Source organism: Mustelus asterias, chromosome 27 (genome assembly GCF_964213995.1).
Source record: "Mustelus asterias chromosome 27, sMusAst1.hap1.1, whole genome shotgun sequence".
NCBI classification, from domain to species: Eukaryota; Metazoa; Chordata; class Chondrichthyes; order Carcharhiniformes; family Triakidae; genus Mustelus; species Mustelus asterias.
In genome coordinates, this window is record NC_135827.1 from 8115320 (window position 1) to 8403677 (window position 288358).

Here is a 288358-nt window from a genome sequence, read left to right on the forward strand (position 1 = left end):
GCAACTTCCTTGTCTTGTTCCATGCTTGATATGGAGTGGCTATCTAACTTGTCTCTCTCTGATGTGGAGATGCCAGCATTGGAGTGGTGTAGGCACAGTAAGAAGTCTCACAATACCATGTTAAAGTCCAACAGGTTTATTTGGTAGCACGAGCTTTCGGAGCGCCACCCCTTCATCAGGTGAATGCCTTCACCCGATGAAGGGCAGCGCTCTGAAAGCTTGTGCTACCAAATAAACCTGTTGGACTTTAACCTGGTGTTGTGAGATTTCTATATTGTCTCTCTCGAGCAATAGTGTGTTGCAACAGCCTGTTTTTATTTTCAAGCTGAACCCCAGACAGCTCAGTTGCTTTAGCCTGTGAAGTAGCCAAGCCATAATCACTGGGAAAGTTCCACGTTGAGTCAGTGATCTGAGCCAAGTTAGCCAACCCTGGAGAGAGCTTTCACTCATACCAAAGTTAAGGAGGATAAATTGAATCTCTGTCACTTATGATATCCATCTTGTGACCCACATTATAACTGTGCATATTAACACTGGATGGTAGAGGAATTACTGTGACAATGTTTGACCTGGAGTGCATTAAGGAACAATTGATAATTTCTTTAAAATATCTGTGAAATCTATAATAGAACAATGAAAAGTACAGAACAGGAACAGGCCCTTCGGCCCTCCAAGCCCATGCCGATCATGATGCCCTAACTAAACTAAAGAAAACCTTCTGCCCTTACTCAGTCTGTATCCCTCTATTCCCTCCCTATTCATGTACCCATCCAGATGCCTCTTAATTGGTGTGAATGCACCTGCTTCCACCACCGCCTCTGGCAGCAGATTCCAGGCACCCACCACTCACTGCATGAAAAATTTCCCCTGCACATCTCCCTTAGACTTTTCACTCTCACTGTGCCCCCTTGTAATTGACACTCCCACCCAGCGAAAAAGCCTCTGACTATCCACCCTGTTTATGCTTCTCATAATTTTGTGAACCTCTAATCAGGTCTCCCCTCAGCCTCCGTCTTTCCAGTGAAAATAATCCTAGTTTATTCAAACTCTCCTCATAGCCAACATCCTCGAGACCAGGCAACATCCTGATGAATCTTGTTTGCACTCTCTCCAAAGCTTCCACATCCTTCTGGTAGTCTGGTGACCAGAACTGCATGCAATACTCCAAATGCAGCCTAACCAAGGATTTATACAGATGCAACATGATTTCCCAACTCTTGTACTCAGTGTTCCAGCTGATGAAGGCAAGCATGCTATATACCTTCTTAATCACCTTGGCCACCTGTGTGGCCAATTCTTGGGAAGCTTTGGAATCTGCACGCCCAGCTCCCTCGGTATATCAATGTTCCTAATGGTTCTGCCATTTACAGTATAATTCACACCTAAATTTAATCCTCCAAAATGCATCACCTTGCATTTATTAGGATTAAACTCCATCTGTCAATTTTGTGCCCAAGTCTCCAATCTATCTATATCCTGTTGTATCATCTGACAATCCTTTTTAAGGAAGTTTGAAAATGACTTTTCAGCATTTGCATCAATTTTTAGAGGTTCAACATTTTCTTGGCTAATAAATACTGGTTTCTGTGACTGGGTGATCCTTGGTAAGAGTTTGACAATATGAGGTTTTGGTCTGAAGCAAAGTTTATGGATTTTATCTTAACCACATTTTTTAAACAGTTCAGTTTGAATTCCTGCTTATGGGATCATTTAAGGCTTGGAACTATGGCTACTGGTGTTAATGGATTCTATGTCTGGAATATTATGGCCGTTCATGCCGGCAGGATTTTCCCATCTCGCCTCAGTGATTGGAGGTTTGACTGGCTGCCAAATTCTCTGATCTCGCTACTGCATGAATGGCCAATGAGATCACACCTTATGACTTTAAAGATGCCTTAGGGCCTGGGTTCAAGAAATTGTATGCTGTCTTAACTGTGTGCAGGGTCTTTTCAGAGACTAAGCGATGCCAAAACATCAGTTAATACAAAGACTCACGAAGCCAGTGTCCCGGTTAAAGACGTATCTTTATTTGACCAATGATTGATGGGAGAATGAGCATTGGGCAGTGTGGACAGAGAAAGAACGGCTACAACAATGACTTAACAACAATAATGGCAATAGTGGCTTTAAAATGGCTATTCTGGCTGAGAATGAAACATGCTGGGAATTTTGGTCAACTTATAGATTAAAACCAGATGCAGGTCGTAAAGAGGCTCTAGTCTGGGAGCTGTGATCTGAAGCTTTCTGTGTTGGTCAGATCAGGGAAGTTGTTTACACTAACTGAGACATCGTGGCTCTGATTTTTATGGCTGCTATGTATGGGACATGTAAAATGAACTAAGCGCCGTGGCTTCGTTCAAAAGTAATTTCACTGGATGTCCAAGCCATGTGATCGGTTTCTGGTGACACAGTTGGCTGGATGACAGAGAATCTTCTGGAAGCAAGTGGGGAATTGTGGATAAAAAACATGCGAGTTCTTTGTTTGGCAGCGAAAACTCGGAAGAGACCAACCATCGCAACAAAGCCTTGTACCCTGAAGAGTGCTTCAGAGAGAAGATTGATTCTGCAGCAAGGATATTTCCTGGCCAAGGTTTTCTTAACTCAGTTGTATCTATTTTCAGTTAAATAGTTAAAATTGATGTTCAGTTAGAATTAAAGTGCTGTTTAAGATTTAAAGTTCAGTTGAAAGTTGATGTTCAGTTAGCGTTAAAGTTCAGTAAAGAGTTAATGAATTGCAACTGTTTATGTTCGAGTTGGTGCTAGAAGTGTTAAATAAAGAAATAATTGAATTACTGTTCTTGTTTGTCTCTATGAAGTGGGATGCTTGAAAAGTGTTTAAATTAAAGATGTATGACAACAGTCCAATGCCTTAGTGAAAGAACAATTCCAAGACCACTCTGAGGTTACAATACATCCAACAAAACAATTATATATTTCTCGAGTTTGCTTTTCCCTCCATCCAGTAGTCATGAAGCAGTCATTATTAGTACAAATCACTCACTGTTAACAATTGTCCTATATCTTAACCAATTGCATTCTACCTTCTGACATCATGGGAATTCATTGGTCAGTAGAATCTGGATGCTTCGTCCCCTTGTCGCTTAGCAACCCCAGATGTTTAGCTACAAAGGTCAAAGTTACTGTTCCCACCAATTCTTATTTGTATCAATGGCTGAACCAGACAGCTGACATTCTCATGTTTGAGAAGAACTGTCTTATCAGGACAACTTGAACGGCCCTATTCATAAAGTGGCTTTGGGAACTATACTGTTTGTAACTTTTGCTGATAAAAATATGCACATTCTGTGGTTCCTTTGTTCTAAAGAATGTGATTTGTCTGTGAAGTCTTCATCCCATGATGCCTCGCAGCAGCCTGCCTTTGGCTAAAGTATACAATTACTTTAAAAATACATTTTAAAATCCAAAATACATGTTCAAATCAGAAATGCTTGTTCAAGTCCCGTACGTCTTTAAACCTCTCACTGTGTGCATACTGTTTTCATGTAAACAGTTCCCTGTTAGACTGTGAGTCTGATCTGAGGTCACTTCACTCAGTGCTGATAGTGTCTCAAATCCCTGATTATTTGACATTTCTCTAACCGACTATGAATTTCTCCAACAATGTCGGTTTTGAAGAACCGGCAGAAAGGTAGCTTGAACTTAGGATGGTCCTTTACCTTTGAGCAAGACCATATATTGGTTTAATTGATTAACCAAATCTGTGGGGCAGGATATCCATATCGGAGGGAAACATTTCTTTTTTGACATGTGGTAGCATGTATTATGATCATTTGTTCTTAACGGCTTTAGTATCCATGTGATTTCGCTTAAAATACTTGGATATGAATATTTACAGTGGGTTGTAGAGTTGGGAAGATTCCCAACTCTGCAAATCACCTGGGAGAAAATTCCCTGGATCTTCATATTTTCAGGGAGGAAGGTATCCACAGCGGATGTTGTGCGTCAGACTCACAAAAGAGTTTAGTGGCAGCCACAAGAGCTAGCAGGTGCCAAGGCAGACTGTGTAAAAGGTCCAGAAGTTCTGGAACTTCATCCCAGCTGTCGAAAGTACAATAAGTTCAAAATAAAAAAGTCCCCTGGTGCTCACTTCTCACACCTCACACACTCTCCCACATATCATCCATGCCAATTCATTCCCCTGTTCCTACCTCCTATAAATTGTCATGCCCTCCATGCCAAGCTATACCCCTGTGCCCACCCCATGGTCCCTCAAAACCCCCATGCCAACTAATGCCGCTCCACCTATCTCCATGGCCCCTCATATCCTCCATGCCAGCTTATGCTCCTCCAACCAACCCCCCCAAACCTCCTCATATTTTTCATATCAACCTAGTACTAATTCATGCACATCCATGCCCCTCACCATCCTTTATCCCAAACTAACTCATCCAGAATCCATGATGCACAGATCTCAGGAGTCATCCTGAGCAGAACTAATATAAATCTCTCAGTGTCTTTGATAACTTTACTATTAAAAAAGCAATTGTTTTGATAAAATCCATGCAATACATCTACATTCCTTAAAATATTCATTCCCTGATGACAAAAGACATTTGTATTCATTGCCGCACATCAAAAACTTGAAGCTATCAATCAATCTGTGAATTGACAATCACCGCTCCCAACCCCACAGTGAAACTGATGGGTCATGCATTTCTCATCCTGTAATGACAGTGTCAGAGTGAAACTTCAAGCAGTCACAGTAAGTTGTTTTGTTTTTATTTTAAAAGCTTGGATGTTTAAATACCTTGTCAGTTCCAATGTGTTTATCCACTATTTACACACATTCATGTCTAGTTTTAACTATCTCAAAGAGTATTCAAACTCTCTTAAAGTGCACCCTACCTTTTTCAAAGAGGTGTCTGGACATTTCTAAAACAGTTTGTTCCAATTTGTTAATTTGGTAAGTAGAATGAAAGATATGGAGATAAATAAAGAAAGGTAAACATTTTTAAAAATCAATTAAAATTGTTCAACAAAAATACATTCCCTTGAAAAACTAAAACTCTGTGGCTCATTCCGGCAGAATATCTTCACAAACTTAATAAACAGAGGAAAAGGATAATATGAAAGTAAATGAGCCAAAATATTACAACAGATTGGAATTACCTTTATAAATATATAAAAAGGAAGCAAGTATATAAATTGCAAAAAGTTGAGGCCCCAGCACTGATCCCTGTGGCACACTCCTCGTCACTTCCTGCTAGCCAAAAAAGGACTGATTTATGTCAACTCTCAGCCAAATTAGAGTCGTTTTAAATTAATCCCTTCCTGTCTTGAACACAAGAAATGTTGACTCTAATTGCAAGGGAAGGCTTACTCCAATTGTTTAACTACAGGGTTTTGGGGTGACCACATCTGGAATACTGCATGCAGTTGGTCTCCACACTTAAGAAAGGATAGATTTGCATTGGAGTTGGCACAGCAAAGGTTCACTAAATTGATCTCTAGGATGAGGGTTGATTTATGATGAGAGGCTGAGTAAATTGGGCTTATATTCTCTGGCGTTTAGAAAGATGAGAGGCAATCTCACTGGAACATGCAAAATTCTGAAGGGGCAGATTTTCTAAATCGATCCTGTTGCACTCTAAGGTGCTCTAATAGAATCAAAAGTACATTAAAGGATTTTCAAAATGGTCATTACAAATGACGCAATGGTATTTAAGTTGCCTGAATCGATCAAGTTTCACTCCAGGGCGTTTCCATACAATTGTGATACACTGAGCGGGATTTTCTAGCTGCGATCACCCTAATGCCGGAAAATCCCACCCGAGGTCAACGGACTTTTGCATGGTCCATGTCCCACCTGCTGTGATTCCCATGTCAGGTGGAATGGGAAAATTCCACCCATTGTTTTTTTAAAAATTATATTCCTTTCTCAGAGTTACAAAGCCAATGTTTTTGATTTGATTGATTTGATTTGATTTATTATTGTCGCATGTATTATCATACAGTGAAAAGTATTGTTTCTTACGTACTATACAGACAAAACATACCGTTCATAGAGAAGGAAACGAGAAAGTGCAGAATGTAGTGTTACAGTCATTGCTAAGGTGCAGAGAAAGATCAACTTAATGCAAGGTAATGTGCATAGTGGAGAGGGAAAGCCACTAATCCATCTCCTTGCTTGCTCCAAAAACCAATACAAATTGAATCCAATTCATGGTCCCCACAACATGCTAGATCCAAGCTGACAAGAACATGCATTACATCTGATCTCAGGTTTGATCCTAAACTTAATCTTATACATTGTTATCCACCCTACTCATTGGCTGCACACCTGTTTGGTTGATGAACATCGGACATCTCTGACTCCACTCTAAGTCATTAAGCACCTTTTATAGAGAGGTACGCTTTGAATAGTAATTGGAAGGACTGATACAAATACCTCAAAATTAAAGTGCAGCTGCCTCAGAAAGGCAGCCAGTATGATCAAGGACCCCATGCACCCTGGACATACTCTCGTCCACCTTCCTCCGTCACAGAAAATATATAAAAGTCTGAGATCATGTACCGACCGACTGCTTCTTCCCTGCTGCCATTAGACTTTTGAATGGGCCTACCATATGTTAGCTGATCTTTCTCTACACCCTAGCTATGACTGTAACACTACATTCTGCATCCTCTCCTTTCCTTCTCCCCTATGTACTCTGCGAACGGTATGCTTCGTCTGCATAGCACACAAGAAACAATACTTTTCACCGTATCCAAATACATGTGACAATAATAAATCAAATCAAATCAAATTAAAAACTACCATGGAATTTTCTGTTAACTAGCTTCAATTCCTTTCCAGCAAACTTTCAATAAAGGCAAGTGCTAAATTTTGTCATCAACACTGATGGTAAAATTTAAATAAATCTTAAAGTTCATGGTGGATAATAAAACAGTGAGATCAAAAAATGTCTAATCTTGATGTTGATTTATAAACCATTTGCACTCCTCCCAGAACTCTGGACATTATTTCCATATTACTAAACTTCACTGCTTTAATTTTACTGGAATGTTTTCCTTATGTTTTTGCCAAAAAATAAATAGGTTGCATATGCTGGTTGCAGGATTGAGTGCAGCTGTTATTTTCACAAACTTATTTTCTCCAAACTTATATTGACACGTTCATATTGATGTGATTTAAACTCACTAAAGTGAAACCAAAACTGCAGCTAAATTCACCAGACAAAAAGTACATGCTATTGTCATCTAAATGCCTTTTGGCTAAGATCAAGTGTAGTATGGATCGCCTGCACTTGGTTGAGGTCATTGGGTTGCACTGGGGCTTCATGTGTTTCATATGAAGCAATTTTTTAAAAGCGGCCTCTCGGCCTTTAGGCTAAGATGCAAATGAGCTCAAGTCTTGGAGGAGGATTCTCCCCCTTCTCCAATCAGTTTGACTCATGTAGATCAGGCCCAGGACAGGGTGGTTTTGGTCTCCCGTCCTGTCTTGTCAGCCTGGATCTGAAATGTCTCAACTTGTTGAGACTCTGAATTGGATTTGATTTGATTGAATTGGAAAAGTATTTTTTTTAAAAATGTGTGAGAGACAATAGAAAGGAGGTTTGCTTGTTGCACAACCTGATTGTTTTCACCAGTTGTAACTTATTTTACACCTTTATGTTGGCTCATTTCATGAGACGTGGATCTCACTATCCCCACCCACACTGGGAGGCGGTGAGAGTGGCTCGATGATACTTTCACTTCTTTTATTGCTTTTCTGCTTGTGACCCTTCCTTGGCAGTTTTCCAAGTGATGAAAAACTCTTAATTAAAGTTTAAAGCTTATTTATTAGTGTCACAAGAAGGCTTACATTCGCACTGCAATGAAGTTACTGTGAAAATCCTCTGGTCGCCACATTCCAGCGCCTGTTTGGGTACACTGAGGGAGCATTTAGCATGGCCAATGCACCTAACCACCATGTCTCTCGGACTGTGGGTGGAAACCAGAGCACCTGGAGGAAACCCACACAGACACGGGGAGAACATTCAGACTCCGCACAGACAGAATGTGCAAGCTGCGAATCGTACCCTGGTCTCTGGCGCTGTGAGGCAGCAGTGCTAACCACTGTGTCACATAATGTGATATGTTACGCGTCCTGACACGTATCCTGTGGTGACAGAGCAATGTTGCACCCAACAAGCTGCATCATGCAGGTGGACCCAATGACTAATCAACACATCAAGTACAACGTATTAAAAATACCCAATGGGACTGACAGAATCTGAACTCTTTAAAATCTGCAACTTTAAAAAAGAATATCTTCACCCAAAGAGAGGCAATGCTTTTCCAACCTTTCCTTTCGGAGGACAGATCCAATATTGTGCTTCACAATAGTCACTAAGTCAATAGCAAAGTAAATTGCAGGAGAGTGGGTGGAGTTGGCGAGTAATGCCATCTTCTTGGATGGTTTCTGGAAGGGGTGGACAAACCTGTTTAATAAGTCTGGAGGAACTCCTCCTGTCCTCCAGTGTCCTGTTCCTGCGTGTGGGGTTCTCCGTTTCTAAACATTGTTATTAGGTTCATCAAACTCGGATGGCATCACAGCCAGGTCTGACATTTAATTTCACACACTTTCCATTCATGGTCATGGAATCCTACAGTGCAGAAGGAGGCCATTTGGCCCATCGAGTCTGCACTGATCACAATACCACCCAGATCCTATTCCACAACCCCATGCATTTACTCTAGCTAGTCCCCCTGACACTAAGGGGCAATTTAGCATGGCCAATCCACCTAACCCACACATCTTTGGATTGTGGGGGGAAACCGGAGCACCCGGAGGAAACCCCACGCAGACACAGGGAGAATGTGCAAACTTCACACATACAGTCACCCAAGGCTCGAATCGAACCTGGGTCCCTGGTGCTGTGAGGCAGCAGTGCTAACCACTGTGCCACCCTGCCGTCACTGAGCAATCACCAAAATTAGAACCTTGCTCAGCTTCTTCCTTTAAGACACTGAAGCCAATTGTAATCCCCTGTCTACTGATCAGGCTGACTGAAGCAAACTCACATCAGGCTGATGGATTTTCTGTACAATGACAATAATATACAGGAGACCATTTGACAAATGATAGCATTGGATAACAGCTCAGTGACTTTTAGTGCATAAATAATGAGTGGAAACACATAGCCTTTAAAGCGTTGTCACTTATCTCTCAAATTTTTTCCTCACAATTCCGTAACCATAGAATCCCTACAGTGCAGAAGGAAGCTATTTGACCCATCGAGCCTGCACCGACAATCCCACCCAGGCCCTATCCCTGTAACCCCACGTATTTATCCTGCTAATCCTCCTGACACGAAGGGACAATTTAGCATGGCCAATCAACCTAACCTGCACGTCTTTTAGACAGTGAGAGGAAACTGCAGCATCTGGAGGAAACCCACGCAGAAACGGGGAGAATGTGCAAACTCCACACAGACAGTGACCCGAGGCCATAATTGAACCCGGGTCCCTGGTGCTGTGAGGCAGCAATGCTAACCACTGTGCCACCATGCCACATGCTATTGAGCATGTGCATAAATAATGAGTGGAAGCACCCAGCCTTTCAAGGACAATGTCTCTCTTTTGAATTTCTTCCCAAAAAGATGTAATATTTTTGCTATTGAGCACACCTGGAACTGAGGTCTCAAAGCATTAGTAGGGTGTGAGGGGGGTGGGGGATATGTTACAAGTGGGAATTAAAAATCGCAGTCGTCAAGGAGTTCTTTAAATGGCCTGTTCATTTCTCTTTGGAATTTTGAAAGCATAATTCAGTAAACCTGAACAGTCTGATGCTGGTTAGTGCAGAGCTGCCAGGTTCACGATGGGGTCACCAGGAGCCTTCTCCCCATTGATTTATAACCAGATTTCCCTAACTCTCCTTGTTCCAGCTCCATAATCTCACCTGCCAGCTCTCCGGACAGCTGGCTGAGTGACCAAACTCGCCTCCTGGATAATTAGGCCATTTACATTTGAACAGGTTGTCACAAGATCCATGCAGCACAGGCACCAAGTCAGGACTAGGGGTTCATTTGGGTGTGAAATTTCTGTCTCTGGTTTGAAATTCTGGCCCCTAAAAGTTGCAAAGCTCATCACTTTTGACCTATTCACCAGTGGATGTTTTGGTAAAGGGAATATTTTGGGACATGCTGTTGCTTACTCATGAGCGAAAGTAAAACTGTAGTATGTGCATTTTAAAGAGGAACTGGGTGAAGGATTATTTTAATTCCATTTACACTTCCGTCCCTGTGAAGTACATCTATACTCTTGTCATATTGCGTCTCACAGATCAGGATAATTCTGGCTTCACTCTCACAGTTTGAGGACAGGATGCTACAATTGACATTGGCCCACTAGACAGAGAGTAGATCAAATATCAGCCAGGATTTACTGCTTCTGATTTTTATCCTGTCAATATGACTGGAAATGGAGTGTGGGTGGTTGATTCAGATAAGATCAAGTCTAGACTTGACCATGATGGCCACAATGTTCCAACCTTTTATCTGCATTGGTACACTTCTATACCATAATAAAATGTTCGGGCACACCTCCAATATTCTCTGTCTTCTTTCCTTCCTGGGAAGTTTGTTTTTCAATTCCCCCTGCCTTCTCACCTGTTTTTCTTTAACTTCTCCCTGTCCCTCTCGTTTCTCCCAGGGTTTTTGAGTCCTTTCTGAGTTTTCACAGGCACCTGAGATCTTTGTCTCAAGCTCCAAGTCGCGTTGGTCATCCGCATAGGCCTGACCAATGTAAAAGATCTAAACCACCCATGTGCAGCTCTTTCCTCGCTGGTGCAAGATTCGTCAGGTCCTGGAGACGCCAACCACAAAGGTGAAGGCGAAGGTTAATTTTAGTTTAATTAAATTATTTTAAAATCATTTTAAATCTTTTTTTCGCAGCACACCTGGGGGCGTCTTCATGGTACACCAGCATTGGGAACCACTGTTCAGAGGAACCCATCCCTGCTTGTGCAGTGTTGAAAGAGGCATTTGGCCAAGGCAGCATGAGATAGAATCATAGTCATAGAATCGTAGAGGTCTATAGCAGAGAAATAGGCCCTTTGGCCCATCAAGTCTGTCCTGGTCAAAACAAAGCACCCAACTATTCTAATCCCATTTGCTACATTTTTATTTACATTCGATCCTTTTGAGGTACTGTTGGGGGTGGGAGGTGGGGTCATGTGAAGGAAGGACACGGGAGAAAATTGAAAAAGGAATTTGTGTTTTTCGTATATTTGATAACAAAACAAAATCGGAGTGAATATTGACACCGCCACCAGCCCTGAGATGTGCATTTGCGTAGCGCTACTCAGTCACTCAGGTTCAGCCGCAGTGTTGGTAGCGTTTTACAGAGGTGAGTTCTTTACTTAGCCATGTAGAGATCTTTAGTAGATAACTTCACAGCAGCATTGTCAGTCTACAACCTGACTGCATCAATGAACAATATTTCATTAATTGTACTGGCAGTGTAATTGAACAGAACTATTGATCTCCCACAGAATTGCAATGGAACAGTTCCAGAGTTGGGTGGGTTGTTCCATTCTGTGGTGCAGATTGCATCAAATTATGCATTCCAAGCGAAACATTGGGTGATTATTGTTCTCCCAGTTCCTGCCAGTGCAATTATAATTAGGGCGTGTGACGTTGAGTTTGTATGTGTTTATTTTAAAGTCTGTGGGCCTGATTTCACGAAACCTTCACGCCTGAAAATGGGAGCGAAATCGCGGTAAAGTTGGGCGTTGGGCCTTTAACGCGATCTGCACCCGAATCCAAGCAGATCGCACCATTACCGACACCCGGTTCGGGCATGGGTCCGGCCCGCGCCCGAATCGGGCGGCGCAACGATTTAAATGCATTAGCATGCATTTAAATCGACTTAATGAGGGTGTGACGTCTCATCCCCTGGGGGGTGGGGGTGGGAGGGGAGGGGGTGTGATGTCTCATCCCCTGGTCGGGGGCGGGGGGGCGGGGGGGCGGGGGGGCGGGGGGGCGGAGGGGGGGGGGGGGGTTGGCTGCCAGTCTGCGGCCGATGCCTCCTGGCACCATCACTGGTACACTACCAGCCACAGATTACTCTTCCCTGCAGGGGCAAGAGAGCGGGAGAGATGGCTGTGGCTGGTAGTGTACCAGTGATGGTGTATCCCTTTACACTGTGGAATCGGCCACTGCGAGGAATCGCTTCATCCTGAAGGTATCGTGGGATGGCATGGCCGCACGTCCACTCCGGCAGGAGGCATCGGCCGCAGACTGGCAGCTGAACCCCCCTCCCCCACCCGACCAGAGGACGAGATGTCACACCCCCTCTCCTCCCCCCCCCCCAGGGGATGATACATCACACCCCCTCTCTCCCCCCCCGCCCCCCCCCACTCCCAGGGGATGATCTGTCACACCCCCTCTCCACCCCCCCCCACCCCAGGGATGATTGGTCACACCCCTTCTCCCCACCCTCCGCCCCCCCCGCCCCCGACCAGAGGATGAATGTCAGAGAGCCGCTCTCTCCGCTTTCTGCTTTTTTTTCGCGCCCGGGCGCGCTCTGTCAGATTTTTTTCGAACTGCGCATGCGCAGTTCAGAGCTCCGATCAGTCCACCAGCGCTAAGCCCCGCCCACAGCGTGGATCGGACCGGAACCGGCAAAACACGTATGGGCACGCTGGAAAGAGGATTCCAGACGCGGATCTATTTGACGCCCGGATTCGGCACTCAGACTCAAAATGGTAAAATACCACCCCCCCCCTGTGTGTCCGCTCCTTCATCCCAATGAACTAAAAGCACAAGTTTAGCTTGAAATATTGTAGCCCTCCCCACTCTCACTGCCCCCAGTCCACTGAAAACCGTTGGAGACAGGTCGCAGCGAAGCTTAGGATTGAAAAATAGTTTTTGTGGTTAAACTTGTGGAAATATTATGTGGAATTTCTCTTTTTAAATAATTGCTTTCATTTCCCCCACAGGGTATCTGTTGGAAAGGAATGTCAATGAACAGATCCAAATTCAGTGATAAGTAATTAATTCCACTTTTTTCTCATCTCATTACTGCTGTCAGTCACCTTTCTCCAATATTAACTTCCCAGAAACTTTCTTAAACACAAGGTTGGTTTGATTTCCAAGATAGAATCTGATTGGTGTCACTTCTTATCTTTCAAAGTTTATTTATCAGTGTCAAAAGTAGGCTTACAATAACACTGCTATGAAGCTACTGTGAAAATCCCCTCATCATCACATTCTGGTGCCTGTTCGAGTACACTGAGGGAGAATTTAGCATGGCCAATGAACCTAACCAGCATGTCATTTGGACTGTAGGGGGAAACCAGAGCACCCGGAGGAAACCCACGCAGACACAGGGAGAACATGCAAACTCCGCACAGACAGTGACCCAAGCGGGAATCGGACCGGGGTCCCTGGTGCTGTGAGGTAGCAGTGCTAACCACTGTGCACCATGACAGCAGAAAGGGGAAGAGACCCTGCATTAAATTCTTATCTGCTGCTCTCCCACTTATAGATGCACCTACATCACTCTAGATACAAAAGTGGCACCAAGTAGCTACACAGCCCCACAATTTGCTGCTCTTTATTCTCACATGGTAGACTGGGAATCCTAACGGACAACAGCTTTCACCTTTGAGCTTCACAGGTATGATTATTATCTAAAGGCACACTTGTACAAACCCCCTTTCCCTCCGGTCACTGCAGTCCTGATCATGTCGCTTACCAACGTTCCAGTTCAACAAACATCCAATAACTCTCCAGTTCATGGTTTGGTCACTTAATTAATGGAGTTTCATTTAGATAAATGCGAGGTGATGCATTATGGTTGATCGAACCCAGGGCAGGACTTACTCAGTTAATGGTAGGGCGTTACAGAGAGTTACAGAACAAAGAGATCTAGGGGTACATATTCATAGCTCCTTTAAAGTGGAGTCACAGGTGGACAGAGTGGTGAAGAAGGCATTCAGCATGCTTGGTTTCATTGGTCAGAACATTGAATACAGGAGTTGGGACATCTTGTTGAAGTTGTACAAGACATTGGTAAGGCCACACTTGGAATACTGTGTGCAGTTCTGGTCACCCTATTATAGAAAGGATATTATTAAACTAGAAAAATGCAGAAAAGATTTACTAGGATGCTACCGGGGACTTGATAGTTTGAGTTATAAGGAGTTATAAGGAGATAGACTGGGACATTTTTCTCTGGAGCATAGAAGGCTGAGGGGTGACCTTATAGAGGTCGATAAAATAATGAGGGGCATAGATCAGCTAGATAGTCAATATCTTTTCCCAGAGGTAGGGGAGTGTAAAACTAGAGGGCATAGGTTTAAGGTGAGAGGGGAGAGATACAAGTGTCCAGAGGGGCAATATTTTTCACACAGAGGATGGTGAGTGTTTGGAATGAGCTGCCAGAGGTAGTAGTAGAGGCGGGTACAATTGTGTCTTTTAAAAAGCGTTTAGACAGTTACATGGGTAAGATGGATATAGAGGGTTATGGGCCAAACACGGGCAATTGTGACTAGCTTAGGGGTTTAAAAAAAAAGGGCGGCATGGACAGATTGGGCCGAAGAGCCTGTTTCCATTCTGTAAACCTCTATGACTCTATACTCTATGACTTCTGGGAATACATCCAGCACTTTAGCATCTCTGAGATATTCTCAGTTTTCCAGGTTTTAGATCCATTTAGCCAGCTCGCATAGAACATTCAAGAGCCCCTGTCTCCTTCTCTGCCAAAAGGAAAAAAACTGATCTCTTCCTGGGAGTGACTTATTCCTTCTCCTCGCAAGAATTCTCTGGGTTCCCCTTTTTTTGCCCAGTCTGCTTTCTCTTTGGCCTGAATCTTTGCAGCGACAGAAGGAGTCTCTCTTAGCACCAAACATGACACTGGATCCCAGATCCTGGAAGTCTCACCCCCATGCCCACCATTTCTGGGGGGGGACAAGGGGGTTGGGGTGGTGGGAGGTGGGGGGGAGGGTGTGGTACCTTGTGATGCGCTATCAATAAGGCGAAAGACTACCGATATGCCAATATAAGTGTAGGCTTTTATTCACAACAGAATCAGGAGCAGATCCCAACAATTAACCGACCTGGACTGAACAAGGGGGAGGAGACAGCCACCTTTATACTAGGTGCTGAGGGGAGGAACCAAACTGGAAGGGGATGTGTCCAGGTATGACAAACACACACAACGGTGGTCCATATAGGACAAAGGCACAACTGAGGTCCACCACATTCACCCCTTCCTTTTAAAAAAACAACACGGGGGTGAAGCGGAAACAATATCACAAGTCCAGACGAACCGGTGGCTTGATCCGTCATCGCGATCGTCGTAGTGCAGGTCGCAGAGTCGTCCGAGCAGGGAGCGATGTCGGCCCAGGCTCCGTACAGTGAGCGTCGAGAGAAGGCGCTGGGTGGTGTGAAGCGGACCGATCCGTCGTCCCGTCCAGTCGTCGGGGACTGCGTGGCGACGGCTCCGGCGACTCAAGCGAGTTGTACACAGGGGCGAGAGGAGTGAGCAGTGGCCCTGGTGGCGTATGGGGAACAGTGGGAACCGGAGCTGGGGGGTGGGGGCTGCAACAGGCTCTGGGCACACTACATTGGGGACAGGGACTGAGGGAGGAAGAGGCGTAGCAGTCTCCAAATGGACGACACCAGGGACCGTGGGGCGGAAGGACGTGGTGACCTCCGGGGCACCCGCGGGTGCCAAGTCACGGACAGAAACCGTGTCCTCCCGCCCATCAGGGTACGCTACATAAGCATATTGGGGATTAGCATGGAGCAATTGGACCTCCTCGACCAAGGGATCTGCCTTATGGGTCCGGACATGCTTCCGAAGCAGGACGGGTCCCGGGGACATCAGCCAATCCGGGAGCGAAGTACCCGAGGAGGACTTCCTGGGAAATGAAAACATCCGCTCGTGAGGGGTCGTATTGGTCGCTGTGCACAAGAGTGACCTAATGGAATGTAATGCGTCCGGAAGGACGTCTTGCCAACGGCTGACTGGAAGGCCCCTAGACCGTAACGCTAATAGAACGGCCTTCCAGACGGTTGCGTTCTCCCGCTCTACTTGACCATTGCCCCTGGGGTTATAGCTAGTGGTGCGGCTGGAGGCAACGCCTTTGGCGAGCAGGTACTGCCTCAGCTCGTCACTCATGAAAGAGGACCCACGGTCGCTATGAATATAGGCTGGGAAGCCGAACAGGGTGAAGAGCTTGTTCAGGGTCCGAATCACTGTAGCCGTGGTCATGTCCGAGCAGGGGAAGGCAAAAGGGAAACGTGAGTATTCGTCAATGATATTCAGGAAATAAACATTGCGGTTAGAGGAGGGGAGGGGGCCTTTAAAATCAACGCTAAGGCGCTCGAACGCGCGAGTGGCCTTTACAAGGTGTGCCCTACCTGGCCGGTAGAACTGCGGTTTGCACTCAGCGCAGACCCTGCATTGCCTGGTAATCGTCCGGACTTCCTCAAGGGAGAAGGGCAGGTTACGGGACTTGACAAAATGGAAAAATCTGGTGACACCCGGGTGACAGAGGTCGTTATGGAGGGACTGTAGCTGGTCTAGTTGGGCACTGGCACATGATCCACGGGACAGGGCGTCTGGGGGCTCATTGAGCTTCCCGGGCCGGTACATGATGTCATATCTGTAGGTGGAGAGCTCAATCCTCCACCGCAAGATCTTGTCATTCTTAATCTTGCCCTTTTGCCTGGTGTTAAACAGGAAGGCAACTGACCGCTGGTCCGTAATTAAGGTGAATCGTTGGCCCGCGAGATAATGGCGCCAGTGCCGGACGGCTTCCACGATGGCCTGGGCCTCCTTCTCGACCGAGGAGTGTCGAATCTCAGGGCCTTGTAAGGTCCGGGAAAAGAAGGCCACCGGACGGCCCCTCTGGTTAAGGGTGGCAGCTAGGGCAAAGTCAGACGCATCACTTTCCACTTGGAATGGGATGGATTCGTCCACAGCGTGCATCGCGGCCTTCGCGATGTCCGCTTTGATGTCACCGAAGGCCCGACAGGCCTCCTCCGCCAGGGGAAAAGAGGTCGATTTTAGGAGCGGACGGGCTTTATCTGCGTAACGGGGAACCCACTGGGCATAATAGGAGAAGAAGCCCAGGCATCTCCTCAGTGCTTTGAGGGTAGTAGGGAGGGGAAGCTGCATAAGGGGACGCATACGGGCTGGGTCGGGGCCAAGGACACCATTTTCTATCACATACCCAAGGATGGCGAGGCGGCGTGTCCGGAAAACACACTTCGCCTCATTGTATGTGAGGTTCAGGAGAATGGCCGTACGAAGGAATTTTTGTAGGTTGGCATCATGGTCCTGCAGGTCATGGCCGCAGATGGTGACGTTATCCAGATACGGGAAAGTGGCCCGTAGTCCGTGCTGGTCCACCATTTGATCCATGACCCGTTGGAAGACTGAGACCCCATTGGTGACACCAAAGGGGACTCAGAGGAACTGGTAGAGGCGGCCATCCGCCTCAAAGGCAGTGTATGGGCGATCCTCCGAGCGGATAGGGAGCTGGTGGTAAGCCGATTTCAAATCGATCGTTGAAAAAACCCTATAGTGCACGATGTGGTTGACTATGTCCGCGATACGGGGAAGAGGATATGCATCTAGTTGGGTATACCTGTTTATGGTCTGGCTGTAGTCAATCACCATGCGGTGTTTCTCCCCCGATTTAACTACGACCACTTGCGCCCTCCAGGGGCTGGTGCTGGCCTGGATAATCCCTTCCTGGAGCAAACGTTGTACCTCGGACCGAATGAAGGCCCGGTCATCCGCACTATAGCGCCTACTCTTGGTGGCTATAGGCCTACAATCCGGGGTTAGGTTATCAAATAATGGGGGGGGGGGTGATCTTGAGGGTCGAGAGACTGCAGGTGGTGCGCGAGGGGCGCTTCCGTGACGGCGCCTGGCAGACGGAGAGCGGGGGATAAGGGCCATCGTACTGCAGGGTGACGCTCCTATGATGGCTGAGGAAATCTAACCCCAGCAGTACAGCTGCGCAGAGTCGCGGCAGCACGAGGAGCCGAAAACGCTCGTAGACTGTGCCCTGTACCGTCAGCGTCACCAAGCAGCACCCGAGGACCTCCACTGAGTGAGAATTCGAGGCCATGGAGATGGTCTGGCTCCAGGGTCGCACGGGAAGGGCATATTGACGCACTGTGCGAGGGTGTATAAAACTTTCCGTGCTCCCACAGTCAAACAGGCAGTTTTCTGCATAACCATTTACCTTGATCTCCATTATGGACTTGGAGAGTTGATGTGGCTGCGACTGGTCCAGGCAAATCGATGCCACTGTTGAATTAAAGAAGAATCCATCTTCGTCGCCGTCTAATGACGTCACGGATGAAGCTTCCTGCTCAGCTTGCCTTGATGCCAGTCTCAAAGATGGCGACTCCCGCACTTCCGGTGACCGCATCAAAGATGGCGATTCCCGCACTTCCGGTGACCGCATCCAAGATGGCGATTCGCGCGCAGCCGCCGCCTGCATCAAAGATGGCCGCGCCCTCGGAGCACACATGGCTCCACGAGTCTTCAGAAGCGGCTTTGCTCTGCAGACTTTAACAAAGTGGCCTAGCTTACCGCATCCGGAGCAAATCGCGTCCTTTGCCGGGCAGTGACGCCGAGGGTGCTTAGGGAGGCCACAAAAGTAACATTTGGGCCCTGCTGGAGCAGCCGTCGCAGTGGAGCCGTCGGTGGAACGGGATCCAAGGTAAGACCCGAGATTATGAGAGGCTGCTTCTAACGTTTCAGCCATCGTGGCCGTTTTCCGGAGGTCTAGGTCATCTTGTTCCAGCAGACGCTGCTGGATGTATGTAGACTCAATGCCCGCAACGTAGGCGTCGCGGATCAGATCCTCCGTGTTCTGAGCTGCTGAAACAGCCTTACAGTCGCATGCTCGGGCGAGGACTCGCAGGGCGCGCAGAAATTGGGCGCACGATTCTCCTGGCTGCTGTTTGCGGGTAGTTAGGAGGTGTCTGGCGTAAACCACGTTAGGGCTCTTTCGGAACTGCCCTTTTAGGAGTTCGATAGCGTCCGCGTATGTAGCAGCGTCCCGGAAGATTCCATAGACAGTTTCGCTTACCCGGGCGCGGAGCACGTGGAGTTTAGCAGCGTCGGTGTCGATGGCCGTAGCGGTGTCGACGAATGCTTCGAAGCAGTCCAACCAATGATCAAATTTATCAGAGGCTCCAACCTCTTGAGGGTCTAATGCTAACTTGTCGGGTTTTAGAAACTGCTCCATACTAGTAACTGTTGTGAATAAAATTGATGCGCTATCAATCAGGCGAAAGACTACCGATATGCCAATATAAGTGTAGGCTTTTATTCACAACAGAATCAGGAGCAGATCCCAACAATTAACCGACCTGGACTGAACAAGGGGGAGGAGACAGCCACCTTTATACTAGGTGCTGAGGGGAGGAACCAAACTGGAAGGGGATGTGTCCAAGTATGACAAACACACACAACGGTGGTCCATATAGGACAAAGGCACAACTGAGGTCCACCACACCTTGCACATCCATGGTTCGCAAAGACAGCTGTACATATAAAAGTGCAGCTGCTTTCAAAGAGATCCGATTTTCGTGTGTGGGATGTGAAAAAGCATGGAGTCATTTGGAGAGGTTGGGTACCACTTTGGAGAGGTAAAGGTTCACACCAACAGAGTAAATCGTAGCAGGAGTGTATCATTTTGCCCCTCGAGTCTGTTCCACCATTCAGTTTGATCATGGCTTCAACTCCATTTTCCTGTCTGCTCCCCATATCGCTTAATTCCCCGAGAGACCAAAAATCTGTATGTCCCAGCTTTAAATGGTTTCAATGCCAGAGCATCCACAAACATCTGGGGTAGGGAATTCTAAACCTTTTTGAGGAAGTAATTTCTCCTCATTTATGTCCCAAATGATTGTCCCCTCAATCTAAGTTGTGCTCTGTATTTTAGAGTCCCCGACCAGCAGAAACAGTCTCTCAACATCTACAATGGCTGACCACTGTCTGACTACCCTACCATTCCCCGACTACCCTTCCAACCCGACTGCTCCAACACTCCCGACTACACACACACACCCCTTTCCAACTACCCTCCCAAATTCCCCAATAACCCCCGGCTACCCTCCTAACTGCCCAGCTACCTTCCCGACCATCCTATTACCCTCCCCACAACACTCTCCCCCGCTCCCCCCACAACGATTACCCTTCCCACCAGCCCCCCCCCGATTATGGGATCTTGCTGCACTGCACTTTTGGGTGAGCCTGGGTCTGAAGGCCATGCACAAAACGTATTGCTCCTGTGCAACTGAAAAGCAGCAGGGTGGCAATTCGACTGTGAGTCCTCACAAGTTCTGACCCTGAAATGTACACTTCCATTTTGATTTCTGTTGCTGGCCTTATCACTGATCAATGTGCTTCAGATACACTGAGATATTTTGGGTCTGTGAGATTGTCAATGCCACTTCTGTGACCTCTCGTAAACAAAAAATATACCAAAATTTCTTTCATATTTGAATCATGATAATGAGCTGAGGCGAATCATAGAATTCCTACAGTGCAGAAGGAGGCCATTCAACCTATTGAGCCTGCACTGACAACAATCCCACCCAGGGATGACACTGCGACCCCACGTATTTACCTTGCTAGTCCTCCTGACACTAAGGGGCAATTTAGCATGGCCAATGAACCTAATCCCAGACAGACAAGGGAAGAATGTGCAAACTCCACACAGACAGTCATTTGAGGTTGGAATTGAACCAGAGACCCTGTCACTGTGAGGCAGCAGTGCTAACCACTGAGCCACCCATCTTGGCTGAGAACAGTTAATTCAATACAGAATCTAAACTTTAAGTGCTTGGAGAGTTGTATATTATGTGCTGCCTAGGCCAACATCAACAGGCACATGGAAAAGTCATGTCTGTTTTTGAAATTGATTGAATTTCTATGGGCGGGATTTTCCGGCCACGCTTGCCCTGAAAACGGAAAATCTCGCCCGGGGTCAAAGGACCTTTCTGTGGTCCGCCCCTCGCTTGTTACGATTCCCAACATGGGCGGAATGGGAAAATTCCCCCCTATGAGTCTTGGGTGGCCAAGTGCTTTTTGCTGACTGGGGAATTTCAACATCTACTTTCCAAATGACTGCCTTCATTTCTCTTTCTTCCATTGTTTACATTAGAACTGGAGCAGCCAAAGTAAATTTATTTCGATTAAGTTTGCAGAAATTTACCTATGCTATGATACGAGAAAAGTGTCTGCACAGCAAATGTATTCATATTTCTATTTAATCAATAAATCGACAAAGAGATTGCATATCTCAAGTGTTCAATATTGTAACACAGTTCTCACATTTCTATATGGATCAGCTTTTGATATCAACCTATAACTTCCCATCTCCAGAGTGGGGGATTATACCTTGGAGATACCCCAGAAGATGGACTGGGAGATTCCCCAGAATTCCCATTGCAAGGATTGCACAGGACTTGCTCAAGAAGTTGAAACTTCCGATGGGTAATTATGCTGCACTGGGAACCATCCAATACTCTGATTTGAATCACAGACTTTGGATGGGTTCTGACTTCTTAGCAGAGTAGTTACCTGGGGAAAGTTAGAACAATTAAAACAACCTCTAAATTTTGGGTAACTCATTGTTCCAGAGGAGCAGCTGGAGTGGTGGTTCAAGTGAGGAGAGCTAGTAGGTAAGAGGTATTTTTAACTTACTCTTTTTTTCGGAGTTTTTTTTTCTCTAAGGCAGCCGAGAGTGTAAAACCGAAAGTAGGCCCCAGTGAGTTTTTTGAGTCGGAGCGAGGGAGGCAGCGAGTGGAACGCGACGTCAGTCAGTAGCGCACGGAAGGTTTAAAAAGCAGGCCACTCTATCCAGTGGACAGCTTTGTGAGAGGGAGCAGAGTGGGACGCTTTGGCTTAAACAGGCTTCGGCGTGAACAGGCAGAGGCGAGGGTAGGTTCCGGTAAGTTGTTTTTGTTTCTTCAGAGTAGAAAGAATGCCAGGCAGGATGTTGGAATGCTTCTCTTGCAGGATGTCCCTGACAACGACATCTGCAGGAGATGCATCCAGCTGCAGCTCCTAACAAACCACGTTAGGGAACTGGAGCAGGAGCTGGATGACCTCCGGTTCATTCGGGAGAATGAGGAGTTTATGGATAGTAGCTTCAGGGAGGCAGTTACACCAAAGGCACAGAGCACAGGTAATTGGGTTACCGTCAAGTGAGGGAAAGGGAAAGGGCAGGCAGAGCAGGGTTACTCTGTGGCCATTCCCCTCCGCAACAAGTATACCGATTTGGATACTGTTATGGGGGAATGCCTTACCTGGGGCAAGCTGCGGCAGCCGGATCTCTGGCACTGAGTCTGGTTCTGCAGCCAGAAGGGAGGGTGGAAGAAGAGGAGAGCGGTAGTGATAGGGGACTCGATAGTCAGCGGTACAGACAGGAGGTTCTGTGGTCGTGACAGAGACTCCCGGATGTTTTGTTGCCTCCCGGGTGCCAGGGTCACGGATGTCCCTGATCGCGTGCACAGCATTCTGAAGTGGGAGGGTGATCAGCCAGATGTCATGGTACACAGCGGTACCAATGATGTAGGAAGGAAGAGTGAGGAGGTCCTGAAGTCTGAGTATAGAGAGCTTGGTAGGAAGTTAAAAACCAGATGTCATGGTACACAGCGGTACCAATGATGTAGGAAGGAAGAGTGAGGAGGTCCTGAAGTCTGAGTATAGAGAGCTTGGTAGGAAGTTAAAAAGCAGGACCCCGAGGGTAGTAATCTCAGGATTGCTACCTGTGCTCCGTGCCAGTGAGGGTAAGAGTAGGATGCTCGGGCGGATGAACACGTGGCTGAGGAACTGGTATAGGGGGCAGGATTTCCGATTTCTAGATCATTGGGGACCTCTTCTGGGGCAGGTGGGACCTGTACAAAAGAGACGGGTTACACCTGAACTACAAGGGGACCAATATACTTGCAGGGAGGTTTGCTAGTGTTATTGGGGAGGGTTTAAACTAGATTTGCAGGGGGATGGGAACCAGAGTGCCAGAGCAGATAGTGGAGCGGGGGTGAAAATAAATGATGTTAATAGTTCATGCAAAATCACAAGTAGAAGGGTTGTGTGTGGTGGCAATAATTTTCTGAGGTGTATCTATTTCAATGCCAGGAGTATTGTGGGGAAGGCAGACGAGCTGAGGGCGTGGATTGACACATGGAATTATGACATTATAGCCACTAGTGAAACTTGGCTACAGAAGGGGCAGGACTGGCAGCTCAATGTTCCAGGGTTCTGATGTTTCAGACGTGATAGAGGCAGAGGGATGAAGGGTGGGGGGGGGGGGGGTGGTCAGGGAAAATGCTAGTCAGGGAAAATGTTACAGCAGTGCTCAGGCAGGACAGATTAGAGGGCTTGTCTACCGAGGCCATATGGGTGGAGCTGAGAAACAGGAAAGGTCTGACCACATTAATGGGGGTGTATTATAGACCACCCAATAGTCAGCGAGAATTGGAGGAGCAAATCTGCAGGGAGATAGGAGACAACTGCAGGAAACATAAAGTTGTGATAGTAGATGATTTTAATTTTCCACATATAGATTGGGACTCCCATACTGTTAAAGGTCTAGATGGGTTAGAGTTTGCAAAATATGTTCAGGAAAATTTTCTAAATCAATATATAGAGGTACCAACTAGAGAGGATGCAATATTAGATCTCCTATTAGGAAACGAGCTAGGACAAGTGACGGAAGTGTGTGTAGGGGAACACTTTGGCTCCAGTGATCATAACGCCATTAGTTTCAACTTGATCATGGATAAAGATAATTCTGGTCCTCGGGTTGAGGTTCTAAACTGGAAAAAGGCCAAATTTGAAGAAATGAGAAAGGATCTAAAAAGCGTGGATTGGGACAGGCTGTTCTCTGGCAAGGATGTGATTGCTAAGTCGGAGGCCTTCAAAGGAGAAATTTTGAGAGTGCAGAGTTTGTATGTTCCTGTCAAAGTGAATAAGAATAAGGAACCTTGGTTCTCGAGGGATATTGAAACTCTGATAAAGAAGAAGAGAGAGATGTATGACATGTATGGCAACAAGGAGCAACTAAGATGCTTGAGGAGTATAAAAAGTGCAAGAAACTACTTAAGAAAGAAATCAGGAGGGCTAAAAGAAGACATGAGGTTGCTTTGGCAGACAAGGTGAAGGATAACCCTAAGAGCTTCTACAGGTATATTAAAAGCAAAAGGATAGTAAGGGATAAAATTGGTCCTCTTGAAGATCAGAGTGGTCGGCTACGTATGGAACCAAAAGAAATGGGAGAGATATTAAATGGGTTTTTTGCATCCATATTTACTAAGGAAACTGGCATGGAGTCTATGGAAATAAGGCAAACAAGTAGCGAGGTCATGGAACCTATACAGTTTAAAGGGGAGGAGGTGCTTGCTGTCTTGAGGCAAAGTAGATAAATCCCCAGGACCGGACAGGGTATTCCCATGGACCTTGAAGGAGACTAGTGTTGAAATTGCAGGGGCCCTGGCAGATATATTTAAAATGTCGGTATCCACAGATGAGGTGCCGGATGATTGGAGGATAGCTCATGTTGTTCCGTTGTTTAAAAAAGGCTAAAAAGTAATGTGGGAAATTATAGGCCGGTAAGTTTGACGTAAGTAGTAGGTAAATTATTGGAAGGTGTACTAAGAGATAGGATCTACAAATATTTGGATAGACAGGGACTTATTAAGGAGAGTTAACATGGCTTTGTGCATGGTAAGTCATGTTTAGCCAATCTATTAGAGTTTTTCGAGGAGGTTACCAGGAAAGTGGATGAAGGGAAGGCAGTGGATGTTGTCTACATGGACTTCAGTAAGGCCTTTGACAAGGTCCCGCATGGGAGGTTAGTTAGGAAGGTTCAGTTGCTAGGTATACATGGAGAGGTAGTAAATTGGATTAGACACTGGCTCAATGGAAGAAGCCAGAGAGTGGTAGTGGAGGATTGCTTCTCTGAGTGGAGGCCTGTGACTAGTGGTGTGCCACAGGGATCAGTGCTGGGTCCATTGTTGTTTGTCATCTATATCAATGATCTGGATGATAATGTGGTAAGTTGGATCAGCAAATTTGCTGATGATACAAAGATTGGAGGTGTAGTGGACAGTGAGGAAGGCTTTCAAAGCTTGCAGAGGGATTTGGACCAGCTAGAAAAATGGGCTGAAAAATGGTAGATGGAATTGAATGCAGACAAGTGTGAGGTATTACACTTTGGAAGGACAAACCAAGGGAGAACATATAATGTAAATGGTAGGACACTGAAGAGTGCAGTAGAACAGAGGGATCTGGGAATACAGATACATAATTCCCTAAAAGTGACGTCACAGGTAGATAGGGTCATAAAGTGTGCTTTTGGTACATTGGCCTTTATAAATCAAAGTATTGAGTATAAGAGTTGGAATGTTATGGTGGGGTTGTATAAGACATTGGTGAGGCCGAATTTAGAGTATTGTGTGCAGTTTTGGTCACCTAATTACAGGAAGGATATTAATAAGGTTGAAAGAGTGCAGAGAAGGTTTACAAGGATGTTGCCGGAACTTGAGAAGCTGAGTTACAGAGAAAGGTTGAATAGGTTAGGACTTTATTCCCTGGAGCGTAGAAGAATGAGGGGAGATTTGATAGAGGTGTATAAAATTATGATGAGTATAGATAGCGTGAATGCAAGCAGGCTTTTTCCACTGAGGCTAGGGGAGAAAAAAAACTAGAGGACATGGGTTAAGGGTGAAGGGGGAAAAGTTTAAAGGGAATATTAGGGGGGGCTTCTTCACACAGAGATTGGTGGGAGTGTGGAATGAGCTGCCAGATGAAGTGGTGAATGCGGGCTCACTTTTAACATTTAAGAAAAACTTGGACAGGAACATGGATGAGAGGCGTGTGGAGGGATATGGTCCAGGTGCAGGTCAGGGGGACGAGGCAGAAAAATGGTTCGGCACAGCCAAGAAGGACCAAAAGGCCTGTTTCTGTGCTGTAATGTTCTATGGTTCTATGGTTGATACCCTCAACCCTGACCGGACACCCAAACCATCTACACACCTGATCCCTTTGACTACATGTCCAGGCCTCTACTACCCCACAACCTCCCTCCCAACCCTGTGAATAACCCCCACCTCTGCCCCATCAGACCACCCTACTACTCCCCAACTATCCTCCCAACCCTACTGCCCCAAATCCTCCTGACTACATCCACACCCCTTTCCAACTACCCTTCTAAATTCCCCAATAGCCCCCCGCTACCCTCCTAACTGCCAGGATACACACCCAACCATCCTATTACCATCCTGCACTCTCCTGCACTCAACAGACAACACCTATCGCTGCCCCACCCCCCCACCCCTCATCCCCCCGCCAGATTATGGAATCTTGCTGCACTGCACTTTCTGGGGAACCTGGGTCTGAAGGCCATGCACAAAACGTATTGCTCCTGTACAACTGAAAAGTCATGATGTGGAGATGCCGGCGTTGGACTGGGGTAAGCACAGTAAGAAGTCTCACAACACCAGGTTAAAGTCCAACAGGTTTATTTGGTAGCAAATACCATAAGCTTTCGGAGCGCTGCCCCTTCGTCAGATGGAGTGGATATCTGTTCTCCAACAGTGCACAGAGACACAGAAATCAAGTTACAAAATACTAATTAGAATGCAAATCTCTACAGCCAGCCAGGTCTTAAAGGTACAGATGATGTGGGTGGAGGGAACATTAAACATAGGTTAAAGAGATGTGTATTGTCTCCAGACAGAACAGCTAGTAAGATTCTGCAAGATCAGGGGGAAAGCTGTGGGGGTTGCTGATAATGTGACATAAATCCAACATCCCAGTTTAGGCTGTCCTCATGTGTGCGGAACTTGGCTATCAGTTTCTGCTCAGCGACTCTGCGCTGTCGTGTGTCGTGAAGGAAAAACTGAAAAGCAGCAGGGTGGCAATTCGACTGTGAGTGCCATTCTTCACAAGTTCTGACCCTGAAATGTACACTTCCACTTTGATTTCTGTTTCTGGCCTTATCACTGATCACAGTGTGCTTCAGATACACTGGGATATTTTGGGTCTGCGAGATTGTCAATGCCACTTCTGTGACCTCTGGTAAACAAAACTAAACCACAATTTCTATAAAAGGGTTTTGGTGTCAATTAACCCACTAACCTGGCTATATTTGGTTGGTGATTTTCAGTCCATATTTTCTTCTGTGCGTGCATATTTTTGATTAGTCGACAATTGTTTGGCAACGTATTCAGAGTATTTTATTTCAGTAAATCAGCTGGATGTCTAACATTTTATTAAAAATTCATTTACTGGATGTGGGTGTCACTGGCTCGGCCAGTGTTCATTGCCCATTCCCCAATTGTCTTTGGATCGGGGATGGGCAATAAAGGCGGTGGTGAGCTGCCATTTTGGATAGGCGGTGGTGAGCTGCCATTTTGAGCCGCTACAGTCGATGTGGTGTAGGTATACCCACAATGCTGTTAGGGAGGGAGTTCAGGGATTTTTATCCAGCGACGGTGAAGGAATGATGATATAATTTCAAGTCAGGATGGTGAATGACTTGGAGGGGAACTTCCAGGCGGTGGTGTTCCCAGGTATCTATTGCCCTTGTCCTGCTAGATGTTGCAGTCGTGGTTTGGAAGGTGCTCTCTAAGGAGCCTTGGTGACTGCCTGTAGTGCATCTTGTAGATGGTACATATATCTGCCACTGTTCATCAGTGGTGGAGAGAGTGAATGTTTGTGGAAGGGATGCTAAATAAGCTGGCTGCATTGTTCTGGATGGTGTCAAGCTTCTTGAGTGTTGTTGGAGCTGCACTCATCCAGGCAAGTGGAGAGTATTCCATCACATTCCTGACTTGTGCCTTGTAGATGGTGGGCAGGCTTTGGGGAGTCAGTAGGTAAGTTACCCGCCACAGGGTTCCTAGATTGTGATTTGCTCTTGTAGCCACAATATTTACATGGTTGATCCAGTTCAGTTTCGGTCAATGGTAACCCCCAGAATGTTGATGGGGGGAATTAGTGACGGTAATGCCATTGAATATCAAGGGAAAATGGTTAGATAGTCTTTTGTTAGAGGTGGTCATTGTTGGCACGTGTGTGGCATGAATGTTACTTGGCACTTATCAGCCCAAGCTTAGATATTGTTCAGGTCTTGCTGTATTTGGACATGGACTGCTTCAGTATCTGAGGAGTCAGAAATGGTGCTGAACGTTGTGCAATCATTGGCAAACATCCCCGCTTCTGACCTTACGATGATGGAAGTTCATTGATGAAGCAGCTGAAGATGGCTGAGGAACTCCTGTGGTGATGCCCTGGAACTGAAATGATTGTCCTCCAACCACCAAAACTATCTTCCTATGTACAAGGCATGACTCCACCCAGTGGTGAGTTTTCCCCTTGATTGCCATTGACTTTGGCTAGGGCTCTTTGATGCCATGTTTGGTCAAATGCTGCTTTGATGTCAAGGAAATTCACATTCACCTCACCTCTGGAATTCAACAGTTTGTCCATGTTTGAACCAAGGCGGTAGTGGGGTCAGGAGCTGAGAGTCCCTGGCATAACCCAAACTGAGTGTCCATGAGTAGGTTATTGCTAAGCAAGTATCGCTTGATAGCATTGTTGACGACACCTTCCATCACTTTCCTGATGGGATGAAAGAACCTTCACTATGTTAGAATCTTTAGACCAAGGATTTACCTTTTTGGGATCAGAACGCCTGCGTTGGCACCATTTCAGATCTTGACCATGCTCCACAGTGAAGACAGTCACGGGATAACATTGTCCTGGAGGTTGGCTGGAGGGCAGATATGGCTGCCACTTCAGGATGGCTGTGGCAGGAAGGAGGCCGGATTCTGATTCAATTTGGAGGAATGACGACAGGCATTAATTTGGCTGCTGTACTGAAACGTGAAGGAAGGGAGAAGCAGGGAACAGAAAAATCAGAGGCCAGACATCTTCAATAGAGGTTTAAAGATCAGGCCTTTGTTCCTGGAGAATGGTAGACAAAGGCCTACCAAATCTGGTCAAACCAAGGAGGCCTGGCTGAAGGGGGACAAGTGAGTAGCTGCAGTGTTGTGAGAGGGAGCTGGGTTCAGCACGGTAGGAGGTTCAAAGGCCTTCTTCATTCTGAGAGCAACACATAACCCAATGACAGGCCTCCATGTCTGCAACCACCAGCAGACACACCAGTTGAGAACCCTGAGGACACAAAGTGCTTCTGGATCGTGGGAGGAATGTGTGTGCATGATCATCACTGACCCATGTACAAGGCTCAACTCCCTAATGCTAGAGGAGCTGGCAGCATTGATAGATGCAGCATCTTGTTGGAATAAGCAGCTGGAGTTGATGAGTGATTTGATTTGATTTATTATTGTCACATGTATTAACATACAGTGAAAAGTATTGTTTCTTGCGCGCTACACAGACAAAGCATACCGTTCATAGAGAAGAAAATGAGAGAGTGCAGAATGTAGTGTTACAGTCATAGCTAGGGTGTCGAGGAAAAACAACTTAATGCAAGGTAAGTCCATTCAAAAGTCTGACAGCAGCAGGGAAGAAGCTGTTCTTGAGTATGTGACCTCAGACTTTTGTATCTTTTTACGACTGAAGAAGGTGGAAGAGAGCATGTCCGGGGTCCTGAATTATGCCGGCTGCTTTGCCGAGGCAGCGGGAAGTGTAGGCAGAGTCAATGATTGAGGCCAGAATCGTCTTATTTCTCACTCTCTCTCTCACGCAGAGGAAGAGGACATATTGTGCAAGTGGGCAAGTGGAGGCATGCCCCAGCTTGGCACCATAGTTGCTATGGAGGAAGCAAATCTTGGCATTGTAAGGTTGGCGTTGAATAAGGAAGTGGGTGATGGAGAATTGTGGATACCTGTAGGAGAGGGTGAATGGATCGGAATTCTGTAGGTTAAGGGATGGAATGCATTCCTTCTCATTTGACAACAGATCAAATCTTCAGCTACATTGGGAAGCCTTTGCAGAGGCACCTCAAGACAGGGTCGAATACTCAGGATCATCTTCTTATGGCTCCTATGGGTCAATTTGTGCAGGGAGAACATACCAGAGCCGCCCAGCTTCGGGATCCTGAACAGAAAATTGAAATCACTCTTCAGAGGCCGGTGTCCATTCACCAGATTCCCTTTATTTACAAACTTATCTCCACTCCTAAGAGTGTTTCAGATACAAAGTCAGAATCCGGAGTGTCAGTAGACCTGACACAGATGAGACTCCCTGTTTGTGCGGGCAATCATTCCTCACGGTGGCACAGTGGTTAGCACTGCTGCCTCACAGTGCCAGGGACCCGGGTTCAATTCCTGGCTTGGTTCACTGTCTGTGCGAAGTTTGTACATTCTCCCCTTGTCTGCGTGGGTTTCCTCCAGGTGCTGCGGTTTCCTCCCACAGTCCAAAGATGTGTGGGTTAGGTGCATTGGCCATGCTAAATTGCCCCTTAGTGTCAGGGGGACTAGCCAGGGTAAGTGCATGGGGTTATGGGGATAGGGCCTGGGTGGGATTGTGGTCGGTGCAGATCCGATGGGCCGAATGGCCTCCTTCCGCACTGTAGGTTTCTATGATTCTCAATCAGGGAGCTCAAACTTCAAGAGGCCCACCTCATGGGCCTCTTTGAGTTCATTACAGAAACCACAGAGCCAGCATCATTACATCACTCAAGCATCCACTCCCTCCACCGCCGACGCTCAGTAGCAGCAGTGTGTCCTATCCACAAGATGCACTGCAGCAATTCACCAAAGATCCTTAGACAGCACCTTCCAAACCCATGACCACTTCCATCTAGAAGGACAAGGGCAGCAGATACATGGGAACACCACCAGCTGCAAGTTCCCCCTCCTCGCCACTCACCGTCCTGACTTGGAAATATATCGCCGTTCCTTGAAGTGGCTGAATCAAAAACCGAGAATTCCCTCCCGATCGACATTGTGGGTTAACCACAACTGGTGGACTGCAGCAACTCAAGTAGGCAGTTTACCAGATAAATAAACTGAGTGAGAAGAAACCATAATCCAATCAGTTCGGAACAGGAGGCCATTCAGCCCATCGAGCCTGCTCTGCCATTTAATACGATCATGGCTGATCAGACACTTCAAAGCGTTTTGCACCCACAGGATGTCACCATAACGGCACCTTTGTAGCTGCAATGGCTGAGTGGTTAAGGCATTAGACTTGAAATCCAATGGGGTTTCTCCACGCCGGTTCTCACCCTACTCACAGTGAGAGTGATTTGAAGCTGTTTATTCTTGTTAATCAGTTCGCCAGAGTGAGCACTGACTGGAAAACAATGATCAGAATTCCTATTCCATTGTTTCTGTAGTTGGGGCCTAAACATTGTGTGATTTCAAGAGGAAATTAGAAATAGCTCTTGCTGACCCACAGGGTGTCACCATAACCCCTTCATGTTATTGTTAATCAGAAATCTATCAATCTCTGCTTTAAACAGAACAATGACTGAGCTTCCACAGGCCTCCGGAGTAAAGAATTCCAAAGATTTACAATTCTCTGAGCAAAGAAATTTCTGTTTATCTTCATCCTAAGTGGCTTCCCCCATATTTTGAAACTGTGCCCCCCGGTTCTGGACTCCCCAACCAAGGAAAACATCTTACCTGCTATATTTGTCTATTCCTCTACGTTTTGTAGATATTTAAAGAGCAGAGCTTTTTGAATGATGTTATTTTTAATTATTACTGATGTCGCAGCTGCATTTTCAGTTTTCCAAATACAGATGCAAGTTTAGCAGAGACGACGCCAAGCTTTTTTACACTTGGCAGTTTTGTTTCTAAGAGCAGATGACTTTGCTTAATGGGAGACTTGTGATCTTGCGGCTAAAGAGACAGTTTATCTTCATATAAATTAATTATTGTGCGACCTGGAGTTGATTCATCTGCTGAAGAGTTCATATGATCGGCAGATTAAACATTCATTCCAAACAAGCAAAGGGCTGAGTCTGGATTTCATTTGCCTAGTTTGCAATTGTGTGGGGATTTTGCATTCCACATTATGAAATGAGGTTATAATCATGTAAGCTCAAAGGCATTCTGATGGATAACTCCCCCTTTGACACAATAGACCTTTCAAATGTATTCATTTTTAGGATGTTGGTGACGCGCCGTCAATTCACGAAGACGATAGCGAGTGTGAAATTATAACAGGCTTTTAATCGCTAAGAACTGAAACACACCCCTGTAGCTAGCCTGGACCAGACTGAGGCAAAGGGGAGGAACCGTTACCTTTATACCTCGACCGGTGGAAAGGGAGGAGTCTCGGGCCAGGTGCAGGGGGGGTGTGTCCAGGCATACAACATGTAATTACAGTGGGTCACCACAGTTGGTATTGTTCAAAAGGCCAGCATTTAACCATGAGATAGAAACATAGAAAATAAAAGCAAGGTTAGGCCATTCGGCCCTTCGAGTCTGCTCTGCCTTTCACTTTGATCATGGCTGATCATCAAATTCAAAATCCTGATCCTGTCTTCCCCCCATATCCCTTGATTCATTTAGCCCCAAGAGCTATATCTAATTTCCTCTTGAAATCACACAATGTTTAGGCCTCAACTATAGAAACAATGGAATAGGAATTCTGATCATTGTTTTCCAGTCAGTGATCACTTTGGCGAACTGATTAACAAGAATAAACAGCTTCAAATCACTCTCACTGCGAGTAGGGTGAGAACCGGCGTGGGGAAACCCCATTGGATTTCAAGTCTAATGCCTTAACCACTCAGCCATCGCAGCTACAAAGGTGCCATTAAGTTGGTGATAACTCAACTGGGCGGCACGGTAGCACAGTGGTTAGCACTGCTGCCTCACAGCGCCAGGTTCAATTCCGACCTTGGGTCACTGACTGTGTAGAGTTTGCACTTTCTCCCCATGTCTGCTTGGGTTTCCTCCGGGTGCTCCGGTTTCCTTCCGCAGTCCAAAGATGTGTGGTTTAGGAGCATTGGCCTTGCTAAATTGCCCCTTAATGCCAACGGGATTAGCTAGGGTAAATGCATGGAGTTATAGGGATGGGGCCTGGGTGGGAGTGTGACTCGATGGGCCAAATGAGCTCCTTCTGTACTGTAGTGATTCTATGAAACCTCTTTTCTTGAACTGCGAAAATGCTTTGCAGTGAAGTTCTCTCACCGCGCTGTTCGGTAGTGAGTTCCTTAGTGATGACAAAGGTGCAGAAAGATTGATGAAAATCTCCGTCATCATTCATGGTTGGGATTCCTCAGTGCTGCTGAAAGTGAATGGAGTTTTGCTGGAATGCCAAATTCTCCATTCTCACTTGCAGCGGGTTAGGTAAGGACAGGATTGGAGAATTCCCATGATTGATCTCTATGTAAATGTCAGGAACATTGTTCCTTCAGTGCTTTTACTTTCCTGGATCCACAGGTTCTGGTGGATGATCCTTTATTTATTTAAATAATTGTCCCAAATGAAATGCACGGTCCTAACAAAATCAATTGATTTTTTTTTCCCCCACACAAGTTCCAGAAGAGTCCTTGCAGATAGCCCAGAGGCGCGATGTTCAGATGCTGGAGTGTATTGAACTGAGATGTTTTTATAAAATCTCGAAAATATACTTGAAGTATTGCTGCTCAACCATGCACTAAAATATGGAAGTGCTTTCAGGTAATTTCCTACAATTCACCCAATCTACAGAGAATGCTGCACTGCATGTAACACTGGGACAGGTCATTTTGTTCAACCAGGCCTTGCCAGTAATTATGCTCCAGTCAAACCACTTCCCATCCTTCCCGATCTAACTCAGTATCAGTAGATCTTTCTTTTCCCTTGAGCATATGTTTATCCAACTTCCCCTTAAAAACATTCATGTGAATTGTTTGTGGTAGTGAGTTCCACATTCTCAGGGTAACATTTCTTCTGCATTTAACCTTTGATTTCTTGACTTCATATGTTGATGGCCTTTAGTTTGGCCATTCCTGAGAAATGTTTACCCTTACCTTTCATCACTTTCAGAGGCTTCGAATAGCTGACTGCTCAGCCTTCTTTTCCCAATAGAAAAGAGACCCAGCCTGCTTATCCTTTCCCAGTGGGTGGCATGGTGGCACAGTGGTTAGCACTGCTGCCTCACAGCGCCAGGGATCTGGGTTTGATTCCCAGCTTGGGACACTGTGTGGAATTTGCAGTTCTTCCCATGCCTGTGTGGGTTTCCTCCGGGTGCTCTGGTTTCCTCCCACAGTCCAAAGATGTGCAGGTTAGGTGGATTGGCTGTGCTAAATTGCCTTTAGTGATTAGCAGGGTAAATATGTGGGGTTATGGAGATAGGGCCTGGGTGGGATTGTTGTTGGTGCATACTCGATGGGCTGAATGGCCTCTTTCTGCACTGTAGGGATTCTATGAACCTCACAGTTTTGGTATCACCCTTGTAAAACTCTTTTGTACTCTGTACTGTACACGGTGCTCCAAGTTTGGTCCAATCAAAATGTCATGTCCGCTAAAGACATGCCATTTTCATAACTTTACCCATGGACTGAGCTCATATGGAAACTTCTGGAACTTGTTCTCTTTAAAATAAACACCGATGAACTGTTAAGGTGGCTGTCAAGGGTGGTCAGGTGACCATTGTCTATTCAACACTAAGAAGACTATCAAGCTTCTGGAAAGTTCTGAATTGAAAAACCCTGGGTACAGTGGGCTGCTAGATGATCCATAAGTAAGTGTGAAAGATCCTCGTCTATCTCCTCCTGTATATCAATGTCCTCTTAGCTTTAGGTCATTTTGAGTGGCCATTGACCATATGACTGAAACTGTCTTTTGATCCGTTTATTATCCCGAGGCCCAGAAGAAATCTGGACATACTGTAAAAGAATACCAATAAGGCAACAGCTGCAGAGAAAGGCTTTGCGTTTTAAGAATAACCAGTTATTCTGAAAGCCAAACTCTGAAACTAGCTACAAGTTATCAAGCAACAAAAGTGCTTAACTTGTTCCAGTTTTAAAGTTTACCCAAGAACTAATCTTCTACATATGTAACCACAAGAAACCTCACAACCTGCTGCAGATGCTTCCTATTGAGTGCATGTGCATTTGATGACTCTGGGTTTGTCATGTGTACAAATTTTACTGATTAGCGTATTTGTGATGTAATGGGCTATCAAATATTACTTACTCAGCAACAACACTGCTCAGTTTGGCTACTGCCAGCTTCCATTCGGCTCATGACCTTGTCTCTAGCCTCGGTCCAAACATGGACAAAACAGTTCAACTCAAAAGGTGAGATGAGAGTGACTACCCTTGACATCAAATCTTTGGACACTAAGGGGCAATTTAGCGTGGCCAATCCACCTAACCTGCACATCTTTGCACTGTGGGAGAAAACCGGAGCACCCGGAGGAAACCCACGCAGACACGCATAGAACGTACAAACTCCACACAGATAGTCACCCAAGGCCGGAATTGAACCCAGATCCCTGGCGCTGTGAGGCAGCAGTGCCAACCACTGTGCCACCATGCCGCCTATTCATGGTATGTTTTTTTTTCAATGCTTAACAACAAAATAACTCTTTCATGAATTGTTCAACATCATTAATGTGATTTTGTGTTGAATGTTACTATATATATCTTCGTTACTGTATGGTTTTGTTGATGTTGGCTATAAAATCCCCATCATTCTCTGAGAACTAATTATCTTTCCTTATGAGTAAAAACATGAATGTAAAACTCAACTAGAAACAGATGTTTACTTTCCTTTAAGAAACACCAACAAGTCAGAATACTTCCTCGAGGAAAAAACTTTTACTTTTAAGTATGATTTCGACCAGTGGATGGTGATATTGCACTGTGAACAGTGGTCGAATTGTCCCCTTTGTTATAACTCTGCCATCTGCTGGTTAAAAAGGAACATTTCTAGAGGAGCATCCCTTCATACTCAGGAGGCAGGCAAAACATTCTGGCTGGACTTTTCCAGCTGTTCACGCCAGTGGGATTCTCTGGTCCCGCTGCGGTGAATGGAGATTTGGCTGACCGCCAAATTCTCCGACCTCGCTTCCAACGGCAGTGGGGCGTGAACGGCCGGAAAATTCCATCTTCCGTCTATTTCCTGTCGCTTCCATCTCGGACATACATTTGTTTCCAGCATTCCCTGCGTTTCAGTAATCCCTGCTGCAAGTACCTGAAGACAAGGTGAAGTTGCTTCATTCAAGTGCTTCAGGGGAAGTTCGGAGCAGTGCATCAAATCAACTCATTGTGCTACCTGAGATGCCACCTAAATGCGGGAAAGTTTTGCCAGCTTTTTCATCCCTTGCTTTTTGTATTTAACGTTACGTTGATAAAAATAGGAAATAAGGAACTAAAAGTAATTGCTCGATGAGTCAAAGACTCTGGGCACGATTCTCCCGGCCCGCTGCACTGCTCAAGTAGCGCAGCGGGCCGGGAAATGTCAGCGGAAGGCCTGTAGCAGGATTCGTGACCGGCGCCAGACCAATTGCGATTTTCCCAGGCACTTTATTTAAGCGTGGTCAGCCTCATGCCAGAAATCAGTGCGAGTCTGATTACCAAATGGAAATCGGCATTTCTATAACATTAGCGAGCCTGGGACGGTGTCGTCTGGAGTCGCTCATGTTTTCTACCTTGCCGGGAGAGGCTCCCACTATTGGGGATCACGTATGGTCCCCATAAACAGGTGTGGTCACCCCACTGGTGGGGACAGAAGCTATTGAGGCTCCTCCGGGAGATCGGGGGCAAGGGGGTGCCCCTTGGGCAGTGCCAAGGGGGTGGGGCCTGAGGGGTGGGGCCTACTGAGGGGTGGGGCGGCACGGTAGCACAGTGGTTAGCACTGCTGCTTCACAGCTCCAGGGACCTGGGTTCGATTCCCGGCTCGGGTCACTGTCTGTGTGGAGTTTGCACATTCTCCTCGTGTCTGCGTGGGTTTCCTCCGGGTGCTCCGGTTTCCTCCCACAGTCCAAAGATGTGCGGGTTAGGTTGATTGGCCAGGTTAAAAATTGCCCCTTAGAGTCCTGAGACGCATAGGTTAGAGGGATTAGCGGGTAAATATGTGGGGGTAGGGCCTGGGTGGGATTGTGGTCGGTGCAGACTCGATGGGCCGAATGGCCTCCTTCTGCACTGTAGGGTTTCTATGATTTCTATGATTTCTATGATTACTGGGGGCACGGGGTTGATGGGTGGTGGTGGTGGTGTGGGGAGGGGTGCACTGGCTGTACACTCTGCATTAGGGATTGGTGGGAAAGGGAGGAAAGAGGGTGAATGGGGCTGGGCACAGGGTGGGTGGTCGGGCTGGCCATGGGGTGGGGAGATTGGGGCTTCTCAATGTGGGGGTGGGGGTCACGGAGGCTGGCAATCAGGAGGCTGGTGACGAAGAGGCCAGTGAACATGCGCCGACCTCCCCAGTGACAGATTGGAGCATGTGCAGTGGCCTGCTCAGCACACTGATACCATCCTCTCGGGTGGGAATAGGTCCCGTGCTCCCTTATTGTGATTCCCCCCTGCGGCACTCTGTTATGCACAGATTGCCAGAAATCTATCCCACTAAGTTCCGCAAAAAACGGGCGGGAATATCTCCCATTTTCCCGCCAGTTAGGGTCTTTGATTTTTTTTGGGAGAATCACCGCTTCTATATATGCTTTCTTATGTTAGCGTTACTCTTTATTTCTATAACTTTATAAGCAAATCTGTTATTTACTAATTGAGAGCCTCAGTAGCTGTAACCATTTGGTTGAATTTGCAGTTGATTTTGTGCAACAGAATGGCACAAGTTTCTGTCACAGTCATTACAAACTGTGTAAAAAAATAGTTAATTGGAATTTAATCCTTCAGGGGCTTTTTTTCTGTTGAATAGTGAGACATTTAACACAGCAATTTTCTTGATGACGATTCGAGTGTGATTGAGCTGAATTAACACAGACATTTGAAAAGATGTAGTTGTTGTCACACTGCAGTTAAACTGAGCAATGTCACTGGTAATTAAATGTCACATCTCATGAGCAGGAAGAGACTGACTTGTCCTGATTCATTTTATTTCTTTCAGATACTGACTGACTTATTGTGAATTTCCCCAATTTCCTATTGTTTTAGATTTCCAGCTGTTTCTTTCCATTTGTCAATTTGAGTCATGTTAAATTTCATTCATCACCCTTAGTTGCTTTGGAATGGCTGGTGATGGGCCCCCTTCTTGAACAGCCTCAGAGTTTAGTGATGATTTCACTTCTGTAAAGGACCAGTTCAGAAACCCTAATGTATATTATGAAGTTAGCATAGACCCCCAACTATTTTTGATTTTGGTATTAGTGTGAGATTAAGGTGTTTTACTCCAGGTGTGATTCTATTGACCCAGTCAGAAGCTTTTATCAAAACAAACTTTATTTTTAACAATACAGTTTAAATATAATGAACAAATTAGCTTACTTTGAACAATTGAAATACTTAAACATAACAAGATATAATTCTTAACTGCTAACCTATCTCTATTAGTTCCAATTTAAACAATGTCCCTCCTGGACTTAAACTCCTCTTCAAAATCAGTAAGCACTTTCTATAGGCTTACGTGCTTTTTTACTTGGTACTCCTCCTTGAGTCTTTGAACAGTTTTTCACAGTAACTTCTTTGCAGTGTTAATGTAAGCCTACTTGTGACAATAATAAATAAACTTTAAAACCCTGAACAGAGATATAGAGAGAGACGCTATAGAGAGACTCTCAGACAGCAACCCCCAGAGAAAGATCTGTCTTCAAACAGCAGAACACCAGAGAGAGAGAGAGACACATCTTGCCTATTGCAGACCTCAGCAGACAACCACCTGCTTGTCTCTCTGTAAGCTTAGCCCACCCATTCAAATAGCTCTCTCTTGTCAATCAACATAATTAAAACCTACACTGAAATCCCTGGGGAAATGCCAAAAATAAACAAAAATGCACAAGCTCAGATTAAAACAAACACCCTGTTATCTAGGATCAATTATGCCTTTCCCTTTTCAGCATGTGGGATGCTGGTTGCAGACAAGCTGGCACCGCAATCAGAGCTGAAGTTTAAAACATACCTTTCACAAAAAAATGATATAAATAAATTTCTTAAAGGCACAGTATCATCACACTTCAGAGCATGTTAAGACTGGGGCGTCATTCACAGAGCAAAATGTGTAGGGATGGCAGGTTTCTCTGACCCAGAGGACTTTAGGGAAAATTGACCGTGATTGTTACAAAACCTCAGAGGAAACCCACGCAGACACGAGGAGAATGTGTAAACTCCACACGGTCAGTGACCCGCTGCCAGAATTGAACCCAGGTCCCTGGCGTTGTGAGGCAGCAGTGCTTGCCATCGTGCCACCCTTGGTGTGCAGGTTAGATGGCTTGACCATGCTAAATTGCTCTTTGTGTCCCAAGAAGTGTAAGTTAGGGGAATTAGAGGGGTAAGTATGTGGGTTAAGTATGATGGAGCCTGGGTAAGATGCTGTTTTGGAGAGTTGATACAGACTCGATCGGTCGAATGGCCTCCTTCTGCACTGTTGGGATTCTAAGGATTCTAAGAAAATACTATGAATATAGGTGTTAAGAAGATCACTTTAACTTAGAAAGCCTTTTGAAACATTCTGATTGGTTTAAAGTAAATCGACTGATGGTGGATATTCTTATAATACAAATATTCAATATTTATATGTAGAAATATAAGTGTTTCTTATATTTCACCTGTGGCTAGAGCCACTTTCAGTCAATTTAATTCCATTAATTTCCAGAGTGAGATTAGAACGCCCAACCTCCAAGCTGCGCATCCAGTCCGATAATGGCCACACTGCTAGAATCTATCTTGAAATATTTGGTCAATTCCACCTCCACAAAGCCTAACGCGCACAGTGATATTATCAGCCCACAGATGGCATTGTAATCGTTCCAGTATAAAAAGGCAATGCTGAGGGTAGAATCACCTTTTAATTTCTTCATTTTTCCCTTCCAATTTACTCACCAGGTTATGATCCGGAGAGGTTCTCATGCTGAACGTCAATGTGCCACAGTATGCTCGGATTTATTGTTCCTTTTGACAGCGTGACTTATACATTGGACCAATTTATTGGCTGCTGCAACTTTATGGCCAATTGTAAAATGGAACTGAGCTCAAAATTGTTCAGTAAAATGAAAATTACATCCCGCAATGGTCCCGAAATAGCAGGGGAAATGATAAACTATTGCAAATGGGAGACTAAGGCACAGTGGTAGCATCTTTACCTCCAGGCCAGCAGCTCTGGGTTCAGGTCCCACTTCAGGACTTGATGGCCATGGATGGTGGGTTCATGATGTGGCCAAGCAGGTCTTTCAGCCTGTAAATCCTTCCAATAAATCTGATGAGAGGCACACTGCAGAAGTCAAATGCTAAGCCATTGCAGTACTTTGTCAAGCATAGTCATGGACCAATCCAGCGGATGTCCAGGATTGCCAATGCTGTCTTAGCTCATGGTATCTGAAGGAGGGGGAAGATTGCAAATGGAGTCTCGCAGGATAGTTGGCCTTAGCTTAGTCAAAATGGCCGACTTGGACCCTGACTTGGACAGTTTTCCCACTGTACAGCATTTAACACATATTTCTACATATAAATATTGAATATTTCTATTATAAGAATATCCACCAGCAGTCGATTTACTTTAAACCAATCAGAATGTTTCAACAGGCTTTCTAAGTTAAAGTGATCTTTTTAACACCTATATTCATAGTATTTTCTTAGAATCCTTAGAATCCCAACAGTGCAGAAGGAGGCCATTCGGCCCATCGAGTCTGCACCGACCACAATCCCACCCACCCCTATCCCCACAACCCCATGTATTTACCCTAGCTAGTCACCCTGACACTAAGGGGCAATTTAGTACGGCCAATCCACCTAACCCGCACATCTTTGGATTGTGGAAAGAAACCGGAGCACCCAGAGGAAACCCAAGCAGACACGGGGAGAACGTGCAAACTCCACACAGACAGTGACCCAAGCCGGGAATCGAACCCGCGTCCCTGGCGCTGTGAGGCAGCAGTGCTAACTACTGTGTCATCGTACCGCCCCCAAGTTGGAGTCACCTTGCTCACATCACAACTTTTTTCAATACATGATATTTATATTATTCAATATGTTGTTATTTGGATTGTAGACATCCTATGCAATAGATCAAAAATATCATATTATGCGGACGGCACGGTGGCACAATGGTTAGCACTGCTGCCTCACAGTACCAGGGACCCCGGGTTCAATACTATCCTTGGATCACTGGCTGTGTGGAGCTTGCACGTTCTCCCTGTGTCTGTGTTAGTTTCCTCCGGGTGCTCTGGTTTCCTCCCACACTCCAAGGATGTGCAGGTTAGGTTGATTGGCCATGATAAATTGCCCCTTAGTGTCAGGGATTTAGCAGGGTAAATACATGGGGTTAAGGGGATAGACGCTGGATGGGATTGTTGTTGGTGCAATCTTGATGGACCGGATAAGACCATAAAACATAGGAGCAGAATTAGGCCACTCAGCCCATCGAGTCTGCTCCACCATTCAATCATGGCTGATATTATTTTCATCCCCATTCTCCTGCCTTTTCCCCATAACACCTGATCCCCTTATTAATCAAGAACCTATCTGTCTCTGTCTTAAAGACACTCAATTACCTGGCTTCCACAGCCTTCTGTGGCAAAGAATTCCACAGATTAATCACTGTCTACCTGAAGAAATTCCTCCTCATCTCTGTTTTAAAGGATCGTCCCTTTCGTCAGAAGTTGTGCCCTCTGGTTCTAGTTTTTCCTACTACTGGAAACATCCTCTTCATGTCCACTCTATCCAGGCCTCACAGGATCCTGTAAGTTTCAATAAGATCCCCCCCTCATCCTTCTAAACTCCAACGAGTACAGACCCAGAGTCCTCAACTGTTCCTCATACAACAAGCTCTTCATTCCAGGGATCATTCTTGTGAACCTCCTCTGGACCCTTTCCAAGGCCAGCACATCCTTCCTTAGATATCGGGCCCAAAACTGCTCACAATACTCCAAATGGGGTCCGACCAGAGCCTTATACAGCCTCAGAAATGCATCCCAACTCTTGTATTCTAGCCCTCTCGACATGAATACTAACATTGTATTTGCCTTCCTAACTGCCGACTGAATCTGCACGTTAACCTTAAGAGAATCTTGAACAATGACTCCCAAGTCCCTTTGTACTTCTGATTTCCTCAGCATTTTCCCCTTTAGAAAATAGCCTATGCCTCCATTCCTCCTTCCAAAGTACACTTTCCACATTGTATTCCATCTGCCACTTCTTTGCCCACTCATCTAGCCTGTCTAAGTCCTTCTGCAGCCCCCCTGCTTCCTCAATACTACCTGTCCCTCTACATATCTTTGTACCATCTGCAAACTTAGCAACAGTGCCTTCAGTTCCTTCTTCTAAATTGTTAATACATATTGTGAAAAGTTGTGGTCCCAGCACTGACCCCTGAGGCACACCACTAGTCACCGGTTGCCACCCTGAAAAAGATCCCTTTATCCCCACTCTCTGCCTTCTGCCAGTCAGCCAATCCTTTATCCATTCCAGAATCTTACCTTTAACACCATGGGCCCTTAACTTATTTAACAGTCTCCTATGCGGCACCTTGTCAAAGGGTTTTTGGAAATCTAAATAAATCACATCCACAGGTTCTCCTTTATCTAACTTCCTTCCTACCTCCTCAAAGAACTCTAACAGATTTTTCAGACATGACCTCCCCTTGACGAAGCCGTGCTGACTCTGTACTATTTTATCATGCACTTCCAAGTACTCCGTGATCTCATCTTTAACAATGGACTCTAAAATCTTGCCAATGACCGAAGTCAAGCTCACCAGCCTATAATTTCCAATCTGCTGCCTCTCTCCCTTCTTAAACAGCGGTTTCCAGTCCCCAGGGACCCTCCCTGCCTCCAGTGATTCCTGAAAGATCGCCGCCCATGCCTCCAAACAATTTCCTCAGCTAAATCTTTTAGAATCCTTTGGTGTAGTCCATCCGGTCCAGGTGATGGCCTCCTTCTGCACAGCAGGGATTCACCAACTTTTACAGATGCACCATAGAAAGCATTCTTTCTTGTTGTATCACAGCTTGGTATGTCTCCTGCTCTGCCCAAAACCGCAAGGAACTACAAAAGGTTGTGAATGTAGCCCAATCCATCACGCAATCCAACTTCCCATCCATTGACTTTATCTACACTTCCTGCTGCCTCGGCAAAGCAGCTAGCATAATTAAGGACCCCATGCACTTCGGACATTCTCTCTTCCACCTTCTTCCATCGAGAAAAAAAGATGAAAGTCTGAGGTCGCGTACCAGCCCACTCAAGAGCAGCTTTTTCCCTGCTGCTGTCAGACTTTTGAATGGATTTACCTTGCATTAAGTTGACCTTTCTCTACACCCTAGCTTTGACTGTAACACTACATTCTGCACTCTCTCGTTTCCTTCTCTACGAACGGTATGTTTTGTCTGTATAGCGCGCAAGAAACAATACTTTTCACTGTATGTTAATACATGTGACAATAATAAATCAAATCAAAAAAATCAATGATCTGGTCATATCACCTGAGCTCTGACGTAAGATCATGCAGACGCAAAACATTGGCTCTATTCTCTTTCCACAGATGCTGTCAGATCTGCTGAGATTTTCCGGCATCTGCAATATTTTGCCTGTATCATATTTTCCTTTTTTGAGGCAAATGAGTTGAAGCTAAGAACCACGACAGGAATAAATGCAAAATGCCTTTTCTTCTCATGTTGGTGCTTGTGCATCATAAAAGAACAAAAGAACAGTACAGCACAGGAAACAGGCCCTCCAAGCCTGTGCCGCTCAAATACATATCATATACAGGGATTCATTCTTTTCACAAGATCATGGTCTCTGCATTTCATTCCTTCAGCTTAATTTCCAACATGACCCTTTTCCATTCAGCCAAGAGCTCACCAAATGATAGAACGGTCATATTATCATCCAGAGCAAAGCTCCCTCTGCTGGGTATGTGTGTCATTACAATGTATACAATCTTGAATAAGATAAGGGGCTGCATTTTACAGGGGGCAGGGGTTGGAGCTCTGGAAGGAAAGTTGGCTTTCCCCATGCCAGCCTGCCCTGTAGCCAAAGAATTGATTAGCAGTGCGACTTTCACCCCTCACTGGAAGGAAGTCCTGCACTCAGGTGCTGCTGGCCAATCTGATTGGTTGGTAACGCCAGCAGTCACAGCTGTGCCATAAGCGTATTAGTGGGCACTGCTTGGGACAGTAACCAGCCCCAAGAAAAAGGCCCATAGGGTCCCGGAGTGAGGGGCCTGGGCCAGCTTAGGGAAGTGAGGATTGGGAGTGGTGTGTTCTGGAGAGCAGGCAGATGAGAAGAAAGTGCTGTCTTAGGGAGCAAAGGACACCCCTGAAGCTAGTAGCCTCCCATTCCTTCCCGTCCTTATAAAATACTTTTTACATGGGCAGCATATTACCAGGGTCAATTTGACTTGCTAACAACTTCAGTTGATTCCTATTTATTTATTTACATATGATGGAAGGGCTGCTGATTTTGGCAACCACCCACCTACCATATTATGGGGATGAGCGCTGGGGTGGGCACCCAGGTGGTAGCCTGGGCACCCACCCGAGTTTAGGTACCCCCACCGAAAACATCCCTGGCAGGGCACACATAATAAGAAGTCTCACAACACCAGGTTAAAGTCCAACAGACCATTGTGTTTACCCCAGTCCAATGCCGGCATCTCCACAGAAGGGCACATATAATCCAGCCCATGGTAAATTTTCCAGATGTGCACACATGAGGAGGCGGGGGGGGGGGGCGGGGGGGGAGAGTTCTCCTGTCCCGCCCACCATGGGAATCGTAGCAGGCGGCGGGGGGCAGACCATGCAGACGTCCATTGATCCTGGGTGGGATTCTCTGCTTTTGGGCAAATGAACCAATTCCGGCCTCCCAGATTGCCTGGATCCAATACAGTTTGTCTACTGCCGCAACAGGTCCCACCCATGGTCTTGAGCTTGTGAACACCTTCAAGGTGTGTATATCTGGAAAATCGCACACACACAAAATCTATCAACTGCATTCATATAATTTTTTAAGCAAACACTTATAATCTCACAGCTGAAAAATTATGAACTGGATTTTCCTTTTGTAAACTGCTATTTTTGAAGCCCTTATAAAGAGGGGCAGTGGTTAACCAACTCAACACGGTACACAATATGGCCACCTTTTAAAATTATTTTAAAATTCCACCAATTGTCATTGCCAGCCACCGTGAGCCCACATGTAGATGAAGGTAGGCAAACCCGGCCAATCTGTCTCCACAAATTCCCATGAAAAATGTTCATTGCCCAAGAGACATGAACACACAGTGGTGTGGTGGATATTGCATACGGTAATCTCTGCTCAAATTACTGCAGCTTTTAACATTCCCAGGACAATAAATTTTATTCTCTCCAACCTATGAGTTTCACAAAACAGTTCTGCTGTTACTTAAAGTGAGTTCTGGAGATTTTGTAATTTTTGAATGGCAAGGTGAATTGCCCACTGGGTAGCCTAACCTTTCTGTGTTAAGAAGAGGGGAAGGATATGGAAATGTAAAAGTCTAGATTGGAGAGGTGTAATGTCCTAACTCTGTTAGGGATTGTGGGTTTTAAACAAAATGAAAGTATGTTTGCACATGTAGATTCTAACTAACAACAGCAAGGTTTATTGAAAGGGATGTTCTCTGCACTGCACAGAGGACGAAATTCAAAGTAAAACAGCAGCCTCTGCAAACACGCCAATGACACCAACATCAAATCATGTGATCAGCTCTGAAAGCAACCAAATGACCCTTTAAAATATATAACAAGAAGATTGGCAAAGACATCAGATAAGACATGGGGCACAATCTTGCCGATCATTCAGTCATGGCACAAATCAATTCCGGCCTCCCAGATTGCCTGGATCCACTACAGTTTGCCTACTGCTGCAACAGGTCCACAGCAGATGTCATCTCCCTGGCCCTGCACCCAACCCTGGAACACCTGGATAACAAAGACACCTTTGTCAGACTCCTATTTATTGACTATAGTTCAATCTTCAACACCATTATTCCTTTGAAACTCATCTCCAAACTTCATGGCCTGGGCCTCGGCTCCTCTCTCTTGGACTGGATCCTGAATTTCCTAACACACAGACTGCAATCAGTGAGGATAGGCAACAACACCTCCTCCACAATCATCCTCAACATCGGTGCCCCACAAGGCTTTGTCCTCAACCCCCTACGATACTCCTTATACACCTATGACTGTGTGGCCCAATTCCCCTCTAACTTGACTTTCAAGTTTGCTGATGACGCCACCGTAGTGGGTCGGATCTCAAACAATGATGAGGCAGAGTTCAGGAAAGTGATAGAGAGTCTGGTGAACTGGTGGGATGACAATAATCTCTCCCTCAATGTCAGCAAAACGAAGGAGATAGTCATCAACTTCAGGAAGTGTAGTGGAGGACATGCCTTTGTCTACACCAATGGGGATGAAGTAGAAATGGTCGAGAGCTTCAAGTTTTTAGGTGTCCAGATCACCAACAACCTGTCCTGGTCCCTCCATGCCGACACTATAGTTAAGAAAGACCACCCACTAAGACTCTCACCAACTTTTACAGATGCACCATAGAAAGCATTCTTTTTGGTTGTATCACAGCTTGGTATGGCTCTTGCTCTGTCCAGGACCACAAGAAACTATAAAGGGTCGTGAATGAAGCCCAGTCCATCACTCAAACCAACCTCCCACCCATTGACTCCGCCTACACTTCCCGCTGCCTCGGAAAAGCAGCCCGCATAATTAAGGACCCCACGCACATAGTCCGGACATAGTCTCTTCCACCTTCTTCCTTCGGGAAAAAGATACAAAAATTTGAGGACACATACCAACCGACTCAAGAACAGTTTCTTTGCTGCTGAGTTCAGATTTTTGAATGGAACTACCTCATATTAAGTTGATCTTTCTCTACACCCTAGCTTTGACTGTAACACTACATTCTGCACCATCTCCTTTCCTTCCCAATGTATGTAATGCTTTGTCTGTATAGCGGACAAGAAACAATACTTTTCATTATACACGAATACATGTGACAATAATAAATAAAATAAAATCATTCACGCCATGTTCCTGCTGCAGCGAAGTCGGAGAATTTGACAGCTAGCCAAATCTCCATTTACTGCAGTGGGATGGGAAAATCCCGCCAGCGTGAGCGATGGTAAGATCTCTCCGACTGGTCTTTGGTACATCGATGCCCATTATATAGAGTTTTGAAACCAGTGGTCTTACTCAACCTCCTTCACCCCTCAATTCCTCCATGGGCTGTACTTCCCCAAAAGGCTATTTGAGGGCGTTGGACAATCTGCTGATTGAAAACGTGCAGTTTGCTTGAATGAGGTGCTCAGCACTTGCTGTAGTGATAAAAATGACTTTGCTTTGACTTTTTATGCCTCTAGATCGTTCCAAGCAGCATCAAGTGACTTTATCATATTGGTCAGACAGCAATCCACCACTCTACAAAAAAAACTACTGATGCCATATGAACGCCACAGTTCATTATCTTCCTTATAGAGTCTGCAAAACAAAGAGTGCAATTCTTAGATAATACACAATAGATAAACTCTCCTCAGGAACACCAATCAATTGATGGAACAGTTGTGGCTTTGAATAATGATAATTTATTAATGGAAAGGATTTCACTCCATGAACAGTTAGCTATTATGTTACACCAATCTTGCACCTCAAAGTCCATAGTCCTGCAAGAGATCACTACACATAAACTATGCAGAAATCCATCAAGGTTGAAACCATGAAGCAGGTAGGTTGCTTCATGATCAGAGATATGCCATGCATGGCTAATGACTTCAATGTGGTATCCAGAGACAACAGTGAAGAAGAAATACAATAAATTCCAGCAGTGCTGACCATAGGATGGCATGGTGGCACAGTGGTTAGCACTGCTGCCTCACAGCACCAGGGACCCAGGTTCAATTCCAGCATTGGGTGACTGTCTGTGGAGTTTGTACATTCTCTTTGTGTCTGCATGTCTAGGTGCCCTGGTTTCCTCTCACACTCCAAAGATGTGAGGGTGAGATGGATTGGCCATGCTAAATTGCCCCTTAGTGTCAGGAGATTAGCAGGGTAAATATGTAGGGTTCCGGGGTTAGAGTCTGGATGGGACTGTTTCAGTGCAAGCTCAATGGGCCAAATGGCCTCCTTCGGCACTGGAGGGATTCTATGTAATCCCTTCAATTTAAATGGCTTTGTAATCAGCGCCAATGCTTTCAAAGATCAACATAGCTCAAGTTCCGAGCCTGCCAGTGGCAGTAAGTCAATGCCCAGTGGTTTTATTGCTGAAGGCTTGCCCTGTATACATAACTAGAAGAGGTCCACAAAAAAGCACTCAGTAGACAGCAAAGTAAAATGGCTGAGCAGAGGTCCTGTTCCAGCATTAACTCTCCCATCATGGACGGTCACCTCAGCACTTCACTGTTCCGCAAGTCCACGGATAACCTCACGATGCTCCACTTCTCCAGCTTCCACCCTAAACACGTTAAAGAAGCCATCCCCTACGGACAAGCCCTCCGTATACACAGGATCTGCTCGGATGAAGAGGATCGCAACAGACACCTCCAGATGCTGAAAGATGCCCACATAAGAACAGGATATGGCGTTCGACTCATCGATCAACAGTTCCGACACGCCACAGCGAAAAACCGCACCGACCTCCTCAGAAGACAAACACGGGACATGGCGGACAGAGTACCCTTCATCGTCCAGTACTTCCCCGGAGCGGAGAACTACGTCATCTTCTCCGGAGCCTTCAACATGTAATTGATGAAGATGAACATCTCGCCAAGGCCATCCCCACACCCCCACTTTTTGCCTTCAAACAACCGCACAACCTCAAACAGACCATTGTCCGCAGCCTTCAGGAGAAGAGTGACCACAACACCACACAACCCTGCCACAGCAACCTCTGCAAGACGTGCCGGATCATCGACACGGACACCATCATCTTACATGAGAACACCATCCACCAGGTACACGGGACATAAACTTGCAACTCGGCCAATGTTGTCTACCTGATACGCTGCAGGAAAGGATATCCCGAGGCATGGTACTTTGGGGAGACCATGCAGACGCTATGACAACGGATGAATGAACACCGCTCAACAATCACCAGGCAAGAGTGTTCTCTTCCTGTTGGGGAACACTTCAGTGGTCACAGGCATTCGGCCTCTGACCTTCGTGTAAGCGTTCTTCAAGGCGGCCTTCACGACACATGACAACGCAGAGTCGATGAGCAGAGACTGATAGCCAAGTTCTGCACACGTGAGGACGGCCTCAACCGGGATCTTGGGTTCATGTCACACTATCTGTAACCCCCACGATTTGCCTGGGCTTGCAAAATCTCACTAACTGTCCTGGCTGGAGACAATACACATCTCTTTAACCTGTGCTTAACCCTCTCTCCACTCACATTGTCTGTACCTTTCAGACTTGATTACCTGTAAAGACTCGCATTCCAACCATTATTTTGTAAATTGAGTTTGTGTCTTTATATGCCCTGTGTGTGAACAGAACTCCCACTTACCTGATGAAGGAACAGCGCTCCGAAAGCTAGTGGCTTTTGCTACCAAATAAACCTGTTGGACTTTAACCTGGTGTTGTGAGACTTCTTATTGTGTTTTCCCATAAGTTAACACAGAATAAAGTGTATTTGCAAGAGTACAGCATTCAAGGCCATTCAGAAAAGGTTCAGCAGGTTGATTTCTAGACGAGGATGCTGTCTTTTGAGGACAAGTTGAGTAGGTTTAACCTATACTCATTAGCGTTAAGAGAGAATGAAGGATAATCCTATTGAACGTATAAGATTATGAGACAGTTTGACAGGCTAGGTGCTGCAAGGATGTTTCCACACAAAGGAAATTCTAGAATGAGGGGGCATAGTTTCAAAATCAGGGGTCTCCCATTTAAGATGGAGATAAGGATGAATTTCTTCTCTCAGAGAGTGGTTGATCTTTGGAATTCATTATCCAAGAGAGGGGAGTGGAGGCTGGGTCATTGAATATATTCACATTGAGTTAGATAGGGTTTTGGGTCAACAAAGGAGTCGAGGTTTACCGATGGGGATAGGGAATAAAGTGGTGCAAAGGCCCCACTCGGACCAAACATTATCTGACTGAATTGTGCAGCAGACTCAAGGGATTATGTGGTCTAATCCGGCTCCTATTTCTTGGATTCTTTTGTTCTTAAACATTTGTGATAAAGTGAAACATTTTCAATGTTTCAGCAATACAAGCCACGGAGTATAATTCAGGTATAGGATCATATAATCCCTACAGTACAGAAGAGGCCATTCTGCCCATCGGGTCTACACCGACTCTCTGACAGAGAATCTTATCCAGGCTCTTTCCCCCTATCCCTGAAACCCTGCACGTGCACCATGGCTAATCCATTTAACCTACGCATCCTGGGACACTAAGGAGCTATTTAGCATGGCCAATCCACCTAACGCGCATATCTTTGGACTGTGGGAGGAAACTGGATCAACTAGAATGAACAGAACCTTAAACTGGGAGAGGTGGAGAAAAGGACCATTTTAGCATTACAAAAAGGATTGAATGCGTGAATGTTTTAACCACCATCAGTAGTCTTATGCTTAATTTATCGCCCCGAATGTTAAACAGTGAGTAACAGACATGTAGCTAAATAACCCTGCAAAAAGTGACTTGTCCTATTCCAAACAGTGAGCATCTTTCATTTGAAATATAGCTGTAGTCATCCCACCTATAACACAGCACAAATCAGCAAGGAGACTCAGATAAACAGAAGAAAAAAGCATGTTAAACATTCAATTAATCTGAAAGCAGAGTAGAATGAGGCAGAATATCAATGACCAAGAAGAAAAAGTAATGTTACCAGTTCAATTGCTTTACAGCTAAGGAAACGAATTAAATGCAAATGAAACTGTGATTGCATTAGTTGGAATCGACTGTGGTGTGTTTTAAAGTGTTGCCTGAATCTATATTCTGAGGAATGAGCAATGATGGGTGTCTCCTGCTGTCTATTCTGGGCTATTACTGAACCAACCTCAAAAAATTGCTACCTCAGAGTAATCCAGGCAAGAGGCACACCATCATTACCGACTGACAACGTAGCTCTTTTAATCACTAATCTAAATTATTTACGAAAGCGTATTTTCAAGAACAGGTTAAAAGCACTCACATCAAACTTCAATAGGCTGGTTGAAATGAAATGCCTCGTCGGAGAGACAGAATCAGTTAAACCACCATCCAAGCTGACTGTTTGGCTTCCTGGGTTTAACATCGCCCGGAGGGCAGACTGGAGTGGGCTGAAGGCTTAGACAGAGGTGTGGCAAGCCTGAGAAATTATTGAAGTTTTTAATTACCTTCATTTCAGACTGGAATTTGACAGCAGAGAGGGATACTAACAGCAGCAGTAATTGCACTCAAATCCCAAACCACGCTGATTAAAGAAATATTAGTGAAATCTTTGTGGTCTAATGGCCACACCATCGGCACCTTTGTGTTCATCTGTCTCATTTCAGTGCAGCCATGTACACGAGCCAATCCTCCACCGGGGAGCTGGTTTCTGCAGCCGCACAGGCTTCTCTTTTTCCACAGAATACAAACATATGGGGCCAGATCCCTCCATTTGTGTTATTGCAGCCAGCTTTCATTATCCCAATGGCAAAATATTTCCGCAGGTCCAAAGATGTGATTAATGGCTGGAACTGGGGTTTCTTTCTGAGCGGTTAGCTACAAGTCTTTTTCTTCCTTCTCTGCATGTACCATCCCCAAGGCCATCTCATCTCGCACCATAGCTGAGCGTGGCCAAAGCCTGCGGCCGGACCACATTTCCTCCCCTGCCCCGCCGTCTCTTTGCTTTGTGTTTATTTCTTTTGCCAGGAACTTGAGAGAGAGTGGAAGATCAACAGGGCAGCACGGTAGTTAGCACTGCTGCCTCACAGCACCAGGGACCCGGGTTCAATTCCGGCTTCGGGTCGCTGTCGGTGTGGAGTTTGCATTTTCTCCCCGTGTCTGTGTGGGTTTCCTCCGGGTGCTTTAATTTCCTCCCACACTCCAAAGATGCTCGGGTTAGGTTGATTGGCCATGCTAAATTGACCCTAGTGTCAGGGGGGTTAGCGGGGTAAATATGTGGGGTAACGGGAATAGGGCCTGTGTGGGATTGTGGTCGGTGCAGACTGAATGGCCTCCTTCAGCACTGTAGGGATTCTATGATTGTATGATTCTATACCTGAAACTCTGGGGAAAAGTTTTGGAACTCTGGTGGGGGCTTGTCAGGGAAAACTCAAGTAACGAAGATCAGGAATTCCAGGGGCCAGCGGGGGAGCGCAAAGTAGAAACAATGAGGAAAGGCCTCAACTGATTGCTCACAAATCTGAAAGTGTTTCCCCTGCACAGCTGGACTATTATTTTGTTTTAAAGTTAAAATACCAAATGACAGTTCCAATCATCAATTAAAGAAGATTCTAAATTTAACCTTGTCATGGTGGTGGAGGAAAAAAACCGTGGAATGAGGCACAAAAATATTCAAGAAGACATAAGTTTTATATTCTGAAATGAACACAAAACCCAAGGATGGTCAAGAATGTGGATGTGAGAAACTGATAGGAATGACTGCAGGGTGTTTCTCTGAAGGGCAATGAAAGCCCTCCCTGTGTTTTCAGACAAAGTATTTCTAAAAGTATCCAAAGATCCAGTGAAGACAAAGGGGGCAATCTCACCAACTCATCCCATCAGTTGATCAACGTGGCAAGCGCTAAGATTGGCTGAGAGGCAGAAAATCAGATTTGCCCCAATTTTTCGCCTCTTGCGATGTTACCGGCTCTGTTTTGCCGGCAAAATTGGCTTTGCGCTGTTTATGGGTGCAAAGGCAATTTCGCTATGCATTCATTAATTTAAATGTCATTAGTGAGTGCCAGACTCTATCGTCCATGCTCCCTTGTACTTACCTGCTCCCCGGGGTGGTCCTGAGGATCACATATGGCCCCCACCAATTGGGACCAGCCATGATGGCCTCGCCAGTGGGAATGGAGACCATTAAAGCCCCCCCTGGGTGGTTGGGGGCAGGGCCAGGCAGTGCCAGCTTTGCACCCTGGCAGTGCCCACTAGGTACCCTAGCATTGCGCACCGGGATCCCATTACAAAGAACAAGAACAAAGAACAAAGAACAATACAGCACAGGAACAGGCCCTTCGGCCCTCCAAGCCCGCGCCGCTCCCCGGTCCAGGATTGAATCCTGAATCCAGGATCCCCGCCCAATTTTCCAGCCTATCTACATACCAATATCCTATCCACCGAGCTGTCCCTCACAGCTACGATGCTTTGTTCATTACAACCTATTAACTCACCCCCACCCCCCCATTCCAGACCATGTGATCTCCAGGGAGAGGCGAAAACCCAGAGTGAAAAACCCCAGGGCCAATATGGGGAAAAAAAATCTGGGAAATTCCTCTCCGACCCCCTGAGGCGATCGAAACGAGTCCAGGAGATCACAATGGCCCTGATCGGAAAATGCTTCCCAACCCTAGTCATTTCCACTTCCACGAACACCATATGAATTCCCTGCCCCCGAGACAGGTTCCCAACTATCCGCAGTCTCGCTCTGTACTGGCACCAGCAAGATGATCATAGAATGAAGCCTTGAAACGAGAAACCAGGAACAATTAGCCCGCGCCGCTCCCTGGTCCAAACTAGACCACTCTTTTGTATCCCTCCATTCCCACTCCGTTCATATAGCTGTCTAGATAAGTCTTAAACGTTCCCAGTGTGTCCGCCTCCACCACCTTGCCCGGCAACACATTCCAGGCCCCCACGACCCTCTGTGTGAAATATGTCCTTCTGATATCTGTGTTAAACCTCCCCCCCTTCACCTTGAACCTATGACCCCTCGTGAACGTCACCACCGACCCGGGGAAAAGCTTCCCACCGTTCACCCTATCTATGCCTTTCATAATTTTATACACCTCTATTAAGTCTCCCCTCATCCTCCGTCTTTCCAAGGAGAACAACCCCAGTTTCCCCAATCTCTCCTCATAACCAAGCCCCTCCATACCAGGCAACATCCTGGTAAACCTCCTCTGTACTCTCTCCAAAGCCTCCACGTCCTTCTGGTAGTGTGGCGACCAGAACTGGACGCAGTATTCCAAATGCGGCCGAACCAACGTTCTCTACATCTGCAACATCAGACCCCAACTTTTATACTCTATGCCCCGTCCTATAAAGGCAAGCATGCCATATGCCTTCTTCACCACCTTCTCCACCTGTGTCGTCACCTTCAAAGATCTGTGGACTTGCACACCCAGGTCCCTCTGCGTCTCTACACCCTTTATGGTTCTTCCATTTATCGTGTAGCTCCTCCCTACATTATTCCCACCAAAATGCATCACTTCGCATTTATCAGGATTGAACTCCATCTGCCATTTCCTTGCCCAAATTTCCAGCCTATCTATATCCTTCTGTAGCCTCTGACAATGTTCCTCACTATCTGCAAGTCCTGCCAGTTTTGTGTCGTCCGCAAACTATTACCTGGTGGGATATCCTGCTCCAAGTTCAGAGATCTGTGGATCAAAAATTGGCCTGGTCAGTCAGATGAAAATCCATGGCAGAAACTTGTGGCCACATCACTTTCCAATTAAGGGACAGCTGGAGACTATTAATTGGATAAAATAAATGAAAGGAGCAATAACCCCACAGTGAGAGCTTGCCAGGTGTATCAGCCACCATGCACTCTATTTGTGGAAGCCTGTAGACAATTCTAGGGCCACTTATGCCCAGTCAATTTGTCGCCTATACTTCTGAACCCCATAGAAATATGGGGCTCCAAGCCCGGAGCTGCTTGCTGTCTGTCCTGATCGAGTGCATGGCGGTGGGTCGAAGCAGGAAGAAGGGGCACGGAGGGTGACAGTTGAACATGCATTGGTGCTTGGCAGAGTTTCAGCGGAAGGCTGCGAGAGAGTTTACTGTCTTGTGAGGCAGCTGGCTCGAAGGCAACCACCTTCATTCCGCAATGCAGAAGGGCTGCGGCCCATGTGTCCACTACAGCAAGTGCAAATTTGGTCTCCGCAATCCCTAACTAAGGGAAAATAAATGATTGCAATCCTTCGGCTTGTCATCCTGAGGATATTAAGGGACACAGAATGTGGGCTCAATCATATCATCCCAGTGGTCGAATAGTTGGTTAAGATTCACGATCCTGACTCTGTGATGGACAACAACCATGTAGCAAGGTGACCATCACTCATACAAAGGGTGGCCAAGTCACCCTCGTGAAAGAAAGTTAAAGTTTATTTATTAGTGTCACAAGTAGGCTTACATTAACATTGCAGTGAAGTTACTGTGAAAATCCCCTAGTCGCCACCTGTTTGGGTACACTGAGGGAGAATTTAGCAAGACCGATGCACCTAACCAGCACGTCTTTTGGACTGTGGGAGAAACCGGAGCACCTGGAGGAAACCCACACAGACGTGGGGAGAACGAGCAAACCCCGCACAGTGAACAAAGCCGGGAGTCGAACACGGGTCCCTGGCTTTGTGAGGCAACAGTGCTAACCACTGTGCCACCGTGCCCGCCAGTGGCACCCGAAGGGTATAAAATTTTATACCCAAAGGGTTTTAAAAGGACAATCCTGAAGTGGAGGAATGTATTCCACAAAACGGTCTATATGCCACAAGGAACATCGTCTTCGCAAAATTTAAGCCTCATACCAATTATGTAAATAGAGATTTCTAGCTATTCTGCAACAGGAACATTGCAATCATATATGTGTCTTTTGAGTCCCACGCAGAGTGAAGTGGGGAATTATGGACACTGGGGAGAGATGGAGAACAACCATTTCACTGCAGAATGTCGCTTATGTTGTATACGTTTACAACAGTTATTCGAAGGCTTAGATTAGGCTGCTGTGAGATCACTCCAGGCTGTGGGTTATTTATAGCATCCATTACTTTAGTTTTATGTTGTAAGATTTATTCTGCTTTCTGGCCAGCTTGGTGTTCAGAGAGGCCACACCAGCATTGCCCCTCGTGTGTAAAGCCATCTCCACTGCAGGATTACTGATTGTAATGCCATGATGACACACCTATCGAGGAATTGTCTGCAGAAAATCACTGGGAAATTGGGTAGCTGGGAGGCTGTTTATAATAATACAGTATCTTAACCAATCATGTCTCTCTGCAGACTCTGTTTGCTTTGCATTCTGAGAGATGCAAGAGTAAAGACCTAATTTAGAATTCTCATCTTTACCAAAAATACAGTCCCAACTTTTGTTGCTCATTTGATTGGCAGTTAGATAGTGATTTGTAAAGATGGTGATATGTACATTAATAGACTCTTTACAGGGGAATAAAGAGAAGAAATACATTGTGACTGAAGCCCGTGAGATCATAGGATGTTCTATTTTGACAGCTAATTAAGCTATTTAATGCATTTTAGTTTATTCTACTGCTGTATTGTAACCTGTTATCTTCTATTTTACTGCAACCCACCATGGACAAAGCTTTTTTTTTGCTGTTTAACTAGGTCCATCTATCAATGGCATCTGTACTCTTAAGTTAATTGGATGTAGATGAGCATTGAGCTTTCTGTGCTAGTGAGTGACTATTCAGCTTAGTTTTCATGGCAACTGGTTGAGTCTCTGTACAGATCTTGTGAAATAAAATAGTGTCTCCTCGCTTGTTAATGCCTGAGGTCTGAATTACTCTTTGGGATATACACATACTCTATTATTCAATCTTTGGTATGGACAGCTGTTTAATTTCCTATAAATTAAATAACTGTTATTCTTTCTACAATATTTAAGAGCTGCATTATTCTCTCGATTAGGCATATTATGGCATGGATGGCACAGTGGTTAGCACTCCAGCCTCACAGCGCCAGGGACCCAGGTACGAATCCCAGCTTGGGTCACTATCTGTGCGGAGTCTGCACCGTTCTCCCCGTGTCTGCGTGGGTTTCCTTCAGGTGCTCCGGTTTCCTCCCACAGTCCAAAAGACATGCTGGTTAGATGCATTGGCCATGCTAAATTCTCCCTGAGTGTACCCGAGCAGGTACTGGTGTCTGGCCACTGGGGGATTTTCACAGTAATTTCATTGCAGTGTTAATGTAAGCTTGCTTGTGACACTAATAATAAGTAATAACTATGCTATTCTCTATTTAATTTTGGGGAACAGGATGGCCTGTTAAATATTGAACATGATGGATTTATAAAGGATAGGGAAGGAATACGGAATGTGGGAAGCTGTACTAATTAAAAATAACAAAATGACAGTGGAGAAAAGTCACATAACATCAAGATAGAAGCAGAATCTATATGGATTGGGGGAGAAGATAAGAAGTGATTAATTTATGTACAAACATATCAAATAGGAATAGAATTGGACCCTTATGCCAGCTCCACCATTCAATAAGATCATGGCTGATCAGTTTGTGTTTCTAATTCCACATTCCCATCTACCCCCGATAACCTTTGATAACCTTTGATAACCTAACGTAACAAGAATCTATCCATCTCATCCTTAAAGATGTTCAATTACTCCTGCCTCCTCAGGCAGAGCGTCCCAGATCGGTCTGGGCAGGAGGGAGTCAGCGGGGACTGCATTTCGGGCTGTGGGCCCCCGCGATAAGAACATAAGAACATAAGAAATAGGAGCAGGAGTAGGCCATCAGGCCCTTCGAGCCTGCCCCGCCATTCAACAAGATCATGGCTGATCTGAAGCGAATCAGTTCCACTTACCCACCTGTTCCCCATATCCCCTAATTCCCTTATCGATCAGAAAACTATCTACCCGTGATTTAAACATATTCAACGAGGAAGCCTCCACCACTTCAATGGGCAGAGAATTCCAGAGATTCACTACCCTCTGAGAGAAGAAGTTCCCCCTCAACTCTGTTCTGAACCGGCCCCCCCTTATTTTGAGGCTGTGCCCTCTAGTTCTGGTTTCCCTTCTAAGTGGAAAGAATCTCTCCACCTCTACCCTATCCAGCCCCTTCATTATCTTATATGTCTCTATAAGATCACCCCTCATCCTTCTAAACTCCAACGAGTACAGACCCAATCTGTTTAATCTCTCCTCATAAGCTACACCCCTCATCTCCGGTATCAACCTGGTGAACCTTCTCTGCACTCCCTCCAAGGCCAATATATCCTTTGGCAAATAAGGGGACCAAAACTGCACACAGTACTCCAGTTGCGGCCTCACCAGTGCCTTGTACAGTTGCAGCAAGACCTCCCTGCTTTTATATTCTATCCTCCTCGCGATAAAGGCCAACATTCCATTCGCCTTCTTGATCACCTGCTGCACCTGCAGACTGAGTTTTTGCGATTCGTGCACAAGGACCCCCAGGTCCCTCTGCACAATCGCACGATGTAATTTTTCTCCATTTAAATAATACTCCAATTTACTATTATTTCTTCCAAAGTGGATAACCTCACATTTGCTAACGTTATATTCCATCTGCCAGATCCTCGCCCACTCGCTCAGCCTATCCAAATCTCTCTGCAGACTTTCCGCGTCCTCCACGCAATTCGCTTTCCCACTCACCTTCGTGTCATCAGCAAACTTGAATACCCTAGATTCAGTCCCCTCCTCCAGATCATCTATGTAAATGGTAAACAATTGAGGCCCAGCACCGAACCCTGCGGCACGCCACTGGTCACCAACTGCCAACCAGAAAAGCACCCATTTATCCCAACTCTCTGCTTCCTGTTAGATAGCCAATCCCCAATCCACGCCAACACCTTACCCCTAACTCCGTGTACCCCAATCTTCTGCAGCAACCTTTTGTGAGGCACCTTATCGAACGCCTTCTGGAAATCTAAAAACACCACATCCACCGGTTCCCCTCTGTCAACCGCACTAGTGACATCTTCATAAAAGTCCAGTAGATTCGTCAAACACGACTTTCCCTTCATGAATCCATGCTGCGTCTGCTTGATCGAACCATTCTTATTCAGGTGCTCTGATATTTCCTCTTTAATAATGGACTCTAGCATCTTCCCAACTACGGACGATTGCAGGGGAGGGAGCTGCTTCAGGCTGCCTGCAGTAGCAGGGGCCTGACAGCTCTCTCTTTATCTGTCAGGCCCCCACTACTGTTAATGCACATATGCAGCATCAGAGGTCTACATATGTGGCACTACCTCCCTCTACAGGCTTTCCGACACATTGCGCCCCGCCCATCGGCTTCTGCAATGAGCAACGGACCCACTCAAAATTTTGCAGCCAGAGTGCGGGGGCCTGAATACATGCCCAAAAGACGAATCTGGAACACTCCCAGTTTCGTGCCCACCCGACACTTAGAACAAATCTCGTAAAATACTGCCCATTGAGTCTGTATAGCGCACAAGAAAGAATACTTTTCACTATATACCAATACACATGACAATAATAAATCAAATCAAATAATCATGGGAGATTTCCACCATCCTTAAACAAACAGGCAAGAAGAAACAGACAAAGGGAACTTAAAGTTTTTCTGGTGTGTTCTGAATTAGAGGGCCAAAACCAAAATTTAGAATTCGACCTTCCAGGAGGGAATTTGGAACTGCTGCTTCAAACAAAGGTTGTGAGCAGTTTGGAATGGCAGTTAATACTTGATGTTAATTTTAAAACTGAGATTGATAGACTGTTGTGAACTGTGAGGTAGGAAAAGATATTGAGTTAGGTCACAGAGCAGCTAAATTCTCATTGAATGGTGCAAAATTCCAGTCTATCTATCTAACAGTTGGTGTCTCAGTGAGGGAGTGCTGCTCGGGCTGCAGTAGAGTGTGACAGTTGGTGTCTCACTGTGGGAGTGCTGCTCGGGCTGCAGTAGAGTGTGACAGTTGGTGTCTCAGTGAGGGAGTGTTGCTCGGGCTGCAGTGGAGAGTGACAGTTGGGGAAGTGTGGGGAAGTTTTTTTTTTTGTTTTCTTTTTTTCTTGCTGGTAATGGCTTCAGGGATGGCAGTTCAGGCAGTATGCTGCATCTCCTGTGGGATGTATGTGGTGAGGAAATCCAGTAGTGTTTCAGGAGATTTTAGTTGTAAGAAGTGCATTAGATTGCAGCTTCTGGAGGAGCGTGTAAAGGAGCTGGAGGGGGAGGTAGAGGAACTCCGCATAATTCGGGAGGCGGAGGTGGAAGTTGATAGGAGTTATAGAGAAATAGTAACTCCTAGAAATGAGGCTTGGGTCAATGCCAGGAGGAGGGGTAAGAAGCAATCGGGAAGACAATCCCCTGGGGCGGTTCCCCTCCATAATAGGTTTTCGGTGCTGGAGGCTACAGTTGAGGAGGAATCAACTGAGCATAGAGAGCAGATCTCTGGGGGTGAGCCGAGTGAGAAAGCTCAGGTGGTTAGGGGCTGTAAAAGACTGGGCCTTGTGATTGGGGACTCCACAATTAAGGGGACAGATAGGAGGGTCGGAACTAAAGGTAGGGACTCAGGGTTGGTGTGTTGCCTACCAGGGGCTGGGGTCCGGGATGTGTCTGACAGGGTATTCAGGACTCTTAGGGGGGAGGGAGATAAACCACAAGTTATTGTACATGTGGGGACACACGACATAGGGAGGATAGGGGAAGGGGATATTAGGCAGGGATTTATGGAGTTGGGGTGGAAACTAAAGGCCAAGACTGACAGAGTGGTTATCTCTGGACTCTTGCCTGTACCACGGGATAGTTTAGAGAGGAATAGGGAGAGGGAAGGTTTGAATTCATGGCTGAGGGGATGGTGCAGGAGGGAGGGGTTCAGGTACTTAAGCAATTGGGGCTCGTACTGGGGAAGGTGTGACCTCTATGAGAAGGATGGTCTACACCTTAATCAGAAGGGGACCAATATCCTGGGGGGTAAATTTGCTAAGGCCATGCAGGGAGGTTTAAACTGATTCGGGGGGGGGGGAGGGATCCTGAGTAGTGGGGCTGAAAGTGAGGGATGCATGGATGGGGTGGAGCAGGGTTTGAAATGTGTATACTTCAATGCCAGGAGTATTCGCAATAAAGTGGGTGAACTTGCAGCGTGGATCAGTACCTGGGACTTCGATGTTGTGGCTATTTCAGAGACATGGATAGAGCAGGGGCAGGAATGGATGCTGCAGGTCCCGGGGTTCAAATGTTTTAGTCGAAGTAGGGAAGGAGGTAGAAGAGGGGGAGGGGTAGCATTATTGGTCAGAGATTGTATCACAGTGTCAGAGAGGAGGTTTGATGAGGACTTATCTGTTGAGGTAGTATGGGCGGAGATTAGAAATAGGAGAGGAGAGGTCACCCTGTTGGGAGTCTTTTATAGACCTCCTAAAAGTTCTAGAGAGGTTGAGGAAAGGATTGCGGAGTCAATCCTGCTTAGGAGTGAAAGTAATAGGGCAATTGTTATGGGGGATTTTAACTTGACTAATATTGACTGGAATTGTTATAGCTCTAGCTCGTTAGAGGGGTCAGTTTTTGTTCAAAGCGTGCAGGAAGGTTTTTTGACTCAGTATGTAGACAGGCCAACTAGAGGTGAGGCTATATTGGATCTGGTGCTGGGAAATGAGCCAGACCAGGTGCTAGACTTGGAAGTTGGTGTGCATTTTGGTGATAGTGACCACAATTCGGTTACGTTCACCTTAGTGATGGAAAGGGATAGGCATGAACCTCGGGCCAATGGTTTTAGCTGGGGGAAGGGTAATTATGAGGCTATTAGGAGAGAATTAGGAAACATAGGTTGGACTAGGAGATTACAGGGACTGGGAACGTCCGACATGTGGAGTTTTTTCAAGGAGCAGCTACTGCGAGTCTGTGATAGGTATGTCCCTGTCAGGCAAGGAGGAATTGGTAGGGCTAGGGAACCGTGGTGCACCAAAAAAGTTTCTTTGTTGGTTAAAAAGAAAAAGGAGGCTTATGTTCGGATGAGACGTGAGCACTCGGGTAGTGCACTAGAAAGCTTTAGATTGGCTAAGAGGGAGTTGAAGAGCGAGCTTAGAAGGGCTAAAAGGGGACATGAGAAGACTTTGGCGGATAGGGTTAAAGAGAATCCTAAGGCGTTCTATAGGTATGTCAAGAACAGAAGGTTGGTTAGGGCAAGTTTAGGGCCAGTTATAGATGGCAGAGGGAAGTTATGTGTGGAACCGGAGGAGATTGGTGAAGCATTGAACCAATATTTCTCTTCGGTGTTCACGCAAGGGGACATGAATATAGCTGAGGAGGACACTGGGTTGCAAGGGAGTAGAATAGACAGTATTACAGTTGATAAGGAGGATGTGCAGGATATTCTGGAGGGTCTGAAAATAGATAAATCCCCTGGTCCGGATGGGATTTATCCAAGGATTCTCTGGGAGGCAAGAGAAGTGATTGCAGAGCCTCTTGCTCTGATCTTCAGGTCGTCGTTGGCCTCTGGTATAGTACCAGAAGATTGGAGGTTAGCGAATGTTGTCCCATTGTTTAAGAAGGGGAACAGAGACTTCCCCGGGAATTATAGACCGGTGAGTCTCACTTCTGTTGTCGGCAAGATGTTGGAAAAAATTATAAGGGATAGGATTTATAGTTATTTGGAGAGTAATGAATTGATAGGTGATAGTCAGCATGGTTTTGTGGCAGGTAGGTCGTGCCTTACTAACCTTATTGAGTTTTTTGAGAAAGTGACCAAGGAGGTGGATGGGGGCAAGGCAGTGGACGTGGTATATATGGATTTTAGTAAGGCGTTTGATAAGGTTCACCATGGTAGGCTTCTGCAGAAAATGCAGATGTATGGGATTGGGGGTGATCTAGGAAATTGGATCAGGAATTGGCTAGCGGATAGGAAACAGAGGGTGGTGGTTGATAGTAAATATTCATCATGGAGTGCGGTTACAAGTGGTGTACCTCAGGGATCTGTTTTGGGGCCACTGCTGTTTGTAATATTTATTAATGATCTGGATGAGGGTATAGTTGGGTGGATTAGCAAATTTGCTGATGACACCAAAGTCGGTGGTGTGGTAGACAGTGAGGAAGGGTGTCGTAGTTTGCAGGAAGACTTAGACAGGTTGCAAAGTTGGGCCGAGAGGTGGCGGATGGAGTTTAATGCGGAGAAGTGTGAGGTAATTCACTTTGGTAGGAATAACAGATGTGTTGAGTATAGGGCTAACGGGAGGACTTTGAATAGTGTGGAGGAGCAGAGGGATCTAGGTGTATGTGTGCATAGATCCCTGAAAGTTGGGAATCAAGTAGATAAGGTTGTTAAGAAGGCATATGGTGTCTTGGCGTTTATTGGTAGGGGGATTGAATTTAGGAGTCGTAGCGTTATGTTGCAACTGTACACAACTCTGGTGCGGCCGCACTTGGAGTACTGTGTGCAGTTCTGGTCCCCACATTACAGGAAGGATGTGGAGGCTTTGGAGAGGGTGCAGAGGAGGTTTACCAGGCTGTTGCCTGGTATGGAGGGGAGATCCTATGAGGAGAGGCTGAGGGATTTGGGATTGTTTTCGCTGGAAAGGCGGCGGCTAAGAGGGGATCTTATTGAAACATATAAGATGATTAGAGGTTTAGATAGGGTGGATAGTGATAGCCTTTTTCCTCTGATGGAGAAATCCAGCACGAGGGGGCATGGCTTTAAATTGAGGGGGGGTAGTTATAGAACCGATGTCAGGGGTAGGTTCTTTACCCAGAGGGTGGTGAGGGATTGGAATGCCCTGCCAGCATCAGTAGTAAATGCGCCTAGTTTGGGGGCGTTTAAGAGATCCGTAGATAGGTTCATGGACGAAAAGAAATTGGTTTAGGTTGGAGGGTCACAGTTTTTTTTTAACTGGTCGGTGCAACATCGTGGGCCGAAGGGCCTGTTCTGCGCTGTAATGTTCTATGTTCTATGTTCTATCTCCAACAATCCAATGTAGCTCTTAATAAGTTCAATTGTCCAACTGCCACCTACTCATGTGATTCCCCGCCGCCCCAAACCCCTGCAATCCCATTTCTGGGAAAGTAACCTAGAAACCAAATGGAACCACAGACCATCACATTGGCGATTGGTGCAAAATTACCTGGCTGCCCATCTGCGTTCTTGGCCCCGTAGAGCATTAAAAAAATCCCTCCCCCCCCCTTGTTTCTACTTGTGGGAGAGTCCAAAACAAGACTTCATGAATAAATCCAAAAGGTCATTCAGGAGAATCTTCTTCACTGCAAGAGATACGAGTGTGGAATGCACTATTGTGTGGAGTACTGCGGTTGAGGCATGTCACATGGGTATCCTTAAGGGGAAGCTGGATAAACTAATGGAGGAGAAGGGAACTGAGGGATATGCAGATAAGGTTAGATCAAGTGGAAAGAGGCTGACACAAAGTTTAAATGCAGGCAAAGATGAGTTGGGCTGAATGGTCTGTTTCTGTGATGTAAGCTCGATATATAATCTGTATCTGTAGCTGGGTCCTTTCCTAATAAGTTTCTTGTGTTACGATCAGTGAGCAGTGGTAGCTAGGATGGCTCACACCTTTTCCCACTCCTCGGTTAGAAAAGAATACACATGCCACTACCATGAGCACCTAACTGTTTAAGTTCTGTGAGAAGCACACACAGCACAGAGTTCCTTGTAAGTTTTTCAAATAAAAGAAAATAGTTTTTATTGTACATAACACCAGATCTAAATAGAAATAATAAAACGCTCTGGCACAGATGCTTTCGAGAGCCAGAGTCTACACGTGCAATGGCAGGTTAGTTTCAGAATTGGAGAATAGGATAAGTCTTTAAAAGTCCAAAGAAAACCTCAGTTCCAGTAGGTTGATTCCATCTTCTCTCCAGATTCTGTGATGGGATGATTTCTACTTGGCCACTTCAGTCAGCAGTTGCTGAGATGGTTTTTCGATGCTCCCCTACAGCATATAGCTGGTCAAACGACATGCAGGGCTCAAACTTGCAGGACGGATGGAGAGGGAGAGGAAAATGGAGAGGCTGTGCGAGAGGGAGAGCAAGAGCGAGAGGGAGAGGGAGAAGGAGAGTGCCCATTTATGGCCCAACTTCTCCTGCATCTCTTCTTTTGTTCTGAGGCCTGGAGAAGATCTGTTCCTTAAAACTCAAAAGACAGTTAGTTGGTTCACCAGATAATCCTCTCTCACAAACTAACAAGTTAATCAAACATGATCACTGTAAGTTTATTCCAGGTCTATGGTTTTGACATCAATGATTAGATTAGAAATGGAAGAGTTTTCGTCTCAGCCAGATTTTATTGTCCAAAATGATGTCAAATGATCAGTTGAATGTATAGGTGCTGCCTGAATATTTTGTGAATGGATCAGGAGATGGACTATTCACATTCATAGGTCTCTGATAGTTTCTACTAGTGGGCGGTAAGGTAGCACAGTGGTTAGCATTGCTGCCTCACAGCTCCAGGGACTGGGGTTTGATCCCCGGCTTGGGTCACTGTCTGTGCAGAGTCTGCACATTCTCCCCATGTCTGTGTGGGTTTCCTCCGAGTCCTCCGGTTTCTTCCCACGGTCTGAAAGACGTGCTGTTTAGGTGTATTGGCCATGCTAAATTCTCGCTCAGTGTACCCGAACAGGCATTGGAGTGTGGCAAATTAGGGATTTTCACAGTAACTTCATTGCAGTATAATTATGCAAATGTTCAGCCATCTTGGAAGCTGCTGCTTTAAATTGTTGAAGTTCTGTTTTTCAGTCTTTTAAAACTCAACTCAACTTACACCCAATTAATAAATAAATCATCATTTTCAATATAAGACATGGTTTTATCAAACTGGGACCAGTATTCTTCCAGGCCCTTTATGCCATGTTTAAAATAATTAAAGACCTTTTCATTATTTTCATGTACTTTGACTGCTAATTAATATGTCATTGTGGATACTGTCTCAGAACCACGCACAACGCTATGATATACCATCTGCAATGATGTAGGAGTTAGTTTATATTAATGCAACCTAAGCAGTCAAAAACATTGACAGATGGATTAGACTTTGTTCCGATGATTCCCAGACATAATCCTGATTAACTGAATATTGTTTTCACCTTTGCGATAATTGTGAATGCAGAAAGAAACATTAAAAAAGCAAAATACTTAATCATCCAGGATTGAATCTCGCACGCATTATATAAATGTAATAACTATCTTTGCTATACTCCTTAACATAACCTGGTTTGATGATAATGGCATTTAAAGATTCAGTTCTGCACATTTCCTGAATACAGGCCATTATATTTTCACAAGTCATCACTTCCTGAATGAGTGCTGCTTCATCCCTCTATTATTTCAGTTAACTAGAAATGTTCTTATATCCATCTGACATTTATTCTTAAATTGATTTCACATTCTGCTTTCTTACCAGGCAGACAAGTGCATCCGGAGCAGCCTCAAATACTAATGTCAAGAATACAGACTGAAACTACTGGTCCATGGCAACTGTTCGGGACAAGGGTGGTAGAGAGCTGAAAGCCATGTCCATAATCTGTATGTAATCAATGTGTATTTGGAAAGGAAGGTGAGTACGTTTTTCCAACTCTGAGTGTGTGGTGGTGATTTTTTAGATAGTCGGCAGAAAACTTTTGTGAATTTAAAAAAGATTTATTCACTCCAAGGAGGAAATTTTTCCGTCCCGCCTGCCACGGGAATCGTAGCATGCGGGGATTTGGACCATGCGAAGGACGTTGACCTCGTGCAGGATTTTCCGGTTTTCCGGTGAGCGCAGCAGGAAAATCCTGCCCCAAAAGTCTAAATGCTGCATCACTCACTCACTGACACATATACACAGTTTCTGCAGCTGGTATTCTGTACAGACTGGTCATAATTTCCCTGATTATTTAATAGAATTGTTACTTGCAGCCAGTTTCAATCACATGACCAATACCTCGATTGACTCCCGACAGTTGTTTGAATCAAGAAGCCATTGCCACACAACATAGAATCAACAGAGGTGTGTGTGGGAAGGACCTGTTCACACCTACTCTGATAAACTGGTTTCTGCAACTTTCTCAACTGAGTTTACAACCTGGAGGTGTAAAGCCTGGAAGTCCATTGATTTTTAGTTTTGGTGCACCATTAGCAATTGCAGGTATACATTTGACAGATGGATTCCATCCAGTCATTTCTATTCAAGGGGCAGGCTTCTAGAGGGCTGGAGGATGGGGCTTTCTGGCCATGTTCGCCCCAGAACAGGAGGTCAATGGACATTTGCATGGTCCCCCCCCCACCCCCCCCCCCCCCCCCGCATTGATTCCAGAGGTGGGTAGGCGGGAAAAGTCCCCTCAGAGAGTCAGAGATCAATACAGGATGGAAACAGGCCCTTCGGCCCAACCAGTCCATGCCATCCATGGGGCCCTCCCAGCTGGTCCCAATTGCCCGCATTTGGCCTATGTCCCTCTAATCCTTTCCCATCCATGTACTTATCCAAATGCTTTTAAATTTTCTATTATAAGCAAAAGGTTATTCAATCAGGAACTTTCAATGACTTGAGTTAGTGTGGGTGTAAATTACAAAAGTTTCCTGAACATTTGGCAGCCATTTTAGTAGTCCTGTCAATGTCAAATTATAAATAAAAGATAGTTCCAGAAAGTTATATGCTGAGTACAGTCCATGTTTAAAGTTTATGAATATGTCCTGTCTTCACAGGGTATGACACAGTGGAGCTCTCACCAAAATTGAGCTCTTACCATTTATCCCTTGATTCACCGATAGCGGATGTGTTTCTATAGAATGGGCCATGGATAAGATACCTTAAGATACCATAAGATAAGGTACCATACCTTGGGTAAGATTCTCCTTCCGGAACTGGGGAACGGACATCAGGACTTTTTCCAGATTCCCAAAGGGGGAAACAATCATTGGTCCTGAATTTCACAGGAGGCATCCATTAATTAGCTTGGAGATGGCTTTGGCAGCCAATTAGGTGCACTCAGGAGGAACAAATGCAGGCCAGATTGAAGGAAACCACAGCAGCCATTGACCAGGAATTGAATCAGAGTACTCATACCCATTCTATGTCTGCAAGAGCAGGTCAGAGGCTAGGAATCCTGTGATAATTAACTCAGCTACTGGCTCCCTAAAGCCCATCCACCATCTAAAAGGCACAAGTCAGCTGAACTCATCCACTTGCCTGGATGGGTGCAGCTCCAACAACACTCAAGAAGCTCAAAACCATCCAGGATAAAGCAGCCTGCTTGATTGGTACGCCTTCCACAAACATTCACTCCCTCCACCACTGATGAACAGCGGCAAACATCTACAAGATGCACTGCAAGAACTGAGCATATTTCTTGAGGCACCACCCTCCAAATCCATAACTGCTACCATCAAGAAGGACAATGGCAGCAGCCACATGGGAACACCATCATAAGAACATAGAACATGAGAACTAGGAGCAGGAGTAGGCCATCTGGCCCCTCGAGCCTGCTCCGCCATTCAATAAGATCATGGCTGATCTTTTTGTGGACTCAGCTCCACTTACCCGCCCGCTCACCATAACCCTTAATTCCTTTACTGTTCAAAAATTTATCTATCCTTGCCTTAAAAACATTCAATGAGGTAGCCTCAACTGCATCATTGGGCAGGGAATTCCACAGATTCACAACCCTTTGTGTGAAGAAGTTCCTCCTCAACTCAGTCCTAAATCTGCTCCCCCTTATTTTGAGGACATGCCCCCTCGTTCTAGTTTCACCCGCCAGTGGAAACAACTTCCCTGCTTCTATCTTATCTATTCCCTTCATAATCTGATATGTTTCTATAAGATCTCCCCTCATTTCTCTGAATTCCAATGAGCATAACCCCAGGTTACTCAGTCTCTCCTCATAAGCCAACCCTCTCAACTCTGGAATCAACCTAGTGAATCTTCTCTGCACCCCCTCCAGTGCCAGTATATTCTTTCTCAAGTAAGGAGAACAAAACTGTACAAGGTACTCCAGGTGTGGCCTCACCAGCACCAATTACAGCTGCAACATAACCTCACTGTTTTTAAACTCCATCCCTCTAGCAATGAAGGACAAAATTCCATTTGTCTTCATAATTACCTGCTGCACCTGCAAACCAACTCCTTGTGATTCTTGCACAAGGACGCCCAGGTCCTCTGCACAGCAACATGCTGCAATTTTTTACTATTTAAATAATAGTCCATTTTGCTGTTATTCCTACCAAAATGGAAGACCTCACATTTACCAACATTGTACTCATCTGCTAGACCCTTGCCCACTCACTTAGAGTATCTATATCCCTTTGCAGACTTTCAGCGTCCTCTGCACACTTTGCTCTGCCACTCATCTTAATGTCATCTGCAAATTTTGACACACTACACTTGGTCCCCAACTCCAAATCATCTATGTAAACCGTAAACAATTGTGGTCCTAACACTGATCCCTGAGGCACACCACTAGTCACTGATCGCCAAGTAGAAAAACACCCATTTACCCCCACTCACCTGAAGGTTCCCCTCCAAGTCACCCACTATCCTGACTTGGAAATCTATCACAGTTCCTTTACCGTCACTGGGTCAAAATCCTGGAACTCTCCCTAACAGCATAGGTACTGCATTGGTTCAAGAAGGCAGCTCACCATCACTTTCTCAAGTACAATTAGGGATGGGCAATAAATGTTGGCTTAGCCAGCAATGCCCACATCCCATCTGCACTCCCCCCCCCCCCCCCCCCCCCCCCCCCCCAATTATGCTTGACACTCTTGCCTCTTATGGCCCCATCATGCCAGCTGGGTAACAATTGCTTGCACTGCCCAAGAGCATCCTGACCATTCTCTCCGCAAACTGTACTGATCCACTGACACCTGTGTGCTAATGGCCGAGTCCCCCTCTGTGTTGTTCACTTTCTCATGGGCTCACCAAATTCCCTGGGCCTGCCAAGGCTGATTCCCATGTTAAAGTCAACCACACTGCTGTGGGTTTGGAGTCACATGCAGGTTAGACCAGATAAGGATGATACATTTCCTTCCCTAAACATCATTAGTGAACCAAATGGGTTTTGCCGACTTTGAATTCCAGATATTTTTATGAAATTCAGATTTCACGTTCTGCCATGGTGGGATTCGAATCCTGGTCCTCTGGGTCTCTGGATTACTAGTCCAGTGACAATATGGGCAGCACGGTGGTTAGCATTGCTGGCTCACAATGCCAGGGACCCGGGTTCGATTCCCAGCTTGGGTCACTGTCTGTGTGGAGTTAGCACATTCCCCCCGTGTCTGCGTGTGTTTCCTCTGGGTGCTCCGGTTTCCTCCCACAGTCTGAAAGACCTGCTGGTTAGGTGCATTGACCCAAACAGGTGCCGGATTGTGGCGACTAGGGGAATTTCACAGTAACTTCAGTGTTAATGTAAGCCTTACTTGTGACTAATAATAAATAAACTTTATACCACGATACCTCACTCGTCTAAGACATTAGCCCAAGGTTTCTCGCTGTTACACAATACAGATCCCACATCAAAAATTAGAATCTCTATCTAGTTATTTTATCAGGAAACATTCTGAAAAAATAGACCAATCTCTGAGTTAAATTCCTAGCTCTCTCCAATTCCAATAATGGATCTTGACACGGTCACTGAACATATATATATATAATGTATCCCCTGCTCTGTGCTCTCTTATTTTGATATATTCTAGTTTCAAGGTCTTGACCTGTTGTCAGTAATTTTTGTTAGCCCCTGAACCGTAAGATTGGATTCAGTAGTCATGAATAACAAGGCTTGGTTTCCACGATAGGTGATCTTCCTGTTGACGTGGCTTCCTCTACCTCCTTTCAGATCTTGTTAAGTCAAATTGACTTTAATTCCAATTAACATTTGCTTTGGCGAATGTCCCATTATCACTCCTCAGTCTGAAGTATGGTGATTTTTCAGCCACTTCTGTTTTCATTTGCATTCACTGCCAGTGAAATCAGGATGTGGAGATGCCGGCATTGGACTGGAGTGGGCACAGTAAGAAGTCTCACAACCCCAGTGAAGTCAGAGTGCAACCTGTACCTCTATGACACTGCATCACATGCAGACCCAACCTCAGCAAGATATCATTTAAACCATCGCCGAGGGAGTGATTTCCCTGGATACTTCAGGTGGTTAAAACGCCTCCTAGTTGGCCAAGTTGAGGTGTTAAGCTGGTTTTGCCCACCCCTAGTGCCAGAAGCCATTTTAGTAAAGGCATGTGCTCACAATGGCTGCCTCGAGGCTTGTTAAAGCTCTGATTGACAATGAGGTTGTCTGCTTGTACTCATTAACGAGGATGCATGACAATTTGGCAGCTAACACCTCAATTACCAAGCTCTCCTAACAGTGATTGGCTGAACAGAAGCAAAGATGCTGAGAATTTGGAGCTAGTTAAAGATATTTTCAGCTTTACCCTCCAGATTGTTGACTTTTTGAGACACTTCAGGAGAATTTCTCAGGCATTTTGTCAGGACTTCATATCACTCGATCAACAATTCTTCCTGCTAATTTTGGTCACGTGTCAACCGACTCAAAACAGCTTCTTCCCTGCTGCCATCAGACTTTTGAATGGATCTACCTCGCATTAAGTTGATCTTTCTCTACACCCTAGCTATGTAACACTTCATTCTGTGCACTCTCTTTACTTCTCTATGAATGGTATGCTTTCTATATATAGAAACAATACTTTTCACTGTATACTGAGGCATGTGGCAATAATAAACCAAATCTAACCAAATGAAGATCAAATCAAATTAAAATTCTCTGCTACTTGACTTATTGGATACCTGACAGAAGTCAACAGGGAAAATGTTGTCCGGAATTCTCTGGCCGTTCACGCCGGTAGGATTCTCTCATCCTGCCGGCGGGGCATACCCCAGCCTGCAGGTTTCCTGCCGGCGTGGGGTGATGTCACTGGGAATTCCCATTAACAAAGGAGGGACTGGACAATCCCGCCGCTGGCAAACAACGCGCCACCTCCCGCCAGCAGGAAACACACGGCTGGGGGGCTGGAGAATCTCGCCCGTGCTGCTTGGTCATCAGTAACTTTCTAGGGTACACATTGATTAGGAAGGAGGTGGGGCATGGGAATAGACAGCAGCACCAACTGTTGCAGGAGGGTATGCCGGGGAGAGAGAGTCACCAGACTTTGAGTCGCGTATCAGCATCTTTATCTTTGTTATGCCAGGGTGGGCTGTGTGTAACTCCTGGCTGAGGGTTGGGGGGGTGGGAGGGGTGGGGGGGGGGGGGGGGGGGGTGGGGTAGGGGGGGTAGGGGGGGAAGGGGGAGGGTGGTGGGGGAGGGCAGCAAGAGATGGGCCGAATGGCCACTCTCACTTTCCACAACACTGTCCTCTACAGTCAACTTCTCCATTCGGCTCTGATTGGCACATCACTGTTCAGAATTGTCATTATTCAATCTGCAAAGGACTGTTCTTCTTATCTTCGCCAGTACTGGGTATCTCTGAATCCACATCCCGATTTATTGGGTGGAAATCGGTATGGTGTCCAAAAGGTTCAGGGCATGTATGATCTCTTGTGTCACTGCAGCTGGTGAATCACTCAGTTTTAAAGTTTAAAGTTTATTTATTCGTGTCACAAGTTGGCTAACATTAATATTGCAATGAAGTTACTGTGAAAATCCCCGAGTCGCCACACTCCGACGCCTGTTTGGGTACACCGAGGGAGAATTTAGCATGGCCATCTTTTGGATTGTGGGAGGAAACTGGAGCACCCGGAGGAAACCCACGCAGACATGGGGAGAACGTGCAGACTCCGCACAGACAGTGACCCAAGCCGGGAATCGAACATAGGTCCTTGGCGCTGTGAGGTGGCATGCTAACCACTGTGCCACTGCGCTGCCCACCCTGCCGTCCAATGCTAACGGGAGGTGATTTAAAGGCCTCTGCATTCAAAATGTGAGTACCTAGCCTGTGCTGGAACAAGTATTCATAGAATGCTAACAGCAATGCCCAGTGCTGAACTCTGGCAGAGGCACTGGGAGGAATGACCTTATCCTCTTCGAACAAGCCCAATAACAGTTTGTGGTCTGTAACAATCGTGAAGTGCCGCCCATATATGTACTGGTGGAATGTTTTTACCCTGTACACCACCTCCTCACCCTCCCTTTCAATCAGGGACTAGCCTCTTGCTGCATCTACCAAGGTCCTGGAGGCAAAGGCCATGGGCCAGTCCATTCCACCTCCCATCTTGTGTGACATCACTACCCCACACCATCCAGTGACCCATCACACATTAGCACAATCTCTTTTTTTGAGTCAAAATGCAGCAATAAGTCTGAAAATTGCAGGGTGATTTTGACTTTTTCGATGGTTTCTCTCTGGGACTCGTTGCAATAACATTATTGATATTATTTCAGCAGCTGAGGTAGAGGTGCTAGTTGCATTATCAGGTTGGGTATGAAACTCCCATAGCAAGTTACCATGCCCAAGAAAGACTTTAAAGTTAAATCTCACTGGATCCAGGGTGAGGTATCTAAATGGATACAAAATTGGCTTCTTGACAGAAGCCAGAGGGTGGTTGTAGAGAGTTGTTTTTCAAACTGGAGGCCTGTGAACAGCGGTGTGCCTCAGGGATCGGTGCTGGGCCCACTGTTATTTGTCATTTATATTAAAGATTTGGATGAGAATATAGGGGGCACGGTTAGTAGGTTTGCAGATGACACCAAGATTGGTGGCATAGTGGACAGTGAAGAAAGTTATCTCCAATCGCAACAGGATCTTGATCAATTGGGCCAGTGGGCTGACGAATGGCAGATGGAGTTTAATTTAGACAAATGCGAGGTGATGCATTTTGGTAGATTGAACCAGGGCAGGACTTACTCAGTTAATGGGGGAGAGTTGGGGAGAGTTACAGAACAAAGAGATCTAGGGGTACATGTTCATAGCTCCTTGAAAGTGGAGTCACCGGTGGACAGAGTGGTGGGCATTCGGCATGCTTGGTTTCATCGGTCAGAACATTGAATACAAGAGTTGGGACGTCTTGTTAAAGTTGTCCAAGACATTGGTAAGGCCACACTTAGAATACTGTGTGCAATTCTGGTCACCCTATTATAGAAAGGATATTATTAAACTAGAAAGAGTGCAGAAAAGATTTACTAGGATGCTACCGGGACTTGATTGATTGAGTTATAAGGAGAGGCTGAATAGACTGGGACTTTTTCTCTGGAGCGAAGGAGGCTGAGGGGTGACTTTATAGAAGTCTATAAAATAATGAGGGGCATACACAAGGTAGATAGTCAATATCTTTTCCCAAAGGTAGGGGAGTCTAAAACTAGAAGGCATAGGTTTAAGGTGAGCGGGGAGAGGTACAAAAGTGTCCAGAGGGGCAATTTCTTCACACAGAGGGTGGTGAGTGTCTGGAACAAGCTGCCAGAGGTAGTAGTAGAGGCGGGTACAATTTTAACTTTTAAAAAGCATTTAGATAGTTACATGGGTACGATGGGGATAGAGGGATATGGGCCAAATGCGGGCAATTGGGATTAGCTTCGGGGTTTTTAAAAAGAAGGGCGGCATGGATAAGTTGGGCCGAAAGGCCTGTTTCCATGCTGTAAACCTCTATGACTCTATGACTCTATGACTTCACCTCAGACATGTTGCAAGTCTTTTCTGCCTCTATGTTAGACTTAACCTTCCCCATGAAAGGGTGCAATCCTTGAGCATCGACCTTAAAACCCAGGTATGAGACCTTGAAAAGCCTGAAAGTTACACTTCTCTCATTTAAGCCTGAATGCTGCATCTTTAGATCTCTCCAGTATCTCCTCGAGCTTTGCTCAATGTTCGTCGGAGGATGCCCTATGACCAACATATTGTCTTGGTAATCTATTACCTTAGGTATACCCTGCAACAAATTCTCTGGGTGGGATTTTCTGGCTACCCTCACCCCACGACCGGAAAATCCCACCCGAGGTCAACGGACCTTTGTATGGTCCTGTCCCACCTGCTACAATTCCCATGGCTGGCAGGACAGGAAAATTCTGCTCTCCGTGCTTTGCTGGAAAATGGCACAGGCTGATGATAACATAGAATCATAGAATCCCTACAGTGCCGGAAGGAGGCCATTGAGTCCATCGAGTCTGCACCAACAACAATCCCACCCTGGCCCTATCCCCGTAACCTCACATATTTACACTGTTAATCCCCCTGACACTAAGGGGCAATTTAGCATGGCCAATCAACCTAACACGTACATTTTTGAACTGTGGGAGGAAACTGGAGCACCCAGAGGAAACCCACGCAGACACGGGGAGAACATGCAAACACACAGACAGTGACCCGAGGCCGGAATTGAACCCAGGTCTCTTGTGCTCTGAGGCAGCAGTGTTCATCACTGTGCCAGCATGCCACGCCAGGCTGTACTCCTCTGAGTATTTATCATCACATACTTCATTGAGTCCTCATCCAGCTCCAACTGCTGGTACGCGTGGCTCATGTTGATTTTTGTAAATCTTTGTCCTCCTGCTAATTTTGCATAGAGGTCCTCAATCTTTGGGATCAGGTAACAATCCAACTTGGCCATTCCATTTACAGTTAACTTGTAATCACTGCAGATGCAAATTGTTTTGTCTAGCTTCACCACAGGAACACTAAGGGCCACCCGCTCTGAGAATTATACTGACCCAACTCTCCTAACCGCTTCAACTCATCGTTGACTTGTTCATGCAAGCATAGGGCACTGGCCAAGCTCTGAAATGCTTGTGAGTGGAGTCTGAATTTATATAGATCATGGCTTTGACACCCCATATTTTCCCCAGTTCATCACAAAAGACCTCTTGACATTTCCTTAAAACCTCCTGGGAACTATTACCAGCTATGCTGAAGATCTCCAGCCAATTTAATTTTATCTGACTCAACCAATCTCGTCCCAATAGGCGAGGCTGTTGGCCCTTCACAGGGATGATAGCTAGCTGAGCCAATTGATGCCATTACCATCAGGATATGGGTGTTGATCAGAATATGTTTCAGGATTTTTCCATATTTGTAGTTAACTTCACTGAGGTGTGTTTCAACTTCATTTTTTGGGTTTCATCCTTCAGATATTGATATGTATATTATCCCATCACAGTGGCTGAAGCTCCAGTGTTTACTTTCATGTGGAGTAGAATAACCGTTTACCAACAACTCAGTTACAAAGGGGGCTGATTTATGCATAGTTAAATTATTTAACTATAACACCACGGGTCTGTCTTCAGAGTCTGTGAGTCGCTCTTCATATTAAATACTTTTGTCGGAGTTGTTTTCTTTTTGTTCACCCTCCCCCTCCTCCCATTGGTTTTTCCTTTCTCTGCAATGTGGATGTGGTCTTTCTGGTTCCATTCGAAACACACATGTTCCTAAATCTACATATTCCTTGATGGTGCTCTGCCCACAACGGTAAGACTCTTCCAACCTCCAGGTCGACTCACCCCATCTTCTGTTCCTTTGTCCACTCTTGTTCACTGCTTATTCTTGCGCGATCCTCCACATCGTCATCTTTGGTGCCGAAATCACGAGGAGCTCCTCCCCCCCAGCCTATTCACTTCACAATGCCGCACATTCTGTAGTTCCAAAGCATCCTTCTCAGCACTCTCCATAACCTGCGCAATCTCCATGGCTTTGGCCAATGTAGCATCTGTTTGAGCCAGCAGCTTCTCCTGCATGGTCAAGTTGTTCACCCCGCAGACTAGTCTTTCTTTGAACATATCTTGGAAGGCGGTTCCAAAATTGCAATTGTTCAGCCAGCTGTCTCAATCTGGCCACATACTCTGCAATAAACTCTTCTTGGTTCCTGCTAGTTGAGTTGAATTTATACTTCATCCAGTTTGGGATGAAGGTGCTCCTTTACTGATACCACCAGCTGCCAAAAGGTTTAATATCGGGGGCCTTCAGAGAAGTTAAGCTCCGATCAAGTTGTATTTTTAGGCTCCGCGCACTAACAACAAGATAATCTGCTGTTTCTCCTCCCCCTCTATTCTGTTGGCTCTAAAGAATAATTTAAGGCACTCAATGTATTGACTTCAGTGATCCACGTTGGGATCAAACGCTTGGGGCTTCCCCAACAAAACTCATGTCTTGCTGTTGTGACCTAGATGCAGTAGAAGCCTGGTTCTGATTTGCAGCTGGCCACAGAGGTTTTCCAATTTACCCTTGTTACCAATGTAGTGTAGCAACATAAGGCTCAAACTCCGGTCAATGAACTAACAAAGGTTTATTAACAGAACAACTATGCACATTTCAGAGCAAGGAAAAAGGTCTTAAACTCCACAGGCCCAAAACTCAGTGAGTTCCCAACTCAGCTCCTAATTGGGCCAACGGGTCACATGAACCTTTCAGGGAAACGCCACCATAAAGGGCTACAACACCACAAGCATGTCCAGGCAAATTGAAATCACGGTATTCAACGATGAGGACCACAAATTGTAGGCTAAAGCCCAATTTTTAAGCAGGCATGCTTTATACTTGTCAGCATAGCATCCATTTAGTGTCTGATTTCATCAAAATCACCCCCTTTGTTTCTGAAACCTGAAATCAGAGCCAAGAAGCCTTTGTTTCTGAAACTCTCTCCTAAAAAAAAATGAGTAGAGTTATTTGATGCAAAGTGCAAATGTTTTCTTTATCACATTAGATCTTTATACTTCACTGTAGTTTTACACAGAATCCTGAAAGGAAACATTGTGATTGAGTTTCTTCTGTGAGCCAATTTTCAAATGGGAAGATCTCTTTCCCCTTTCCTGCACCCTGGTTCCTTCCTGCATGCAATATCTAATTATGAAAATGCACCATACAAAGGCTTTTATCTTTCCTTGCCAAGCTTAGAAACGTAAATAAATCTAAAATTATACAGTTTGGAATGTACAACATGCCATTATAGAATCACCGGCATTGAGTAGGTTGATGTGTTATGTCTGCAACAAAGTTAGTGGCACTGAAGTGGGAGCGGAATCCATACTTTTAATCTTTGGAATTGTCCTGTAGCCATTCCACAAGCTGCCTCTGCAGATGAACGCAGTGACTCATCCCTAATTATATCAAGTGAGTGATGGACAGGATTTGCAGGCATCAGAAATGTATATTAAAAAGTCACGCTGCTTTGAAAATGCACAGCAGGGGGAGGATGCAGGAAAGGTGTTCCAATTGCAAAGATATTCGGAAGTACTCAAAGACAATGCCCCCTCGAGAATTAAAGATTATACAGTCTTCTGGAGTACAATGGTTTTATTTTAGAGTTGGATCCTATGTTATATTTGCAATGGCAATAAACCTTTGGGAGGTGGGCAACAAATCTTTCACGTGTGGCCAAGCGACCAGATCGCATTTTTCTCTCCAACCAGAACAATTAACCGGGCTCGTTAAAAACAAAAGAAATTGGTGACAAAAGATGAGTTTTTTTTTAATATTTGTTTCTGTTGTGACTGAGCTGTCAGGTTGAAAGTAGGATTTTATGAGTGCACAGAGGGAGGTTCATTAAGCTTATAATAGGAAGAGATTTGAAAAGTGCAAGAGAGACAAGGTAGGTGCAAACGTTGTGAATCTGTCAACTACGACATAATTTTACATTTGAGTAAGATTAAACCTGGAAATCTCCCCTCGCTTGCTTATAATGAAACTCTGTTATGACAATTTATGAGTGAATTTTATTACATTATATACAAAACATGGAGCAAATATTATATTTCAGAGATTACACCTGTCCCATCAGAGCTTTCAAACAGCCTCATCAGAGATAAACATTCTTATCTACATTTTTTTTTACATTCCCCATAAATTATTGGCGCTGGTCAAGTATGAATCATTACATATTTTAGCAGCACACGCACCATTAAAGTTTCGGATATCTAACAAGATGTAAATCAGTCAGCTAGAGATATGTGTATGTGGGCAGCACATGCCGTATTTTGACCACATAACCCTCCCACTAAACAGGCAAAACAAATGATATCAGTGGCACAGCCACTGATGCAGCCTATACCCACACTCATTCATGTCATTTTTATATTGATATCCCATTCCGATCGCTGCTAGGAGTGTGCGTGTGCAGACATTGACGAAGGACAAAATCAGACTCAGCAATGGCATCTCTCCGATATTAAATAGGCTGTGGACCATCGCTGTCAGGCACGTCCATGAATAATGGCCAGGCGGGTGAGGTTCTGGAAGGTGACCAATGCTGTCGAGCTGTACGAGTAAATTGTAAATGCTTCCAGGAGAGGAAACATTAACCAAGAGAATGGGCAAGAAGAATGTCAAAACATTGCTGTAAACATTGTTCTTACTAACAGAGTTCCTGACTTTGTTGTCTGCGCATTTAAAGGCTTCTTAGCAGATGCTACATCAATAACCAATGCGGGGTGAAACCTGTTATTGTACTGACACAGACTTATCAAGGTGCATGAGGCCATATGAAAGAGGTAACCAATGCATGATGAAAGCTGACACCCCAGTGTTATTATAGCTGTTAAACAGACATACACAGCTGCCAGGAAACCTGGGCAATTGAAACAGAGGGTCAGTATTGAGAGTGGCTCTACACTTCTGCCCACTTCCAATCTTGTATCATCTTCACTTCTGCAGAGACCCTCTTTCATGCCTCAGTTTTTAGCTTCTCTCATGCTTTTCCAGAATGTGTCCATTCAAACAACATATCCATCCTGGTACCATCATCATCTCATCATCTTCCACTGACTCCTCATCTCACAGTTCATGCTCTTGAAAATCTGTGCCTTCTTTTGCATGTCCCTCTTACCTCTGCTGCCTCATTGGGCCTTGTGTGCCACTTTGCTCTTGTAGATCAGCATCCCGCACCACCCCCTCCCCCCCCACACCCCCACTCTGTACCCCCCACAAATCTGCTCCACAAGAAAGGTTACCTCTTGCTCAATGTACAGTGGGTCAGTGACCATATAAAACTTACGATGCAGGATTGTGCAAAGTACCCAGGAAGTGCCCAGGACAAATACATCCTGAGTAGATCGCAGATCACAGAAATCTACGAGAAACCACAAAGGATCCAAGATTGGCTCCTTAGTGACAAAGGGTATCCACAAGGACATGGCTGATGAAGCCCGGAGTACACTTTTGACATATTCTTGAGTAATTGTACACGCTTCTGAGTTGGACGTGCACATCCCCCCCTCCACCCCCACTGTGTCATTGCGAATAAAGAGCACATTTCAGCTGCAGTACATTCTCGCTCTTATCCCATTGATTTGATTTGATTTGATTATTATTGTCACATGTATCACAACAAAGCGAAGCCGCTGCTCTCGACTTGACATGTATGCCCAAGCCATCAGGAGGTGCGTCAACACCAAATTCATCAGCCGCACTCACAAGACAGCCCCGAACATCACCCAAGCACAACGCAACGCCATCCGCGCTCTCAAGGCCAATCACAACATTGTCATCAAACCAGCAGACAAAGGAGGGGCCATCGTCATACTGAACAGAACGGATTACTGCAAAGAAGTGTACCGACAGCTGAACAACAAGCAACACTACAGACAGTTACCCGCAGATCCGACCAAAGAACACACCCGTCAACTCAACACTCTGATCAAGACCGTTGATCCGGACTTTCAGAGCACCCTCCGTGCTCTCATCCCACGTACTCCCCGCGTTGGAGATCTCTACTGCCTCCCGAAGATACACAAGGCAAACACACCCGGCCGTCCCATCGTATCGGGCAATGGGACCCTGTGCGAGAACCTCTCCGGCTATGTCGAGGGCATCCTGAAACCCATTGTACAAAGAACCCCCAGCTTTTGTCGCGACACTACGGACTTCCTACAGAATCTTGGCACACATGGAGCAGTTGAACCAGGAGCACTCCTCGTCACAATGGATGTCTCAGCACTCTACACCAGTATCCCCCATGATGATGGCATTGCTGCAATGGCCTCAGTGCTCAGCGCCGACAACTGCCAGTTTCCAGATGCAATTTTACATCTCATCCGCTTCATCCTGGACCACAATGTCTTCACCTTCAACAACCAGTTCTTCATCCAGACACACGGAACAGCCATGGAGACCAAATTTGCACCTCAATATGCCAACATCTTCATGCACAGGTTCGAATAAGACTTCTTCGCCGCACAGGACCTTCAACCAATGCTATACATAAGATATATCGATGACATTTTCTTCCTTTGGACTCATGGTGAACAATCACTGAAACAACTATATGATGACATCAACAAGTTCCATCCCACCATCAGACTCACCATGGACTACTCTCCGGAATCGGCTGCATTCTTGGACACACACATTTCCATTAAGGACGGTCACCTCAGCACTTCACTGTACCGCAAGCCCACGGATTACCTCACGATGCTCCACTTCTCCAGCTTCCACCCAAAACACATTAAAGAAGCCATCCCCTACGGACAAGCCCTCCGTATACACAGGATCTGCTCAGGTGAGGAGGATCGCAACAGACACCTCCAGACGCTGAAAGATGCCCTCATAAGAACAGGATATGGCGCTCGACTCATCGATCGACAGTTCCGACGCGCCACAGCGAAAAACCGCACTGACCTCCTCAGAAGACAAACACGGGACACGGTGGACAGAGTACCCTTCGTCGTCCAGTACTTCCCCGGAGCGGATAAGCTACGGCATCTCCTCCGGAGCCTTCAACATGTCATTGATGAAGACGAACATCTCGCCAAGTGATGCACGATTAATTCACTCGGGAGGCTAGGTCGTACCCGGGAATAAAGGCATACTAGGTCGTACCCGGGAATAAAGAATAGGGCATACTGCTTAACAATACTATCCCAGACTAAGGGCCACTAGGAAGTAGCAGTGACCTTTATACTCCTATAAGAAGGCGGAGCCAAACAGAGTGTACCACAGAACAATGCTAACAGGTGGAACACCCCAACCCTAACCCCAACAGTAACAAGAGTAGCATATGCACAAGTACCCATAGTGGTAACCATCTATGGTTCAGTGCCCATAGTGGTAACCATCTATGGTTCACCACATTCACCCCTCTTTTAAAAACAAAGGCCGGTGGGGTAAAAAGACAATACGAACTGTCCATATGTTCACAAGTTCAGCCGTATCGGGGGTCCGCACCGTCTCTGCGACCTCCACAGCACTGGCTCCAGTGCCGGTTCTGGTGACCGTGGTGTCCCTCTCTCTGAGGTGGTGTCGAGTGACTCCTCCGGTTCCTCATGCACCTGTGGACCACGAGGTGGCGACAATCTCCTGGACTCAGGCAAGCTGTACACGAGAGTAAGAGGATTAAGTGGAGGTCCCGATGCTGCCCGCGCCGTGTCAGGAGGGGAGAGAATGAGCAAAGGAATCCTAACGAAGGGTGTGGGAGTGACGGGGGTTTCCAGGTCCCCTGCAGGCGCCAGATCTCTGATAGAGACCGTGTCCTCTCGCCCGTCAGGATATGCCACATAGGCATATTGAGGGTTGGCGTGGAGGAGATGGTCCTGTTCAACCAAAGGGTCGGACTTGCGGGCCCTAACATGCCGCCGCAGGAGGACAGGTCCTGAGTACGTCAACCAAGATGGCAGTGAGGTCCCAGAGGAAGGCTTCCTGGGGAAGGTAAACATCCACTCATGTGGGGTAGCGTTGGTTGCCGTACACAGGAGGGACCGGATTGAATGGAGCGCATCAGAAAGTACCTCTTGCCAACGGGAGACTGGAAGACCCCTAGACCTTAACGCCAGTAAAACAGCCTTCCAGACTGTAGCGTTTTCTCTCTCGACCTGCCCGTTACCCCTGGGGTTGTAACTCGTAGTCCTGCTTGAGGCAATTCCTTTAGAGAGCAGGTATTGCCTCAAGTCGTCGCTCATAAACGACGAACCCCTATCACTGTGGATATAACTGGGGTAGCCGAACAGGGTAAAAAGACTCCGCAGGGCTTTGATGACCGTGGCAGAGGACATGTCTGAACAGGGAATGGCAAAAGGGAATCGGGAGTACTCGTCAACCACATTGAGGAAATACACATTCCGATCTGTCGAAGGAAGGGGGCCCTTGAAATCGACACTCAGTCGTTCAAAAGGGCGAGTGGCCTTAATGAGGTGTGCCCTGTCAGGCTGGTAGAAGTGCGGCTTGCACTCTGCACATACCTGGCAGCTTCGAGTTATCGACCTGACATCTTCTATGGAGTAGGGCAGATTCTGGGCCTTTACAAAATGCAAGTGCCGAGTGGTCCCCGGATGGCAGAGATCATTGTGGAGGGCCTGCACACTGGCACATGTTGCACGCGACAGGGCATCTGAGGGCTCATTGAGCTTCCCCGGACGGTACATGATATCATAGTTGTAGGTGGAGAGTTCGATTCTCCACCTCAAGATTTTATCATTCTTAATTTTTCCCCTTAACGTGTTGTTGAACATGAAGGCCAATGACCGCTGGTCTGTGAGCAGGGTAAATCGTTTGCCAGCCAAATAATGGCACCAATGCCGTACGGCCTCCATAATGGCCTGAGCCTCTTTTTCCACAGAGGAGTGCCGAATTTCAGGGCCTTGGAGGGTGCGGGAAAAAAAGGCGACGGGCCTGCCCGCCTGGTTAAGTGTGGCGGCCAGGGCGAAATCAGATGCATCACTCTCCACCTGAAAGCGGATGGACTCATCAACAACGTGCATCGTGGCTTTCGCGATGTCGGCTTTTATCCCTTCAAAGGCTAGGCGAGCCTCTGTTGTCTGGGGAAAAGAGGTAGACTTTATGAGCGGACGGGCTTTGTCCGCGTAATTGGGAACCCACTGTCCATAGTACGAGAAGAATCCTAAGCATCTTCTCAGTGCTTTGATGCTAGTGGGTAGGGGAAGTTCAAGGATGGGACGCATACGGTCTGGATCGGGGCCAATGACCCCGTTTTCCACCACGTATCCAAGGATTGCGAGGCGGTGCTTGTTAAATACGCACTTCTCCCTGTTATAGGTCAGGTTCAGGAGAGTCGCAGTGCGTAAAAACTTCTGGAGATTGGCGTCGTGGTCCTGCTGGTCATGGCCGCAGATAGTGACGTTGTCCAGGTACGGGAAGGTAGCCCATAGCCTGTTTTGGTCCACCATTCGGTCCATCTCACGCTGGAAGACCAAGACCCCATTAGTGACGCCGAAAGGGACTCTTAAGAAGCAGTAGAGACGGCCATCCGCCTCAAAGGCCGTGTATTTTCGGTCCTCTGGGCGAATAGGGAGCTGGTGGTAGGCTGACTTCAAGTCGATGGTGGAGAACACCCGGTACTGCGCAATCTGGTTGACCATGTCAGATATGCGCGGGAGAGGGTACGCGTCCAGCTGCGTGTACCTATTAATGGTCTGACTATAGTCTATGACCATCCAGGGCTTGTCTCCAGTCTTGACCACCACGACTTGTGCTCTCCATGGGCTAGTGCTAGGTTGAATGACCCCTTCCCTGAGGAGCCGCTGAACCTCAGATCAAATAAAGATCCGATCCTCAGCACTGTAACGCCTGCTCTTAGTCGCGATGGGATGGCAGCCTGGCACGAGATTTTCAAATAAGGAAGGCGGGGTAATTTTGAGTGTTGAGAGACTGCATGTGGAGCTCGCTGGACAATTTGGAGGCTGCTGTTCTCCCACTGAAAGTGGAGGGAGTGGCCCATCGTACTGCAGGGTCACACTCTTCAGGGGGACCATAAAGTCTAGCCCCAGGAGTACCGGAGTGCAAAGGTGCGGTAACACGAGGAGCCTGAAGTTCTCGTAAACTGTGCCCCGCACCGTTAAGGTTTCCACACAGCTCCCAAGAACAATAACAGATCGGGACCTCGATGCCATAGAGATTGTCTGCCTGACAGTTTGCACGCGGAGAGCGCACCATTTCATTGTATCCGGATGGATGAAACTCTCCGTGCTCCCGCTGTCAAACAAGCAATGTGTCAGGCACCCGTTTACCTCTATGTCCATCATGGATTTGTCGAGTCTGTGAGGCTTGACCTGGTCCAGGATGATTGACGCCACTGTTGGATCCCGAGTGTAACTGCAGGCAGCTGAGATAGTCGAAGACGAGGACCCCTGCTGGTCTTCTGCAGCCGGTGTCGACCAAAATGGTTGCACCCACAAATCGCACGTGGTCGATGGTGTTGAAAGCAGCGGCACCCACAGGTCGCACGTGGCTTGTGTCGTCGTCATCAGAAATGGCGGCGCCCGTGAATCGCACGTGGTTGAAGACATCGACGAGGCCGGAGACGAGGAGATGGATCCTGGGGAGTCACACGCAGCACTGCTGGGCTTGGAAGGGGACTTTGCTCGACACACTTTTGCATAGTGCCCTTTCTTCCCACAGGCGGAGCAAAACACCGTCCTGGCCGGACATCTCTGACGAGGGTGCTTCGCCAATCCGCAGAAATAGCACCGTGGGCCTCCTGGAGCTGCCGCAGCCGTCAGGTCTGAAGTTGAGAGCATTATCACGCAGTTCCGCCGGGTACAGTTGAGGCGGTGGCTGTACTTGCCACGATGTTCCCACGTGGTCGGTGGGGTAGGTTTCAAGACTTCTGGAGGCCGTTTCCATCGCATCGGCCAATTCTACCGTCTTAGCCAGGTCCAAGTTACCCTGCTCTAGCAGCCGTAGGCGAATATAGGATGAGCCGATTCCCGCCACAAACGCATCTCGGATCAGATCGTTGGTGTATTAAGTAGCCGACACCTCCTTGCAATTGCAGGCTAGCTGTTGAAGTTCGCGCAGGTACTGTCCGGTCGTTTCGCCGGGCTGCCGCCGTCGAGTGGCTAATAGGTGACGAGCATGAATTTCGTTCGGCGGTTTATGGTACAGCTTCTTGAGTAATTCGATGGCCTCTTTGTAATTTTGGGAATCACGGATTGTTGCATACACAGTGTCGCTCACCCTTGCGTGGAGGACCCGCAATCTGTCGGCGTCGGTCTGGACTGCTGTCGAGGCGTCGATGTAATCCTGGAAACACTTCAACCAATGGTCGAAAGTGTTCGATGCTCCCGCAGCACGCGGATCCAAGGTTAGCCGATCGGGTTTCAGCAACTGCTCCATTTTTTTTTCTCCGAACAAAATTTTGGTATTTTGTTGCGAATAAAATTGATGCGCGATTAATTCACTCGGGAGGCTAGGTCGTACCCGGGAATAAAGGCTTTTATTCGCAACAAGAATAGAGCATACTGCTTAACAATGCTATCCCAGACTAAGGGCCACGAGGAAGTAGCAGTGACCTTTATACTCCTATAAGAAGGCGGAGCCAAACGGAGTGTACCATGGAACAATGCTAACAGGTGGAACATCTATTCAGTACCCATAGTGGTAATCATCTATGGTTCACCACACCAAAGCCATCCCCACACCCCCACTTCTTGCCTTCAAACAACCGCACAACCTCAAACAGACCATTGTCCGCAGCAAACTACCCAGCCTTCAGGAGTACAGTGACCACGACGCCACACAACCCTGCCACAGCAACCTCTGCAAGATGTGCCGGATCATCGACACAGATGCCATCATCTCACGTGAGAACACCATCCACCAGGTACACGGTACATACTCTTGCAACTCGGCCAACGTTGTCTACCAGATACGCTGCAGGAAAGGAGGCATGGTACATTGGGGAAACCATGCAGACGCTACGACAACGGATGAATGAATGAATGTTCTCTTCCTGTTGGGGAGCACTTCAGCGGTCACGGGCATTCGGCCTCTGATCTTTGCGTAAGCGTTCTCCAAGGTGGCCTTCACGACACACGACAGCGCAAAGTCGCTGAGCAGAGACTGATAGCCAAGTTCCGCACACATGAGGACGGCCTCAACCGGGATCTTGGGTTCATGTCACACTGTCTGTAACCCCCACAGCTTGTCTGGACTTGCAGAATCTCACTGGCTGTCCTGTCTGGAGACAATACACATCTCTTTAACCTGTGCTTAATGCTCCCTCCATTCACATTGTTTGTACCTTTAAGACTTGATTACCTGTAAAGACTGCATTCCAATCATTATTCTGCAAATTGAGTTTGTGACTCTGTATGCCCTGTTTGTGAGCATTTCTCCACTCCACTTGACGAAGGGGCAGTGCTCCGAAAGCTAGTGGCATTTGCTACAAAATAAACCTGTTGGACTTTAACCTGGTGTTGTTAAACTTCTTACATGTATTAGTATACAGTGAAAAGTATTATTTCTTGTACACTATGCAGACAAAGCATACCATTCATGGAGAAGGAAAGGAAAGGGTATAGAATGGATTTATCGCGCATCACCTCCACGTCTTGAAGGGAAATTAGGGATGGGCAATAAATCTTGGTCTAAGCAGAAAGCCCACATCCCGTAAATGAATTTTTAAAAATCCATCTGACCTCAGATCTTACGTGGTTTGCATCGTCATCCCATCCATCGCTCCACTCAATATCCACATCTGTTCTGGCATGTGTCCTGCTCACATTCTATCTGTCTTCATGCAGCATATGGGAGGCTGGATGTACCCGGGAAATAAAGGCTCTTGTTACCAACAATAACGGAGCTACTATATACAATATACAATCCCAGACTAAAGGGTCACCAGGCAGAGCAGTGACCTTTATACCTCTCCCGGAAGGCGGAGCCAACTGGAGTGTACCATAGGACTATATTACCAGGTAGAACAGCCCAACCCTAACCCCAACAGTAACATATCTACAGACTCATAGTGCTGGCTCAGCACTCCTGGTGGGAACCAACAATGGTTCACCACATTCACCCCTCCTTTAAAAAACAAAGGCCGGCGGGGCACAAAAAAAACAGAACAACTGTTCATCTGTCTATAAGTTCAATCGTTTTGGGGGACCGCACCGTTGCTGCGACCTCCTCAACACCGGCGATGACGCCGGTTCAGGCAATCGCGGTGACCTTCTCTCCAAGGCGGTGTCCAGTAGCTCCTCCAGTTCCTCACGGGCCGGTAGACCACGAGGTGGTGACAATCCGCTGGACTCGAGCACGCCTCGAGGTGGCGACAATCACCTGGACTCAGGCAAGCTGTACACGGGAGTAAGAGGGTTAAGTGGTGGTCCCGATACTGCCCGCGCCGTGTCAGGAGAAGAGATAATGGTCGGGGGGTCCCTAACTGGGGGTGTGGGAGCGACTGGGGTTTCCAAGCCCCCTGCAGGCGCCAGATCTCGAATCGAGACCGTGTCCTCTCGCCCGTCAGGATATGCCACATAGGCATATTGAGGGTTGGCGTGGAGGAGATGGACCTGTTCAACCAAAGGGTCGGACTTGCGGGTCCTAACATGCCGCCGCAGGAGGACAGGTCCTGAGTACGTCAACCAAGACGGTAATGAGGTCCCAGAGGAAGACTTCCTAGGGAATGAAAACATTCTCTCATGAGGAGTAGCGTTGGTTGCCGTACACAGGAGTGAGCGGATGGAATGGAGCGCATCAGGGAGTACCTCTTGCCAACGGGAGACTGGAAGACCTTTAGACCTCAACGCCAGTAAGACAGCCTTCCAGACTGTAGCATTCTCTCGTTCAACCTGTCCATTACCCCTAAGGTTGTAGCTCGTGGTTCTACTAGAGGCAATCCCATTTGAGAGCAGGTATTGCCTCAAGTCATCGCTCATGAACGACAAGCCCCTATTGCTGTGGATATAACAGGGGTAACCGAACAGGGTGAAAAGATCCCGAAATCATAGAAGAATCATAGAAACCCTACAGTGCAGAAGGAGGCCATTCGGCCCATCGAGTCTGCACCAACCACAATCCCACCCAGGCCCTACCCCCACATATTTACCCGCTAATCCCTCTAACCTACGCATCCCAGGACTCTAAGGGGCAATTTTTAACCTGGCCAATCAACCTAACCCGCACATCTTTGGACTGTGGGAGGAAACCGGAGCACCCGGAGGAAACCCACGCAGACACGAGGAGAATGTGCAAACTCCACACAGACAGTGACCCGAGCCGGGAATCGAACCCGGGACCCTGGAGCTGTGAAGCAGCAGTGCTAACCACTGTGCTACCGTGCCGCCCCCTGCTTTGATAACCGTGGCAGCGGTCATATCAGAACAGGGAATGACAAAAGGGAATCGTGAGTACTCGTCAATCACATTGAGGAAGTACATATTCCGATCTGTCGAGGGAAGGGGGTCCTTGAAGTCCACACTCAGTCTTTCGAAAGGACGAGTGGCCTTAATGAGGTGTGCCCTGTCAGGTCGGTAGAAGTGCGGTTTGCATTCCGCGCATACCTGGCAGCTTCTGGTTATGGACCTGACATCCTCCACCGAGTAGGGTAGATTCCGGGCCTTTATAAAATGGAAGAGCCGAGTGACCCCCGGATGGCAGAGGTCATTGTGGAGAGCCTGTAATTGATTCTCCTGCACACTAGCACATGTTCCACGCGACAGGGCGTCCGAGGGCTCGTTGAGCTTCCCTGGACGGTACATGATATCATAATTGGAGGTGGAGAGTTTGGATCAGGGCCAAGGACCCCGTTTTCCACCACGTATCCGAGGATAGCTAGGCGGCGCTTGCGAAATACACACTTCTCCCTGTTGTAGGTCAGATTCAGGCGAGATGCAGTGCGTAAGAATCTAAGAAGGTTGGCATCGTGGTCCTGCTGGTCCCCCTCTCCACCTAAAGATTTTATCATTCTTGATCTTACCCCGTAACGTGTTGTTGAACATGAACGCCACGGACCACTGGTCCGTGAGCAGAGTGAACCGTTTTCCCGCCAAGTAATGGCGCCAATGCCGAACGGTCTCCACAATGGCCTAGGCCTCTTTTTCCACCGCAGAATGCCGAATTTCAGGGCCTTGGAGGGTGCGAGAGAAAAAGGCGACGGGCCTGCCCGCCTGGTTAAGTGTGGCGGCCAGGGCGAAATCCGATGCATCACTCTCCACCTGGAAGGGGATGGACTCATCAATAGCGTGCATCGTGGCTTTCGCGATGTCGGCTTTTATTCCTGCAAAGGCTAAGCGAGCCTCTGTTGTTAGGGGAATGGAGGTAGACTTGATGAGCGGACGGGCTTTGTCCGCGTAATTGGGAACCCACTGTGCATATTATGAGAAGAAGCCTAAGCATCTTCTCAGTGCTTTGATGCTAGTCGGCAGGGGGAATTCGAGGAGGGGACGCATACGGTCTGGATCAGGGCCAAGGACCCCGTTTTCCACCACGTATCTGAGGATAGCTAGGCGGCGCTTGCGAAATACACACTTCTCCCTGTTGCAGGTCAGATTCAGGCGAGATGCAGTGCGTAAGAATCTAAGAAGGTTGGCATCGTGGTCCTGCTGGTCATGGCCGCAGATGGTGACGTTATCCAGGTACGGGAAGGTAGCCCGCAGCCCGTTCTGGTCCACCATTCGGTCCATAGCACGCTGGAAGACCGAGACTCCATTCGTGACACCAAAGGGAACCCTTAAAAAGTGGTACAGACGACCATCCGCCTCAAAGGCCATGTATTTTCGGTCCTCTGGACGAATGGGGAGCTGGTGGTAAGCAGACTTCAAGTCAATGGTGGAGAACACCCAGTACTGCGCAATCTGATTGACCATGTCAGATATACGCGCGGGAGGGGATACGCATCCAGCTGCGTGTATCTGTTAATGGTCTGACTATAGTCTATGACCATCCGGGGTTTGTTCCCATTCTTTACCACCACAACTTGCGCTCTCCATGGACTAGCGCTAGGTTGGATGATCCCTTCCTTGAGGAGCCGCTGAACTTCAGATCGAATGAAGATCCGATCCTCAGCGCTGTAACGCCTGCTCTTTGTTGCGATGGGCTTGCAGCCTGGCACGAAATTCTGGAATAGGGAGGGTGGGGTAATCCTGAACGTCGAGAGACTACATGTGGAGCGCTTTGGGCAATTTAGAGGCTGCAGTGCTCCCACTGAAAGCGGAGGGAGTGGCCCATCGTACTGCAGGGTTACACTCTTCAGGTGGACCATAAAATCTAGTCCTAGGATTATCGGCGCGCAAAGGTGCGGTAACACAAGGAGCCTGAAGTTCTCGTAAACCGTGCCCTGCACCGTCAGGTTGACCACGCAGCTCCCTAGCACGGTGACAGACCGGGACCTTGACGCCATCGAAATTGTCTGCCTGACAGTCTGAATCTGGAGACCGCACCGCTTCATGGTGTCAGGGTGAATGAAGCTCTCCGTGCTCCCGCTGTCAAACAAACAATAAATCTGGCGTCCGTTTACCTGTATGTCCATCATGGACTTGTCAAGTCTGTGAGGCTTGGCCTGGTCCAGGATGATTGACGCCACCGTTGGATCGTGGGTGCAACTGCAGGCAGCTGAGCTGGTTGATGACGGCCCCTGCTGGTCATTTGCGGTCGGTGCTGACCAAAATGGCTGCCCCCATAGGTCGCACGTGGTCGATGGCGCCAAAAACGGCGGCCCCTGCAGGTCGCACGTGTCTTGCGACCCCGTCGTTAGGAATGGCGGCGCTCTGGAATCGCACATGGTGGAAGACCTCGCAGACGCTGAAGACAGGGAGACCGGCTCTGGGGAATCACACGCCGCACTGCTATGTTTGGAGGGTGGTTTGGTCCTGCAGACTTTGGAATAACGGCCCTTCTTGCCACAGGCGGAGCACAATACCGCTTTAGCTGGACATCGCTGCTGAGAGTGTTTCACCCCCCCACAGAAGTAACACCGCGGGCCTCCTGGAGCTGCTGCCGTCGTCAGGTCCGAGGCTGGAAACCCAATCGCGCAGTTTTTCGAAACCGCTGAATAAAGTGGAATCTGCGGCTGCACCTGCCACAATGTCTCCACGCGGTCGTCGGGGTACATCTCCAGACTTTTGGAGGCCGTTTCCAGAGCGTCAGCTAATTCTACGGTTTTAGTGAGGTCGAGATTACCTTGCTCTAGCAGCCGAAGGCGGATGTACGACGAGCCGATTCCCGCCACGAACGCATCTCGAACTAGGTCGCTCATATACTGGGCTGCCGACACTGGCTTGCAGTTGCAGGCTCTGGCTAGCTGCTGAAGTTCACACAGGTACTGTTCTGTCGTTTCGCCGGGCTGCCGCCGTCAAGTGGCTAGAAGGTGTCGAGCATGGATCTCATTCGGCGGTTTGTTGTATCGCTTTTTGAGAAGCTCGAGGGCCCCTTTGTAGTCTTGGGCCTCACGGATCGCTAAGTATACAGCATCGCTTACCCTCGCGTGGAGGACCCGCAGTCTGTCGGCGTCATTTTGAACCGCTGTGGAGGCGTCGAGGTAATCTTGGAAACACTTCAACCAATGGTCGAAAGTGTTCGACGCTCCCGCCGCACGTGGATCCAACGTAAGCTGCTCGGGTTTCAGCATTTGCTCCATGGTTTTCTTTTGTTTTTGTCAAAAAAAAATGTTGTTGGTAATAAAATTGATGCGCGATAAATCACACGGGAGGCTGGATGTACCCGGGAAATAAAGGCTTTTGTTACCAACAATAACGGAGCTACTATATACAATCCCAGACTAAAGGGTCACCAGGCAGAGCAGTGACCTTTATACCTCTCCCGGAAGGCGGAGCCAACTGGAGTGTACCATAGGACTATATTACCAGGTAGAACAGCCCAACCCTAACCCCAACAGTAACATATTTACAGACTCATAGTGCTGGCCAAACCATGGCTCAGCACTCCTGGTGGTAACCAACAATGGTTCACCACAGGTGGTGAGCTGCATTTTTGAACTGCTGCAGTCCTTGTGGTCTAGGTACACCTACCATACTGTTGGGGAGGGAGTTCAAGGGTTTGGACCAAGCAACAATGCAGGAATAGCGATATATTTCCAAGTCAAGATGATTAGTGGTTTACAGTGGAACTTCCATGTGGTGGTGTGCCCATATGACTACTGCTCTTGTCCTTCTGGCTGGTAGCAGTCGTGGATTTGGAAGATGCAGTGAAGGAGCCTCGGTGAGTTCCTTCAGTGCATTATGTAGATGGTACACACTGCGACCATTGTGTCATTGGTGGAGGGAGTGAATGTTTGTGGATGGATCAAGCATGCTGCTTTGTGCTGGGCGGTGTCAAGTTCAAGAGTTTTGTTGGAGCTGCATTCATCCAGACAAGTAGAGAGTATTCCATCACACTCCTGACTTGTGGTTCTGGGGAGTCAGGAGGTGAGTTGCTTGCCATAGGATTCCTAGCTTCTGACCGGGTCTTGCAGTATTTTTATGGCTAGCCTCGTTCAATTTCTGATCAATGGTAAGCCCCCAGGATGTAATGTGGGCATTCATCAATGGTAATGCCATTGAATGTCAAGGGGCGATGGCTAGATCCTCTCTTGTTGGAGATGGTTATTGCCTGGCAATTTTGTGGCATGGATGCTACTTGCCACTTATCAGCCCGAGCCTGGATATTGTCCTGGATATGGTCTTGCTGCATTTGGACAAAGGCTGCTTCAGTCTCTGTGGCATTGTGAATGGTGCTGAATATTTTGTAATCATCAGTGAACATCCCTACTTCTGAGCTTATGATGAAAGGAAGGTCATTGATGAAGCAACAGGTGGTGGTGAAGGTGTATATGTGAAGGTGCGTGTGAGGGTGAGCGGTGATGTCCTTGAGGTGGCAGCATGTGAGATGCCAGTGAATTTGTGATAGGCTTGTGAGTGGGTGAGTTGAGAGTGATGAGATGGTTGACTTACCCTGGCAGAACGTAAGAGAGCATTCATTCTCTTCTTGCACTGTGTGCCTGACGTCTTCTATAATGCACAGGTATTGATGACCAATGCCACTGCTCCCTAAGCCAGATTTATCACATTTGTGGAGCTCCTGTGGCCAGGGGGAAGAGGGCATCTTGATCAGCCTCCACTGCATCAAGGAGGTATGCTAATGAAGCATCTCTAAATTTGGTGGCTGCCATGTTCTTCGGTGAGGTAATCCTGGGCTGATATTGAGAAGGGTGTGTACGGCTCCAATTAAAAATATTGTGCCCAGAGCGAGGAAGCAGTGAGCAGGGGGGGGCACATCAGAGGCCACCCTGCAGAAGCCATTGTGTTGCAGGCGAATGAGGTGGGGAGAAGACGATACATTGAGAAAACACGCCATTGCGGCCTATGGCACAATGCTGTTTTTCACACCTGCTCCTGTGCGGAATACAATGAGGGGAAAATCCCCTCTGACTTCCTTCTAAAGGATACTGAAAACCTACCTATTTAACTGTAGGTTTAATCAGCTTTGTTAATTCTTTTTATCTCTCCTCTACATCTGTTTTCAACTCTGTGAAATATAGTGGAAGCTTAACCATATTGAAATGTGCTACATTCTTGTTGATGAGAGTTCCTGAACTTATTTTACTTGGGCTCATCAGTTACAAATGAAAAGAGTCCATGAGACTATCACCACTGTAGACCAGAAAATTATCGTATGTGAATTACATAAATGTTATGTTCTTCAACGAGTGTCATGTTAACATTGCCAATTACAATGCTGTGGATTTTGGGGAAACAGCATCACTATCAAGCACTCCCAACTCGGGAAACAGTTAGAAAATGAAATCTGCAATCAACCCCAACTTTCATAAAACATTGATCCACTGGAGCAAGCTGAGAGGGGTGTTTGAAAGCAGCAGTGCTGGTAAGAGATTAATTGGATTGTTTACTTATTTAATTAGTCAGCTAGTGTGTGTATTTTTTTGGCCTTTACTTTAACAGCAGTTTTTCAAGTTTAAAGTGAAAACTAGAAGTGGGCAGCAAAGGAGTCTGGGAAGGGTTTTTTAAGCGCGTGAAGTATAAAAGGTAGGCTGCAGTATACAGCGGGCAGCGTCGGGAGCGGGCAGTGGAGTGTGTGGGAAGCAGAGTGTGAGCTATAAGACTTTGGCTCACAGGGCTTAGGCTGAAAGGGCGAGCAGGGGTGAGTTGAATTCATTTTTGCACTTTCTACCTGGTACTGGCAAGGTATCTAGAGGGGATGGGTGTGCAGGCAGTGCAATGTTCCTCTTGCACTATGTTTGAGGTGAGGGACGACGACAGTGTCCCTACTGATTACACCTGTGGGAAGTGCACCCATCTGCAGCTCCTCCAAAACCGTGTTAGGGAACTGGAGCTGGAGTTGGAGGAACTTAGGATCATCAGGGACGCAGAGATGGCCATAGACACAAGCTTTAGGAATACAGTTACTCCGAGGATTGAAAACAGATGGGTGACGGTGAGAGGGGCTGGGAGGAAGCAGTCCGTGCAGGGATCCCCGGTGGTCGTTCCCCTTAGCAACAAGTATTCCGCTTTGGATACGGTTGAGGGGGATGACATACCAGTGGGGAGCCGCAGTGAGAGGATCTCCAGCACTGTGTCCGTCTCTGTGGCTCGGGAGGGAAAGGGGGAGAGCGGGAGGGCGATAGTTATTGGGGACTCGTTAGTTAGAGGGATAGATAGGAGGTTCTGTGGCAGCAAAAGAGACTCACGGATGGTATGTTGCCTACCGGATGCCAAGGTCCGTGATGTCTCAGACCGTGTTTTCCAGATTCTGAAGGGGTAGGGGAAACAGTCACAAGTCGTGGTGCACATTGGTACCAATGACATAGGTAAGAGAAGGGACGGGGATTTAAAGCAGGAATTTCTGGAGCTGGGCTGGAAGCTGAGAGCCAAGACGAAACATGTGGTCATCTCTGGTACGTTGCCGGTACCACGTGATAGCGAGTTGAGGAACAGGGAGAGAGTGCAGTTAAATATGTGGTTGCAGGGATGGTGTAGGAGGGAGGGTTTCAGATACGTGGATAATTGGAACACGTTCTGGGGAAGGTGGGACCTGTACAAACAGGACGGGGTGCACCTGAACCAGAGGAGCACCAATATCCTCGGAGGGAAATTTGTTACGGCTCTTCAGGGGGGTTTAAACTAATTTGTCAGGGGAGTGGGAAAGGGAGTTGTAGTCCAGAAGTCAGTGAGGGTGGTGAGGTATTGGGGAAGGTATCAGGGTCAAGGGTGGGTACTGGTAGACAGGAAGGTGGGTTGAAGTGTGTCTACTTCAATGCAAGGAGCATCCGGAACAAGGTAGATGAACTTGGGGCGTGGATTGGTACTTGGGACTACGATGTTGTGGCCATTACGGAGACGTGGGTAGAACAAGGACAGGAATGGTTGTTGGACGTTCCGGGGTATAGATGTTTCACTAAGTGTAGGGAAGCTGGTAAAAGAGGTGGAGGAGTGGCATTGTTAATCAAGGATAGTTTAACGGCTGCGGAAAGGCACTTCGTGGGGGATCTGCACACTGAGGTAATATGGGCTGAAGTTAGAAATAGGAAAGGAGCGGTCACGTTGCTAGGAGTTTACTATAGGCCCCCAAATAGTAATAGAGATGTGGAGGAAGAAATTGCTAAGCAGATTATGGATATGTGTGGGGGTCACAGGGTAGTTGTCATGGGGGACTTTAACTTTCCAAATATTGATTGGAACCTTTGTAGGTCAAATAGTTTGGATGGGGCAGTTTTTGTGCAGTGTGTGCGGGAGGGTTTCCTGACACAATATGTGGATGGGCCGACTAGAGGTGAGGCCACATTGGATTTGGTACTGGGAAATGAACCGGGCCAAGTGTTAGATTTGGTTGTGGGAGAGCAATTTGGAGATAGTGACCACAATTCGGTGTCTTTTGTTATTGCAATGGAGAGGGATAGGGCCGTACGGCAGGGCAAGGTTTACAATTGGGGGAGGGGTAATTATGATGCGATTAGGCAAGAATTAGGGGGCATAAGTTGGGAACAGAAACTGTCAGAGAAAGGAACTAATGAAAAGTGGAATTTTTTCAAGGAACAAATACTGGATGTCCTTGATAGGTATGTTCCTGTCAGGCAGGGAGGAAATGGCCGAGTGAGGGAACCATGGTTCACAAAAGAGGTGGAATGTCTTGTGAAAAGGAAGAGGGAAGCTTATGTAGGGATGAGGAAACAAGGTTCAGATGGCTTGATTGAGGGTTACAAGTTAGCAAGGAATGAGCTGAAAAAGGGGCTTAGGAGAGCTAGGAGGGGACATGAGAAGTCCTTGGCGGGTCGGATCAAGGAAAACCCCAAGGCTTTTTACTCTTATGTGAGGAATAAAAGAATGACCAGGGTGAGGTTAGGGCCGGTCAAGGACAGTAGTGGGAACTTGTGTATGGAGTCAGTAGAGATAGGCGAGGTGATGAATGAATACTTTTCTTCAGTGTTCACCAAGGAGAGGGGCCATGTTTTTGAGGAAGAGAAGGTGTTACAGGCTAATAGGCTGGAGGAAATAGATGTTCGGAGGGAGGATGTCTTGGCAGTTTTGAATAAACTGAAGGTCGATAAGTCCCCTGGGCCTGATGAAATGTATCCTAGGATTCTTTGGGAGGCAAGGGATGAGATTGCAGAGCCTTTGGCGTTGATCTTTGGGTCCTCGCTGTCCACGGGGATGGTGCCAGAGGACTGGAGAATGGCGAATGTTGTTCCTCTGTTTAAGAAAGGGAATAGAAATGACCCTGGTAATTATAGACCGGTTAGTCTTACTTCGGTGGTTGGTAAATTGATGGAAAGGGTCCTTAGGGATGGGATTTACGACCATTTAGAAAGATGCGGATTAATCCGAGATAGTCAGCACGGATTCGTGAAGGGCAAGTCGTGCCTCACAAATTTGATAGAATTTTTTGAGGAGGTAACTAAGTGTGTTGATGAAGGTAGGGCAGTTGATGTCATATACATGGATTTTAGTAAGGCGTTTGATAAGGTCCCCCATGGTCGGCTTATGATGAAAGTGAGGAGGTGTGGGATAGAGGGAAAGTTGGCCGATTGGATAGGTAACTGGCTGTCTGACCGAAGACAGAGGGTGGTGGTCGATGGAAAATTTTCGGATTGGAGGCAGGTTGCTAGCGGTGTGCCGCAGGGATCAGTGCTTGGTCCTCTGCTCTTTGTGATTTTTATTAATGACTTAGAGGAGGGGGCTGAAGGGTGGATCAGTAAATTTGCTGATGACACCAAGATTGGTGGAGTAGTGGATGAGGTGGAGGGCTGTTGTAGGCTGCAAAGAGACATAGATAGGATGCAAAGCTGGGCTGAAAAATGGCAAATGGAGTTTAACCCTGATAAATGTGAGGTGATTCATTTTGGTAGGACAAATTTAAATGTGGATTACAGGGTCAAAGGTAGGGTTCTGAAGACTGTGGAGGAACAGAGAGATCTTGGGGTCCATATCCACAGATCTCTAAAGGTTGCCAGTCAAGTGGATAGAGCTGTGAAGAAGGCCTATAGTGTGTTAGCTTTTATTAACAGGGGGTTGGAGTTTAAGAGCCGTGGGGTTATGCTGCAACTGTACAGGACCTTGGTGAGACCACATTTGGAATATTGTGTGCAGTTCTGGTCACCTCACTATAGGAAGGATGTGGAAGCGCTGGAAGGAGTGCAGAGGAGATTTACCAGGATGCTGCCTGGTTTGGAGGGTAGGTCATATGAGGAAAGGTTGAGGGAGCTAGGGCTGTTCTCTCTGGAGCGGAGGAGGCTGAGGGGAGACTTAATAGAGGTGTATAAAATGATGAAGGGGATAGATAGAGTGAACGTTCAAAGACTATTTCCTCGGGTGGATGGAGCTATTACAAGGGGGCATAACTATAGGGTTCGTGGTGGGAGATACAGGACGGATATCAGAGGTAGGTTCTTTACGCAGAGAGTGGTTGGGGTGTGGAATGGACTGCCTGCAGTGATAGTGGAGTCAGACACTTTAGAAACATTTAAGCGGTTATTGGATAGGCACATGGAGCACACCAGGATGATAGGGAGTGGGATAGCTTGATCTTGGTTTCAGATAAAGCTCGGCACAACATCGTGGGCCGAAGGGCCTGTTCTGTGCTGTACTGTTCTATGTTCTATGTTCTATGTTATCTTTAATTGCAGCAATATGACATATTTTCCATTCGCTACACAAGCCACCTTTTGACCTTTCCAAAAGAGATTTTAGAAACGACTGCACAATTTCAAAAATGTTTTTCAAGTGGCACGGTGGCACAGCGCCTAGCACTGCTACCTCACAGCGCCTAGCACTGCTACCTCACAGCGCCTAGCACTGCTACCTCACAGCGCCTCGCACTGCTACCTCACAGCGCCTAGCACTGCTACCTCACAGCGCCTAGCACTGCTACCTCACAGCGCCTCGCACTGCTACCTCACAGCGCCTAGCACTGCTACCTCACAGCGCCTCGCACTGCTACCTCACAGCGCCTAGCACTGCTACCTCACAGCGCCTAGCACTGCTACCTCACAGCGCCTCGCACTGCTACCTCACAGCGCCTCGCACTGCTACCTCACAGCGCCTCGCACTGCTACCTCACAGCGCCTCGCACTGCTACCTCACAGCGCCTAGCACTGCTACCTCACAGCGCCTCGCACTGCTACCTCACAGCGCCTCGCACTGCTACCTCACAGCGCCTAGCACTGCTACCTCACAGCGCCTAGCACTGCTACCTCACAGCGCCTAGCACTGCTACCTCACAGCGCCTAGCACTGCTACCTCACAGCGCCTAGCACTGCTACCTCACAGCGCCTAGCACTGCTACCTCACAGCGCCTAGCACTGCTACCTCACAGCGCCAGGGACCCGGGTTCAATTCTCCCATGTCTGCGTGGGTTTCCTCCCACAGTCCAAAGATGTGCGAGTTAGGTGGATTGGCCATGCTAAATTGCTCCTTAGTATCCAAGATACATAGGTTAGTGGGGTAAATATGTGGGGTTACGGGGTAAGCCTGTGCAAGAGTCGCTGCAGACTCGATGGGCCAAATGGCCTCCTTTTGCACTGTAGGGATTCTATATGCTCTTTCTGGGACCTCATTCCAAAGGGTGGCACAGTAGCTAGCACTGCTGCCTCACAGCGCCAGGGACCTGCATTCAACTCCCAGTTTGGGTCACTATCTGTGCGGAGTCTGCACATTCTCCCCGTGTCAGCGTGGGATTCCTCTGGGTGCTCTGGTTTCCTCCCACCATCCAAAGATGTTCAGTGTAGGTGGATCGGCTACATTAAATTGTCCCTTAGTGTCCCAAAATGTATAAATTAGATGGATCAGCGGGGTAAATACAGGCAGGCCTGTGTAAGATGCTCTTTTGGAGAGTCTGTTCAGGCCCAATAGGCCAAATGGCCTCCTTCTGCACTGTAAGGATTCCGTGATCAGATTTCATCCAACGTTTTGTTTGCAAGAAAGATTTCTCAAATGATAAGTGGCACTCCCGCTAATCACAAACTAACTGGCGAGGGCAGGACTGCAAGTCACAATAGATGATTTAGGATTGGACAGCTAACGCTAGGTTCCTTTGTACAGTAACGCTTAATCTTAAATTATCCAGAGACAATACTGTTAAATCCCAGAGCACATTAAAAATCCTTTAATGGAAAAGTGTCAATAGATAAGGGTGCCAAACGTTAATGTGTGACACTAATAGGGAGCAGTAACACTTGATGCTGGTTTATTCTTTCCATCAGTAAATGACTTCATAGTGAAATAAGCTGCTTAATTTCACAGTGTTGAAAAACAAAACTGAGCCTGGAACTGGAAAATCACAAGAACAAGTTCATTGTGCACTTCATCAGATTATTTTACACTACCGCGCTCACCCCAGTTACAGTCTCAGACCTCCCACTTAAACCATTGGACCCTTGCGCATAGCTCTTTCCAGGTACATACACACCAACTCATATTTCCTTCTATGCAAATTCAGCATAGGCTGAGGAAAAATAGCTCAATCTTTCCTTCACAGCATGGTGGCACAGTGGTTAGCACTGCTGCCTCACAGCGCCAGGAACCGGGTTCGATTCCAGCCTTGGGTCACTCTATGTACGGAGTTTGCACATTCTCCCTTTGTCCGCGTGGGTTTTCTCCGGGTGCTCCGGTTTCGTCCCACAGTCCAAAGATGTGTGGGTTAGGTTGATTGCCCCTTAGTGTCAGGGTAAATAAGTTATGGGGATGGGGTCTGGGTGAGATTGTGGTCAGTGCAGACTCGATGAGCCAAATGGCTCCTTCTGCACTGTAGGGATTCTATGATTCACGAAACTGGGCAAAAGTCTTCCAATAACTACAAGAGGTCATTGTTAATCTTCTCTGACAATACTGGGGGCAGTTTCCATCCATTGTCCCTCATCTGAAAATATCCAGCCTTGTGATGGTGCTGGTTATAGCTCCATGTATGTTAATCACAGCAATGATAGTTCATACATCTTGGTGTCCAGTATCATCAGCCACTTCTAGATGTCTAGCTAGAAGTGGCCTACACTTAGCATACCGTACTCAAAGTCTGATCGGTTTGACTTGCGTTAGAATAATTGGGATTGAGTTTTGCAGAACAATTAAAAGACAAACTAAATTTGACCTCTTGCAAACCTCAATATCAATGGTAAGTCCGAAATTCAGTTCTCCATAGAGTGGAATATTGTTAGTTGTTGATGTAAGTTTATCAACACAAATTTCTTAAGATAGCATTTCAATATTTACTGCAGAGTAAGCATTTCCTTCTGACCCACTGTAAGAGAATTTTTATATTCTGAAGACTGAATAGAAAATTAATGTTTTGTCCAATAAGATTTAACCAACATCTTTTAGTTAGTATCAATTATGTATTTTATGATTTATCATTGACAACAAAGGGACAATTTAAAGGGAGCATGTAAGTTTCAAAGGTAAGTAGGAGGGGAGCAGACTGTGAGGCGAGGGAATGGGGTAGAAGAGAGGAGGGGGTGTGAGGACTGGGGGGGGGTGTTCTGAGCTGGAGCAAAGGGGAGGCTGGCCAGAGTGGATAGGGGTGGGGTCAGAGCAAGAGGAGGGGTCAGAGCAGAAGAGAGTATTGCAGCAGAGGGGGTGCCGGGGTGAAGGGGGGCCATCATGTGAGTGCAGTGTGTCCTGTGTGAGGCTTGCTCTGGATGCTTATTTTGTTACACTGGAATTAGACGTAATTTTTTTCCTTCTAACCCTTTCAGAGCAACCCTCAGGGTAAAACTGGCAGAAATCATCTGGAGTTAGCAATTTAAATCAATTCTGTCGAATGGTTCCCAGCCCAGTGCAATTGTCCAGAGGGAGTTAGTATTTCTGGGCAATTGCAGGGTAAACCCTTACGTGGGAACCTCTGAGGGGGATTCTCCAGTGCATCGTTGGGGTTCACCCTAAATGGGTCACTGGGAATTTATAACCAAGAGGTTATGAGCCAATGTTTCAGGTTGATGAATATTGTTTAATTTTCTTCAAAATGAATGTTAAACTCAACTACTCTTTCGAGATTATGTAACTAAAAATATTAGCTCATAAAAAGGAATATACTCAATGCGTTTGTTATGCAGCAACAGGAAATTGCTATCAGAATGGAAGATATAGCAAAGGTTTCATGTTAAAAGCTGCAGCTGGGTTGATGTCACTTGTGTCTGTTGCTGCTATTATCCCTTTGTCAGGGTGTAGTGCTGTTTAAATCCCTCCGTTTATTTTCTCTCTAACTCTATAGGTAATTGCAACTAACCTCTGTATCAAATTTCAGGTAGGGACCTCCACACAAGATGCCATTCATATCATGATTTATTTTTAATAATACTTGCTAATCTCTTTCTCGTTCATACTGTCACAGCAGTTGCATGTGAGATTTTTAAAGGAAATAAAAAATGCTTCAAAGACAATGATCCCAACCAAAAGGTTAACCCACTCAGGACTGATGAAGCAAAATACTAGCCAAGTTCTCTTTCAGCTGCTGACTAACCTGACATGTATTTTCAGTTTATTCCGGTTTAATTACATTGGCAACATTATTAACATGCAACTTGCAGAAGATATTGAGTGAAATTTGAAAGTGTGCGTGTAATCAGAGGAAGGTCATTAATCAGAATTAAATATATTGAACAACAATTAGGGAACCTGCAAATAATGAAAAAAACAGCACAGCAGCAAGGTCAAGAGGAACTAATTCATCAACTAACACTTCAGTATTGATTTAGCAAACAAATTGAATAACTGTACTGTTACATCATTAATAATTACAGCTGAGACTATTATTATGCCGCTCGTGTTCAGTTCTTTATTTTTTTTTAAAAGACCGAAACATATTTGTGATCGCAGTCAATAAAGTCATTAAGCAGTGTTCAAAATAACAGTCCAAATGTTTATTCAACAGGATGTCTGCTGTACATTCATCATTTGAAAACACCACAAAAACGTCAAAAATTATCCCACAAAACATGACCACGAGTGCCATAAATACAATTCTGCTTTAGTTAAACGTAGAAAATAATGTATGGTCGTTCCAAAATGTTTTACTCATAAAAATGACCTGCTCGGACACCTGTGGTTGGATTATCTTTTGTATTTAACAGACAGTCTTCATATATGTATGAGACTCTGAGACTATCACTCAACAATTCATACACATAAATGAGCATGTCTGTCCTACTCAGGGCAAATAGTCTGAGAAAAATAGTTTACTCAGGGTTAAATGGTAAATCTGAACCTTCATGCTTTAAAACTCAGCTAGATTGTTGCCATTTTTCACACCGGTGGGATTTTCCGGTCCCGCTGCAGTGAACGGAGATTTGGCTGAGCGTCAAATTCTCCGACCTCGCTGCAGCGGGACCGTGGCGCGAACGGCTGGTAAGATGGCGCCCTCAATTTTTTTCTCAGTCAGAATTTTGATCTTTTTGACCTACTTGCAGTGACTCCAAAGCCCAGTATTGGAGTCAGATTTACTGTGGCATTTTAACTAACGACTGTATTCCTATCCCACTTTAGGGGTTCACAAAAAATTGCAGTGGGCACGGAATGGATCACGACCCCCATCTGATTGTTAAAGCCTCAATTTTTAAAGGGACCCTGGCAGGAAGCAGAATGGAACTATTCTGTAATTATCAGAAGGAACTGGTCTTATAAACGGGGGTTTTCCCCCCCTCCAATGGCAGGTTTTCCCACAGCAGGTGCAGCAAGCCATTGGCCGTCAATGGGATCTCCCAAACATGCCAAAATGTACAGGCTTTTGTATGTAGATTCGCCCATCCCACCACTGGGAATCTTCCACGGGAGAGGGGGGGGGAGGGGGTGGGGTGAGGGGGGGGGTCAACTTCAGCAAGACTGGAAAATCCCACCAGTGGGAAGGGACTGGAAAATCCCACCCTAAGCATGGAATCCTGTGAAGGTGACAGCGACCATCGCTAGTTGCTGCTGCAGAGCCAGTGAAAGCCCCGAGTCACCTTTTAGGAATGCCTTCCACATGATATGCCCAGCGATGGGGATTCCCCTGAGATCAAGGGCTCTGGAGGTGGACATCCTGCCCACCGAGAGCTGCCATACTCAGCAGCGCCACCGGGTTGGCATGACATCAGCCCGAGACCTGAAATCGAGGAATGACCCAGGCACAAGTGAGTGATGCTTTTAGGGTAGTCGTGAGAAGGGGGTTCTGTGGGGCAGAGCGACTGGCATCAAGGGCAGGGGGTGTGACGCTAGGCAGGCTACCACTTCCCGATACTGGGTTCCTCAATCAGGTGCTGAGCACCTTTGAAGACTGGACTCATCCGACCAAGAAACCATGCCAGGATTTGCTGGTCGTGCTTTCCGCATGGTGGACTCCCTGAACACCACTGGGTTAGGACCAGTGCTGGCAGGATGATATGTGCATTGATGAGGCCCTTTAAGTGGGCGCAATGAGGCCCACTTACGAGGCCTCAACTGGTGACAGGGTAGGAAGGCCACCCACAGGCTGGCACAGATCCATCAGTTCCACAGCGGTTTCGCAAGCATATTGAATTACCCACCACACCCTCATTATACGCAGAAGTTGATGTTTTTCTCACAGTTCTGGAATGTTTTGATGTCGTAACCTCATACAAGATCAACACCCACCCCACTTTGCAGGTTAACTGTACCCGTTGTGGTCTAGTATTGACAAAAGTAGCTAGTGTTCTTCAGTGGTTAGTGCTGACAGACCTGCATACAGAGACTATTGAACAAAGAACAAAGAACAGTACAGCACAGGAAACAGGCCCTTCGGCCTGGTCCACTTCATCCCAAGTACAATATTTTCCTCACTTTTGAAAATAATTTTCTCCAAAGGAATTAAATAAAAAAAGAATCACATTAACTTCACTTTAAAGACTAAGGCAAATGCTCAAACAAAAGACATAATTGTGATAATGTAATAGTCTAACAATGCACACACACCACATGTTTGCTCATTCTCGCCTAACAAATGCTTAACAAAGTAAAAAGTTCTTTCCAGCCCATTTGTAAGTTAACTAAGAGAAAGCCCCTTCTCTTTTTTTATGTAGTTAATGTAAGTCCACTGATAATTAATATGCTCCTTTATCTGACCTTAAGCAAAAAAAGCAGAATTTATTCTGCTAAATTTCATGTTCACCCATGAGAGGAGGAATATCTAAACTACGTTTTCTTAAAAAATAGATTATTTCAGTGAAACATGTGCTTAGTGATTTGATCATTATAATATAGTGCACGCACAATTCATATAATTTAAAATCCATTGTTGGAGCATTTTGGGGACAAGTAAAGGTGGTGAAATTTGACTTGACTGGCAGCATGTGATGGGTGACTGCCAATCAGTCGCTCAATTTTGACTTCCACTGGCATATTGCCCCAATATACTGGTGGCAATGTAAAGGGATAAATGTGTAACACATCTATATGACCTTAGTTCATCCATGTTTTAATCGGGGTCTATTTCAAGTGAGTTCACCAAGTCCGAATACCTGACCTATGGGGGTAAATTTTACAGTCCCCCCTGCCAGAGGAATCGTAGCAGGAGGGACAGAAAGGCCCGTTGATCTCAGGCAGGAATTTCTATGTTCAGGGCGCTCAGGGCTGGAAAATCCCCCCATGATTGCAGTAAATATGAACTAATATTGGCATAAGCACTTTCTAACTAGCACAGGATATTTGGTAATTTCTTGCGCTGGTTCCTCACCAGGCCTCACTGTGGAGCAAATGATGGAATGGCTTACACCCGGCGGGCAGGGTGGAGGAACAATGCAGCGGCAGCTGAAAGATCAGTTTTCCGCCGGTGTAAAATGACACTGGGAGTTCTCCCCAAAATGGCGGATTGCCATTTCCCGCTAGAGGCCGAAGTGAAACCATTCGATGGGATGCAGATGAAGATTTTGACCAGAATCCTGCTCCCCTTCCCCGTCCACTTGTCTGCGCTGACAGGGGGAGGTCACGCCTGTCCAAAACACATCTGGACCAACGTGGCGTGGAGAAGTTGGGGATTATCTGAAGAAGGGTTAGGGCAGTCTGGTAAGCTTCCAGTGTCTGTGGACCTTGTAACCCTACATGCAGCAGTATGTGTGTGCAGACGGGAGGATCCACCAACTGCACTTAAACTACAGCAACCTGCTGGAGGCAGATCCTTTTCTTTATTGGTGAGTCAGTTGACGTCTGGGCATCTTTTAAACATGGCGCCTGGACATGCTGGCAAGCCATTGCAACTCGCCCTGCCATGCCAAATGTCAGGAAACCCCTGACTGCAAAATCAATAGGCCAGCATCACACAATATGATGTAAATTTTCACCAGTTTTCGCAGTGGGGAACATTCCCCATTTCTGCCCCCGCCATGGGTCTCAGTCCCAGAATGAGAAATTCCACCCTTAGTCTGGCCATCTTGTAAAGAATTAAATATTAAAAAGTAGATTGAATTGAACAAACTGCAGCATCTATTTTCCCCATCAGCTTATAAAAAGATGTACAACAGTACACCATTCCCTCTCGCCATACCCCGACCACCTCAAGCTGCAATTAAAGGTTCACTTTATGACTTTTTTTTTTAATCGAATGGATCAACCCTTTTTAAATTGCTGCTGAAATAGAAAGATCGCATTGGAAAATGGCAGGTAGAAAAGGCCAGCAGTCCTATTAAAATCTGCCAACTCACGGAGCGAAATTCTCCAATCTTGTCTGCGGCTGGCATTACCCGGTCCTGCTGTTGTGAATGGAGCTTTAGCTGAGAGCCAAATTTTCCATTCTCACTGGCTGTGGGCCATGTGAGACCGGAGAATTGCGGCCATGACGTCTGGAACACCAAAACACAATGGCCAGAATTCTCCGACCCTGCCTGCAGCCGGGATCATCCGGTCCCACTGTTGAATCAAAGAAGGATGAATCTCAGAATCCCTACAGTACGTAAGGAGGCCACTTGGCCCATCGAGTCTGCACCGACCACAATCCCACCCAGGCCCTATTCCCGTAACCCCGCACATTTGCCTTGTTAGTCCCCTTGACACTAGGGTCAATTTATCATGGCCAATCAACCTAACCCGCATATCTTTGGAGTGTGGGAGGAAACCGGAGCACCCTGAGGAAACCCATGGAGACACGGGGAGAAAGTGAAAACTCCACCCAGACAGTGATGTGAGGCCAGAATTGAACCTGGGTCTCTGGCGCTGTGAGGCAGCAGTGCTAACCACTGTGCCACCATGCCCACCCCCCTCCCCATTTGCCACCATGCTGTCCCACTGTGCCACCCCTGTGCTGTGAACGGAGATTTGGCACTCAGCCAAATTCTCCATTCAGGTTGACAGTGGTAGTGGGGCGTACGTGGCTGGAGAATTCCGGCCAACATTAATCTCACCCTTCCCCACCCCCCCCCCAGCACCCTCAACCTCCATGGCCCACCTCATCCCTGCACACCCAGCACAGCTGTACAGTCTGGAAGAGCACAGTAAGAAGTCTCACAACACCAGGTTAAAGTCCGACAGGTTTATAAACCTGTTGGACTTTAACCTGGTGTTGTGAGACTTCTTACTGTGCTTACCCCAGTCCAACGCCGGCATCTCCACATCAGTCTGGAAGAGGCACAGGAGCTTGGTTCCCTCAGGCACTCACATCTAAGAGATCACGGAGACCAAGTATTATTTATACAGCCATTTACCTTCTGTATTACATAATCTCTATCCCCAGCTAAAGGTTAATGGAACAGCAAACCAGCACTTGTTCCTTCTATTCCCTGTCAGAGGCTGACTGTAATGGTAGCTGGTTACTATTTATGAGAGGAGAAAAATATCCTTGCCCTTTCAAGTCGTGAGTTATATCAACCATAATGAACAAATTTCTTAGGCAAACTAGCTATCGCCATTACGCTCATTTCACTGATCACACCTTGAGCTGCCTGACATTTAAAATGAAGTGGAAGTGGCGAACAGAATGTGCCAATATTATTGTTTTTTATAGTTTGGTGAGAAATCCCGTCTCTTTATCGACAGCGTTTTATATGGATGGACAATTATCTCGGTAAGGCCAATGGGCATGAATGTTTGTAATTGTATTATTTTTAACCTGAAACTTCAATAGGTAATTGTGTTTGGGCTTTTGCTTCGCATCACTCTCAGAAACTGTGATCTTCCCCATTCCTCAGTTCACATTTTAATGAAGTGTCGCCGTCAAGCTGAGAAGCAGCGGGGTCAGAATCATCACGGGGTTCCAGTAGATGGAGCCTGAAAAGAAAACACAATCCGAGCAAGAAGTTAGAACAAAAAGTCAAGCATTGTATAAGTGCTAATATTTTAATAACATTTTAATCCTCAATATTTGCAAGATGGAGCAGATTAATCAATTTGCATTTTGCTGCAAACGAGGTCACTGACTTGATTAACACCTCCTGACGTCACCACAATCAGCTTCCATTCAGCTCACTGGGTTTTAATGGAAAAAGTAGGCAAGGTAAGTTAAGTGGTTTCACACAAACAACATCATTATGAAGGACAGATTGATCTCATGGTCATACATTGCCTTGAGAGAGACTCATTCATGTTTGCTGTTTGGAAAGCGTGTGGTATGACATGTCAGAAGTCCATTCGCTGCTAGATTTGGAGATGGCTAATGAGATTTAGAGAATAAAAGTCGTCTGTAAATGGTCTGACACTGTCAATTCAATACAACGTCGCACAGGAACTTAAAGATGCTAAAACAATGCAGGTTCATGTCACTATATTATGTTGAACTTCCCACATCTTGGCAGGAGACAGTATAGAGATATGTAAATATTAACGAGAGGTGAGGCAACAGATCAGCCATGATTGTATTGAATGGAGGAGAATGGCAGGATAATGGATGGCTGCAAGGTGGCACAGTGGTTAGCACTGCTGCCTCACAGCGCCAGGGACCCAGGTTCAATTCCCAGCTTGGGTCGCTGTCTGTGCGGAGTTTGTACATTTTGTACATATGTTTGTACATATCTGCGTGGGTTTCCTCCAGGTGCACCAGTTTCCTCCCACAGTCCAAGGTTGTGTGGGTTAGCTGGATTGGCCACGCTAATTGCCCGAGTGTCAGGGGAATTAGAAGGGTAAATCCGTGGGTGTGCAGGGATCGAGCCTGGGTGGGATTGTTGTTGGTGCAGGCTCGATGGGCAGAATGGCCTCCTTCTGTACTGCAGGGATTCCATGATAAATTCTATGAAATAACATTTGGTTATACGCTAAGGGCCAAATTCTCCTGTTCCACCTGCCATGGGAATCGGAGTGGGCAAGGGGCGGACTATGGAAAGGTCCATTGACCTTGGGCGGGATTTTCCAGTTTGGGGCAAGGTATATTTGCAGTCTTTATTACATAATGAGTGGGGTATCAATCTTCAAGGACCAAAATGGGGAATGGGAATGGATGGAAAATGAAATGTGGAGAGCAATTTCAAAGCATTTTGGTGGATTTTGAATATCAACCGAATCATAGAAATATTAAATAAAAAGGCATAAGCCCAATGCTCCGACTAATTCATCTCACTGGCTCAAAGTCCTGGTCCTACAAAAGATTTTATCCTTTCAGATATCTTTTCTCCATTATTCATCAGGTCCGCACCTATAGATCTCTTATCAGAAGTTGTGTTGATAATAGATGTTGAGATTTAGTCTGAGATTGTACATTAGTGATCTCTGTAACCAAATATTACACATAAAACTAATGGAAAATATCAGCACATTTGTAGCTTAAAGTGCTCCTATAATATCCATTAAGAGAGCATGCAATTAGAACAATATCCCTTTTCATTTATGGCAGTGAATTTTCAGTTTCTTTTCCATTCATTTTAATGAAGGTAGCATTACACCAACTTGAGAGTAAATCCTGAACCACTTGTCCGAAGAGAAGGTATTGTCAAAGTGTGATGATACTGTGCCTTTAAGAAATGTATTTGTGTCATGTTTCTTGTGCAGGATTATTTTTTAGTCAGTTCTATTTACTGGCGCCACTTTGTCTATAACTGGCAGCCTATATGTTGATTCAGCAGAAATATAATTGATCTTAATTGCGAAGGTGTTTGTTTTAATCTGGACTAATGCAGTTCTGTTATTTTAATATTTTCTCCTGGGGTTTTTCAGAGTAGGGCTTGATTAGGTTGACGACAGGAAAAATCATGTGACTGGGCTTGCACAGAGAAATAAGCTCAGTTTCTGCTTGGGATACAGAGGTGAGTAGCTCTCTCTGTATTTCTTTTTCTCTCTGGATTTGGAGACTGGGATCTGCCAGGAAATAAGTCTCTTTCTCTGGAGGCTGCTGAATGGGAGTCAGAAGACAGGTGTCCTTCTGTATCTGTCCAGAGGGGTTAAAAGACTGAATGTCAAGCATCCGCATGAGCCAGTTTCTTTTGTACTGACCAATTTTGAAGATGGATTTATATCTGTGGGGATATAGCGAACATTGGAACTATAGAGATAGCTAACTGTTAAAAAATATACCTTGTCATGTTTAAGCATTTCAATTGGTAAAAGCTACGCTAATTATTTTTGTTAGAGTTTAACCGTGTTGTTAAATAAGCTATGTTTAAGCAAAAGCTTCCTAGTGGGTCAAACTATACTTGGTGTGAAACATTTAATGCTCACCCTAATGCCAAAATCAAAAAAGTTGGGGTCTAGGCTAACTTGATGATATACCTTGGAGTTTCTGATCTGGTCACTAACAAATGTGCCATCTTTGATGTCTGATGCAGTTTAAACTAACTTAGATAGTTCAAGGCAATCTCACTGAACTTGAGTAGGATTTGTTACAGGATTTCATAACCTTTGCATATGTAGACATTTCATGGAGAAGAATTCCATACAAATCTATGTTGCAAAAACTAGAATCTGGAATAGTGCATTGACTATTGGTCAGTCACTGAGCCGCAGCTGTGTTAGTTTATCACAAGCAGGAAGCTATATGGAGTATGGCTGCATTGGAAAGCAATGGACCATACTTTGCCATTCCAATGATGGCAGAACTGTCAATATTTGACATCATTACTGTGTGAAACTGACATTAACTTTTGACCTTAGGTGCGCAGTTACATGAAGAAATACAGAAGCTGCAGTCAGTGACTCACTCAGTCACTCTCTCACTCACACTCAGTCACTCACTCATTCATTCACTAACTCACACTCTCACTCACATTCACTCACTGTCATTTACCCACTGTCATTCACTCAATCATCCACTCACTCAGTCATCCATTCACTCATTCAGTCATCCACTCACCCACTCACTCACTCACTCAGTCATCCACTCACTCACTCAGTCATCCACTCACTCAGTCATCCACTCACTCAGTCATCCACTCACTCAGTCATCCACTCACTCAGTCATCCACTCACTCAGTCATCCTTTCACTCAGTCATCCTTTCACTCAGTCATCCACTCACTCAGTCATCCACTCACTCAGTCATCCTTTCACTCAGTCATCCTTTCACTCAGTCATCCACTCACTCAGTCATCCACTCACTCAGACACTCGTTCACTCACTCAGACACTCAGTCACTCACTCACACACAACTCATTCACATTCTTTCTTTCAGTCACTCTCATTCAGTCACTCTCATTCAGTCACTCTCTCTCTCACTCACTCGTTACTGTCAACGATTTTATGTTCCTTCACAGGCTGCACTGTTGAACCCCCACAGCAGGAAATCTTTAGAAATCACTCAAATTTTGCTGTGAACTTTTATACTTCAAAACCACTGTGAAAATCCCCAAAGCATTCTACCTTGTTGAATAGGGTGCAATAAGGTTTTTAATGGAATGCAAAACAATAATTACTGCTGAACAACATCACTAGCATTGAGAATGTGAAATGTCCTTTTATTCTTACATTCCATAGGTCACTGATATAATTTTTAAAAAGCAAAATACTGTGGATGCTGGGAATCTGAAATTAAAAACAGAAAATTCTGAATAAACTCAGCATGCCTGGAGAGAGAAACAGAGGCCGGAATTCTCCAGCCCCGCTTGACCCATTACCACTGCCTGCAAGAACAGAGAATTTGATGCTCAGCTGAATCTCCGTTACAGCAGCGGGACCGGATAATCCCAGCTGCAGATGAGGTTGGAGAATTCCAGCCAGAGTTAACATTTCGAGTCCATGTGGGTCTTTGAATTGGACCTGCTGTGTTTATCCAGCATGTACTGTTTTTATTTTAATAAAAAATTTGAGGAGGCGATTCTCCCCCCAGTCATTACCAGCCTGGCCTCCTAGCACTGCTCAAGGGGCAAAGTGGCAATGCCCGGAGGGCATCTTGGCACCGCCCACCAGGCATCGGGCAGTGTTAAGGGGGCATGACTAGAGCAGGCTAGGGCCGAATAGGTGCGATGCCATTGTGGGAGGGTGGGGGGGCTGGTCAATCGGTGGGTGTGAGGGGTCCCGTTGCCACTCTGCACTTGGCGGGGACAGAGGGACGCCAGCGATCAGGGGTGGAGGGGGGCATTGGCCGGGGATGGGGGGAGATCGAGGCGGGAGAGGGGGCCTGGATACGTCCAGTGATCGGGGGTTGGGGGGATCTCACAGCCAGCGATGTGGGGGTCGTGGGGCTGGCCAGCGATCGGGAGGCCAGCAGTGCGGGGCTATTACGCATGCGCGATCTCAGCGCTATGCTGTCGGCCTCTCCAGTGCGAGTAGGCCCCACTCCCAGATTTTCACTGATATTCATGTTAGTGCACTCTGCAGTGCACAGAGTGAGGGAGATTCATTTTGAAACTCCCACTGAAAAAAACAGTTGGACTTACTCCAGTTTTTACACAAATTCGACACTTAGAATCTTTTTGGGAGTATCCCCCCCCCTAATGTCTGTTTATGATATTTCAGTTTCTACCTTGATCCCAGGTATATTTCCTAATCTTTATTTCACTCTGATTCAAAAGTGAAGGATAATCAGTGGATTTTCTTTCCTGGTTTGCCATCTGTGAGCATTCTTCAACATGATTGGTTGCTTAGTCTGTTTGATGACATCACTGGCACCAAAAACCGATTAACCTTAGCAAAGATGAAATGCTTTGCTTGACTTTCATTTTCCACAAGGCAACCGTTCAAGTCTCGAATCAATGGATCAAGCCAAAGTTTTGAGTATTGTATTGTTCATAACAGCCTTAGTTCGGTACAGGAGAGGGTTATTATGACTTGTGTCCTGGTGCAAGGGCAGGTGTAGTTTTAAACCGCCTGCCCCTGTTCCTACTTTCCTACGTTCCAATGAAAGATCAAGGGTGGGATTTTCCAGCCGCGTTCGCCCCAAAACCAAAAAATCCCACCTGAGGTTAACAGACCTTTGAATGGCCCGTCCCCCTCCTCCCAATCGCCTCCCCCCCCCCCATCTGCTACGATTCCCAGGAAATTCCACCCCCCCCAGCCCCTCAAGTATTTTCATTCCAAACAACAGTACCTTCTTAACTTTGTTACTGACATTAGTTTATACAACCACTGATTACCTGCACCACCAATGGCTCGTGCGTATCCTGCATTTTCATTCAAGGCGTCAACCTTGTCCTGTGGCAATGCCTTTTTCTGTGCCTCAGTGACTGCACCATAATTTTGTGGCCCCAAATTTCTCAGTTGCTCCACACTCATGGCCTAATGTAATGGGAAAGAGAGATCTTTGTCAGCGAATCAAGAACAGATTGCATCTGAAAAATTCATTTCGATTCTCCTCCCACAGATGATGTGATCAAAAGACTTCACTGAAGTGCCCTGATGTTTAACAAAAATCTAGCAAAGGATTACAAAAGCAAAACAAATTCGCCAGCACAAAGGGAATTTTCAGTCACTGTCGCTCCTGGAAAAGCCACCACCACCTTGATGACAATAAAGAAACAAATTGTAGTTGGAGCAGACTTTCTCCCCTGGTGGGTTAGATTGACTTAGGTGCAACACATAACGGAATATCGATTGTAAAGGATCATGTGTGTCTGTGAAGGGACCTTGACATCTGCCTCACTACAAACTTTTTCAAGTGATTTGTTTTACTCTCCAGAAGAATCATGATCCTTATGGTGAGAATTTTCATTCGTGGGATATGGCCGTCACTGGCTGGCCAGCATTTATTGCCCATTCCTAGTTGCCCAAGGGCAGTTGAGAGTCAACCACATTGCTGTGGCTCTGGAGTCACATGTCAGCCAGACCAGATAAGGACGGTAGATTTCCTTCCCTGAAGGATATTAGTGAACCAGATGGGGTTTTCCGACAATTGACAATGGTTTCATGGTCATCAGTAGATTCTTAATTCCAGATTTGTTTTTTACTGAATTCAACTTCCATCACCTGCAGTGGAGGGATTCAAACCCGATCCCCAAATGTTAGCTGAGTTTCTGGATTAATAGTCTCGTGATAATACCACTGGGCCATCACCTTCCAGAACCACAGAATTCTGCAGTGCAGAAGAGGCCCTTCAGCCCATCGAGTCTGCACCGACGCATGAAAGGCCCTGACCTGACCACCTAATCCCACTTGCCAGCACTTAACTCATAGCCTTGAATGTTATGGCGTGCCAAGTACTAATCCGGATACTTCTTAAAGGTTGTGAGGCAACCCTCCTCACCATCCTCCCAGGCAGTGCATTACAGACCGTGACCAACCTCTGGGTAAAAATGTTTTTCCTCAAATCCCCCCTAAACCTCCCACCCCTCACTTTTAACTCGTGGCCCCTCATAACTGACCCTTCAACTAAGGGGAACAGCTGCTCCCTATCCACCCTGTCCATGCCCCTCATAACCTTGAACACCGCAGCCAGGTCGCCCCTCAGTCTTTGCTCCAGCGAAAACAACCCAAGCCTCTCCAAACTCTCTTCATAATTTAAGCGTTCCCTTCCAGGCAACATCCTGGCGAATCTCCTCTGTACGCCTTCCAGTGCGTTCAACTGTCCATTCAGAGTTGCTTCAATTCCCACACCGAGCGGTGTACATGGTTGACTTTCACCTGTTCCCATAGTGAGGTTTTCCTGGAACAGCTCACTAGCCCATCACTTATAACTTGCCGGGTGCAACTCCGCTTCGAGCATGGCTCTGCCACTCTTACCGTCTGCGATTGGCACATGTTGGAAGGATTTTGCAGGTTGATACTCAACCTGTTTGCCATGTTATTAACACAACTTCCCTGGCCATCAAGTCCTGGGATTGGAATAGAACCCAAAGATTTTGGCTTAGAGGCAGGGATGCTACCCACTGTGCCACAAGACCTTTAGAATTAAGAATTCCTCCTGTATTAAGGAGATATTGAAGGTTCCATTGTAATACACCAAACATTGTATGGTGAGAGAGAAACATAATTGTGATTAATAATGATACTTGACACTCATCTATTTATAAATAAGATAAAAGGGGTTGAAATTTCACTTGAAAGGAACATAACGGATGATGGTCTCCCTCCATTCAATGAGGTAAATATATCCCCAATTGTCACTTTATCTCAGATTTGATTGGCATCTGCACAGTGCAGCCTCTGACCAGTTCCATAAGTGATGGCACTGGGGAGGAATGTCGAAGCTCCATGCTCTGAAACCTTGACCATTATCCCCTCAAATTAACTTGTACATGGCCATACCAGCCTGCCCTTGAGGCCTCAATCTTGTGAGCTGCACTGGGACGTACATTTGGTGCTCCACCCCCCCAGCTGCCAGACGAGGGCCTAAAAATCAAGAGGGGAACCTTTTCACTGCTATAATACCCATCCACTCAATGTGTTTCATCAAGAAGTCAAAACATACTCCAAGAAGTTTCAGAGTACATTAAAAATCAAGAATGTTCCTCATGGGCGGCACGGTGGCACAGTGGTTAGCACTGCTGCCTCACAGCTCCAGAGACCTGGGTTCGACTCCCAGCTTGGGTCACTGTCTGTGCGGAGTCTGCACGTTCTTCCCGTGTCTGCGTGGGTTTCCTCCGGGTGCTCCGGTTTCCTCCCACAGTCGGAAGGACGTGTTGGTTAGATGCATTGACCCGAACAGGCGGGGGAATGTGGTGACTGGGGAATTTCACAATAACTTCATTGCAATGTTAATGTAGGCCTTACTTGTGACTAATAAATTAACCAAAACAGCCATGTTAAAATGAGTTCTCCAGCATCTGTTTTTCTCTTTTGATTTCTTCTGATAATCCAGTGTAATACATTACAGTTTTTGCTACAGTGCTTACCGAGAAGACGTTGGGGGGGAACCTGGAGATAGCTGCTGGTGTGAGGAACGAAACTGCAGACGTCTTCAATTTCAGCACTTCTTCTGCACTGAGCCCAGCTGTAAATTACAGGTGCGAATTGGATAGGTCAGGACATTAGAAAAGCATTTTCAACAAAGAACAAAGAAAACTACAGCACAGGAACAGGCCTTTCGGCCCTCCAAGCCTGCACCAACAATGCTGCCCAACTTAACTAAAACCCCCTACCCTTCTGGGGAATGTGTCCCTCTATTCCCATCCTATTCATGTATTTGTCAAGACGCCCCTTAAAAGCCACGACCGTATCCGCTTCAACTACCTCCCTCGGCAGCGAGTTCCAGGCACCCACCGCCCTGTGTGTAAAAAATCTGTTTTCAAAACATTTTCAATCATTGCTATACAACCAGCAGGTTCCTCCACCTTCTGTTCTATTCAGGATGATTGTGGTTTGCTTCATGCTTAGAGAGTGGGAAACAAACTATCTAATCTTTGATTTTCTCAGAAAATTGTTGTGAGAAAAATAGTCATTCTTCCAGTTCCCGTCTAATCAATCCTGGTGTTTTGTGTTTGTTTTTAACCTCTTTTGTCCAATTTCTATCACTGTGCTCCAGAAATTTTTTTTTATTCATTCACGGGTCATGGGAATCATGGCTGGCCAGCATTTGTTGCCCATCTCTTGTTGCCCTTAAACTGAGTGGCTTGCGAGGCCGTCTCACAGGACAGTTGAGAGTCAACCACATTGCTATGGCTCTCGAGTCACATGTAGGCCAGACCGGGTAAGGATGGCAGATTTCCTTCCCTAAAGGACATGAGTGAACCAGATGGATTTTTCCGACAATCGACAATGGTTTCATGGTCATCAGCAGATTCTTAATTCCAGATGTTTTTTATTGAATTCAAATTCCACCATCTGCCGTGGCGGGATTCAAACCCAGGTGCCCCCAGAACATTAGTTGAGTTTCTGGATTAATGGCCGAGCGATAATCCCACTCAGCCATTGCCTATAGTTTTCAATAGATCTTGGATAAAGAACAAAAGATATCGAGATGGTGGCAAGAATCTTGAATGTGGTTGGAGCCGCACTTATCCAAGCAAGTGGAGATTATTCCCTCACATTACTGGCTTGAGACTTGTATATGGTGAACAGGTTTTGGGGAGTCAGGAGGTAAGAACTCATCTCTGCACAATTCCCAGTCTTTGGCCTGCTCTCTTAGCCACAGTATATGGCTGGTCCGGTTCCGTTTCTGGTCAGTCAATAGAGGGGTTTCAGCAATAGTAATGTAATTGAATGTCAAAGGGGAGATGGCTGGATTCTCACCACACTGTAACATGTGTACACATCTTACCTGCTACTACGCCGAGCTCTTGTAAATCTGCGCCAGTCCAGCTTCCCACATCCGGAGATGCCTCCACTGCCTTTTCCTTCAAGGCAGTTAGAGTCTCTATATTAGGACACATCACATTCCCAATTTCCCTGGCAGCCGCACTGCAGAATATAAGACAGAGCGATCTGTGAGTTTGTTATTGTCTTGGCAATGCTTCATTCAGATGATTTGATTCAAATGTAGAATAATGAAGTGAAGTAAAATCTGATCCTCACAAGCTACTGAAAACAAAAGCACTAACCCATGAAATACATTGGTTTGTAACTGCGGGGAATGTGTCTGTGAGATTGATAAATGCCACCAGTTACAGTTCACATTGCAGGAATTAGGATGAACTTTCTCCAGTTATTTCAACTCTGTGGGAGATATGTATTTAATACTGTTGCTACATTCAGACAAATAATTTTACAGCCTTGTTCCCTACTCATTGTTTGGCTATTTGGTCCCAGCAAGGATGAAGCTAAGTGTGTTGCAGCGAACCACATGCCCCAGTGGGTGTGGGAAGGTAAGACTGAAGATCAGTCCTAATTTCCACTCAAATTGCTTTTCAGTGACCTTTGCTGGAAGCGCATGTGTGTGGACTTTCGCAACATACACAGTGATTAGCACTGCTGCCTCACAGAGTCCGAGACCCGGGTTTAATTCCAGCCTTGGTTGTCTGGCTGAGTGGAGTCTGCACATTCTCCCTGTGTCTGCGTGGGCTTCCTCCGGGTTCTCTGGTTTCCTCCATAGTCCAAAGATGTGCAGGTTAGGTGTATCAGCCATGCTAAATTACCCCTTAGTATCCAAATATGTGTAGGTTAGGGGGATTAGTGGGGTAAATAAGTAGGGTTACAGGGTCTGGGTAAGGTGCTCTGTTGGAGCGTCAGTGCAGACTCTATGGCCTGCTTCTGTATCATAGAAGCTCCACATTAGCTAGCTAATTCTACCTCCATAATGAACCATTGCTGTTTGGATGAAATATCTGAAGGCTAAGTCCAAAGATGTGCGGGTTAGGTTGATTGGCCAGGTTAAAAATTGCCCCTGAGATTCGTAGGTTAGCGGGATTAGCGGGTAAATATGTGGGGGTAGGGCCTGGGTGGGATTGTGGTCGGTGCAGACTCGATGGGCCGAATGGCCTCCTTCTGCACTGTAGGGTTTCTATGTTTCTATGTTTCTAAGGCTGATGAATTGGACACAACTAAGTGTTAGCAGAAACGAGGGAAGAAAAAACACAAATAATTCTGAACAGATTTTTCTATTACCAACTTCATTCCATCTTTTTAACAAATTACTACCACCACCTTGGCCTCTCCAGGTGAAACTGATTCAGTCTCCGCACAGACAGTATCAATGCAAAAACCATTGAATTTCATGCAGTCATTGAGCATCAGAGTCTGTTCTTTTCCCGAGAGCTTCCAACCAGTCCCTTTTTGAAGTATATTCCCCAGCACCGCATCGGCCGCACTGGTAGAAACCTGTTCCACTTATGCATTACTTAGACATGTTTTGAAATAATTTCCCACATTTCAAACAATAATCTCGTTTCAAAGGGAAAAGACCACAACAAAGTGACTAATGAATAGGTTTTACCTGTAGGCTGACACGTTGATGTTCTTGATCTGTTCAGAGCTCCGCACACAAAGGAAATAGCCCATAGCCACCAGATCTGTACTGGTGAGCATATTGTCTGTTCGCTCACCCAGAAAGTTCTGCACAATAGTCTTGGCCCGTGAGTCATACTTTAAAGGAAAGAAATTCTCGGTAAATGTCAGTCCTTGTGTGCAAGAATGTAATTATACAGCTGCAGATCCATCGCTGCAAATTTGTGTATGTTTATTTTTAATTATCAGTGAAAGATGATATAAAATATGAAGAGAGTACTCAGCATTATGAAGGGGCCTATTTTCACCTGAGAGACATAACAAGACTTGCCATTCAACTCCTCTTTGAACTGTAGATCACCGCATCGTTGCCAGTTTTAAAAATAACTACATCTGTGATCTCTGGAGTTCTTCCTCTGGAACCAATTCCACCTGGTTACCCCTCTTTCGAAGCTACTCAAACTCTATTTGTCTGTCTGATCCTTTATAGATCCCAATTTCTACATTCTCTCAAGGAAATGGTCAGACAGGTTCTAGAACAGGCCTGAAATCTGCTCCATTATATTACTGCCCAAGGTTAAAAAAAAATCTATCCAATCCTGTCAGTAAATTGTTCTTGGCAAACAATAATGAGCATCTCATTTCCCATTAATTGTAAGTAGGCAAAATTAAGTGTTCCAAGTAGCTTCATCACTGTCACATCTTCCTAATGGCAATTCCTTGAATGTCAGAATGCAATTGGGAAATAATTCCAACTCTGATCTTTCCCGGTACCGAACACTTGGCTTTTTCTTTATTCATTCGTGGGATGTGGCTTTGCTGGCTGGCCAGCATTTATTGCCCATTCCTAGTTACCCAAGAGCAGTTGAGAGTCAACCACGTTGCTGTGGCTCTGGAATCAGGTGTAGGCCAGATCAGGTAAGGACAGCAGATTTCCTACCCTAAAGGACATTAGTGAACTAGATGAGTTTTTTCCAACAATCGACAATGGTTTCATTGTCATCAGTAGATTCTTAATTCCAGATTTTTTTTTACTGAATTCAAATTCCATCGCCTGCTCTGGCAGGATTCGAACCCAGGTCCCCAGAGCATTAGTTGAGTTTCTGGATTAATGGTCTAGCGATAATACCACTGGGCCATCACCTCCCCTTGATAGAAATGATAAATCAGCAGTTCATCCTCACCTCAGGGCTGGCCCATTCCTTGTAGTCTGAGATTGCACCAATCGTATCAATATCAGGTTTAATGAAATACTTCTTCACTTCCTCATCACTGAAGCCAAGTGCGATCTTTTTCAAGGAGGCAAGTTCGTCGTTTGTGATATCCATGCCATAAGCCTGAAGAGGCAAGAATCGACATACACATGTAACTGCAACTTGCATTTATAGAGAGAGAGGCTTTAACATAACAAAATAAAAAAAACTTAAAACATTTTCTTTGGTACAGTAACCATGATGGACTGGGTGCAGGATAGGGTGCAGATTATAATGTTCCAGTCATAACTAGGGTGTACAGAAAGATAAACTTAATATATGGTAAATCCATTCAAAAGTCTGATGGCAACAGGGAAGAAGCTATTCTTGAGTCAGTTGGTACATGATCTCAGACTTGTGTATCTTTTTCCCGATGGAAGAAGGTGGAAAAGAGCATGTCCAGGGTGCGTGGGATCCTTTATTAAGCTGGCTACTTTTCTGAGGCAGTAGATGGAGTCTGGTTTGTGTGATGGACTGGGTTACATTCACAACCCTGCTAATCCTATCCTGCTAATCTCCCTGGCAATAAGGGGCAATTTAGCATGGCCAATGAACCTAACCCGCACATCTTTGGACTGTGGAAGGAAACTGGAGCACCCGGAGGAAACCCATGCAGACATGGAGAGAACATGAAAACTCCGCACAGACAGGCAGCCAAAACCGGAATTGAACCTAGGTCCCTGGCGCTGTGATAACCACTGTGCTACCATGGATCGAAGGTGGATAAATGGAGTTAAGGTACACATGAGGCAAATTCTAATTAAATAATAGAATAGGCTTGAGGGGCCGAATGGCCTATTTTGGTTCCTACATTCACAACCTGCCTGATTTTCAGTCCATTGAAATCAACTGACTTAATTTAAAATAAATGGGAAAATGATTCTCCCTAAACTACTCATTAATGGCTATAATGAATAATGCCGCAGGAATCTGAATTAGATACTCATCTCTTGCTTCATGTTTTAACTAACTATCTACCCTGTTGTCAGTTGCAGCAAATGCTGCATCACTCACTCTCCACTGGTATGGATAGCGACACGGTGGAAAAATTGCCGAGTTTTATAACAATCTATTCAGGATGAAAATATCTGTTCAGCATCCAGTGCAATGGAAAGTTCTAGCTGATGGAAGATGCTTTTTTTTGTGATTTCATAAGACTATTCCTTTTACCATTTGATTTTAGGCTGCTCTTTCACAGCACTCACCCTTTGCCACAATAAACACAATAAACTTAATGCTCAAACTCGATCACATTCTCAATTAGCTCACTAGTTAATGCCTTTGGCTGCCAGTTAATTTTTCAATCCCTTCTCTGGCCTGCTCACCTTTAAAATGCCATTTACATCTTATTATGCATCTCTGGTCTCTCATATCATTCCAAATTGCCTTTATCGGCTATCTTATATTTCAGTAACTTTCATCAAAGTGTTATCGCTAAAGCCCAGAAGTTTTCCTCCACTTTCTTCAAGAATATTCAATTAAGCAAGTAATATTTGGCTGGAGTAGAGTTGAGACTAATTTATAACCTCACCCTCACTCAGTCAAAAGAGGTAGTTTTTACATTTCTTACATGAATAGGTGAGTTGATTGAGGAGATAAAAGTGTTTGTGTTGATGGTGCTTCAGGATCTGCACAAGCACTGAGAATCCTCAATAAGTTCTCTTCCTCCTCTTCTTCACAGTAAGAAGTCTCACAACAACAGGTTAAAGTCCAGCAGGTTTACTTGGAATCATGAGCTTTCGGAGCGCTGCTCCTTCATCAGGTGAGTCAATCCTCTTCTTCATACACCAGACTTCTTTTTTGTCCAACGGGATGAATCAAATTGACTATGTTCCAAATCAATGCTTTTCCTTAACATTGCGTCTCATAGGCGGCACGCTGGCGCAGTGGTTAGCACTGCTGTTTCACAGTGCCAGGGAGCTGGGTTCAATACTGGCTTCGGGTCACTGTCTGTGTGGAGTTTGCATGTTCTCCCCCCGTGTCCGTCTGGGTTTCCTTCGCGTGTTTCCTCCAAAGATTTGCAGGTTAGGTGATTGGCTCTTAATGTCAGGGGAGGTTAGCAGAGTAAATACGTGGGGTTACAGGGATAGGACTTGGGTTGGATTGTTGTTGGTGCAGGCTCGATGGGCTGAATGGGCTCCTTCTGCACTGTAGGGATTCTATGGTTCTTCTACGATTCTATTGTTCAAAGGCAACTCTCAGGAAATGTTCCAAAATGCTAAATTAGTAATCAAACATTTCTCTGCGCAAATGATCTCCAAGTCGCGGATTCCTGAGTTCAAACCAAGCTGTTTGCTCAGGTAAAACTCTAAATTTACCTAATGTAAACGTGGCTAGCAGGAGAGGGGGAGAAGTCCTACCAGCAGATACATTGGGAAAAGGTAGGAAGAGGCACAACATCTGTATGAATATTCTCAGAGGATGATGTGGAAAAACAGCTGGCTCAACCCGCAGAACAGAGGAATTTAACTATTGGAGCACCAGGTAGAAGCCATCACAGGTCACAGCATGAACTTTGTAGAAGATGGTTGCGAGTCGAACCTGCAAAACCCCAAGAGCTCCCTTATAGAATCAAACATAGTGTAATGCCTTGACTAAATCAGCAAAGTCAGGAACCTTTTCAGTTGAATAACAGTGCGGTTAAATAAATCACTAGAGACAAGAATAGATGTTCCTTCAGAAAACAGTCTATTTGGGATGTTCACATTGCACCATGTTCCCTGTTCACTCTTAAATAACTCACTGCTCTGAAACCATGCTTGCACAATTGAATGTGACATCCTGGATCAATTTTCCCTTACAGCTACCACACATTCAACAAATCCTAATTGATTATGACTGCAGGATGTGGAGACTCCAGTGAGCATTAATACAATTCCTCCTGAAGAAAGCAACACATAATGCCAGGTCACTGGAGGAGGAAGTGTCACTAACTCGTATTTAACATCAAGTGAAGGAGGAGCAATAGCAACAATGGTGTTTGATTCTTTGGGAAGTTAGAGATGGCAGTGTAAGAGAGTTAATATTTATCTTTCATATTTCATGATCCTAAGTATTCTTTAAGCTCTTCGGTAGTTACCACTTCCTTCAAAATGTAGCTGATAAGGACACAAAGTTACTCAGGGACACCAAACATTAGCTGTGTTGCTTTTTCCCTCCAGAGGCTGAAGGCCAGGCTAGCACTCAGATGACTGCTAAATACTAAAGTTGTGCAGTCCCTGCTATCTCTGGCGACATTGGCAACCAGTCATTTTCCATTACTGCAGTGGGACCAGAGAATCTCACCAGCCTGAATGGCTGGAAAATTCACCCTTAGAACCATAGAAAATTACAGCTCAGAAACAGGCTTTTTGGCCCTTCTTGTCTGTGCTGAACCATTTTATGCCTAGTCCCACTGACCTGCACTTGGACCATATCCCTCCACACCCCTCTCATCCATGAATCCGTCCAAGTTTTTCTTAAATGTTAAAAGTGACCCCGCATTTACCACTTTATCCGGCAGCTCATTCCACACTCCCACCACTCTCTGCGTGAAGAAGCCCCCCCTAATATTCCCTTTAAACTTTTCTCCTTTCACCCTTAACCCATGCCCTCTGGTTTATTTCTCCCCTCGCCTCAGTGGAAAAAGCCTGCTTGCATTCACTCTATCTATACCCTTCAAAATCTTATACACCTGTATCAAATCTCCCCTCAATCTTCTACGCTCCAGGGAATAAAGTCCCAACCTATTCAATCTCTCTCTGTAACTCAGCTTCTCAAGTCCCGGCAACATCCTTGTGAATCTTCTCTGCACTCTTTCAACCTTATTTACATCCTTCCTGTAACTAGGTGACCAAAACTGTACACAATACTCCAAATTCGGCCTCACCAATGCCTTATATAACCTTACCATAACACCTAGTGTCATAGAATCATTGAGTCCCTACAGTGCAGATGGAGGCTATTCAGCCCATTGAATCTGCACCAACTCTCTGACAGAACATCTTATCCAGGCAACCCCCACACCTTTACCCCACTAACTCCCCCTCACCTATAGATCTTGGGGCAATCTAGCATGGCCAGTCCACCTAACTTGCACATCTTTGGACTGCGTGGAAAGCCAAAGAATACAAACTGGGAAGTGCAGCCTGATGATGTTGAATGGACGTGCAAGACACATCAACCCTTGACTGTAGAGCAAGGGGATAATGATTGCAAGGGTTTTGCCATGACAAGAAGGCTGCCCGAGACGCATGTAGAGATTCTGCTTGGCTTTCCCGACAAGTGCAGCTGATGACGATGTTAATGGTGGAGTTCGCAGTCCTGCTATGTGTCAACATCTAACAACGTTTCAATTCATTGCACAGAAGCCTGGAGAAAGTGGTTCTCCACTGGGTTTAATCTGAGCTCACAGTGGGCATCATTAATTCAGCTAAAAGATTAGACACTATAATATTGCTTGAATATTCACATCCACTGTGTTTCATTATGTGAAATGCTTTGAGAAGTGGCGACATGTTAATGGGACCCTTTAAATGCAAGACATTTAAGATGACTCTGCAGCAACATCATTTACAATTTAAAGATAATTGGATTGCTAATGGTCCAACAGAATGTAAAAGCTGACCATTGTCTACCTGAGAACCTTTCTCCACATATGGGGCACCATCACAGCAAAATGTGCATTTCCATTATCAATGCAGTGGGGGCGATTGTTGTCTACCCATTGTTCTATTCATGTTGAAAATGGGGCAGCAAGCGGGTACAATTTTATTAAAAATTCCTAGGGCGGGTATTTTCCAGCCGCGTTCAGCCCAAGACTGGAAAATCCCGTCCGATGTCAACAGATCTTTACATGGTCCTGTTCCGCCTGCTGCGATTCCCGTGGCAGGCGGGATAGGAAAATTCCAAGCCTAATGTCTGCTAGCTATGCAAGATCATGGTTGTTGAGTACCCTTACAACAGTGACCAATATTGAGCAACCAAGTTACAATCCAAAACAGGCAGGAACCTTACTAGATATTGATATCAGCGTCCTATGCCATTTATAAGGTTGCTCCAAAATGGCCTGAATTAAATGTTGGGCTGTTTCCATGAAGGTGCCTCCTGGTCTCAGAGCTCCTTCCACCCACTGCTAGTCGTTCATGGTTCCTCCCTCACCTGTCCTTCCCACCTCAGAGTAGGTCCCTCCCCTTTAAGGGAACACTTTGAGTACAGCGTCTAGATGGAGTCAGCAGAATTCCCATCCCATCCCATTGGAAAGCTTCCTGTCGGCCATTTGAAACCGGCCTAAATGATGCAGAACAGCATCGACCGTGTAAATGTTTTGGGCCTCTTGCTGGTGCCAGCAGGCAAGCTGTGCAAATGCTCCTGATGTAATTTGCATGTGTAAGCTGGACTCCAATGGGCTCGCGACTGTGGCTGGGAACACTGGAGTCTTTCCTCTCCCACTGTAACTGCTCACCTCCAAGGCCTTTGACTTTAATGCTTTCAACTGATCAGCATTGAACCCCGTGACCTCAGTCAGCGTGTCCAGCGAATTTATGAAGTCTTCGACTGAAATGCAATTCAACTGAGTGGCAGTCCACATACTGTTTCCTTGACCGAGTCTTTCAATTTCCTCTAAGGTGGGACGTACTGCGCAATCTGGAAATAAAAATAAGCAATGGATTTAAAAAAAAGACATTTATCTATTCTGATGTTCAGTTCTGCCAATGCCAGATATAAGTCTCAACTCCTAAAAATGGAGTACAGGGGTCTATTCCAGGTAAAACCAGGATCTTTCAATCCGTTTCACTGGAAATTAAGATTGAAGCAATTGCTCTGGTCAACTGTCAAAAAGTAACGGGGTTAAGTTCACTGGCAAGAGGTGGGAATGTGTCGTACCCAGCACCTGTTGTACCATTTTACAACTTAGCTCCTCATCCCATCACCTAACCCACCTCCAAGGGACTGGGCTTAAACCTACAATCATTGATGCAGAGGTAACAGTACTACCATTGCATCAAGGTAAAAATCAAGTTAAAAGTGTGTCTGTAAAAACACAAACTCTTAGTCCTCAATGTAACGAACACTCAAACAGAAACAAATAATTTAACCTCAACTTGCGTGTCACTTATTTAGCATTTCTGGTACTTCACCAACTCATCAATCAAAAACAAATTAAAATAACTTCCTCTAATCTGGCCATTTTTTTTTAACATAACTACTTGAGCATTAAGCATTGAAGGCGGCATGGTGATTAACATTGCTGCCTCAGAGTGCCAGGGACATGGGCTTTTTAAGCTTAAACTTTATTTATTAGTGTCACAAGTAGGCTGATGTGATGCTCAAATTTCCCAAATGCAAATCCTCAACTTCCATTAATACTGCAATGAAGTTACTGTCCCCTAGTTGCCACACTCTGGCGCCTGTTTGGGTACACTGAGGGAGAATTTAGCTTGGCCAATGCATCTAACCAGCATGTCTTTCGGACTGAGAGAGGAAACCAACCTTGGGTGACTGTGCGGAGTCTGCACACTCTCCTCATGCTTGCGTGGGTTTCCTCTGGGTGCTCCGGTTTCCTCCCATGGTCCAAAGATGTGCAGGTTAGGTGAATTGGCCATGTTAAATTGTCCCTTAGTGTCCAAAGATGTGTAAATTAGGTGGATTAGTGGGGTGAATGCGTGGGTCTTTGGGGATGGGGTGGGTAAGATGTTCTGGCAGCAAGTCGGTGCAGACTTAATGGGCCAAATGGCCTCCTTCTGCATTGTAGGGATTCTATGAACGTGAAGAGAGGAGAGAGGGAAATCCCAATAGGCCAGATTCCATTTCAGTCATTGACACCGACTGATTTCCTCTCATTAATTTAAATTAAATGAGAATTGGGTTATTGACAAGTTATCTTCTTGCCTGATTTCCCACTCTGTACAGTTCCCAGAAGATGCTTAACTCCTGGATGGCAAAGCTAAATACTTTCCCCAGACTGGGACCAAAATGTTGATTCTCACTTATTGATCTTCTCCTTCATGATGTTTTTGGTCTGAAGGTCAATGACCTCCATGATACATACCTGCTGCCCGCTTTCTCCTACTGTTATTTGAAGCATTTCTCAGAATATCAAAGAGTTTTTGAGCAAGTGCGGAGAGGTCAGGGGCATTGTTAAAATCAGCGGGGACAAAATCCTTCACGGGCTTGCGACTGGAGAGGATTTCCTCGAGTGCTGTTTGGATATCATCCTGCAGAAAAAGCCAAAGGTCATAAAAGTGAGTCCGTGTTTACTGTGCTTTATAATCAAGGATTAGTGGTGTTTGACTGCACCCAAGAAATAGGCAGTCCATGCAGATACACTGATTGAATTCACAAAGGGAGAATTCAAGGTGGCCCAGGGGTAATAGTGGACAATTTTGGGATAATACACCACAGCAGTTAGAATAGGTTGTAGAATGCTTGGTTGCGTGGGGAGAAAAGTAGAATACATTCACCATTATCATACCATTCACCAGGCTCCATTAATGTTTTCAAATACATTGGTTAGATTCCATTGAAACTACTATTCGCACTTCTCAGAAGTAAGCCACACAAAATAATATTGGAAAGACCACAGAGAAGAACCATAACCAGCACTAGACCGGGTACACAGGAGGTTCACCAGGATGTTGCCTGGGATGGAGCATTTGAGCTATAAGGAGAGACTGGATAGGCTGGGATTGTTTTCTTTAGAACAGAGTAGGATGAGGGGGGAGATGATTGAGGTGTATGAGATTATGAGGGGCATGGACAGGATGAGTAGGGAGCAGCTGTTCCCCTTGGTTGAGGGGTCAGTCACGAAGGGGCATAGTTTTAGCGTGAGGGGCAGGAGATTCAGAGGGGATTTGAGATTTTAAAAGTCACTCAGAGGGTGGTGAGAATCTGGAATGCACTTCCTGGGAATGTAGTGGAAGCCGGGAATCTTACGAGCTTTAACAAAATATTTGGATAAACACTTGAAATATTAAAACATTCAAGGATATGGGACAAGTGCAGGAAAATGGGATTAGCGTGACGTTAGTGGCAGTTGCTGTCAGTGCAGACTCAATGGACCGAAGGGCCTTTTCTGCACTGTATATGACTCTCTGACTCTGTGACAATTATCCCAACCACTGTAATACTCTCCTGGAGTGGGATATGCACCGATCCCACATTCTCGGTAGGGAGTTACACAGGGAGTATGAACTGGAGATTCAGTTGCATGGTGTTGTTGTCGCATTCCTGTTTACTTGCCCGTTGAGCATTGGTCCCTTCTGGGAGTGTGAGGCATTGGTGAATGTGGCTAATAAATTTACAGACAACTCCTAATCCAAGCCTGATCTTTGTCACTAGAGTACAGGTATCAAATGTAAGATAATTATGCTGAGCACCGTTATGGTGGTTTACTTACATTGTTGGGAATTGCTTTAAAATCTTCAGGTTTTAGGACTGCAAGCAAGTAACGCAACTCAGTGAGTTCATCAACTGTCCAACTTGAGAGAGGCCTAGGTTTAAAAAAATAAATCGGTAAAATTACACTTATAATAATCAAGCACATTATTCATTCAGACTCTGAAAAATTCTGGGCGGCACGGTGGCACAGTGGTTAGCACTGCTGCCTCACAGCGCCAGGGACTCGGGTTTGATTCCCGGCTTGGGTCACTGTCTGCATGGAGCTTGCACGTTCTCCCCGTGTCTAGGTGGGTTTCCTCCGGGTGCTCCGGTTTCCTCCCACAGACTGAAAGATGTGCTGGTTAGGGTGCATTGACCCAAACGGACGCTAAAGTGTGGCGACTAGGGGAATTTCACAGTAGCTTCATTGCAGTGTTAATGTATGTCTTACTTGTGACTAATAAATAAACTTTAACTCTTATTCAACTAAAGCTGGAATTAACAAGAACAGTTGTAGTTAACCCTGTTTTGAACTCACGGAAAAGCTGACAGGATCTTCTCTCTCAGAGCATTTTTCCTCCCTCCATCAAATCGTCCACATTCTCGAAGTTGATCAACAATTTCAAGGAACACAGTGTTGTTTAAGTTGGCAATTTCCTCGGTCCCAAATTCACAGACCAGGGACCCCAAACTGTTGGCTTGTTCCTCTGTCATTGAAGATGCATTCAAACCCTGTCAACGAATGACAGAACAAAACTCAAATTAAAAATCACTTCAGCCGCTTTTTTTTGCATAAAATTTAAACAAATTACTTGATTATTATAAGGCCAGCAAGCTGCAAAATGAAAGAGGCTTTTGAGCTAATTAGTCCCCGTTAGCAATTACTTTTCATGCGAGCATGTGTTTCTAATCAAATTGATCTGGCCAATTTGCATTTCCCCGAACACTTTGCTTTCATCCACCTATTCAGTCTTAAATGTTGTAAGCTTTAGCCTCCAACATTCCCCAAGAAATGTGAATTCCACAGCCTCATAATTCCTTGGGTTCCACGGTTTCTTCTGCCTTCTGTGCTGAAATTGCCTCCATTTTACCTTGTAGCTCTGACCCAATGGCCGGGATTCTCCCATCTCGTTCAGGCCCCGCCATTGCTGCCAGCGAGAACTGGCGCCCAGTCAAATCTCCACTCTCTGCAGTGGGAATGGAGAATCCCAGCGGCGGGTAAGGTCGGAGAATTTTGGCCACTGTCCTTTTTTATTTGATTTGATTTGATTTATTATTGTCACATGTATTAATATACAGTGAAAAGAGCTGTTTCTTGCGTGCTATACAGACAAAACATACCGTTCATAGAGAAGGAAATGAGAGAGTGCAGAATGTAGTTTTACAGTCATAGCTACGGTGTAGAGAAAGATCAACTGAATGCAAGGTAAGTTCATTCAAACGTCTGACAGCAGCAGGGAAGAAGCTGATTCCATGATTCCTCAACCACTGGAAACTACCGTAATCTATCCACCCTGCTCCATTCTTTAATTTCAAGCCTTTCTATCAGATTCTGCGTTGTTAGAAATGATTTATGACCTATCCACATCTGTTGAGGTGGACGCAGGTCGTACATAAACATGGCTGAGAATTTCTGGCATTTTCAGTTTTCGCTTCAGTTTTCCAGCACCTGCAATATTTTGCTTTCAACCGAGACCTTATCCACGTTTAATATAGGTTCATCATTAGCTTACAGACTTTATTTTCTATAGATCTCATGATAAAACCTTGAATTTGATCATTTCTTTCCACAATCTTGTAAATCTGATACATATTTCATATTTTGTAAATCTTACAAAATCCCTTTGTTCTCCCACAGAATTCAAATAAAATATTATTCAGGATATAATTAGTATTTTTTTTTACTAACTGATATCACATTACATTTAGTAACATTAGAATTCCATCTCATTAGCTACTTTTTTTCCCATTCCGCTATCTTCTTCTTTAGTATCATCAAAGTATTTTAGCACTAGCTTCCCTTGATGCTTACTCCAATCACTGATTTACATGGTACCCAGAACTCTGCTATTAATCACTTCCACCCACTTTCAATGCTGTCCTCAATGCCGACCCTTTATACTAACCAATTTTTAACCTAGCTTCCAACTTCTCATCTATTAGCTTGTCAGACAATTTCCTAATGTCCACTGCACCAGCTGGATACCTAATCATAGAATCCCTACAGTACAGGAGGAAGCCATTGCACCAACAACAATCCACCCAGGCCCTGTCCCTGTTGCCCCATGTATTTATCCCTGATAATCCCCCTGACATTAAGGGCAATTTAGCATGGCTAATCAACCTAACCGACACATCTTTGGAGTGTGGGAGGAAACCGGAGCACCCGGAGGAAACCCACACAGACACGGGGAGAACATGCGGACTCCGCACAGACAGTCACCTGAGGTCGGAATTGAACCCGGGTCCCTGGCGCTGTGAGGTAGCAGTGCTAACCACTGTGCCACTGTTCAGTCCTCCATTCTCCTCCATTCAATACAACCGTGTGTTGCCTCACCTCCACTCCCCCTCCTGCTCCCCGTAAATCTTGATTCCTACTATGTCATCACCTCAAAATGTGAATGAGACTTATCAAGCAGGGTTGTTCTTTTTCAGCACTGATGCAGCAGTGTTGGAGCTGCTATGCCACGATACACTTCGAATACAAATCCGATCCAAAACGAATGAGGGGAGCATCTTATCTTTCTCTGCAGGAGAGGCTACCCATGAAATGAATTGATTCGCTCCTACACTTGTTCTTATTAAACTAGGGCTCACAAAGCACAACCGCTCTCATTTGGCAGTATGTTGATGACATCAGCCAAGCAGACCGTCAAGATGGCGGCTGTGGGAGGTGTGAAAATGCTTGGCAGCTAGAAGCTTTATTGAGCTCAACCGAGAGAGAATTAGCTAAAGCAGTTGATCAGGCTATATCTGAAGATGTTGAAGCCGGTACAGGAATGATTTAAGTGAAAAAGCACTGACACACTGAAGAATCACCTCAAACAAAGAGTTTCTTTATTCTAGGCTTTGATCACTGACCACTGGGTGGCACGTGGCACAGTGGTTAGCACTGTTGCCACACAGCGTTAGGGGCCCCGGGCTCAATTCTGATCTCGGGCAACAATCTGTGTGGAGTTTGTACATTCCCCCGGTATCTGCGTGGGTTTCCTCCGGGTGCTCCGCATTCCTCCCACAGTCCGAAAGACGTGCTGGTTAGGTGCATTAGCCATGCTAAATTCTCCCTCAGTGTACTGAAACAGGCGCCGGAGTGTGGCAACTAGGGTATTTTCACAGTAACTTCATTGCAGTGTTAATGTAAGCCTACTTGTGACACTAAAAATAAACTTTAAACTTTAAGTTTACACGTTCTCCTCTAGTGTGCGTGGGTTTCCTTCGGGTACTCCGGTTTCCTCCCACACTCCAAAGATGTGCAGGGTGGGTCGATTGGCCATGGTAAACAGACCCTTAGTGTCCCAAGATGTGTAGGTTAGGGAGGATTAGTTGAATAAACGTGTGGGTTAACGGCGATAGAGTCTGGATAGGTCAGTGTGGACTCAAGGGATCAAGCAGCCTGCTTCTGCACTGTCGGGATTCTATGATTCTATGAACTGATGTTTCCTGAAGCAACAAACTGTATTCACTTGCTTTCAGATGTTTTCCCAACAAAGACAAAAGGAGGAACTGCAAAAGCACTGCTGGTTCTCTCATTCTCCTCCTTTGCTTTGCTTACTAAAATTACAACAGTAGCTTGATTCCAGGACTTGCACCAGTGTTTTAGTTATCGTATAAACACAGCATAAATCCATAGTCAGGATTAAACCTGCAGAGTGACAATGTCTGGAAGTCTTGATCACCTGGTGTTGAGTCAGTTTGGAGTTTTAGCATTAGGACAAAATTGAAACTCCTTGTTACCGAATCAAAGCTTGGGGCATTACTCTTTTTCTGCATGTACGTCCCTCTCCTTCAGTTCTGATTCGCTTTTTCCTCCCTTACTCTTATCTCTGGTACAAAATTCCTTTGTTCTCCAACAAATCAAATCTCATTCAGGATATAATTAATGTGTTTTTTTCTAAGCACGTTCAATAACATTGGAATTCCATCTCATTGGCTACTTTTTCTTTAGCCCATTTCGCTATCTGATCAATATATTCTTCAGTATAATCAGAACACTTCAACACGAGCTTCACTTGATGTTTACCCCAATCACTGTGATACATGGTGCCCAGAAATGGTCCTGGAACTCAACCATTAATCACTTCCACCCAGTTTCAATGCCTTCCTCCAATATTCCTCCACCAGTTTCTTCAGCACTTATCCGACTGAGTGTGGAGATCCAGAATTGATGCGGGGGCAGGGGGGTGAAAGTGGTGACAGCGGAAAATGGATTAGGGTCAGGAAAGAGATGTGAAACAGATTAGGGGTGAGGTGTGACACCACAACAGTGTTTGGAGAGCGAGGTTTGAGAACCATTAATGTCGAAAGCCCGATCTTACCTGTGCTAGCTTTAATTCCCAGCTCTGGTTTTGATTGTGTGGCAAATAAACTTAAATCACAAAATCAATTTTCATTTCCAACTTCCAAATCAATATTTTTCAATCCTGTAACTTCCTTTTGAACTATCCTAAAGGTTTTGTCACACTGTGATGGCTTCCAAGCTTTGTGAGGGATCTGAAATTGGTGGAATTCAGTATGTTACCTGGCTCCCAACTGGGACTAATGCAAAGGTTACTTCAAATCCCACAAGGAAGTGAGTTAAAAATAGAATTGAGCGCAAAGCTTGACAGAGAAAGTTTGTGATAGGAATCAGTCAACAATGGTCTTTCAAGATCATGGGCGGGGTTTTCCAGCCGCGCTCACCCCAAGGCCGGAAATTCCCGCCCAAGGTCAACAGACCTTTGCATGGTCCGCCCCACCTGCTACGATTCCCGTGGAGGTTGGGGGGGGAGGGAACAGGAAAATCTGCCCCAGGCTTGGAGGGCCGAAGGGCCTGTTCCTGTGCTGTACTGTTCTTTGTTCTTTATATGTGCTTTGAAAATCGGCCATTGTGCAATGCATGGTCATAATGATTCAGAGCAATACTGGGTGAAAAACTGTGCCTTCCCCGTGGCAGGTTTGGTGGCGGGAGGAATGGTGGGGTGAAGGGGTGGTAGAATTTGAGAATGGTTACTCTGCTGCCTTTCCACCTCCACCCTGATTAAGTCTGTGGTGGAAAGAGGCTCATGGAAGGTCTCCTTGACCCACTGTTATAATGTAACCAATCATAACATGTTGTGAGGGTCAGCTGACCCAGTAGACAATGTGACCAATGGCAATATGATGTGGTGGTCAGCTGACCAGCAGCTGACCCATCATAAATAGAAAGTTGATGGGGATTGTGGAGAGTGTTTGTGGTCATGGACGTGGCCCAAGTGGTGGTGTAATGAGGTTTCTTTATAAAACCTTTACTTTGATTTACTTGATGAAGTTAGTTCTTTTATTGCTTGCTACTGGAGCATCCTGACTGCCCGGATGAACACTCACTGACAAATGAGGTTGTAAAGTGGACAACTAATGCCCACTTAAGGGCATCATCTCGCTTCATCAGTGCATGCGCAGTAGCCCCGTACTGCCAGCCTCCCAATCGCTGGCCAGCACAGCCACCCTGCATCACTAGCTGTGCGACCTGCCTGCCGCGCCCTGATCATTGGCCCTCCGTACACGTCTGGGCCAACTTTAGCAACGCACCTGGCTGGGGGAATCGTCCCCTCAGTGTCTGATCGTGGAACCCAGCATCGGGAAGCAGGGGGCGGGGGGGGGGGGTTGGTAATGGGCACACCCTCCCCATGCTGCTGACTCCACTCTTCCACAACCCTCACCGCACAACTTCCCCTCCCATCATCACTCATCTGTGCCTGGGATCCAACAGTGATCCTTGGCTTTGGGTAGATGCAGTGCTGGTAGCAGCCACTGTTACCCCGATGGCACTGCAGGTCATTTGAGCTGCTGGCCTCTGATTGGCCCCATTATCTGGCTGCTTTCACATATATATTACATAGATGTTTACCAGTCCTTATTGATCCAAAGGACAATGCGTTTGAATGCACTTGCGTCTGAATGTGCGGCGAAACAAAGTGTGCGCAATGCAGAAATACATTTTAAAAATCCCAGCTATTTATATCTGACACCAATCCATAGACAAATAGCTTACCAGCAAAAACCTAGAAGCACAAGATTATTAGCAGCAACAGGATATAGAATTTCACAAGGCAGAGGATAATTTATTCCCTGCAAAAACAAGTCAACTAATTATGTTAATTCAGCATGGTGTGTTTGGGGCCTTTTGACGCACGACCAACTAGTCTGCTGCTGATCTTTTAATTAACAGATTAGGATTAGCCGAGCACAAAACACTGAGGTTTGAGACAGTTACCCTTCATATTAAAATCAAAATAATTTGAAAATCAATTTTTGGATGGAAGCTGAACCAATGGTACATTTATTTCACTTATGGGGTTGGCTGGTGTGAGGTACTTGTGATTTTATAATGAATATTGTATCACCTTTGTTCTTGCACCTTAATTAACTCTGTGGGCCTTGTTGCTGGTTTCAGTGCTCCAAATCTGATTTAAATTTAAAATGATGAATAATTGCAGTAAATTGTCAATGTGTGTTCTGCATAAAACACAGCAAAACCCACTAATAAACCATGCCGATTTTTGGAAAGCAAAACAGACAAACTGATAACGTCCACGATGCTCAATTTAGAGAGAAAATAATGAACAAAATAGAATCATAGAAACCCGACAGTACAGAATTGTCTCGATGGGCCGAATTGCCATTCGGCCCATCGAGACTGCACCGACCACAATCCCACCCAGGCCCTACCCCCATATCCCTACATATTTACCACTAATCCCTCTAACCTACACATTTTAGGACACTAAGGGCAATTTTTTTTTTAGCATGGCCAATCAACCTAACCCGCACATCTTTGGACTGCAAGCATGGCCTGTATTAATTCCTGGACTTGCTACATTTATTCTAAACTTGAGACGGAAAGAGATATTTGCTGATACTGATACAGGGACTGTCTGTTTGGTTTACCTGACAAATGCCTACCATCATCAGATAGCTGTCACTTACACAGAAAAAATTTAGATGATGAAAACTGATTATACTCTTATTGCTATTTGTTCATAATGAGACTGCGGACAGAATTAATGCAGGTAGTGAAGGTCTTGACATCAGCTGGAGAGCCACTAAGAACCACATGTCACCTATGTTCGAGAAGGTAATTGCATCTTGTTCCATTCAGGCACTTCACAAGTTGCATGGTGGTTCGCACTGCTGCCTCACAGTGCCGAGGACCCGGGTTCGATTCCTGGCTTGGATCACTGTCTGTGCGGCGTCTCTATGTTCTTCCCGTTTCTGCGTGGGTTTCCTCCAGGTGCTCCGGTTTCTTCCCACAGTCTGAAAGATGTGCTGGTTAGGTGCACTGGCCATGCTAAATTCTCCCTCAGTGTACCCGAACAGGCGCCGGAGTGTTTCCTCCCACAGTCCGAAAGACGTGCTGGTTCAGTGCGTTGCCCATACTAAATTCTCCCTCAGTGTACCCGAACAGGCGCCGGAATGTGGCGACTGGGGGATCTTCACAGTAACTTCATTGCAGTGTTAATGTAAGCCAACTTGTGACAAATAAATAAACTTTAGCTTTAAACTTGTGGCAGGTCTTCTGGGTCCTGAGGAAAAATTCTCACCGAAGATATCACTAAACAGGCAACAGCAAATAAACTGGACTCTATCCCTTTTGTTTTCCATTGCGAATTCCACTAATTCTCAAGGTGAATTTCTACCTCAGCACATATTAGTCTTCTCAGTAGCATTCCATGGCATTATGTCCAAACCCTCCATTGTTAACTTTATGGGAAGAGGAGAAATGTCTTCACTCGGGGGCTTGTGAATCTTTGGAATTGCCCATCCTCGGTGTGTGCTCCATCAAAGTATATTTATGATGGAGAGAAACGAGAGGGAAACGGTTTTTCAGTCTCTCAGGAATCAAGATATATGGGGAGCGGGAGGGAAAGTGAAGGTGAGGCGACAGATCAGCCATGGTTGTATTGAGTGGAGGAGAAAGCCTGCTGGACCATGAGCTAAACTTGTGCTTTTTAAAAATGTATTCTTCACCTGGATGTGGGCATCACTGTGCCTAGCATCTTCCACCTTCTCAATATGTAATAACAAGATGCCACAAATTTCAGTGGGCAGCATTACAACTGGGTAATGGGACAAGTACTGAATGATGCAATATATTACATACACTATTTAATGTTATGAGGTACTCCTCTCTTTAGTAGATTGCACACAGTCTTTGACAGAAACTGGCAGGGTGGGAAGGCTGGATGAAGTAAGTTTTAGCTTTTTTTTTTAATCCTTTGAGAGCATAGCACAGTGGTTAGCACTGCTGCCTCACAGTGCACCAGGGATCCGGGTTCGATTCCTGGCTTGGGCCACTGTCTGTGCAGAGTCTGCATGTTCTCCCCGTGTCTGCGTGGGTTTCCTCCGGTGTTCCGGTTTCCTCCCACAGTCCGAAAGACGTGCTGGTTAGGTGCATTGGCCATGCTAAATTCTCCCTCAGTGAACCCGAACAGGCACGGAGTGTGGTGACTAGGGGATTTTCACAGTAACTTCATTGCAGTGTTAATGTAAGCCTACTTGTGACACGAATAAACCTTAACTTTAAACTTTAGCAATGATGAACATGTGGTAAATGCTCTTTCTTATTTTTGCTTGGTGTGTCTTTTTCGAGGTTTAAAGAGAAAGAGAGACAAAAGGCCTCCAGTTAAAATAAATAAACTTCATTCTAATTAAGATAAAGGAGGGTGAATTTGTTTGTTCTGATGTCAGAGTTCGGACAATGCGCGACTGAATTGTGCTAGTATTTAAAATCTACCTCATGCTGTTTTAAAGTCCAATTTGTAAGTATTTTTGTTTGTCGATTTGATTGTTCAGATACTTGGACTGGAAAAGGTAGAACAACCTCAAAGTAAAAAATCATTACTGATGCTTACTCTTTTTATTTTCTCTGTTTTTCCCCCCTTCTGTAAATGTGTTAGGTTCTCAAATCACACTCAACAAAGACTGATAACAAAGCATATTTTATTCTCCAGCTCAGCAGCTATTTTAACACTGGTGCTCTGCCCACGCTCTTGGGGATAACTCCCAGTCTCCCGAAATGTGACCCCCTTTTGTAGCTGCAGCAACACGCAATCACGTGACCATGTTCACTCGTATCCAACCATCTTCTGCTGCTTCATCAATGACCTTCCTTCCAACATAAGGTCAGAAGGGGAGGTGTTCGCTGATGACTGCACAATCTTCAGTATCATTTGTGACTCCTCAGGTACCGAAGCAGTCCATGTCCAAATGAAGCCAGACCTAGGCTTGGACTGACAAGTGGCAAGTAGCATTAGTGCCACACAAGTGACAGGCAATGATCATCTCCAACAACAGAGGATCTAACCATTGCCCCTTGATGTTCAATGACATTATCATTGCTGAATCCACCACTATCAACATCCTAGTGGTTACCATTGACCAGAAATTGAACTGTGCTAGCCATATAAATACTGTGGCTACCAGGGCAGGTCAAGTGGTGAATACCCACCTCCTGATTCCCCAAAACTTGTCCACCATCTATAAGGCACAAGTCAGGCGTGTAATGGAATATTCTCCAATTGCTTGGATAAGCGCAGCTCTAACAACACTCAAGAAGCTTGATACCATCCAGGACAAAGCAGCCTGCTTGATTGGTACCCCTTCACAAACATTCAATCCCTCTGCCAGTGATGAACAGCACTTTCCAAACCTCCAATCACTACCATCTAAAAGGACAAGAGCGCAGACACCCTGGAACACCACCACCTGGAGGTTCCCCTCCAAGTCACTCACCATCCTGACTTGGAAATACAGTTTTAGTAGGATTTCAGTTCTATTTATTCGCAACTTGGTTGACTCCATTATCGCTATCCAAAGGATGATAAGACGATTGGGGTTCTCAACCACCATCCTGTATAACACCTGGCATAACACAGGCCCGAGGTCAAACATGTGACCTCAGGTTCATTTGTCTCAGTCCCACCCCAAGTCCAACTTGACGTTTACCTACAAAGCCACCCAGGGAACTCCCTGCGTTGAAGTTTCACCATCAGGTTTACAATGCCTTGGAGTCTGTTGCAAAACAATCTAAGACCCAAAGATTAATCATCGGAGCAAATCATCTTCAAATTAAGGTTCTACTGATATCTGAGTTTAGCTATGAACCTACTCCAGGAAGTAACTATGCACTTTGTTGATATGAAGTAACTTAGTCAGAGAGGAAACTTAAAGTAATATCTCCACAATAGGAAAAGTCAGAAATTGGATCACAAACATCTCATTCTACTTCAATTGCTTGTGCACGGATAGTAAAATATCCCACTCCGAGATTTGCTCTTTTGTCAGTGTTGTTTGCTTTTGCTTGTTAAGATGCCAGTAGCCAATCAGCTTGTTAAGATGCCAGTAGCCAATCAGCTTGTTAAGATGCCAACAGCCAATCAGCTTGTTAAGATGCCAACAGCCAATCAGCTTGTTAAGATGCCAGCAGCAAATACAAAATTAAACCATCTTGTGCTAATAGGGCATGCAGTCTAAAGTTGGAGTCTAACCTTCTTTACCAGGAATCTATTTCAGGCAATTAGAATGAGACACTCCGAAGAATGGTGCTCGAGTGAACATGAATTTGGTGGGAGGTAGACACAGAGGTTGCAATTCTCTGGCTGTTCGCGCAAGTGGGATTCTCTGGTCCCACTGGCATCGCTCCCCTGCCGCGAGTTTCCCGGCAGCATGCAGTGGCTTCAATGGGAATTATTATTGACAGAGGCGGAGGCCAGGGAATCCCGTCACCAGTGAACGGCTCACCGCCTCCTGCTAGCGAGAAAAACTCTGGGAGGCCGGAGAATCGTACCCAGATAGTTCATAATTCATATTCCCAAGAAGGAGATAGATATATTTCTAAATTAAAAAAAGGGATAAGAGGAGATGGGGAACAGGTGGGGAGGTGGATTTGAGATCAGTGAGAGATCAGCCATGATCTGATTGAATGGCGGAGCAGGCTCGAAGGGCTGAATTTGCCAACTTCTGCTCCAAGTTCCTATTTTCAATTCCGGTCTTGGGTCATTGTCTGTGTGGAGTTTGCATGTTCCCCTCATGTCTGAGTGGGTTCCCTCCAGGTGTTCCCATTTCCTCCCACAGTCCAAAGATGTGCAGGTTAGGTTGATTGGCCATGCTAAATTGCCCCTTCATGTCAAGGCAATTAGCAGGGTAAATACGTGGGATTAAGAGGATAGAGCCTGGGTGAGATTGTTGTCAGTGCGGACTCGATGGACCGAATGGCCTCCTTCTACATTGTGGGGATTCTATGAAAATTGGTCAGGCTCAAGCTCAAATTCTAAAATCCCAATTCCTCCTTGGTGGATTTTCCTTTCCACAATCTGTCCAGGGAAAACTTAACACCCAGCTGATGAAGACAAATATCTCCCCCGTCAACTGTCATGAGCTCCAGTGTCCTTAATCATTCCGAACATTGATTGGCTGCTACCTTATGGTTGCAAGGCAGATCATGTCAGAGTGAAGGATAATGAAATGCAAAATCTGACAGACTTTTTAATAGAATGTTTACTGTAGAGGATAATTTGTACAATCCAGAAGTCAGTGAATCTAGAATTGGGACCTGAAACGTCTCCAGATGGACACTTACTTACGCAATCAGTTGGCAGATGTTATTTACCAAACTGTGCATCTGTCATTGGCATTTCAGAGTTGAAGCTTTGGGCTGTACTTCACACAATGCACAGAATTAGAGTTCTAACACGCAATGACATTATTGAAATAAAAAAAACTGGTAACAGCGTCAAGGTACTTCTGTGAATAAACCTATTTTACAGCTTTCTCTTTGGTATTCATGCTGCACTACCATGACTTCAACTTTTTTCAACAACTTCAGATACCAAAGCTGTCTCAAGGAGATGGATGAAATGAAAAGCTAGTTATTGTCTGCTGGGGTTCTCAATCTGCGGAGGGGTGGTTACAGTCCACCAGGGCCCATGAAAAGGAATCTACTGGCCTTACAACAAATTTACAATAATAATTATATTAATCACATGTTACAACCCATTCTTCCTAACGTCCTGCAGGATGGGACATTTACTGAATGAACCATTAAAGGAACACACTGTTCCTTGTATTCCAATGCGAATCTCATAACATCTTTAATTTAAATTGGAGGATTAAGGTGGGAGCGAGCCATGCAAACTGCTGCTCTCACCCTAACTCAGATCTCTGCAATGACAGCAGCATCTGACTCTGAGCTCATTTAGACGGGAGAGAGGTGGTGGTCACTGAGTGCACAGATCCCCTGCCGTGTGTTCTACTCCATCCTCCTCCCTCCTCCTCGTGCCATGTCTCACATTAGAGTTCACGAACCATCCCCCTCTCCTGAACGCCCCCCACAGAGCCCCCATTCACCCCTCACTCCCCAAGTTTTTTCACTGTCACTTTCACTGTCTTTGCCACCAGCAGCAGCTGTGACCCATTATGGGACGAGCTTAGGGGTTGAAAAAAAAGAGGCGGCATAGACGAGTTGGGCCGGAGGGCCTGTTTCCATGCTGTAAACCTCGATGACTTTATTATTCAGTTCAACTCACCCACTAATTTCAGCCAATGGCCCTCAATGCAGTGGTTCTATTTTAGATTTGAATTTTGTTTTTGTTCTGCCTTTGTTATTTGCTGGGTCACAGTTGTTGTTGGAGTCAAACAATAAGCCTCTGCCTCCACTGAAGAATCAGAGTGGAACACATTAACATGGAAAATATTCAGATTGACACTACCAGCAAAACTACAGGTTTGCAAACTCAGGTGGCACGGTGGCACAGTGGTTAGTACTGGTGCCTCACAGCACCAGGGACCCGGGTTCAATTCCAACCTTGGGTGACTGTCTGTGTGGAGCTTGCACATTCTCCCCATGTTTGCGTGGATTTCGTCCAGGTGCTCCGGTTTACTCTCACAGTCCAAAGATGTGCAGGTTAGGTGGATTGGCCATGCTAAATTGCCTCTTAGTGTCAGGGGATTAGCAGGGTAAATACATGACATTATGGGGAGAGGGCCTGGGTGGGATTGTTGTTAGTGCAGGCTCAATGTGCCGAATGGCTGCCTTCTTCACTGCAGGGATTCTATGATTTAGGTTCTGTGATATATTTTGCACTGTCGAATTCTCTCCCCAGTTTCATAGACTCCCACAGTATAGAAGGAGACCATTCAGCCCATCGAGTCTGCACCGACCACAATCCCACGCAAGCCCTATCCTCAAAACACCATGCATTTGTCCTAGCTGTTCCCCCTGATACTAAGGGGCAATTTAGCATGGCCAATCCACCAAACCAGCACATTTTTGGACTGTGGGAGGAAACGGGAGCACCCGGAGGAAACCCACGCAGACACGTGGAGAATGTGCAGACTCCACACAGACAGTGACCCAAGCTGAGAATCAAACCTGGGTCCCTGGCACTATGAGGTAACAGTGCTAACCACTGTGCCACCCTATTGTCTTTACGTATGGAGTCACACTAAAGTATAATTACCATCATGTTGTTAAAATGATATAAAGGCACTATTCACTCATGAGGGATTGGACAAACATGTTGTGAGTTCATTAATTTAGACTCGGCATATAAGAACAGCTTTACATTGGTAAAACTTTTAAAGATATCAGCAGCAAAGCTGTGTGTGTGTGCTCTGCTCAAAAGTAAACTAAAAGTGAATTGCATGACACACTTCCTTTCTAGTGATGCCATGCTGCAATCCCCTAAAGACATTTTACAACAATGACAGCGACGCTGGTTGGTCTTCGGTGTACCTCATTCTTTCATCATTTGCAAGCCCTGACTTTGGATATTAACAGTTTCACTATACAACCGAGGGTATTAAAGCCCAATCTGATTGCTCATACCCAATGAGCTAGGTGTTCAAACTTCCTGGGTTGCCTTGGGGTCACCAGGAACAAAACTGTCTAAGCCCAAAATTATTGTGAACAATAATTCCTTTATTCATTATAAGGTATTAGCAAATTGGGTTGCGGGGGGGGCGGGGTGGGGGGGGGGGGGGTGCAGGTGGAAGCTGCTTGACTGATAATCAAGCAGAGAGCTCAGGCTGACTGATGTACCGGGAACTGAAGGTGAGGGAGTCAGTGTGTTAAGGAAGGATTATGCAGACAAAAGGTCAGATGATTGGGACTCATGTGAAGGAAATTAGGGTGGTTGGATCTGTATTTTCTTCAGTGCCTGGATAAGAGCAGCAACATGGTGAGTGGGAGTAGCGCTGAGAAAATTTTAATATGGGGGAAAAAAAGTGACTTGTGGAAATTTTCTAACACGGGGATGGAAGCTAAGAGAGAGCTCCTGCAGAATATCATTCCAGTGCTTGCCTCAACTGCCACCTTTTGAAATCAGGTGATTTCCCAGGCCGCTGGTGCTGTCCCAAGATAAGCAATAGACCAAAGAATATCTTCAGAGCCTGGTTCTGTCCTTTGCAGACTCATCTTGTTTCTCTATCTGACAGCTGTGACATGGTTTCACTTTGAGATCAGCTGGAGTGGAGGGATTCAAGCTGGATGACATATTTGATATCAACTACAAGGCCAGAGGGTACTTGATGGAGCTATTGTCAAACCAAGGAGGAATACTTGAAGCAGTGATTTTTCTACAGGCTCTGGCAGTGGTCCCCGATGTGCTTCATTCCATTGTGTGGCACTTTCCTCATTCATAAAAAGGTAATACCATTAGATTCTACTTTTCTGAAACAGTTCACTCCATTCATTTCTTTTCCTTTTTGTTAGTTTGCGTCTCTTGTATAATAAATATAATTAGCTGTGAATTCCACGTTATTTAAACTTTGTTATTGGCCATACCTTCTCCTTTGGAATTGGAGAGTCGGGTGAAAAAGGTTTACATGAGGAATTGTTGCAAGGAGAGGGTTTAAAGCTGGGAGACATTGGGCGGGATTTTACGGTCTCACTCATCCCGAAACCATAAAATCCCGCCCGAGGTCAACAGACCTTTCCATGACCCATCCCTCATCTGCTCCAATTCCCATGGTGGGCTGAATGGTAAAATTCCAGCCATTGAATTTAAAATTCAACTGAGTGGGGAAGGAATAGATGCCAGATAAGGATGAGCATTCTGGCTGAGAGACATGAACGTCTTCATATTCTTGAAAAAGTAACACATCAAAGCATCAATATAAAAGTCTCTGGGCAAAGTTACACTTCACAGATTACGTTTTGACCTCATTACATTGATTTGACCAAGTGCTGACAAAGTTGGGGATGGGTCATGGGGTAGGGTGATCGTGTTGGGGTCAAAGATGTATTGAAGTCAGTTCAAAAACATTGAGGTTAAAGGTTATGAGGAGAATCAATCGATGCTTTAATCCTAAACCTAACCCTAATGCAGAGGCCAAAAGATGCACAAAAGAGGAGGGAGTAAGTACCCCTTCTGGAAAAATGTGTTACTTTACCGAGAGGCTAAAATAGAAACTGAGGTTTGGATTTGTGCATGAAACAAGGATGACTTACCAAGATGGCTGCCGGGAGAGCATGACACTAGTTATAGAAACATAGAAGATAGGAGCAGGAGGAGGCCATTTGGCCCTTCGAGCCTGCTCCGCCATTCATTACAATCATGGCTGATCGTCCAACTCAGTAGCCAATCCTGCTTTCTCCCCATAAACTTTGATTCCATTCGCCCCAAGTTACATGACATGATATTTTATCAATCTTATTAACCACAGCATACTTACAACATGCAAATGTTTGGATTTCATAATTTCTGCAAAACTTACCAGGCAATTGATGGTGTAATTGAGAAGTTGTCTACGTCTGGGTGAACTTCGGGGCAGCATTGTGATATTAGCCTGGCTTATTAGCTCAACCATGTTAGAGCACAAATCTCGTGGAATGAGATTCAATTCCTTAATGTCCCTGCAACATAAAAGTTGTATATGTGACAACAACAATAACTAGCATTAATATGCAAGATCAAAACAGACGTGTGAGGCAATAATGGAAAAAGCAAGACAAAGAAATAGATATCGGATGGGATTTTCTGGCCCTTCGTGCTGGCAGGATCTTCTGGTCCCCATCACTGATGGAGACCCTCTGTAATGGGTTCCCTGGTGGAAGGGTGGGTGAGTCACACAAAAAGCCATAGATAGCAGGGGGACTGGAAGATCTCATTACCAGCCAATGGCGAGCTGTCTTTGCCACCAGAAAACATGCCGCAGGTTGAAGGGGGGAGGGGAGGGGGGGAGAGTGGAGGTAGGAAGGTGGAAAATCTCACCTATTCGGTCAGGTGACTAAAACGCTTGGTCAAAGCTGTGGTTCTGAAAGGAGGGGGGAGAGGTGGAGGAGGGAAAAGGTTTAGTGATGGATTTCCAGACCAAGCAGTCGAGGTGTCTGAAAGCACGACCGCAAGTGGTGGGGAAAAGGGAAGGCTTGTATAGGAAACCTGGTGAAACACCCAGTGTTAACCTGGTGTTGTTAAACTTCTTACTGTGTTTACCCCAGTCCAACGCCGGCATCTCCACATTAGGAAACCAGAGCCATTGGAAATATTATGTTCTTGCAAAGGGAGAGAGGATAGAGGTGCCTTTCTGTGGGCATCTGCACAGAAGAAGGCTCGAAAAGCATTTGTCAAATTTAAAAAAACATTCAAATTATCTCTCTTTTTTTTGCTGCCCCATTTTCTTTTTCCATGTCACTTCATTTCTTTGGTTATGGTTTGGGGCCTCAAAAGCTGGAAGTGGCTCAGGCCTCACTGGACCTCTGAAAGGGCCTGGTTGTAGCATACTGTTCATGTCACAAAAGCCATTCCCATCCAAAATTGGAGAATTCAAAAGGAAAGATATTTTGCAGACAGTGTATAACTTATTTAAAAATAGATTGTGATAAGACACCTGATATTTTTGATTCCCTGAGTTCTCTCTCCATGTTTTCTTAATTAAAATTACAGTTCTTTTGAGACATTTTACCAGAGGCAGAAAATCACAGTTTATTTATTTTAACAGGAACCAACTCAAAAGACATACTAATAAAATGTAACTTCAGGTCTCCACGTTCTCAAATTAAATCAAAATCTACCATGACTGGGGCCATCAAAGACGACCCATCAGCACATATCCATTCCTTCTTCTCCCATTCCGCCTCCCCCGCCCCCGCCCCCCCGCCCCACCGCGCCTCAGACAAATATATTTTTGAGTTGCAAGCTTCAGGTAGCACAAGCCTGCAGCCTCTTGCTTTCAGCCCCCTTCTCTCATCACAACTCAGAACTTGTGCCTTTCTCTTTTCAGAACTTCAAGAACTCAACTCGGGAAGACAACATTGGAAGGGGAAGAGATGAAAGAGCAGAAGGAACACTGTCATTCTCACTGAACGCTTGCAAACAACAGCTCAGATGCTGGGAGTGTGTAGCTGAGAGGAAAGCTTAGAGATAGAATTCACACTTAGTGCTACTTTTAGAAATTAGCAATATGCCGAGTATATTGTTACAATCGTCTACATAAGCTGTTATTTAAGCTGTCTCATTTAATTTGGGATAAAACAGAATTACCTAGACTGGGGGATGGTGAAATCAGAATCAGGTACAGGTGATTTGGCTGTGAGAAGGCAGAGTTCCAGGTTCAAACACATAGCAGTGCCTGTTTTCGTTCATTCAAGAGGTAACTGGTCCAAATGCAGATTCTCAATCAGAGAGAGAGAATGAAAATAACTGCTGCTATGCCAGGCAGAGGGAAAGACTGCTTTTCTTTTTGCCACTTCCCATTTGATGAGACAGGAATTGTAGAGATTTGAAGACCAGGCAGGTGCAAGAGGATGCTTTGTTGCTGAAAACCAATCCAGTGATACACAGGGGATTGTGCAAAGGAACGTGAAAAGGACACTGGAAGACTCGCCCTGGTGTCGCAAGGAGAATAGTACGTGTTGAGTAGGTGGGAGAAGTCTGTGACTTTATCTACATGCCTCACATCTAGTGAGAGGGGTATGGTCCTCCCAGCCTGCTGCACTCAAGCGGGGGCCATTTAGCGGGCTTCCGGCGCAGAGCTGTATAGTTTACTTAATGACCATTACAATATAATTTGCATGTTATTAGTGGGTTCGCGAGAGTCTTCCCTCCCACCCCACCTGGTCAGGTTTCAGTCCAGTGGGGTTTACAACAGCTCCCCACTTGCAGGGAGCTGGCAGTTCAACCCCGCTGGAGTGAAGAAGGTGCCATTGAGGGCCGTCAGGATGTTAGGGGTAAGGGGGCTGCCCCCTGGACATTGCCAGCTTCACAGTGCCTGGTCCCCGGCACTGCCCAAGGGGCAAAGTTGAAATGCCCAGGGGGCATCCTGGCACTGCCCACTGGGCATCGGGCAGTGCCAAGGGGGGGCCTAATGGTGGGGTGGGAGTGGGAGGTTCTGCTGCCACTCTGCAGAGAGATCAGTGACAGAGGGAGGGAGGCCAGGGATCAGGACTGACCATCAGGTTGGGGAGGGGTCAGCCTGCCAGGGGGGGGGAGTTTGGAGCTTTGGGGAGGGGTGGGGATATCGGGCGATCAGGTCTACCAAGTGGGAGGGAGATTGAGGCCAGCCGGGGCGGGGTCAAGGCTGGCCCAGACACGTCCAGGGGGACAGCAATCATGCCATAGGGGGATCAGAAGGGCAGCGATGTGGGGTTGTGGGTCTGGCCAGCAATCGGAGGGTCGGCAGTGCAGGGCTACTGCGCATGCGCTAATCTTGGCACTGACAGATTGGCGCATGCGCAGTGGCCCGCTCAGCACTATACTACCGGCCTCTCCAACAGGAATAGGCCTCCATGAATCACTCTCGGGCTCTCTGTGATGCGGGAGATTCATTTTGAAAATCCCACTGAAAAACAAAATGGGATTTACTCCAGTTTTATGCGAATTCGACACTTAGAATTTATTTGGGGAGAATCGCCCAGGGGGTGTGGGGTTTCGGTTGCATTAATTAGATAATATGGAAGTACCGTTTTTGTAGTTTAAATCTGCCTACTAAATAATGTTTAGTCAATGTTGTTTTTAGTTTGTCACAGTGAAAGTCTCATGTCATTCTTTCCATCAGTAACTGGGAAATTTGTATCTGGACCAAAGGACATAAGGACAGAAATAGGCCATTCAGCCCATTGAGAATGCTCCACCATTCTCTTGAAATGATAATCCTCAACTCCACCTTCCCGCATTATCCCCATAACCCTTGATTCATTTATTAATTAAAAATCTGTCTACCTGAACCTTGAATACAACCCTCTGCCATAACGAATTCCAGATTCACAATCTTCGGAGAGAAGAAATTCCTCCTTACCTCTCTTAAATGGGCAACCCCTTACTCTGAGATTATATCAAAGATCAACAGACCTTTGCATGGTCCGAGCCCCCCCCCCAACCCCCGACCCCCCCCACCCCCTGACACCGCCCCCCCCCCCCGACCCTCCCCCACCCCCTGCCAGCTACGATTCCCGTGGCAGACAGGATGGGAAAATTTCAGTCCATATGTCTCAATAATGTCACTCCTTATTCTTCAAAACTCTAATGAGTGTAAGCCCAACCTCACCTCATAAGAAAATTCCTCCATACCTGGGATCAACTTTGTGAACCTTCTCTGGACTGCCTTTTTTTCAAAGTTATTGATCACCACAAGGATTGTAACAATATATCTTCCATATATAAATCAGTTTGAAATAGGTCGAAGAATAGGTTAGTATTAGAAGTTAAATTTTACTGAAAACTGCTTAAAGTTTATTTTCTCTAGAGATAAACTTAATGGGATAATTATGTTTGGGTGATTTCGCTGCAGATAGTCTGAAAGGTGACTGTGGTCAGAGGAGACCACTGCAATATTGGGAGAGTAATTGGGTTGGTATTTCAAATAAATAACAACATTACAAAGCCACGTTAGGAGTTTCAGTTAACTTAGTCTAATTAAATGCTTGCAAAAGTTAATTCGTGTGTAGAAGTAGAATAGAAGTTACTTTCGCGAACCACCGTACGGCTCAGTTGTCTGATAAGGAATTAGAATGTTATACTGCAAAATAATTATCAACACATCATCAACAGGCCTTCATAATGGTTTTAGGTTAAAAAAAAGCTGATGACGGGTAAACACAAACAATGATGTCCCTGGAGGTAGGGTTAAAGGCCGAGAATCATATTTCTGGAACATATTTATGGAACTGAGCATGAGGATCAGAAAAAGATAAGGAAATCAGTCTTAAGGGGTACATGAATTGGGAGGGAATAGAGGGATAAAAGCAAATTATTGCGGATGCTGGAATCTGAAACCAAAAGAGAAAACACTGGAAAATCTCAGCAGGTCTGGCAGCCTGTAAGCCAGTAAGGGGAGAAAAGAGCTGACGTTTCGAGTCCAGATGACCCTTTGTCAAAGGGAATAGAGGGATATGGACTGAGTGAGGGCAGAAGGTCTTTTTTTGTATCTAATTGGGCACTATGATTGGCATGGGCTTGCAGGGCTGAAGGGCCTGTTCCTGTGCTGTACTTTTCTTTGTTCTTTTGTTCTTTGTTTGTTAAAGTTTCTGTACAGGGTAAGGTTAGGCTTTTGCTCCATGGTTTAAGCAAGGAATTCAGCATGCCATGTATTAAGAAGAATTCTTACAAGCTGATTACACCTATCAATATAACAGCCAGGTCCACCCATGAGAAAGAGTATAAAGCATACGTTTTTGAAGAAAGCTATTGCAGTCAGTACATGGTGGAGAGAAACTCCCAAGGGTGGATCCATGCTGACTTCAGTCTAGCACAGTTGGATTGTTAGTGCCACTTTTGCTCACTTGCCTTGTCTTGCCACAGACCAAGGTGAATGGAAACTGCAGCACTAGGTGTGGTCTAAGGAGAAACCCTAACATCAGAACATTGCCACACCACTCCCTGTAGACTTTGCCAATTTCAAACAGCACAAAATAACCACCAAATTTAGCAAGTGCCAGTATAAATCATTTAGCAACTAACCTAGAAGTGGTTGCTGATCCCTTTAAATGGCGCAGGGGGTAGGGTGGGGATGTCCCTCCAGCAAGGCTAAGAGGGACTATTAGGTTGATAATTACATACTGACTGATTTCACAAACTGTGTACTCTGCACACTTGTGGCATACACGCCTACGCTAATGTCTCACCAAAGAAAGCATCCAATGTGGCCCATAGTTTCTGTCAGGAGTGTGCGATGGATGTCACTTTGGAATCAAAGCAATATCTGTAGCACCAAAAAAAATTGGGTCTATGCAACTGAATTTTATGACCCTCAAGTTTGTTTTCAAATGGCACATAACTGCCAACAGGAAAATTCTTTTCATATTCTCTTCAAATATAAACTAGGAAGAGCTCGCCGTTTCACTTTATGTAAAATTGCCAAAATATTTTGCTCGTCTTAAGTTTTTCCCAGCCAGTCCACATCGGGTCTGGTGATGGGCAGTCGCAGTGAAGTTGGCAGGAGCCAATAAGTCAGAAACCCACTGGCGTAAATCACTTTGCAATTCTCCCAGTGGTGGGTTAATGGCGGGTCGCGCTTCCCCCTGACAGGGGGCGCAAAACGGCACTTGCATTAATTTGCGTCTCGTGAATGCTCATTAAAACAGCTGCCCGCCAGCATCCCATCAGGCCTTTCAATCTTCCGTCACACCAGCAGGAAATTACATCGCCATCAAATTGATTAATAAACAGTGGCGCGCGTTCAGTTTGCCAGAGAATGCGAGGTCAGTGTAACAGCTTGCTGCTCCTGATACGCTGTGCACCACTCTACCAGGGCAGACAAATTCCTTTCCTCAATTTCCATTCTGCGCTGGTCTTCATGGACCACATCGTGCTGCTGGACCCTTAGATCTTCCTGTGTCACTGAGTCGGATAAGTACTTGCGCCTGGGGTTAGGGAGTACATGAGTCTTCTTCCACATACCAGTGCTTATCTGGACAGGACTGTTCTGTGGGACTCATGCAGCCACCATAGCAAAGTTCTGAATTTCAACAGGAGGTAATATGCATGGTGAGGCGAGGGGATGAGGGGTGTAGGGCCTAACAAAGACAAAAAGGGGAGGGTGTGGGGGCAATGTGGATGTAGTTCTGTGCAAGGAGGGAGGGGGAGAGGGAGGGTGAGGGCTCACGATGACAGAACCAGGGGCAAGGAGGTGGATAAGGATGATGAACGATAAGAGGCAGATGGAAAACCGAGGGGACTAAAGTGGCTGCATGGAATCTTACAAACAAGGTCATGCACAAAGACTCCAAATGCACTGGGTATATGCCCAGTTAGGACGTGGGTGCCTGGAGGTGATGGGCTCAGAGAAAAAGGTGGTTGAAGCAAGGAATAGGCTTCCTCTTGAAGCTGCTAGCCATTCCCAAACAGGTAGGCTGTAAAGAGTGATGTGAGTGTGCTGGGTTGATGTTTAAATATGGCGCTGGGGCCTTCCGCGGGTCCTGTTCAGCTGATAGCAGGTGGGCAAATTGATTACTGGCCTGCCAGGAGATTCAGAGGGGAATGTACTTCCTAATCGTGGCAGGCTAGGTGGATTGGCCGTGCTAAATGTTTAATGTCCAAAGGTGTGCAGGTTAGGTGGGGTACAGGGATAGGGTTGGGGGGGAGGGGTGGGGCGGGGGGGAGCCTGGGTAAGATGCTCTTTTAGAGAGTTTGGACCAAATGGCCTCCTTCTGCACTGGGAATTCCATGGCAATAGGAAAAGACTGTTCGGACCAGTACTCTTATCTCCCGGCTTTTACTGGTGTTCCATTTTAAACTGTAGAGAATGTCCATAGAGAATCCCTACAGTACAGAAGGAGGCCATTCGGCCCATTAAGTCTGCATCAACCACAATCGCGCCCAGGCCCTTTTCCTGCAACCCTCAGTTATGCTGCTAATCCCCCTGGCATATGAGAGACTAAATCTGTCAGGATTATATTCACTGGAGTTTAGAAGAATGTGAGGGGATCTCAGAAACTTATAAAATTCTAACAGGATCAGACAGGTAGATTCAGAAAGAATGTTCCTGATGGGGGGGGAGTCCAGAACTGTTGTAGAATCCCTACAGTACGCAGAAGGCGGCCATTCGGCCCATCGAGTCTGCACCAACCACAATGGCACGGTAGCACAGTGGTTAGCACGGATGCTTCACAGCTCCAGTGACCTGGGTTCGATTCCCGGCTTGAGTCACTGTCTGTGTGGAATTTACACATTCTCCTCGTGTCTGCATGGGTTTCCTCCGGGTGCTCCGGTTTCCTCCCACAGTCCAAAGATGTGCGGGTTAGGTTGATTGGCCACGCTAAAATTGCCCCTTAGTGCCCTGAGATGCACAGGTTAGAGGGATTAGCGGGTAAATGTGGAAGGATATGGGGGTAGGGCCTGGGTGGGATTGTGGTCGGTGCAGACTCGATGGGCCAGATGGCCTCTTTCTGCACTGTAGGATTTCTATGGTTCTATGTACAAGAGCAGTTTGGAACAATATTCTTATTTCCCTGTTGTTAAGGGGTTGTGTATAATTAATGAGGTTCTAAGCGCTGAATCTGGTGTGGGATCCCACTATTCTGGTTGACGGGACAGGCACCGCCAGACCCACTCACTGCCGCAAGTCTCAAAATGGGAGAATTCTGCCCCAGATTCTGAATAAATGATTAGTGGACAGCAATTAATTTGAGAAGACACATTTGATGCAGTTATTGAAGCTAGCTATTAAGCCATAATTATTCAATCTTGTATATTTGCATTAATAAATGGGAAGAAAACCAATATATATCAACATGATTACAGGAGAATTCCACCCTGACTAAAGACAGGATTCGAAAATAAGCAATTCCAATTAAGTGTGTAAAATCTGAAGTAATGATAGCAGAGGTATTATCACAATGACAGCTGACAGAGAGGATTGACAGAGAGCAGGATACAGGCACTCCAGCTGCCAGGACTGGAAATCTATCTGAAAAGTGTTATCCATCAGTTTCAGTGAAAAGCAGCTGAAATTCTGCCTCTGGTAGATGTGATTATTATGAATTGCCGCATAGTGTTTAGGAAAACAGCCTGGATACAACATCCATTTAAAAAATAGGAGAGGGAGGACACACTCCAGAATTGAGCCATCAGTTACAAAAATTAAATTCCTCCTCCACCTTTTAAGTCATAATTTAGATTGAGGTGAGGAGCTCCTTAACTGTAAAATTACACATTATAATCTGGAGGGAATTGACCATTGCAGAGGGATTGGAGATCATAAGACCATAAGATGTAGAAGCAGAATTAGACCATTCGACCCTTCGAGTCTGCTCTGCCATTCTATCACGGCCAGTAAGTTTCTCAACCCCATTCTCCTGCCTTCTCCCCATAACCTTTGATCCCCTTACCAATCAAGAGTCTATCTACCTCTGGCTTAAATGTACTCAATGACCTGGCCTTCACAGCCATCTGGAGGGTAAGTGTCTATTGCAGAGGGAATGGGGGTTGAAGAACCTAGAGATTGGTGATCTTGACCACGATATAACGATCCCATTAATTATAGCATGGCCAATCCATCTAACCTGCACATCTTTGGACACTAAGGGGCAATTTAGCATGGCCAATCCACCTAACCTGTATATCTTTAGACACTAAGGGGCAATTTAGCATGGCCAATCCTCCTAACCTGCACATCTTTGGACTGTGGAAGGAAACCGGAGCATTGGCAGGAAACCCACGCAGATACGGGGAGAACGTGCAAATGCCACACAGTCACCCAAGGCCGGAATTGAACCCGGATCCCTGGCGTTGTGAGGCAGCAGTGCTAACCAATGTGCCACAAATGTAAATTTAACACTTGTCAAAACACTTAGTTTTATCCAAGGTTCTATCGGGTGTTGAATGCGAGTCGCGATATAATATGTCAAGAGGCACCAGATTCTGCTTCCCTCTGTCTAGTGCACGGGACAGTGCAACTCAGTACCGATCACTCACACAGCTCAATCACTAGCACTCAGGTAATATTCATTTTCAGCTTATCAAATTCAAACTACACTGAATGTCACAGTGATATTAGTGATATGTGATCGGAAATGGAGGCTATTTTGTGAGTGCTGAACAACAGTCAATACTTGAAAACTTCAAAAAAAAACACTCCTTCCAAAAAGCTGAAATGTTTTCTGCGCAAAGACAGCTGCACATTATAGAGCCGCTGTTTCTGATAGCTTTTGTGGCTCATCTCTCACAGGAAATTTGCCTTAGGACCTCTGAAATGAATCGCTGTTCGCCTTGAGAATTTGAATACATTGGCCTAATGTGATATAGCAGTGAAGCATGGTATAGCGCATTGTTCAATTATTGTCGAACGGAAGCTGCTTCATCATTCCTAAACTTTCCTCAATAGCAATACAGATGTTTCAATTTTAACCTTGAATGTGTACGTGTGCCCTTTACGGCGCATGTTATTAAAGTCTTTTTTTTTCTTCCCCCGTCCCCCTCAGCAATAAGCTTTAACTGACAATAACAGCACAAAAAAAAACTGGAATCGATTAATAAAAGAATGCACTAACATGTCACTCAATCGAGTCTGCTTATTATTCAATTGAGGCCGATATCTGTGCGGAATTTCAATGATTTGGGTGTGAACAAAAAAGCAGGTAGCAGTCTCCACCATGGCAAAATCCAGTAGATTAAATTTGCCCAGGACTTTCCCGATTCATCTCTGCTGCCCAGAACCATTTCAAGTTCAACTTGGCTACCTACTGAAGATCTGAATCGAGGTTCTGGGATCTTTGTGAGGCACGGTGGCAAGCACTGCCAACTCATAGCGCCAGGGACCTGGGTTCAATTCCCGGCTTGGGTCGCTGTCTGTGTGGAGTCTGCACGTTCTCCCCATGTCTGCGTGGGTTTCCTCCGGGTGCTCCAGTTTCCTCCCACGCTCAAAGATGTACGGGATTGGCCATGATAAATTGACCCTCAGTGTCAGGGAAATTAGCAGGGTAAACATGTGGGGTTATGGGGATAGGGCCCTGGGTGGGATTGTGGTTGGTGCAGACTCGATGGGCCAAAAAGCCTCCCTCTGCACTGTAGGGATTCTATGATTCTATGAAAAGCTGGCCTTTTCACCCAATGGCAAATGGAGAAAATGCCTTCATTTTTTTTGCTGCAGTTTTGAATTTAATTAAAATGACCTTTATTAAGCCTCAAAAATAAAGAGTCAGGCTGCATACAAGAAAATGGATCAGACTGATTGATTTGTTAATTAAAAATATAAAAATGTTTGGGAGGTTGGTGAGATGAGGGGGTGGTGCCACCTTAATTACTGCAGAAGATTAAAATATGCATTGCTTGAAACCTCTGAGTGAACCCCAGCAGATGATTGGTCTTGGGCAGTGGCTGAATGGTAGTTTATTGATAGGTTTGTTGCCATCACAAGAAAAAATGGATTTATAATATCCAGGCTTGGGCTGACAAGTGTCAAGTAACATTCGTGCCACACAAGTGACTATTTCCAACAGGAGATAATCGAACCATTGTTCCCCCCTTGTCATCCAATGGAAATACCATTGTTGAATCTCCCACAATCAACTTCCTGGGTGTTACCCTTTATCCAAAAGCTGAACTGGGCGAGTCATATAAATACTATGACTACAAGAGCAGGTCAGAGGCTAAGAATTCTGAGTAATTCACCTCCTGATTCCCCAAAGCTTGTCCACAATTGTTAGGCACATGTCAAGTGTGTAATGGAATGCTCCCCACTTGCCTGGATGATTGCAACTCCCAACAACACTTAGGAAGCTTGACACCAACCAGGCTACAAACATCCACTCCCCCCACCATTGGCGCATAGTAGCAGCTGTGTGCCATCTACAAGATGCACTGCAGGGAACCTATCAAAGCTCCTTAGGCAGCGCCTTCCAAATCCATTACCATGACCATCTAGAACAGCTAGGGCAGCGGACACAGGGAACAGCACCATCTGGAACTTGCAATATCTTTTGTCTTGATCTAGTTTGTCTTTCGTGTGGAGACCATGATTGTCCTCAATTTGAATTGACATTTTTGATTAGAAATAAAGTACCAAAAGCTACCAATAAAAAAAACACCTCGAAGATTCCCTTAAAGACACTGAACATCCCAAATTGGAAATATATTGCCATTCCTTCACAGTTGCTGGGTCAGAATCCTGGACCTCCCTCCCTAACATCACTGTGGGTGTACCTACACCACATGGACAACAGTGGTTCAAGAACATGTCTCACTACTACCTTCTCAAAGGCAATTAGGGATAGGTGATAAATACTGGCCTCGTCAGCAATACCCATATGCGTTTGAATGAATAAAAAATAAATTGACTGGCTAAAATACCACACAGAGGAAGAAAGAATTAAACGTTCATACATTATCATTCCACTTTACAGATTCAACACCAAAATAAGTATGATGTTGGATGGGGGATTGAGGAACAGGAACTGAAGGCAGGGAAGCATATGGCTATGAAAAAGAATTCACCTTCGAGTAAGGATTACTAAGCACCGTAACCCCAGGAAAGTTAAGAGTTATTAGCTTTGAACAGAGCGAAGTTCATTGAAAAACACTGTAGTTTTATTGAATAAAGTTACAAAAGGTCAGTAATCCTTAGTTCTATGTTTGATTGTGCTTTGGTCTCAGCCTTAACACCTTTGTTTTAATGAGGGAAATTCTTTTACCAAGATTCCTAGTCTTGTCTACTAATATTAACTGCCTCTAGAAGTGTGAGCATCAGACAAAAATTGCTTCAGGTTTCTGTCTGATGTTTCCTTGAGCTAATTAACAATTTAAAACTCAAGCTTTATACATAAATAATAAGGACAAGGAATGGGAGTCAGCTATTTAATCCCACAAACCAATTCCACCAGTGAATGGAATCGTGGCTGATCTGTCCTTTCTTTCTTTATTCTTTCAAGGGATGTGGGCATCGCTGACAAGACCAGAAGTGTTGCCCATTTCAGAGGGCAGTTAAGAGTCCATCACGTTGCTGTGGGTTTGGAGTCACAGTTTGGCAAGATCAGGTGAGGATGACAGATTTCCTTCTTAGAAGGATGTTAGTGAAGCAGATGGGTTTTTATGACATTCATCAATAGATCAACACGGCAGGATTTTCCGGCTGTTTCCACAGGCGAGATCTTCCGGTCCTGCCGACAGTAACATTCTGCTGCGGGTCCCCCTGTGGTGGGAATGCAAACAACAGAAAACCCCATTGACGGTGGTGGGACCAGAAGATCCCAGCACTGTCCAATGGCGAGCTGCCTCAATGCATGCCGTTGAGATTACTGAGTCTAGCTTTTCAATTCCAGATTATTAATCAGATTTAAATTCTGCCAGCTGCAGTGATCAAAGAAACCCTACAATACAGAAGGAGGCCATTTGGCCCATCGAGTCTGCACCGACCACAATCCCACCCAAGCCCTACCCCCATATCCCTACATATTTACCCACTAATCCCTCTAACCTACGCATCTCAGGACACTAAGGGCAATTTTTAGCATGGCCAATCAACCTAACCCGCACATCTTTGATCTGTGGGAGGAAACCGGAGCACCCGGAGGAAACCCACGCAGACACAAGGAGAATGTGCAAACTCCACACAGATGGGGGTTGAACCATTGTCTCCAGAATGTTAGCCTGGGCCTTTGGATTATTAATCCGGTGATGGTACCACTATGGCACCACTATCACCACCACATGACCCCCATCATGAACCGCGCCCCCCCCCAACTCCATGTGTCTGTTTTAGTCCCATACCCCTTAGTGCTTTTGGTCAACAAAAACTCTCAAATTCAGATATAAAATTAACAATTCTATTTTTTATTCATTCATGGGACATGGGCGTCACTGGCTGACCAGCATTTATTGCCCATCCCTAGTTGCAGTTGAGAGTCAACTGCATTGCTGTAGCTCTGGAGTCATATGTAGGCCAGAACAGGTAAGGACAGCAGATTTCCTTCCCTAAAGGACATTAATGAACAAGATGGGTTTTTATAACAATCGACAATGCATTGCAGTGTTAATGTAAGCCTACTTGTGACTAATAAACACACTTTAAAACAATAGTTTCATGGTCATGAAGGAATTTTTAGTTCCATATTTTTATTGAATTCAAATTTCACCATCTGCAGTGCCAGGACTTGAACCTTGGTCCCCAGAGCACTACACTGGACCTCTGGGTTACTAGGCTAGTGACAATACCACTAGGCCACCATCTGCCCTTGGTCTTGGTAGAGAACTCTAAATGCTTCATGCCTTAAGCCAGAGCTAAGATTCAGAGAGTCAGTTTGTGTAGCTAAAGAATGAAATAGTCATGGAAAAAGTCAGTCATCCCAAAGGAGGAAGATCATGCGGTTTCTTACATTTTTTGAAGTGAGGAGTGGGATTGAGTGAAGAAAGTAACATGACTTACGGTTGAAAAACCATGTAGGAGACAAGGAAATCATTTATATCTTCCTCTGTCAGACTGCTGAAGTAATTTGGTTTGCTGGCCTTCTGGTCTTTAAAGAATTTGACAGAGAAACAGCGGATCTGTAAATTACAAGCAGCATGTTAGTGAAGGAGATATTACAAACATGTGGTTAATGCTCTAAAGATGTATAATATTGCTAGTCGTGGAGCTTTGCCAATGCAACATTTTTGAAAATATAATAATTCCATTAACTGTCTATGGTGCGTCTTGAACTTTGTGTCGGGACTGTTTTCAAAATAATAATGCTTACAGCATTGTATAAAACCATTACTTACTCATTACCTCATCAAAACTTTTATCAACTCAATTGAATAGAAATAATTAAACTGATATCATAGAATCCCGACAGTGCAGAAGGAGGCCATTCAGCCCATCAAGTCCACACCAACTCTCTGACAGAGTGTCTAACCCAATCCCTCTTCCCGGCCTTTCCTTGGGCACAGTAAGAAATTTCACAACACCAGTTTAAAGTCCAATAGTCTATTTGGTAGCACGAGTTTTCAGAGCACTGCTCCTTTGTCAGGTAAGTATCCTATCCTTGTAACCCCACACATTTACCTCACTAATCCCCTTAACCTACCCATCTGTGGACACTAAGGGGCAATTTAGCATGGCCAATCCACCTAACTTTCATATCTTTGGACTTTGCGAGGACATCAGAACTCCCAGAGGAAACCTGCACAGACACGGGGAGAATGTGCAAACTCCCGCAGTCACCCAAGACTGGAATTGAACCCGGCTCCCTCGCACTGTGAGGCAGCAGTGCTAACTACTGTCCCGCCCTGACAATATCTGAATAAAAATAATCAAACTGATATACAATTCCTGAGGAAACTTTTCATTGTAAATATGTTTATTGGGGAAATATTCTGCGACAACATAAGCTTTGAGAAGTTTTACCACAAATAATCATTTGATGATTTAAATCCTCATGCAATAGACATCTCTGACTGAACCAGTAATCATTCCGTTTACTTTCAGCACCACATAACCTCACTGGGTGACTGTAAAGGGGACAAGTTGAATGACACTGCAGAGAAGAATTTGGTGGTTGAGAGGGTAAGTTGGTCATGCTTAGAAGTTGCTGACTTTAGGGAGGTACTTTTAAAAATTCATTTGTGTGACATGGGCGTCGCTGGCTGGCCAGCATTTATTGCCCATCCCTAGTTGCTCTTGAACTGAATGGCTTGCTGGGTCATTTCAGAGGGCATTTGAGAGTCAACCACATTCATGTGGTTTTGGAGTCACATGTTAGCCAGACCAGGCAAGGAGAGCAGATTTCCTTCCCTAAAGGACATTAGTGAACCAGATGGGTTTTTCCGACAATCGACACTGGTTTCAGAGTCATTAGTAGATTCTTAATTCCAGATTTTTTTTATTGAATTAAAATTCCACCATCTGCAATGGTGGGATTCGAACCCGGGTCCACAGAACATTAGCTGAGATTCTGGATTAATAATCTAGCGATAATACCACTCGGCCATCGCCTCCCCCATTTCTGGGATAAATTCAAATTGGGGCAGCTACCATAGGGGCACAAAGATAAGATGCCACAGTTTACGGCCTTTGAGTCACAGGACACCAAGGGGCTGGGAACTGGTAGAATCCCTCTGCCTGTATATCTGGCAAAGGCACCTCAAACTGGAAGTTGCAAGGAGGTAAATTGAATGTTATTGCACTTTCTGTAATATACAATTTGCAATGTCTTGCAATGTACTTTCATACATTTCTGGAAATAAAGTATACTTTTGGAAAGAAAGAACTGGGGAGAGGCAGTTGCTTATTCAGGGAGTTCAGGAGGGCAGTTGGTTAGTCTGAAGGGGGGCAATTGGTGTCGCCCGGATGGGTAGAGGGTAATATTCCATCAAAGATCACTTCCAAGCACATCTATTAGAAGGGTGTCAAGAATGCAATGGTGATCGTAAATTTTTGTTTTTTTGTTCTCACTGGAACGACAGAGGTTGAGGTCTACAAGATTATGAGGGGCATGAACAGGGTGGATAGTCAGAAGCTTTTTTCCAGAGTGGGAGAGTCAATTACTAGGGGGCATAGGTTTAAGGTGCGAGGGGCAAGGATTAAAGGAGAAGCAAGTTTTTTTACACGGAGGGTGGTGGGTGCCTGGAACTCGCTGTCGGGGGAGGTAGTGGAAGCGGATACGATAGTGACTTTTAAGGAGCGTCTTGACAAATACATGAATAGGATGGGAATAGAGGGATATGGTCCCTGGAAGAGTAGGGGGTTTTAGTTAAGTTGGGCAGCATGGTCAGTGCAGGCTTGGAGGGCCGAAGAGCCTGTTCCTGTGCTGTAACTTTCTTTGTTCTTTGTAATTTAAAAGAAAACAAAGAATTTAACTGCTAACACTGCACTAATGCAATGCAGGGGAGGTCTTGTGGTGCATTGGCTCGCGTCTCTGGCTCTGAACCAGAAACTCTAGGTTCAAGTCCCACTCCAGTACTTGATGGCCAAAGAAGGCGCGTCATAACGCGGTCAAACATATTGAGTGTGTCAACCTGCAAATCCTTCCAAACGTGCCAATGGCTGGCAGTAGAAGACTCCTGGTCAGTCATGTTTGATGTGGAGTGGTGACCCTCAAGCTATAAGTCTCCGGTGACAGATTAATAACCTGTTTCAGAAATCTCACAACACCAGGCTAAAGTCCAACGGGATCATTTGGAATCACAAGCTTTCGGAGCATGCTCCTTCATCAGGTGATGGAGGAGCTACTCACCTGATGAAGGAACAGCGTTCCGAAAGCTCATGATTCCAAATAAACCTGTTGGATTTTAACCTGGTGTTGTGAGACTTCTTACTGTGCCCACCTCAGTCCAACGCCGGCATCTCCACATCATGTTTCAGGAATAGCTAACTGAATCAGAAGAGAGTCTTAGTGCAGCACTAGGTGTGGAAGAGAATTGGAATGTAATGCAGGGCACTCCAAAGCTAACCTGTTCTCCATGATTAAAGATGGTGTGAAGTGTTCTACAGAATTGAGTGTAATAAATATTCAGGAGGTGGAAGGGGCATTTTAATTGTATAAGTGCCCATGAATAGGAGGAGGAAAATCCAATTACTTGCTTTGGATAGCATGTGCCTGTGATTTGGTCTTAATATTCAAGTTAGGGTCAGCTTATATTGCTGCAATCTAATATCTTGCTGACATACTGACCACACTCATTGTTCCAAGTCAAAGGTTATCACAGATACCTATCTGGGTACAACAATTGTTCCCTTAAATAGTTTGAACTCCTTTACTTCCTGGCAGTTGAATCTCATTCCCAAAAACTAGAGGGGGACCCAGGAGTGTAATAATGAAACTCCGCATTAAATTTCCACGTCGCCACCTGTGCAATCCTCCTGTTCGCAATTTAGCCTGGAGCAACTTTGGTGAGCTAACATCACATGACCCAAATGATATCCAATGACAACATGTCAAAGGTGACAGTAAGGCTTAAAGAATGGCCATCTAAAGTACTGGGGTGTGACCAGCAAGAATAGCAGAGGCTTATTTAATGACTTCAAGAAAGGAGGGGAGAACTGGAAAGAGTGGATAAAATACAAGCATTAATTTGGAGACATCATAGAATCCCTACAGTAGAGAAGGAGGCCATTCAGCCCATCAAGTCTGCACTGACAACAATTCCACCCAGGCCCTATCCCCTTAATCCCACGTATTTACCCTGCTAATCCCCCTGACACGAAGGGACAATTTATCATGGCCAGTCAACCTAACCCACACATCTTTGGAGTGTGGGAGGAAACGGGAGCACCCGGAGGAAACCCACGCAGACATGGGGAAAATGTGCAAACTCCACACAGACAGTCACCCGAGGCTGGAATTGAACCCCGGGTCCCTGGTGCTCTAAGGCAACAGTACGAACCACTGTGCCATCCTCAAATGATGAAGGGTGCAATTGGCAACTGTGAACAGACATTGAGTGGGGGGGGGGACCCAAAAATGTGCTACTGGGATATTCAACCATCAACTGTGCAGGCACATAACAGGTAGCTTATGTGGAAAAGTGAGTGAAATGGAGTTTGATGTGGTTGGAGTTGGACCAGTAGATCTCAATAGTTCGTTCCTGTGTTTTAAACTCTCCATAACTTGATCATATGATCTGGGCTAGAATGTCCGTAGAATGTATTTGTGTAAACTTACCTGATTACTCAAAACAAGTGGATTATTTGCAAGTGCCTTCACCACATCCGGTTTCAGGGAGTTTATGAGGTCACATGGAATTCCTTTGACAACAGCCTTCAATTTGCTTCAACCAGAAACAGAAAAATAAATTCAATTGGAACAGAAATGAGCACTGACGGTTCATGCTTCTAACATGTTAAAAAAATAATTGTTATTCTTATGCAATAAGCATTGCACAGTTTAAGGTTTCATAACATTTGTCACAAAATTATTTTGAAATACTAATTTAGAACTCCTGGAATTGCAAGGTTTTTGTAAAAGACAAACACACTTTAAACGCATCCAATGAATGTTGATACAAGAGAGATGTTGCTGAAGTTTTTCATCTTGCACTCACCAGGACAAACACAAGAATGGCAATTTGAAACAATTTATGCCATGGGAGAAAAGGGTGCTCATTGGTTCATGGAAACATAGAAAATAGAAGCAGGGTAGGCCATTCGGCCCTTCGAGCCTGCTCCGCCATTCATTTTGATCATGGCTGATCATCGCCTTCAATATCCTGATTCCCCTTCCCCTCATATCCCTTGATCCCTTTAGCCCCTAGAACTATATCTAATTTCTTCTTGAAATCAGACAATGTTTTGGCCTCAACTACATTTTATGGTAGTGAATTCCCACATTCACCACCCTCTGGGTGAATAAATTTCTCCTCACCTCAGTTCTAAAAGGTTTATCCCTTATCCTCAAACTATGACCCCTAGTTCTGGACACCCCCATCATTGGGAACATTCTTTCTGAATCTACCCTGTCTAGCTCTGTGAGAATTTTATAAGTTTCTATGACATCCCCTCTCATTCTCCTAAACTCCAGTGAATATAATCCTAACTGACTTAGTCTCTCCTCATATGGCAGACCTGTCATCGCAGAAATCAGCCTGGTAAATCTTTGCTGCACTCCCTCTATAGCAAGGACATCCTTCCTCAGATAAGGGCATCAAAACTGCACACAATACTCCAGGTGTGGTCTCATCAGTGCCATATTCAATTGCAGCAAAACATCCCTATCCTTATCCTCAAATCCTCTCACTATGAAGGCCAACATACCATTGCCTTCTTTACTGCCTGCTGTACCTGCGCGCTTACTTTCAGCAACTGCTGCATGAGGACTCCAAGGTCTCATTGAGTATCCACCTGTTCAAGAAATAATCTGTCTTCCTATTATTGCTTTCAAAATAGATAACCTCACATTTATCCACATTATACTGCATCTCCCACACACTCAGCTTGCCCAAATCACATTGAAGCATCTCTGCATCCTCCTCACAGTTCACCCTCCCACCCAACTTCGGATCATCTGCAAATTTGGAGATAATGAATTTAGTTCTCTCTTCCAAACCATTAATATATAATGTGAACAGTTGGAGCCCTGGCACAGATCCCTGCGAAACCCTACTAGTCACTGACTGGTAATCAATCAGAAAAATATTCATTTATGCCAACTCTTTGCTTCCCATCTACTAACCAGCTTTCTATCCATCTCAAGACATTACCTGCAATCCCATGTGCAAAATGATTCTATGCTCTTTAAGCATGGATAGTTTTTGCTTTATTTAAGTTGTCAAGGGGAATGCAACAGGGCAGAGCTTGCTAAACAAACCAAAGTACCTTCATAGCTGCACCAACAACCACTAAAGCTTAGAATGAGGCTTATTTATGCGTGCTAGAAGAGACACATTCATACATTCATACACAGGGAATCTTTCACTGCAAACAAAAGGAACATGTTCAAGCCTTGCATATTTTTTTGAGTTTTACGTTGAAGTTTTTTATTAGTGTCACAAGTAGGCTTACATTAATGAAGCTACTGTGAAAATCCCCGAGTCACCATACTCCAGCGCCCATTCAGGTACACTGAGAGAGAATTTAGCATGGCCTACGCACCTTACTCCCTCATGCTTTGGCAACCTGGAGTTCCCTGTTGCTTTCTGCATGACAACACCTTAACCAATCAGCACCCTTTTCTGCTGTAATATAAATCATTGTGCTCATTTGAAATTTGCCATTCTTGCATTTGTCCTGATGAGTGCAGGATGAAAAGCTTCAGCAATGTGTCTCTCTTTTCAGAAATATTCAAGAATTAGTATCATGACGTGTTCTGGTCTGTAAGTTTGGTTCTATTGGCAGCTCCTTCTTCTCTGGCAATGAAGGTTGTGGGCAATTATCTGATGTTTGAAGTCAAAATGTAAATTGATTTTCTCGTGTAATACTGAGTACTGAGGAAGTGGCGCACGGTTGGAGGTATTGTTTTTCAGCTAAGACTTTAAAATTGTAATTTAAGCGTTTGGCATAGAAAAGGGTTGACATGGACTGTCCACACTGATGTATAGGAACACATGAGCCAAATCTAAAGGTCAGTCCAGTACTGGGCAGAGCTGTGTGTGGTGACAAGCATGGAAATAGCTCTTAACTTAGACTTTATACTGTGTATATGTATACAGAATCTCCATAGTGCAGAAGGAGGAGAACATGCAAACTCCACACAGACAGTCATCCAAGACCAGAAGTAAACCTGGGTCCTTGGCGCTGTGAGGTAGCAGTACTAATCACAGTGCCACCTTGCCACCCAATAGTTATGAACTCCAGATTACTGAGAATAAATCCATTATTTGAACAAACTTCAACTTGTAAGCTAATCACAGAATCCCTACAGTGCAGAAGGAGGTTGTTTGTCCCATCGAGTCCGCACCAACAATAATCCCACCCAGGCCTTATCCCCGCAACCCCACATGTTTACCCTACTAAACCCCCTGACATTAAGGGACAATTCAGCATGGCCAATCAACTTAACCCGCACAGCTTTGGGCTGTGGGAGGAAACTGGAGCACCCGAAGGAAACTCAAACAGACACAGGGAGAATGTGCAGACTGCGCACAGTCACCCAATGCTGGAATCCAGGTCTCTGGCGCTGTGAGGCAGCAGTGCTAACCGCTGTGCCTCCCTAATTATTGTTACTCGCAATTCAGAAATAATTACTGTTAAACTACCCAAGACCTTTTCATGAGATCCACCAAATAATATACACCTTAGATCAAAAATATTGCCCCGTCCTGCTGCTGATTTGTTTGTAATTAACACTAAAAATTCCTTTTGCCCTATTTGAAAGAAAGGAGTTATTCGAGTTTCCACAGTAGTCTCAAAACAGTTTAACTAATGAATTGTATTGTTGGTGTCTTTAGTACCTTGTTGTGAACAAATGACTACCAACATACACTGTAAAGTAATTTACCGTACATCAAATGTTTCACCGTGTTGCTGACAGAACACTGCATTTAGGTATTTCAAGTTATTATTGTTCTTTCAGCATCGATGGTTTTTACCTTATTCGATGCGTATACACAATCAACTGTGAAATAAAAATAACATTACCAATTCCCTAAGCCCTAAAAATGAGCAATTTCTTTAACAAATCCTTCAAAATAATAAGCCTCGTACTCAAGTGACAAAAGTCTTTGGCTCACCTCATATTTTTAACATCGTTGAGTTGGTTTTTAATACGATTAATGATGGCGACAGACTAGAAAATTAAAGAAAGAAAATTTACTTCAGGAAGGGGGTGAATCACGGGAAAATAATTTCAGTTCAAAACAACGCTTGATGACATATTTTCTCTTTAAAATAACTGTACACAACAGAGCAGAGAGATAATTCCTTTGCCTACCAGCTGAGTCCATAACTACAGAACATAGAAAAACTACAGCACAAACAGGCCCTTCGGCCCACAAGTTGCGCCGGTCATGTCCCTACCTACCGAGGCTTATATATAGGCTTACCTATAACCCTCAATCCTATTAAGTCCCATGTACTCATCCAGAAGTCTCTTAAAAGACCCTATTGAGTTTGCCTCCACCACCACTGACGGCAGCCGATTCCACTCACCCACCACCCTCTGAGTGAAAACTATGCAACAATTTCTAATGGAAGGTTTGCAAACAGGAATAAAACAAAAACTACACAAACTCACTGATAAGGCCAAGAGCAATCGCCAGTTTTAAACAGGTAAATAGGATTTTATAAAAGTTTTTTTAAGTTTATTTATTAGTGTCAGCAGTAGGCTTACTGCAATTCAGTTACTGCGAAAACCCCTGAGTTGCCACAAATTCGGCACCTGTTCGGGTGCACTGAGGGATAATTTAGCATGAACAATGCACCTCACCAGCATGTCTTTCACACTGAGAGAGGAAACTGGTGCACCGGGAGGAAACCCACGCAGACACGGGGAGAACATGCAGACACCGCACAGACAGTGACCCAAGCTGGGAATCGAACCTGGGTCCCTGGCGCTGTGAGGCAGCAGTGCTAACCACTGGTCCGCCCGACTGGATGTCCCAACTAAAGAAGAATGGGCACTTTCCCAACTGATTACTCTGTCACCTAAAGTTTAATGATTAGGCCTTGTGTACTCGGTTAACCAGAGTGGAGATCGACAAGATATAAAAATGGGTTTTGAGCCTTTTAGCAGGCACGTGAAGTCAGGATTGACATGCTGGTTGATGCAAAGCTTGGGCTGTTGTCCCTTTCCTGTTCCACTCCCCAACATTCTGTGTGCTTACGGCTCATCATCTTACCTGGCCCTTGTTCCAAGGTTTGTCCTTGCTGACGAAGTCTAAATTGACAATGTCGCCAGCCTTTTTCAGCTTTTCGACAGGAACTTGTGACACCAGTAAATTTGGAAGATTTTCCAGGGCTGAATCAATATTCACTGCCTGTAAGATCTGTATGGGTAAAACAAATTCGATTAGTTCATGCTTCTGTGAGTGAGGGACATATTTATATTGATGAACTGTTCAACCACATGGTTATATACATAATCACCTACAATAAAGAGCTTCACAAGGACCCTGCAGTGGCCTGTCCAATCTGCCATCAATTGAAGCCCTTAAATGGGAAATTAACAACTACTTAAAGACATTGTCCCACTATCGCTAGTGTTTACCCGGCATTGTGTGGGGATGATATAGAACAGTACAGCACAGTACAGGCCCTTTGGCCCATGATGTTGTGCCGAGCTTTGTCCGAAACCAAGATCAAGCTATCCCACTCCCTATCATTCTGGTGTGCTCCATGTGCCTATCCAATAACCGCTTGAAAGTTCCTAAAGTGTCCGACTCCACTATCACAGCAGGCAGTCCATTCCACACCCCAACCACTCTCTGAGTAAAGAACCTACCTCAGACATCCCTCCTATATCACCCACCATGAACCTTATAGTTATGCCCCCTAGTAACAGCTACATCCACCCGAGGAAATAGTCTCTGAACGTCCACTCTATCTATCCCCCTCATCTTCTTATAAACCTCTATTAAGTCGCCTCTCAACCTCCTCCGCTCGAAAGGGAAAAGCCCTAGCCCCCTCAGCCTTTCCTCATAAGACCTACCCTCCAAACCAGGCAGCATCCTGGTAAATCTCCTTTGCACTCTTTCCAGTGCTTCCACATCCTTCTTATGGTGAGGTGACCAGGACTGCACACAATATTCCAAATGTGGTCTCACCAAGGTCCTGTACAGTTACAGCATAACCCCACGGCTCTTAAACTGAAACCCCCTGTTAATAAACGCTAACACACTATAGGCCTTCTTTACGGCTCTATCCACTTGATGGCAGTGGTGGGGGGGGGGTACCATGTGGGCAGTATGAAAAGCAAACCTTGTCAGCGTTGCTCGAAGAGTCCTGGGAGGGGATTCTTTGTTGCAAAGCACTCCATTCTGACCGAGGGACTCGGCATCAAGAAAGAGCCCCCGCTCAGAGCCAACCCCTGCCCTTGCTGCTGCCAACTCCCAATCTCCCCCACCCTCATGACGGGCCACGGGGAGGCGAAGGCCTAGTGGTATTATCTCTGGACTATTAATCCAGAAACTCAGCTCCCGTTCTGAGGACCCATGTTCGAATCCCACCACGGCAGATGGTGGAATTTGAATTCAATAATGAGAAAAACAATCTGGAATTAAGAGTCTACTGAAACCATTGTCGATTGTCGGAAAAACCCATCTGGTTCACTGATGTCCTTCAGGGAAGGAAATCTGCCATCCTTACTGTGGTGAACCATCGTTGGTTCCCACTGTGGGGTTGTTCTAATGTTGTTGTTGGGCTAGGGTGTTTACACTGTGGGATTAATACACCTGTGGTTGTTACTGTTGTGGCACATCCCAGTCGGGCCCCGCCTCCTGGGAGAGGTATAAGACCCCCTGCTCGGGCGGGACCTCGTCAGTCTGGAGTGGTGTACTTATGTTCTAGTAGTTCCATTGTTAGGCAATAAAAGCCTTCAGTTACCGAAGCCTTGTGTCTTGTGTTCGATTGACGTGCATCACTTACCCGGTCAGAACCCCCCCCCCCCCCCCCCGCACCCCCCACCAGGAGTGTTTTACTCCAGCGGGGTTTACAACAGCTCCCCACTTGCTGAAGGGGGGGGGCCATTGAGGCCTCCCCAGAGGGTTTGGGGGGAAGCCCACTGGGCATTTAAAGCTTGGCCGGCCCCATGGCACTGCCCAAGGGGCAAACTGGGGGGCATCTTGGCACTGCTCACCAGGCATTGGGCAGTGCCAAGGGGGGGAGGGGGGGCTAATGGGCCCTAAAGGCGGCGATTGGTGGGAGTGGGGAGATTTGTTTATTGGAACTCATATTCTGCATGTTAGCAGTTTGGAAGATCCGTCTTAACAAGTATGATTTCCTAAGTCATGGATCAAGCTGGAAATGTTGCTTCTCAACCAGAATACAAAGACTTGCCGTTTTCATGATAGACTTCTTCTGTACTGGCAACATAGACCTCACGGACTCTGCGACATCCGCTTCAGCAAGGGCATTTAGGAATTCCTGACCATTTAATTTTTCAAAGGTTTTTGCTCCAATGCCAGAGACCAGCACACCCAGATTCTTCAATTTGTCAGCTGTGACCTGCAAAATATAAACAGTAAATATCATTTCGAACATGCAGCTCAGACCCAGTACGTTTTAAAATATTGGAACAAAGGACATTTGGTTGAATTATTCAGCTGGTAGTCCAGGTTGAAAATATTTCCACCATTGTAAAGTTTTTTTTCGGGAACCTCCTCCTATCACATGCTGGCTTCTTCCTGTAGAATTATATTAAAGGCACGCATCATCTCATGAATAATTTGGTACAGTATCTTGTTCTGTTCAAATGTCGGAGAGCACCTTTTGAGCTCTGTCCCTGAGGATATCAAAGGCATCACATAGATGCCAGCTTCTTCATTTTCTGTGACTCAATACCAATCCTGCGAGCCCCATTTGGCTGTTTGAAAGATTGAGGCCACTGAGTCTATATGGGTAGAACTGAGAAATAAGAAGGGGGAAATCACTTTGATAGGGTTGTACTATAGGCCTCCAAATAGTCAGCGGGAAATTGAGGAGCAAATTTGTAAGGAGATTACAGATAGCTCCAAGAAAAATAGGGTGGTAATAGTCGGAGATTTTAACTTTCCCAACATTGACTGGGACAGCCATAGTATTAGAGGGTTGGATGGAGAGAAATTTGTCGAGTGTATTCAGGAGGAATTTTTCATTCAGTATGTGGATGGCCCGAGTAGAGAGGGGGCAAAACTTGACCTCCTCTTGGGAAATAAGGAAGGACAGGTGACAGAAGTGTTAATGAGGGATCACTTTGGGACCAGTGACCATAACTCTATTAGTTTTAAGATAGCTATGGAGAATGATAGGTCTGTCCTAAAAGTTAATATTCTAAATTGGGGCAAGGCCAATTTTGATGGTATCAGGCAGGAACTTTCAAAAGTTAATTGCGGGAGTCTGTGGGAAAGAACAGGGATGTCTGGTAAAGTGGCATGCTTTCAAAAGTGTGTTAACCAGTGTTCAGGGTAAACACATTCCTCTTAAAGTGAAGGGCAAGGCTGGCAGAAGTCGGGAACCCTGAATGATTCGGGATATTGAGGCCCTGGTCAAGAAGAAGAAAGAGGCACATGACGTGCATAGGCAGCTGGGATCAAGTGAATTTCTTGAAGAATATCGGGGGTGTAGGAGTAGAGTTAAGAGAGAAATCAGGAGGGCAAAAAGGGGACACGAGATTGTTTTGGCAGATAAGGCAAAGGAGAATCCAAAGAGCTTCTACAAATACATAAAGGGCAAAAGAGTAACAAGGGAGAGAGTAGGGCCTCTTAAGGATCAACAAGGTAATCTATGTGCGGATCCACAAGAGATGGGTGAGATCCTAAATGAATATTTCTCATCAGTATTTACTGTTGAGAAAAGCATGGATGTTAGGGAACTTGGGGAATTAAATATTGATGTCTTGAGGAGTGTACATATTACAGAGAAGGAGGTGCTGGAAGTCTTAAAGTGCATCAAGGTAGATAAATCTGCGGGACCTGATGAGGTGTATCCCAGGACATAGTGGGAGGCTAGGGAGGAAATTGCGGGTCCCCGAGCCGAGATATTTGAATCATCGGTAGTCACGGGTGAGGTGCCTGAAGATTGGAGAGTGGCAAATGTTGTGCCTTTGTTTAAAAAGGGCTGCAGGGAAAAGCCTGGGAACTCCAGGCCAGTCAGCCTCACATCTATGGTGGGTAAATTGTTGGAAGGTTTTTTGAGAGACAGGATCTACAGGCATTTAGAGATGCAAGGACTGATTAGGGACAGTCAGCATGGCTTTGTGAGTGGAAAATAATGTCTCACAAATTTGATTGAGTTTTTTGAAGGGGTAACCAAGAAGGTAGATGAGGGCAGTGCAGTTGATGTTGTCTCCATGGACTTTAGCAAGGCTTTTGACAAGGTACCGCATGGTAGGTTGTTGCATAAAGTTAGATCTCAGGGGATCCAGAGTGAGGTGTCTAAATGGATACAAAATTGGCTTCTTGACAGAAGCCAGAGGGTGGTTGTAGAGAGTTGCTTTTCAAACTGGAGGCCTGTGACCAGTGGTGTGCCTCAGGGATCGGTGCTGGGTCCACTGTTATTTGTCATTTATATTAATGATTTGGATGAGAATATAGGGGGCATGGTTAGTAAGTTTGCAGATGACACCAAGATTGGTGGCATGGTGGACAGTGAGGAAGGTCATCTCCAATTGCAGCAGGATCTTGATCAATTGGGCAAGTGGACTAACGAATGGCAGATGGAGTTTAATTTAGACAAATGCGAGGTAATGCATTTTGGTAGATTGAACCAGAGCAGGACTTACTCAGTTAATGTTAGGACGTTGGGGAGAGTTCCAGAACAAAGAGATCTAGGGGTACATGTTCATATCTCCTTGAAAGTGGAGTCACCGGTGGACAGAGTGGTGAAGAAAGCATTCGGCATGCTTGGTTTCATCATTCATTCAGAACATTGAATACAGGAGTTGGGACATCTTGTTGAAGTTGTACAAGACATTGGTAAGGCCACACTTGGAATACTGTGCGCAATTCTTGTCACCCTATTATAGAAAGGATACTATTAAACTAGAAAGAGTGCAGAAAAGATTTACTAGGATGCTACCAGGACTTGATGGATTGAGTTATAATGAGAGGCTGAATAGACTGGGACTTTTTTCTCTGGAGCGTAGGAGGCTGAGGAGTGACCTTATAGAGGTCTATAAAATAATGAGGGACACAGACAAGGTAGATAGTCAATATCTTTTCCCAAAGGTAGGGGAGTCTAAAACTAGAAGGCATAGGTTTAAGGTGAGAGGGGAGAGATACAAAAGTGTCCAGAGGGGCAATTTTTTCACACAGAGGGTGGTGAGTGTCTGGAATAAGCTGCCAGAGGTAGTAGTAGAGGCAGGTACAATTTTATCTTTTAAAAAGCATTTAGATAGTTACATGGGCACGATGGGTATAAAGGGATATAGGCCAAATGCGGGCAATTGGGATTAGTTTAGGGTTTTTTTTTAAAAAAAGGGCAGCATGGACAAGTTGGGCCAAAGGGCCTGTTTCCATGCTGTAAACCTCTATAACTCTATGACTTGAAAGAGAAGCCAAGCCACGTTGAAACAAACCGCCTGTGAGGTTTGTTTAGCTACATGCATGACGGTTGATTAATTTCCAGGGTTTTTGATAACGGTGAGAAGGAAGACTTGCAATTATATTGCGCCTTTTGTTGAAGTTCCCCATTTTGTTGATCTGGGCAAGACCCCTCAGTTTGTCACCCTCCGGCTAGAATACTCCAAGTCATTACTAACCCGGGTGAGAAGGGATAACTGTCCCCATTTTCTTTATTTAACACCACTCTCTGCAGGTAGAAACACAACTTAATCTCACATGGTTCTCTTTCCCTTGGGCACCTTTCCCAGACCCAATACTTAGATTAAAAGGGAATCAATTTAACCAGACATTCCAGAGTGAGTTTATTAACTACTAAAAAGTAAGGAGAAAACGTATGCATATTCATTCATACAGCTTGGAATTGAGCTCAATTATAAGGACATATAAATAAAAAGGTATATGGAAAAGCCATCGACTTGCGAGTGGTAAATTATGAAGTGTGTTGCCAGTACAATTTGATTCCAGTCGAGTTAACTTCAGCAGGTGAATAGCTGGTTCTTAGATCCCAGTGTTCTGTGGCCTGGCAGAGAAAATCCCAAGTTTCCTTTTTCAACCGCGATCTTTTTGTTGGCTGGGCTGACTTCCACAGTCAGAGAGAGGGTGATTCAGGATGTAGCAGCAAAAATTGTTATTTTGCACAGATGCTGCTGGCTGCTTCTGTTACTGTTTTACACACCTTGAGCTTGAACACTGTCCAGCAGCTTTTCCTTACAGAGCATACACAGACAGACAGCTCTACTTGCTGGTTTCGAATCCACTCTTTGTATATTCCAAATGGATAGTGAATTCACAAGTCTGTCTCAGCATTGCTCACAGGATCTTTTGAGATGAGATAGCCATTATGTCCCTTTGCCTTGACTGGATGTAGTAATCAGTCTCTGGATGCTTTTAGAAGTACCGAGTCTGGTAACAGAGAGGGGTTCTATTGTCCTTTAGAGAATTGCTCTGTAACTGTTCTGTTTGTAGCTGACTGTATATTCTCAGCCATTGTTGTGGTTTATGTCCAGTTTGAAAAATAAAGCTCATGTCTTATTAAAGTCCAATTTTTCAGTGTGTAATTCTGCGTTTTCTTCCCCCACCATCATGACAGTTTCATGACCTTATGAAATCCCAAAACACTTCGCACTTAATGAAGGGTTTTTTCGGTGTAGTTACTGCTGTGATGTAGGAGATGTGGAAGCCAACTTGCATATAGCAATGTGATGATGACCAGACAATGTGTTTTAATGATGTTGCTTGACAGATAAATATTGACCACGACGCCAGAAGTTTCCCTTCTTTGATAGCCACCTGAGGGTGGAAGGTTGGAACTTTGGTACCTCCGGCTTTACACAGGCCTTCAGTACAGCATTGCTCACAAGACCAACATTTATTGCCCATTCCTAATTTCCTTAAGTTGCTGTCAAGCCACCCTCTACTGAGTGGCTTGCTGACCACTTCAGAGTCAGCCACATTGCTATGGGGTCTGAAATCACATGCAGGCCAAATTGGGCAAGGTCAGCGGATTTCCTTATCTAATGGGCATTCATGAATCATGGGGTTTTACAATAATCCAACTGTTTCACGGGCACCAGTTAGCGACATTGGCCCCTTATTCCAAATTTTATGTAATAATTTAAATTTAAATTCCTTAGATGCTGTGGTGGGTTTTGACCTCTGACAGAATCATTGAACCCCACAGTGCAAAAGGAGGCCATTCGGCCCATCTGGTCTGCACCGACTCTCCAACAAAGCATCTTACCCAGGCCCGCCAACATATCCCCATAGACCTGAGCATTTCCCTCATTAATCGCCTTAACCTATACATCTTGGAACACTAAGGGACAATTTAGCATGGCCACCTAACCTGCACATCTTTGAAGTGTGGGAGCTTGAGTCTCAAACTCTTCAATCAAAATTTTTCATCCTGGCCCCGGATGACGAATCCAGTAACATAACCACAATGCTATCAAAATGCATCATATTTTCAGAATTTTCTCTTTGTTTACATAATCCTGGCACAGAAGTTTCGTCACACCCTCGATTAAGTAAATAATAACATACCCACAATGAACATGCATTTTAATGATTACTACTTACATTTTCAGCACCCTGATACTTTTTAACAATGGCTTTGATTTGACCTTTGGACCATCCTTTGACCTTCTTCAGTTCTCTGACAGCACCGACAACAGTCTCATCCGAGAGATTGGACAATTGATTGACTTTAAGCCCAACCGCAGCAGCTCCCAGTTTTTTCAGATTTTCAGCACTCGAAATGTTGACACCAAGAACTTCAACCAGTACCTCATAGATCTGCAGGGACATGTCCATGTTAAATAACTTGGGCAGAATACACATCATAAGTTATCTAGATAGGGATTTTAAATGGCATTGGCTTTCAAATAAGTCTCAACATATACATAAGGTGAACACAAGTCAGAGCAAACTATTGAAGTAAGGTGCCACTGGTCATCAGGGGCTTAAAGTATCTCTCTCACTTATTATACTCACCCTCTTTATATTCCTTGTGCAGTTCAGTAACTTGCCCTGCAAAGCATCCATTGCCGGCGCACCAAGTGATTTCAGTTCTTTAACAGGGTAGAAACATGCCAACTGACCAAGGCTGCAGATAAGGGAGGGAGAGAAACAAAATCAGAATTAGATTCTGAATTCGTTGGATTTTATGACAAAGGAAATGAACCTTGCTATCAGTAATTAATGAGCAAAATTAATTTCAAGATCAAACCAGCAACATAATATGAAATGGATAACTTTTCTGAGCAATTTTCTTTATGGTCCAAAGCATGTTCCTTTTCATATTAATTATGATGGTAAATTAGCATTGAAGACTGGCATCAATGTTAAAGTTGACAAATTTGAAACTTTGAATTGTTGGACCTGATGCATTGGACATATTCTCTAAATTTCAATACCACAGAGTGCAATGCTTGGAAAGAATCATAATCTGAAGGCATGAATCATTATTATTTTTTTATTTGTTCATGGGATATGGTGCCGCTGGCTTGGCCAACATTTATTACCCATCCCTAATTGTTCTTGAACTGAGTGGCTTGTTAGACCATTTCAGAGGGCAGTTAAGAGTCAACCACATTGCTTGGGTCTGGAGTCACATGTAGGCCAGATCAGGTAAGGACGGCAGATTTCCTTAAACAAAGGACATTAGCGGACCAGATGGGCTTTTCCAATAATCGACAATGGTTTCATGGTCATCAGTAGATTCTCAATTCCAGATCTTTTTTATTTGAATTCAAATTCCACCATCTGCCATGGCGGGATTCGAACCCGGGTCTCCAGAGCATTAATTGAGTTTCTGGATTAATAATCTAGTGATAATACCACTAGGCCAATTGATAGAAGTTAATTATGTCCCAGCACAACTTTACTGAATCTGTGGGGAAAACTGTTATAAAGGGCAAATCATAAGAAAATGATATAATTCTCATTGTCTGCATGGCAGCCTTTTAATATAAAAACTCAAATTTTAGGTTTGACAGTGGTGTGTCTGGCTTTGATATCTTGTCACTTTGCAGCAGCCTCTACTGAAATGTTCACATTGCTGCTTCACTGTCTCTTCATGGAAGAGTGGAAGCCATTTTGTTTCTGAGAAGGAGGAAGATCTAAAAGAACCTGGCCATCATGATGAAATGGTATACAGGTGGGGTGCTGATGTACTTTAGAGAGAATCAGCTTATCAATGTGTACTTGCAAATAAAAGTGGAGGAAACATTATGTCAAATATTTTTACCCGAAATCAATGCCCCTACGAATGACACAGTGGCATAGTGGTTAGCACTGCTGCCTCACAGCACCAGGGATCTGGGTTCAATTCCCAGCTTGGGTCACTGTCTGTGTGAAGTTTGCACATTCTCTCCGTGTCTGCATGGGTTTCCTTCAGGTGCTCCGGTTTCCCCCCACAGTCCAAAGATGTGAGGGCTAGGTGAATTGGCCATGGTAAATTGCCCTTAGTGTCAGGGGGATTAGTGGGTTAACTACATGGGGTTGCGGGGATAGAGCCTGGGTGGAATTGTTGTTGGTGCAGGCTCGATGCTTTGAATGGCCTCTTTCTGCACTGTAGGGATTCCATGATCTGCTGCGTTGTTAAGTTATTGTTAAAACCATAAACTGAAAAAAAATCAGTTTCCTTACTTGGCAATTACTGTTTCATTGCTGACATTGACACATTGATCAAGTCCTTTGAAGAATATACGAGCTTGCACAGGTGTGAGGTCAAACAACTTGTCCAAAAGATCAGAGGAAGTGTTGAAAAACTGACAAATCTGTAAATAGTCACATTTGACAAATATTAGGCAAAATATCGATATTCTAAATGGTTTAAACAGTATGCAACATTTCATTTTGCAGCTGTGTTTTCATATAATAATCAATTTTCATAATACAACAAAGTGGCCAAACATTCGGTTACTAATTTCCGAAATAGAAATCCCAAATTCGCAATGGAATAACTACTAATAAGTGACTAATGGAACCCAGTTAACTATCTCTCTCAATGCCCCATTCATCGGACTCCAAGAACAAAAATAAGAGGCCACTCTTACAATGCAAAATAAACCAAGTATTAACTTCATTATCATATACAGTCAGATAATTTATGTCATATAGACAATGCATGAAATAAAACCTGGAAAAGAATGTATTTCCCAATCATTAGGACGTGATTTACGATAATTTAATGGTATACATATGACAAGCATTAATTGTTAATATATCACATGTTAATCTGAAAAACAGTAAGTTAGACAATTATAATTGTGCCTCAATGCATTCTTCGTATTAACGATGTCAGGTTTTGTGTCATTATACATACAATGAAAGCCAACATGAAATGGAAAGCGATGTTATTGGACTACAGAGATCCTGGGCGGAATTTTCCCATCTCGTCCGCCATGGGAATCGTAGTGGGCGGGACATGGATCATGCAAAGGTCTGTTGACCTCGGGCGGGATCTTCCGATCTTGGGGCGAGCGCGGCTGGAAAATCCCTCCCCCTGGCTCAAAAGAGACCTACTTGGAGGAACCTCCTGATTGAAGGGACACAATGCCTTGAGGACAACTGACAGCAAGAGGAGGCCTGGAAAAGCACCCTGAGACAGGAATTCCAGTGATCTTGAGTCCTCCTGGAAACACCTGCCAAGTGTACAGTTGCAGACTGTGGCTTTAGGATCAGGATTATCACCCACAGAACCCATGACCAGTAAAAACATAAGAACTAGGAGCAGGAGTAGGCCATCTGGCCCCTCAGGCCTGCTCCGCCATTCAATAAGATCATGGTTGATCTTTTTGTGAACTCAGTTCCACTTACCCGCCCACTCACCATAACCCTTAATTCCTTAACTATTCAAAAATGTATCTATCCTTGCCTTAAAAAAACATTAAATGAGGTAGCCTCAACTGCTTCACTGGGCAGGGAATTCCACAGATTCACAACCCTTTGTGTGAAGAAGTTTCTCCTCAACTCAGTCCTAAATCTGCTCCCCCTTATTTTGAGGCCATGCCCCCTAGTTCTAGTTTCACCCGCCAGTGGAAACAACCTCCCTGCTTTTATCGCATCTATTCCCTTCATAATTTTATATGTTTCTCTAAGGTCTCCCCTCATTCTTCTGAATTCCAATGAGTATAGTCCCAGTCTACTCAATCTCTCCTCATAAGCCAACCCTCTCAACTCCAGAATCCTAGTGAATCTCCTCTGCACCCCCTCCAGTGCCAGTATATCACTTCCCAAGTAAGGAGACCAAAAAGGAACACTGAGTAACACAGAGTTTCTTAGGTAGACAATCATACTCCTGAGCAAGTGATTGGCAATAAGGAGGAGGATTATGCACATGCAATTCAGTGCCCCTTCTAATGTATTATGTCCTTATTTTTATGCTTTATTCCCAATTACTATGTGTACCATTAATCATGGAAACACCGATATATCACATTAATATTACATCAATCTTCCAGTACTGCAACGGCATTGGAGGAGGATTGTAATCCAACATACCTTAAGTATGTTGCAGTAAGCAAGCTTTACCAGCTTTCCCCAGGTAATTTCCTTTAAAAATACTGTTACGGGAATTCATAATGGAGAAAGCGGAGAGGAATTCCAGCAGATGGAAGATTTTTTTTAATACATCACTCCTTATCGTCTGTAACATGGCACATGTCATGTCAAGATTGAACATAATCTTCACTGCTCAGCACAACTGCTAATTATTGGCGTTCACCATTTAAATATTAGTTAGTATTTCAGGCAAACTCCCACTGTGTGACCTTTTCCCAGCTCAGGTAACTTACTCTGCAGTAAGCAGTACTGTGGTCTCCTTGCTGCACCCCTTCCAAGGCAGTGCTGTAAACTGAGAGGAATTCCATCCACGCTAACCCCCCCCAACTATTGATAGAGCAGCTCTTGGGCAAATATTAATTCCCCTACTACCATGAACCTCATAGGGAATTTGTTGATGCTCCGCAGAGCATCAAAACAGACAGTGCCAAATTGTCCCTCTATCACCTATCATCTAAAAACTCCTCCATCCTCTCCTTGTCCTTCTGCTCTTCAAGCCTTCCACTTTTCCCTGACCTGCTCTCTCACTGAGCTCCTCACTTCCTCCACCTTCTCCCTATCTTTTCCCTCCTCTCTTCTCTTGAAGTCCCATTTCCTAATCTCCCTACTGTCTTTCTTCTTGGCTTTTCTCACTCCTTTTCCCTAATATGGGAAATGGTCTTTGGATATATATAACCTGATTCCATGCGATGTGAGGAAACATTTTTTCACACAATGAGTGGTTTGGGTCTGGAATGCACTGCCTGGAAGTGTGGTCGAGGAAGGTTCAATCGAGGTATTCAAGAGGGCATTAGAATTCGTACAATGCAGAAGGAGGCTATTCAGTCCATCAAGTCTGCAACAACTCACTGACAGGGCATCCCACCCAGGCCCGATTCCTGTAACCCCATGTACTTACCCCACTAATCCCCTAACCTACACGTTTTGGGACACTAGTGGGCAATTTAGCATGGCCAATCCATTTAACCTGCGCACCTTTGGACTTTGGGAGGAAAGTGGAGCTCCCGGAGGAAACCCACACAGACACAGGCTGGAATTGTATCCAGGTCCCTGGCACTGTGAGGCAGCAGTGCTAACCACTATGCCAATGTACCACTTGATTACTTGAATAGGAACAATGCGCAGGGGCATGGGGAAAAGGCAGGCGAATGGCACTAAGCCATGATGTTCGTATGACGAGCCGCTGCAGACCCGATGGACCAAATGGCCTCCTTCTGTACCGTAACAATTCCATGATTCTGATTCTATGATTTGTATTTGTAGTGAGCCAAAGCTTTTTCATATAAATCAATCCAAATCTTGAACATATACATGGTTCACAAATCATAACAATTTTAGATCAATCTCCTGGAGTTTTGAGAAACCTGAAAAGCAGAAATCCTAAAACTGATGAGCTGCTGTTGTTATTAAAATATGCGTTAAGGGTGTGCGTGTGTGTGTGTGTGTGTGTGTGTGCGGGGTTTGGGAGGGGTTTAGGGAGTGTGGCGGAGTAGTCACTAAGCACCAAGTAATCCAAAGCAATGTGATCATTCTTACAAATGATGGAGGCAAAATCGCAACTCTGAATATACAGGAACATTTTTGAATCATAGAATCACTACAGACCAGAAGGAGGCCATTCTGCCCATCGAGCCTGCACCGACAACAATCCCACCCAGACCCTATCCCCGTAACCCCTCGCATTTACCCGGCTAATCCCCCGGCATGAAGGGACTGTTCAGCACAGCCAATCCACCTAACACGCACATCATTGGAGTGTGGGAGGAAACTGGAGCACCCGGAGAAATGCACGCTGACACTGGGAGAACGTGCAGACTCCGCACAGTCACCCAAGGCTGGAATTGAACCCTGGTCCCTGGTGCCGTGAGGCACTGTGCCACCGTGCCGCCCCTGGAACTTGAATCTAATTATTAAAAGTAATCAGATCTGTGAATTCTTACCGTACTATTTTTACCTCCTGCAATACTCTGGAGAGTGGAGGCAGGTGCATGGACGATGAAACGGCCAAGTATGTTCAGAACATCCAGGGTGATCCAACTGTTTTTGCCTTTCCCTTTGCCGGAGGAGAACATGTAGACACTGTTAATGATTCTGATTGCTGCAATCAGCTTAGATAGAATAGAATCTGACTTATCAATACATCATTAACACTTTTTATTTCAGGCAAATAGCAGAAGGAACGTAAAGAGCTCTAGACTAAGATATTAACTGATGTTATGGGAAGGAATTCTTAAAATAGAATATCATCTTAATAGTACCCCTTCCACAAATATTCACTCCCTCCACCACCAACAAACAATGCGTCTACAACCTGTACTGCAGGAACTCACCAAGGTTCCTTGTGCAGCACTTTCCAAACCCACGACCAGCTAGAAAGACAAAGACACCAGATGCATGGCAACACCACTACCTGGAACTTTCTTTCCACATCATTCACCATCCTGACTTGGAAGTATATCACCATTCCTTCAGAGACGCTGGGTCAAAAACCTGGAACTCCATCCCTAACCACAATGTGGGTGTACCTATACCAGAGTCACTGCAGCAGTAGAAGGCAGTTCATCACCACCTTCTCATGGGCAATCAGGGATGGAATTAAATGCTGGCCCAGCCAGCAATGCACTCACCCCATAAATATTTTTTTTAAATCAAGAAAGGGCTTTGAATAGTTTCATTGGCCAACAGGCCTCATTTTGATTTGGATTTCATTGCGTTCCAAACAAAACACACAAAATTATTTGGTGTGAAACTTGATACTGTAACCTACGAGGAGGAGTTACTGTGTAAAGCCTTTTCCAGCTGTAATTGGTCATTTCAAACTGTTGTATCAAATGTTAAGAATATATGAGAAATCTAGAATATCTACAAAATAAACAAGGAAACTGAGATCATAAATTAGTATGCAGGAATCACTTTGAAGAAGTTATTACACTTCTGGGAAAGTAGCATTCCTTTATCCTCATCTTTGTTTGAGATGATAATATAACCTCTGGACTTTATCCATTTCTAAAACCTTCAGCCACCATCTTCAATGCAAAAATAATGCACTACTTGCTGGCCAAAAGTCTGAGCCTCATCCCTTCTCCAACTATAATCTCTCAGAGAGGGAGAAGGTCTCTGAGTCGAAAACAAAGAGCTAGACAGAAAAGAAGAGGAAAAAGAACCAGAAAAGATAAACAATTGCAATGAGACTAATTATAATAGGTAGTTCTTTGATCGGGAAAGGGTAGAGGAAGAGAGGAGAACAATGAGGAGGATGGACGAGGAAAAGTGGAAGACTGGAAGAGAATAAGGGCACAGGAGGAAGGGATGAAGGATTCTTAGGTGATAAGTAATGGGGGAACAATTTGCCACTGTCCATCTTGATGCTCTGTGGACCAGCAACACTTATTTATAAATATTGACTTGTAAGGACTTGTAAAGTAACATAACGATGGGGACACATTATAACATTGTGAAACACTGAATAAGTGACATGAGTTGACCCTGGTCCATTTATCCCCTGCCTGTAACCTCACTTCATCTGAGAGCGAGACTTAGCTTTAATTCTGCAAATCCATGGGCACTTGATGACTATGCCACTTATTTAATATAATGTTGCTTTTCTGCACATGACATGACCTGACTAGGAAGAGGTTTCCCTCCAATTTTCTTCTCCACCTGAGGGATAAGACAACAGTCTTCTGGGGTAACAGAAAAATAAGAAAAGACTTGCACATGTGCAGCACATACTCAAAATTTTCACAACTGATCAGTTGCTTTTAAAGCTTATTCTCTATTTAATAGGCAACTTTAGCAGTCAACCTGTGCACGTCAAATCCCCAAGAACAATAAGCAAGACGAATGAATAACTGTTTATTATTTTGGGCAATTTTTGGTTGAAGAAGAAATACCGACCATCGCTTTGGGAGAACTTCCTAACCTTTTGTGAAATACTTTCTCTAAGTATTTGAGAGGCGGTAGATTTGAAACTGGGAGGAGGAGGAACTACTTCTCACAGAGGGTGCTGAATGAGTGGAACTCGCTGCCCCATAGCGCGGTGGAGTCTGAATCATTAAATGGTTTTAAGAAGGAGACAGATATATTTCTAATTAAAGGAAGGGGATAAGGGGATATGGGAAACAAGTGGGGAGGTGGATTTGAGACCAGGGTGAGATCAGCCATGATCTGACTGAATGGCGGAGCAGGCTTGAAGGGCTGAATTTGCCGACTTCTGCTCCTTTTTACGATGCTCCTCTGTTCTTAAGTATTTTCAGGGGATTTTCTTTTGTGTTCTCATTTGGGCTGGCAGATAATTCTTGATCTAACAATTCCTTTAAAAGTTAGTATCTCCCTCAGTGTTGTACTGAGGTGTCAGAGTGCTCAAGTCTATGAAGTGCGACCAATGAAACCAAGCTGACAGGTTGAAGGATTCGATAGACTGCATGCACGACATGTCGAGGTAATTGGGTAGGTGAAATTTCAAATCCTCCAGTCCCTTGAAAAAGTGAGCAAGTAATTCATGAAGGACTAGCTATGGAAAGAACGAAATAAAATATGTACTGATAACATCTGCAATTCTACGAGAATTATTATTCATATGATTACATTTGTGCAAATATAATTACTGCTTTTATTCCAATTATGATGATATGCAGGAGATCCGAATTTTATCAGACAATGATATAAATTAGATTATCTTAGCTCCAATTGCTCACTGTGGCCTGGAATATTTCAGTGATCTTTAATTGCTAAAACTAAATTGGCCTGTCCGTGTAAGGCCAATATTTAAGTGGAGAAGTGGTTTGAATTAACATATCTTGCAGTCAACTGGAAGCTAATTGCTTTCAACTATTTCATTGGGTACACTTTTAAGGATATCCAAAACCATCAACTTGAATAAAGATGGCAGAAAATAATTCCCCCCCTCCCCTCAGTTCTTTTTCACTTGCTCAGCTAAAGGACGATATTTTAGATATCCAGAATATGATGCCTGGAAGCGATACTGAAAAATAACATATGCTGTGTACAAGACGATTGTTTACGGATATTTTCTCCATCTTTGATCCAGTCCATAACAACAACAGCTTATATTTATAACACAGCTCTAAAGTAGCAAAATATCCTAAGGCATTTCACTGGAGTATTATAAAACAAAGTAGCTCGGTCATACACAATTTGAGTATTGCTGAAAGAAGAGACATGCTGTTGAAGTTTTTCATCTTGTACTCATCAGGACATATGCAAGAATGCCAAATTTCAAAGGGAGCAACAATTTATAGTGCATGGGAAAATGGCATTGATTGGTTGGCAAGTACACGTTGATTGGTTGAGAATTATCATGGCGAGTGCACCAGGAAACTGTTGTCCCCCAAACTTTTGTTCAATTTGAAAAAGGTGCAGCATTTGAACATATTATTTTTGCCTACAGAGCACAGGCCATTGCATATATACTTGATTTGATTTATTATTGTTACATGTATTAGTATACAGTGACAAGTATTGTTTCTTGCGCACTATACAGACAAAGCATAATAAACAGAGAAGGAAAGGAGGGGTTGCAGAATTCAGTATAACAGTCATAGTTAGGGTATAGAGAAAGATCAACTTAATATAAGGTAGGTCCTTTCAAAAGTCTAATGGCAGCAGAGAAGAAGCTGTTCTTGAGTCAGTTGCTATGGGACCTCAGACTTTTAGAACATAGAACATAGAACATTACAGCGCAGAACAGGCCCTTCGGCCCACGATGTTGCACCGACCAGTTAAAAAAAAAACTGTGACCCTCCAACCTAAACCAATTTCTTTTCGTCCATGAACCTATCTACGGATCTCTTAAACGCCCCCAAACTAGGCGCATTTACTACTGATGCTGGCAGGGCATTCCAATCCCTCACCACCCTCTGGGTAAAGAACCTACCCCTGACATCGGTTCTATAACTACCCCCCCTCAATTTAAAGCCATGCCCCCTCGTGCTGGATTTCTCCATCAGAGGAAAAAGGCTATCACTATCCACCCTATCTAAACCTCTAATCATCTTATATGTTTCAATAAGATCCCCTCTTAGCCGCCGCCTTTCCAGCGAAAACAATCCCAAATCCCTCAGCCTCTCCTCATAGGATCTCCCCTCCATACCAGGCAACATCCTGGTAAACCTCCTCTGCACCCTCTCCAAAGCCTCCACATCCTTCCTGTAATGTGGGGACCAGAACTGCACACAGTACTCCAAGTGCGGCCGCACCAGAGTTGTGTACAGTTGCAACATAACGCTACGACTCCTAAATTCAATCCCCCTACCAATAAACGCCAAGACACCATATGCCTTCTTAACAACCTTATCTACTTGATTCCCAACTTTCAGGGATCTATGCACACATACACCTAGATCCCTCTGCTCCTCCACACTATTCAAAGTCCTCCCGTTAGCCCTATACTCAACACATCTGTTATTCCTACCAAAGTGAATTACCTCACACTTCTCCGCATTAAACTCCATCCGCCACCTCTCGGCCCAACTTTGCAACCTGTCTAAGTCTTCCTGCAAACTACGACACCCTTCCTCACTGTCTACCACACCACCGACTTTGGTGTCATCAGCAAATTTGCTAATCCACCCAACTATACCCTCATCCAGATCATTAATAAATATTACAAACAGCAGTGGCCCCAAAACAGATCCCTGAGGTACACCACTTGTAACCGCACTCCATGATGAATATTTACTATCAACCACCACCCTCTGTTTCCTATCCGCTAGCCAATTCCTGATCCAATTTCCTAGATCACCCCCAATCCCATACATCTGCATTTTCTGCAGAAGCCTACCATGGTGAACCTTATCAAACGCCTTACTAAAATCCATATATACCACGTCCACTGCCTTGCCCCCATCCACCTCCTTGGTCACTTTCTCAAAAAACTCAATAAGGTTAGTAAGGCACGACCTACCTGCCACAAAACCATGCTGACTATCACCTATCAATTCATTACTCTCCAAATAACTATAAATCCTATCCCTTATAATTTTTTCCAACATCTTGCCGACAACAGAAGTGAGACTCACCGGTCTATAATTCCCGGGGAAGTCTCTGTTCCCCTTCTTAAACAATGGGACAACATTCGCTAACCTCCAATCTTCTGGTACTATACCAGAGGCCAACGACGACCTGAAGATCAGAGCCAGAGGCTCTGCAATCACTTCTCTTGCCTCCCAGAGAATCCTTGGATAAATCCCATCCGGACCAGGGGATTTATCTATTTTCAGACCCTCCAGAATATCCTGCACATCCTCCTTATCAACTGTAATACTGTCTATTCTACTCCCCTGCAACCCAGTGTCCTCCTCAGCTATATTCATGTCCCCTTGCGTGAACACCGAAGAGAAATATTGGTTCAATGCTTCACCAATCTCCTCCGGTTCCACACATAACTTCCCTCTGCCATCTATAACTGGCCCTAAACTTGCCCTAACCAACCTTCTGTTCTTGACATACCTATAGAACGCCTTAGGATTCTCTTTAACCCTATCCGCCAAAGTCTTCTCATGTCCCCTTTTAGCCCTTCTAAGCTCGCTCTTCAACTCCCTCTTAGCCAATCTAAAGCTTCCTAGTGCACTACCCGAGTGCTCACGTCTCATCCGAACATAAGCCTCCTTTTTCTTTTTAACCAACAAAGAAACTTTTTTGGTGCACCACGGTTCCCTAGCCCTACCAATTCCTCCTTGCCTGACAGGGACATACCTATCACAGACTCGCAGTAGCTGCTCCTTGAAAAAACTCCACATGTCGGACGTTCCCAGTCCCTGTAATCTCCTAGTCCAACCTATGTTTCCTAATTCTCTCCTAATAGCCTCATAATTACCCTTCCCCCAGCTAAAACCACTGGCCCGAGGTTCATGCCTATCCCTTTCCATCACTAAGGTGAACGTAACCGAATTGTGGTCACTATCACCAAAATGCACACCAACTTCCAAGTCTAGCACCTGGTCTGGCTCATTTCCCAGCACCAGATCCAATATAGCCTCACCTCTAGTTGGCCTGTCTACATACTGAGTCAAAAAACCTTCCTGCACGCTTTGAACAAAAACTGACCCCTCTAACGAGCTAGAGCTATAACAATTCCAGTCAATATGAGTCAAGTTAAAATCCCCCATAACAATTGCCCTATTACTTTCACTCCTAAGCAGGATTGACTCCGCAATCCTTTCCTCAACCTCTCTAGAACTTTTAGGAGGTCTATAAAAGACTCCCAACAGGGTGACCTCTCCTCTCCTATTTCTAATCTCCGCCCATACTACCTCAACAGATAAGTCCTCATCAAACCTCCTCTCTGACACTGTGATACAATCTCTGACCAATAATGCTACCCCTCCCCCTCTTCTACCTCCTTCCCTACTTCGACTAAAACATTTGAACCCCGGGACCTGCAGCATCCATTCCTGCCCCTGCTCTATCCATGTCTCTGAAATAGCCACAACATCGAAGTCCCAGGTACTGATCCACGCTGCAAGTTCACCCACTTTATTGCGAATACTCCTGGCATTGAAGTATACACATTTCAAACCCTGCTCCACCCCACCTCTGCAATGCCGTGCATTGCAGTCCCCATCCATGCATCCCTCACTTTCAGCCCCACTACTCAGGATCCCTCCCCCCCCCCGAATCAGTTTAAACCTCCCTGCATGGCCTTAGCAAATTTACCCCCCAGGATATTGGTCCCCTTCTGATTAAGGTGTAGACCATCCTTCTCATAGAGGTCACACCTTCCCCAGTACGAGCCCCAATTGCTTAAGTACCTGAACCCCTCCCTCCTGCACCATCCCCTCAGCCATGAATTCAAACCTTCCCTCTCCCTATTCCTCTCTAAACTATCCCGTGGTACAGGCAAGAGTCCAGAGATAACCACTCTGTCAGTCTTGGCCTTTAGTTTCCACCCCAACTCCATAAATCCCTGCCTAATATCCCCTTCCCCTATCCTCCCTATGTCGTGTGTCCCCACATGTACAATAACTTGTGGTTTATCTCCCTCCCCCCTAAGAGTCCTGAATACCCTGTCAGACACATCCCGGACCCCAGCCCCTGGTAGGCAACACACCAACCCTGAGTCCCTACCTTTAGTTCCGACCCTCCCATCTGTCCCCTTAATTGTGGAGTCCCCAATCACAAGGCCCAGTCTTTTACAGCCCCTAACCACCTGAGCTTTCTCACTCGGCTCACCCCCAGAGATCTGCTCTCTATGCTCAGTTGATTCCTCCTCAACTGTAGCCTCCAGCACCGAAAACCTATTTTGTATCATTTTCTCAACGGAAGAAGGTGGAAGAGAGTATGTCCAGGGTGTGTGGGGTCCTTGATTATGTTGGCCGCTTTTGTAGCTCCGAGCAAGTAAAAGTAAGTTACACTACAAGCCCAATTTATAATCTTAAATTGGCACACTCAGGATTGGTCAGCTGGTGCTGTCCAATTGTAAAATCACATTTGACATTAGCCATTATGTACTGAGTTCTGCAAGCACAGTTGGCTGCCTATGGTCAGCACTCTGTCTATTGTCAACGGCAAAATGGACGTGCTTGTATGACACTATCAGCCAATGGTTCAGGAGGTGTGGCCAATGTAACTGGCATTAAGTTTTCACTCCTTAGCCAGATTTTCTTTCAGCCCATATGACGGAAAGAGCCTGATTCGCAAGTGAACAGATTTGAGAGAGAGAGATGCAGAGGAGAGTGGTGAGAGCTGACCCACAGGCTGAGGCGACGGGGGCAGCAATGGGAAAGGGTGAGTTGGATAGAAAGAAGATTGGCAGCATTAGATCCCAGCAGGCACATCATTCCAGTGATAATACCTTTTCCATGCTTGTCATCATCGGTTGGCTTTCCTGATCTTTTCTGACTAGGTTTGCGAACTGAGCTTTCCATTCCAAGCCCTGACATCTTTGTGTAAATACCTTCAACCCACTTATAAATCTGCTTCCTGGTGCCTGGATTAAGATCATCATATTTCGCATTTAAGAGTTCCATCCTGTAACAATGTGTGAAATAGTAAGTGAGAAAAAAAATTGAAATACTTATATAGTAAAATAATTGCCAGAATTTTCCACCGTTCACGCTCCGCCGCAAGCGAGGACGGAGAATTTGATGCTCAGCCAAATCTCCGTTCATTGCAGTGGGACAGGAGGATTCCAATGGCATGAATGGCCAGAAAATTCCAGCCAGTGATTTTAAAGTTGATTATCTGTGTATTTGGCAACAATAAAGTCACCCTAGTCGCAGATGACCATAGGCTGCTTGCCCTTTTGAGGGGGAAAGCTGACTGGTGGCGATTTTAACCTGAGGACCACCACAACTCAGGCAAAGGATAAGGTTATGAAGGCGGGGCCTTAATCATAGAATCATGCACTGCAGATCCCACCGAGTACAGGGTCTGCACCGAGCACAATCCCACCCAGACCCTATCCCCTTAACCCCATGTATTTACCCTATCTAGTCCCCCTGACACTGAAGGGCAATTTAACGTTGCCAATTAACCTGAGTCACACATCTTTGGACTGTGGGAGGAAACCGGAGCACCTGGAGGAAACCCACACAGACACTGTCTCCACAAAGACAGTGACCCAAGCCGGGAATCGAACCCGGATCCCTGGCGCTGTGAGGCAGTCTCAACTATATTTCTAATCAACAATTTCATTTAGAGACTCCTCCATCACTATTATGGAAAATGATTTCTACAAGGTACAAGTCAGGAGTGTGATGGAATACTCCCCCCTTGCCTGGATGGGTGCAGCTCCAACACCACTCAAGAAGCTTGACACCATCCAAGACAGAGAAGCTACTTGATTGGCACCACATCCACTCCCTCCACCACGATGCTCAGTAGCAGCAGTGCGTATCATCTACAAGATGCACTGCAGAAATTCACCAAAATTTCTTAGATAGTATCTTCCAAACCCATGACCAATTCCATTTAGAACGACAAGGGCAGCAGATACATGGCAATACAACTGCTTGCACATTCCTCTCCAAGCCACTCAACATCCTTCGCAGTCACTGGGTCAAAATCCGGGAGTTCCCTCCCTAACAGCATTGTGGGACATGGGGACTGTGGCAATTCAAGAAAGCAGCTCACCACCACCTTCTCAAGGGCAATTAGGGATGGGCAATAAACACTGGCCAGCCAGCGACGCCCACGTCCCATGAATGACTAAAAAATAAGTTGGCTGTGTGCAAATTTATGACTTATTTGAATTTCGAGGTTGAGATCATTACCTTTCATCAATAAATTGCAAGACGATGCCTGTTATTTCCTTCTCGGCTAAGTGATGAAATCATAAATGTAAGGTGTAATCATGCATGCAACGTTCATGCTGCACAAGATAAGCCATGGAACACATTGACGTGCTTTACAATGATCTGGTTCATTCACTGCTGTCAGTGATTCCCTTTAGATGTGACATAGAGTACAGGATAGGAGTTTGCTGAAGCATATAGATTTCAAATTGCAGTTTGTCTTTCAAAATCTACATATGGACACTGTTTTATTTCAATGTAGCGAGGCCTACAATACTTACAGTTCCACCAAATTGTAATAAGTGACATTACGACTGAACGACTTGACACATCCTGGACTCAGATCACTGATAGTCTCATTAAGGTCTTTAAGGTAATCCGTGATATTCCCTGGAGCGCTGATGTTGTTCTTTAGATCATTTTCCCATCCTCGACATCTTCCAGCGCCCTGCAATTCAAAATGTGCAAACCATTCAATAGCCCTGCGTTATGATCTGGCAGCTATTAATTGACATGCAAACTGAATCTCAAAGGGAAACTTGGCCCATGTACCACAACCTCTTTTTGTCTGACAACGATAGTCCAGTGAATTCAGAAGCCACAAATTCCGGAACAACTTTTGGGATTTGAAACAATAAATTAAAACATTTATTAACTAAGGAAAAGAAAATGTAAACACACAAAATTACAGTTATACACAGTCAAAATTTGCCTGACAAAACACTCCCCCCCCCCCCCCCCCCCCCCAAAAGACCCCCTATCTGTTCAGACTTAAGTAAACACCAACCTGGCAAAATCCCCTTACAGATGTTTAACGATAAAAATTCAGTTATATTCAACCCAAGACAAAGTTACAGTCACTTTAGAATTCCTACAGTGTAGGAGGCCATTTAGCCCATTCAGTCTGCATTGACTCTCTGAGAGACCATCTTACTCAGAACCACCCAACACCCTATCCCCGTACATTACGTATTTACCCCACTAATCCCCCGAACCTACACATCTTGGGACACTAAGGGGCAATTTAACATGACCAATCCACTAACCTGCAAATCTTTGGCCTTTAGTGAGGCATACCACACAATCTCTCACTCCCTACTACCACTCTGCTGTGGAAATTCAAGAAACTTCCAAGCAAAGCCCTACTTTCTGAAAAGCAGGTTCGAAGGCTGATTACCAGGCTGAATCCAGGGATGGCGGTACAGATGTATGAGGAGAGATTGACTAGGGTAGGATTGTTTTCACTGGAGTTCAGATGAATGAGGGGGGAATCTCACAGAGACTTATAAAATTCTAACAGGACTAGACAGGGTAGATGCAGGGAGGATATTCCCAATGGTGGGGGAGTTCAGAACCAGGGATCACAATCTGAGGATTTGGGGTAGACCATTTAGGATGGAGGTGAGGAGACACTTCTTCACCCAAAGAATGGAATTCATGACCACAGGAAATAGTCGATGCCAAAACATTGAATGTATTCAAGAGGTGGCTGAATATAGCACTTGGGATCAAACGTTATGGGGAGAAAGCAGGATTAGGCTATTGAGTTGGATGATCAGAAATGATCGTAATGAATGGCGGAGCAGGTTTGAAGGGCCAAATGGCCTGCTCCTGCTCCTATCTTCTATGTTTCTAAGGCTGTTTCAATTTGCCTCTCCACGGCTCTTTTCCCAAGACAGAGAGACATCCTAGACACCCCATATTCAGCCCCACCTAAAAGCTCACAAACAAGGGGGTCAAGATTTATCTCATAATTTATTGCACGAATGCACAAATTCTCCAGGTGAGGGTGGGTAGGGGTCCAAGTAGTGCATGGATATCAGGCAGATGATAGGCTCAGAGAAATGGTGTTGAATCAAGGAACAGACTCCATTTTGAATCTGCTAGCTTTTTCCTTCTGTAATGATAACATCCCGCACAGTCTGGTGAAGGCAAGTGGGCTGATATCAATGTGCTGGACTGATGTTTAAATGTGATGCCGGGACCTTTAAACCTACTAGCTGATGGCAGGCTGACGAATCAGCTGCCAAGGGGTTTGGAGGGGAACTCGCCTGTACATAATTAAGAGGGTTCCAAGCACAAAATCTGGCATGGGATCGCACCAGTCTGGCCACTGGAATAGCCTGTCACTGCACATAGTCTCAAAAATGGAGAATTCCACTCTGACTGTCCACGGGATACTTGAGCATTATGACCAAGTCTTCTGCTCTCCTGTTTTCCCTGGAATTCCTTCAAATAACCGCAATGGGAGCAAAAACAGAAAATGTTGGAAAATCTCAGCAGGTCTGACAGCATCTGTGCAGAGAGAATAGAGCCAACGTTTGAGTCAGGATGACCCTTCATCAAAGCTGCATTTTCCAGCATTTCAGATTCCGCCATCTGCAGTATTTTGCTTTGGTCACCATGGAAACTCTGGCTGGTTATCCAATCCCCAGCCTTGGAGATTTTGTGCAGACCAGGAACTGGACTGCGAATCTTCCCAAGAGGAGGGCTTCATCGTAGCATTAGTTACAGTGAAAAACAGAAACTTATTTATAATGAAGATGTTTATGATCTATTTGTGGTTACTGGGAGAGGACTTCTTTCCCCTAGCCTGTACACTGGAGAGGTGGTGTAATTACCAACACAGCCATCAGGGGAACTGGCTTTTGAACATTTAATTACATCCTTCCAAGTAAACCATGACAAACATTCGCCTTCCTAGAAAAACAAGTCACTGAAGTGCAACACTTGATAAGATCTCACCTGAAGGCTATCATTTCCATGATCATTTCTGAATTTCTTTTTCAGAAAATACTTGACTCATAGAACTAGATATTGTTTATACACAAAGCTTCAACTCATCTTCACAAATCTATCGATGACTTGAATTGTAAGCTATTATTATGCTATTAAGCATGCTGGCACTTTTCCCAACTTCATGCATACAACAATTACAAAGTGAGCATTCACTGTGACAACACTGTAATCATTATATTATGACGAATGCAATCAGACCAATAAAAGGCAAGACCAATAAGGAAAACATAGCTCTGGATGGCATCAATAATTAACTCAGGTTAACAACCAATTAAAGGATTTAATTATTAAGAGAAACATTTTCAGTCTGAAGTATGCCCCTGAAAGGTACAAAGAACAGTACAGCACAGGAAACAGGCCCTTCGGCCCTCCAAGCCTGTGCCGCTCATTGGTCCAACTAGACCATTCGTTTGTACCCCTCCATTCCCAGACTGCTCATGTGACTATCCAGGTAAGTCTTAAACGATGCCAGCGTGTCTGCCTCCACCACCCTACTTGGCAGCGCATTCCAGGCCCCCACCACTCTCTGTGTAAAAAACATCCCTCTGATATCTGAGTTATACCTCGCCCCTCTCACCTTGAGCCCGTGACCCCTCGTGATCGTGACCTCCGACCTGGGAAAAAGCTTCCCACTGTTCACCCTATCTATACCCTTCATAATTTTGTACACCTCTATTAGGTCTCCCCTCATTCTCCATCTTTCCAGGTAGCCCAACATTGGGAATGTCAAATGCATTGGGGTGGGCCACTAGCCGCTGGCAGGAATCACGATAGACTGGGAATAAGGGGGATTCCCTCCAGGCACTAAACCCATTGAGAGTCACTCTGCTCGTTGCGCCAGCCCCGATCAGTTTCCCAACTAGAGTGGGCAGACATGAAATGATTAATCACAATTGCTCATTTCAATGTCTCCGGTTTTCACACTAGCGGGAGCACTGAGAAAAAGAATGTGAGAATCGTGCCCTTTGTGAGCGATTTTACCACTTCGCCCCACGCATCAATGGGCGGAGGGAGCCGGTAAAATGGGGAGAGAGCTGAGATCAATTTCTCACCTCTCGCAATCTTACCAGCACCGGATATCCGACGCATTCAGCCTCCCGCCCGTTTCCAGCGAGAGGCTGAATAAATTATTTACATGTATGGCGATGCTCATTTTAATGGAATTGATGAGCCCAGGAAGCAATCGTCTGGGCGCACTTGTCTTTGTGGCCTTGCCGGGAGAGGTTCTCTCCCGCAAACCGGGACCAGTTGTGATAGCCTTGCTGGTACAACCAGAGGCCACTGAGGCCCTCCTGGGGGGTTGAGGGCAAAGGGTGTGCCCCTTGGCCAGTGCTCATCTGGCATTCTGGCACTGCCCACTGGGCACCTTTGCGGGGTGGTGGCTTGAGGGAACGGGGCCTGAAGGGACAGGGCTTACATGGGATGGGCCAATAGTGCAGGGAGGGGGGCCCGCTGCCACACTGCATGTGATCAGTGGGGGAGGAGGGGCGCGATTGGTCTGGGCAGTGGGGGGGATGTCGGGGGGTAATATTTCTGGATGGGGGGCACTCACAATCGGCCACAAGCCCCCAGGATATCTGGCGGGGATGCCAGGTTGAGGTCAGCTGCAGCAGCAGAGTGCTGACAGATCTCTCTCTGAGACCTGTCAGCTTTCTGCGGGTTACCATTGCGCAATATGCAGCCACATAGATTTGCACATGCGCGATGGCTCCCTCTGCTGCTGCAGCAGCTTTCCTCACCACCCCCCCCCTCCTTTTTTTAATGGCTAGAAACAGTCTAGTTCATTTTTTGCTACTAAGAGTGCATTGGATACGCAATTTGGACTCGTCCAAAAAAACAGATTTGAAACTTCCGTTTTCACACTAGCTCGGCACTTAGAATTTTTCTCTTACAATCGTCCCCACTATCTTTGGTCCTGACTATAAACTCTGTCACATTACCCATTCCTTTGCCATGATTTGTGGACCACTTGCTATTGATTCCATATTTCTCCCCTGCCCTTACCACCTCAGCTATTATGTCAATTTTGTTCATGATCTTTGCATTCTGTCCATCTCTATGAGCTCCTGGCTCCATGTCCACTCCATCACAAGGGCTGTCTCCTTCCACATCAGCCAACATCACCCGCCTCCATTTAGTCCTGAGTCTATTGCTGCTGAAATCTCATTCCTGCTGTTGTTACCACCAAACCCGACAATTTCAGTGATCTTCTGGCCCACTCTCCATCTTTCACTGACCACAAACATTAGCTCAACCAAATATTGATGCCCACTCACTCAACTATGAACTCTGCTGCTGTTTTTCTACATTGAGTCACAGTCGCCCAAAGTCTGAAGTTAAAATGCTTATCCTTCTAATCAACTCTTTTCATAGTCTCTCTCTCCTCTCTATGTATCTGAACTCCTTATGACCGCTTCCCAAATTTTTCAGACCTCTTCGTTACTATGATCCAAGCCTGTTGCTGAAGCTGAAATCAAGACAGGGAGCTTTCCTTTATTGAGCAGGTTTTTTCATCTTGTTCTATCTCACAGTTCTCCTCCCGCTCCCCCAGTGCCTCCCGCTCCCCCAGTGCCTCCCGCTCCCCCAGTGCCTCCCGCTCCCCCAGTGTTCCCCTATTAACAGGCGAGATTCTCTGGCCTCCCCTCAGCGTGATTCTCGGCTGTGGGAAGCAGCGCACCGTTTGCTGGCAGTAGGATCCTCTGGTCTCGCTGCTGTATTCAATTGAAGCCACCCCACACTGCCGGGAAACCCACAACAGGGGGTGCACCACCATCAGAACCAAAGAAACCCGCCTGCATAGATGGCCAGACAATTCAGACCTATATGTGCTTAAAGACAATTAGCACCAATCGCCTGTATCTCTTAGCCTGAACAATGGAATTGACATTATATTAACACCCTTGCACATGCTCTTAACTTTTACCTTATTATAGCCTTCACCCACCTCATGCACACGCTCAGTAATTCATTAAATCCCATCATTCCACCTTTGGCATCACCATCTATACTTGACACTCCTTAAACTTTCCTTCTTTAACCAAACGTTTGGTCACCTCATCTGACATCTTGGGTCAAATGTCGATTTTCTAAATTATGCCCCTGTGAAATGCTGTGGAGCTTTTCTCTGTGTTGAAATGGCCAAATGTCATTAAAAAACATAATGGATTTGAAATGCCATGATGGATTAACTGATGAGACATGAGACGATTCAGTGTGCTGCTCAGTCATAATGTTTGAGTTAGGCCGTAGGATTGATCCCTCGTCTATGCTGACCTTAGCCAAAGCAGCAGTCAGAATGCTGCAGCTGTTTATTGTGAACCTGCCTCAGGGCAAGTCAGGGTGTCGACTTCTGTGTCGATACTCCTGTAAATTGTCTGCATGAGAATGTCTGGTAAGGGTAGAATGGAGTCACACCTCAGGAATGAGTAGTTTATCAATGCTATGCAAGTTTACACATGAAGAACACCGAGGTTCTGCGAGCTTGCGCAAACAGATATGGATAAATTTTGCAGTTCCGCCCACCCACTGTGGGAATCACCGTGGGCAGGATGGAAAATTTGATAGACCATCGCAAACAGAAAATCCTGCCTATGCAGTCAGTACCTTCAGAAGGAGCAGAGAAAGAAAGATAATTGGAAGAGGGGGGTGGAGAATACAAAGGAAATATCTCCTGGTAACAATAGACTTCCAAATTTTTATTCATTCATGGTGACATGGGTGTCGCTGGCTGGCCAGCATTTATTGCCCATCCCTGCTTGGAGGCAGTTGAGAGTCAATCACATTGCTGTGATCCTGGAGTCACATATAGGCCAGACAAGGCAAGGACAGCAGATTTCCTTCCCTAAAGGAAATCAGTGAACCAGATAGGTTTTTCCAACAATCGACAATAGTTTAATGGTCATCAACAGGTTCTTAATTCCAGGTATTTTATTGAATTCAAATTCTTCCAACTGCCATGGGGTTGGATTCGAACCCGGGTCCCCAGTATGTTAGCTGAGTTTCTAGATTAATAGTCTAGCGATAACATCACTAGGCCAACACCTCCCTTTGCATGATGTTTTTAATTAGGATGTGGAGATGCCGGCGTTGGACTGGGTTAAGCACAGTAGGAAGTCTCACATCGCCAACGAACTGTCCTGGTTGGAGACAATACACATCTCTTTAACCTGTGTCTGGCCCTCTCTCCACTGTAAGAAGTTTAACAACACCAGGTTAAAGTCCAACAGGTTTATTTGGTAGCAAAAGCCACACAAGCTTTCGGAGCTCCAAGCCCCTTCTTCAGGTGACTCACCGGAAGAAGGGGCTTGGAGCTCCGAAAGCTTGTGTGGCTTTTGCTACCAAATAAACCTGTTGGACTTTAACCTGTGTTGTTAAACTTCTTACTGTGTTTACCCCAGTCCAACGCCGCCACCTCCACATCATGACCTCTCTCCACTCACATTGTCTATACCTTTAAGACTTGATTGCCTGTAAAGACTCGCATTCCAATCATTATCTTGTAAATTGAGTTTGTGTCTGTATATGACCTGTTTGTGAGCACAAGTCCTCACTCACCTGATGAAGGAGCCTGAGACTCCGAAAGCTAGTGCCAAATAAACCTGTTGGACTTTAACCTGTGTTGTGAGACTTCTTACTGTTTTTAATTAGTTCATCTCTGGTCACTGAGCTGGAGTCTGAAATTCTTCTGAGTTTTGTTTGCTTATCAAATATTACTGAGAAGTTCATTATTGATAATAATCAAGAGGATTGTTTTTGTACGGAGACCTCAACTAGCACCAGGGAGAGAGAAAAACTCCTTCAAAGGTCTGTGCTGTCTCCCTTCAAATTCCCTACTCACTGTATAAATTTATAGCATAGTGTCTTACCTTTTCTGAGGGTCTATCAGGTTTCTGAGGCTTCCCTTTGAATGTCAAACAAAAAGCAAATGTTAATAAATCTGTGAATAAAGTTAATGCAATTCATGTTATCCATTGATGTATTAGTAATGCATAAACAGATGAAAAATCGCCTACTGAGTTTCATGTTGAAAAGATTTTGAGATACTTTAATCTCCTTATCTACAGGTTAAATAATAGAGTATTCTTTAAATCCTGTGGCAGTTTGATGGATGATAACATACAATTTGAGAAGTGGGCTGAATATTTGTGTCTTATTCGAGCTAGCTGCATTTTAGCTTCAAAAATCATATTCTGATGATAACATCGACCATAATCAAAATAGATCATCCTTTGAACACAGTCCAAAAACGAATAGAAACCAGCCCAGTGCTCTGGTTTCTGTAAAATTTATTTCCACACCCGTCAGAGGCAGAGTCATTTCAACTTCTTTCACTGGCACAGTGGGTAGCACTGCAGAAGGAGGCCATTGGGCCCATTGTGTCTGCACCAGCTGTCCAAGCGAGTATCATGGCTTAGAGCCTTTTCCCCGTGCCCCTGCACATTGTTTCTATTCAAGTGGCACAGTGGCACAGTGGTTAGCACTGCTGCCTCACAGCACCAGGGATCCAGGTTCAATTCCAGCCTTGGTTGAGTGTGTGGAGTTTGCACGTTCTCCCTGTGTCTGTGTGGGTTTCTTCCGGGTGCTCCTGTTTCCTCCCACACTCCAAAGATGTGCCGGTTAGGTGGGTTGGCCATTTTAAATTGCCCCCTAGTATTAGGGGGACAGTGGGGTAAATGTCTGGGGTTGCGGGGATAGGGCGGGGAGGGTGGGCCTGGATAAGATGCCCTGTCAGAGAGTCGGTGCAGACTCGATGGGCCGAATGGCCTCCTTCTGCACCATATGGATTCTACGATTTAATATTTTCATTTATGCCATAACATTAATCTAATGCAATGCCATCTAACCATATTCTGCTAACGCATGGACACTGGGCGGGATTTTAAGACCCTTCCCAGCAGCAGGATCTTCCGGTCCTGCTGAAAGCGACTGCCCACGGTCAGAGGGATGATCCACGTAAAACGCCGTAGACTTTGGTGGGAACTGGAGGTCCCGCCAGTGGTCAAGGGAGAGCCACCTCAAAACACGCCACGGGGCGACTGGAAAATCCCACCCAATGTGAAATAAACTTCAAAAATAAACAACTTAGCCAGAATTTCCTCAAAGCTCCTGATTATCTGCCATAAATTGAACGGACGATTGACTGAAGCCTCCAATAGACTTTCCACTGAAGCGGTAATTGTCATTTGGAGAACCCATGGGTCTTTATTTTTGTATTTGTTCATCCTTGAACATTTGCATTTTTATCTCCATCTGGCTCAAGATATGATTGAGTTATCAGTTTGCCAGTGTTTCTTTTTAATGGATGGATTACACACCTGACTAGACAACTGTACAAGTGACTACCACCTGGCCAGCTCATTGAAAGCCATTTGCAAGTATTTTCCATTTTCTGACTAATTTCATCCCTTTCCTTATCTTTTAAAAGGTGTTGAATCCTCCCTGGAATCTGATTCCATGGGCATCAGTTGCCATCCCCATACTTGGCTGAATTTGAGTCTCATGTTGGACCTGATGAGAAGATGGCCAGATCCATCAAAATCAAATCATACCCTGTTTTCATCAAAGGATCATATTGGTATACTTAGAGCAAGGGTCACTGGACAGCGATCAGGTTGAGAAACCAAGGATGATTTTCACTGCCTGAACTGAGGCCACATGTCTGAAGCTAGTTGAATGAACACAGAGGCAGAATTGAACCTGGGTGTGTTTGCATTCTATGTGACTGAGATGGTCACACAGATCTCAGACAGCCTCTGGCAATGGAATAATATTCAGGTTTGTTTTTACAAAAATGAATGCATTTTCTCTGTAGCAGGTTTCGGGCTGAAGGGAAAGAAAAATGACGAAGGGCTAAGTTTGTGCAGGTTTTGCTAGAACACTTGGCCCAAAAGTGGCTCAGTCAATGCAAATGATCAAGGAATTTCAAGCACATGAAACATTCGGCATAAATTTATTTGCATTTGTCAAATTTAAACTCTTCCACGAATCAGTGCAAGCATTTTGGAATGTCATTTTTGCTTGCACTTGCATTAAGAAAAAATCATTCTTGAACATTTTGGGCGGAGGTTTCCCATCCCATCCGCCACGGGAATCGTAGCGGGCTTGACACGAACCATGCAAAGGTCTGTTGACCTTGGGCAGGATTTTCCGACCTTGGGGCGAGCGCGGCCGGAAAATCCCTCCCATTGTCTCTGTGTGGAGATTGCACATTCTCCCCGTGTCTGCGTGGGTTTCCTCTGGGTGCTCCGGTTTCCTCCCACATTCCAAAGATGTGCGGGTTAGGTTGATTGGCCATGCTAAATTGCCCCTTAGTGTCAGAGGGATTAGCACGGTAATTACATGGGGTTAGGGACAGGGCCTGGGTGGAATTGTTGTCAGTGCAGGTCCAAATGGCCTTCTTTTGCACTGTAGGGATTCTAGATTTAAAAGTGTTTGCCTGGCGTAGTTTTATTTATTTAGCTAAAAATTGAGTTATCACAAAAATAAATATTTTAGTCAGTGTCTGTGCGTAACCAAATTTTAAATAACTGGAAATATATTTTTTAAAACTGTGCAAAACACTTAACTGGTTTCAATTGTATAGACCAGTTAGTTTCTTAGTAACTTCAATATTTTTAACATTTAAAAGCTATTAAAATGCATCAGAAATGTATTTTTCTTCATTATTTCACAGAATGTGGATGTCATTTATTGTCTATTCATCATCCTCCATGGCAATGTGGTGGTGAGCTGCCTTCTTGAATAAATCTGAATGACATCCTAACCTTGGTCATTTCAGAGAGCAGTTCAGAGTCAACCACATTCAAAAATAAAATCCCTGCAGTGCAGAAAGAGCCCATTCAGCCCATCAAGTCTGCACCAACTCTCCAAAGGAGCATCTAATCCAACCTCCACCCACCCTGCCCTATCCCTGTAACCCTGTGCATTTATCATGGCTAATTATCCCAACCTACACATCTTTAGATAAAAAGGGGCAATTTACCATGGCCAATCCACCTATCCTGCATATCTTTGGACACTGAGGGGAAATTTAGCATGGCCAATCCACCTAACCTGCATATCTTTGGATACTAAGGGACAATTTAGCATGGGCAATCCACCTAACCTGCACATCTGTGGACACTGAGGGGCAATTTAGCATGGTCAATCCACCTAACCTGCACATCTTTGGATACTGAGGGACAATTTAGCATGGTCAATCCACCTAACCTGCACATCTTTGGATACTGAGGGACAATTTAGCATGGTCAATCCACCTAACCTGCACATCTTTGGATACTGAGGGACAATTTAGCATGGCCAATCCAGCGAACCTGCACATCTTTGGACATTGTTGTGGGCCCGGAGTCAAATATCAGTCAGACTCAGTATGATGGCTGTTTTCCTTTCCTGGAGAACATCAATGACCAGATGGGTTTTTACACATATAGGGATTTTTTTTTTTGGCCACCATTAAAGATGCTAGCTTTTAATTCCAGACTTTAATTAATTGATTAAATTTAAATTCCCCAGCTGTCATGGTGGAATTTGCTAAAATGGAGATTTGAGGATACATGTGACGAGACGTATCAAGAAAAGTTAGCTGCACCAATCATCAACACAATTACAATTTTGTCCGCAATTAAATACTGAAATAATCCTCAAGTCTCCTTGAGTGGATTATTTGCCTGTTATGAGCTTACCTGCCGTCTGGCCAATCAGGCACAAGCAAGAAATGAAAATGACGACTTGGAACTTGCGCCCCATCCTTATTGGCTGTTTGAACATTCCTTGACGTCAGCAGTGAGACCTTTAAGAAAAGAAAGAATATTATTGGTTAGTTCGTCATATACATTTTGATTACTATGTGCAGAATGCCAAAAAATACTTGCGAAGAATGGACAAACATATTTACGTCACATAAAAATCACAGAGCTTTGAAGCAGAATTCCATTTCAATTATCACATTGAAATATTGAAGCTTGATAATAAGAGGATTAATTAAATAGTGGGCGGGATTTTATGGCCTCGCTCATCCCAAAACCATAAAATCCTGCCCAAGGTCAACGGACCTTCTCATTGTCCGTCCCTTGCCCACTCCGATTCCCGTGGCGGGTGGGGCACTAAAATTCCGGCCCGTATCTCTAAAATTTAAGAGCGCAGATTTCTGTCTTCAAGGCAGGAGTCAGGAAATTTCTTTGCGATCCCCCCTCCATCTCGGTAGTGCCTGCCTGCCAGCTGTATTTTCATTCTGAGGAGACAGTAGGGTCTGCCATCTCTCAAAAAACCCAAGGCCACAATGGATGTCAATAAATGTCAAGATGGTCAAATTAGATGGCCACTTCCATTCATTGGGATATTAAATTTTATTTATTATTGTCATATGTATTAGTATACAGCGAATAGTATTGTTTCCTGTGCGCTATACAGACAAAACATACTCTTCATACAGTACATAGGGGAGAAGGAAAGGAACGGGTGCAGAATATAGTGTTAAAGTAATAGCTAGGAGGTAGAGAAAGATCAACTTAATATATCAGTCCAGTTATCAACACAGTCCGTCCCCAATCCTCAAGCACCCTCACCCTCCCCATGCCCCTTAGTGTCAGGGGGATAAGCAGGGTAAATACATGGGGTTACAGGGATAGGCCCTGGGTGGGATTGTTGTCAGTGCTGGGTTAATGGGTTGAATGGCCTCCTTCTGCACTATAGGATTCTATGATTTCTGGCATCTAACACTAGAGAAGATGTATTATTTCTAAGTACACAGGCATGAGAAACAGAGATAGAGAGACAGCGGGAAAGACATAGAGATAGAGAGAAACTGAAAAAAATGTTTGCCTGCTTGCAAGTACAAGAATTGTTATTCTTTGTTACTGAAGCGGTTCATTTAAATGTTATAGTTTTTCCCGACCCCACCTAATGAATCCCTACATCTCATTTATTTTTTTCTTCCTGGGTGCCACGGTGATATCTTTTGCATTTAAAATTCCTAAAGTCGAAGAAAAGCAGTGTGAGAAAAAAGATTACTGTCCCATGAAATATTCTCCTGCTAGTTGCGAGAATCCACCACAAAATATTTTTTCTAAATAAGATCTGTTTACCAGTTGTCAAGGAGCTGTCAAAACATTTACCAGCTATGGGTCTGACTCAACTTACAAATTTATTGATATGAATAATACATTACTGCATGTTCATAGTTTAGCATACATAAATTAGGAAATTGGAGATTAATATGTATTGTTAAGGAAACTCCAGATGACAATTGGTTCGGTGATTGAAATTTAGAAAGAATCATTATCTTTGAATAATGCTGCCCAAAATCAAATCAATCCCTCTGTCTCCCAAACTAATGTGATTCATCAGTAAATATGTTGAAACTGGTTTCTCAAACCCTTTAAACACATCATCAAGCTTATCATCCTTCCTAAATCTCACACACGCCCTGACTTGAATAAGTTTCACTGTTCCTTTATCTGGGTCTCAGCCATTCAGTTGTCAGGGCAACTAGGGATGGGCAATAAATCCTCACAACACCCGCATCCCATGAATGAAATTTAAATTTTGTATCTGGGAATTCCGCATTTAACCATATGGATGGTTACCCAATACCAAATGAAAAATTAGATTTGAAGAAAAATATATTTTTACATCATAATTCTGCCAGCAATTTTTTGAAGAACTCAATTAAATTCAGCCACTCTTCCCCTGCCAAAGACCGATCAAATAATTTTACTTCAATTAAAAAAAAAGAAACAGGAATTTTCACTATGCACAACCAAAAAGCAGGTAGTTATAAAGCTGTTAGAATAAAGGTTATCTGGCCGAATGTGCACTTTATGCGGCCTGTGAATTATCAGACTTTTGAATGGACTTACCTCATATTAAGTTGATCTTTCTCTACACCCTAGCTATGACTGTAACACTATATTCTGCACTCTCTCCTTTCTTTCTCCCCAATGTACTCTATGAACGGTATTGCGCACAAGAAACAATACTTTTCGTACTAATACTACATACTAATACATGTGACAATAATAAATCAAACCAAATTCGATGGTTTGAGAGCATATTGTGCAATAATTATTAACACGTTGATGCATTTGACAAAGGAGTTCAGGATACGAAGTAGGTTAGCACTGCAGTTTAAATTTCATTTGCACCTTATAGAATCCCTACAGTGCAGAAGGAGGCATTCAGGCCATCGAGCCTGTACTGACAACAATCCCACCCCATTCCCGTAACCCCACACATTTACCCTGCTCGTCCCCCTGACACTAAGGGGCAATTTAGCATGTCCAATTAACCTCTTTGGTGTGGGGGAGCACCTGGAGGAAACCCACGGGGCAAAGATGCAAACTCCATACAGACAGTGACCCAAGGCCAAAATTGAACCCAGGTCACTGGTGCTGTGAGGCAGCAGTGCTAACAACTGTGCCACTGTGCTGCAATCTGTTTGCAAACTACCCACAAATACCCTCAAAAATATTCTCAAGGACAGTTTACCAAGATACATGTGAGCTCATTGAAAAGCCACACTGATGTATAATCCCACCATGAGAAAAATAAAAGTAACTTGCCCGATTGCAAGATCTTCACACAGAGATGTGCACTAGGTTTATGAAAAAACTCATACAATTAAAGGTAATCTGAACCTTTTCTTATTCATGCACACAAATTTGTGCAATGGAAGAGAGAGGGAAAGAGAGACCAATAAAGACTGTTAATGCTGGATGTGATTGGCTGCAGTTTGATATCGGGAACATAGGAAATAGGAACATAAGACTTCACAGTGATTGAGGCCTTCGGTCCCTCAAGCCTGCTCTGTCTTTCGATAAGGTCGTGGCTGATCTGTTTGTGATCTCAACTCCACTTTGCTTGACTCCCCTGTCTATCAGAAATCTCTCTCACCACACCTTGAATAAATTCAATGACCTAGTTTTTGGGGAAGAGAATCCCTCAGACTGAGAAAAAAAAAAAATCTCATTTGCACCTTCTCTGTGTGCCCCCTGGTTCTAGTTTCCCCCACAAGGAAACACCATTCTGGTATCCACCTTATCAGTCCCCTCAGGATGTTTCAATAAGATCCTCTCTCACTCTTCTAAACTCCATGGATATAGGTCCAACCTGTTCACTCTTTCTTCATAAAATAATCCCTTCATCCCTGTTCCCTAAACTGCTTGCTTTTTAAAATTCATTTGTGGGACATGAGTGTCGCTGGTTGGCCAGCATTTATTGCCCATCCCCAGTTGCCCTTAGAAGGCAGCTGAGAGTCAATCACATTGCTGTGGCTCTGGAGTCACATGTCAGCCAGACCAGGTAAGGACGGCAGATTTCCTTCCTTAATAGGACATTAGTGAACCAGATGGGCTTTTCTGACAATCGACAATGAACAAAGAAAATTCCAGCACAGGAACAGGCCCTTCGGCCCTCCAAGCCTGCACCGACCATGCTGCCCGACTTAACTAAAAAGAACAAAGAAAATTACAGCACAGGAACAGGCTCTTCGGCTGGTTTCATGGTCATCAGTAGATTCTTAATTCCAGATATATTTTATTGAATTCAAATTCCTGCCATGGTGGGATTCAAACCCAGGTCCACAGAGCATTAGCTGAGTTTCTGGATTAATAGTCCAGCGATAATTCCACTAGGCCATCGCCTCCGCTTGTATAGCAATTATATATATATATATATATATATTCTTTCAAATAAGGAGGCTAAAACTGCCTACAGTGTGTCATCTCACCAAAGCCTGTGTGGCTGCAGTAAACCTTCCCTATCTCTCTCAGTCGGCAGGCAGGACATTGCAATCCACCTGACATTATGATATCATCAATTAACAAGCTATTGAATTTGTTAAAGAGACAACTGTTATTACCGGCTGGATTTTTCAGACCTTGGACAGGAAAAAGTTTAGGTGTGCATTGTGGTAGGGATGATGAGGTGGTTCAAGAAAGGCTTGCTGCTGGGATCATGGCTGCATGTGTCTGCATGTGAAGCCAGCACTCCCTGTTTGTTTTTTTTGGACTTCGTTTATTAATTTTTGAGCCTTCCTCATAAAAGGAGAGATTGGGAGAGCAGGGAGCCTTCAAATCTTTCGCTGTGACTGACTCTCCGTGCAATCTCTCATAACCCCTCTCCTCTATGAGGTCTGGCCTGGACTCCCAATTAGACAGAGAATCCCTCTTTGCACCACTAATTGAGCAGCTTCCTACCAAATTGCCATTAATTGGTTGTTCGATGTTTAATTAGCTGAGGTAAAAAAGCGGGGGTGGAGGGGATGGGAGCAAGCAGACCATTCACTTTCTGTTTCATCTGCCTCAACCCACGGAAAATGCTGAAATCCAGCCCTAAGTCTCATTTCTGAATTTTGCAAGATATTGACATCAGTTTGAAGGGTCAGTTGACCGAAAACCAGTAAATTTGATGTCCAAATTCAAAAACAGTGACAGTACAGAACAGTACAGCTCTATTATCCGAATTTCAGACACACATAAAATGAATATTAAGAAATATCTGTGCAAGATTTAGAGAATCACAGGCTTTCATGTGTCTAATCTGTAGACAACAATCTTGCAGATGAGCAAAATTCAGTAGATAAACATCCTGAATGTCCAATCTGCTTGATTTATGTTCAGAAATGAAAATTGGACTGAGTCTTCCTGTGTTGCCCATATTGACTTTCAAAACATGCTTTAAAGATGATTAATTTAGGCCAAAATAGAAGAAATTTGGAGCACAAGTGATGGAGGTAACTAGTGGAAGGATGGTTCATAATAGGCATGGGAAGGTACGAGATAGGTAACTAATATTATCATGCTGAATTGCATCATCCAGGAAGAAGTGTGGCATCATTCATAATTTCCATAGTTTCTTTCGAAGTATATTAATAATTTGGGTACGAGATCTCAATGCAAAATAATCCAATTTGCAAATGCAAACTGGGAGAAAGAATGAAGTCACAAACATTATCAAGCATGCTAACTAGCAACTGAAAGTCAGTTAAACATTGGTGGATGTAATTAAGGCAGGTAAGTGTGAAGTATTGCACATACATCCAAGGGTGAAATTGAAAGGGATCTAATAGTTTTAGGGGAGTTAGGACAGGATTTTCCGGCCGCACTCGCCCCAAGATCAGAAAATCCTGTCCGAGGTCAATGGTCCGCCCTCGCACACTACGATTCCCGTGGTGGGCGGGACGGGAAAATTCCGCCCTCAATGTTTGGCTCAGATCAAGCCCAAGATAAGGTGCAATTCCCTTACTTGTCAGCTTCAATCTTGCATCTCTCCCTTGTGGGGACCATGAATTGGATTCATTTTGAATTTGGTTTTTGGAGCAAGCAAGGACATGAATTCATACTTGCCCATTGGCTTTGTAACTATAAGAATGGAGTTTTTTTTAAATTGAGGCAACTGTGAGCAGTGACCAACACTATTAAAGAACATAGACATTATAGTAGGGTAGGGCAGCATGGTGGCACAGTGATACGCACTGCTGCCTCACAGTGCCAGGAACCTGGATTCAATTCCAGCCTTGGGTAGTGTGCGTAGTTGCACATTCTCCCCGTGTCTGCGTGGGTTTCCTCCGGGTGCTCCAGTTTCCTCCCACAGTCCAAAGATGCGCAGGTTAGGATGATTGGCCATGCTTAATTGTCTCTTAGCATCAGGGGGATTAGCAGGGTAAATGCGTGAGATTACGCGGATAGAGCCTGGGTGGGATTGTTGTCAGTGCAGGCTTGATGGACAGAGTGTCCTCCTTCTGCACTGTAGGGATTCTATGAATACAAATCAGAAGAAATGATGATCTAAGCACATTGGGTGAACACTGCTCCCTGTTCTAGTCACTGAAAAGCAATACAGACAGTGCAGAGAAGAACTGAAAATGCGTGTCTCAGCTCAGAGTAAAGACTGGAGATCTCCAGTAATTGTTTGCAGGTCTTGAGACTTGAACTTTTAAACCCAGAGAGAAGGTACCTCAGAGCTAATCATAAAACAATACATTGGTACATTTTGTGGAAAAGATTAAGATAATATTTTAGATTAACCAGTAGAATTAGGAAAATGAGGCATAGCTTTAAATTAGCAAACAGTAACTTTAGGACTACCATGGATTGCAGTGTATAAATTGGCCTGGCATTTAAATGACCCTGTTTTTCAGCACCAAAATACATGTTTAGACCTATACTCAACATATAAGTCAACCCCTATCTTTCAGCTAATTAATGCACATTTAGATCGATATTGGTGTTCGGAGGCACTTTTTCAGCTCAGAAATACTTGCTTAGGGTGATCATAGAATCATAGAAATCCTACAGTGCAGAAAGAGGCCATTTGATCCATCGAGTCTGCACCGACCACAATCCCACCCAGGCCCCACATATTTACCCGCTAATCCCTCTAACCTACGCATCTCAGGACACTAAGGGGCAATTTTAGCATGGCCAATCAACCTAACCCGCACATCTTTGGACTGTGGGAAGAAACCGGAGAACCCGGAGGAAACCCACGCAGACACGAGGAGAATGTGCAAACTCCACACAGACAGTGACCCAAGCCGGGAATCGAACCCAGGTCCCTGGAGCTGTGAAGCAGCAGTGCTAACCACTGTGCTACCGTGCCACCCCTAAGGTGATGCTCACCTTAGAACCTGAAGCATGGGAACAAACAGCAGAATACGAGAATGTTGCCAAGAAAATGCATGGGAGTTTAAGATGCAGCCACACAGTTCAAAATAGTGGCCAGCTGGTTCACATCTTATTCTCAGAGTTTAAATCAAACCCTGTTTTTGAATGGATTGTTCAAAGCTTCTGAGAGTGACTTAATGTTTATTTATTAGTGTCACAAGTAGCCTTACATTATCACTGCAATGAAGTTACTGTGAAAATAAGTCCCCTAGTTGCCACGCTTTGGTGAGTTTAGCATGGTCAATGCATCTAACCAGCACCTCTTTCCGACTGTGGGAAGGAACTGGGGCACCCAGAGGAAAACCCATGCAGACATGGGGAGAACGTGCAGACTCCCCACAGACCTAAGCCAGGAAACAAACCTGGGTCTCTGGCACTGTGAGGCAGCAGTGCTAACCACTGTGCCACCTCTCACAACCTGGTTTATATCAATATCAGAACATTCTTTTTCAGACAAAGAGTAATCAACATTCAAAATGGACAGAGGCCAGAAGTCTGGAAATGTTCAGATGCAACAATGCAGGATTATCCAGCTAGATGTTTTGTGATGGGCTCAATCGCCTTCCTTATCCATTAAGTATTACATTCCCTACTCTTCAAAATCCTTCAGATCTTAGAGGTTGGAACATGTACTGCTTGAAGGGAAGGACATCGCAGTTAAGAAATGGAAAACAGTCCACTTTCTACAGCTTGTTAAAAAAAATACATCACATCGTTCCATGTCAGAGTACAGCAGAGTAAAACTTCCTTTATGATGGGCTAACAAGGAAGTGCACTGGCTTAGCTGCAAAGCAATGCCATGAATGCAGATGTAGCAACGTCCTTTGCCTGGTATCTCTAGAGATACCGTAAACGTGTCCTTTCAAAAGGTTTAGCAAAGGTATGTAACAGCAAAATTTAAACACTGTGCTGTAGCTACACACAGGGACCAGAGGAATTCTTACTCCCCAGTGCCTGAACCACAACCTGAGAGTACAGCAAACCCCCCCACCCCCCTGCAAAGCAAAAATTACTGTGCCCATTCCAGTTACCATGAACCATCTTTAAGGCAGCCCATGTGAGCTAAATTAGATGTCTTGTGTGCAATAGGTTCGCATCCTCAAATGATTAGTTTGCTCAATTAGTCTGGGAGGTCAATAAGAACTCAACATATCAGTCTCAGGATCCCAGGGGACTCAGGATGTAGGTTGCACTCCCAAGCTCTCTCAGTTTGTAAAGCAACATTTATTCAGAATTATATTTAATATTACGTACTTCCTTCTAGTTCCACCAACAGACATTGCACTCAGGTGGGCATGACCCATTTTGACAGTGAGTATCAACAACTTAGTCAACTGTGGAAAATGTTACAGTCAAGCCGGATCTTTGACTCATCTGCAGTGACACAGGGACAGCACGAGTCACTGAATAGAAATTAGGAGTAAGATCCCGAGACCAAGTTGCTGTAGGTGGTCCAGTTGCTTAGGAAAGTCAGCTGCCACGCCACAAACAAAGGACTCAGTTAAGGAAGTTCCCGGGCATCCATGAGTCAGCGATAGGACTGGGAAACAAAATGGGCATCATGTTTTTTTTTCTCACAAAATCATAGAATCCCTACAGTGCAGAAGGAGGCCATTTGGCCCATCAAGTCTGCACTGACCATAATCCCACCTCATAACACCTTGTATTTAGTCCCCTGAAACTAAGGGGCAATTTAGCATGGCCAATCCACCTATCCGACAAATCTTTGGATTGCGAGAGGAAACCAAAGGAAACCCACGCAGACGCAGGAAGAATGTGCAAACTCCACACAGTCACCCGCGGCCGGAATTGAACCTGGGTCCCTGGCGCCGTGAGGCAGCAGTGCTAACCACTGTGCTGCCCTGTTCTTTTCATTCTATTCTCCGAAGTAACTTTGCCTTCATCTTGTAGATTCTCTCACCGGGGAAAAGGAAGAGAGGAGCTTACTGAGTTAAAAGTTGCAGTCACAATTCCACCCCGTACCATCATGAGGTAGCATGTTGATGCCAAAGTCAGCAAGAGCCTCGGGCTACTTTCATTAAATTATTGAAATCTAAAGTTTTATTCAGCCAACATTGAAAGAAGAACACAAGTTTGCTCATGGGAAGAAACAGGATTTGCATCACTTAAAAGGAAAGTGGAAATAATTTTCTTGGAACCATTTTAACAGAGAAAAGGTTGGGATATTCAAGAATGAATACGCACTCGCAAACATAGAAAATATCGAGCCTGGGCTTGTTTGAAAGTTAGATCAGTTCAAGTTACACAGGTTAGAAAGAAAAACAACAGTCTACATATGCAGCGCTGTCAGGCACAGTCCCTGCAGCTAAAAAGGGCAGTACTCCGTTAATGGGCTAAACACCACACTCTTGAACCTTACTGAATGCTGCAGGGCCCCTGCACATACCATCCACTGTCTGATAAAGAACGTAGGCATATTTTGTTTTGGGAAGGATGTTATCTAGGTTTAAGTGGCTGGCAAGAGAAAACGAACCTGTTGATCCTTTTTAGTCTATGGTTAACGAGTCGCCAACACTTTTCCGACATCTGTACGAACAAGAATAAAGCCAACACTTTTGAAAAAACTAAATGCATCATGAAGATTTGATGCTTCATATTAACATATGCTTGACCCATCTTCACTGCTCCCCTGCAATACTACGCTCATGTCACAACCAACTACTATTATATGGGGAGGAAAGAGACCTTATCATTTCTACAGGCAAAACAAAAACTAAAAAGCTTATATAATACAGCTTTTCTCTTATTATTTAACAGGGTGGTCTAATAAAAAAATAGCAACTAAAATTCTAACATCATATAATCATAGAAATATACAGCACAGAAGTCCATTGTTAATGTTCTATCGCTTTAGTCGATTTCTTTGTTATTTTTCTGTGGCTTCAGAAATGATTCATTTTTAAATCATTACTCCAACTCAATTTTGGAAGTTAGTTAATCTCCTTCCAACACAGTACATTCCACATCAAATCAATGTGCCACTGAACAAAAGGTTTTCATGTTACCTCTGCTGACTTAAATCTCTATTCTACAGTTATTGACCCTACGTAGAATCCCTACAGTGCAGAAGAAAACATTCAGCCCATCAAATCTGGACTGACTCACTATCTTACTCAGGTCCTCTCCCCCTGCCCTATCCCTGTAACCCCACACATTTAGCATGGCCAATCCACGTAACCCGCATATCTTTGGACAGTCGGAGGAAACCCACGCAGACGTGGGGAGAATGTGCAAACTCCACACAGACAGTTACCCAAGGCTGGAATTGAACCCGGGTCGCTGGTGCTGTGAGGCAGCAGTGCTAACCACTGTGCCGCCACAGGAACAAGGCTTGCTTAAACACAGGTAATTTTAACTGGCCAGTGGCAGAGATCGAACCCATGACTTTGGCATTATTAGCTCCACACTCTAACCATCAGAATTAACCAGCGTTCTCTGACTGTAATTAATTTTTTCTTAGGTATTGTCAAAACCATTCAAGTTTTTGAATACTTCTATTAATTTTCCCTTCGCTTGTTTTGCTCTTAGAACAAAAACTCCAGTTTCTCTATGACTGAAGTTCCTCAACACAAAAAGGTACATCGTTTCTTCATCTCTCACGCCTTGACATCATTCCCAAAGTATGGTGACCAGTTTGAGCAGAACACTGTAGCTGAGGGCTAATCAGCGCTTTATAAAGGTTTCGCAAAGTTTCCTTGCTTTTGTACTCGAAGGCCAAAGTTTTCTGACCCTTCCCACCAGTGGGATTATCCGGTCCTGTCCGCTAATGACAACCTACTTCCCCCCACCCCCCACCCCCCATCCCTCGCGATATGTTCCTCTGTGGCAGAGAGGTTTCAGAGTATGCAAAAGCCTGGAGGTGTCAATGGGAATAGAAGATCGCACTGCCGGCCAATGGAGGGTTCCCTCCGCCCCCCCCCCCCACACACTAGAAAATACACTGCAGGGGGACGTAAAATCTCACCCCCTATCTGTATAATGCTGAAGATCCCACATATTTTCTACCTAAACAGTCTTCTCAATTTGCCCAATTACATTTAAAGATTTCTGTGTGTGGTGAACCATTGTTGGTTACCACCAGGAGTGCTGAGCCATGGTTTGGCCAGCACTATGAGTCTGTAGATATGTTACTGTTGGGGTTAGGGTTGGGCTGTTCTACCTGTTAATATAGTCCTATGGTACACCCCAGTTGGCTCCACCTCCTGGGAGAGGTATAAAGGTCACTGCTCTGCCTGGTGACCCTTTAGTCTGGGATTGTATATTGTATATAGTAGCTCCGTTATTGTTGGCAATAAAAGCCTTTATTTCCCGGGTACATCCTGCCTCCCATGTGATTTATCGCGCATCACTGTGCACACCTACAGATCCTTCTGTTCCTACGTCCAACTTCCCTATCATAAGCAAACACTGTCAATCATTCTGTTCCTACGCCCAACTTACCTATAATAAGCAAACATTATATGAAAGAATATATTTTTAATACATTGAAAAAACTGTAAAAAGCCTAAAATTTACAATTTACATTACCAAGGAATTCGTTATCTGATAACGTAAGTATTCCTCAAACTCCCTAAATTAGAATCCCTACAGATAGTCAGAACCTTTTTCCCAGGGTGGAAGAGTCAATTACTAGGGGACATAGGTTTAAGGTGCGAGGGGCAAGGTTTAAAGGAGATGTACGAGGCAAGTTTTTTTTTACACAGAGAGTGGTAGGTGCCTGGAACTTGCGGCCAGGGGAGGTAGTGGAAGCAGATACGATCGTGAGTTTTAAGGGGTGTCTGGACAAATACATGAATAGAATGGGATATGGTCTCCGGAAGAGTAGGGGGTTTTAGTTCAGTCAGGCAGCATGGTCGGTGCAGGCTTGGAGGGCTGAAGGGTCTGTTCCTGTGCTGGAATTTTCTTTGTTCTACAGTGCAGAAGAGGCTATTTGGCCCATCGAGTTTGCACTGACTCTCTGTGGCAGATTACCTTACCTAAGCCCGCCTAATCCCTTTAACCCTATACATTTAACATGGCTAATCCATTTAATCTACACATTTTGGGACACTAAGGGGCCATTTAGTACGGCCAATCCACCTAACCTGCACATCTTTGGTGCGTGGGAGGAAACTGGAGCACCCGGAGGAAACCCATGCGAACACAGGGCCAATTATTGGACAATTTTAGTTTATGAACCCTTGTGAGCAACTTTTAATAGAAGCAACATGAGACTTTTGCTAAGTTCAGTAGAGCCATCTTCAGGAATCACATGTGAAACTCCTCGACTAGAACAAAGACCATATTCATAGTCTAAGGAAATGCACTGTAGATTATACAGTTGTCAGTGAAACTTGTGTCAGGTTTATCCTCCGACTGAAGTTTCCCCTTGAATTCATTTTTTGTTTCCAGGCACATTTTAGAATGTGGATTAGAAGAAGAAGAAGATTTTGCTTTTCCCTTATAAGCTGAACAAAAATGCAGCGCCCATCTTACCTTTTGTTCTGCCTTCAGGTCGAGTGCGTGTTCGGAGCTTGTTCAATGCTCACTCTCGGTGCGAACTGATGATGGATCACTGCTTACCTGCACCTAACTGTCTGGATTTGGGTGGGGCGCTGAGAGGAGTGTTTTATATTCTCTCGCTGTATTTACGCAAACTTGGGACACACACTCATTTTTTTAAAGCGTCAATCTCTTCTCGGAGCCTCACCCTGATTGAGTGCCATTGTGCAATTTTAAAACATGAAGATGACGTTTTGTACAAAATGTTGAACAATACCGTCAAAAGAAATCGGACTTTCGGTAACTTGTCTTTCACTGAGGTGTGGCCAAGAAGGGTTTGCAAAAGTTCCCATCTGTTGAGCTGTGGAACAGATTTTTCTGATTTCTCAGTGCACTCGCTGGAATTTCTAAACTTAAAAAAAATAACCCCGAGAGTTAGACCTTTTCTCCTCCACTTTGCTCCATAAGCAGGGGGGGACTTCTGTGTGCCTTCTGGATATCCCTTAGGACCTGACTGCATTTCTGCCTCAGAGAACATCAATCAATGAGAGACTGTCGCCCTGGCCTCTGGGAGAGAACTGTACCAGCGTGAAGGTGAAGAATTACTGTAACAGGCCTTGGGGCATATCACAGCAGGAGTAAGAGATGTGTGAGGTGTTAAAAATTTAATCACTATGGAAAAGACACTGATATGATACAAAATATCAATTCACTAATCAACATCCATATTTTTCCCGATTTGCTTTTGGTAAGGGTACTTTAAAGAATCTGTTTTGTAGGCATCAGCTGGCAAGTTCTTTAGCAAAGATAGTGAGGCCTCAATTTTCTCATTGGCATCCAGAACAACCTGATCTAGCCCCTCCATGCCAACATTATAGTTAAGAAAGCCCACCGCCTCTACTTTCTCAGGAGGCTAAGGAAATTTGTCATGTCCGCTACGACTCTCACCAACTTTTACAGATGCACCGTAGAAAGCATTCTTTCTGGTTGTATCACAGCTTGGTATGGCTCCTGCTTTGTCCAAGACCGCAAGAAACTACAAAGAGTCGTGAACGAAGCCGAGTCCATCATTCAAACCAGCCTCCCACCCATGAAGACTGTCTATACATCACACTGCCTCAGAAAAGCAGCCAGCATAATTAAGGATCCCACGCACTCCGGAGATACTCTCTTCCGTCGGGAAAAAGATACAAAAGTCTGAGGACACGTACCTACCAACTCAAGAAGAGCTTCTTCCCTGCTGCCATCAGACTTTTGAATGGACCTCCCTCATACTAAGTTGATCTTTCTCTACACCCTAGCTATGACTGCAACACTACATCCTGCACTCTCTCCTTTCCTTCACTATGTACAGTATGTTTTGTCTGTACAGCGCACAAGAAACAACACTTTTAACTGTATACTGATACATAAAATCAAATCAATAAGGAATGCAGATGTTGAGAGAGAGAGAGTAAACTATTCATTCCTTATTGGAAATCATAGACCCCAACATTTGCGAATTAGAATCTGGAGTCGGCCACATCACTCCACGAGCCAACATCACCATTCAATATACAATCCCTACAGGGCAGAAGGAGACCATTCGACCCATTGAACCTGCATCGACAACAATCCCACCCAGGCCCTATCCCCGTAACCCCACATATTTACCCTGCTAATCCCCCTGACACTAAGGGGCAATTTAGCATGGCTAATCCACCTAACCTGCACATCTTTGGACTGTGGGAAGAAACCGGAGCAACCGGGTAAACCCACACAAACATGGCCAGAATGTGGAAGCTCCACACAGTCACCCGAGGCTGGAATTGAACCCGGGTCCCTGGCGTCATGAGGCAGCAGTGCTAATCACTGTGCCACCCCATATAATCATGGCTAATCTAATTTTAATCTCTACTTCACATTCCTGCCTAACTTCCCACCTCATAACCTTTCACCTCCTTGTTTATCAAGAATCTGTCTACCTTAAAAGGTATTCAAACAAATCTGCCTCAACCACCATTTTAGGACGGGAATTCCATTGTCTAACAACTCTCTGGCAGAACATTGTTTTCTTCATCTCTGTCTTAAATGGACAACCCCTTATTTTTAAATAGATTTAGATTCTCCCATTGGTTCCCCTGTTGATGAATGTCACGAATGAACAATGCAGGGAGCACTAACAGAAAATGGTGGAAAATCTCAGCAGGTCTGTCAGCATCTATGGAGAGAGAATTGAGCTGTATTTTGAGTCTGGATGATCCTTAATCAGAGCTGTCATAAGTGTAGGGAGCACTACCTATGCACAGCAACTATTTAACACAAAAAAGAAGAATACCTCCTGCATTGCAGTCAATGAGCATAAACAAATGTGCGACACATAACTGCTTAGGCATCAGATTCAACTTAATACCCAGCAGATTTTGGGACAACGTCATCTTTCTTGGGTCTACTTTTCTGTACTTTTCCACATTTCTATTCACTCTGTACCCAACTGAAGAGTGCTTGATACCAATACAAGAGGTTAGATTTTTTGGGGGGGGTTGAGAAAAGGTGGGTGGCATGGTGGCACAGTGGTTAGCACTGCTGCCTCACAGCTCCAGGGACCTGGGTTTGATTCCCGGCTTGGGTCACTGTCTGTGTGGAGTTTGCACGTTCTCCCTGTGTTGGCATGGATTTCCTCTGGTGCTCCGGTTTCCTCCCACAGTCTGAAGATGTGCGGGTTAGGTGTATTGGCCGTACTAAATTTCCCCTTAGTGTCCTGGGATGTGTAGGTTAGAGGGATGAGTGGGGTAAATATGTGGGGTTACAGGATAGGGCCAAGGTGGGATTGTTGTCAATGCAGACTTGATGGGTTGAATGGCCTCCTTCTGAATTTGAGGGTTTCTATGAATATCTCTATGAATAGGCGGAACTGTTTCCGTTTCCTGAACCCACTCCCAAGTGTGGGTTCCCATTATACACCAGCTGCCCAAGGCAATTAGGGATGGGCAATAAAGGATGGGCGGCATGGTAGCACAGTGGTTAGCACTGCTGCTTCACAGCTCCAGGGACCCGGGTTCGAATCCCGGCTCGGGTCGCTGTCTGTGTGGAGTTTGCACATTCTCCCTGTGTCTGCGTGGGTTTCCTCCGGGTGCTCCGGTTTCCTCCCGCAGTCCAAAGATGTGCAGGCTAGGTTGATTGGCCATTCTAAATTGCCCCTTAGTGTCCCGGGATGCATAGGTTAGAGGGATTAGTGGGTAAATATGTAGGGATATGTGGATAGGGCCTGGGTGGGATTGTGGTTGGTGCAGACTCGATGGGCCGAATGGCCTCTTTCTGCAATGTAGGATTCTATGAAATGCTGGCCTAGCCTAAAATGGTAAAGGGTTGAGATCCTCAGCATCGATAGGCAGCAGCCAGAATTGAGAGTGGATATTGTGAAGTGTGAGCTCCTTACAACTTGCAGTGTTGAAAACATATTTGTGCACTTGAGCTGAGAAGAAACATGTCTAAACATGATATCTGGTCATAACTCCTCCCTCACACTTTAGCAGAGGGAATGCTCTGTTAAAACCACCTGTGCTGAAGAACAGAGTAACAGCAGCAAACACTGTCGCTTTTAAGCAGGTTACCTTCTCTCACCCTGAACAAAAGTAAATTAAATAGCTCTTTTCATCGGTTCAACACATTTTGCCTCTGAGACAATGCAATGCTGCCAGTCTGATTTTATTCGCAAAACCATTTCATCAAACAACTGAATCGTTCTCATTTTTAATGCAAAACAGGGTCTCTCAAAAATTGTACTGCTTATTGTAACCTAACTTCAAACCAAGTGCAACAATTGCGTGGATTGACGTATGTAAGGTGCTCTCTATCTGGTGTGGGAAGTCAAACACGAAAGAATTTGTTGCTCGCAGGAAAGCATTATACAAAAAACAACCAGAACAAAAGAGAGTTTCTTCCTTTCATATATCCACCCTACAGATAAAAGGGAAACAAAGGTTTGGATCTTGAGACTATGACAAATGATGTTTACCACTATCATCACATCTCACCCGATCTGAGGAACATTGACATAGTGTTCAAATGTAAGAGCTGTTGCCATGAGGAAAAACATAAACAGCAATGTACCAATGACCGAATCATCTGAGTATTTATTTGGTAATGTTAATTGAGGGATAAATATTGGCCAAGACAACAGGGGGAAACACCTTGCTCATCTCCAAAATGGCACGGTGGCACAGAGACGCAGGTTCGATTCCTGCCTGGGGTCACTGTCTGTGCGGAGTCTGCACCTTCTCCCCGTGTCTGCATGGGTTTCCTCCGGGTGCTCAGGTTTCCTCCACAGTCCTAAAAACGTGCTGGTTCGATGCACAGGTCAGGCTAAATTCTCACTCAGTATACCCAAACAGGCACCAAAGTGTGGCAACTGGAGGATTTTCACAATAACTTCACTGCAGTGTGAATGTAAGCCAACTTGCGACACTAATAGGGATTAGTGGATCAGGGATCTGTTTTGGGGCCACTGCTGTTTGTAATATTTATTAATGATCTGGATGAGGGTATAGTTGGGTGGATTAGCAAATTTGCTGATGACACCAAAGTCGGTGGTGTGGTAGACAGTGAGGAAGGGTGTCGTAGTTTGCAGGAAGACTTAGACAGGTTGCAAAGTTGGGCCGAGAGGTGGCGGATGGAGTTTAATGCGGAGAAGTGTGAGGTAATTCACTTTGGTAGGAATAACAGATGTGTTGAGTATAGGGCTAACGGGAGGACTTTGAATAGTGTGGAGGAGCAGAGGGATCTAGGTGTATGTGTGCATAGATCCCTGAAAGTTGGGAATCAAGTAGATAAGGTTGTTAAGAAGGCATATGGTGTCTTGGCGTTTATTGGTAGGGGGATTGAATTTAGGAGTCGTAGCGTTATGTTGCAACTGTACACAACTCTGGTGCGGCCGCACTTGGAGTACTGTGTGCAGTTCTGGTCCCCACATTACAGGAAGGATGTGGAGGCTTTGGAGAGGGTGCAGAGGAGGTTTACCAGGATGTTGCCTGGTATGGAGGGGAGATCCTATGAGGAGAGGCTGAGGGATTTGGGATTGTTTTCGCTGGAAAGGCGGCGGCTAAGAGGGGATCTTATTGAAACATATAAGATGATTAGAGGTTTAGATAGGGTGGATAGTGATAGCCTTTTTCCTCTGATGGAGAAATCCAGCACGAGGGGGCATGGCTTTAAATTGAGGGGGGGTAGTTATAGAACCGATGTCAGGGGTAGGTTCTTTACCCAGAGGGTGGTGAGGGATTGGAATGCCCTGCCAGCATCAGTTGTAAATGCGCCTAGTTTGGGGGCGTTTAAGAGATCCGTAGATAGGTTCATGGACGAAAAGAAATTGGTTTAGGTTGGAGGGTCACAGTTTTTTTTTTTAACTGGTCGGTGCAACATCGTGGGCCGAAGGGCCTGTTCTGCGCTGTAATGTTCTATGTTCTATGTTTTTTAATAAACTTTAACCTTAAACTTTAAATAGCACCGTGGAAACTTTTACATGAACTTGTGAGGGGAAATGGAGTCTCAGTTTAAGGCCCTTGATAACGTGTGTGTGGTGAACCATAGATGGTTACCACTATGGGTACTGAACCATAGATGGTTATCACTATGGGTACTTGTACATATGTTACTCTTGTTACTGTTGGGGTTAGGGTTGGGGTGTTCCACCTGTTGGTATTGTTCTGTGGTACACTCCGGTTGGCTCCGCCTTCCTATAGGAGTATAAAGGTCACTGCACTTCCTAGTGACCCTTTAGTCTGGGATTGTATTGTTAAGCTGTATGCTCCATTCTTATTGCTAATAAAAGCCTTTATTTCCCGGGTACGATCCAGCCTCCTGAGTGAATTAATCGCGCATCAATTTTATTAGCAATAAATTTTGTTTGAAGAGAAAAACAAACCATGGAGCAAATGTTAAAACCCGATCAGCTTACCTTAGATCCGCGTGCCGCTGGAGCGTCGAACATATTCGACCATTGGTTGAAGTGTTTCCAGGATTATATCGACGCCTCGACAGCAGTCCAAAACGACGCCGACAGATTGCGGGTCCTCCACGCAAGGGTAAGCGACACTGTGTATGCAACAATCCGTGATTCTCAAGACTACAAAGGGGCCATCGAACTACTTAAGAAGCTGTACAATAAACCGCCAAACGAGATTCATGCTCGGCACCTACTAGCCACTCGACCGCAGCAGCCTGGCGAAATGACGGGACGAACTTCAGCAGCTAGCCAGAGCCTGCAATTGCAAGCCAGTGTTGGCTACTCAATATACTAACGATCTGATCCGAGATGCGTTCGTGGCGGGAATCGGCTCATCCTATATTCGCCTGCGGCTGCTAGAGCAAGGTAACTTGGACCTAGCTAAGACGGTGGAATTGGCTGATGCGATGGAAATGGCCTCCAGAAGTCTTGAAACTTACCCCACCAACCACGTGGCAACATCGTGGCAAGTACAGCCACTGACTCAACTCTACCCAGCGGCTCCTAGGAACTGCACGATCATGCTTTCAACCTCGGACCTGACGGCGGCGGCAGCTCCAGGTGGCCCATAGTGCTATTTCTGTGGTTTGGCGAAGCACCCTCGTCAGCGATGTCCGGCCAGAATGGTATTTTGCTCCGCGTGTGGGAAGAAAGGGCACTATGCTCAAGTGTGCCGAGCTAAACCACCTTCGAAGCCAAGCAGTGCTGCGTGTGACTCTCCAGGATCTGTCTCCTCGTCTCCGGCTTCGTCGAGGTCTTCAACCATGTGCGATTCACGAGCGCCGCCATTCCTGAGGACGACGACGCAAGACACGTGCGACCTGCGAGTGCCGCCACTTTCAATGCCATCGACCACGTGCGATCCATGGGCGCAGCCATTTTGGTCGACACCGACCGCAGACGACCAGCAGGGGTCATCATCATCGACCATCTCAGCTGCCTGCAGTTGCACTCAAGATTCAACGGTGGCGTCAATCATCCTGGACCAGGCCAAGCCTCACAGACTCGACAAGTCCATGATGGACATAGAGGTAAACGGACGCCTGACACATTGTCTGTTTGACAGCGGGAGCACGGAGAGTTTCATTCATCCTGATACCGTGAAACGGTGCGGTCTCCAAGTACAGACTGTCAGACAGACAATTTCTATGGCGTCGAGGTCCCGATCTGTTACCGTTCTTGGGAGCTGCGTGGTAAATCTAACGGTGCGGGGCACAGTTTATGAGAACTTCAGGCTCCTCGTGTTACCCCACCTTTGCGCTCCAGTGCTCCTGGGACTAGACTTTATGGTCCACCTGAGGAGTGTGACCCTGCAGTACGATGGGCCACTCCCTCCACTTTCAGTGGGAGAACGGCAGCCTCCAAATTGCCCAGCGAGCTCCACATGCAGTCTCTCGACACTCCGAATCACCCCGCCGTCTTTATTTGAAAATTTCGTACCAGGCTGCAAGCCCATCGCAACTAAGAGCAGGCGTTACAGTGCTGAGGATCGGATCTTTATTCGATCTGAGGTTCAGCGGCTCCTCAGGGAAGGGATCATTCAACCTAGCACTAGCCTATGGAGAGCACAAGTCGTGGTGGTTAAGACTGGAGACAAGCCCCGTATGGTCATAGACTATAGTCAGACCATTAATAGGTACACGCAGCTGGACGCGTACCCTCTCCCGCGCATATCTGTCATGGTCAATCAGATTGCGCAGTACTGGGTGTTCTCCACCATCGACTTGAAGTCAGCCTATCACCAGCTCCCCATTCGCCCAGAGGACTGAAAATATATGGCCTTTGAGGCGGATGGTCGTCTCTACCACTTCTTAAGGGTCCCCTTTGGCATCACGAATGGGGTCTCAGTCTTCCAGCGTGCAATGGACCGAATGGTGGACCAAAACGGGCTACGGGCTACCTTCCCGTACCTGGACAATGTCACTATCTGCGGCCATGACCAGCAGGACCACGATGCCAACCTCCTAAAGTTTGTACGCACTGCGTCTCGCCTGAATCTGACCTATAACAGGGAGAAGTGTGTATTCAGCAAGCACCGCTTGGAGCACTGAGAAGATGCTTAGGCTTCTTTTCGTATTACGCACAGTGGGTTCCCAATTATACGGACAAAGCCCGTCCGCTCATAAAGTCTACCTCTTTTCCCCTGGCAGCAGAGGCTCGCTTAGCCTTTGAAGGGATAAAAGCTGACATTGCGAAAGCCACGATGCACGCTGTCGATGAGTCCATCCCCTTCCAGGTGGAGAGTGATGCATCTGACCTCGCCCTGGCTGCCACACTTAACCAGGCGGGCAGGCCCGTCGCCTTTTTCTCTCGCACCCTCCAAGGCCCTGAAATTCGGCACTCCGCTGTGGAAAAAGAGGTTCAGGCCATTGTGGAGGCTGTAAGGCATTGGCGCCATTACTTTGCTGGAAAACGATTTACCCTGCTCACGGACCAGCGGTCCGTGGCATTCATGTTCAACAACACGTTAAGGGGTAAAATCAAAAATGATAAAATCTTGAGGTGGAGAATCGAACTCTCCACCTACAACTATGATATCATGTACCGTCCGGGGAAGCTCAATGAGCCCTCAGATGCCCTGTCGCGTGGAACATGTGCCAGTGTGCAGGAGGACCGGCTACAGGCCCTCCACAATGATCTCTGCCATCCGGGGATCACTCGGCTCTTCCATTTTGTAAAGGCCCGGAATCTGCCCTACTCCATAGAAGATGTCAGGTCGATAACTCAAAGCTGCCAGGTATGTGCTGAATGCAAGCCGCACTTCTGCCGACCTGACAGGGCACACCTCATTAAGGCCACTCGCCCTTTTGAACGACTGAAGTGTTGATTTCAAGGGCCCCCTTCCTTCGACAGATCGGAATGTGTACTTCCTCAACGTGGTTGACGAGTACTCCCGATTCCCTTTTGCCATTCCCTGTACAGACATGTCCTCTGCCACGGTTATCAAAGCCTTGCGGGATCTTTTCACCCTGTTCCGTTACCCCAGTTATATCCACAGTGATAGAGGGTCGTCGTTTATGAGCGACAACTTGAGGCAATACCTGCTCTCTAAAAGGATTGCCTCAAGTAGGACTACGAGTTACAACCCCAGGGGTAACGGACAGGTCGAAAGGGAAAACGCTACAGTCTGGAAGGCTGTCTTACTGGCGTTGAAGTCTAGGGGTCTTCCAGTCTCCCGTTGGCAAGAGGTACTTTCTGATGCGCTCCATTCAATCCGGTCCCTCCTGTGTACGGCAACCAACGCTACCCCACACGAGCGGATGTTTACCTTCCCTAGGAAGTCTTCCTCTGGGACCTCACTGCCGTCTTGGTTGACGTACTCAGGACCTGTCCTCCTGCGGCGGCATGTTAGGACCCGCAAGTCCGACCCTTTGGTTGAACAGGTCCATCTCCTCCACGCCAACCCTCAATATGCCTATGTAACATATCCTGACGGGTGAGAGGACACGGTCTCTATCCGAGATCTGGCGCCTGCAGGGGGCCTGGAAACACCCGTCGCTCCCGCACCCCTGGTTAGGGACCCCTTGCCCTTTATCTCCCCTCCTGACACGGCGCGGGCAGTATCGGGACCACCACCTAATCCTCTTACTCCCGTGTACAGCTTGCCTGAGTCCAGGAGATTGTCGCCACCTCGTGGTCCACCCTTCTGTGAGGAACTGGAGGAGTCACTGGACACCGCCTTGGAGAGAGGGTCATCACGGTCACCAGAACCGGCGTTACCGCCAGTGTTGAGGAGGTCGCAGAGACGGTGCGGACCTCCGATACGACTGAACTTGTGAATATATCGACAGTTGGTACTGTTTTTCTGCCCCACCGGCCTTTGTTTTTAAAGGAGGGATGAATGTGGTGAACCATAGATGGTTACCACTATGGGTACTGAACCATAGATGGTTATCACTGTGGGTACTCGTACGTATGTTACACTTGTTGCTCTTGGGGTTAGGGTTGGGGTGTTCCACCTGTTGGTATTGTTCTGTGGTACACTCCGGTTGGCTCCGCCTTCCTATAGGAGTATAAAGGTCACTGCACTTCCTAGTGACCCTTTAGTCTGGGATTGTATTGTTATGCAGTATGCTCCATTCTTATTGCTAATAAAAGCCTTTATTTCCCGGGTACGATCCAGCCTCCCGAGTGAATTAATCGCGCATCAGTGTGGTCCATCTCCCGCGCCACGACCCTCACCCCCTCCGCTCCCTCCCAGAACAAGGATAGAGTCCCCACTGTTCTCACATTTCATCCCACCAGTCTCCGCATACAAAGCATAATCCTCCACCATTTTTGCCAACTCCAGCATGATGCCACCACCAAACACATCTTCCCTTCATTCCCTCTGTCAGCATTCCGCAGAGACCATTCGCTCTGGGGTAACCTAGTCCGCTCCTCGATTATACCCAACATGTCCCCCATCACCCATGGCACCTTCCCATGCAATCGCAGAAGGTGTAACACCTGCCCCTTCCATGCTCACCATCCAAGGTCCAAAACATTCATTCCAGGTTAAGCAGTGTTTCGCTTGCGCCTCTTTCAATTTGGTCTGTTGCATTCGCTGCTCCCAATGTGGTCTCCTCTATATCGGAGAGACCAAGCGTAGACTGGGTGATCGCATTGCTGAGCACCTTCAGTCTGTGCACAATCAGGACCCTGACCTTCCCGTTGATTGCCATTTTAACACACAATGCTGCTCCCACGCCCACATGGGGCGGCACGGTAGCACAGTGGTTAGCACTGCTGCTTCACAGCTCCAGGGACCTGGGTTCGATTCCCGGCTTGGGTCACTGTCTGTGTGGAGTTTGCACATTCTCCTCGTGCCTTTGTGGGTTTCCTCCGGGTGCTCCGGTTTCCTCCCACAGTCCAAAGATGTGCGGGTTAGGTTGATTGGCCATGCTAAAATTGCCCCTTAGTGTCCTGGGATGCGTAGATTAGAGGGATTAGCGGGTAAACTATGTAGGTATATGGGGGGAGGGCCTGGGTGGGATTGTGGTCGGTGCAGACTCGATGGGTCGAATGGCCTCTTTCTGTACTGTAGGGATTCTATGACTTCTATGATTTCTATGTCTGTCCTTGGCTTGCTGCAATGTTCCAGTGAAACTCAACGCAAACTGGAGGAACAGCATCTCGTCTTCCGACTAAGCACGTTACAGCCTTCCAGTCTCAACATCGAATTCAACAACTTAGCTCTACCTCACTTCGACCTCTTTGCTTTCATTTCATTTAATTTTTCTCTGTTCTCTACCATTTTTTTCTCTTTGTCTTTCCTTATTTTTCTTCCCCCCACTCTTTACCCCTATTTTATCCCCCCTTTCCTTACCTTTTCTCCGCCTTTTTCTCAATTTTACCTCTCTCCCACCCATCCCCACCCTCCCGTCCACATCTTCATCTGTCACAGCTTCCCCTCTGATTTCAGCTTCTCTGCCATTTGGCCATTCACACCTTCTATTCTCTCTGTGGGCTGCCATTAGCAGCCTCTCCCCTTGTTTTTGTGGCTATGACTCACCTTTTATTCTGGCACCCTACAATATAATATCTCCCACTTTCTATGCCTTTTAGCTTTGACAAAAGGTCATCTAGACTCAAAACGTCAGCTCTTTTCTCTCCTCACAGATGCTGCCAGACCTGCTATGGTTTTCCAACATTTTCTCTTTTGGTCTCAGTTTAAGAGTTCACCCAAAGGTCAGCATCTTAGTGCAGCAATGAAGGATGGAATTTCATGTCTTCTCCCGTCAACAGGATTTTCTGGTCTCCAAAGTCAATGGAGACACAGCATTTTACAACTCCACCATTTTTTTTGGTAAAACAAATAAACTGATATCAAGAAACAAAAGGGACTAAGCAAGAAGGGCAAAAGCAAAATAGTGCGGATGCTGGAATCTGAAACAAAAACAGAAAATGCTGCAGAAATTGAGCAGGTCTGACAGCATCTGTGGGGACAGAATAGAGCCAATGTTTTGAATTTGGATCCAGACTCAAAACGTTGGCTCTATTCTCTCTCCACAGATGTTGGCAGACCTGCTGAGTTTCTCCAGCATTTTCTGTTTATGTTGTTGAGGCAAGAAGAGCAGTCCCTCAAAAAAATGAAGGGAACCACCCAAAATAAAAAAAAGCAAAGCAGAAAGAAAACTTAAAAACATTAAACCAAAATGTGGTTACAGGTGTGGACAATACACCCCAATTCCATCCATGCCCTGACAGAGTCGGAAAACCCTTCCAAAGTGTCAATAAAGCTGCTGAAATACCTGGAGTGGAATTTGAACACAAAACCCTCTGGCAAGACAAACCCAAGGATGACACCTCACTTGTATCATGATAGGAATCTGCGGCCAGTAACTTATTACACCGTAGCTTCCTTCGGTTAGCAAATATATTTTAACTCTGATACATATGGAAGAAATTCAAAAAATTCCCATTTAATTCTTTGTTGTTTCTTTGGATATGCTCATATGTTTTTGAAACTCTTTTGTTGCTTTTTAATCTCTCAAATAATGTGATGCTAGCAGTCGGATGGTATAAGCAAAACCACACTAAGCAATGAGATCCCATATTGTGTTTTTTAAAAATTCATTCATGGGATTTGGGTGTCACTGGCTGGGCCAGCATTTATTGCCCATCTCTGAGGGCATTTAAGAGTCAACCACATTGCTGTGGGTCTGAAGTCACCTATAGGCCAGACCAGGTAAGGGCGGCAGATTTCCTTCGCTGAAGGACATGAGCGAACCAGGTGGATTTTTACGACGATCGACAATGGTTTCATGGTCATCAGTCGATTCTTAATTCCAGATTTTTATTGAATTCAAATTTCACCATCTGCCATGGTGGGATTTGAACACGGGTCCCCAGAACATTACCCTGAGTCTCTGGATTACTATTCCAGTGACAATACCACTAATCCACCACCTCCCCCTAAAACCATTATAAATGTATTGAAACAACAGTGCAGTGTTAACACATCAGTGTAAATTTCCAATGTCATTATACAGATGGTAAACTTCCTGATGCCAGTTCTAAACTGGTTTTTCCAGGACGAACTTTCAAGACTGGTTTCTGTAGTCTGGTCACACCCTTCTCTGCCAATGCTGGTGATAGCGTTGCATCATTGTTATGTCATGACCTAGTCAAATCACAGTAAACAAGATGTGATCCAACCAAAGCAGACCACAGTTTGAGGATAACCTAACTGACGATTTACTTGAATTAGGTCTCTGTACTTTCCCACTGTTTCATCTGGAATATGACCTGACCAAGTATAATTGTGGACGGCACGGTGGCACAGTGGTTAGCACTGCTGCCTCACAGCGCCAGGGATCTTGGTTCAATTCCTGGCTTGGGTCACCATCCGTGTGGAGTTTGCACATTCTCCCCGTGTCTGCATGGGTTTCCTCCGGGTGCTCCGGTTTCCTCCCACACTTCAAAGATGTGCAGGTTAGGTGGATTGGCCATGCTAAATTCTCCCTCAGTGTACCCAAACAGGCGCTGGAGTGTGGCGACTAGGGGATTTTCACAGTAACTTCATTGCAGTGTGAATGCAAGCCTACTTGTGACTAATAAATATACTTTTATTTTAACTTCATGTCAAGTATTTCCTGGGAGCTGGGAAATGAATATTTGAACAGCCTATCAAATAAAACTCAGTTATACCAGCATTTATTGCTCATCCCTAATTGCCTTTTGAGGGAAGTCAAGTCAGCCACATTGCTGTGGATCTGGAGTCACATGTAGGCCAGGCCAGGCCAGGTAAAGATATCAAATTTCTTTCCCGAAGGGAAATTAGTGAACTACGAGTGTTTAAAGCAATTATAGAAATCATAGAAACCCTACAGTGCAGAAGGAGGCCATTCAGCCCATCGAGTCTGCACCGACCACAATCCCACCCAGGCCCTATCCCCACATATTTACCCACTAATCCCTCTAACCTACGCATCCCAGGACTCTAAGGGGCAATTTTTTTTAACCTGGCCAATCAACCTAACCCGCACATCTTTGGACTGTGGGAGGAAACCGGAGCACCCGGAGGAAACCCACGCAGACACGAGGAGAATGTGCAAACTCCACACAGACAGTGACCCGAGCCGGGAATTGAACCCGGGACCCTGGAGCTGTGAAGCAGCAGTGCTAACCACTGTGCTACCGTGCCGGGATGGTTTCTTGGTCATTACTGGACTAGTTTTTAATTCCAGACTTTTGTTTTGATTAATCAGTTGAATTTAAACTCCACCAGCTACCATGCTGGTATCTGAACCCTGTATCGCCTGAGTGTTAAAATAAAATTAAAATACTATGAAGGCTGGAGGTCTGAAATGAAAACAGAAGGTGCTGCAGGTCTGACAGCATCTGTGGCGAGAGAAACATGGCTCACATCTGAAGTCCAATATGACCCTTCTTCGCAGTTTTCCATGTTGCACTTGAGGACAGGTGTAAGAATATCAAGACTGGAATGTTACCATCATTCATGCTGACAGGAATATCCCATCCCATTGCAGTGGAGAGATTTGGTCGTGTGCCAAATTCTTCGACGGGTGGCACGGTGGCACAGTGATTAGCACTGCTGCCTAACAGTGCCAGGGACCTGGGCTCGATTCCCAGCTTGGGTCACTGTCTGTGCAGAGTCTTCATGTTCTCCTGGATTTCCTCCGGGTGCTCCAGTTTCCTCTCACAGTCCGAAAGACGTGTTGGTTAGGTGCTAAATTCTCCCTTAGTGAACTGGAACGGGTGCCGGAGCATGGTGACTCAGGGATTTTTGCAATAACTTCATTGCAATGTTAATGTAAGCCTACTTATGACACTAATAAATAAACTTAAAAACTTAAATTGCTGTGGTCCTAACAACAGTAATTCTCAGGTTCGGTGTGACAATGTGTGCACCTTATATACCTCTTTCTCTTGGAGGTGGGATCTAAGTTAAAACATATGGCCTGTAACTGGCTGAATCAAATCTTACAATCTATAGACTAAAATAGTCCTATTATAAGCCGAACAAAATCAAACATTAGTGTAGTTTTCTTACCATACATGAGGGAACCTTGATTTCAACTGCAATCCTGTGTTCCTCTGACTCTGGCCTCTTACGCCCTTTGGCCCTCCATTATTGGCTGTGGTGTAGGTGTATCCACACTGTTGATAAGGAAGGAATTCAAGGATTTTGACCCAGCGACAGTGAAGAAACAGTGATCTCGTTCCAAGTTTTACTTTTAAAGTTTATTAATTAATATCACAAGTAGGCTGATGTTAACACTGCAATGAAGTTACTGTGAAAATCCCTTAGTCGTCTGTTCGGGTACACTGAGGGAGAATTAGGCATGGCCAAGCCAACATTGTGATGAGCTTGGGGGTGGATGGGGAAGAACTTGTAGGTGGTGCATGTTTCCATGCATCCACTGCCCTTGTCCTCCTTGGTGGTAGGGATACAGGTTTGGCAGGTGCTGTCAAAGGAGCCTTGGTGAGTTGCTGGCCAACTATGACATGGCCTAATAGCATTCCTTGATAAAAGCAAATTACTGCGGATGCTGGAATCTGAAACCAAAAGAGAAAATGCTGGAAAATTTCAGCAGGTCCGGCAGCATCAGTAAAGAGAGGGAAGAGCTAATGTCTCGAGTCCAGATGAGCCTTTGTCAAAGCTTTGACAAAGGGTCATCTGGACTTGAAACATCAGCTCCTTTCTCTCCTTACAGATTCTGACAGACCTACTGAGATTTTCCAGCGTTTTCTCTTTTAGAATTCCTTGCTGGATTTGATGGGTTAATGCATTCTGCTGTTTGATCTGTCAAAGTATTTGAATTAAAAATTCTGACCAACAATTAAGGAATTTATCAGATAATTTTTCAGTTACACTTTTTTGTTTGGTTAGGTCTTCGCTTATGGGCCCCCCACACCAGCCAAAATTCCATCATTAAGAGACTCAGGATCTACCACTCTTGAAACTGGCTCTCGGAGTTTCCAATTGAACGCACAGGGTTTTGGTCACTGTCTTCTCTCACTGAGGAGATACTGAGACTAATTGTTGAGCTTTCTTATTTTTGTTCCAGCTGAGATCAGAGACTAATCATGTGAGGGGTTCCTCTCCAATTTAATTGTGCTGAGAAATTGTTCAATATTAAAATAGCTAAACTCCTCAGAAAAAGCTCCATGCGATTCAACTGCCGTGCGCCATACTGAAACCTATTACTCACGCTGGGAGCTGAAGACAAATTACTAGTCTGAAATTTAAGATCTCTAATCAGGCTGGAACATCCACAGTAAGGCCTCTGGCAAGTTAGACAAGAGATTGAGGCAGTCTAAAAGTTGCCTTATTACGGTCACAAATTCCTTACTCGCTTCCAAATTTCTATATCTCATTAGTGTTACAGCAGTGACGTTTACTCTACACTGTCATTGAAACCAAAGGGCAGATTTAATTCTTGAGGTCTATGATCAGATCTTTCCTTGCATGTGCATCAAGACGTGAAGCCAATTACAGAATAAGGGAATATCTTCTAAATATCTTTTTGCCACTGAAGGTCTCACCTAGTGACTAACATGGGTGCACTGAGCTGGAATAAGTAAAAACGTATTGTAGTATTACCGTTTAAGTTGGAAACAAATTTGAAAATATGAAGTTATTGAAACAATGCGATAACTATTACTCATCACAACTAAGCCACAGGATGACGTAAGCAATTAAATTTATCAACAAAAGTACGTCATATCCTGTCAGCTTGTTATTAAAATGGATTTGATTGTCAGGTAATTAGAGATTCATATTTTAATACAAATATCAATCAGGACAAATAGATACCCAACTATAAAGGCAAAATACTGTGGATGCTGGAATCTGAAACAAAAACAGAAAATGCTGGAAAATCTCAGCAGGCCTGGCAGCATCTGCGGAGAGAGAATAGAGCCAACGTTTCGAGTCTGGATGACCCAGACTCGAAACGTTCGCTCTATTCTCTCTTCACAGATGCTGTCAGACCTGCTGAGATTTTCCAGCATTTTATCCAGATTCCCAATTACTTTGGATAAAAGCAAATTACTGCAGGTGCTGGAATCTGAAACCAAAAGAGAAAACGCTGGAAAATCTCAGCAGGTCTGACAGCATCTGTTAGAGAGAAAAAAGCTGATGTTTAGAGGCCAGGTGACCCTTTCAAAGGGTCATCTGGACTTGAAATGTCAGCTCCATTCTCTCTCCTTCCAGACCTGCTGAGATTTTCCAGTGTTTTCGTTTTGGGTTCCCAATTATTTTGTTCAACAGTATGCACAAGTTCAAGTATTCGAGTAATTGAGGGCATTTGCCAGTGCAGCATGTGTTGGATTTTTGTTCTCAAGACAGGTGGCAGGATTCAGGAAAATTCCTGTTTTGGCCCTCCCGGGGGGGGGGGGGGGGGGCGCAGCGGGGGGGGGCTTCTGGGTGTCAGGTGCGCACTGCAGTCGGGCCAGTTGACCCAGGGGAAGGTTTGGAAGCAGCCACAGGGGCTGCCAAGTGCGAAGACGAGACATTTCAGAGCCCACCTCAGTGCTGTGGAACAGTTACCCAGTTATAACGAAAACAGGAAGACCCTCACACCACCTCACTCCCCATGCCCCATCCATGCCACATCATGCTGCCCCACCCCAATGACTCCTAATGCCAAGGTGTGCTCCCAAGAAACCCTTATGACCTTTTATGCCCCCCGTGCCAAGCTACATCACTTCCATGCCCATTCACCCACAATACACTGCATCGTACCAATGAACCCTTAGTGACAATAGGATGTAGAAAAAAAGCTGCATATAAAAAAATCCCACCATTCATTGATAACATTCCACTGCCTTCAAAGTTTTTTTATTGGAGCCCAATAAAAGTGTCAATCATCCAGACCCATTTACATATCAACAGCAGAAACTGGGAGCACTTGAAACCACTTTTTCTCATGTACATAAATATCGTGAAATTAAGAACTTGGATCAGAGAACCAGAGCTGTCAATCAAACAATGTTTTCCCTGCAGCTCATTCTTAGCTAATAATTCAGACATGCATTAATGTATTGAAACACAAGCAGACTATGGCTCATGACACCTCTGAGGTCTTGTGAACAATGACTCATTGAAAATTGCACACCACTAGGACATGCCTACCCTTGTAATAGAGCTGGCCAGGTCAGACATACAGAGTGTAGGCTTGTGACACCTTCCCATCCACCACTTAAAAAGCCCTGAAAATCCCACGAATGGCGTTGAGAATCCCAGAATCGGGTCCGGGCAGTTTTTAAATTCTCCCCAACTCTGCAAAAATCCAGCCCTTTGCGCCGAGGCTGAAAAATAGCATTTTTCTGTCACTTGGTTTCTGCTTTTGTGTGACTCAAATTCTCTTCTGCTGTGGTTGGCTTGAGTTTGCAGGAAGTCACTGCACTCAGATCAGTGGAATTCAATTCTCATTGTGGCAGAGTAAGCGATTGTCTGTAACTGAAGCAGCAACAGCTGGAAACTCTTGTTAAAGTCGATGCAAGGCCAACACAAACAGGGGATGAATAGATTAAGAATCACTCAAATAATTTAGAGCACTCTTTTCCCTTTGAAAAAAATGATTGCGAGACAATTACAGACTCTGAAGCAAATCTTACCCCGTCGCTCACTGGACGATAATAGTTACTTTCGAGCTGTACAAACAATGGAAGGGATTTTATGGCCTCGCTCGGTCAAGGCCAGCAATCCCCGCCTGAGGTCAACGGTGATTTCCGTTGTCGGACTCTCACCCGTGCCAATTCTGGGGCGGGAGAGGTGGTAGAGTTCCAGCCAATATATTATAAACTAATAGAGTCCATTATAAATACAGGATCAAACACTTCTCCGAATGTTCTCATAACAGGGGGTGGAAATCCTGACATGGCGTCTTGCCTCAGGAGTTTCAGTGATCCAGCCAAAAGACTTGCGGTGGGTCTGGACGATCCCGGCAGTGGGCAGGTCTGGAAAACCCTGCCCAGGGTATCTCCTGGTGGGAAAGCCAGAGGGAAAAGTGACAGTCACCCATCAACTTCTCCTAAAACCTGTGAATATTCCCCTAAAACAGTAAATACCTGTTTCCAGGTTATCATAGATGGGAGATGATGAATACATTTTTTTTTACACATTCAGTGGTTGTGTGTCATTGGCTGGGCCAGTATTCATCACCCATCCCTAATTACCCTTGCTAGGCCATGTCCGAGGGCAGTTAAGAGTCAACCACATGTAGGCCAGACCAGGTAAGGACGGTAGATTTCCTTCCCTCAAGGGCATCAGTGAACCAGATGGGTTTTTACGACCGTAGTTTTGTAGACTTTTAATTCCAGAATTTTATTGAATTCAAATTTCACCATCAGCTGTGGAGGGATTTGAGCTCGGGTCCCCAAAACATTACCCTGGGTCTCTGGATTACTAGTCCACTGATAATATCATGACACCACCACCTCCCTCCTCGAAGAAGATAGGATTGCTCTGACTTTGTGCTAGAGGCAGTGTTGTTTGGATTACGTTCTGAAGAAACCAAGAGGGAGGCCCTGCACCGCCACGTTTTTGTGTTGGAAACAAGGACAAATAGAACCAGAGTACAGACATTTATGTGGTTCCTGCCACAGCCTCACCAGCCAGTATTTCTCAGCCAGGAGTTACATTTTCTGTGTTTGCGTTACCTCCAAGACTTAACAAGACCAAAAAACAATGCAAATGGATGGATGCAACAACATTTTATACATGATTAGTCAAAATAGACAATTATAATTGAGTTAATCTGGCAGATATTCATAAAGAATAAATACATCGCTTTATTGAATCTATACATATATAGTCGAAATTTATTCCGAATATTTGAAAATAAGTTTTTAACCTTTTATCTCAGTTGCCAGCTGTTACGCCGCAGAGTGATTATTATTGTATCTGGAATACAGAAGGAGCTTAAATATCTTTAAAAGTACCTCCATGTTCACCATTATTTAAGGTCACAATGGATACTTACTGTGGAAACATGATATCCATAAGCCTTCTGTCTGCACTCAGATTCAAATTAAAGTTAAAAATCATCAACACTGAGGAGGGAAAAAGCAAATGTCACACAGGAGGTAAAAGTAGCACCATTTCACCAACCTAAACGTAGCTGGAGCTGTACACAGATGCTGGTACACACCCTGCTCTGACATATGATGCCCTCTCTTCGGTCAAAGTCGAGCGGTGAAACTAAAGAGAGATCATCCATTGTTAGAGAGAGCTCTACACTATTGTTCACAAGATCTAATGTAATTTGGGACCTATTAGGTTGCTTTTTTATCTGCAATTATGCCTCCTTGGACTCTGCTCTTGGTTGCCATTATCTAATTTCATTGCTGTTGGTAACTGTGCAGTCGGTGTCAAGCATGGTGGTTAGCACTGCTGCCTCACAGTGCCGGGGACCCGGGTTCAATTCCCGGCTTGGGAACTGTCTGTGCGGAATCTGCACATTTACCCCGTGTCTGGGGGTTTCCTCTGGGTGCTCCGGTTTCCTCCCACAGTGCAAAAGACGTGCTGGTTAGGTGCATTGGCCATGCTAAATTCTCCCTCAGTGTACCTGAATGGATGACAGAGTGTGGCGACTAGGGGATTTTCACAGTAACTTCATTTCAGTGTTCATGTAAGCCTACTTGTGAAACTAATAAATCAACTCTAAACCTCACACAGTTGCCTCTTTATAGCTCATCTCTTTAGCCCATGTCATCATCGATACTGACCAATCCTGTCACTTCAGAAGTATGTGCAGCTGACAACATCCTCCTATTAGATTAAGGAGTCGCTTCCTCCCTCAAGCCATCTATCCATTCCCATATCAACAGGTTCCTCAAAGACCTGAGCAGCAAAGTTTCAGATGGTTGCATCACCTCAAATTATTTGCACGGTGTGTCCAGCTGTCTGCATTACACCTCATACTTTCCAGTTATGTTCTGTCCTTGACATCACACACATCCTTTGAATTCCGTGGCTACATCATTGGGGAGATGGTGGTTAATCGGTAATGTCACAGGCTGAGTAATCCAGAAGCCCAGGCTGATGCTGTGGGGACAAGGCTTCAAATCTCACCGGTGGAATTTAAATTCCAGAATTGCAAGCTGGTAACAATGTGATTGGTTGCTATTTAAAAACCCATCTGGTTCAGTAATGCACCTTTGGGGAAGGGTCATCCGTACCCTTACCTCCAGACCCAAAGTAAAGTGGTTAAATCTTAACTACTCCTGAAACAGCCTCAGTTCAAGAACAATTAGGATGGGCAATAAATGCTGGCTCTGTCAGTGACACTCAAATCCCATGAAGGAATAAAATCAAAGACCTACCAGTACAGTTCCCCTCACATTAGTTTTCAGGATCTTCACAAAGTACTTAAAATCATAGAATAACAGAATCCCTACAGTGCAGAAGGAGGCCATACAGCTCATCGAGACTGTACCAACCACAATCCCACCCAGGCCCTATTCCCATAATCCCACATATTTACCCTGCTAATCCCCCTGACATTAGTGTAGTAGAGTGTTCATATCTTCGTCTGCAGTGTTGACTCATCAGAATACTTCAAATCTGTCTTGACAGCAGTCAAGCAAGTTCTCAACAGTCTCAAGCAACCCAGCTTCATATTCTGCCACAAAACGGCCCACCCGCATCCAACTCAGGAGCTGACGTTCCTCAGACTTATTTATTCTGGACGTTGTTGGGAAAACTCCTTCTGCCCCAGTTCTCAAAAGTGAATATCCCCTTCAAGGTAAAATCCAGAGTTTGTCTACCTCAGAATTGTTGACCTGATATTAGCAAAGTATTACTGCCCCTGAAGTTGACCATGATCTATTATTTCCCCCCAACTCATCCGACTTGATATTACCTTAGCCCACGGTCTCAGGTAGAGATCAAAATGGAATGACACACTCGGGGGAGTGTCCAAGACTTCAGTGTGGATAAAATAGATCACCCATTTGGATCCGAGAAATATAAATTTTTTGATTTGATTTATTATTGTCACATGTATTAGTGTACGGTGAAAAGGATTATTACTTGCGTGCTGTACAGACAAAGCATACTGTACATATGGAAGGAATGGAAAGAGTGCAGAATGTAGTGTTGCAGTCATAGCTAGGGTGTCGAGAAAGATCAACTTAATGCGAGATAGGTTCATTCAAAAGTCTGATGACAGCAGGGGAGAAGCTGTTCTTGAGTCAGAAAATGGTGAAAGAAACTTAGAACTGAAGAGGAACGGAGACTTTACGGGTCCAAGTACATGAATCACTTTAAGCTAGTGGACAGATACAAAAAATTATTAAAAAGACAGATGCTATGGTGGCATTTATCTCAAAAGGACTGGAATACAAAGCTATGTTACAGCTATAAAAAGCTTGGGTTTGAGTGCTGCAGTCAGTTCTTGACACTGCAGCTCAGAAAGACCTTACTTTGCCTATCCCAAAAAGATTTTGGGATGAAAAGGGTTAAATGAGGAAAGATTTCATGGCACAATCTTGTGGTCTCCCTTCATTTAATTGAAGGAAAGGTGATCAAATTAAGGTGCTGAAAGATGATTAAAGGATAAACAAAGAGAAATCATTTCCTATGCTGGGGACAGGGCAAGTTAAGGGGGGCCAAATTCAAATTGATACGAGACTATTAACTGGTGATGCCAGAAAGCACTTGATCACACAAGAGTAGCAGAAAATCTTTCCCCTCGAAAACTGTTGAGGGCTGGGAATCAATTGAAGATTTCAGAACCAAGATTGATCATTTTTGGTTCGGCAAGGCTGTGTTTTAAAAAAATTTTTTACTCCATTCTTAAAGTTACAAAGCCAATGCTCAGAGTAGACCGGGCAAACTCAAATCCTTTCCTTATTTGCTCCAAAAAACAAATTCAAAATCCAACTGAATCCAATTCAAGGTCCCCACAAGGGAGACAAACAAGATCCAAGCTGACAAGAGGAGGCATTGCACCCCAATTTGGGCTTGATGCAACACTTGATCTTAGCCAGAAGGCCAAGAAGCGATTAAGGATGAGAGAACCAAGGCAGGTAGATGGACCTAAGTTAAAGTTGATATAATGTCTTGGTGCCTTGACAAATACATGAATTGGATGGGAATAGAGGGATATCGCGGGTTTTAGTTCAGACGGGCAGCATGGTCAGTGCAGGCTTGGAGGGCCTGTTCCTGTGCTGTAATTTTCTTTGTTCTTTGTTATGGTGGAACTGATCAAGAGGTTAAGTGGGTTGCTTCAATGTTCCTTGTAATCAGACCTTCCTCCATCGATAAACATCAGTTATTTCTTATGTTAAGGGTCCATCTGAATATCAAATGGAAGTTGCCTTCACAACGATGATCTGACATGACAAACATCACGGCCGGAAATTTCCCATCCCGTTCCCGCTCACCGTGGGAATTGTAGCAGCTGGGACAGAAAATTTGGTGGACCACGTAAAGGTCAATTGACCTCAGGCTGGAATCTCCGGTCTTGGGACGCACGGCCGGAAAATCCCAAAGGTTGACTTCACAACACTTTCGAGTTAGTAAAGCTACACCATTCTAGCAGATAAAGAAACAGAGCAGCATCTATTTTAGTTTCAATTTCCGCCAAACTTGAACCCAGTTGATCTTAAATCAGGAAACAGTGACAAGGTGGCAACAAGCTAGGAACGGAGGAAAATCTGAAAAAAAGTAAATAAGTGAACATTGCTGAAGAAGTGAAATAAATAATTTATAGTAGGATGATTATGATAGGCCGACACAGGTGGCACAGTGGTTAGCATTACTGCCTCACAGCACCAGGGACCCAGGTTCGATTCCCAGCTTGGGTCACTGTCTGTGTGGAGTCTGCACGTTCTCCCCATGTCCACGTGGGTTTCCTCCGGGTGCTCCGGTTTCCTCCCACAGTCTGAAAGGCATGTTGGTTAGGTGCATTGGCCTTGCTAAATTCTCCCTCAGTGTACCCGAACAGGCGTCAGAGTGTGACAACTAGGGGATTTTCACAGTAACTTCATTGCACTGTTAATGTAAGCCTACTTGTGACACTAATAAAATAAACTTTACACTTTATGATCATGCATGGAGTGAGGAGGAAGCTTCTGTGTGATGGGACATTTAGACTTGAAGAACAAGACAGGACAATTCAACAGAGCAATGGCAATATTAGTACAAAATGAAAGTTGACAAAGTTACTCGGAGAGGGAGATACTTTCATCTGCTTCCAAGCGAGAGAGATAGAGTGCCTTTGTGTTCTTGCATTTCCACTCATCACTGCTCTCAGTGTTACAATTTTATATTAATTAGAATTTATTTAGGAAGAAGAATAGACACTTTTCTATCAATTATATATCTGTGCCTTTCAAAGTGGAGACCAGTAGAGCCTCGTTAATATGGAAATGAGTTCCATTGAAGAGATATTGAAGAGATAATTGTTTTTCATCCATCATATAATTAGGGCAAAATAAATAGTACCAAGAATAATAACTCATTATTTCAAGCAATTAAATCATCATGAAAGGTGTTGTGTAGTTCAACAATATGCAAATAAGTTTCCCTCACGGAGTTGGAAGCACCTATTGAAACGGTGGACACTGTTTCGGTCTTGTATAGAATTCTGAGGTATCAGCCCTCTCATTTGACCATCACTATAAATGCCTTTTGTCTGCTCAACACCCCCACCACCCTTTCCCACCTATTCCAAAGAAAATCCGAGAGAAAAAAAGGTGTTGTATTAAACGGCAAAGCGAGTTGTCAGTCGTTGACGAATGGAATCATGTGTGAACCAACAATATCTAATGGATCTCACCTGCTATTGCTGTAATTACCATAGATTTCAATGCATAAATCATGCTGCGCACAGGTTCTCATGGCTTGTGAACCTAGAAATTCAAACTGTGTCCCTGTAAGGGACAATGAATTGTTTAACCACCTGCATAAAAAGTCTCAGCTGCAACTTTGTTCGTGGTACATTTTGAATGTTAACATTGAGACTGCGATCTATTTTGGATTTCCATTGACAATACTCCACATTATCTTTCACACTTCCCTTTCCAAAATAACAGTCATCTGTGATAATCGTGATGATTGGCCAGCACAAGGTTAACAACAACAACAATTTATTAACTGATCAAACTCTGCACAGAGTGCTTCAGTCTTCTCCATTCAGCTATAGGATTGATTCTTTTATTTAGTCATAAGTGGGACATGGCTCGGTCAGCTTTTATTGCCCATCCCTGGTTGCCCTTGTTCAGAGGGCAGTTGAGAGTCTTGCTGTGGCTCTGGAGTCACATGTAGGCCAGACCAGGTAAGGATGGCAGATTTAAAGTCTATTTATCTATTAGTGTCACACGTAGGCCGTACATTAACAGTGCAACAAAGTTACTGTAAAGTCGCCACACTCCGGTGCCTGTTCGGGTACACTGAGGGAGAATTTAGCATGGCCAATGAACCTAACCAGCACGTCTTTTGCACTGCGGGAGGAAACACGGGGAGAACGTGCAGACTTCACACAGACAGTGACCCAAGCCGGGAATCGAACCCGGGGTCCCTGGAGCTGTGAGGCAGCAGTGCTAACCATTGTGCCACCGTGCCGCCCATAGAAAGGAAGATTTTTTCCATAAAGGACATTAGTGAACCAGATAGATTTTTCCGACAACCATAGTTTCATAGTCATCAGGAGATTCTTAATTCCAGATATTTTTGATTGAATTCAAAATTCCACCAGCTGCCATGGCAGGATTCGAACCCGGGTCCCCAGAACATTAGCCGAGTTTCTAGATTAATAGTCTAGCGATAATACCACTAGGTCATCTGATGGCAAAAGCCCATGTTCAACCCGCAGGACTCACACGCTCCTGTCCCATTGGGCAGGTCACAGAACCCTCTGGGCACTCACTCGTAAAGGGGCTCTCTGCTACGACGTTCTTCTTTCAAACTTTTCTATGCTTTTCCTTTTCATCTTTTCTCATTGTTGTCATGGATTGTCTCTCCTCTTCCCATCACTGCCACTCTTTCCAGGACAGTGCCCTGTGGACCTCCCTTCCGCACCTTCAATCAATTAAATCATAACACACCTCACAATCACAATCATCCTCCTCCTTCTTCTTCGGGTACAATGCCCTAACAATCGAACTTCCATTGTATTGGCCCATGATTGTGCCTGGTTGACCAGGAATTATTTATAGGCTGATAATCTACCTGCTGGGCACCTTCCCTGGCCATCAAGTCCTGGACTTTCCTTTAATTCATCCATAGGACATGTGTGTCATCCTTCAACTGAATTCAGAGTCCATTTGAAGAATCAACTACATTGTTTTAGATGGGCCAGACCAGGCAAAGATGGCAGGTTTCCTTCCCTAAAGGACATTCGTAGATATATAGAAACATAAAAATCTAAAGTGCAGAAGGACAGTGCAAGGCTACAAGATGAAGGCATGTAAAATCGCCAGCTCCAACGCACCCCTCCCTGATGAGCTCAATGCATTCTATGCCCATTTTGAACAAGAAGTCAGGAGAGCATGCCCTCCACCCTGAAAGCCCTGGATGAACCTTATCTGGGCTCACCATTGCAGATGTTAGAGCAGCTTTCTTGAAGATCAACCCACAGAAAGCGACTGGCCCGGATGACGTACCTGGATGAGCCCTCAGATCCTGCGTGGATCAGCTGGCGGGATTATTCACAGACATTTTCAACCTCTCTTTACAACAATCTGAGGTCCCTATCTGCTTCAAGAAGACGACCGTCATCACGCTACCTAAGAAAAACCAAACAGTGTGCCTTAATGACTATCAGCCGGTGGCTCTGGCATCCATCATTATGAAGTGCTTTGAAAGGTTAGTCATGGCACAAATCAATTCCAGTCTCCCAGACTACTGGATCCATTACAGTTCGCCTACCGCCGCAACACGTCCACAGCAGATGCCATTTCCCTGGCCCTGCACTCAACCCTGGAACACCTAGATAACAAGGACACCTATGTCAGACTCCTATTTATTGAATACAGCTCAGCCTTCAACACCATTATTCCCACGAAACTCATCTCCAAACTCTGTGGCCTGTGCCTCGGCAGCTCCCTCTGCAACTGGATCCTGAACTTCCTCACTCACAGACCACAATCAGTAAGGATAGGCAACAACACCTCCTCCACGATCATCCTCAACACCAGCACCCCACAAGGCTGTGTTCTCAGCCCCCAACTATAGATCTTATACACCTATGACTATGTGGCCAAATTCCCCTCTAATTCGATTTTCAAGTTTGCTGATGACATGACCATAGTGGGTCAGATTGCAAGCAATGATGAGACATCGTATCGGAATAAGATAGAGAATCTGGTGAACTGGTGCGGCAACAATAATCTTTCCCTCAATGTCAACAAAATGAAGGAGATTGTTATCGACTTCAGGAAGCGTAAAGGAGAACATGCCCCTGTCTACATCAACGGGGATGAAGTAGAAAGGGTCGAGAGTTTCAAGTTTTTTGGTGTCCAGATCACCAACAACCTGTCTTGGTCCCCCCCATGCCAACACTATAGTTAAGAAAGCCCACCAATGCCTCTACTTTCTCAGAAGACTAAGGAAATTTGGCATGTCAGCTACGACTCTCACCAACTTTTACAGATGCACCATAGAAAGCATTCTTTCTGGTTGTATCACAGCTTGATATGGCTCCTGTTCTGCCCAAGACTGCAAGGAACTACAAAATGTCGTGAATGTAGCCCAATCCATCACGCAAACCAGCTTTCCACCCATTGACTCTGTCTACATTTCTGCTGGCTCTGCAAAGCAGCCAGCATAATTAAGGACCCCACGCACCTCAGACATTCTCTCTTCCACCTTCATCCTTCGGGAAAAAGATACAAAAGTCTGAGGTCACATACCAACGACTCAAGAACAGCTTCTTCCCTGCTGCTGTCAGACTTTTGAATGGACTTACCTTGCATTAAGTTGATCTTTCCCTACACCCTAGCTATGACTGTAACACTACATTCTGCACTCTCTCGTTTCCTTCTCAATGAATGGTATGTTTTGTCCGTATAGCGCGCAAGAAACAATACTTTTCACTGTATGTTAATACATGTGACAATAATAAATCAAATCAAATCAAAAATCAGCCTTATTGAACGGGTATTACCAGTGTTTTTAGACAAGCAGTTCAAATATAATGATAGAGTGGGGATGGGGTATAGAGAATCCTTGGAAGCATGTGTTAGTTAGATAGTTCGTGTAGATTTGAAACTGTTTGCTGAGAGATTTAAGACTGTTTTCTGAAGAGTCCTGTGAAGAGATTGAATGTTGTTTTTCATTGATAAAGTGTTCAATTAACTTGTGTTGGACCTTCACCAGACTCCTGTCCCCTTTGTCTATCTCACTGCCCGAGTTAAAAAGCGTTACTCCAAGCTGGTCAAAGTTAGTCAAGGTACATTTACCCACGTTTCACTTTACAACAGTGCATAAAGATGTGCGAGTAGAATCTGAAAGAGAAATAGATAAATGCTTGCAGGAGAAAAGAAATGGCAGGGATCTGCAGTTAGTGGAACTAACTGGCTTTCTCTTTGATGGGATTAATGACCTTGGCTGTATTATTCTGTGATTCTAATTAGGTTTCTCCAACTCTATAGCTCTTGCCATTTTGATGGTCGAATTTAATCTTCCCTATAATCCCTCAAATAGTAGGTTCTGTGGCACCATGCATAGTGTCACAGTAGTGGCTCAAAGCTTGAGGTTAGAGTCCCATCGCAAGACTTGATGGCTGGTGGGAAGTGGTGGAAAATCCTGCCATTGACACTGACAACTGGGAGACAGTCATTGTGAAGCTGTATTGGAAGAGATGAGTAGAAATGAAAAGCTCAGCTGGCCAAGAAGAGGACCCAGAGAAAACAGGAGAAACAGGAGAAAGTGTACCTTCTCTGCCCACTATCTTCCTTTGCAGCAAATGCAACAGACACTGCCATGGCAAAGTGGGGCTCCTCAACTATATCAGGTGATGTTTAAGGCAAAATTGACCAACACAGTGCAAACCATCATCTCCTGAGGTGGCAGGCTGCAAGGTGGAAACAAGAACATCAGATGAAAATAGGCAGGGCATGAAAATTTAACTTTTCCAAGATAGGAATTTGAACTTGTATTGCTATTGTATATATATAGAACTGAGTGAGAAGGGAACAAGACATCAGGGCAGAATGGTACCTTCCTCAGCTTGGGGGTGTCCTCCTGCTTCAGTTTCTCAATCCCCCTTTTTCCCCTCTTATCAGCAATGACATCTATTCTGTAATCCCCCGAGAGACTCAAAGACTTGTGAAGTAGACTTTAGATGTCACTTGGAGCAAGAAGACATGCCCAATTGGAAACCCATTCTAGGTATTGAGCATTTTGCTGTGAGAACATATTGCATGAAGGCCATGGAAGATATACATATTCCAACACTTTGAGTTGTAAGTCAGAGCTTGACAATATAACCTGCAGTGGTAACTGTATCCTTGATGCAATGGAAAGCTCAAAGTTTGTGCTGGGATTCATCAAAGGTGAACAGTTGATTTGTTGTGTGTTAACAGGCAACACTTTGTGGAATATAACTGCCACATTTTTAAAAAATTTATTCATGGGACATGGACATCGCCAGCTGGCCAGCATTTATTGCCATTCCCAGTCACCCTTGAACTGAGTGGCTTGCTAGGCCATTTCAGAACGCAGTTAAGAGTCAACTTCATTGCTGTGGCTCTGGAGTCACATGTAGGCCAGAACGGGTAAGGACAGCAAATTTCTTTCCCTAAAGGACATTAATGAACCAGATGGGTTTTTCCGACAATCGACAATGGTTTCATGGTCAGCAATAGATTCTTAATCCTGATATTTTTTATTGAGTTGAAATTCCACCATCCGCTGTGACAGAATTTGAACCTGGGTCCCCAGAACATTAGCTGAGTTTCTGGATTAATAGCCAAGTGATAATAGCACAGGCCATGGCCTCCCCTGGTATTTAAAGTGTGCTATCTTCTCCCACATATTATCAGGCCCAACAGGTACTGTACAACATTAACTCTGGCTGCTCTGTCAAGGATGGGGAGAGTTTTAATTCTAATTATCGTCCAGCACCTAATGGCGTACTAAATCAGACCTTCATCTGTTTTCATCGCTAGTAATTCCTGGAACAAGTTGCTAGTCTGTCACCAGGGACTTATAGTTTGAGGAATACCTATCCACATCAATTGTGACTAACCAGGAGTCTCTCCCACTCTTACCGCCTGTCAATGGCGTGTTGGGAGGATTTACAAGTTGACACACAACCTGTTTGACCATGTTATGAACGTACCTTCTTTGGCCATCAAGTCCTGGGGTAAGACTTGAACCGGGAGCTTCTGGTTCAGAGACAGGGACACTACCCACTCTGCCACAAGAGCTCTGGAGAGTTCTAAAGAGACCAGCATTTCTTTGCACCGAACTCATGTACTGAGACACCAATATCTTACTCCCTACATAGTCCAACATGGCAATAAAATAGAATAACAATCAATGATAAAAGAATTATCAAATCTCCTCTGAACACTAAGGCAAACACAGTGACATGTCTCCATATGCTGTTATGAATTGCACTAGTTGAATCCTGTTGAATACTTTTGATGGGAAAAAGGGGTGAAAGTCAACATAGATCAGAAATCTTGCTCACCCATGAGGATTAGTAAACCCTGTCTGATGATCCTTGACTACCAGCTTGCTGAATATCCAGTGTCTATGCGAACATGCTTGGGGGCAGCAAAGTGGTTAGCACTACTGCCTCACAGAGCCAAGGATCCGGGTTTGATTCCCGATTTGGGTCACTGTCTGTGTGGAGTTTACACATTCTCCCCGTTTCTGCTTGGGTTTCCTCGGGGTGCTCTGGTTTCCTCCCACAGTCCAAAGATGTGCGAGTTAGGTGAATTGGCCACGCTATATTGCTCCTTAGTGTCAGGGGGACTAGCTGGGGTAAATGCATGGGGCCTGGATGGGATTGTGGTCGAAGCAGACTCAATGGGCTGAATGGCCTCCTTCTGCATTGTAGGATTCTAAGAACCTTGACCATGAATACAGAAATTTACCTGGTGGGGCTTGGAATACCCCTTCATTGCTCATTTGTGATTATTTATTGGGCTGACACCTGATTCGCACACATTACAGCTTCTCTGTCACTTGGGGGCAATGATGTGGAGATGCCGGCGTTGGACTGGGGTAAACACAGTAAGAAGTTTAACAACACCAGGTTAAAGTCCAACAGGTTTATTTGGTAGCAAAAGCCACACAAGCTTTCGAGGCTCTAAGCCCCTTCTTCAATGGCAGACATTCCAGAAAAATTAATAGGGATGGAGTCCCAACAAAACAGTTCACTTCCCCATTTTGTTCTCTCCTTTACGTCAGGGGTTTGTTTGTTTCTTGGGCACGTAGATCAATGCAATGGATTCTTCTAAAACTCGTTTTTCACTGGCCATTCAAAACAATTGTACAATGGAATTTAGACCAAAGGTAAAATTTATAATGTGAAAAATGATATAGGGAGAAACTTCACAGAATGAAGCTAATCGAAATATGCCTAAAACTGAAGAGGAGCAGAACAAGAAAAGAGGAGGAACAAAAGTGAGATAAATACAATTGGATAATGAGGGTAATGAATTATGGAAACAATCTTTTGGAAAACTGCAAGGGTTGGGGGGAGCGTGAGGAGGAGCTGTGAGTTTGGAAGAAAATGGAGAGACAATGTATTTTATACAGTGTTTACCCCACAGTATGATGAGTCACATTATTTCCATTACTGCGACAAGCCAAAAGAAAAACTCTGCCTCTTGGCAGGCACTGAAACTAATGAGGAAATAACCCTTATGTGTATTTGTGAGTTCAACCTAGCTGTAGAGAAAATGAAAATCCTGCAGGCTATCCTCTGACAGAAAAATTATACGCAGTACATTTACTTTTGTTTGCCACGCCTGCCCCTGTGCACTCGAACGCCCTAGGTCCTTGGGTTGAACAATGGGAAAACTGTTACTGTCAAATGAGGATTAGGTTATTGAAAGCAAAGCAACATTAATGGCCATAAAAGGTCACATCCTCAGACTCAGCTGATCGGAACTGGAAGAAATCTGAAGGTATTGGATTACGCGTAGATCTGTGCTCCCTAATAATGATTATAATGAATGTGTATTAGTCTGCAACAAGGATCCTAGCTGCATTGAAGTATGAACTGTAACTCTGTCCTTGATTTCAAGCCTCAGGCATAATGACACTGTCAGCTATCCACTTGTAATGTGATCATTCGACTGTAACTTCCATAACCATGGCTAATCTGTCAATGTCAATACCATGCCGTTTGAAGTACATTCATTTACACTTCAGGTACTATTGAGAAATCTAGTGTATAATCTCATTTGTGGGTTGTGGTATGGCTTACAATGAACGATGTAATGCATGGTTTCAGCATTCATTTTTTAAAAACTCTGCTACACGTCATATTAACGCCCAGGTTTTTCTTCAACCTGAAGTGACTGAGATGAATTGAAAGCCTCTTCTTCAATTGCCTGATCAAAAGGAGCTTATTAAAGTATTCCTTAAAATGAATGATAACAGAGAGACATTTCGTTTATGAATGGCCTAAATCAGAAGGATGAGGGAGGCCATTAAGCTCATGCCTTCAGTGAAACCTGCAGTCTCCCCATCGCAGCGTACCCTGTCTCCACAGTTTTGCCAGATTATTATCTATAGGACCATTCCAGGCAACATTGCTTTATGGTGTGAAAAAGTGTTTTATGAACTTAACTTCTGTTGCGTCTGTATTTTTCTGTCATGCAAATATGGTGTAAGTTTTATGATTATAATTGGTTTCTTATATTCCTCCATTAGATCCCCCTCTGTTAAATTCCTCAGTACCGAGTGGTTCCCCTCAAGACCTTCTCCACAGCCAAGAATCAGGGAACACCAATCTTTGTTCAGTCTACTCGGTCCACCCTCCAAACATTGACTGCTCTTCCCGGCCAGCTCACCCCACACCCTGGGTCACATGACCCATTCCCTTAAAGGGGCCATGCCCCAACATACATAACACCCTCATATTCACCACCTTTCACGGCGAAATAATTCACATTATTCAAATGTCTCCTTATAATTCAGACCTCGGGCATCAGCCTAGTGCTTACACATGGGATTATTTCAAAGGCCAGATACTTCTTTTATTGCCTGGGTGGGCAGATGTAAATGTAGATCATCGAAGATCATAGAATTCCTACAGTGCAAAAGCAGGCCATTTGGCCCATTGATCCTGCACTGACTTTCACTGACCAGACCTTCAGTATGTGACCTCAGAATGACCGGAGTTGATTTTTTTCTGCACTTCGCATCCAGGGTATGGTTCCTTACTGGTAGAAAACTGAGAAGAATAGGTGGCCTGTGATTCGAGTTGACCATCTGCTTTGTGTTTCATACTCATTTCAGAGTACTTAAGTGGGGCAAAGAACCTGTCTGTGCAGCCAGTCCAAAGGCGTAAATATGAGTGGGAACAATGTCATCATGTTTTCTGTATTATCCTCCCAGCAAGACCCATAGAAAATGGTTTTTAACCCCTGTCTGTTCTCATCCTGCTGAGATCAGAGGATCTGGGCAGAAGCCAAAATGCAGGATGTGATGGCCTAATGGTATTATTGCTGGACTATTAATCCCGAAACTCAACTAATATCCTGGGGACCCAGATTCGAAACCCACCATGGCAGCTAGTGGAATTTGAATTCAATAAAAAATATCTGGAATTAAGAATCTATTGCTGACCATGGAACCATTGTTGATTGTCGGCAAAACCGATTTGGTTCACTAATGTCCTTTAGGGAAGGAAATCTGCGTCCTTACCTGGTCTGGCCAACATGTCACTTCAGATTCAGAGCAATGTGGTTGACGTTTAACTGCCCTCTGAAATGGCCTGGCAAGCCACTCAGTTCAAAGGCAGCTAGGGATGGGCAATAAATGCTGGCCAGCCAGCGATGCCCATGTCCCATGAATGAATTAAAAAAACACCCAAAGGCACCAAAGTGGCAAAAACAGGGATACATTCTCTTATCAGCATGATGAGGACTGAGGCTTGTTGCATTCTTCTATTCAATGTAAATGTACCAAACTTAAGAAAAGGATTGGTAAAACAATAATGTGTGCTCTATCTTTGAAGATAAGACTATATACAAGCAATATTAACTCAGAGGCTGTTTGCATACTAATGCCCGTCTGGTAAATAGACAAAGCTGATGTTGCCAGAAACAGAAGGCTTTTATTCACTAAAAATGGAACGATGTGGAACAGACAATAAACAGACAAACTGAGCATGTGGACCTCCCGACTGAAGGCCGGAGGGGGAGGGCTGCAGCCTTTATACCCTGAGGGAGGAGCCTCCAGTTAAGGGTGCAGCTGAATTAAAGGTGTCAGGGAGTGTCTCATATACGAACAGTAGTGGCAACAATATATACAGCTCAACCGTGCCGAAGGCACGACAGTGGTTTACCACATTCACCCCCTGTTTAAAAAAAGTTCGTCAGGGCGAGGTGGTACATAGTGGTTCGTACTTTCATAAGTTCAGACGGTCTGGTGGGCGGGTAGTCCGCTGCGACCGCCATAGTGTGGGTTGGGGTGCTGTTTCGGGGGGCTGTGGTGACGATCCCGAGTCTGGTCTGATGACGTCTGCAGTCTCCGCAGTTCCTTCTCGTCGTTGGGTACGAGGAGGGTGCTCCTGGGTCTCAGGCGTGCTGTACACAGGGGCTGGACTAGCACAGTGCCGCACAGGAGCGTCAGGATGGAATGGTGTGTCAGGGTGGGCATCGGGGGTGAGGGGCGGGGGGCCGTAGGGTGCAGTACCAGCAGGGGCCAAATCCCGAATGGAAACCGTATCCTCCCGCCCATCGGGGAACGCCACATAGGCGTACTGGGGATTTGCGTGGAGGAGACGGACCGGCTCGACCAGTGGATCCGCCTTATGGGTCCGCACGTGCTTCCGGAACAGGACAGGCCCGGGGGTCGTCAGCCATGATGATAGCGAGGTTCCCGAGGAGGACTTCCTGGGGAAGACAAACATGCGTTCGTGAGGGGTAGCGTTCGTGGCAGTACACAGCAAGGAACGAATGGGGTGCAAGGCGTCGGGGAGGACTTCTTGCCAATGGGAGACTGGAAGGTCCTTAGACCGTAAAGCTAGCAAAACAGCCTTCCAGACGGTGGCGTTCTCTCGTTCCACTTGCCCGTTTCCCCTGGGGTTATAGCTGGTAGTCCTACTCGAGGTTATGCCCTTGGAAAGTAGGTACTGCCACAGCTCGTCGCTCATGAAAGAGGACCCCCGGTCGCTATGAATATAGCTGGGGAACCCGAACAAGGTGCAGAGGCTATGCAGGGCTTTAATGACAGTGGCGGAGGTCATGTCTGGGCAGGGAATAGCAAAAGGGAACCGCGAATACTCATCTATGATGTTGAGAAAATAAATATTGCGGTTGCTGGAGGGAAGTGGCCCCTTGAAATCGACACTGAGGCGTTCAAAGGGGCGGGTAGCTTTGATGAGCTGTGCTCTGTCCGGCCAATAGAAATGCGGTTTGCACTCCGCGCACACCTGGCAATGCCTGGTGACGGATCTGACTTCGTTAATGGAGAACGGCAGATTCCGGGCCTTGACGAAGTGAAAGAACCTAGTGACAGCGGGATGGCAGAGATCGTTATGGAGCGAGAACAGCCGGTCCAGGTTCACGCTGGCACAGGTCCCTCGAGACAGAGCATCTGGGGGTTCATTGAGTTTCCCCGGGCGGTATGAGATATCGTAGTTGTAGGTGGAGAGTTCGATCCTCCACCTCAATATCTTATTCTTAATCTTGCCTCGTTGCTCATTGCTGAACATGAAGGCATGAAGGCAACGGGCCGTTGGTCCGTAAGAAGGGTGAACCGTTTGCCCGCTAGATAGTGGCGCCAGTGTCGCACGGCCTCTACGATGGCCTGCGCCTCCTTTTCGACTGAGAAGTGTCGAAGTTCAGGGCCCTGGAAGGTACGCGAGAAGAAGGCCATGGGTCTGCCCGCCTGATTAAGAGTGGTGGCTAGGGCAAAATCAGACGCATCGCTCTCCACTTGGAAGGGGATGGATTCATCCACTGCCTGCATGGTGGCCTTCATAAGTAGCCCCCACAGGTTGACTCCTGGACTTGCACAATTTCACAAGCTGTACTGTCTGGAGACAATACACATCTCTTTAACCTGTGTTGAATGCTCCCTCCACCCACATTGTCTGTGCATTTAAGACCTGTCTGGCTGTAGAGATTTGCATTCTAATCAGTATTCTGTAATTTGATTTCTGTGTCTGTGCCCTGTTTGAGAACAGAGACCACTCCATCTGACGAAGGAGCATTGCTCCGAAAGCTTATGGTATTTGCTACCAAATAAACCTGTTGGACTTTAACCTGGTGTTGTGAGACTTCTTACGGGCCTTCATAATGTCAGCTTTGATGCAGTCAAAAGCCAGTCGGGCTTCCGCCGCGAGAGGGAAGGATGTCGATTTCATAAGCGGACGGGCTTTGTCCGCGTACTGAGGGATCCACTGGGCATAGTAGGAAAAGAAGCCCAGGCATCTCCTCAGCGCTTTAAGGGTGGTGGGGAGGGGAAGTTCTAAAAGGGGGCGCATGCGGTCAGGGTCGGGGCCAATGACCCCATTCTCCACGACACAACCAAGGATGGCGAGCCTGCGTGTGCTGAATACGCACTTCTCCTTGTTGTAGGTCAGATTGAGAAGTGCCGCCTTGTGGAGGAATTTTTGGAGATTAGCGTCATGGTCCTGCTGATCGTGGCTGCAGATGGTGACGTTATCCAGGTACGGGAAGGTAGCCCGTAGCCCGTTCTGGTCCACCATTCGATCCATCTCACGCTGGAAGACCGAGACCCCGTTAGTGACGCCGAAAGGGACCCGTAGGAAGTGATAAGAGCCGGCCAGCGGCCTCGAAGGCGGTATATTGGCGGTCTGATGGGCGGATAGGGACCTGGTGGTATGTCGACTTCAGATCGATGGTGGAGAACACCCGATATTGCGCAATCTGATTGACCATATCAGATATACGTGGGAGAGGGTACATGTCCAGCTGCGTGTACCCATTGATGGTCTGACTGTAGTCAATAACCATGCGCATCTTCTCCCCAGTTTTCACAACCACCACTTGGGCCCTCCAGGGACTGGTACTGGCCTCAATGATCCCTTCCCCCAGAAGACGCCGCACTTCTGATCGGGTAAATGCCCGGTCCCCGGCGCTGTACCTCCGGCTCTTGGTGGCAATAGGCTTACAATCAGGGGTGAGGTGCTCGAAGAGCGAGGGAGGGGTAACCTTGAGGGTCGAGAGACCGCAGATATTACGTGGCCGCTGAGCATTCAGTTGCGGGTTTCGGACCGAGATGGAGGGGAATGGCCCATCATAGACCATCGTGACGCTTCCTAAGTGGCACATGAAGTCCAGCCCTAGTAATACGGCAGCGCAGAGCTGAGGCAGCACGAGGAGCTTGCACCTCTCGTACACTGTGCCACGTACAGTGAGGCTTGCTACACAGTAGCTGAGGATACTCACGTTGATGCCGTGGAAATGGACTGCTGCATCGGCAGCACTGACAGCCCAAAGCGCTTCACCGCAGCCGGGTGGATGAAGCTCTCGGTACTGCCCGTGTCAAACAGGCAGTCAGTTACGTGGCCATTTACCTCGATGCCCATAGTTGACCAGGCGAGTGGGTGAGGTCTGGAGTGGTCCAGCACGACTGAAGCCACTGTCGGAGCAGGCGAGGCGTCCGGAGTAGCAGGCACCGTGGATGCGGTGGACGGAATCCAAGATGGCGGCCCCCGTGAGTCGATTGATGGCACCCAAAATGGCGGCCCCCGCAGGTCGCACGCGGCCGAAGCCGCCCAAGGTGGCGGCCCCCATGAATCGCACGCGGTCGACGGCGCCCAAGATGGCGGCCCCCGCGATCCGCACGTGGTCGATGGCGGCGGGGAGGGTGACTCCCGAGGGTCACACGCGGCGCTGCTGGGCTTTGAGGCCGACTTTCCCCGGCATGCCTTAGCGTAATGCCCCTTCTTCCCGCAGGCAGAACAGGTAGCATCCTTCGCAGGGCAGCGGCATCGTGTGTGTTTGTCCAGACCGCAGAAATAGCACTTTGGGCCTCCGGGGACGGCAGCTGTGGTCCGCTCCACTTCGGGACGTGGCACGACGTTCGCTTGGGACCCACCCGGGTACAGCGGCGCTGGCGATCGCGGCCCCCACGGTGTGCTCACATGGTCGGGGGTATATGCGTCGAGGTTTCTAAAAGCCACCTCCAATGAGCCTGCAAGTTCCACCGACTTCGTAAGGTCGAGCCCACCTTGCTCCAGAAGTTGCTGCCGGACGTACGATGACCGGATACCTGCGACGAAGGCATCCCTAATGAGATGGTCCGTATTCTGAGCGGCCGAGACGGCTTTGCAGCCGCAAGCCCTGCCGAGTGCCGGCAGCTCCCTCAGGAATTGCTCTGTAGGTTCCCCGGGCTGTTGCCTGCGTGCGGCTGGCAGGTGTCTTGCGTATACCTCGTTCAGCCGCTGGTTGTACCGGCCCTTCAGCATCTCGATTGCCTCGTCATACATAGTGGCGTCGCAAATCATTCCGAAGACGTGTGCGCTTCCACGGGCGTGGAGCACATGGAGTTTGTCGCTGTCCGTCACGACGACCGAGGTGGATGAGGCGATAAATGCTTCAAAACAATGAACAGTAAGAAGTCTCACAACACCAGGTTAAAGTCCAACAGGTTTATTTGGTAGCAAATACCATAAGCTTTCGGAGCACTGCTCCTTCGTCAGATGGAGTGGTCTCTGTTCTCAAACAGGGCACAGACACAGAAATCAAATTACAGAATACTGATTAGAATGCAAATCTCTACAGCCAGCCAGGTCTTAAATGTACAGACAATGTGGGCGGAGGGAGCATTCAACACAGGTTAAAGAGATGTGTATTGTCTCCAGACAGAACAGCTTGTGAAATTCTGCAAGTCCAGGAGGCAAGCTGTGGGGGTTACTGATAATGTGACATAAATCCAACATCCCGGTTTAGGCCGTCCTCATGTGTGCGGAACTTGGCTATCAGTTTCTGCTCAGCGACTCTGCGCTTTCGTGTGTCGTGAAGGCCGCCTTGGAGAACGCTTACCTGAAGATCCAAGGCTGAATGCCCGTGACTGCTGAAGTGCTCCCCCACAGGAAGAGAACAGTCTTGCCTGGTGATTGTCGAACGGTGTTCATTCATCCGTTGTCGTAGTGTCTGCATGGTTTCCCCAATGTTCAAGCTGTTCTGTCTGGAGACAATACACATCTCTTTAACCTGTGTTGAATGCTCCCTCCGCCCATATTGTCTGTACATTTAAGGCCTGGCTGGCTGTAGAGATTTGCATTCTAATCAGTATTCTGTAATTTGATTTCTGTGTCTGTGCCCTGTTTGAGAACAGATATCCACTCCATCTGACGAAGGAGCTCTGCTCCGAAAGCTTATGGTATTTGCTACCAAATAAACCTGTTGGACTTTAACCTGGTGTTGTGAGACTTCTTACTGTGCTTACCCCAGTCCAACGCCGGTATCTCCACATCAAAACAATGAAGCCAGTGGTTAAAGATTTTGGAGGAACGAGCAGACTGAGGATCGAGATCTAACTTGTCTGGTTTTAGCAACTGCTCCATCGCCTTAAAAACTTTTTCAGTGAATAAAATTGATGCGCGTCTGGTAAATAGACAAAGCTGATGTTGCCAGAAACAGAAGGCTTTTATTCACTAAAAAAGGAACAATGTGGAACAGACAATAAACAGACAATACTGAGCATGTGGACCTCCCGACTGAAGGCCGGAGGGGGAGGGCTGCAGCCTTTATACCCTGAGGGCGGAGCCTCCAGTTAAGGGTGCAGCCGAATTAAAGGTGTCAGGGAGTGTCTCATATATGAACAGTAGTGGCAACAATATATACAGCTCAACTGTGCCAAAGGCACGACAGTGGTTTACCACACATACCTGCATCCTTCAGCTGCTGATACATTTATGACACAGAGCCATGGAACTATTACATCACATCCTGTTTTAGTGATAGTGATTGACAGCAGCTTCAAGGTAAGTTTCCTTAAAGGTGCATGCACATCATATCACATTTTTTTCACCTTTTTTTCCAAACCAGAAGTTTACCTTTAAAGAATTAAACTATTTATTCGACAGCAAAAGAAAATTACATTGTGTCTGAATGTACCATGATACAAAGCAATAAATTTACAAGCCTCTGAAAAGTATTGGGCAGTTTGCTTATCTTCGTTCGAGACTTAGTTATGGTGATCTGGGTTGGAGTTCGTTGCCAGTTTTCAGGGAGTTGGTTACAGGTGCAACGTACTTGCTCTGTCCTAGACTGTGTTCTATTCATAATAGGATTACTCGATGGCCACAATTGTCCGGCCGTTTACGCTGGTGGGATTTTCTGGACCCGCCAGCAGCACACCCGCACCCGCGTGTTTCCCGGTGACATCAATGGGAATTCCCACTGACAGTGGCGGGACCAGGGAATCCCGCCACTAGCAAGCAATGCGCCACCTCCCGCTGGCGGGAAACATGTGGCTGGGAGGCCAGTAAATCTCGCCCGACATTTCTGCTTGCGGTATCGTTCTGATTTGACATCTGTTTTGTTGTACTGTTTTGGTGTTTGTATTTGATACGATCTTGGTTCTGGGCATACACTGACAATTTCTGCCGGGTTCCAAGAACCATCAGTTTGGTGTTCTACTCTAACTTTTTGTCTGACATTCAAGTCGGGTAATTCCTTATCTGCATGCTGTTCTTGGGCATCTTTCACCTTTCCTGTACTTTCAATAATGCATCACACATTCCTGGAAATATTGACAAGTGATGATTGAGGAAGGTTGTCTTCATCTGTCTCCCAAACAGCCATTTCACACACTAGTTCCACAGTATGGTGAAATTTCCAATTTTGGTCTGGGTAGACGAATTCAGCTCCATTTTGCCAAGTAGCTTGTCAGCTGATGCTCTGAGTTGCAGAGTCAACTGGCCTTTTCTCATTGTAAGCACAGGATTTCCGATGGTGCTTCTTGCGGTCTGTAGTCCTCATCATTGTCTAGACGATACTGTGGACCGTGACCAAGGACAGGTCCCTGCACACTGATTGGCTTGTGATCACTGACCCATAGTGCCAACAACATAAAACATCTGGAGTGACCAATGTAATGGATCCCAGGGATTGTATCCCTGAGCCATTACATGCAGTGAAATTGGCAGTTGTTGGTTAAACGATCACTTGCCACTTCCGTGTGTACATATATTTCAGTGTATAAAGTGGGCTAATGTTTGCCCCTGCAATGGTATCCAGATTTGGGTACAATTTGGGCTATCTGCAGATGGTGGGAATGTCTTGGTGCCATTGTGCCAATATACCTTTTGATGTTCGCTATGTTGAAATAGTGGGTTGGGGGGGGGGGGGTTCAGTTGTATGGAGAATTAGAAAATCAAAGTTAAAGGAGAGGTTGGAAGTGCAGCTTAATGATGATTTTCAATTAGTTAAAGGAGCCGAGGGCTCAAGAGAAGATTAGTAAAGTTTCAAGACCATGTAATAGATCAGAGAGTATAGAAGGTGGCAGGAATCTAACCTCAGGTAGAGCAAACAAGGTGACAAGTATGAGATGGGAGGTGGTCAATGCGGGACGGAGGGTGTTGTACCTAAATGCAGGCAGTATACGGAACAAGGTAAATAAGCTTGTTGTGCACATTGAAGTTGGCCAGTACGATATTGTGGGTATCACAAAGACGTGGCTGCAAGGGGATCAGGGCTTGAGTCTAAATATCCAAGGATATGTGTCCTATCGAAAGGACAGGCAGATGGGCAAAGGGGACAGGGTTGCATTGTTAGTAAGAAATGAAGTTAAATCGATAGCAAGAAGCGATATAGGATCAGAAGGCATAAAATCTCTTTTGGTAGAGTTGAGGAATCACAAGGGTAAAAAGACCCTGATGGGAGTTATGTACAGGCCCCCGAGCAATAATCAGGATGTGGGACAGAAAATAAATCAGGAGATAGAAAAGGCAAATAAAAAAGGCAATATTACAATAATCATGGTGACTTCAATATGCAGGTGGACTGGGAAAATCAGGTAGGTAGTGGATCCCAAGAAAAGGAATTTGTGGAATGTCGAAAAGATGGTTTTTTGGAGCAACTTGTGTCAAAGCCTACTCGGGAACAGGCAATTCTGGATTTAGTGATGTGTAATGAGGCAGACTTGATTAGGGAACTTAAGGTGAAGGAACCCTCAGGGAGCAGTGACCACAATATGATAGAATTTACCCTGCAGTTTGAGAGGGAGAAGCTGGAATCAGATGTAACGGTATTACAATTAAATAAAAGTAATTACAAAGGCATGAGGGAGGAGCTGGCCAGAGTTGATTGGAAAGGGAGCCTAGCAGGGAAGACAGTGGAACAGCAATGGCAGGAGTTTTTGGGAGTTATTCGGGAGGCACAACAAAAATTCATCCCAAGGAGGAGGAAATATGCTAAGGGGAGGACAAGGCTGACGAGGGAAGTCAAGGACAGCATAAAAGCAAAAGAAAAAGCATACAAAATGGTGAGGATTAGTGGGAAGCCAGAGGATTGGGAAGCCTTTAAAAGCGAGCAGAGGACAACTAAAAAAGAAATAAGGAGGGAGAAGATGAAATATGAGTGTAAGCTAGCTAGTAATATAAAAGGAGATAAGAAGAGTTTTTTTCAATATATAGAAGATAAGAGAGAGGCAAAAATAGACATTGGACCACTGGAAAATGAGGCTGGAGAAGTAATAATCAGAAACAAAGCAATGGCAGAGGAACTGAATAGTTACTTTGCATCAGTCTTCACGATGGAAGACACCAGTGGGATGCCAGAACTCCAGGAGAATCAGGGGGCACAGGTGAGTGTAGTGGCCATCACTAAGGAGAAGGTTCTAGGGAAACTGAAAAGTCTGAAGGTGGATAAGTCACCTGGACTGGATGGAATACACTCCAGGGTTCTAAAAGAGATAGCTGAGAAATTGTGGAGGCATTGGTGGTGATCTTTCAGGAATCACTGGAGGCAGGGAGGGTCCCAGAGGACTGGAAAGTAGCTCATTTAATACTGCTGTTTAAGAAGGGAGGGAGGCAGCAGATGGGAAATTATAGGCTGGTTAGCCTGACTTCAGTCATTGGCAAGATTTTAGAGTCCATTATTAAAGGTGAGATACTTGGAAGTGCATGATAAAATAGGCCTGAGTCAGCATGGCTTCATCAAGGGGAAGTCATGTCTGACAAATTTGTTAGAGTTCTTTGAGGAGGTAGCAAGGAAGTTAGATAAAGGAGAACCAAAAGATTTCCAAAAGGCCTTTGACAAGGTGCCGCATAGGAGACTCTAAAATAAGTTAAGTGTCCATGGTGTTAATGGTAAGATCCTGGCATGGATAGAGGATTGGTTGACTGGCAGAAGGCAGAGAGTGGGGATAAAGGGGTCTTTCTCAGGATGGCAGCCGATGACTAGTGGTGTGCCTCAGGGGTCGGTGCTGGGACCACAACTTTTCACAATATACATTAACAATTTGGAAGAAGGAGCTGAAGGCACTGTTGCGAAGTTTGCAGATGATGCAAAGATATGTAGAGATACAGGTAGTATTGAGGTAGTAGAGGGGCTGCAGAAGAACGTGGACAGGTTGGGAGAGTGGGCAAAAAAGTGGCAGATGGAATACAATGTGGAAAGGTGTGAAGTTATGCACCTTGGAAGGAGGAATGGAGACATAGTATATTTTCGAAATGGAAAAATGCTTAGGAAATCAGAAACACAAAGGGACTTGGGAGTCCTTGTTCAAGATTCTCTTAAGGTTAACGTGCATGTTCAGTCAGCTGTTAGGAAGGCAAATGCAATGGTAGCATTCATGTTGAGAGGGCTAGAATACAAGAGCAGGGATGTACTTCTGAGGCTGTGTAAGGCTCTGGTCAGATCCCATTTGGACTATTGTGAGCAGTTTTGGGCCCCGTATCTAAGGAAGGATGTATTGCCTTGGCAAGAGTCCAGAGGAGGTTCACAGGAATGATCCCTGGAATGAAGAACTTGTCGTATGAGAAAGCCCACCAAAGCCTCTAGTTTTTCAGAAGACTAAGGATATTTGGCATGTCAGCTACGACTCTCACCAATTTTTACAGATGCACCATAGAAAGCATTCTTTCTGGTTGTTTCACAGCTTGGTATGGCTCCTGCTCTGCCCAAGACCGCAAGAAACTACAAAAGTCGCGAATGTAGCCCAGTCCATCACGCAAACTAGCCTCCTATTCATTGACTCTGTCTACACTTCCCGCTGCCACGGCAAAGCAGCCAGCATAATTAAGAACCCCACGCACCCCGAACATTCTCCCTTCCACCTTCGTCCTTCGGGAAAAAGATACAAAAGTCTGAGGTCACGTACCAACCGACTCAAGAACAGCTTCTTCCCTGCTGCTGTCAGACTTTTGAATGGACTTACCTTGCATCAAGTTGATCTTTCTCTACACCTTAGCTATGACTGTAACACTACATTCTGCACTCTCTTGTTTCCTTCTCTATGAATGGTATGTTTTGTCTGTATAGCGCGCAAGAAACAATACTTTTCACTGTATGTTAATACATGTGACAATAATAAATCAAATCAAAATCAAATCAAACAGTTGAGGACTCTGGGTCTGTACTCATTGGAGTTTAGAAGGATGAGGGGGGATCTTACTGAAACTTATAGGATACTGCGAGGCCTGGATAGAGTGGACGTGGAGAGGATGCTTCCACTAGTAGGAAAAACTAGAACCAGAGGGCACAACCTCCGACTAAAGGGACGATCCTTTAAAACAGAGATGAGGAGGAATTTCTTCAGCTAGAGAGTGATGAATCTGTGGAAATCTTTGCCACAGAAGGCTGTGGAGGCCAGGTCATTGGGTGTCTTTAAGACAGAGATGGATACGCTCTTGATTAATAAGGGGATCAGGGGTTATGGGGAAAAGGCAGGAGAATGGGGATGAGAAAAAAATCAACCATGATTGAATGGCGGCGCAGACTCGATGGGCTGATTGGCCTAATTCTGCTCCTATGACTTATGGTCTTATCTGCTCACATTGTGTATGTTTCTGTTGTCCCCATCACCTGACTGCATTGCTTGGCTACACTTCATGGATCTTATTTTGACCATGTCTGTTACGTGTCCTCGGTAGATTGGAATGCCTGTCTGATCTCTGGTTGTAGCTTCTCATTCTGTCAAATCGCTTTTTAGCACCTTTGCTTTCTGCACTGGTGCTTCCAGTATCCTGGGGTGCCACATGCTTTGCATACATCATCCAAAACTTGGCAATTTCTAGGTTCATCTATTAGGTCTCAGCACTCACATGGCTTACACTGGTTATTGTGCCAGGGTTGTGGGATTAATGCATAGCCTGTCGACTCTGTCTATCCAGTAATATGGCTTATTCTTTATGTTTGTTTCACAATAATTCTTCCATGCTTTAACATTTGGGTTGGTCCTTTTGGTATTCTTCTATTGGGACAGAAGCTACTTCTCGCAGAGGGTGGTGAATTTGTGGAACTCGCTGCCCCATAGCGCGGTGGAGTCTGAATCATTGAATGGTTTCAAGAAGGAGATAGATATATTTCTGATAAAAATAATGGGTTGAAGGGATGTGGAGAACAGGTTGGGAAGTGGAGTTGAGACCAGGAAGAGATCAGCCATGATCTGATTGAATGGCGGAGCAGGCTCGAAGGGCTGAATTGCCTACTTCTGCTCCTAATTCCTATATTCCTGTGTACCATGAGCTTGATTATTCCATTGGTACACCATGAAATTACAATCATGCCCCGTGTTTCTGCATGTGCTTATGAATTAATCAACGGTCCCTATCAGTTGTTACTAAAATACATGCATTCCAGTTATAATTGATCTTTGAATGTTGACCAGATTTTATTTTAAGGTCATCATCCAACCAGCCGGAGTGTTCAATCTGTGGAGGTTTCATTGCCCATTTCAGTTTTAATCTTGACAGTTTATTCATCTGGTTCAGAAACACTGAGGTCCAGAAAACAGCTCCATGTCTTGTCGAAACGAGTATTGTCTTCCAACTGAATCTTGGAAATGTTGTGGTCATCCTGTAGCTCTTGCAGATTATTGAGATTATTCAGGCTTTTTTTTACAGCCCTTCAGAACTTAGTTTGGCTTGCTAAGTTTCTGTGTGTTAAGTGACCACAGCTTTAGATGACCACAGGTTGTTACTTAACTATGGTGGCTAATTTGAGCTGTTTCTATTTCCTTGGGCTTACTGAAGTTCCACCCACAAAACAGTACTTTTAGCATGGAAATAGAGTGCTTCAAAGGGCAAACTAAATAGAGGAAAAATACTTTTTGCTGTCTTATTCTAGCTGTTACTGGATGTGCTTTCCTTCCTTGGCCTAATGTCCAGTGTTTATTTGCACCCCTCTTCCAATCCTACCATCTCCACCCCGCAATAACTCTAAGGGACAATAAGTGTTAGCAATGGATTCCCCTCTCTTTGCAGATCTGCTTACAGCTCGGCCCTCCAGAGTTGGCGCTTTAATCTCTGTTCTTGGACTATTCACGGCAGGCAGGCTTATACTGATAAAACTCCCAAATTGGAACAGTCTTCCTGGGACCCAGTGCCTTCTAGCTGGAGCAAGGTGTGATGTCCCAGAATGAAGTTAAAAAGTACAGGATCCCTATAATGCTGCATAATCACTTGCTTGTGGTGAGTTAGTATTTAATGATTGTTTCACTTATACACCAGTTCTTCTGTGAAAGGTTTGAGGATTGAATACTTCTCAGTTGAATCTTCAAAACCTTGCTGCAACCACGTTGTGTTCTTCTATTTGATGTAAACATGTCAATCATATGACAAGGATTGGTGAAGCAATAATGTGGCTTTTTTATTTGAAGGTAAGACTATATACTTTCAAGATACACTGGGAAAATAAGTCTGACTTCTTCATCTGCTGCTGTATTCTGAGTACAGGGTCATGGGACTACTACCCCACATTCTGTCTCAGTCATAGTGCTTGACAGCAGTTTTAAGGTATGTCCCTTATAAGGTACATGTATATCATATTTAAGCAGAGGCGATGGCCCAGCGGTATTATCGCTAGGCTATTAAACCAGAAACTCAGCTAATGTTTGGGGACCTAGGTTCGAATTCCACCACGGCAGATGGTGGAATTTGAATTCAATGAAAAAATATCTGGAATTAAGAACCTACTGATGACCATCAAAACCATATCAATTGTCGGAAAAACCTATCTGGTTCATTAATGTAATTTAGGGAAGGAAATCTGCCATCCTTACCTGGCCTGGCCTCCATGTGACTCCAGATTCACAATAATGTTGACTCTCAACTGCCCTCCGAACAAGAGCAACCAGGGATGGGCAATAAATGTTGGCCAGCCAGAGACACTCATGTCCCACAAATGAATAAAAAGATCATAACAGGGCTAAATGTATTATTGGTCAGCTCTTAACTGTTGGCCACTACCTCTGTTGCAACAATGGTAGAGTTTCCTCCCCACTTTGTGATGCATCTTCAGCCAAGGGACATTATTGCACTGGGATGCTAGCCCATGACATTAACCCAAATCTGAAAATAAGGACAGGTCTAGGTTCTGTTGGTCGGAGTAGACTACAGTGCATTTGATTTGACTTGTATTCAGATGTGGAGGGTGAATGAAAATTGCCTCGATAATTTAGTTGCACGTCTCGCTGCTCTATAAACCAATCCCTTAGCTTGAAAAGTAATGGCAACACATATCAAGGAGCAAGTCCTCCTTTAAGAAATCCCTTTCCCCCTACCCCAGGCAAGAACACAACTTGTCTTTATCATCATGCTAAAATGTGCAGTTGATAGCACTGGATGTGTGCTGTATAAATTCCACGACTCACGCGCTGTCCATTTTACAGCAATGTGTTTGAACTCTCTAATTGGCCCGAAAATAAGAGGAATAAGAAAGGTGACCTAAAATTGGATTGTCGTGCCTTCGAACATGTGAGCCCTGCACTGAATGGGAACTAATGCTAAATAGGCAGTGGGTTTTAGAGTGTGCTACTTCCAAATCTCTAGTAAGCCCCTCCATTGAAAGTGTATGCCAGGGTATTCACTTTATACTGAGGAAATCATCCTGTTGAATGCGTCATTTTCCTTGTATAAAAGTCTAGTAATGTGTTGTGTAGCCTAGTTCACATGGGTGACACTGCGTTTAATTAAACACCGCACAGCTCATTGTTAGCAATTTTTCCTTTGTTTTTAAACCTTAAAGAAATACATGGCGATTCCTGTTCATTAGCAGCCTGTTTATTCCCTAGCTGTGGTAGTCAGTGCCACTGAGAATTGCTTGATGCCTTATTTTTCAAGCAGAAGTGACAATGCAGGCCCCTTGAGCATTGAGTAACCTGAACAGCATGCTAAATATGTAAATGTTTGATATACAGCATCTGCAAAATGATTTCTTGAACATTTCTAACACAATAATATTATGTAGAATCAGCAACAAAGAGCAGACACCAGAACATGTTGAATTCGTTGAATTAACTAACAATTAATTTCAGTAATTTTGAACTACTCTGGTCCTGGAGGTATATATATTTTTTAACATTTAGCCTGCAAGTCTCCCTTTTCTTCCGAATTCAAACATTTCCTCCTGTGCTGTATTGAGGTCAAAGTCATTGGCATCAATGTTAGAAATGATAATAAGAGGAAGTGCATTGTTCAGTCTGTCAACAGCAAGACTCAGGTAGGGGTGGGACTAAAGAGAGATGTGCTTCTCTGAACTGACTTATTTGAGCAAAACCTGACCCCTGGGTTGGGATCCAAAGTGCTGACTGTTGGTGTGAAATACAGATGGTCGGAATGTGTAAAGCCATACGGTTAGGGAAATGCTGCATATCAGAGGTGCTACCCTTCAGATGAGACGCTGAATCAAGTTCCAAATTAAATGCTCCAGTATTTCAAGCGGACTTTAGAATCATAGAATCCTAGAGAGTGCAGAGGGAGGCCATTCAGCCCATCGAGTCTGCACTGACCACATTCCCACCCAGGCCCTATCCCCACAACCCCATGCATTTACCCTCGCTCGTCCCCTTGACACAAAAGGGCAATTTAACATGGCCAATCCACCTAACCCGCACATCTTTGGATTTTGAGAGGTAACCGGAGCACCCGGAAGAAACACAGGCAGACATGGGGAGAATGTGCAAACTACACACAGACAGTAACCCAAGCTGGGAATTGAACCTGGTTCCCTGGCGCTGTGAGGCAGCAGTGCTAACCACTGCCTCAGTGTTAATGTTTGATATGCGTCATCTGCAAAGTGATTTCTTGAACATTTCTAACACTGACTACAGACTATTGTTTGGATTCGAGAATGAGATCTCTCAGTATTCTTAACTGGAGTCCTCCATCAGCACCATCAGAATAGATTAAGCAGTCATTTGTCTGACTGTTATTGTGGAATCATACTGGGCACAAGAGGAGCACGGTTGATGTATCATAAAACACTGCCCTTCAATGTAATTCATTGTACCTGAAGCACTTTCAGATATTTCTCAACGGTATGATAAAGGGATTAATCTTTTAAGGAGAAATAGAACTTAAAATCAGAAAAATACAAAAAAAAATTCAGTGAAAGTGTTATCACTGGTGGGAAGGTGAAAAGATATCTGCTATTACTTTTCTGATCTGTACCTTGTTGGTGTTTTTGGTCAATGATTGATTTTTGACAATTAGTAACATACCTTCAGATTTCATAGTTCCAAAGATGAGTCTCATTGGATTCAAATGTTAACTCTTTGGGCCCAATTTTACCATTTTCATTCAAAGTGCTGAATCTGGGCGCATTTCAGATCCGACTTGGGAATCTGTTCTCAGCCGCCCCCATACGCACTTAGCCTGAAAAAAAAATCGCGAGTCTGAATTGCGCTATGGGCAGGGCTTATCGCGCCCGAAACGCCGCAGCTCCGATCGGAGTTTTGAACTGCGCATGCGCAGTGTAAAAAAATGTGAAAAATGCTCCCCTGTCCCAGGCCGCAAAAAGTGGATAAAGAGGCCCGGGAGCGAAAAGTGGGAGCGATGGCCCCCACAGGTATCGTTCCACCCCCACAACATAACTGTCCCACATATCCACCCACCCACCCCGCTACCCAGGCCAATCGTGAACCTCTGCCCCCCCTTACCTCCCCACTGATCGCCCGCAGAGTAGCAGCAGTCCTCCCCTGCCTCTGCCCCCCCACCAAAGATCCATAAGGCCTCCCTCCCCCCACCACCAGAGAGCGATAGGGCCTCCTTCCTCCAGCCTCCCGTCCCCCGCCCCAACCAGAGATCTATCTGGCATACCTCACCCCCACCAGGGAATGATCGGGATTCCCTCCCCTCTCTCCCACCAGAGATACATCTGACCTGCCTCCCTCCTCCCTCCCCTCCCACCAGAGAACAATCGGGCCTCCTTCCTCCACCCCCTGATCCCCCGACGAGAGAATGATCGGGCCTCCCTTCTCAACCCCCACCCCACACCAGAGAATGATCTGGCCCACCTCCCTCCATCCACCACACCACCGACCTGAGTTACAGAGCCGTCGGAAGCTCTGAACTTACCTCTTCAGAAGCTGGAGCGCCCGAAACAGACCTTTGCGGAGCAGGTCTGTTTCGTGCCGAATCTGGACACGCGAACGCGATGGTAAAGGGGGAAATGCAGGTAAAGTTGGGCGGGCAGTTCATTAATTCAATTTAAATGCATGCAAATGCATTTAAATCGCCATTGCGCCCATTTCGGGCGTGGTTCGGATCGCAGCCATTTTCGGGCCTTGGTAAAGTGGGCATCTGCGCGGGCGCAGATCGCGCTAATCGACTCATGCCTGACTTTACCAAGTTTTCGCACCTGAAAACGGGTGCGACGCAATGCTAAAATCAGGCCCTTTTTCTCTCTCCACAGATGCTGCCCGACTTGCCGTGTTTTTCCAGCACGTTCTGGTTTTTTTTTCACAATAATCATTCACCCCTTTAATAGTTTATTTATTATTGTCACAAGTAGGCTTACATTAACACTGCAATGAAGTCACTGTGAAAATCCCCTAGTCGCCACACTCCGGCACCTGTTCGGGTACACTGAGAGAGAATTTAGCACAGCCAACCCAACATGTCTTTCGGACTGTGGGAGGAAATCGGAGCACGCGGAGGAATCCCACACAGACACGGGGAAAACTTACAAACTCCACAGACGGTGACTCAAATCGGGAATCGAACCCGGGTCCCTGGTGCTGTGAGGCAGCAATGCTAGCCACTGTGCCACCGTGCCACCCCAATGTTTGGGTAAATGTTTGGTAAAGCCTGAACACGATGACATGCTTCTAGTTAGGTTGTTCTGGCAAAAGCCATTTTGCTTTGTTCAATGTGAGAGAAAATTTTCTCCAATCCAAGCATTAGTTTATAATCTGTGCATTTATTTCCTTTGTAAGTTGGACGTAAATGTTAAATGATGAAGGACTTGTTCCTATAAAGTGTATATCAAAAGAGAGTTCATTGATGTCATATTTACAGTAGAAAATGCAATCATTGAATTTACTGTCTCAATTTTAGTCGCCGTTTGTTTGTTTGTCTCAGTTGCGAACTCACTTTTCTCTAAATCAGTGGTTCCAACCATATTCCAGGACATGGGGCGGAATCCCATTGAGTCATAGAATCATAGAATCCATACAGTGCAGAAGGAGGCCATTCGGCCCATCGGGTCTGCACCGACCACAATCCCACCCAGGCCCTATCCCTGTAACCTCACATATTTACCCTGCTAATCCCCCTGACAGTGGGGTCAATTTAGCATGGCCACTCAACCTAATCTGCACATCTTTGGACATCTTGAGCCCACTCTTCCTGCCCGCAGGATCAGCGGTGGGGCTCAAGATCCGGCAAAACCTGGAAATCGTAAATCTTGCAGGCGAGATGCGATTTCCACTCATCCTCACCAGCGATGTACTCAGATTCATGCCTATATTTACAATGCATTTTAATATTATTAAGCACTCCCTGACCAGATATTGATCCCTTGCTTATTTTCAAATCTCATTGATGTTGTTACGTTGGCAAAGTTTACAACAGGTTCACCCAGATGTGAACCTGCCCTAGTGACCCCCGGGACTGTAAAGGTGAATATAGTCCCTGAGGGAGAGGGACATGGCCAGGCAGTGGTCTGGCACTGCCCCTGGCATAGGTTGGCATTACCAGTTGCCACATGTCAACCTGGTAGTGCCAACCTGCACCAAGGAGAAGTGCCAGGGGTGAATACTCGTGAGAATCTCATGAGTTGAGGGGGGATGCGTTTGTCTGTGGTGGTGTAGGGGGAGCAGACATGGGAGCTGGAGATGCTGGTGATGGCTGTTTGGGTAGTGGATTGGGTGAAAGGGATCCAATCCTGTCAATGTTCAGGGGCAAGGGTAAGGAACGCCGGCATTAGTTGTTTGTGGTGGGGTGCATTCAGAGGAAATCCATGCAGATGCAGAGAGGACATGCAAACTCCACTCAGATAGTCGTCCAAGGCCAGAATTGAACCCGGGCCCAGGGCACTGGAAGGCAGCAGTGCGAACCACTGTATCACCGTGCCTCCCAAGAAATTAAATTTTAACCACAGGCTCCAGCGAGACTTCAGACTACTCACAATTGCTTCCAGGTTCCAACGTCCACACCAAGCTATCCCTTCCCTCCCAGCATTCTGTTCTCTCTGATCAATGGGGGCGGCACGGTGGCAGAGCCGTTAGCACTGCTGCCTCACAGCTCCAGGAACTTGGGTTCAATTCCAGTCTTGGGTCACTGTCTGTGTGGATGTGGTGAACCATCGTTGGTTACCACTGTGGGGTTATTCCAATGTTACTGTTGGGTTAGGGTGTTGCCACTGTGGGGGTTGTTATAATGTTGTTGTTGGGTTAGGGTGTTTACACTGTGGGATTAATATACCTGTGGTGGATGTTGTTATGGCACATCCAGGTCGGGCCCCGCCTCCTGGGGAGAGGTATAAGACCCTCTGCTCAGGCGGGACCCCTCCAGTCTGGAATGGTGTACTCGTGTTAGATAGTTCCATTGTTTGTCAATAAAAGCCTTCAATCGCTGAAGCCTTGTACCTCGTGCTTGATTGTCGCGCATCAATTTTATTGACAAACATAAAACTCTCGACAGTAAAGAGAGTATGGAGCAAATGCTGAAACCAGAGCGTCTGACGCTGGACCCACGTGCGGTCGGTGCCTCTAACACCTTCGACCACTGGCTGAAGTGTTTCGAGGACTACCTGGCGGCCTCTGCAGCAGTTACTACGGACAACGACAGACTCCAGGTCCTCCACGCGAGGGTAAGTGACACGGTCTACCTCGCGATTCGTGCGGCCACCACTTACCCGAGGGCCATCGAGCTCTTAAAAAAACGATACACGAGACCACCCAACGAGATTCACGCTCGTTACCTCCTCGCTACACGACGTCGGCAGTCGGGCGAAACCATGGAGGACTACGCCAATGAGCTCTTGCAGCTTGCCAGGGGCTGCGACTGCAAAGCTGTGTCGGCTGAGCAGTACATGTACGACCTCGCCCGAGATGCGTTTGTAGCAGGGGTAGGGTCCTCGTACATCCGGCTTAAGCTATTGGAGAAAGGGAACCTCAACTTGACCCAAGCGATGGAGATGGCTGAGATGCTGGAGGCAGCGCGAAAAGCTTGGTGCTGTACCCCGAAGACCACGTGGAGACAACGTGGCAGGAGCAAGCACAAATCCCTCCTCGCCCCACGGGCTCGCGCTCCCATATCGACCCGACGACGGCGGCAGCTCCAGGCGGCCAGCGGTGCTATTTTTGCGGAGGAGCCAAGCATCCACGGCAACAGTGTCCAGCTAAAACGGTGATCTGCAGTCAGTGTGGTAAAAAGGGGTACTACGCTAAAGTCTGCAGATCGAAGCCCAAGAACGGCAGTGCAGCCTGTGACCCTCCAGAGCGGAGACAATCTCCTTCGGCGTCGCAGTACCCGCGAGGCCCGACCACGTGCGAATCCAGGACGGCGCCATCGTGGCTGACGGAGGAGGAGGATGACCACCAGGAGTCGCTATGCTTGGCGCCCTCACCCACGTGCGATTCATGGGGGCGGCCATCGTGGTCAACGACGACCAGGAGCGACCAGCAGGGGTCTTCAGTATCAACCTCGGCTGCATGCAGTGACGCCCGGGGGCCAACGGTGGCGTCGATCTCTCTGGACCAGACAAAGCATCACAGGCTTGACTGTTCGATGATGAACATCAAGGTAAATGGTCGTACTGTGTATTGTCTGTTTGACAGTGGGAGCACCGAGAGTTTTATTCACCCTGACACTGCAAAAAGGTGTGGACTCCGGGTTCTACCTGCCAAACAGACAATTTCTATGGCATCACGGTCCCGGTCTGTACCGATCCAAGGACGTTGTATGGTAACCCTAGAGGTGCAGGGCACAATTTACGAGCGATACAGGCTCCTTGTGTTGCCGCACCTTTGCGCGCCAATTCTCCTCGGACTAAACTTTATGATCCACATGAAGAGTGTGATCCTACAGTACGGTGGGCCACTCCCTTCGCTGGCAGTAGGGAATCAGCCGCAGCCTCCAAATTGCCCAAAGCGCCCCGCATGCAATCTTTCCACACTAAAGATCACCACACCTTCTTTATTTAAGAATCTGGTACCAGGCTGCAAGCCCATCGCTACTAAAAGTAGGCGTTACAGCGCTGAAGACCGGATCTTTATCAGATCTGAGGTTCAGCGGCTCCTCAAAGAAGGGATCATACAGCACAGTGCTAGTCCGTGGAGAGCGCAGGTCGTGGTGGTTAAAAGCGGGAACAAACCCCGGATGGTCATCGACTACAGTCAGACCATTAACCGTTATACGCAGCTGGATGCGTATCCTCTCCCGCGCATATCTGATATGGTCAATCAGATTGCGCAGTACCGGGTGTTCTCCACCATAGACCTTAAGTCCGCCTACCACCAACTCCCCATCCACCCAGAGGACCGACAATACACGGCTTTTGAGGCGGATGGTCGTCTATATCAGTTGCTTAGGGTTCCATTTGGTGTCACCAATGGGGTCTCGGTCTTCCAGCATGCTATGGACCGAATGGTGGACCAGAACGGGTTGCGGGCTACCTTCCCGTACCTGGATAACGTCACCATCTGCGGCCATGACCAGCAGGACCATGACACGAACCTCCAGAACTTTCTGCGCACTGCATCTCGCCTGAATCTGACCTATAACAGGGAGAAATGTGTATTCCGTACGCGCAGGTTAGCTATCCTTGGATACGTGGTGGAAAACGGGGTCATCGGCCCTGATCCAGACCGTATGCGCCCCCTAACTGAACTTCCCTTGCCCGCTAGCGCAAAAGCACTGAGGAGATGCCTCAGCTTCTTTTCTTATTATGCGCAGTGGGTCCCCAACTACGCGGACAAAGCCCGTCCGCTCATCAAGTCCACGACTTTCCCACTCACGCCGGAGGCCCAATTGGCCTTCAAGGCTTTGAAAAGCGACATTGCGAAAGCCACGATGCACGCGGTGGATGAATCCATCCCTTTTCAGGTGGAAAGTGATGCATCGAATTTCGCCCTGGCCGCCACACTAAACCAGGCAGGCAGGCCCGTCGCGTTTTTTTCCAGCACCCTTCAAGGTCCCGAAATTCGGCATTCAGCGGTGGAGAAGGAGGCTCAGGCCATTGTGGAGGCCATCAGACACTGGCGCCATTACCTGGGGGGGAAGCGGTTCACCCTGATCACGGATCAACGATCCGTGGCGTTTATGTTCAGTAATACGCAGAGGGGCAAGATCAAGAATGATAAGATCTTGCGGTGGAGAATTGAGCTCTCCACCTATAATTACGATATTATGTATCGTCCAGGGAAACTCAATGAGCCCTCGGATGCCCTCTCGTGCGGAACATGCGCTATCATGCAGGAGGACCGCTTGAACGCCCTCCATAATGACCTGTGCCATCCTGGGGTCACTCGGCTCTACCACGTCATAAAAGCCCGTAACCTGCCCTACTCGGTGGAGGATGTCAGGTCTGTAATGAGAAGCTGTCGGATTTGCGCGGAATGCAAACCGCACTTTTATCGACCTGACCGGGCACAATTGGTCAAGGCCACTCGCCCCTTCGAGAGGCTGAGTGTGGATTTTAAGGGCCCCCTTCCCTCAACGGACCGGAATGTGTATTTTCTCAATATCATAGATGAATACTCCCGGTTCCCGTTTGTTGTCCCCTGTGCGGACACGTCGACTGCCACAGTGATTAAGGCATTCAGTGATCTTTTTACCCTGTTCGGGTACCCCTGCTACATACATAGCGACAGGGGCTCGTCGTTCATGAGTAACGACTTGAGGCAATTCCTGCTCTCATACGGGATTGCCTCTAGTAGAACCACGAGCTACAACCCTAGGGGTAACGGACAGGTGGAGAGAGAGAATGCTACAGTCTGGAAGGCTGTCCTATTGGCGCTGAAGTCCAGGGGCCTTCCAGTCTCCCGGTGGCAGGAGGTCCTTCCAAATGCGCTTCATTCCATTCGCTCCCTCCTGTGTACGGCAACCAATGCTACTCCCCACGAGAGGATGTTCTCATTCCCTCGGAAGTCGTCCTCGGGGATCTCCTTACCAGCCTGGTTGACGTACCCAGGACCCGTCCTTCTGCGGCGACATGTGAGGGCCCGCAAGTCCGACCCCTTGGTCGAACCGGTCCAACTCCTCCACGCCAACCCTCAGTATGCCTATGTGGCATATCCTGACGGGCGAGAGGACACAGTCTCGATTCGAGACCTGGCGCCTGCAGGGGACGTAGCAACTCCTGTCACTCCTATACCCCCTGTCACGAACCCCCTTTCACTTCTTTCTTCCCCAGACGTGGCGCGGTCAGCACCGGGACCAGTGCATAACAGTTATACTCCCATGTACAGCTTGCCTGAGACTCGGAGATCGGCGCCACCACAGAAGGTACCAGGGTCCCCTGCACCACCGCTTCACCAGGGTCAACCGGCCCGTGAGTCCTCGAGGGGACAGCCGGACGCTGTTTTGGAGAGAACGCCACCGCAAGCACCTGCTCCGGTGTCGCAACCGGTGTTGAGGAGATCACAGCGACGGTGCGGTCCTCCAGACCGTCTGGACTTGTAAATTTTGTATATATGTAATCTGTTTTCGCACCCCGCCGGCCTTTGTTTTCAAAGGAGGGGTGAATGTGGTGAACCATCGTTGGTTACCACTGTGGGGTTATTCCAATGTTACTGTTGGGTTAGGGTGTTGCCACTGTGGGGGTTGTTATAATGTTGTTGTTGGGTTAGGGTGTTTACACTGTGGGATTAATATACCTGTGGTGGATGCTGTTATGGCACATCCCGGTCGGGCCCCGCCTCCTGGGGAGAGGTATAAGACCCTCTGCTCAGGCGGGACCCCTCCAGTCTGGATTGGTGTACTCGTGTTAGATAGTTCCATTGTTTGTCAATAAAAGCCTTCAATCGCTGAAGCCTTGTACCTCGTGCTTGATTGTCGCGCATCAGTGGAGTTTGTACATTCTCCCCATGTCTGCGTGGGTTTCCTCCAGAAGTTCCCCAGATGTGTGGGTTAGGTGCATTGGCCATGATTAATTGCCCCTTAGTGTCAGGGGGACCAGCAGCGTAAATACGTGGGGTTACAGGGATAGGGGCTGGGAGGGATTGCTGTCGGTGCAGGCTCGATGGGCCAAATGGCCTCCTTCTGCACTGCAGGGATTCTACAATTTGATTCTGTGAATTCATTTTACAGTGGCCAACATTATCATTTTTCCAATCTCAGCACCAAAACCTTTTCTCCCACACATTACACCAGCTTCTGGATATTGTAACCCTACCCAACTTCAGTAGCCCCATTTCCAGTTCGATGTAAAACAAACATACCATAGCAGCTAGAAGTTTGGAAGAAAAGATAGACAATACATGAAACACTTAGCGAATCAGGCACAGCATCTGTGGAATGTCGTGACAAGTGATTGATTCAGGCATTTCCCTTCATTGAGACCATGGGTGGCATCACTGTGCCACAGTTGTGCCTGAGTTGATGAATGTTTGCAGTATTTTTGCTTTCTTATCCCCGTAAATCTTGGCTGCCATCCCGCTGTGCATGCTGGCCTTCATAAAGGTAAGACATAGGAATTGAACAGATCAGTTAAGGAACACGTGTGCAAAGTATGCCGAGGCAGTGGGAGATATCCAGATATTAATGGAGTTGGAAAGGTGAAGAAAATTATGCCGAGAGCGAGAGCGAAACTGGAAGAAAAAATGTCGGAGTCAAATGGGAAGCTACGGAAAATAATTTATTCTCACCTCCCCTGGTGGAACGAGTAAATGGGTTAAAGTGAGGGGAACGCAACTTATCTAACACTGATCCGATTGCCTTTCCAAAGGATCTGCATTGGATATACCCCTCAACCTCAAGGGTCGTTCCCTGAACTCAGGGCAGCAGGAATCTTTTGGTCTCAAATGTCTTTGTCTATTTTACCTTCCAAATACTTAACATCCGTTGAGCAAAGCCTATTGTCCGATACCTGGTTCAAATCTACTTTTCGCTTTTGTAAATGTCCTCTGGGTTCACTGACCTGACTTCCCTTGGTACTTGTGATAAGTCAGTGCTTGACAATAGTGATGCTTTTGGTCGGGCAAAACTTCTGAGAGAGTCATGAGAGACAGTCTGAATTTGACTGCTCTGTCACTGCAACCTAATCATAACCTTTGGTGAGTTTTTTAAAAATTGGCAGAATTTACATTGCTGAAACCAGATGTTTGTTGTCCACATTAGGGCCAGTGAAATACATTCAGAGGAGTGGTCACAGCGAAGCAAGGCACGGATCCCAAGAATCCCAGGAGATCTTGCATTTACAACTGAATCTTGCTGGAGAGAAGTGTACACAGTAAGAAGTCTCACAACACCAGAAGTGTACAGCCAGCGCTGGTTACAGCAGTAATCAGGGCCATTTGTGAATAAAGTTCACTGCATTTTAATGGTTTAAAAAGTAGTGAGTGAATTATATCTTCATGTTGTGCACTGTGAGAAATTAAAGATGTTTCTGAAGATTTTGTGATCACGATAGTTCTTTGTAGAGTAGTTCACGTCTACTGAGTGGTCATGTGATTGTATGATGATGTGGCTACGAAAGAGGTCACATGTTGGGAGCGTGGGAGTTATCCCTGGGAGCGCGAGCAGAGCACAGGTGTTGAATTACCTGCCAAGCCAGTGAAAAATCTAAGATGAAATCAAATTAGTGCGGATGCTGGAATCTGAAACAAAAACAGAAAATGCTGGAAAATCTCAGCAGGTCTGACAGTGTCTATGGAGGGAGAATAGAGCCAACGTTTCGAGTCTGGATGACCCTTCGTCAGAGCTCTTTCCGACCGCTTCAAAGCTCGAAGCGTTAGCTCTATTCTCTCTCCACAGATGCTGTCTGATCTGGTCAGATTTTCCAACGTTTTTTGTTTTTGAGTTTGTGAATAAATTACTCTTTGTTGAAAGTCCTTACTTAAAGTTTAAAGTTTATTTATTAGTGTCACAAGTAGGCTTACATTAACTGTGCTGGTTAGGTGCATTGGCCATGCTAAATTCTCCCTCTGTGTACCTGAACAGGCACCGGGGTGTGGCAACTAGGGGATTTTCACAGTAACTTCATTGCAGTGTTAATGTAAGCCTACATGTGACACTAATAAATAAACTTTAAACAATGTGGCAAAGCTGCATCAATTTTCAGGGATGATACTGTGTATTATAAGGACCCAACGGGAGATTCTGTTCCCTGCTGATGGGATGAAGAAGACAGTCACAAGTTGGCATGGTTGAAAGTGGTAGACAAGGTCAGCAGCAGAAGTGTTGTGCCTCCATCCTGGATACAATGCCATTAGAGGTTCAATGACCTAATGACGTGGGAGAGAGAGATGAGCAGTATGGCGTATTTAAATACCAACTCTCTCTGCCTTCCTGAGCCTTCTCCTGCAAATCATCCCTCGCACCAACAGACTTTATAGGTGCACCCACCTCTCTCTTGTTTCAGCACCTCCTCACATTCCTATCTGGCCATCCACCATTGACATTCACCCTCATCTTCTTGCAATGTTGGACCCATCCTTCGCCATCCACGGAAGTTGTCCTTCCATCCTCTCAAAATATCCCACTTCTCATTAATAGGTCTCTTCTTCCTCTCCTTGCAGAACAAGAGAGTGTAGGACACTAGGGAGAGGATAAGTGGCGGTCATCCATCTCGATAGTTGCAGAGGAGGAGGTGGGAGAGTTAAGTCAGGTCTTAACGTGTTTGACTGTGAGAGATGGAGAGATAGGGGTCTCCCAGTTACCTGCTGATGGAATTAGATATCACATTGCTAAATGGCACATGGTACTCACTCATGTTGACTTGATGCCAGCAGGTATTGAAATATTATGATCTGCACCATGATGCCTTAGTATCCTGTCACCTTTTCTGTTCTAATTCATGTCTTTCACTCCCATAGCTCCTTCAGGAGGTGATGTGGAGAAAGACAATGCCACAGTCAGAGTATGCACTGTCACATGATTCACACACGCCACCTACTAGCTCAATTACATTTCAATGAGGCCACTGTGACAGGTAGTTGGGTTGTCACAATCCACAACGGAACAGGAGCAGTTATAGGAGACGGGAACAGAAGTGGAGGGTCACCTCAGGGCACACAAATTTTGCTCAGACAAATAAAGATCAAGCCTCGAGGGTTGGTGAGGAAGGGGACAATTCTGGATCAACAGCAGAAAGCGCATGAGGTTCTGTCAGCCTTTCCTGATGCAATGCGCACGATCGGAGAGCGAGCGGAGGAGTCTGTCGCGAGAATGAATTTCAGGCCTTTGCATTGGAAAGAGTGGTCATGCTTCAAGACCCGACAGGCCCTGGCCCTGACCAGTGGCCTGCATGTGGTGAACCATTGTTGGTTCCCACCAGGTAGTGCTGAGCCATGGTCTGGCCAGCACTATGAGTCTGTAGATATGTTACTGTTGGGGTTAGGGTTGGGCTGTTCTACCTGTTAATATAGTTGTTATGGTACACCCCAGTTGGCTCCGCCTCCTGGGAGAGGTATAAAGGTCACTGCTCTGCCTGGTGACCCTTTAGTCTGGGATTGTATACTGTATATGGTAGCTCTTTTATTGTTGGCAATAAAAGCCTTTATTTCCCGAGTACATCCAGCCTCTCGTGTGTTATATCGCGCATCAATTTTATTGCCAACAAGGAAATTCTTTTGTTTTGAAAAAAAAACGACAAAAGAAAACATGGAGCAAATGCTTAAACCCGAACGGCTTACGTTGGACCCACGTGCGGCAGGAGCATCGAACACTTTCGACCACTGCTTGAAGTGTTTCCAAGATTACCTCGACACCTCCACAGCGGTCACCGACGACGCCGACAGACTCCGGGTCCCCCACGCGAGGGTAAGCGACGCTGTATACCTAGCGATCCGTGGGGCCACCAACTACAAAGGGGCCCTCGAGCTTCTCAAGAAGCGATACAACAAACCGTCGAATGAGATCCATGCTCGATACCTTCTAGCCACTCGACGGTGGCAGCCCGGCGAAACGACGGAACAGTACACATGCAAGCTTCAGCAGCTAGCCAGAACCTGCAACTGCAAGTGAGTGTCGGCAGCCCAGTACATGAACGACCTAGCTCGAGATGCGTTCGTGGCGGGAATCGGCTCGTCGTACATCCGCCTCCGGCTGTTGGAACAAGGTAACCTCGATCTCACTAAAACCATAGAGTTAGCTGACGCTCTAGAAACAGCCTCCAAAAGTCTGGCGATGTACCCCGACGACCACGTGGAGACAGCGTGGCAGGGGCAGTCGCAGACTCCACTTCATTCAGCGGGACCGAAAAACTGCGCGATTGCGTTCCCAGCCTCGGACCTGATGACGGCAGCAGCTCCAAGTGGCCCGCGGTGTTACTTCTGTGGGGGGGCGAAACACCCTCGGCAGCGATGTCCAGCAAAAGCGGTGTTGTGCTCCGCCTGCGGCAAGAAGGGGCACTATTCCAAGGTATGCCGGTCCAAACTTCCATCCAAGAACAGCAGTGTGGCGTGTGACTCCCCGGAGCCAGCCTCCTTGTCTTCTGCGTCTTCAAGATCTTCTACCACGTGCGATTCCAGGACATCGCCATTCCGAACGACGGAATCGCAAGACACGTGCGACCTGCAGGGGCCGCAGGTTTTGGCGCCATCGTCCACGTGCGACCTATGGGGGCAGCCATTTTGGTCAGCACCGACCGCGAATGACCAGCAGGGGTCGTCATCAACCATCTCAGCTGCCTGCAGTTGCACCCACGAACCAACAGTGGCGTCGATCATCCTGGACCAGGCAAAGCCTCACAGACTCGACAAGTCCATGATGGACATACAGGTAAACAAACGCCCGATTTATTGTTTGTTTGACAGCGGGAGCACGGAGAGCTTCATTCACCCGGACACCGTGAAGCGGTGTGGTCTCCAGATTCGGACTGTCAAGCAGACAATTTCGATGGTGTCAAGGTCCCGGTCTGTCACCATGCTAGGGAGTTGCGTGGTCAATCTGACGGTGCAGGGCACGGTTTACGAGAACTTCAGGCTCCTTGTGTTACCGCACCTTTGCGCGCCAATACTCCGAGGACAAGATTTTATGGTCCACTTGAAGAGTGGAACCCTGCAGTATGATGGGCCACTCCCTCCGCTTTCAGTGGGAGACCCGCAGCCTCTAAATTGCCCAACGCGCTCCACATGTAGTCTCTCAACGTTTAGGATTACCACACCCTCCCTATTCCAGAATCTCGTGCCAGGCTGCAAGCCCATCGCAACAAAGAGCAGGCGTTACAGCGCTGAGGATCGGATCTTCATTCGATCTGAAGTTCAGCGGCTCCTCAAGGAAGGGATCATCCAACCTAGCGCTAGTCCTTGGAGAGCGCAAGTCGTGGTGGTTAAGAATGGGAACAAACCCCGGATGGTCATAGACTATAGTCAGACCATTAACAGATACACGCAGCTGGATGCGTATCCCCTCCCGCGCATATCTGACATGGTCAACCAGATTGCGCAGTACCGGGTGTTCTCCACCATCGACTTAAAATCTGCTTACCACCAGCTCCCCATTCGCCCAGAGGACTGACAATACACGGCCTTTGAGGCGGATGGCCGCCTGTACCATTTTTTAAGGGTTCCTTTTGGTGTCACGAATGGGGTCTCGGTCTTCCAGCGTGCTATGGAACGAATGGTGGACCATAACGGGCTGCGGGCTACCTTCCCGTACCTGGATAACATCACCATCTGCGGCCATGACCAGCAGGACCACGATGCCAACCTTCTTAGATTCTTACGCACTGCATCTCGCCTGAATCTGACCTACAACAGGGAGAAGTGTGTATTTCGCACGCGCTGCCTAGCTATCCTCGGATATGTGGTGTAAAACGGGGTCCTTGGCCCTGATCCAGACCGTATGCGTCCTCTCCTCGAACTTCCCCTGCCCACGAGCGTCAAAGCACTGAGAAGACGCTTAGGCTTCTTCTCATACTACGCACAGTGGGTTCCCAATTACGCGGACAAACCCCGTCCGCTCATCAAGTCTACCTCTTTTCCCCGAGCAACAGAGGCTCGCTTAGCCTTTGCAAGAATAAAAGCCGACATCGCGAAAGCCACGATGCACGCTGTCGATGAGTCCATCCCCTTCCAGGTGGAGAGTGATGCATCTGATTTCGCCCTGGCCGCCACACATAACTAGGCGGGCAGGCCCATCGCCTTTTTCTCTCGCACCCTCCAAGGCCCTGAAATGCGACATTCGGGGGTGGAAAAGGAGGCCCAGGCCATTGTGGAGGCCGTTCGGCATTGGCGCCATTACTTGGCGGGAAAATGGTTCACTCTGCTCACAGACCAGCGGTCCGTGGCGTTCATGTTCAACAACACGTTACGGGGTAAGATCAAGAATGATAAGATCTTTTATTATGATATCATGTATCGTCCAGGGAAGCTCAACGAGCCCTCGGATGCCCTGTCGCGTGGAAAATGCGCTAGTATGCAGGAGAATCGATGGCAGGCTCTCCACAATGACCTCTGCCATCCGGGGGTCACTCGGCTCTTCCACTTCATAAAAGCCCGGAATCTACCCTACTCGGTGGAGGATGTCAGGTCCATAACCAAAAGCTGCCGGGTATGCGCGGAATGCAAACCGCACTTCTACCGGCCTGACAGGGCACAACTCGTTAAGGCCACTCGTCCCTTCGAAAGACTGAGTGTGGACTTCAAAGGCCCCCTTCCCTCGACAGATCGGAACGTGTACTTCCTCAATGTGGTTGATGAGTACTCACGATTCCCCTTTGTCATTCCCTGTTCTGATATGACCGCTGCCACGGTTATCAAGGCATTTCGTGATCTTTTCACCCTGTTCGGTTACCCCTGTTATATCCACAGCGATAGGGGCTCGTCGTTCATGAGCGATGACTTGAGGCAATACCTGCTCTCATATGGGATTGCCTCTAGTAGAACCACGAGCTACAACCCAAGGGGTAACGGACAGGTCGAACGAGAGAATGCTACAGTCTGGAAGGCTGTCTTACTGGCGTTGAGGTCTAAAGGTCTTCCAGTCTCCCGTTGGCAAGAGGTACTCCCTGATGCGCTCCACTCCATACGCTCACTCCTGTGTACGGCAACCAACGCTACTCCTCATGAGAGAATGTTTTCATTCCCTAGGAAGTCTTCCTCTGGGATCTCATTACCGTCTTGGTTGACGTACTCAGGACCTGTCCTCCTGCGGCGGCATGTTAGGACCCGCAAGTCCGACTCTTTGGTTGAACAGGTCCATCTCCTCCACGCCAACCCTCAGTATGCCTACGTGGCATATCCTGACGGGTGAGAGGACACGGTCTCGATTCGAGATCTGGCGCCAGCAGGGGGCTTGGAAACCCCTGTCGCTCCCACACCTCCTGTTAGGGACCCCCCAACCATTAGTTCCCCTCCTGACACGGCGCGGGCAGTATCGGGACCACCACTTAACCCTCTTACTCCCGTGTACAGCTTGCCTGAGTCCAGGAGATGGTCGCCACTTCAAGGCGTGCCCGAGTTCAGCGGATTGTCACCACCTCGGGGTCTACCGGCCCGTGAGGCACTGGAGGAGTCGCTGGACACCGCCTTGGAGAGAACGCCACCGCGATTGCCTGAACCGGTGTCATCGCCGGTGTTGAGGAGGTCACAACGACGGTGCAGTCCCCCAGACCATTTGAACTTATAGACAGATGAACAATTGTTCTGTGTTTTGTACCCCGCCGGCCTTTGTTTTCAAAGGAGGGGTGAATGTGGTGAACCATTGTTGGTTCCCACCAGGTAGTGCTGAGCCATGGTCTGGCCAGTACTATGAGTCTGTAGATATGTTACTGTTGGGGTTAGGGTTGGGCTGTTCTACCTGTTAATATAGTCCTTATGGTACACCCCAGTCGGCTCCGCCTCCTGGGAGAGGTATAAAGGTCACTGCTCTGCCTGGTGACCCTTTAGTCTGGGATTGTATATTGTATATAGTAGCTCCGTTATTGTTGGCAATAAAAGCCTTTATTTCCCGGGTACATCCAGCCTCCCGTGTGTTATATCGCGCATCACTGCACACTCATTCTGTTACCTTAATGATGGTCTTGGCCATTCAGCACCTCACTGAATTGCAGCAAAGTTTTCTCCAGCTTTTGATTAGTCAGGAAGTGTGGGCAGCCATGGGAAGGGAGATGGAAGAAAATGACATAGAAGTCTGAATAATGCGCTTCCATTTCCAATCCCTGGCTCCCCACCCCCAACTAAAACTCCAGGTGCTACCAACTGTCCCAATGTCTGTCCCTGCACAGGTGCAGGTGGAGCAGTCTTTGAGCAGGACCTCACTATACCCAGAGGGCATCAACCAAGTTCATCTGAGCAATCAGTTGCTGGGAAAACTCAGCCAGTCTGGCAGCATCGATGGAGAGAGCGACAGTTAATGGGTGGAATTTTCCTGTCCCGCCCGCCACGGGAATCGTAGCAAGTTGGGGGCGGATCATCCATTGACCTCGGGTGGGAATTTCCAGCCTTGGGACTAGCATGGCCGGAAAATCCCGTACAATGTTTCAAGTCTGTATGATTCTTCTTCAGAGCATATTGTTCCAGCATCGCGTTGTTATTCAATAGTGCTTTAACCGGTTTTTAGACTTCTCTGCAAGCACAAAGCACTGCAATCATAAAGCTACATTAATATAAAAAGCTGACATCTAAGTTAATTCCTATCTTATACAAAATGAATATGCGCAATCCAGTGGCACAAGTGTTCATATTTCACGTCCGTGCAAACAGTACACTTTGCTTGGCTTGACTTGAAGATTTGTCTCTCATTTACTGTTACACAAATTATTTAACTGGTATAAACCCATTTTTGACGTTATACATGAAGAACGGGCATTGCTTGCAGTAACAGCGCAGAAAGCAACAGGGAAAAACATGTGGGCCCTTTGAAGGAGAAAGTACTTATTTCACCAGTATGAAAAATAATCCATATGGATTGCAGAGAGTTATTATGTTGCCAGTTAATTATTTACGCTGATGCAAAGGAAATGAATCACAGAAATGTATCCAAAAATGAACATTTCTAGACAACATATTCATCATGTTACAACACAATTTATAATAACTGTTTCTTTCCTCCATCCAAAGTTTCTTAAATTTAGGTTTAACAACATAAACCTAGACGATAATAATCCCGCATTTGGTACTATCCTTTTTTCAGTGTTCCATATACCAGAACTAAAACTGGAAACATTTGACTGAAATTTAGCACCCAGTGCCTGTCTCAGGTGATAAATACGTAACATGGGAAATATCTGACAGCAATTAATGACCAGGCCTTTCATACATGTCTCCTCTCACTTTCCCATCTGAGGTTATTGGGAAATGGTAACATTCTGACGGGCATGAATCACCAGGGAATGAAGGAATGACCTCTAGAACTCAAATCAGTTGGAGGAGTGTGGTGCAGGAAGCGCCCAGGTAACTCCCAGGGTGAGAGTAGCTTAAATCTTTATTTGTGGGGCATAGAAGATATGGTTGGTCTGTTATCATGGTTGTTGGTCTTAAGTCAAGTTGTCCTTCGTCGGGATTGATAGAGATGGCTGGAGGCAAAGCTTTGGTGAACTTTACCTTTTATGGAACATTTTACAAACTACATACAGGGTTTACATAGAACTACCTCTCAGTTATACTTGGTTGCCATGTGATCTTAAATCATTGATGATGTAGACTGTCAATGAACACACTTAACATTGGCTGGAATGTTATGGCCATTCATGACAGTGGGAATTTCCCATCCCGCTGCAGTGAACCGAGATTTGGCTGGGTGCCAAATTCTCCGACCTCGCTGCACCGGGAGTGTGGTGTGAACAGCCGATAAGATCGCGCCCATTAATTTTTTCATATTATATCTCCCTCAAAGTCTCTGACACTGTTCAGGACAGCATTGATATCATCCAACATCTCCCCGCAGATTCTCTGCCTTCATCCCCAGCTCAGAGAGGTAAATGTTGTGGTGGTTTCACCAAACTCCCCAACCTTGCTCTCAACTCTCTCGGAGGATGTGTGGGATTAAAGTTCGTGTGATCTCCCTCAAACTCAGTCGGGTAATATAATCAATCATCAGAGATCACCTGCTCTCTGTTCAGGCTGCCTTCCTGATTGTCTGGGTTGTTGGTCCATTCCATTGGCAGTCTTCTTTTTGTTGACATGAGTGCACTTCTGCTTCTTCTCATTATTCCATTTCAGTCTCGACAAGAAAAGATCTTGTATAGTTTTCTTTTCCCCATATCCTAACCTTCGCAAATTCCCCAAGGCTGGAGCCTTAGTAAATCATTTTATAATGCTTTATGGCATTAATTACAGTTTGATTTGATTTGCATGATACCCATCTTCCTTCTTCCTTACTCTCTCTATATCTGATGCCTTGAGGCATAGCATAAGCATATGTGTACGGGTAGGAAGTTGTGTTTCTACTTGTCTTCCCATTAGAAGTTCAGATAAAGTCAAACCATTGTGGAGTACTGAGGAATGGTAGCTCAACAACACCAAGTTGATAGCATCACTTTTCTTCAACAACACCTTTCCATCCTAACTCCTTTTGTTTTATTCATTTGTTACACATGGGTGTCTTTGGCTGGCCAGCATCTATTGCCCATCCCTATTTGCCCTCGAGAAGGTGGTGGTGAGCTGCTTTCTTGAAATGCTGATACAACTGAGTGGCTTAACCATTTCAGAGGGCAGTTAGTTGAGAGTCATCCACATTGCTGTGGGTCTGGAGTCACAAGTAGGCCAGACCAGGTAAGGACAGCAGATTTCCTTCCCCAAAAGGACATTAGTGAACCAGATGGGTTTTTCCAACAATCGACAAAGGTCTCATGATCATCAGTAGATTCCTTCCTAATTCCAGGTTTTTTTAAAATTCAAATTCCCCCATCTGCCGTGGCAGGATTCGAATCTGGGTCCCCAGAACATTGGCTGAATTTCTGAAATAATAACAATAATACCACTAGGCCATCACCTCCGCTACTGCCTCTCCATTAGTTTGATGATGTCTGGGTGAACTAGTCATGTGGACAAATCCAATCTCTCAACTATTTAAAACAATTTCCAAAATGTGGGCCATTGTCTCAAAATATCAGATTGGGAATGCTGGGTGTGGCAAAAAAAAAGTCTTTTAGCAATTTAATGACAGCTTCCAAGGTGAGAAAGTGAAGATGTTTAACCTTTTAATGGATGTTGCAGATTGAAATCTAATAATTTTGAAATCCCTCGTCACCAAACAGAATTTTGCATTCCAGCACAATGTTTTGTAATGCCTAGATGTCCATGATGTGTTCTCTGAAGGATCTTAATGCTGAGCAGTCTAGGTATAACTAATCCCTCATCGTAAGTCAGCAAGTCATCCACCCGCACTGGGAGGTGAACAGAGGGTTAGAAGCCGCGTATGGACAATAAGTAGTGGTTCTAAATAAGGATTAGGAATCAGCGCAGGTTTAGTGGGCCGAAGGGCCTGTTCCTGTGCTGTATTTTCCTTTGTTCTTTGAGATGTCTCCATTGCTCAAGGTATTGTTTCAAGATTAGATCATTTGGGAAATATTCTCGCCGTCTATTGATTCCCAATTTTAGTACTTTTTTCATCTGCTTTTTGTGCTTTTCAAATTTCATTTAGCTTCTGTTTTGTTGCTGGTGGAAATGTTGAAGCCAGTGAGGTGTAGGACTCCACATTATCAATGAAATGTAAGTCCTCTTGCTGAGGCTTTTCAACAGGAATGCAAGACAATGTTGTTTGTTTGTTTCCTTGGACATATAATTGTGTCTCAATTCAATTGTGACATTGAATCCCATTAGCATTATCTGGAGTATCTGGACCCTTGGCAAGATACTTGCTCATTCTTTAGTATTTAATAAGGTAAACAACGGTGAGTGATCTATCTCAATGGCAAACTTGAGGCCTAAGGTGGAGTTGGAAAACTTTCCACAGGTTCAAGTAGCTGTTAATGCTTCTTTTTGAATCACAGCATATCTTTGTTTTGGTCAAGGAGCAAGATGCATAGTGCATTGGTGTGCATTTACCGTCTCCTTGAATTTGACAGATTACTGCTCATAGTCCAGTTGAAGATCTGTGGCAACTATCATAGGCAGTGATCGTGACACTCCCGTCCATTGACTCCATCTACACTTCGCACTGCCTTGGAAAAGCAGCCAGCATAATTAAGGACCCCATGCACCCTGGACATTTTCTCTTCCACCTTCATCGTCGGGGAAAAATACAAATATCTGAGATCACAAAGAACAAAGAAAATTACAGCACAGGAACAGACCCTTCGGTCCTGCAAGCCTGCACTGAACATGCTGCCCGACTGAATTAAAACCCCCTACCCTTCCGGGGACCATATCACTCTATTCCCATCCTATTCATGTATTTGTCCAGATGCCCCTTAAAACTCACTATCGTATCTGCTTCCACTACCTCCCCCGGCAGCAGGTTCTAGGCACCCATCACTCTCTGTGTAAAAAACTTGCCTCGTACATCTCCTTTAAACCTTGACCCTCACACCTTAAACCTATGCCTCCTTGTAATTGATTCTTCCACCCTGGGAAAAAACTTCTGACTATCCACTCTGTCCATGCCCCTCATAATCTTGTAGACTTCTATCAGGTCGCCCCTCAACCTCCGTCGTTCCAGTGAGAGCAAACCAAGTTTCTCCAACCTCTCCTCATAGCTAATGCCTTCCATACCAAGCAACATCCTGGTAAATCTTTTCTCCACATCCTTCTGGTAGTGTGGCGACCAGAATTGAACACTATATTCCAAGTGCGGCCTAACTAAGATTCTATAAAGCTGTACCAACTGACTCAAGAACAGCTTCTTCTCTGCTGCAATCAGACTTTTGAATGAACCTACCATATATTAAACTGATCTTTCTCTACACCCGAGCTATGACTATAAGTCTATGGTCAGAAATCTCCCATCTCGCCCACCACTGGAAATCTAGCAGGTGGGGGGGGCAGACCATGTAAAGGTGCATTGAAGTAGGAAGGGAATCTCCGGTTTTCAGATCAATGCAGCCAGAGAATCCCACCCAATGCTCTGCACCCTTTCCTTTCCTTCTTCCCGATGTACTCAATGAATGTTGTGTTTTGTCTGCATAGCTTACAAGGAACAATACTTTTCAATTTATGCCAATAATTGTGACAATAATAAATCAAATCAAATCAATGGTTGGAATTTTCTGGCTGTTCATGTCCTCCTGCTGTTACAAGTGAGGACAGAGAATTTGGTGCTCGGACAAATCTGAAAGACGTGTTGGTTAGGTGCATTGGCCATGCTAAATTCTCTGTGTACCCAAACAGGAGCCGGAGTGTGGTGACTAAGGAAATTTCACAATAACTTCATTGCAGAATTGTTGTAAACCTACTTGTGACACTAACAAACAAACTTAACTTATCTCTATTTACTGCAGCGGAACTAGAGAATCCCACCCGGCATGAACAAAGATTTCGGCCAATATGTCTGGTGAAATGAGCATCTCTTTCATCTTTTGGAATTAAATTTGTTGATGTTCTCCCCAACGTCAGACTTGGTCTTGCCCAAGTATTTGTCATTGTGGTTCATTTACATGTGACACATTAAGTAAGAACATTCCTCCTGAATTAACCATTCCCACGACATGTTGAAGTTCCGTGACATTGTGAGGTGGTGGAAGATCTTTGATAGTTTTGGTTTTTTGAGGATCAGTTCCTGATGCCTGATGCATGAATAATGTGTCCCAGAAATATAATGATTGGTTGTCAGAACTCACATTTATTATTGCGAATGATTCATGCATCTGGCAGCCGCTGCAACACTTACATCATGCTCGGGGTGGGGGCCCATGGATCAGGATGTCACCATTGTGGAAGATTACCCTTTCTAATCCTTTTATAATGCCGATCATTAACCCCTGAAAAATCTCTGGTATTAATGTACTACCACAGAATAGCCGATTGGAGCAATATCTCCCAAACACTGTGATGAATGACCAAGTTTGGTGCCAAATTCCACTGTTTGCATCCAATTTTGTAAAAATTCTGATTTGTGCTAGCTTTGCCGGACTTGCATCCACAAACATCATTGGGTGGATCTCCCTCACCACTGCTTGTGCAATCAACACAGATTCTGTGGAACCAGACCTGAGCACCCATTTTTTAGCTTGGTTACAGGTGAGATAACTCCCTGCTGCAGTAACAGTGGGAGATTGCCAAGTTTACCACGTTGGCAGACCATTCTTTGTGCCAGTGCAATCTTTACCACCACAGTGAGAACATTGAGTAATGGCGACCAGTTTGCCCTCTTTGCTCTTTCCCTCTTTTTGAGTAGGTGTGCTTCTCCTTCTGTGTCCTACTGTGTCACTCAGTTATCTTCACAAGGTCCGATTGTTGCCTCAAATAAATACATGATTTTGCTCTCTCAGTTCTGTCTCCCTTGTTAACTGCACAGCCTATGATAATGTTAACTCCACCGTCAACTGTAGAAGATCTGATAAACTCTCCTCTGTGACTCCTACAACAATGCGATGCAAGATTAATTAATTCTTCAAGGCTCCATCGGTTCAATTCTCAGTTAATGAAATCTATGCTCTTTCCCTGTCTTTCTGTACATCTACTGAATTTTGCCCTTTCTACTATTGTTGTCCTTCTCAGGCTGCAATATGTATCAAAAGCTTTTATGACATCTTCACATGTTGCTCTTGCTTCATTTATGCCCTGTTTGTCCAGTACATCGTCTGCACTACTGCCTATGGTGCAGAGAAGTGTGCTGACCTATTCCTTTCTAGGCTTCTCTGCTTGTCATGAAGTGGTTCTATACCTGAAAAACCTACAACATCACTTCCGTCACTTCTCAGCTCCTCTCCATGTAGTTGAAGCACTCTGGTGAGGGTAAGGTTTCCTCCCTGGCTTCTCTTCATTCTCGCCTTTCTTCCAGTTCTGTTAGCATTTTCTTGCACTGTCCTTCCCTCACAGTCGATTTCCTTTCTACTTTTGCAGTGGCTGGTGTTTTACTTGACACTTTTCCTGTTGCCTTTGCTGCTGCTACCGTTTTTTATCACTGTTGTGGGTGTTAGCTTAGTTTCTCTTTGGTCAGGATTGCTAGAGATCGCTAGGGCAGCACGGTGGCACAGTGGTTAGCACTGCTACCTCACAGCACCAGGGACCCGGGTTCAATTCCCGGCTTGGGTCACTGTCTGTGTGGAGTTTGCATGTTCTCCCTGTGTCTACATAGGTTTTTTCCGGGTGCTGCGGTTTCCTCCCACAGCTCAAGAGATGTGCTGGTTAGGTGCATTGGCCATGCTAAATTCTCCCTCAGTGTATCCGTACAGGTGCCGGAGTGCGGCGACTAGGGATTTGCACAGTAACTTCATTGCAGTGTTAATGTAAGCCTACTTGTGACTAAGAAAGAAACTTTAGAGACCACTGGAGGCAAGGTTGCTGGAAAAAACTTTTATTGAACATTCTTCCAATTATAAACAGGACAACGCTTAGAAGAGCCTTCACACAGAACCACCCGTCACTGTGCTTTATTGTTGTGTGATCTTACATCACTGATGAAGTAGACTGCCAATTTACATATTTAACATGAACCCCAATGACTACAGTTGAAGTCATTAGAGCCCAATCTGTGAATTTAAAGAAATGTGCCACCATGTTCTTTTCCTTCTTGTCCACAGTGAGGAATAGGTTAAAATGGTAGCCTTCAGGAAGAGAGTGGAATGGTCAGTGGGTGGGTCCGGTAATTTTAACAAACCACCATGTTCCTGCTGGAAAAGCAGGGTTCAAGTCATTCCTAAAATGTTCCTGACAGTATACGCATCTAAATTGTGGTTAAATCTCCACTGGACACGAGAGAGACTAGGCTTTAGAATTAGCCCACTACTCACAATAATGGCAGGGACTCTACTCTGGGTATATAATTACCAGAAAATTACTACCTGAGATATATTATCCATCGATTCTGCTGCAGCTTAAAGCATTGAACTAGAAGGTCAAGGACAACAACTGTAATCCTGAGTGCTAAGTTTTTAGTACAAGTCTGATATGTTTTTCATGCTGGGAACATCCATTTTCTGAGTAATTGTGTGTTTCTTTTAGCTTCTTTGATTGTGAGCTTTGCAGGATTAAATAAAATGAAATATCAAAAGTTCACTTTTTGCACTGACAAGTGGTAAGTTGCATTCACGCCACACAAGTGCCAGGCAGTGACTAGCTCCAAAAAGAGAGAACCGAACCATCACATCTTGACATTCAATGGCATTAGCATTGCTGAATTCTCCCACTGTCAACATCCTGAGGTTAACACTGACCAGAAATGGAGCTGGGCTAGCCATATAGTTACTGTGACTAAGAGAGCAGGTCAGAGACAAGGAATTCCAACAGTAAGTAACTCACCTCCTAATTCCCCAAAGCCTGTCCACCATCTGCAAGAGACAATTCAGGGGTGCAATGAAATACTCTGCACTTGCCTGGATTAATACAGCTCCAACAACACTCAAGAAGATTGATAGGTCAAAGCAGCCCACTTGATTGGGACCTCATCCACAAACATTCACTCCCTCCACCACCGATGAGCAGTGGCAGTCATTTGTACCATCTACAAGATGCACTGCAGGAATGCAACAAGGCTTCTTAGATTGGCACCTTCCAAACCATGATTGCGATCATCTAGAAGAACAAGGACAGCAGATACCACTGTCTGGAAGCTGTCCTCCAAGTCATTCACTATTCTGACTTGGTTCCTTCATTGTCACCAGGTCAAAATCCTTGGACTTCCTCTCTAACAATACTGTGGGTGTACCAACACCATGTAGACAACAGTGGTTCAAAGACGCAGATCAGCATCATCTTCTCTAGGGCAATTAGGGATGGGAAATAAATGATGGCCTAACCAGTGACACCCACATCCCATGAAAGAATAAAAAAACAAATAGAGAAAAAGGGTTCAAACATTTAACAATTCATCAAATACACATGGGCGGGATGGTGGCACAGTGGTTAGCACTGCTGCCTTACAGTGCCAGGGACCTGGGTTCAATTCCCGACTTGGGTCATTGTCTGTGTGGAGTTTTCACCTTCTCCCCATGTCTGTGTGGGTTTCCTCCAGGTGCTCCGGTTTCCTTCCACAGTCCAAAGA

The 288358-nt window shown here is 45.6% G+C and overlaps 1 protein-coding gene across 1 annotated transcript; it reads right to left on the bottom strand.

Moving 5' to 3' along the window:
- Positions 1-107643: 107643 nt before the first annotated feature.
- Positions 107644-213773, bottom strand: LOC144479845 (otoancorin-like). Its single transcript, XM_078198837.1, has 25 exons — positions 213662-213773; positions 201185-201291; positions 197369-197403; positions 189986-190152; positions 188264-188439; positions 180390-180502; positions 176533-176663; positions 174877-174988; positions 174463-174678; positions 169121-169288; positions 166966-167112; positions 165859-165914; positions 162357-162462; positions 158141-158259; positions 144563-144701; positions 129150-129343; positions 128631-128724; positions 127284-127449; positions 125697-125878; positions 120185-120337; positions 118990-119138; positions 117379-117518; positions 116015-116112; positions 113321-113462; positions 107644-108096 (listed from the first exon to the last, which is right to left on the bottom strand). Exons 2-25 carry the CDS (start codon positions 201267-201269, stop codon positions 108026-108028), a joined length of 3159 nt encoding a protein of 1052 aa, XP_078054963.1. The 5' UTR covers positions 201270-201291; positions 213662-213773; the 3' UTR covers positions 107644-108025.
- Between the last annotated feature and the right edge of the window lie 74585 nt (positions 213774-288358).

Coding starts and splice junctions, on each gene's coding strand:
- LOC144479845 (XM_078198837.1), bottom strand. CDS start 201,269: ATGTTCAAACAGCCAATAAGGATGGGGCGCAAGTTCCAAGTCGTCATT. Junction 169,289..174,462: donor AGTATCAGGGTGCTGAAAAT/GTAAGTAGTAAT, acceptor TATATTTTGCAG/GTCACAGCTGACAAATTGAA. Junction 116,113..117,378: donor AGAGCTCGGCGTAGTAGCAG/GTAAGATGTGTA, acceptor TGTAATTTACAG/CTGGGCTCAGTGCAGAAGAA.